General features: G+C 45.5%; 6 protein-coding genes across 8 annotated transcripts; 2 read left to right on the top strand and 4 right to left on the bottom strand.

The window, feature by feature from the left end:
• Positions 1-14,174: 14,174 nt before the first annotated feature.
• LOC124126881 (vitelline envelope sperm lysin receptor-like) lies at positions 14,175-22,284 on the bottom strand. 2 transcript variants are annotated; one of them, XM_046490429.2, is made up of 10 exons: positions 22,225-22,284; positions 21,539-21,587; positions 20,178-20,220; positions 18,937-19,121; positions 17,925-18,079; positions 17,093-17,241; positions 16,648-16,726; positions 15,408-15,561; positions 15,067-15,100; positions 14,175-14,337 (listed from the first exon to the last, which is right to left on the bottom strand). In XM_046490429.2, exons 2-10 carry the CDS (start codon positions 21,578-21,580, stop codon positions 14,213-14,215), a joined length of 966 nt encoding a protein of 321 aa, XP_046346385.2. In that variant the 5' UTR covers positions 21,581-21,587; positions 22,225-22,284; the 3' UTR covers positions 14,175-14,212. The 2 variants fall into 2 exon arrangements, with proteins under 2 accessions (XP_046346385.2, XP_048246283.1); XM_048390326.1 differs by lacking the exons at positions 15,067-15,100; positions 22,225-22,284 and having other exon boundaries at positions 21,539-21,658.
• A 3,277-nt stretch (positions 22,285-25,561) lies between these two features.
• Positions 25,562-69,993, bottom strand: LOC124126879 (polypeptide N-acetylgalactosaminyltransferase 5-like). The gene is made up of 12 exons (XM_048391427.1): positions 69,843-69,993; positions 67,412-68,171; positions 65,749-65,893; positions 52,984-53,150; positions 52,260-52,424; positions 51,091-51,301; positions 46,561-46,678; positions 45,934-46,116; positions 44,918-45,040; positions 44,255-44,347; positions 31,127-31,249; positions 25,562-26,541 (listed from the first exon to the last, which is right to left on the bottom strand). Exons 2-12 carry the CDS (start codon positions 67,941-67,943, stop codon positions 26,416-26,418), a joined length of 1,986 nt encoding a protein of 661 aa, XP_048247384.1. The 5' UTR covers positions 67,944-68,171; positions 69,843-69,993; the 3' UTR covers positions 25,562-26,415.
• Positions 69,994-98,512: 28,519 nt separating this feature from the next.
• LOC124126876 (snRNA-activating protein complex subunit 5-like) lies at positions 98,513-107,410 on the top strand. The gene is made up of 4 exons (XM_046490420.2): positions 98,513-98,702; positions 104,364-104,483; positions 105,052-105,130; positions 106,669-107,410. The coding sequence occupies exons 1-4, from the start codon at positions 98,610-98,612 to the stop codon at positions 106,782-106,784; spliced, it is 408 nt and encodes a 135-aa protein (XP_046346376.1). The 5' UTR covers positions 98,513-98,609; the 3' UTR covers positions 106,785-107,410.
• Positions 107,411-112,573: 5,163 nt separating this feature from the next.
• Positions 112,574-122,231, bottom strand: LOC124126880 (vitelline envelope sperm lysin receptor-like). Of its 2 annotated transcripts, none has more exons than XM_046490425.2 (10): positions 122,155-122,231; positions 121,654-121,726; positions 120,994-121,036; positions 120,436-120,620; positions 119,796-119,950; positions 117,119-117,267; positions 116,570-116,648; positions 114,996-115,149; positions 114,205-114,247; positions 112,574-112,732 (listed from the first exon to the last, which is right to left on the bottom strand). In XM_046490425.2, the coding sequence occupies exons 2-10, from the start codon at positions 121,687-121,689 to the stop codon at positions 112,626-112,628; spliced, it is 951 nt and encodes a 316-aa protein (XP_046346381.1). In that variant the 5' UTR covers positions 121,690-121,726; positions 122,155-122,231; the 3' UTR covers positions 112,574-112,625. The 2 variants fall into 2 exon arrangements, with proteins under 2 accessions (XP_046346381.1, XP_046346382.1); XM_046490426.2 differs by having other exon boundaries at positions 121,654-121,696; positions 122,155-122,224.
• A 7,741-nt stretch (positions 122,232-129,972) lies between these two features.
• Positions 129,973-131,265, top strand: LOC124126878 (leucine-rich repeat extensin-like protein 5). Its single transcript, XM_046490423.2, has one exon. It carries the CDS (start codon positions 129,973-129,975, stop codon positions 131,263-131,265), a length of 1,293 nt encoding a protein of 430 aa, XP_046346379.2.
• A 4,920-nt stretch (positions 131,266-136,185) lies between these two features.
• LOC124126877 (delta and Notch-like epidermal growth factor-related receptor) lies at positions 136,186-270,408 on the bottom strand. The gene is made up of 11 exons (XM_048390635.1): positions 269,460-270,408; positions 176,043-176,149; positions 169,959-170,134; positions 165,787-165,923; positions 160,791-160,938; positions 159,413-159,643; positions 158,586-158,728; positions 153,557-153,650; positions 148,249-148,383; positions 141,573-141,783; positions 136,186-140,000 (listed from the first exon to the last, which is right to left on the bottom strand). The coding sequence occupies exons 1-11, from the start codon at positions 269,619-269,621 to the stop codon at positions 139,847-139,849; spliced, it is 1,698 nt and encodes a 565-aa protein (XP_048246592.1). The 5' UTR covers positions 269,622-270,408; the 3' UTR covers positions 136,186-139,846.
• Between the last annotated feature and the right edge of the window lie 17,950 nt (positions 270,409-288,358).

The following is a 288,358-nucleotide window of genomic DNA, read 5'->3' as shown; positions in this document are numbered from 1 at the left end:
CTCGATCTACTAAGTAGACTGTTAATTAATGTAAACGATTCACCAGCACTGTAAGATAATGTATATGTATGATTCAGGTCTTGATCTACTAAGTAGACTGTTAATTAATGTAAACTATTCACCAGCACTGTTAGATAATGTATCTGTATGATTCAGGCCTTGATCTACTAAGTATACTGTTAATTAATGTAAACTATTCACCAGCACTGTAAGATAATGTATCTTTATGATTCAGGCCTTGATCTACTAAGTATACTGTTAATTAATGTAAACTATTTACCTGCACTGTAAGATAATGTATCTGTATGATTCATTGCCTTGATCTACTAAGTATACTGTTAATAAATGTAAACTATTCACCAGCACTGTAAGATAATGTATCTGTATGATTCAGGTCTTGATCTACTAAGTACACCAGTACTTAATGCACAATAAAAAATACTCACGAAAACTGTCAGATAATGTATCTGTATGATTCAGGCTTTGCACTACTTAGTAAACAATTTAGTGATGAACATGGCTGTACACTAGTCACCAGCACTGTCAGATAATGTGTTATGTCCAGCACGTGTACCGAGTTTACCCTGTGTTACAGCGACACCCACTCCATCACAACGACCTGCGCCAGCTGAGTCTGACCTCCACGCTGCCTGCTGGACGCGGAACATGGTGGCGGTGAAGCGTATCCTGTCCCAGGATGAGTCGGACATCGACGGTGGAGGGGGACTGTTGAGGTTGACACCGGTGAAGACCGCAGCGTTTGAGGGACAAGTAGACGTGGTGAATCTCCTGGTGAGTGAAGGGGCTGGTGTGTCACTGGTGGACGGGGTCGGTGACAACATCCTTCAATTCGCCTGTATGGGAGGAGATGTGGAGACAGTGAAGTTTGTGCTGTCTCTGAACGTGGTGGACATCAACAGTAGAGGAGAGAGGAACCTGACACCGGTGATGGCGGCAGCATGGTGGGGACACAGAAACGTGGTGGAGCTCCTGGTGAAGGAAGGGGCTGACGTGTCACTTGTGGGCGGGAACGGTAACAACACCCTTCACTGCGCCTGTTGGGGAGGAGATGTGGAGACGGTGAAGTTTGTGCTGTCTCTGAACGTGGTGGACATCAAGAGTAGAGGAGAGATGAGCCTGACACCGGTGATGGCGGCAGCATACAAGAGACACAGAGAAGTGGTAGAGCTCCTGATGAGTGAAGGGGCTGATGTGTCACTGGTGAACGAGGACGGTGACAACATCCTTCACCTCGCTTGTATAGGAGGAGGTGTGGAGACGGTGAAGTTTGTGCTGTCTCTGAACGTGGTGGACATCAACAGTAGAGGAGCGGGGAGCAGGACACCGGTGATGGCGGCAGCAGACAGGGGACACAGAGAAGTGGTGAAGCTCCTGGCGAGTGAAGGGGCTGATGTGTCACTGGTGGACAAGGATGGTTACAACATCCTTCACCTCGCCTGTATAGGAGGAGATGTGGAGACGGTGAAGTTTGTGCTGTCTCTGAACGTGGTGGACATCAAAGGTAGAGGAGCGGGGAGCAGGACACCGGTGATGGCGGCAGCAGACAGGGGACACAGAGAAGTGGTGAAGCTCCTGGTGAGTGAAGGGGCTGATGTTACACTGGTGGACAAGGATGGTTACAACATCCTTCACCTCGCCTGTATAGGAGGAGATGTGGAGACGGTGATGTTTGTGCTGTCTCTGAACGTGGTGGACATCAACAGTAGAGGAGCGGGGAGCAGGACACCGGTGATGGTGGCAGCGGAGTGGCGACACAGAGACGTGGTGGAGCTCCTGGTGAGTGAAGGGGCTGATGTGTCACTGGTGAACGAGGACGGTAACAACATCCGTCACCTCGCCTGTATAGGAGGAGATATTGAGACGGTGAAGTTTGTGCTGTCTCTGAACGTGTGGACATCGACGCCAGGAGACAGCGGCCGACGTGGCGAGAGACGAGGGACTGAGGAAGTTGTGAAACTTTTGTAGCCGCCACGCTGTCACGTGATGTAAATAGGAGAAAATGTTGGATCGTGGCGGTCACCTGAAGTGAGTGTCGTGTTTGTGTGGTCGGTGAAGGAGGACATGTTGTTACACACAGTGACGTGGTGTGCCGTTCACGTCGTCGTGCTTTATGTTTCAGGATTAGGTGTTTGTTGTGTTTGATGATAAATAAAACTTGCTGAAAACATTTTCAGACATTTTTTCATTTGTTGTGTTTGGAACTTCGCATGATCAGGTAAGAAAATTGTTAACTGAGTGTAAAAATAGATGCTGTGTGAATAGTATGTAAACTCTTCATCGCGTACTATTATTCTATGTTAATTGTGTGTCATACGTTTATAATGAATCGTGAAACAAACACAACAACTTGTTTGTTTACATCTCGCTGCACTCTGTGACCTCAGACTGAGCCGAGGTTCGCCCAGCTGACGTGGCGCCAAATGTACAATGACAGTAACGTCACACTGCTGAGACGTCACAGCTTTGCGGTCAAGACCTAAGCCGGATCCCGATTCCCTGTGCACGTCGAGTATTTCTGACATCACAGATTATGGACGTCAGCACGTACATCACTGGTTTCCCCATGAAATCTGTCATTGAATACTTAATGTGGTTGCCTATCTAACTCGTGCAAATCGTTCTATCCTAAAAACAATTTTACCAGGGTAATTCAAGTCTGTCTGGAGTTCTGTGTTATTTCAGTGTAGTGAAATCATTTTCGTGAATTTATCATTTTAACAAAATTGGCATGCACATTCAGGAAACATACCGGAAAATGTGCAAATGAAATGCTGCAATTTTAAAAATTATGTTCAGACATATGAATACAGTACAACAAACCCATCCGTATGAAGCTGATTTAAAACTCTGTATAATGCCTAAAAACATAATGTCAGAACGTGAAACTCAACTGCTACGATATGGGAACATTAACTGCTAGAGATTCCCTAGCATTCTGTTGGCTGACCAAGCAATGAATGGATCCACGCCCACTAAAGGGTTCAAAAGGCTGTGAAGTTATTATCATCGACTTATTCAGACGTAAGAATTGACTTTCATATTATTTGCGAATTTACAGAATGTTTGCATTTTTTTCGTTCGGAAATACCTCCGTACACTAAATGATTGAAGTCAATTCTTAAATAGTCCATTGACATATTATAATACAGAAATCTATCACGTTTCATGGATAGTTGCCAAACACTGGTACCTAAGTGTTAAATGTTGTTGTATTTTTTTGAAAGTATAAAGCGGCAACTTCGCCCATATCACAACTGTACATGCAACTGTCACGGTCGCTTTTCGGAGATGTGTCGTTAGTAAAGTTAACGTGAATATTATATAAAAAGTAGAAAGCAATTGTTTGATTTATGTACATAGTTACTAACCTCACATCCATATCTAAATGAAAATCCACGTCTGACCGCACCGGGTAGTCTGTCACACAGACCCTGAAACAAATATGTCCAACACAGTCCATGCAAGTCTATAATATTTGGCAAGTCTAGATTACTGCTGTATCTGTACTGAAAATGAAGAAAGTCTCTTGGCTCTTTTTTATTATATTTTATAACTATCATTGAACAACTGGTTTTTTTTTTCTGTCATACAGTTAATTTCAGAGGCGATATGTTAGACTACGCACCGAGGTGCGATCTTAGACAACGTATTATTTGTAACACTTTGAAAAGGGATGTCACCGGCATACTGCTGTCACTCAGCTACACTGTTGTACAGAGATACAAGGGGTGTCACCGGCATACTGCTGTCACTCAGCTACACTGTTGTACATAGATACAAGGGATGTCACCGGCATACTGCTGTCACTCAGCTACACTGTTGTACATAGATACAAGGGATGTCACCGGCATACTGCTGTCACTCAGCTACACTGTTGTACAGAGATACAAGGGGTGTCACCGGCATACTGCTGTCACTCAGCTACACTGTTGTACATAGATACAAGGGATGTCACCGGCATACTGCTGTCACTCAGCTACACTGTTGTACATAGATACAAGGGATGTCACCGGCATACAGCTGTCACTCAGCTACACTGTTGTACATAGATACAAGGGATGTCACCGGCATACAGCTGTCACTCAGCTACACTGTTGTACATAGATACAAGGGAAGACAGGCTGAAGGAATACAAAACCATCCATATGCTTTATTTCGTTGGTTTTAATAGTAGTATTGCTTATGTATTTGTTTGTTTGTTGTTTAATGCCGCACTCAGCAATATTCTAGCTATATGACAGCGGAATCTGGTAATAATCGAGTTGGAACCAGACAATCCAGTGATTGATCAACGCAATAAGGGTGAGTGAGTAAGTATGGTTTTACGACACTCTAGCAATATTCCAGCAACATCACGGAGGGGGGACACCAGAAATGGGCTTCACACATTATACCCACGTCGGGAATCGAACCCGGGTCTTCGGCGTCACGAGCGAACGCTTTAACATGAGGCTACCCGACCGCCCCCACGCAATTGGAATACGATGACATTCTTTTACCAAGACAGCGTACGAGCCTGACCACGCGATCCCATTAATCGCCTCTTACGACAAGCATAGTCGCCTTTTTATAGCAAGCATGGGTAGCTGAAGACGTATTCTAACCCGAATCGTCAAGGGTCGATTGTATTGTAGTAACAAATGGCTAGAAAATATCAACACCGGCTAGTCCATAATATGTGAAGATACTGAGTTATTCTGTACATGCATGTCTATCTATCAGATGTACCGACATCTGACCAGGCAGAGAAATCAGCCGGCCGCTGCAGGGTCTAGGCTCAGCAGGGTCCCGTCTCTCATCACACATAAGAGCTGGTACTGCCCAACGAAACAATGGGTGCGCTTCTAAATACACTATGTCATGTATTTTTCTACGTTAGAGTAGGTCTTAAACAACCCATGCTTGCCGCGTAGGACGTGACTATGCTGATCGTATATTACTAACGGGATCGGGTGGTCAAGCTCGCTGACTTGGTTGATGTAATTCATCGTATCCCAATTGGACCGATGCTCATGACATCAATCACTTGATTATCTGGCCAAGACTCGATATCTTGATGAAAGCCCGGTTACTACCAAATAGGCCACAGTGTGAGTGTTAAAAACAACTTCGGGGCAATTGACGTCAGACATTTTCAAAGGACAATATTGTTATAAGGTAAACATGCATCTCCAAAACCTTAGAAAAATATAACAAAGTCAACCTTTCAATTGGTGGTTATCACTTTTACACAGGAGACAGAAAGCCATTGTCTGATATTGTTCTTAACCAATTAAAATGATTTAAAATAACCCCGTCACCGTTAGGAAAGTAGCGCGGTTTGGCAGGCGATCGAGTCGAATCTCGACCGTTCTAAGTTCCCCACTCAGTGACGAGCCTGGCCGGTTTGATCCAGTCGTGTATTGACAGATGGACGGAGAGAACATGATGAGAAACATGATGAGAAACTGATGTGAGTATGAAGCTGGTGTTGCGTTTCTTTAATATGCGAGTATAAATGCTGATGGAGAGTAAGCGTCGCTAGACCAATCACCACGTGACTGAGATGACCCGAGGCTGACCAGGCGAGCTGCAAAGTCATACCTAACTGACCATGACGACCAGGAAAGACACAACGTCCAGGTAGCTGTAGTAGGATCCCACTTGACGCACTCCGCAGTCACGACAATATGTGAACGAAGACTGAACGTTCCTGACAATCCTCAAATTGACATCGCTCAATATCGGACATCATTATTATTTCTTAATATTGTTATGCTAACGTACTACGAGCCATGAGTGAATTCTCGTAGATTCAATCAAAATCATTCAAACGTTTTCATCGGCAGCAAAGCTATTCAAACACACCTATTTGGGATTGCTCGTAACTCGGGTGAACCGCTTCGTTGTGTAATCAGGTAGACCGCTTGTTTATACGTTGGGTGTTATGGTGAGTTTTTAATATTTCAAATCTAATTCATTAAAAAGGATGAAACATCATATAATCGGACAAATTGAATACTTGAGTTTGAAAGATTGAAAAGTGTGGAGTAGGCTATATTTGATACAAGAAAACGAGAACTTTCTCAGGTGAAAGAAGGAAATATTATTGTTTTCACAGTACATCTGAAGTAATATCTATATGAAAAACAGATTTCGAAAATATAATACATTACTTCGATTAAAGTTTTTTTCAAAGTAGATGCCGTTCATGTGCTAAACAAATCGGAACAATGTGTTACACAATGACCGGTAGAAAACACAACCTCGTCTCACCTTACCTTGTATTTCGCACCTAGTTGCCTTACCTAGAACTTTGCTCAAAATATACCAATGCATGAAATACAGCTTTTTCTTTCATATTGTTTTATAAACACGACTTCAGGATTGTATTTGAACCTAGGTATTAACTTGTACATTTACAGATACACATGATATGGTGTTGAAAGCAAAGTTTCCCATTTCATCCCATTCTTAAAAAGGAAAAGTTTGAAATAGATGATGATCGCAGGTCAATGAAACTAATGGAATTATTTGTCAAAAAAGGAAAAGCAGAATTTAAAATAGGTTTTTAGTTTTGAACTATGAAAATAAGACAGAGAAAATCGTTAATATAAATGGTTTCACTTATGATATTTTTTTGGCCCTGCTGAACTACAGCATAGAGGGAACACATATGATTTAAAATTGTGAAAAAAACCATGTTAATAAACACAAGAATGCATCCATCTTTCGCTCAGAGGAGATTAATATTTTTTCAAGCTCTCTATTTTATTAGGGATACAAAATAAATTAACATTACTAAATACGTACGTAAATCACATGGCATTGATCGAAGTATTTGATAATTAGGATAATGCAGGGTAAACAAATATAAGGAAAATTATTTAAAACATAAAAAAGAAATCACATTTACAATAAAAACATTTTGTCATTCGGAAATCGAATATCTATCTGTTGTGTGTAATTACTATTACTTTATCTATATTGTTATTTGAACCATTCGAGATTCTAATATGTGTGTCTAAAATATTAAAAAGGCTGTTTTATTTCGGATCCATTTTGACAGTTTTCTCACTGTAGAACATTCCATTCACTTACTCAGCTATATCTACATTATTGTCTGGGAATTTCACTCCTTTAAACAGATATGAGAAGCATATGCCAAAAACCAAAATTATAAAAAAACTGCGCAATTTCTAACGGTGTTAGTCAAGCGACTCAACGGTCTCATTTACTCGTCGGTCGCGGTGGGAATCTTCCCCATTGGTGTACTTGATCTACGTTCCAGTTTACATCAGTTCTGTCAAAGAGAATATACTTATTTAGAAACCAAAACCACGTGTTTCCAATATACGGCCACAACCTTAAATCAGCTGTTGACGTGACGTCATCCACGTCAAGCCAACAGATTCACAGCGGCGGGAAATACCCGACCGTCTATTCAGCCTACACAAATAACATTGCAAACTGCACACGTCATTGAATGAATGAAAGCGTTCACTCATTGCTGACACTACATCATATCAAATACGCAGAGAATATTAAATTGTCTATCTGATGGTGTAAAAAACTGTAAATATTAAACTGGTTTAAGAAAGACACCGCTTAGTGATGTCCGAGAATTTATTTTGCGTTGAAAAACAGCAAATTTCTCCGCTTTTTATCGTTCACTGATAACATTGCTGTGCGACGATTTTTTTACTTAGCAGTTTTACGGAAACTGTGAGCGAACTGAATACTACCTTATATCTTAACAACAATGTAAATGACAACAACAAAAATTTCTTCTATGACGTCAAAAGACGACAGAGCGGTTTAATGGTACAAAGAAAAGGGGCATAACTCCGCTATACTTGGCACTAGTTTAGGTCACAAGCTGTGGATAAGTACAATATATGTTTGTGGTGATTTGAAACTCGATATTGAAACTGTATACATTTAGGTATAAACAAACCCATAAGAACTGATGAAATCACTCTTCATAGAAAAGGAAGAAATGGCGAAATGGATGGTGACAGCATGGCTGCGACACAGCATGAAATGACTGCTTTTACAATGGAAATAATGTGTTGAATAGATAAACAATTATATAGTTTCCGTGTATCTTAGTTGGACAAGACACGCACCTGTTTGGCATCCATTTACGTCATCAAATACCCCAAAGAATATTTCAAAACGAACAAGATTATATTCAGTATTGGACATATATTTGTTCATTATTATGGGATTATTTCTCTTCATCTCGTCTCAAAATTACACAATACAAGATTCATAGAACGCTCCTTGGGTATAGAATTATCAGGATAATCGTATAAGATTCGACCAACGTCGTGTGTGCTGTTGTTGGTGTGTGATCAAAACTGGCTGTCATTCGCTTGAACTTCCAACATGGCAGAAAAAGGTCAGAAGCCTATGAACCACCTTACTCAACCATATTTCGCAGTCCGTAGAACTGTATAAAATATGAGTTACACGATGCATGTTTGTTTGTTTGTTTGTTTGATGTTTAACGTCGCACTCAGCAATAGTTCAGCTATATATATATATTCTTTTATTCCTCCATAGGAGATTTACAAGGTATAATATTAAAGATAATTACATGAAAATAATTACATTGTCAGAGAATACCACCATATACCACTGTGGTAACGGATGTTCTTAGTAAATTCCGTCCATATATTGAAAGCGGTCAAGTCCTCGAATTACACTTCGTGAGTAAGAGCGACAGGTATCTGGATCAGTATCCAAAGGTGGCTTACAGGACAACAAACAAGCTACAAGATCATAGTCTGATTTGCTGTGGAGTTCAACGCTGATGTCAACGGGGCCTATACACACAATGTCACACCATAAGTTCTCTCTTATTGTTCCCTTACTCACACAGTGGCACAGTACGTGAGTCAGTAAGTCATGGTAGTTAATACCACAATGTGTACAGGTACCATGTAATTTCCCCGTCTCCACATCGCACACATGTGGACAACAAACAGGCAGCCGCCTTTAGCTCAGGATACTCTCTAGCTAGCCTCCACCCTACGTGTGAGGTCACATCCGGATGAATACTCTCAATGTGCACAGTGTCAGGGTCTGATGAAAGTCTTTCCCGCCATGCTCGTACTTCACCGTTTATTTGACTGTTCTTTTCCATATCATCCGTTCCAGGAATGTACCGGAACTAAGAAATGCCTCCAGGTGACATTAGAATGAATGCTTGTGGAGGATGCGACATATGTCTGGGACAAAGCCCATACTTGTGGATGAACACTTATGTATACATATGGAGATACGAGTCATAAAAACATTCTTAGAAAGCAGATGATTAGACCAATTTGGTGGCCAAGAATGAATAGTTTCCTGATGTTGAGGAGCCTGACCACCCCATCCCGGTTACACGATGTTAAAGATGAGATGGTTGGAGCGATGATGGTAATTATTTTTATTTTAATTACTCAGTGTTTGACATCACAGTTCAAAATACACATATATGGTCCCGTGGTACCAAGAGGGATAAATATTTCTCGGCGTGGTTTATTTTCTCTCCCTACAATTTCACTAAAAACACGGGCTTAGGTGGCCTGACTCGCTGACGTCGTTGATGTATGTCGTGGTATCCCAATTGCGTAGATGGACGCTCATGAGATGAATCACTGGATTGTCTGGCCCATATTCGATTATTTACAGACCACCATCATAAGGCTTGAATATTGTTGAGTGTCAGTATTTTGCCATGTTAAGATGGAACTAACACTAAAAGGACGTTTGTGTACGGCCTTACGACAAGGGAGACAATTTGAAGGGAGGTAACTTTTGTATGACAATGTTTCCGTCAAAGTGTTATGTTCACTGCAATAAAATGCTTTAAATGCCTGTCATACCTTTGTGTGAAGTAGTACAGTGCTTGAGCAACTGCTTGAGTAAAACGATCGCCATATTTTGTTAAATGGCTGTTGGGAGGTAAATCCGTTGATTCGGTTCGACAACCCACTCAAAACACTGGTTTCAACCCATGCCGCTTCACTCAATATATTTGCTAAGACCAAAGAGTTCGCCTTTTATTTATTCACCGTGGAATGGAGATAAACATACAGTGTTTTCAATGTAAGGCTAGGTTACCGGCAGATATAACCGAACTTATTTTAACATTTGAAAGCTTGCGCAGGGTGTTCGGTTCCAAATTCACTTTGCGCGGTTAAATCTACAGGTGACCTCAGACCACGAACACAGGTTCTCCTTCCAAACATCTCGGGGCATGCGTTGAGTCCAGTGTCGGCTCTGTATCACCTGCGTCCATGTCACGATGACACAAATCCACTTGAGCCGCTGCTTTGGGACAATTCCAGGAGACCCCTGACTTATGAAAGATTTATACTTACCATTCCGCGTATCACAGGACCTAAAGGCGGAGTTTACAACATTGTGGAATATAGTAAATGGTGTCATTCCTTAGTAACATTGTCCCTTTCCCGCGTCAGTACGAGGCACGTATGTTTACGGCAGATCTACTGTCTAACGCAGAGTCCATAGTACGATTCCGACTATATCGTGAGCATGTGTTTATGAATCAGTATCAAATAGTGACGATACGGTTGTTCGCGAAAAGGTGAGCGTATCCTGCCCCACCGGTGGCACATGTCACAAACACGAGCAAAGGCAAGTCAATTGTTCACCTGAAAAAACACGGCAGCATAATGGTACAGGTCAAAATAGGGAATTGCATCGGACCTTATTTTTGTCACTGATGCGTCAAATTTGGAAATGTCCTACACATGTCTACCCTAAAACTTTTTTGAAAGCTTTACTGAGGCCTTGAATGTTTGCCATGTTGTCCGTTTGTTATTTTGAATCCACAGGAGTTTATATGTTGTAACCTTGATCAAACAAATTCTGAACAAGAGTCGAATGACCCTCTTCAAACTCATGCAGAGTCTTGGGGGAAATTAATCACAGTGCAATAAAATTAAGCAGATGTCATCGTTTTGTGTTTGTTTGTTGGTACACGCCCTACTCAGCAACATCTGTGTGAACCTCCGGTTCTGTATACCGCGGATGGTGATAGTATGTTATGGACATTTCTTTAATGTTCTAGTGTCTATGGACTGGTGAGGGCACTGTGTGGAACCTCCTAGCGGCTGGGTAAGTTGTATATAAGGGAACAATAGCGTGCTAATGTATCTCTCACGATTTCATCACATCGTAACCAGATATCTTGTGAGGATCGCGCATCATCCCTGGTTCCCCGCATCTCAGAGGCTTGACCACTGTCGCCGCTGTGGGAATATATATTATTATCACTGACTTTTGCTATCACCACAGTATGTTTGTAGTTGATATTGACCGCTGCCATCATATTATGTATTGTGACTTTGCAAAGCAGAATTTGGGTTTGTTTCTGGCCAGTAAAACACTATTGGTGAAGTTCGTGGTATATATATGGATAACTTTAATAGTAAAATTATACACACGACGTTGAAACTGAGGGTCATCTGAGTGACATCTGACAGACGATGTTGCAAACTGAATGTCTGAGTTTGCCAATGGCCAGTTATCTGTGTGTTTGTTAACTGTTGACGTCCTTGTCTCACTCTAAACTTTGTGTCTACAGACTCGAGTGACCCACAGTCTACAGGTAGTATAACACCTGGCTGTATGTTAACTGTTGACGTCCTTGTCTCACTGTCAACTTTGTGTCCACAGACTCGGGTGACCCACAGCCTGCTGGGAGTATTACACCTAGCTGTATGTTAACTGTTGATGTCCTTGTCTCACTGTCAACTTTGTGTCTACAGACTCGAGTGACCCACAGTCTGCTGGGAGTATTACACCTGGATGTATGTTAACTGTTGATGTCCTTGTCACACTGTCAACTTTGTGTCCACAAACTCGAGTGACCCACAGTCTACATGGAGTATTACACCTGGCTGTATGTTAACTGTTGATGTCCTTGTCTCACTGTCAACTTTGTGTCCACAGACTCGAGTGACCCACAGTCTACATGGAGTATTACACCTGGCTGTATGTTAACTGTTGATGTCCTTGTCTCACTGTCAACTTTGTGTCCACAGACTCGAGTGACCCACAGTCTACTGGGAGTAATACACCTGGCTGTATGTTAACTGTTGACGTCCTTGTCTCACTGTCAACTTTGTGTCCACAGACTCGAGTTACCCACAGTCTACTGGGAGTATTACACCCAGCTGTATGTTAACTGTTGATGTCCTTGTCTCACTGTCAACTTTGTGTCCACAGACTCGAGTGACCCACAGTCTACTGGGAGTATTACACCTGGATGTATGTTAACTGTTGACGTCCTTGTCTCACTCTAAACTTTGTGTCCACAGACTCGGGTGACTCACAGTCTACAGGGAGTGTGGCAGCACACAACTCAGGGAGGACAGGCTGGAAACACGGACGAGGTGAGAACAGACATAAAACATATCACAGTCATTAACCTGGTTTTCACATCAGAATATTTCCTTCCGGATTTCTTCAGGACTTAATGTACATATGTTCATGATCTGTTCACCAATGGTTGACCACTATTCCCCAGCACTGTAAGGTAGTGTGCGTGCGTGCGTGCGTGCGAGATGCCCAGCACGAGGACAGTGTTTACTCTGTGTTACAGCAACACCGACTCCATCACAACGACCTGAGCCAGCAGAGTCTGACCTCCACGCTGCCTGCTGTGCGGGGGACATGGCGGCGGTGAAGCGTTTCCTGTCCCAGTGTCACTCGGACAGCGACGGAAGAGTGGGACTGTTTGAGCTGACATCGGTGTTGGAGAAAGCGTTTGGTGGACATGTAGATGTGGTGAAGCTCCTGGTGAGTGAAGGTGCTGATATGTCACTGGTGGACGCTGGCGGTGCCAACATTCTTCACCGTCACTATGTTGTTGGTATATATTTAGAACAACCATATCCCTTCATGTTTGCAATTCATTTAAAATGTGCACTATGTTAAGGCTGTCCATGGAAGAACAGATTCGGTCGTTTCGTGCATTGAGAAGACAGTGTCGTATTTGCTCGTGCGAGAAAAATGTGTGCGAGATCAGCTGAAGCTGCTGCATTAACTTTACAGCGAGTCGAGTACAGAGTTACCGTTCTTGTTTGTTCAGGCGCCAATCAGGAAACCTCCGAAGGACAAGAGTCTACATTCGGCTTGTCCCGGAATGGGATGAGTTGGTCACGAATGATTCAGATCTTGTCTAGAAGCAAAGGAGATAACTGGGGGGAAAAAATCCGATTGTACCATTCTAAAAAACAGCCTAGAGTTCTATTCTGTGTGGACAATGTTGAGAAATCTAATTTTTCAAGCAACTGAACCCATTTCACTTCTCAGAGCACAAGTCGATATTCCCTGGAAGAATCTCCAGCCTCGATTGTGTTCGCATTGATGCAACAATATTCCCCCAGACCCAGTATAATAGCGCAGGACGAGTTGTACGCGTGCTTATAAAGTCTTGTGAAACTTTCCTAGGTCGTCCCCACTGCCTCGACACACTGCCCGGACGTCAGATCAGGCTCTACCGGCTGCTTGTAATGTCTGTAGCAGTGAACTGAAGGGCCAAGTTTGTATTTATCGCCAAGACCAATGTAGTCCGTTATCCCTGAAGCATTTCCTGTGCCCCAGGTGAAGTTTGTAGCTGTACCAGATGAGTTTTATTCCTAAAATGCACAATGTTTGTCATGACCACCTGTATTCACGGGGTGAAGGAGGTAGGGCGATGTTTATCGTCTGTAGGTTTGTTTTACGCCGCACTCTGCAATATTCCAGCTACATGACGAGGGTCTAAATAAATCTAGGCTGGACCAGACAATCAAGTGACAGCATCGATCATCGACAGCATCGACCGACGCAATTGGGACCGATGACACGCGTCAACCAAGTCGGCGAGCCTGACCACCCGACCCCGTTAGTCGCCTCTAACAAGCATAGTCGCCCGTTACGGCAAGCATGGGCAGCTGAAGACCTATTCTGACCCGGTCTTCACGGGCCTCGTCTGCAGGTATTTAATATAACTCGGGTAATGGGGCCGAGTCTTGTATCGACGTAAACTGCAGTCGTGAAGTGTGTGGGTTGAAAAACTTGACCAGGGCCCGCCTCCGCCAGAACATGGATACCGTTACAAGATCATTGTCCGGAGAAAGGAAAGAAAAATGAACAGACGCAAGGACTGAGTTTTTATTAAAACCCGTTACCATGGCGATACACGTTACTGCTGCGACCTGTCGACATGAACGTCCCCCACCCCTCCCTCGCCTGGAGCCGTGTTGACGATGGCGACTGCGTCAGTAGCTACCATTGCATAGCCTCGATGTGCCGACATCCCGGATACATCTGACCATAAAACAAACAGTGAATGAAGCTTCGGAGTGTTGGTAGAATTCTAGCAATGCGATACAAAGAATGAGGACCAGACAAACCAGTGATTGATGTTATGAGCAACACTGGACGCTGTCGGGGCAGGACACGCAATGAACCCAGTCACCGAGCCTCAATGTGACCGTGCTGACATGGATCACTGTTTTTTTGCGCCATTGGCCAACTACAACTATTCTGGGAACCAGTTCAAATAATACAGCATTTGCCCAGGCAGTTACAAATGTCCCTTGATGTTATAATGGCAGCCATTTTGAGCAGGCGAGTCGCAAGCACAATGGACATATGCAATCTCACCGAAATGTTACGTTGAGAACAGTTTGTACCGATATTTTCATACACATACATTAAAATATGGTCTCTAGTGATCGTAACAAATCTGAATAACATTCCATGATGCCAACACTGGATAAAGTAGAAATAGGCATGCGTTTGTCACGCCGCACTCGGGCAGTATTCCAGCAATATTGACGGCGGTCTGTTAATAATGAAGTCTGGACCGATAATCCAGTGATTTATATCATGAGCATCGATTCACGCAATTAGTATACGGTGACATGCATCAACCAAGTCAGCGAGTCCGACCACCCGATCCCGTAGGTCGCCTTTTACCACAGGGTTGCTGAAGAAGTCAAAGCGGTGTCTTCACCGGTAAAGTGTATATGAACGCCAGCAGTGAACACGTACCTCTTTTCCCGATGCCGGCATTGGTGCAGGAATTCTACAAAGAACAGAATGGCTTTTAGGTTGGAGGAAAAAACGTGAGGGGAAAAGATAGCGATGACAGAACGCTATAGCGAGACCAAGTATATCTAAAGTAAACAGTTTGACGACAGTTGCGCTTTTGCTTCATGGCGGCCTTTACATATTTAGCGTTGGCCGGACAGACATGGACTCCAGACAGACATGGACTCCATGTCTCCCATTATTCGCCTCTTACGACGAGCATCGGTACTAACGACAAGCATGGTTGCTGAAGACCCGATCTTCACGAGCCCGGCACTACTGCAGCAGAAACATTCACCTACCCCGTCACACCTGGTTGCACACATCGTGAAGTTGCATTCAAACTTCAAGGCGGAGTTCACGTTGACGGTAAATGCTTCAAAATACGGACTTTGGGTTTTCTTCCCGATGGTCGTGAAGCCGATGTTCTTGGGGAAGACAATACCATCACCGCAGCTGAAGCAAATTGTGAAATGGACATTGCAAGCACACGTCAACGATTGAAATGCCATCAATTCCTCGTTTAATGCTGAATTTGGACACTGAACCAAAGTAGAAGACAACGTGATTACTTTAATTTGTTGTTTAACGCCTCACTTCCAGCTATATGACGGCTGTCTAAATAATCGAGTCTGAACAAGACAATACATTGATTGACATGATTATCGATGCGAGCGATGGGATACGATGACGTGAATCTACCACGTCAGCGAGCCTGATCACCCGATCCGTAAGTCGCTTCATACGGCAAGCTTACCATCACCCCTGTGGCTGACATTAGAATGACATTAACCTCCATGTAGAATTTCTAAAAGCATGCAGTAGAATCAGGAAATATTAATAGCAAGAAAAACCAAATTCGAGAGCGGATGGACACAGACGGGCGATATAATCAGCCGATTGAAAGTAGATTTGACGACCTCATTACCGCGAAAAATAAAATATTTGTTATGCATCGTAGGTAGGCATAATACACTCTGCAGAACGGAAAGGTGTAACAAGTCGTACATATCCGACAGTGACAAGCACTGCAGGCAGAGGGGGGTTCAACATTCCGAGCAACAATTCGGGATTGGATTGCATACATGGGACGACGATGCCAGTCACCTTTGACTACAGGCCATACAACAGATGACCTTCACTTTGTAGATCTGTTCCATGTGTTCCATCAGAACCTTGGTCAATGACCCGGCATTTTCGAGCAATACAAAATATACATGCAAAAGCATTTGTGTTATGTTTTGCAGATATACCCGCTTTCCATAGCAGACTGAATAAGCTGCGTGAAGACAGCAAAATGCAACTTAAAAACTCCACCTTTTCATAGGCCTCATTTTATTTAAGTGATTCATTGATTTTTAAGTTACGGCGGCACATTTTTCAACTGTATACGAATAAAAGGAGAAGAGAAAATAACTTTCAGCATCAAGCACCAATATGTTTAATGGCGATTATCGGGGCTACCCATTTTAGATATACCCACCGAAAACAGTCGCCATATGGCAATACTTAACATGGTAGTGTAGACGTAGCTATACCCACCCAGCTCGGAGAATGGCGTATCGTGCCGAGGAGCCGTCGATGGCGTCACAGGAGATGGGCCGGATGCCTGCCTCGCTACCTGCAATAGCGATAACATACCACCAGTCAACGTACAGCGCTCTTACGGGTAGGATAGAAACAACTTCAAAGCAAAGTGCCCGTGGAATTTTCCATCCCTGAAGTCACCACATGTTGAGAGACTGGATCCGTTTCTGCAACGTTACGGATGCATTTTAATAGGTTTCTTGAAAAATAAAAATAAAAACTGGTAAATCGTTTTGTCAAAAATTCAAGTCCCATGGATTGAGACATCCTTCAGGTCCTAGTCAAATGGTTTGTGCGGACAGACCAAATTCAGGAACCACCTTTTTTGTTAAGCAAGAATTGCTGGCCCTGTTTTGAAGTAGTGGTTGGAGGCGGTGAACTGACGCGTAGACTAGCGTACCTGTATTGACGGCCTTGAGCTGCACCGTCCTGCCCAGGTCCACGCTCCTGCCGTTGAGGTTGTGGCCGAGGACGTCCACCATCTTGAGGTGGATGGTGGAGCTGCTGGTGCCGCCCACGTTCGTCTGGATTTCCTTGGCCGCGATCAGGCTGAGGGGGAGAAGAAGATTGTTTATGGATGACAAAACTACCATGTACCCACATGAAGTCGCCGCTGGAATTGAACCAGAAGGAATGTATTGACCACACCAACTTTCTACTTGTCTATGTGTCGTAAGCCAACACATTCTGTATTGCCAATAACCAAGATGGCGGACGTTTCCGAGCACAAATATATATAACCAACCGATTTCTCCGGTCACTTGTAGTTCGTTATATCCATGTTCTTCTGTACTCGCCGTCAAAAGAAACGCGAATACCATATATGTTGGTTAATGTATTGAAGAGTTCATATTAACGATTAGATTGGTTCGGTGCAAAAACGAACTTGCTGGTGTGTTGTGTGAACCGACGCTCATGAACGCATCATATGTGACGTCATAGATCAATGACTCAGATTTCACCAGAGTAGCATATAAACTTGCAGCACATCGCGTGATAATAAAGTCACCGTGGTAACACTTGAGTGTCATATAGTACACATTGGAAACGTATATACTTAAATTTCTAAGGTTCGCGTTTTAGGCGGCGAGTATGTACACAGATTGAGTTACGATTGAGTAGACCATAAGAAAACAAGATACGAGATAAGATATTTCTGAGGTTATAGCAATGTTAAGAATGCAGTTAGAGTAAAAGATGGAATCGACTGCTGCAATGCTGCAGTTTCTCACGTGTCGGCAATTTTCTGGTTCTTGCTGCTGTCAGATCCCTTGGGGCTGAAGGTGCAGGTGACGGTGTACTCCTCCGTGTACTGGTGCACCAGACTGCCGGGCTCGCCGTACGACACGATCACCTTCACCGCGTACACCCGCGACTTCGTGCGTTTCTGAAACATAAAATCTAACAATAGTAGCCTGCTGACCACAAGGGTCCGTGATCGTAGCCGCACTCTGCTACCAATGTTCACGCAAGTTTTATTCCGCTCAAAAACCACACTATACAATGACAAACGTCGCACCCGTGCTTTCCACAACTGCCAAGAGTTTCAACAAGAACTCACGTGGTAGAGAAACCGAGGGAAAATAAAATACATATCGCAAAAAGTCAACCATTGTGACCATCTAATCTGCCTGTAAAACACGATCATCATATCGACAAATGATACAGTTTCAACCTCAGAACTTACAGGCATGAAACCCAACTTTCATATACCACTAAAATAATTCTATAATCTTCAGAAAAGAAATGTGTTCCTTTCAATTGCTTGGTTTATTGTTTAACGCCGCAATCGGCAATATTACAACCATATGACGGTGGTCTGAATAATCGAGTCTGGACCAGACAATCCAGTGACTTATACGAGCCTCGATCCACGCAATTGTGATCGATGACATGCATCAACCAAGTCAGCGAGCCTGACCACCCGATCCCGTTAGTCGCCTTTTAGGACAAGCATGGGTTGCTGAAGACCTATTCTACCAAGGAATCTTCACGGGAGAAATGTACCCAGTTTAAACAAGGTGGAGACTTATTGACCGACTATTTGGAGATTTAACGTTCGCTTTCCGACATGCGTATTACACACACGGGACCTCCGGGTAATTTAATGGGTTCAGCGGTTGAGAAGGGTTGGTCCGTAACGGGTAAGGACAACTTGAGGTGGGGGTTGTGAGGGTTGCTTATTGTATTTTGAGAAATTGAGACTTTGGAGACACGGTCCTTAAACTCCTGGATTGTACTTACAGTGAAGGAGCATGGTTTGCGGCCTTGACCTGGGTAGGAGAAGGGAAGGTTGAAGTTGACCCCGTCTGTGGAGGTGAAGGCCACTTCCTTCCCACCCAGACATACGGCCTTGGCCTTGGCGTTCAGGTCGGTGACGATGGTGACCGAGGCGTCTGCTTTGTCGTTGGCACCGCAGTTGGGGGTTACTGCCGACACAGAGGCACGTGTTTTTATACGAAAACGGCTATATAAAAAACACATTGTTTATAACCACCACGTTTGACAAATGACATTAACCTCAATGGGAACATTAAGAAAAGCACCAGCACAGTTTATAAATACAAAAGTTAACTGCACGGCAACCCACATTTTAACAATGCATCATGAGCAGATTCAAGTTTGAAAAGGTGGTTGACACGATTAACTTCTGAACAGTTTGAGGGAATGCCGTGCAAGGCATCCGATTCCTGTAAATAGGAGCGGCCGAATGAACCACAGGTCGATAGTATGAGCATGGTCATTGCTGAGAGTTACATTATGACCAGTCTTGTTTTAGGCCCTGCTCCCGACCGGAGGCTGCCAACCACTTATCCCCCTTCGCCCTGGGACGGACCTAGGGGCCGCTGCTGCAGTGTCGGCAGTAGTACAGCACTGGAGTAGTCTGGCAGGCCACGGATCACGCCAGTCTAGTTTTCCAAAATGGCTAAACTTGCATGCAATCGCCAGCAGCTGAAGGGATGTGTTGTACTGCTGGGAACCATGTAGGTAGCATTTATATTATAAGTCCCCGCGGTCCGTTGTGACCGCACTGGTCTTGGCGATCTATAGCCTATTTTTATATTGCGTTGAATATTTTTGACATGTTCAACTAGTTTAAAAATCTAAACTGTATTCTAGTTATACCATCCAATGCCGACATATTTTTTTATTCAAAGTAATACAATACAATACGGCCGAAATATTACCGACGTGACGTTCGTTATTAAACGCCGCACTCAGCAATATTCCAGCTATAATACGGCTGTCTAACTAATCGAATCTGTACCAGACAATTCAGTGACTGACATGACCATCGACCCACGCATTTGGGATACAATGCCATGCATCAACCAGGTTCGCGAGCTTGATCACCCGATCCCATTAGTTACCTCTTACAAGCATAGTCGCTTTACGGCAAGCAGGGGGTTTATGAAGACCTATTCTTCCCCTGATTCGGCGTGACGTTCAAGTTTGACTCACAACTGACGTCCAGAGTTACCTACCCTGCATGATGTAACCAGCGGGAATCTCCGCTCGGGCAACGACCTGTCGGGGAAAGCTTATAGTGAGCAAGGACAGGATGCCACCTCCACATACATCCACTTACATCATATGGTTGGTTTGGTGGTTTAACGCCGCACTCGGCAATATTCAAGCTATATGACGGCGGTCTGTAAATAGTCTGGACCAGACAATCCAGTGACTAATATCATGAGCATCGATCAACGCAATTGGGATCGATGACATGCATCAATCAAGTCGGCGAGCCTGACCACCCGATCCCGTTAGTCGCCTTTTACGACAAGCATGGGTTGCTGAAGACCTATTCTACCCCGGAATCTTCACGGGTCACCGCAGACCCGCAGATGCGAAGTTAACTTCTATCCCGCCTATCTCGCCCATCGAGTGAAAGCTTTAATATAGTTATCCATATTCCACCTACATCCTTGCCGAGCATAACTTTACTTTCATCAAAAATATCTTGTTACACTCGAGCTCAGACTAGGCGATTTTTTTTGTATAACGCCGCACTCAGCAATATTCGAACTATTACGTAAATAATGCAGTCTGGACAAGACAATCCAGTGATTTATATCATGAGCATCGATCCACGCAATTAGTATACGGTCACGTATCAACCAAGTCAGCGAGCCCGACCACCCGATCCCGTAGGTCGCCTTGTACTACAGGGTTGCTGGAGAAGTCTAAGCCGTGTCTTCACCGGTAAAGTGTATATGAACGCCAGCAGTGAACACGTACCTCTTTTAGAATGATAGAATGAGCATCAATCCACGCAAATTGGGATACAAAGACATGCATCAATCAAGACAGCGAGACCGATCACCCGATCCGTTAGTCGCCTCTTACGGCAAGCATGGGTTGCTGAAGACCTTTTCTACCCCGGATCTTCACGGGTCAAATAGTACAGGTACTCGTTCAGAGATAAGTTACGTCATTGAACATATTTGACGAAGTACATCCTGTTAAAGCACCAGGAGGTAATGTCGCGAGGTAACTGCTAGTGGGTTTTATTTCACGCGTGTAACTTATCCGGATTATGCTTTTTCTGAAGGTTAACATTTTGATACTGATTACTTGGAAGGTAGAATTTATCGTCTTATCGGCGTTATTTCAGCCATATAGCGACCTTCCATGGAGCTGTAAGTCATGAACCAGCTATTGATAGAGGTGGGTGTGGGCGGGATTACGTGTGTGTGTGCGTGTGCGTGCGCGATCACATGGAGCGCAAATGTTTAAAACTCCCTGCATGTTTGGCCATAAAGTATTTGTAAATGAACAAGTTATATTCCTCCCAACAAGGCGAACTGTGAATATAGATCCTCGTGTAAACAGTTCCACTCACCGAGGTAAGGAGGAGCGCCAGTACGGTGTATCCGACAGACATGATGAATCTGAAACACGACAGACACTCCACACCAATATCTGAAACACGACAGACCCTCCACACACACACACTACGGGCTTCTCTGGTATTGCTATAGCATCTCATGGCCACTACTACACATGTGCTATGTAGCTCACATCACAACTACCGAGACATTCAGCATGATGCAATATGACTGATTTAATTAAGATCGGTCGAACACAAACTATCCAGATGCACATTCAGGTTAACACTTTCAGGGCATCTGACCCACAGTACATTACTTGTATAGGGCATCGAGAAGTCTCCTATGAGAATACAGAAAAATTGACAAAATGCAATTTTTGTGAATTTGAAAATGTAGGTTTGCTGTATCCAATATATAATTAGCCGTATATCCTTGCAAGTACAAATTACGTTCTGCTGCATAACATGGGCAATACAATACTACATGACTTTCATCTTCCAGTACAAAAAACAGACTGAGAACATGCAGGAGTGAGCCGTAGAACCTATCGTCAGGCGGACAGCCGACACCAACACCGACCTGTACAATACTTCAATTTCACAGCGCTCAACAACCTCTTGGCAATCTCACAGAACTGCATCAAAATTTAAACTCCTCAATGTCAATGATGGCACATACCTCCAGACACACAACTAACCTTTCAGTCAGCGACGAAGTTTAGGGGGCGTACTTCACGTGCAATGGCTTTATAGCGTCGCCTTGCACGTGCTGAATCTGTGCATGCCTTTGATTGAAAGGTGTGTTTTTGAGACACGCTCGAGATTGCTTGTCTCGGGTTTTCGACGATATATATATATTGTATTGAGTGTGAGTGAGTGAGAGGTTTTACGCCGCTTTAAGCAATATTCCAGCAATATCACGGCGGGGGACACCAGAAATGGGCTTCACACATTGTACCCATGTCGGGAAACGAACCCGGGTCTTCGGCGTGACGAGCTAACGCTTAAACCACTAGGCTACCCGACCGCCCCTGTAGTGAGTGAGTTTAACGCCGCTTTTAACAGTATTCCAGTTATATCAAGGCGTGTCAGCTTGATGTGGGAGGAAAGCCCGAAGTGATGCAGGTCTCAGACGTTTTACGACATATATTGCACGGAACGTGTATGGGATCAGTTGAACAAGTTTGCCATCTGGAAGCAGCCACAATATCATACAAACTCATAAAATCTAAAAAAATAATACTTCTTAAATAATTATTTATATAACAATATTTTTCGAAATTATTATTTATGTAATAATAGAAGATAGCTACGCGATAAATCGCAAAGAACAATGAAGAACGAAGAGTTTATTTCACGACAAAACAGTTTTCTGTCATGACCTCATTACTAGAGATTCGCAACTTGATGACGTCATATATTAGACGACGTTAGTTTTGAGAGGGAAGTGTCTCGTCGTAGTTTTCCCCATAGACGTAGCTGGGCTACGCAGATAAACGCAGTGGCCGAACGGTCACATCCAAAAGTGGGAGAGTGAGTATGGTTTTACGCCGCTTTTAGCAATATTCCAGCAATATCACGGCGGGGGACACCACAAATGGGCTTCACACATTGTACCCATGTCGGGAATCGAACCCGGGTCTTCGGCGTGACGAGCGAACGCTTTAACCACTAGGCTACCCGACCGCCCCCAAAAGTGGGAGAGATATGACAAATCGGCATTTGGAGAAAAGGTACAGATAATCGACGTGGGGATTGTGAGAATATGCAGGAAATACCAATCTTAACCCACCTGTACGTAAAATGAATTTGTCCAACATTTCCGAGGTCGGACTCTATAAGGGAGTCATGATTATTCAAATTTGGGTAAATATGTTTAAAGCTTGTACATTTTAGCAACATCCTTAAACAGGCTGTACATAATGTTGAATCTCATATAAGAAATAAACGGCTCGTGGTCGTTGTTTATCGTACAATAAAACAAAGCAGGGATAATAAACCACTTGAGGCTGCGACACTTATGATTAATTCTCCCTGCAGTGAGGATCAACAACGACAACGAGTCGATTATTTCTTAAATAATATTTTATGATATAAATGTTTATGAAATAATACTATTTAATGGGGAAGGAATACGATACGGCAGAGGACAAAGACTTGACTCCCTTAGGTAAACTCAGGGGGAGGCGCAGGGGGGGGGGGGGGGGGGGGGTGGAGAAGGACAATTCAAGGATCAAGCGGATGTGGAGTTTGTTTGAAGATCGGATCCTGGCACGACTAAGGGGCGCAACTCGAATTGAATTTAGGCACTTCCGTTTAGACGATGTTGACTGTTTGGTCTGTCTCCACCCATGCTGAGCCGAAGTGATGATGATCATTATGATGAGAAAGATGATGTCACAGGTCACACCCGCAATAGGCGACTGAATGAATCGGGTGGACAGGCTCGGCGACTTGGCTGACTGCGTGTCACTGTATCCAAATTGCTTGTATCGATGCACATGATGTGGATCACCGGACTGTCAAGTCCAGACTCGATTATTTACAGGCCGCCGTCAAACGGATGTAACATTGCTACAGTGGCGCTAAAAACACACCCACAAACAACTGGAACTGAACGCCGATGATTGGTCAGACCCCGACCATGTCCACATCATTGAATAGAAGCTAATAATTGATAACGACTCAAAAGACATTGAATTACTTGTTTTTTTTACATTATTCAACCGATATATACAAATAAATATTCACACCTAATTAGACAGCATTATATTATTGCGAAATAAGTCATATGAGGGTGAGGGAACATGTCGATGTGTGTAGGGGTGGGTGGGGGTGTACCGGTGGGGTGGCAGGGTGAGGGAACATGTCGATGTGTGTAGGGGTGGGTGGGGGTGAACCGGTGGGGTGGCAGGGTGAGGGAACATGTCGATGTGTGTAGGGGTGGGTGGGGGTGTGCCGGTGGGGTGGCAGGGTGAGGGAACATGTCGATGTGTGTAGGGGTGGGTGGGTGTGCCGGTGGGGTGGCGGGGTGAGGGAACATGTCGATGTGTGTAGGGGTGGGTGGGGGTGTGCCGGTGGGGTGGCGGGGTGAGGGAACTTGTCGATGTGTGTAGGGAAGGGGGGGGGGTGTACCGGTGGGGTGGCAGGGTGAGGGAACATGTCGATGTGTGTAGGGGTGGGTGGGGGTGTACCGGTGGGGTGGGGGGGTGAGGGAACATGTCGATGTGTGTAGGGGTGGGTGGGGGTGTACCGGTGGGGTGGCAGGGTGAGGGAACATGTCGATGTGTGTAGGGGTGGGTGGGGATGTACCGGTGGGGTGGCGGGGTGAGGGAACATGTCGATGTGTGTAGGGGTGGGTGGGGATGTACCGGTGGGGTGGCAGGGTGAGGGAACATGTCGATGTGTGTAGGGGTGGGTGGGGGTGTACCGGTGGGGTGGCAGGGTGAGGGAACATGTCGATGTGTGTAGGGGTGGGTGGGGGTGTGCCGGTGGGGTGGCGGGGTGAGGGAACTTGTCGATGTGTGTAGGGAAGGGGGGGGGGGGGGTGTACCGGTGGGGTGGCAGGGTGAGGGAACATGTCGATGTGTGTAGGGGTGGGTGGGGGTGTACCGGTGGGGTGGGGGGGTGAGGGAACATGTCGATGTGTGTAGGGGTGGGTGGGGGTGTACCGGTGGGGTGGCAGGGTGAGGGAACATGTCGATGTGTGTAGGGGTGGGTGGGGGTGTGCCGGTGGGGTGGCGGGGTGAGGGAACATGTCGATGTGTGTAGGGGTGGGTGGGGGTGTGCCGGTGGGGTGGCGGGGTGAGGGAACATGTCGATGTGTGTAGGGGTGGGTGGGGGTGTACCGGTGGGGTGGCAGGGTGAGGGAACATGTCGATGTGTGTAGGGGTGGGTGGGGGTGTGCCGGTGGGGTGGGGGGGTGAGGGAACATGTCGATGTGTGTACGGGTGGGTGGGGGTGTACCGGTGGGGTGGCGGGGTGAGGGAACATGTCGATGTGTGTAGGGGTGGGTGGGGGTGTACCGGTGGGGTGGCAGGGTGAGGGAACATGTCGATGTGTGTAGGGGTGGTTGAAGTGTGTGTGTATGACGTGTGGGAGGTGTTGGGAGTGGATATGTATCAGTTCGTGAACATGTAAATCCACTCATGTGCCTGTCTGCTGGTATTAATGTTGTTTGTTTTTTCATCCATTGGACGGCCTTGGTACACCATGTCATATGTGTTTATGTATTCATCACTGCCTGTGAGGCACAAGGGAATAATTTCACTCTATCTGACTCTCTCTCTCTCTCTCTCTCTCTCTCTCTCTCTCTCTCTCTCTCTCTCTCTCACACACACACACACACACACACTCTCTCTCCGATTTCATATATTTCACTTAATCGTAATTACAGAATTTGGGATAAACTATGGTAATTATTTCACCCAAACCGTAATGGTTGGCTCACTAAACCTGGTACATACGACTCTTGCTCCGATGTTGTTTGATCAAGGTAACCATAGTCAAGGCCTCAGTAAATCTTTTAAAAAGAATTTACATGGGAAAAATGATGTCTGATGTATTTCCCTTGTACTATACAGTGTTGTTTTAAGTGTACAATTGACTTGCCTTTGCAGATGTTTGTGATGGGTGCCACTGGTGGGGCAGGATACGCTCACCTGATAGTGATACACAAACACATGCTCATGATAAGGTCGGAATCATACAATGGACTCTGTGGTTAGCAGAGATTTCTAGTGAATTCGGGTTTTGTCGCGGATATGCCTTATTTTTAAGTTTATTTCACTTGAGGCTGCTGCTGCTGATAATAACGGTTATGCTGCTGCTGCTGCTGCTGCTGCTGATGATGATGATGATGATGAACACTAAGGATGGGGAGGCTGTTGTCAGGACTTCCTTTTCGGCAGCATCCAGTGTTGGTTGTGTCCGCCATTACAGCTGGCCATGACGACGGTCTGCGGAGGATTGAGCTCCAGGCACAGGCCCGTGGCTGCGTGTCTTAGAGTCTGGGTCTGAAACACAGAGTACTCGGGTAAGTGGACACACGTCACTGGGGGTAGTGGACACACGTCACTGGGGGTAGTTGACACACGCCACTAGGGGTAGTGGACACACGTCAGTGGGGGTAGAGGACACACGTCAGTGGGGGTAGTGGACACACGTCGATGGGGGTAGTGGACACACGTCAGTGGGGGTAGTGGACACACGTCACTGGGGGTAGTGGACACACGGCAGTGGGGGTAGTGGACACACGTCAGTGGGGGTAGTGGACACACGTCAGTGGGGGTAGTGGACCCACGTCAATGGGGATAGTGGACACACGTCAGTAGGGGTAGTGGACACACGTCAGTGGGGGTAGTGGACACACGTCGATGGGGGTAGTGGACACACGTCAGTGGGGGTAGTGGACACTAGTCACTGGGGGTAGTGGACACACGTCAGTGGGGGTAGTGGACACACGTCAGTAGGGGGTAGTGGACCCACGTCAATGGGGATACTGGACACACGTCAGTGGGGGTAGTGGACACACGTCAGTGGGGGAAGTGGACACACGTCAGTGGGGGTAGTGGACACACGTCAGTGGGGGTAGTGGACACACGTCAGTGGGGGTAGTGGACACACGTCACTGGGGATAGTGGACACACGTCAGTGTGGGTAGTGGACACACGTCAGTGGGGGAAGTGGAACACACGTCACTGGGGGTAGTGGACCCAGGTCAGTGGGGGTCGTGGAACACACGTCACTGGGGGTAGTGGACACACGTCAGTGGGGGTAGTGGAACACACGTCAGTGGGGGTAGTGGACACATGTCAGCGGGGGTAGTGGAACACACGTCACTGGGGGTAGTGGAACACACGTCACTGGGGGTAGTGGACCCAGGTCAGTGGGGGTCGTGGAACACACGTCACTGGGGGTAGTGGACACACGTCACTGGGGGTACTGGACACACGTCAGTGGGGGTCGTGGGACACACGTCAGTGGGGGTCGAGGGACACACGTCGGCGGGGGTAGTGGAACACACGTCACTTTGGGTAGTGGACACACCTCAGTGGGAGTAGTGGAACACACGTCACTGGAGGTAGTGGACACACGTCAGTGGGGGTCGTGGGACACACGTCAGTGGGGGTAGTGGACACACTTCACTGGGTGTAGTGGAACACACGTCACTTTGAGTAGTGAACACACGTCACTCGGGGTAGTGGACACACGTCAGTGGGGGTCGTGGGACACACGTCAGTTGGGGAAGTGGACACACGTCACTTTGGGTGGTGGACACACGTCACTTTGGGTAGTGGACACACGTCAGTGGGGGTAGTGGAACACACGTCACTGGGGGTAGTGGACACACATCAGTGGGGGTCGTGGGACACACGTCACTGGGGGTAGTTGACACACGTCACTTGGGGTAGTTGACGCACGCCACTGGGGGTAGTGGACACACGTCACTGGGGGTAGTGGACACACGTCACTTGGGGGTAGTAGACACACGTCACTTGGGGTAGTTGGCACACGCTACTGGGTGTAGTGGAACACACGTCACTTTGGGTAGTGGACACACGTCACTGGGGTAGTGGGACACACGTCACTGGGGGTAGTGGACACACGTCAGTGGGGGTAGTGGACACACGCCACTGGGGGTAGTGGACACACGTCACTGGGGGTAGTTGGCACACGTCACTGGGGGTAGTGGACACACGTCACTGGGGGTAGTGGAGACAAGTCACTGGGGGTAGTGGACACACGTCAATCTGGGTAGTGATAACACCTCACTGGGGGTAGTGGACACACGTCACTGGGGGTAGTGGCCACACGCCACTGGGGGTAGTGGACACACGTCACTGGGTGTAGTTGGCACACGTCAGTGGGGGTAGTGGACACACGTCACTGGGGGTAGTGAACACACGTCAGTGGGGGTAGTGGACACACGTCACTGGGGTAGTGGGACACACGTCACTGGGGGTAGTGGACACACGTCACTGGGGGTAGTGGACACACGCCACTGGGGGTAGTGGACACACGTCACTGGGGGTAGTTGGCACACGTCACTGGGGGTAGTGGACACACGTCACTGGGGGTAGTGGAGACAAGTCACTGGGGGTAGTGGACACACGTCACTGGGTGTAGTTGGCACACGTCACTTGGGGGTAGTAGACACACGTCACTTGGGGTAGTGAACACACGTCAGTCGGGGTAGTGGACACACGTCAGTGGGGGTCGTGGGACACACGTCAGTGGGGGAAGTGGACACACGTCACTTTGGGTAGTGGACACACGTCACTTTGGGTAGTGGACACACGTCACTTTGGGTAGTGGACACACGTCAGTGGGGGTAGTGGAACACACGTCACTGGGGGTAGTGGACACACATCAGTGGGGGTCGTGGGACACACGTCACTGGGGGTAGTTGACACACGTCACTTGGGGTAGTTGACGCACGCCACTGGGGGTAGTGGACACACGTCACTGGGGGTAGTGGACACACGTCACTTGGGGGTAGTAGACACACGTCACTTGGGGTAGTTGGCACACGCAATTGGGTGTAGTGGAACACACGTCACTTTGGGTACTGGACACACGTCACTGGGGTAGTGGGACACACGTCACTGGGGGTAGTGGACACACGTCAGTGGGGGTAGTGGACACACGCCACTGGGGGTAGTGGACACACGTCACTGGGGGTAGTTGGCACACGTCACTGGGGGTAGTGGACACACGTCAGTGGGGGTAGTGGAGACAAGTCACTGGGGGTAGTGGACACACGTCAATCTGGGTAGTGATAACACCTCACTGGGGGTAGTGGACACACGTCACTGGGGGTAGTGGCCACACGCCACTGGGGGTAGTGGACACACGTCACTGGGTGTAGTTGGCACACGTCACTGGGGGTAGTGGACACACGTCACTGGGGGTAGTGGACACACGTCAGTGGGGGTCGTGGGACACACGTCACTGGGGGTAGTTGACACACGCCACTGGGGGTAGTGGACACACGTCACTTGGGGGTAGTAGACACACGTCACTTGGGGTAGTTGGCACACGTCACTGGGTGTAGTGGAACACACGTTACTTTGGGTAGTGGACACACGTCAGTGGGGGTAGTGGACGCACGTCACTTGGGGGTAGTGGACACACGTCAGTGGGGGTCGTGGGACACACGTATCTTTGGGTAGTGGACACACGTCAGTGGGGGTAGTGGACACACGTCAGTGGGGGTAGTGGAACACACGTCACTGGGGGTAGTGGACACACGTCACTGGGGGTCGAGGGACACACGTCAGTGGGGGTAGTGGACACACGTCAGTGGGTGTCGTGGAACACAAGTCACTTTGGGTAGTGAAATACACGTCACTTTGGTTAGTGGACACACGTCAGTGGGGGTAGTGGGACACACGTCAGTGGGGGTCGTGGGATACACGTCACTGGGGGTAGTGAACACACGTCAGTGGGGGTAGTGGACAAACGTCAGTGGGGGTAGTGGACACACGTCACTGGGGGTAGTGGACACACGTCATTGGGGGTAGTGGACACACGCCACTGGGGGTAGTGGACACACGTCACTGGGGGTAGTTGGCACACGTCACTGGGGGTAGTGGACACACGTCACTGGGGGTAGTGGAGACAGGTCACTGGGGGTAGTGGACACACGTCAATCTGGGTAGTGATAACACCTCACTGGGGGTAGTGGACACACGTCACTGGGGGTAGTGGCCACACGCCACTGGGGGTAGTGGACACACGTCACTGGGTGTAGTTGGCACACGTCACTGGGGGTAGTGGACACACGTCACTGGGGGTAGTGGACACACGTCAGTAGGGGTCGTGGGACACACGTCACTGGGGGTAGTTGACACACGCCACTGGGGGTAGTGGACACACGTCACTTGGGGGTAGTAGACACACGTCACTGGGGGTAGTTGGCACACATCACTGAGGATAGTGGACATACGTCACTGAGGGTAGTGGGACACACGTCACTGAGGATAGTGGACACACGTCACTGGGGGTAGTGGGACACACGTCACTGAGGATAGTGGACACACGTCACTGGGGATAGTGGGACAAACGTCAATGTGGTTAGAGCAAAGATTAGTGAGCGACCCTCATCACAGTAAATAATCTTCATTTCAAGATGTAGTGAAGGGACTGTGACTGTGACCGTGCCTGTGACTAATTGTGACTGTGACGGACACTGATTGTGAATGTAATTGAAACTGTGATTGTGTGTGTGACTGACTGAATGTGACTGTGACTGTGACTGTGATTGTGTCTGTGACTGTGATTGTGACTGTGACTGCGACTGTGACTGTGACTGTGATTGTGACTGTGACTGTGACTGATTGTGACTGTGACTGATTGTGACTGTGACTGTGACTGTGACTGCGACTGCGACTGTGACTGATTGTGATTGTGATTTTTGACTGTGACTGGTTGTGACTGTGACTGTGACTGGTTGTGATTGTGATTGTGACTGTGACTGTGACTGTGACTGTGACTGTGACTGTGACTGTGACTGATTGTGCCTGTGCCCGTGCCTGTGACTGTGACTGACACTGATTGTGATTGTGACAGTGACAGTCTATGTCAGGGTGCACCTACCTCATAATTCATGATCCAGTAGGGTGACCTGGGTGTACACCGGCCTAATCGCAGTCGTCCCTCCTCGTAGCACAGCGTCATGGTGTCCTGCATGATCTGACCAGTGTCCGTCACCACCCACCACTGGAACAACAAGTACCTGTTGTGTAACCGACCCCTGTGACCCCTGTGATTGTCACCCACACCATGGAACAACAAGCACCTGTTGTGTAACCGACCCCTGTGACCCCTGTGATTGTCTCCCACACCATGGAACAACAAGCACCTGTTGTGTAACCGACCCCTGTGACCCCTGTGATTGTCTCCCACACCATGGAACAACAAGCACCTGTTGTGTAACCGACCCCTGTGACCCCTGTGATTGTCTCCCACACCATGGAACAACAAGCACCTGTTGTGTAACCGACCCCTGTGACCCCTGTGATTGTCTCCCACACCATGGAACAACAAGCACCTGTTGTGTAACCGACCCCTGTGACCCCTGTGATTGTCTCCTACACCATGGAACAACAAGCACCTGTTGTGTAACCGACCCCTGTGACCCCTGTGATTGTCTCCCACACCATGGAACAACAAGCACCTGTTGTGTAACCGACCCCTGTGACCCCTGTGATTGTCTCCCACACCATGGAACAACAAGCACCTGTTGTGTAACCGACCCCTGTGACCCCTGTGATTCTCTCCCACACCATGGAACAACAAGCACCTGTTGTGTAACCGACCCCTGTGACCCCTGTGATTGTCTCCCACACCATGGAACAACAAGCACCTGTTGTGTAACCGACCCCTGTGACCCCTGTGATTGTCTCCCACACAATGGAACAACAAGCACCTGTTGTGTAACCGACCACTGTGACCCCTGTGATTGTCTCCCACACCATGGAACAACAAGCACCTGTTGTGTAACCGACCCCTGTGACCCCTGTGATTGTCTCCCACACCATGGAACAACACGCACCTGTTGTGTAACCGACCCCTGTGACCCCTGTGATTGTCTCCCACATCATGGAACAACAAGTACCTGTTGTGTAACCGACCCCTGTGACCCCTGTGATTGTCTCCCACACCATGGAACAACGCCCACCTGTTGTGTAACCGACCCCTGTGACCCCTGTGATTGTCTCCCACACCATGGAACAACACGCACCTGTTGTGTAACCGACCCCTGTGACCCCTGTGATTGTCTCCCACACCATGGAACAACAAGCACCTGTTGTGTAACCGATCCCTGTGACCCCTGTGATTGTCTCCCACATCATGGAACAACACGCACCTGTTGCGTAACCGACCCCTGTGACCCCTGTGATTGTCTCCCACACCATGGAACAACAAGCACCTGTTGTGTAACCGACCCCTGTGACCCCTGTGATTGCTCCCACACCATGGAACAACACGCACCTGTTGTGTAACCGACCCCTGTGACCCCTGTGATTGTCTCCCACACCATGGAACAACAAGCACCTGTTGTGTAACCGACCCCTGTGACCCCTGTGATTCTCTCCCACACCATGGAACAACAAGCACCTGTTGTGTAACCGACCACTGTGACCCCTGTGATTGTCTCCCACACCATGGAACAACAAGCACCTGTTGTGTAACCGACCCCTGTGACCCCTGTGATTGTCTCCCACACCATGGAACAACGAGCACCTGTTGTGTAACCGACCCCTGTGACCCCTGTGATTGTCTCCCACATCATGGAACAGCAAGTACCTGTTGCGTAACCGACCCCTGTGACCCCTGTGATTGTCTCCCACACCATGGAACAACACGCACCTGTTGTGTAACCGACCCCTGTGACCCCTGTGATTGTCTCCCACACCATGGAACAACAAGCACCTGTTGTGTAACCGACCCCTGTGACCCCTGTGATTGTCTCCCACATCATGGAACAACACGCACCTGTTGCGTAACCGACCCCTGTGACCCCTGTGATTGTCTCCCACACCATGGAACAACAAGCACCTGTTGTGTAACCGACCCCTGTGACCCCTGTGATTGTCTCCCACACCATGGAACAACAAGCACCTGTTGTGTAACCGACCCCTGTGACCCCTGTGATTGTCTCCCACACCATGGAACAACAAGCACCTGTTGTGTAACCGACCCCTGTGACCCCTGTGATTGTCTCCCACACCATGGAACAACACGCACCTGTTGTGTAACCGACCCCTGTGACCCCTGTGATTGTCTCCCACACCATGGAACAACAAGCACCTGTTGTGTAACCGACCCCTGTGACCCCTGTGATTGTCTCCCACACCATGGAACAACAAGCACCTGTTGTGTAACCGACCCCTGTGAACCCTGTGATTGTCTCCCACATCATGGAACAACACGCACCTGTTGCGTAACCGACCCCTGTGACCCCTGTGATTGTCTCCCACACCATGGAACAACAAGCACCTGTTGTGTAACCGACCCCTGTGACCCCTGTGATTGTCTCCCACACCATGGAACAACACGCACCTGTTGTGTAACCGACCCCTGTGACCCCTGTGATTGTCTCCCACACCATGGAACAACACGCACCTGTTGTGTAACCGACCCCTGTGACCCCTGTGATTCTCTCCCACACCATGGAACAACAAGCACCTGTTGTGTAACCGACCCCTGTGACCCCTGTGATTGTCTCCCACACCATGGAACAACAAGCACCTGTTGTGTAACCGACCCCTGTGACCCCTGTGATTGTCTCCCACACCATGGAACAACACGCACCTGTTGTGTAACCGACCCCTGTGACCCCTGTGATTGTCTCCCACATCATGGAACAACAAGCACCTGTTGTGTAACCGACCCCTGTGACCCCTGTGATAGTCTCCCACATCATGGAACAACAAGCACCTGTTGCGTAACCGACCCCTGTGACCCCTGTGATTGTCTCCCACACCATGGAACAAGAAGCACCTGTTGTGTAACCGACCCCTGTGAACCCTGTGATTGTCTCCCACACCATGGAACAACAAGCACCTGTTGTGTAACCGACCCCTGTGACCCCTGTGATTGTCTCCCACACCATGGAACAACAAGCACCTGTTGTGTAACCGACCCCTGTGACCCCTGTGATTCTCTCCCACACCATGGAACAACAAGCACCTGTTGTGTAACCGACCACTGTGACCCCTGTGATTGTCTCCCACACCATGGAACAACAAGCACCTGTTGTGTAATCGACCCCTGTGACCCCTGTGATTGTCTCCCACACCATGGAACAACGAGCACCTGTTGTGTAACCGACCCCTGTGACCCCTGTGATTGTCTCCCACATCATGGAACAGCAAGTACCTGTTGTGTAACCGACCCCTGTGACCCCTGTGATTGTCTCCCACACCATGGAACAACACGCACCTGTTGTGTAACCGACCCCTGTGACCCCTGTGATTGTCTCCCACACCATGGAACAACAAGCACCTGTTGTGTAACCGACCCCTGTGACCCCTGTGATTGTCTCCCACATCATGGAACAACACGCACCTGTTGCGTACCGACCCCTGTGACCCCTGTGATTGTCTCCCACACCATGGAACAACAAGCACCTGTTGTGTAACCGACCCCTGTGACCCCTGTGATTGTCTCCCACACCATGGAACAACAAGCACCTGTTGTGTAACCGACCCCTGTGACCCCTGTGATTGTCTCCCACACCATGGAACAACAAGCACCTGTTGTGTAACCGACCCCTGTGACCCCTGTGATTGTCTCCTACACCATGGAACAACACGCACCTGTTGTGTAACCGACCCCTGTGACCCCTGTGATTGTCTCCCACACCATGGAACAACAAGCACCTGTTGTGTAACCGACCCCTGTGACCCCTGTGATTGTCTCCCACACCATGGAACAGCACGCACCTGTTGTGTAACCGACCCCTGTGAACCCTGTGATTGTCTCCCACATTATGGAACAACACGCACCTGTTGCGTAACCGACCCCTGTGACCCCTGTGATTGTCTCCCACACCATGGAACAACAAGCACCTGTTGTGTAACCGACCCCTGTGACCCCTGTGATTGTCTCCCACACCATGGAACAACACGCACCTGTTGTGTAACCGACCCCTGTGACCCCTGTGATTGTCTCCCACACCATGGAACAACACGCACCTGTTGTGTAACCGACCCCTGTGACCCCTGTGATTCTCTCCCACACCATGGAACAACAAGCACCTGTTGTGTAACCGACCCCTGTGACCCCTGTGATTGTCTCCCACACCATGGAACAACAAGCACCTGTTGTGTAACCGACCCCTGTGACCCCTGTGATTGTCTCCCACACCATGGAACAACACGCACCTGTTGTGTAACCGACCCCTGTGACCCCTGTGATTGTCTCCCACATCATGGAACAACAAGCACCTGTTGTGTAACCGACCCCTGTGACCCCTGTGATAGTCTCCCACATCATGGAACAACAAGCACCTGTTGCGTAACCGACCCCTGTGACCCCTGTGATTGTCTCCCACACCATGGAACAAGAAGCACCTGTTGTGTAACCGACCCCTGTGACCCCTGTGATTGTCTCCCACACCATGGAACAACAAGCACCTGTTGTGTAACCGACCCCTGTGACCCCTGTGATTGTCTCCCACACCATGGAACAACAAGCACCTGTTGTGTAACCGACCCCTGTGACCCCTGTGATTGTCTCCCACACCATGGAACAACAAGCACCTGTTGTGTAACCGACCCCTGTGACCCCTGTGATTGTCTCCCACACCATGGAACAACAAGCACCTGTTGTGTAACCGACCCCTGTGACCCCTGTGATTGTCTCCCACACCATGGAACAACACGCACCTGTTGTGTAACCGACCCCTGTGAACCCTGTGATTGTCTCCCACACCATGGAACAACAAGCACCTGCTGTGTAACCGACCCCTGTGACCCCTGTGATTGTCTCCCACACCATGGAACAACAAGCACCTGCTGTGTAACCGACCCCTGTGACCCCTGTGATTGTCTCCCACATCATGGAACAACCAGCACCTGCTGTGTAACCGACCCCTGTGACCCCTGTGATTGTCTCCAACACCATGGAACAACAAGCACCTGTTGTGTAACCGACCCCTGTGACCCCTGTGATTGTCTCCCACATCATGTAACAACAAGCACCTGTTGTGTAACCGACCCCTGTGACCCCTGTGATTGTCTCCCACACCATGGAACAACAAGCACCTGCTGTGTAACCGACCCCTGTGACCCCTGTGATTCTCTCCCACACCATGGAACAACAAGCACCTGTTGTGTAACCGACCCCTGTGACCCCTGTGATTGTCTCCCACACCATGGAACAACACGCACCTGTTGCGTAACCGACCCCTGTGACCGCTGTGATTGTCTCCCACACCATGGAACAACAAGCACCTGTTGTGTAACCGACCCCTGTGACCCCTGTGATTGTCTCCCACACGATGGAACAACACGCACCTGTTGTGTAACCGACCCCTGTGACCCCTGTGATTGTCTCCCACATCATGGAACAACAAGTACCTGTTTTGTAACCGACCCCTGTGACCCCTGTGATTGTCTCCCACACCATGGAACAACAAGCACCTGTTGTGTAACCGACCCCTGTGACCCCTGTGATTGTCTCCCACACCATGGAACAACAAGCACCTGCTGTGTAACCGACCCCTGTGACCCCTGTGATTGTCTCCCACATCATGGAACAACCAGCACCTGCTGTGTAACCGACCCCTGTGACCCCTGTGATTGTCTCCCACACCATGGAACAACAAGCACCTGCTGTGTAACCGACCCCTGTGACCCCTGTGATTGTCTCCCACATCATGGAACAACCAGCACCTGCTGTGTAACCGACCCCTGTGACCCCTGTGATTGTCTCCAACACCATGGAACAACAAGCACCTGTTGTGTAACCGACCCCTGTGACCCCTGTGATTGTCTCCCACATCATGTAACAACAAGCACCTGTTGTGTAACCGACCCCTGTGACCCCTGTGATTGTCTCCCACACCATGGAACAACAAGCACCTGCTGTGTAACCGACCCCTGTGACCCCTGTGATTCTCTCCCACACCATGGAACAACAAGCACCTGTTGTGTAACCGACCCCTGTGACCCCTGTGATTGTCTCCCACACCATGGAACAACACGCACCTGTTGCGTAACCGACCCCTGTGACCGCTGTGATTGTCTCCCACACCATGGAACAACAAGCACCTGTTGTGTAACCGACCCCTGTGACCCCTGTGATTGTCTCCCACATCATGGAACAACAAGTACCTGTTTTGTAACCGACCCCTGTGACCCCTGTGATTGTCTCCCACACCATGGAACAACAAGCACCTGTTGTGTAACCGACCCCTGTGACCCCTGTGATTGTCTCCCACACCATGGAACAACAAGCACCTGCTGTGTAACCGACCCCTGTGACCCCTGTGATTGTCTCCCACATCATGGAACAACAAGCACCTGCTGTGTAACCGACCCCTGTGACCCCTGTGATTGTCTCCCACACCATGGAACAACAAGCACCTGCTGTGTAACCGACCCCTGTGACCCCTGTGATTGTCTCCCACATCATGGAACAACCAGCACCTGCTGTGTAACCGACCCCTGTGACCCCTGTGATTGTCTCCAACACCATGGAACAACAAGCACCTGTTGTGTAACCGACCCCTGTGACCCCTGTGATTGTCTCCCACATCATGTAACAACAAGCACCTGTTGTGTAACCGACCCCTGTGACCCCTGTGATTGTCTCCCACACCATGGAACAACAAGCACCTGCTGTGTAACCGACCCCTGTGACCCCTGTGATTCTCTCCCACACCATGGAACAACAAGCACCTGTTGTGTAACCGACCCCTGTGACCCCTGTGATTGTCTCCCACACCATGGAACAACACGCACCTGTTGCGTAACCGACCCCTGTGACCCCTGTGATTGTCTCCCACACCATGGAACAACAAGCACCTGTTGTGTAACCGACCCCTGTGACCCCTGTGATTGTCTCCCACACGATGGAACAACACGCACCTGTTGTGTAACCGACCCCTGTGACCCCTGTGATTGTCTCCCACATCATGGAACAACAAGTACCTGTTTTGTAACCGACCCCTGTGACCCCTGTGATTGTCTCCCACACCATGGAACAACGCCCACCTGTTGTGTAACCGACCCCTGTGACCCCTGTGATTGTCTCCCACACCATGGAACAACACGCACCTGTTGTGTAACCGACCCCTGTGACCCCTGTGATTGTCTCCCACACCATGGAACAACACCCACCTGTTGTGTAACCGACCCCTGTGAACCCTGTGATTGTCTCCCACACCATGGAACAACAAGCACCTGTTGTGTAACCGACCCCTGTGACCCCTGTGATTGTCTCCCACACCATGGAACAACAAGCACCTGTTGTGTAACCGACCCCTGTGACCCCTGTGATTGTCTCCCACACCATGGAACAACAAGCACCTGTTGTGTAACCGACCCCTGTGACCCCTGTGATTGTCTCCCAAACCATGGAACAACAAGCACCTGTTGTGTAACCGACCACTGTGACCCCTGTGATTGTCTCCCACATCATGGAACAACAAGCACCTGTTGTGTAACCGACCCCTGTGACCCCTGTGATTGTCTCCCACACCATGGAACAACAAGCACCTGTTGTGTAACCGACCCCTGTGACCCCTGTGATTGTCTCCCACACCATGGAACAACACGCACCTGTTTTTGTAACCGACCCCTGTGACCCTTGTGATTGTCTCCCACACCATGGAACAACAAGCACCTGTTGTGTAACCGACCCCTGTGACCCCTGTGATTGTCTCCCAAACCATGGAACAACAAGCACCTGTTGTGTAACCGACCACTGTGACCCCTGTGATTGTCTCCCACATCATGGAACAACAAGCACCTGTTGTGTAACCGACCCCTGTGACCCCTGTGATTGTCTCCCACACCATGGAACAACAAGCACCTGTTGTGTAACCGACCCCTGTGACCCCTGTGATTGACTCCCACACCATGGAACAACAAGCACCTGTTGTGTAACCGACCCCTGTGACCCCTGTGATTGTCTCCCACACCATGGAACAACAAGCACCTGTTGTGTAACCGACCCCTGTGACCCCTGTGATTGTCTCCCACATCATGGAACAACACGCACCTGTTGCGTACCGACCCCTGTGACCCCTGTGATTGTCTCCCACACCATGGAACAACAAGCACCTGTTGTGTAACCGACCCCTGTGACCCCTGTGATTGTCTCCCACACCATGGAACAACAAGCACCTGTTGTGTAACCGACCCCTGTGACCCCTGTGATTGTCTCCCACACCATGGAACAACAAGCACCTGTTGTGTAACCGACCCCTGTGACCCCTGTGATTGTCTCCCACATCATGGAACAACACGCACCTGTTGCGTAACCGACCCCTGTGACCCCTGTGATTGTCTCCCACACCATGGAACAACAAGCACCTGTTGTGTAACCGACCCCTGTGACCCCTGTGATTGCTCCCACACCATGGAACAACACGCACCTGTTGTGTAACCGACCCCTGTGACCCCTGTGATTGTCTCCCACATCATGGAACAACAAGCACCTGTTGTGTAACCGACCCCTGTGACCCCTGTGATTGTCTCCCACACCATGGAACAACAAGCACCTGTTGTGTAACCGACCCCTGTGATTGTCTCCCACACCATGGAACAACAAGCACCTGTTGTGTAACCGACCCCTGTGACCCCTGTGATTGTCTCCCACACCATGGAACAACATGCACCTGTTGTGTAACCGACCCCTGTGATCCCTGTGATTGTCTCCCACACCATGGAACAAAGAGCACCTGTTGTGTAATCGACCCCTGTGACCCCTGTGATTGTCTCCCACACCATGGAACAACACGCACCTGTTGTGTAACCGACCCCTGTGACCCCTGTGATTGTCTCCCACATCATGGAACAACACGCACCTGTTGCGTAACCGACCCCTGTGACCCCTGTGATTCTCTCCCACACCATGGAACAACAAGCACCTGTTGTGTAACCGACCCCTGTGACCCCTGTGATTGTCTCCCACACCATGGAACAACACGCACCTGTTGTGTAACCGACCCCTGTGACCCCTGTGATTGTCTCCCACACCATGGAACAACACGCACCTGTTGTGTAACCGACCCCTGTGACCCCTGTGATTCTCTCCCACACCATGGAACAACAAGCACCTGTTGTGTAACCGACCCCTGTGACCCCTGTGATTGTCTCCCACACCATGGAACAACAAGCACCTGTTGTGTAACCGACCCCTGTGACCCCTGTGATTGTCTCCCACACCATGGAACAACACGCACCTGTTGTGTAACCGACCCCTGTGACCCCTGTGATTGTCTCCCACACCATGGAACAACACGCACCTGTTGTGTAACCGACCCCTGTGACCCCTGTGATTGTCTCCCACATCATGGAACAACAAGCACCTGTTGTGTAACCGACCCCTGTGACCCCTGTGATAGTCTCCCACATCATGGAACAACAAGCACCTGTTGCGTAACCGACCCCTGTGACCCCTGTGATTGTCTCCCACACCATGGAACAGCAAGTACCTGTTGTGTAACCGACCCCTGTGACCCCTGTGATTGTCTCCCACACCATGGAACAACACGCACCTGTTGTGTAACCGACCCCTGTGACCCCTGTGATTGTCTCCCACACCATGGAACAACAAGCACCTGTTGTGTAACCGACCCCTGTGACCCCTGTGATTGTCTCCCACACCATGGAACAACACGCACCTGTTGTGTAACCGACCCCTGTGACCCCTGTGATTGTCTCCCACACCATGGAACAACACGCACCTGTTGTGTAACCGACCCCTGTGACCCCTGTGATTCTCTCCCACACCATGGAACAACAAGCACCTGTTGTGTAACCGACCCCTGTGACCCCTGTGATTGTCTCCCACACCATGGAACAACAAGCACCTGTTGTGTAACCGACCCCTGTGACCCCTGTGATTGTCTCCCACACCATGGAACAACACGCACCTGTTGTGTAACCGACCCCTGTGACCCCTGTGATTGTCTCCCACACCATGGAACAACACGCACCTGTTGTGTAACCGACCCCTGTGACCCCTGTGATTGTCTCCCACATCATGGAACAACAAGCACCTGTTGTGTAACCGACCCCTGTGACCCCTGTGATAGTCTCCCACATCATGGAACAACAAGCACCTGTTGCGTAACCGACCCCTGTGACCCCTGTGATTGTCTCCCACACCATGGAACAACAAGCACCTGTTGTGTAACCGACCCCTGTGACCCCTGTGATTGTCTCCCACACCATGGAACAACAAGCACCTGTTGTGTAACCGACCCCTGTGACCCCTGTGATTGTCTCCCACACCATGGAACAACAAGCACCTGTTGTGTAACCGACCCCTGTGACCCCTGTGATTGTCTCCCACACCATGGAACAACAAGCACCTGTTGTGTAACCGACCCCTGTGACCGCTGTGATTGTCTCCCACACCATGGAACAACAAGCACCTGTTGTGTAACCGACCCCTGTGACCCCTGTGATTGTCTCCCACACCATGGAACAACACGCACCTGTTGTGTAACCGACCCCTGTGAACCCTCTGATTGTCTCCCACACCATGGAACAACAAGCACCTGCTGTGTAACCGACCCCTGTGACCCCTGTGATTGTCTCCCACACCATGGAACAACAAGCACCTGCTGTGTAACCGACCCCTGTGACCCCTGTGATTGTCTCCCACATCATGGAACAACCAGCACCTGCTGTGTAACCGACCCCTGTGACCCCTGTGATTGTCTCCCACACCATGGAACAACAAGCACCTGTTGTGTAACCGACCCCTGTGACCCCTGTGATTGTCTCCCACATCATGTAACAACAAGCACCTGTTGTGTAACCGACCCCTGTGACCCCTGTGATTGTCTCCCACACCATGGAACAACAAGCACCTGCTGTGTAACCGACCCCTGTGACCCCTGTGATTCTCTCCCACACCATGGAACAACAAGCACCTGTTGTGTAACCGACCCCTGTGACCCCTGTGATTGTCTCCCACACCATGGAACAACACGCACCTGTTGCGTAACCGACCCCTGTGACCGCTGTGATTGTCTCCCACACCATGGAACAACAAGCACCTGTTGTGTAACCGACCCCTGTGACCCCTGTGATTGTCTCCCACACGATGGAAGAACACGCACCTGTTGTGTAACCGACCCCTGTGACCCCTGTGATTGTCTCCCACATCATGGAACAACAAGTACCTGTTTTGTAACCGACCCCTGTGACCCCTGTGATTGTCTCCCACACCATGGAACAACGCCCACCTGTTGTGTAACCGACCCCTGTGACCCCTGTGATTGTCTCCCACACCATGGAACAACACGCACCTGTTGTGTAACCGACCCCTGTGACCCCTGTGATTGTCTCCCACACCATGGAACAACACGCACCTGTTGTGTAACCGACCCCTGTGAACCCTGTGATTGTCTCCCACACCATGGAACAACAAGCACCTGTTGTGTAACCGACCCCTGTGACCCCTGTGATTGTCTCCCACACCATGGAACAACAAGCACCTGTTGTGTAACCGACCCCTGTGACCCCTGTGATTGTCTCCCACACCATGGAACAACAAGCACCTGTTGTGTAACCGACCCCTGTGACCCCTGTGATTGTCTCCCAAACCATGGAACAACAAGCACCTGTTGTGTAACCGACCACTGTGACCCCTGTGATTGTCTCCCACATCATGGAACAACAAGCACCTGTTGTGTAACCGACCCCTGTGACCCCTGTGATTGACTCCCACACCATGGAACAACAAGCACCTGTTGTGTAACCGACCCCTGTGACCCCTGTGATTGACTCCCACACCATGGAACAACAAGCACCTGTTGTGTAACCGACCCCTGTGACCCCTGTGATTGTCTCCCACATCATGGAACAACAAGCACCTGTTGTGTAACCGACCCCTGTGACCCCTGTGATTGTCTCCCACACCATGGAACAACACGCACCTGTTGTGTAACCGACCCCTGTGACCCCATGTGATTGTCTCCCACACCATGGAACAACAAGCACCTGTTGTGTAACCGACCCCTGTGACCCCTGTGATTGTCTCCCACACCATGGAACAACAAGCACCTGTTGTGTAACCGACCCCTGTGACCCCTGTGATTGTCTCCCACATCATGGAACAACAAGCACCTGTTGTGTAACCGACCCCTGTGACCCCTGTGATTGTCTCCCACACCATGGAACAACAAGCACCTGTTGTGTAACCGACCCCTGTGATCCCTGTGATTGTCTCCCACACCATGGAACAACAAGCACCTGTTGTGTAACCGACCCCTGTGACCCCTGTGATTGTCTCCCACACCATGGAACAACAAGCACCTGTTTTGTAACCGACCCCTGTGACCCCTGTGATTGTCTCCCACACCATGGAACAACACGCACCTGTTGTGTAACCGACCCCTGTGACCCCTGTGATTGTCTCCCACACCATGGAACAACATGCACCTGTTGTGTAACCGACCCCTGTGACCCCTGTGATTGTCTCCTACACCAAGGGCTGATCTGCTGTTCACTGCCTGAACACGACCGAGATGACAGTTTCTCCACACAGAGAGATGGACAGAATTCTTTTCCCGTCACTACTTCGCCGTGTTTAATGTATTGTTTGTGATAGAAAGGAAACAAACTATCGTTTTGTTTACAGACATGTTTCTGGAAAATAATCATTCCCAGGAATTCCCCATGGTTAGCCGTGCAAGCATCGTTCAGCTGTCAGTTGCATCAACATCCCTGTCTCCCAGTTAAACTAGCATCTAGTCTCTGAAAGAAACATATCTTACAGATTTAACAGTTGTTAAATTATCTCAATAAAGATATGATATAAAGGAGCCCATACACTCTCTTCGTTTCAGACTGTTACTGCAGTAATCTAGACTTGCTAAACATTATAGATTGAATATATTTGTATACATATATCTGAATGACAGACTATGCACCAGTGCGAGGACTGAGGACTGAGTGTTATAGTCATTCGAGTGATTTCCAACACGAAGACTTCAGCTGAGCCAAGATTCCATTCCTTGAAGGCACGTACCTGATTGCCGCCATCACCATGGCAACTGTACAACTCCGGCACCCTCTTGGACGCCATGCTATCCAAACACACGGACATCTGGGTGTTCCGGATCTGTGAGACAAACAGATGCCAAACATGGATGACACATGGAAATACAATGAGGAAGTCAGGCTCAGGTGATGAAGACGATGATCCACGACTGCTGCAGGACGAATGAACAACGAGGGATTATCCGACGAATCAGACTCCATTGGACATAAGAGGAAAACTACAAGTTAAAGTCCTATGAATGGATCACTCAACTCAGTGATGACATCATCTGTTCAGGAGAATATTAAGCATGTCATGCCCCGACGGTAGTACCCGCCACTCACATAATTTGCATAAAAGCCATTTTGGCTTGTTTTGTTTTCTATTGAAAATAAATTTGGTCCTGAAATTTTGATGAAATGTTATATTTCCCAATCAAACATTTTTCAGTGGAACAAATAAAAGCGATCACGACTCGCAGATGTGCATCTGAAAGAAAAAACCAGTGACGGTAATTAGTTTATTAATGATTAATGCAATATGCATATTTCATGTTATACTAACTAGTTTTTTTGTGTGTGTTTTTTATTTTTTTTATTATGCCCAGAGTAGAGTAGCACAGTCTCGATGATACTTAGCGATCTGTCTCACCTCTCCGCGGGCCACGACGTTGGGGGGCAGTTGTCCGTCCATGACGTTGTCCAGATACCACTTGAAGTCGTGGCAGTGCAGGGACTCCCGCAGCTTCTTCCTGGCGCTCACATCCCCGAACTCCTGCAGCAGAAACACAGTGTTATCACTCAACAAACCCATCGATCATGAAACACATCAGCAGCGCATCCTGCTTAAACTAGGGGTTTCCCCTTCAGCACGCATATGGGCGGACAATGCAGTACACTGTAGTAGTCCTTGCTACTGGATTGGTGAGTGAGGGTGCTTTTACGCCGCTTTTACCAATATTCCAGTAATATTACGGCGGGGGGACACCAGAAATGGACTTCACACATTGTACCAAAGTGGGGAATCGGACCCGGTCTTCGGCGTGACGAGCGAACGCTGTAAATACTCGGTTACCCCACCGCTGTATGGGTATCTCCACGACACATACATGATATATATTACCACCGTACGGCAGTCCATCTGTAGGGTAATCACTGAATCACGACACGGGTACAGAGCCAGGTGGAAATGATGGTTGCTCTGCACATCATCTTGTAGTGACCACGAGTAACTGTAGACTGGATCCTGTCGCTCTACTTATTAGAGACCGCCTCAGTGGCCCAGTGGATAGAGCGGAAGCCCGAGGGGATCGATCCCCGACCGCGTCATACCAAAAGACGGTAAAAGATGGCACTTGTTGTTACCCTGCCTGGCACTCGGCATTAAGGGGCTAAAACAAGGATTGGTCGGCTCGGGGTCAGTATGCTGTGTCTGAGTGGGGCGTTTATGTTAAACTGTGGCACTATAAAATCGGCATAAGTGCGGACTAGTACAAGCAGCCACACACACACGTGCATGCACGTCGCAATATTAGTGTAATAATATTAAACACGACATTAACTCCTCCCCCCACCCCTCGCCTCGCCTCAGCTCAGCTCAGCTTAGCTCAGCTCAACAAGCCTCACCTCACCTCTACTTGTAAGGTGCCAACACACAAAACTACGTACGCTTTTACGAAAGGAGAAGTCGTAGAAGACGTCCTTGAAGTCGTCCAGCCACACCTCCGCCACCCGCATGGAGTTCCGCATAATGGCGCCCCCTTTCGGCCACGTGATGGGGTTGACAGTCCGAAATATGTGCCCCACTTGGGAACAGGGGATCAGTTCCACTGACCCGTTACACATCCACGCCTGGCGACACACAAGTACAGGTCATCAGTAGTGCAAGGGAAACAACTCTTAATTTGATAAAATTGCGCTTTACTGAAAAAAAGATAAATTATGAGCCATCTGTTTCAAACAAGGCCTGATCGTGAATACCAGGATTGCACCCACCACTGTGTGTGGCCCGCCTGATAAACACGAGATTCCAGCTGCATGACGTTTTGGAGACAAACAACATGAAATCAACGTGAGATTCCAAGCAATGACACGAAATTCCAGGCAATAACGTGAGAATCCAGGCAATAACGCGAGATTATAGGAAATACATCGAGATTATAGGCAATAATGAGAGATTCCAGGCAATAATGAGAGATTCCAGACAATAATGCGAGATTATAGGCAATAACGCGAGATTCCTGACAATAACGCGAGATTCCAAGCAATAACGCGAGATTCCAGGCAATAACAAACCTTAAACGAGAGTTCCACATTCTCACCACCCCAGAAGTCCAGCCCCGGGTCGTATGTTCCGAGAGTCGTGAACCACTGCTTGTCTATCGCGAACAAGCCGCCTGGCATCGTCGGGGATCTAGGGAACAATAACAGATGGATCTCAGTATGTGCCGGACACACGCGGGATCTAGAGAACAATAACAGGTGGATCTCAGTATGTGCCGGACACACCCAGGATCTAGAGAACAATAACAGATGGATCTCAGTATTTGCTGGACCAACCCGGGATCTAGAGAACAATAACAGATGGATCTCAGTATTTGCTGGACACACGCGGGATCTAGAGAACAATAACAGGTGGATCTCAGTATGTGCCGGACACACCCAGGATCTAGAGAACAATAACAGATGGATCTCAGTATTTGCTGGACCCACCCGGGATCTAGAGAACAATAACAGATGGATCTCAGTATTTGCTGGACACACGCGGGATCTAGAGAACAATAACAGGTGGATCTCAGTATGTGCCGGACACACCCAGGATCTAGAGAACAATAACAGATGGATCTCAGTATTTGCTGGACCCACCCGGGATCTAGAGAACAATAACAGATGGATCTCAGTATTTGCTGGACACACGCGGGATCTAGAGAACAATAACAGGTGGATCTCAGTATGTGCCGGACACACCCAGGATCTAGAGAACAATAACAGATGGATCTCAGTATTTGCTGGACACACCCGGGATCTAGAGAACAATAACAGATGGATCTCAGTATTTGCTGGACACACGCGGGATCTAGAGAACAATAACAGGTGGATCTCAGTATGTGCCGGACACACCCAGGATCTAGAGAACAATAACAGAAGGATCTCAGTATTTGCTGGACACACGCGGGATCTAGAGAACAATAACAGATGGATCTCAGTATTTGCTGGACACACGCGGGATCTAGAGAACAATAACAGGTGGATCTCAGTATGTGCCGGACACACCCAGGATCTAGAGAACAATAACAGATGGATCTCAGTATTTGCTGGACCAACCCGGGATCTAGAGAACAATAACAGATGGATCTCAGTATTTGCTGGACACACGCGGGATCTAGAGAACAATAACAGGTGGATCTCAGTATGTGCCGGACACACCCAGGATCTAGAGAACAATAACAGGTGGATCTCAGTATTTGCTGGACACACCCGGGATCTTGAGAACAATAACAGATGGATCTCAGTATTTGCTGGACACACGCGGGATCTAGAGTACAATAACAGATGGATCTCAGTATTTGCTGGACACACGCGGGATCTAGGGAACAATAACAGATGGATCTCAGTATGTGCCGGACACACCCAAGATCTAGAGAACAATAACAGATGGATCTCAGTATGTGCCGGACACACCCAGGATCTAGAGAACAATAACAGATGGATCTCAGTATGTGCCGGACACACCCAGGATCTAGAGAACAATAACAGATGGATCTCAGTATGTGCCGGACACACCCAGGATCTAGAGAACAATAACAGATGGATCTCAGTATGTAGCAGGACACACCCGGGATCTAGAGAACAATAACAGATGGATCTCAGTATGTGCCGGACACACCCAGGATCTAGAGAACAATAACAGATGGATCTCAGTATGTGCCGGACACACCCAGGATCTAGAGAACAATAACAGATGGATCTCAGTATGTGCCGGACACACCCGGGATTTAGAGAACAATAACAGATGGATCTCAGTATGTGCCGAACACACCCAGGATCTAGAGAACAATAACAGATGGATCTCAGTATGTAGCAGGACACACCCGGGATCTAGAGAACAATAACAGATGGATCTCAGTATGTGCCGGACACACCCAGGATCTAGAGAACAATAACAGATGGATCTCAGTATGTGCCGGACACACCCGGGATTTAGAGAACAATAACAGATGGATCTCAGTATGTGCCGGACACACCCAGGATCTAGAGAACAATAACAGATGGATCTCAGTATGTAGCAGGACACACCCGGGATCTAGAGAACAATAACAGATGGATCTCAGTATGTGCCGGACACACCCAGGATCTAGAGAACAATAACAGATGGATCTCAGTATGTGCCGGACACACCCAGGATCTAGAGAACAATAACAGATGGATCTCAGTATGTGCCGGACACACCCGGGATTTAGAGAACAATAACAGATGGATCTCAGTATGTGCCGGACACACCCGGGATCTAGAGAACAATAACAGATGGATCTCAGTATTTGCCGGACACACCCAGGATCTAGAGAACAATAACAGATGGATCTCAGTATGTGCCGGACACACCCGGGATTTAGAGAACAATAACAGATGGATCTCAGTATGTGCCGGACACACCCAGGATCTAGAGAACAATAACAGATGGATCTCAGTATGTAGCAGGACACACCCGGGATCTAGAGAACAATAACAGATGGATCTCAGTATGTGCCGGACACACCCAGGATCTAGAGAACAATAACAGATGGATCTCAGTATGTGCCGGACACACCCGGGATTTAGAGAACAATAACAGATGGATCTCAGTATGTGCCGGACACACCCAGGATCTAGAGAACAATAACAGATGGATCTCAGTATGTAGCAGGACACACCCGGGATCTAGAGAACAATAACAGATGGATCTCAGTATGTGCCGGACACACCCAGGATCTAGAGAACAATAACAGATGGATCTCAGTATGTGCCGGACACACCCAGGATCTAGAGAACAATAACAGATGGATCTCAGTATGTGCCGGACACACCCGGGATTTAGAGAACAATAACAGATGGATCTCAGTATGTGCCGGACACACCCAGGATCTAGAGAACAATAACAGATGGATCTCAGTATGTAGCAGGACACACCCGGGATCTAGAGAACAATAACAGATGGATCTCAGTATGTGCCGGACACACCCAGGATCTAGAGAACAATAACAGATGGATCTCAGTATGTGCCGGACACACCCAGGATCTAGAGAACAATAACAGATGGATCTCAGTATGTGCCGGACACACGCGGGATTTAGAGAACAATAACAGATGGATCTCAGTATGTGCCGGACACACCCAGGATCTAGAGAACAATAACAGATGGATCTCAGTATGTGCCGGACACACCCAGGATCTAGAGAACAATAACAGATGGATCTCAGTATGTGCCGGACACACCCGGGATTTAGAGAACAATAACAGATGGATCTCAGTATGTGCCGGACACACCCAGGATCTAGAGAACAATAACAGATGGATCTCAGTATGTGCCGGACACACCCAGGATCTAGAGAACAATAACAGATGGATCTCAGTATGTAGCACGACAATCTGCCGGACACACCCGGAATCTACGGAACACACACAGACACATAACATCATTCGACCCGTGAAGATCCGGGGTAGAATAGGTCTTCAGCAAACCATGCATGTGACTATGCTTGTCGTAAGAGGCGACTAACGGGATCGGGTGGTCAGGCTCACTGACTTGGTTGATGCATGTCAACGATCCCAATTGCGTGCATCGATGCACATGATATCAATCACTGGATTGTCTGGTCCAAACTCGATTATTTACAGACTGCCGTCATAAAACGGAAATATTGCTGAGTGCGGCGTAAATCAACCAACCAACCAACCAACCATAACATCATTCATCATAGAAGTACGACGCATATATGAGAGCTACATATGCAGTTATATAAAAAGAATAAGTCTTATTTTCATCAAAAGTCATATTCACTTTTATAAAACTGAAAACCAGTTTTTTCACTAGTTAATTCGTCTACTTGCGTAAATCCGGAACAAAACAAGATGAGTAACAACCTTTCCCCTGGTGTTACTGACTGACTGATGTCTTACAACTTTCTGACAAACGAACACCTTCCTGTCTGTTGCGTTCTTGTTGGACGTCAGTGCCACAAACTGGCGACGAAGCGGGACACTTGTCATCGCCATGGTTACCGCTATGTTGTAAAAATGTATTCGTGCGCTGCCGCAATGGTGCGCCACAAAGTATATAATTCTAATGTTTCATATCCTTCCAAATATGAAGACTAAACAATAAATATTGAAAATTATAAAAATTCATACTTTTGCGTGTTATTGTTTAAGTTTTAATGATGAACTTGACAAGCTGTTGACAAATCTTCGAAAATGTTCTTTAAATATACTATTTCAGGCTGAAAATCATATCGTCACTCGATGATATATACATCGTATTTGACAAAAAGCATGAACTAGTCATGATGTTTGTTTGTTTGTTTAACGTCGTACTCAGCAATAGGCCAGCTATATGACGGCGGTCTGTAAATAATCGAGTCTGGACCAGAAAATCCAGTGATTGACATCATGAGCATCGATTCACTCAATCGAGATACGATGACATGCATCAACCAAGTCAGCGAGCCTGACCACCCGATCCCCTTAGCCGCCTCTTATGACAAGCATAGGTTGCTGAAGACGTATTCTACCCCGGATCTTCACGGGTCTAGTCTCTATGAACACAGATGAGGCGGCGGCTTGACTGACCTGACCGGCTCGTACTTCTCCTTCCTCCTGGCGCTCTCCTTGCCGGTCATTCCACCCCAGGTGAAGGTCAAGCCGTTCCACTTGAACTTGCCCACCGCCAGGCTCATGACGTTCCGCACGCCCATGTCCAGTCTGCTGATGACCGGGATGACGGGGAACGCTACTGCCCGGGGGTCAGCGGCTATCTTAGTCAGGAGGGGCTCCAGCCACCCTGGGGACACACGAGGTGAAGTGAGTGTGTATAGTTTTACGTTGCCTTTAGCAATACACAATCAATATCACGGCGGGGGACACCAGAAATGGCCTGTACACATTGTACCCATGTGTAGAATCCTGAATGGGTCTTCGCCGTGTCGAGCGAACGATTTCACCACGAGGCTCCCCTGCCGCCCCCACACGAGGAGGATGTGCTCCGGACTGACGCTATATACTTACATATCACGTCAATTAATTTTATAGACAAATGCTAAATAAAATAGATTGCCAGCACAGACAAAACAAATGGATACACATGGGCTTGCTACAACAGTCAAAGGGATGTGCTTTGATAGTGTACACCTAGGAAACCCGGTCTAAAATTCATCGTTTTGTTTGTTTGTTGTTTAACGCCGCATTTAGCAATATTCCAACTATATGACGGCGGTCTGTAAATAATCGAGTCTGGGCCAGACAATCCAGTGAATGACATGATGAGCATCGATCCACGCTATTTGGATACGATGACTTACACCAACCAAGTGAGCGAGCATGACCACCCGATCCCGTTAGTCGCCCTTTACGACAAGCATGGGTTGCTGAGGACCTATTCTACCCCGGATCTTCACGGGTCCCAGTATGTACTGGCAGCAATTATAACTGACAAAGCAGTCAGACAAAGCAGTCAGACAAAGCAGTCAGACAAAGCAGTCAGACAAAGCAGTCAGACAAAGCAGTCAGACAAAGCGGTCAGACAAAGCAGTCAGACAAAGAGGTCAGACAAAGCAGTCAGACAAAGCGGTCAGACAAAGCAGTCAGACAAAGCGGTCAGACAAAGCGGTCAGACAAAGCATTCAGACAAAGCGGTCAGACAAAGCGGTCAGACAAAGCAGTCAGACAAAGCGGTCAGACAAAGCAGTCAGACAAAGCGGTCAGACAAAGCGGTCAGACAAAGTGGTATTGTTGGTTCCTACCTGGGAAACACTCGATGTGGGAGTCGAGGAAGATGAGGACTGGACCCTGGGCCTGGTCATAGCCCAGCAGCCGGCCCCTGGTCAGACCCTCCCGCCGGGCCGCTCGGACAATCTTCACCTTCGGGTAGTCCGCCATGTAGCGGTCAAGGGGAGCTTTCAGGTGGCCTGAAGGAAAATGTAACATGGTGTAAAGGTGTTTGCAGGTGTCTGAAGTAACATGTAACACGTTCAGGAGAGCATGCAGGTGTCTGAAGTTACATGTAACATATTGTTAAGGCGTCTGAGTTACATGTAACATGTTGTTAAGATGTCTGCAGGTGTCTGATGTTACATGTAAAATGATGAGGATACACACATCCTCGTTTCTACAGCATTGCTACAGACATGATGCATGGGTGAATGGTCTGCCCTCATAGCTCCATGACACACAAGCGACATGCATGTCAGTGGTCGATCACTTCACCCGGGGGTGGTTCGGTAGCGTGGTGGTTGAAGAGTTCAGGTTCGAAGCCCGTGTCTGATGACCTGTTGCTGGAATATTGCAAACAGTGACGTAAAACTATTCTACAGTCACCGCGAATAATGAACACCGTTATCTCACAAAGACACAGCAGAGACTATGGAGGCACGTCGTTATACAATGTCGGCTGTGACGTCGTCGATGTGATGCTAGATTCTGTACCTCATTCTCTTCAGTCCTCGTGCATGGAGTTATGATTCTTACCCATCGAGGATAAGTCGTCCACAAGGATTATCTCCCTTAGCAGGTGGGGAGGCGACCTGTCGAGGATGCTGTGAACGGACCTCAGCAGCACGGACCAAGCCTCGTTGTGGAAACAGATGATGACGCTGGCTACCGGAAGTGTGGAGGGGTGGGTAGCGTCCTTACAGCTGAAAATATCATACACCCGTAAATAGCTGCCAGTGTATAGCACTTATATCATACACCCGTAAATAGCTGACAGTGTATAGCATGTATATGATACACCCGTAAATAGCTGACAGTGTATAGCATTTATATCATACACCCGTAAATAGCTGACAGTGTATAGCATGTATATCATACACCCGTAAATAGCTGACAGTGTATAGCATGTATATCATACACCCGTAAATAGCTGACAGTGTATAGCATGTATATCATACACCCGTAAATAGCTGACAGTGTATAGCATGTATATGATACACCCGTAAATAGCTGACAGTGTATAGCATGTATATGATACACCCGTAAATAGCTGCCAGTGTATAGCATTTATATCATACACCCGTAAATAGCTGACAGTGTATAGCATGTATATCATACACCCGTAAATAGCTGACAGTGTATAGCGTGTACATCATACACCCGTTAATAGCTGACAGTGTATAGCATGTATATCATACACCCGTAAATAGCTGACAGTGTATAGCATGTATATCATACACCCGTAAATAGCTGACAGTGTATAGCATGTATATCACCCACCCGTAAATAGCTCACAGTGTATAGCATTTATATCACACATACCGTGAATAGCTGACAGTGTATAGCATGTTTATGATACACCCGTCAATAGCTGCCAGTGTATAGCATGTATATTATCCATCCGTAAATAGCTGACAGTGTATAGCATGTATATCACTCACCCGTAAATAGCTGACAGTGACAGTGTATAGCATGTATATCATACACCCGTAAATAGCTGACAGTGTATAGCATGAATATCACCCACCCGTAAATAGCTGACAGTGTATAGCATGTATATCATACACCCGTAAATAGCTGACAGTGTATTGCATGAATATCACCCACCCGTAAATAGCTGACAGTGTATAGCATGTATATCATACACCCGTAAATAGCTGCCAGTGTATAGCGTGTACATCATACACCCGTAAATAGCTGCCAGTGTATGCATGTATATCATACACCCGTAAATAGCTGACAGTGTATAGCGTGTATATCACTCACCCGTAAATAGCTGACAGTGTATAGCATGTATATCACTCACCCGTAAATAGCTGACAGTGACAGTGTATAGCATGTATATCATACACCCGTAAATAGCTGACAGTGTATAGCATGTATATCACTCACCCGTAAATAGCTGACAGTGACAGTGTATAGCATGTATATCATACACCCGTAAATAGCTGCCAGTGTATAGCATGTATATCACTCACCCGTAAATAGCTGCCAGTGTATAGCATGTATATCATACACCCGTAAATAGCTGACAGTGTATAGCATGTATATCACTCACCCGTAAATAGCTGACAGTGACAGTGTATAGCATGTACATCATACACCCGTAAATAGCTGACAGTGTATAGCATGTATATCATACACCCGTAAATAGCTGACAGTGTATAGCATGAATATCATACACCCGTAAATAGCTGACAGTGTATAGCATGAATATCATACACCCGTAAATAGCTGCCAGTGTATAGCATGTATATCACTCACCCGTAAATAACTGCCAGTGTATAGCATGTATATCACTCACCCGTAAATAGCTGCCAGTGTATAGCATGTATATCACTCACCCGTAAATAGCTGACAGTGACAGTGTATAGCATGTACATCATACACCCGTAAATAGCTGACAGTGTATAGCATGTATATCATACACCCGTAAATAGCTGACAGTGTATAGCATGAATATCATGCACCCGTAAATAGCTGCCAGTGTATAGCATGTATATCACTCACCCGTAAATAGCTGCCAGTGTATAGCATGTATATCACTCACCCGTAAATAGCTGCCAGTGTATAGCATGTATATCACTCACCCGTAAATAGCTGACAGTGACAGTGTATAGCATGTACATCATACACCCGTAAATAGCTATAGCCAAAGGCCTATAGTACAATGTGTGGGGCGTGTTACAAATTCATACATTTTCTTAGTTTCATGGCATGATAAATGAACATTGATAGATTTCTAATAGTTTCTGTACAATCACAAGTCATTAATTTACAAAATTTGTTACCGTTTGGGTTGCGGTAGAAATAGTTATTTAGATATTTTGCTCTTAAATCTTCATACACTGGACATACACATAAAAAGTGATATTCATCTTCAGTACAATCAGTTTTACAAATCCTACAAAGTCTGTGTTCTCTTGCATGTATATCATACACCCGTAAATAGCTGCCAGTGTATAGCGTGTACATCATACACCCGTAAATAGCTGCCAGTGTATGCATGTATACCATACACCCGTAAATAGCTGCCAGTGTATGCATGTATATCATACACCCGTAAATAGCTGACAGTGTATAGCATGTATATCACTCACCCGTAAATAGCTGACAGTGTATAGCATGTATATCACTCACCCGTAAATAGCTGCCAGTGTATGCATGTATATCATACACCCGTAAATAGCTGACAGTGTATAGCATGTATATCACTCACCCGTAAATAGCTGACAGTGTATAGCATGTATATCATACACCCGTAAATAGCTGACAGTGTATAGCATGAATATCACCCACCCGTACATAGCTGACAGTGTATAGCATGTATATCATACACCCGTAAATAGCTGCCAGTGTATAGCTTGTACATCATACACCCGTAAATAGCTGCCAGTGTATGCATGTATATCATACACCCGTAAATAGCTGCCAGTGTATGCATGTATATCATACACCCGTAAATAGCTGACAGTGTATAGCATGTATATCACTCACCCGTAAATAGCTGACAGTGTATAGCATGTATATCATACACCCGTAAATAGCTGACAGTGACAGTGTATAGCATGTATATCATACACCCGTAAATAGCTGACAGTGTATAGCATGTATATCACTCACCCGTAAATAGCTGACAGTGTATAGCATGTATATCACTCACCCGTAAATAGCTGACAGTGACAGTGTATAGCATGTATATCATACACCCGTAAATAGCTGACAGTGTATAGCATGTATATCACTCACCCGTAAATAGCTGACAGTGACAGTGTATAGCATGTATATCATACACCCGTAAATAGCTGACAGTGTATAGCATGTATATCACTCACCCGTAAATAGCTGCCAGTGTATAGCATGTATATCACTCACCCGTAAATAGCAGACAGTGTATAGCATGTATATCACTCACCCGTAAATAGCTGACAGTGACAGTGTATAGCATGTACATCATACACCCGTAAATAGCTGACAGTGTATGCATGTATATCATACACCCGTAAATAGCTGACAGTGTATAGCATGTATATCACTCACCCGTAAATAGCTGACAGTGACAGTGTATAGCATGTATATCATACACCCGTAAATAGCTTCCAGTGTATAGCATGTATATCATACACCCGTAAATAGCTGACAGTGTATAGCATGAATATCACCCACCCGTAAATAGCTGACAGTGTATAGCATGTATATCATACACCCGTAAATAGCTCACAGTGTATAGCATGTATATCACTCACCCGTAAATAGCTGACAGTGTATAGCATGTATATCACTCACCCGTAAATAGCTGACAGTGACAGTGTATAGCATGTATATCATACACCCGTAAATAGCTGACGGTGTATAGCATGTATATCACTCACCCGTAAATAGCTGCCAGTGTATAGCATGTATATCACTCACCCGTAAATAGCTGCCAGTGTATAGCATGTATATCACTCACCCGTAAATAGCTGACAGTGACAGTGTATAGCATGTACATCATACACCCGTAAATAGCTGACAGTGTATGCATGTATATCATACACCCGTAAATAGCTGCCAGTGTATAGCATGTATATCACTCACCCGTAAATAGCTGACAGTGACAGTGTATAGCATGTATATCATACACCCGTAAATAGCTGACAGTGTATAGCATGAATATCACCCACCCGTAAATAGCTGACAGTGTATAGCATGTATATCATACACCCGTAAATAGCTGACAGTGTATTGCATGAATATCACCCACCCGTAAATAGCTGACAGTGTATAGCATGTATATCATACACCCGTAAATAGCTGCCAGTGTATAGCGTGTACATCATACACCCGTAAATAGCTGCCAGTGTATGCATGTATATCATACACCCGTAAATAGCTGACAGTGTATAGCGTGTATATCACTCACCAGTAAATAGCTGACAGTGTATAGCATGTATATCACTCACCCGTAAATAGCTGACAGTGACAGTGTATAGCATGTATATCATACACCCGTAAATAGCTGACAGTGTATAGCATGTATATCATACACCCGTAAATAGCTGACAGTGACAGTGTATAGCATGTATATCATACACCCGTAAATAGCAGACAGTGTATAGCATGTATATCACTCACCCGTAAATAGCTGACAGTGTATAGCATGTATATCATACACCCGTAAATAGCTGCCAGTGTATAGCATGTATATCACTCACCCGTAAATAGCTGACAGTGACAGTGTATAGCATGTACATCATACACCCGTAAATAGCTGACAGTGTATAGCATGTATATCATACACCCGTAAATAGCTGACAGTGTATAGCATGAATATCATACACCCGTAAATAGCTGACAGTGTATAGCATGAATATCATACACCCGTAAATAGCTGCCAGTGTATAGCATGTATATCACTCACCCGTAAATAGCTGCCAGTGTATAGCATGTATATCACTCACCCGTAAATAGCTGCCAGTGTATAGCATGTATATCACTCACCCGTAAATAGCTGACAGTGACAGTGTATAGCATGTACATCATACACCCGTAAATAGCTGACAGTGTATAGCATGTATATCATACACCCGTAAATAGCTGACAGTGTATAGCATGAATATCATACACCCGTAAATAGCTGCCAGTGTATAGCATGTATATCACTCACCCGTAAATAGCTGCCAGTGTATAGCATGTATATCACTCACCCGTAAATAGCTGCCAGTGTATAGCATGTATATCACTCACCCGTAAATAGCTGACAGTGACAGTGTATAGCATGTACATCATACACCCGTAAATAGCTGACAGTGTATAGCATGTATATCATACACCCGTAAATAGCTGACAGTGTATAGCATGAATATCACCCACCCGTACATAGCTGACAGTGTATAGCATGTATATCATACACCCGTAAATAGCTGCCAGTGTATAGCTTGTACATCATACACCCGTAAATAGCTGCCAGTGTATGCATGTATATCATACACCCGTAAATAGCTGCCAGTGTATGCATGTATATCATACACCCGTAAATAGCTGACAGTGTATAGCATGTATATCACTCACCCGTAAATAGCTGACAGTGTATAGCATGTATATCACTCACCCGTAAATAGCTGACAGTGACAGTGTATAGCATGTATATCATACACCCGTAAATAGCTGACAGTGTATAGCATGTATATCACTCACCCGTAAATAGCTGACAGTGTATAGCATGTATATCACTCACCCGTAAATAGCTGACAGTGACAGTGTATAGCATGTATATCATACACCCGTAAATAGCTGACAGTGTATAGCATGTATATCACTCACCCGTAAATAGCTGACAGTGACAGTGTATAGCATGTATATCATACACCCGTAAATAGCTGACAGTGTATAGCATGTATATCACTCACCCGTAAATAGCTGCCAGTGTATAGCATGTATATCACTCACCCGTAAATAGCAGACAGTGTATAGCATGTATATCACTCACCCGTAAATAGCTGACAGTGACAGTGTATAGCATGTACATCATACACCCGTAAATAGCTGACAGTGTATGCATGTATATCATACACCCGTAAATAGCTGACAGTGTATAGCATGTATATCACTCACCCGTAAATAGCTGACAGTGACAGTGTATAGCATGTATATCATACACCCGTAAATAGCTTCCAGTGTATAGCATGTATATCATACACCCGTAAATAGCTGACAGTGTATAGCATGAATATCACCCACCCGTAAATAGCTGACAGTGTATAGCATGTATATCATACACCCGTAAATAGCTCACAGTGTATAGCATGTATATCACTCACCCGTAAATAGCTGACAGTGTATAGCATGTATATCACTCACCCGTAAATAGCTGACAGTGACAGTGTATAGCATGTATATCATACACCCGTAAATAGCTGACAGTGTATAGCATGTATATCACTCACCCGTAAATAGCTGACAGTGACAGTGTATAGCATGTATATCATACACCCGTAAATAGCTGACGGTGTATAGCATGTATATCACTCACCCGTAAATAGCTGCCAGTGTATAGCATGTATATCACTCACCCGTAAATAGCTGCCAGTGTATAGCATGTATATCACTCACCCGTAAATAGCTGACAGTGACAGTGTATAGCATGTACATCATACACCCGTAAATAGCTGACAGTGTATGCATGTATATCATACACCCGTAAATAGCTGCCAGTGTATAGCATGTATATCACTCACCCGTAAATAGCTGACAGTGACAGTGTATAGCATGTATATCATACACCCGTAAATAGCTGACAGTGTATAGCATGAATATCACCCACCCGTAAATAGCTGACAGTGTATAGCATGTATATCATACACCCGTAAATAGCTGACAGTGTATTGCATGAATATCACCCACCCGTAAATAGCTGACAGTGTATAGCATGTATATCATACACCCGTAAATAGCTGCCAGTGTATAGCGTGTACATCATAAACCCGTAAATAGCTGCCAGTGTATGCATGTATATCATACACCCGTAAATAGCTGACAGTGTATAGCGTGTATATCACTCACCAGTAAATAGCTGACAGTGTATAGCATGTATATCACTCACCCGTAAATAGCTGACAGTGACAGTGTATAGCATGTATATCATACACCCGTAAATAGCTGACAGTGTATAGCATGTATATCATACACCCGTAAATAGCTGACAGTGACAGTGTATAGCATGTATATCATACACCCGTAAATAGCTGCCAGTGTATAGCATGTATATCACTCACCCGTAAATAGCTGACAGTGTATAGCATGTATATCATACACCCGTAAATAGCTGCCAGTGTATAGCATGTATATCACTCACCCGTAAATAGCTGACAGTGACAGTGTATAGCATGTACATCATACACCCGTAAATAGCTGACAGTGTATAGCATGTATATCATACACCCGTAAATAGCTGACAGTGTATAGCATGAATATCATACACCCGTAAATAGCTGACAGTGTATAGCATGAATATCATACACCCGTAAATAGCTGCCAGTGTATAGCATGTATATCACTCACCCGTAAATAGCTGCCAGTGTATAGCATGTATATCACTCACCCGTAAATAGCTGCCAGTGTATAGCATGTATATCACTCACCCGTAAATAGCTGACAGTGACAGTGTATAGCATGTACATCATACACCCGTAAATAGCTGACAGTGTATAGCATGTATATCATACACCCGTAAATAGCTGACAGTGTATAGCATGAATATCATACACCCGTAAATAGCTGCCAGTGTATAGCATGTATATCACTCACCCGTAAATAGCTGCCAGTGTATAGCATGTATATCACTCACCCGTAAATAGCTGCCAGTGTATAGCATGTATATCACTCACCCGTAAATAGCTGACAGTGACAGTGTATAGCATGTACATCATACACCCGTAAATAGCTGACAGTGTATAGCATGTATATCATACACCCGTAAATAGCTGACAGTGTATAGCATGAATATCATACACCCGTAAATAGCTGACAGTGTATAGCATGTATATCATACACCCGTAAATAGCTGCCAGTGTATAGCGTGTACATCATACACCCGTAAATAGCTGCCAGTGTATGCATGTATATCATACACCCGTAAATAGCTGACAGTGTATAGCATGTATATCACTCACCCGTAAATAGCTGACAGTGTATAGCATGTATATCACTCACCCGTAAATAGCTGCCAGTGTATGCATGTATATCATACACCCGTAAATAGCTGACAGTGTATAGCATGTATATCACTCACCCGTAAATAGCTGACAGTGTATAGCATGTATATCATACACCCGTAAATAGCTGACAGTGTATAGCATGAATATCACCCACCCGTAAATAGCTGACAGTGTATAGCATGTATATCATACACCCGTAAATAGCTGCCAGTGTATAGCGTGTACATCATACACCCGTAAATAGCTGCCAGTGTATGCATGTATACCATACACCCGTAAATAGCTGCCAGTGTATGCATGTATATCATACACCCGTAAATAGCTGACAGTGTATAGCATGTATATCACTCACCCGTAAATAGCTGACAGTGTATAGCATGTATATCACTCACCCGTAAATAGCTGCCAGTGTATGCATGTATATCATACACCCGTAAATAGCTGACAGTGTATAGCATGTATATCACTCACCCGTAAATAGCTGACAGTGTATAGCATGTATATCATACACCCGTAAATAGCTGACAGTGTAGAGCATGAATATCACCCACCCGTACATAGCTGACAGTGTATAGCATGTATATCATACACCCGTAAATAGCTGCCAGTGTATAGCTTGTACATCATACACCCGTAAATAGCTGCCAGTGTATGCATGTATATCATACACCCGTAAATAGCTGCCAGTGTATGCATGTATATCATACACCCGTAAATAGCTGACAGTGTATAGCATGTATATCACTCACCCGTAAATAGCTGACAGTGTATAGCATGTATATCACTCACCCGTAAATAGCTGACAGTGACAGTGTATAGCATGTATATCATACACCCGTAAATAGCTGACAGTGTATAGCATGTATATCACTCACCCGTAAATAGCTGACAGTGTATAGCATGTATATCACTCACCCGTAAATAGCTGACAGTGACAGTGTATAGCATGTATATCATACACCCGTAAATAGCTGACAGTGTATAGCATGTATATCACTCACCCGTAAATAGCTGACAGTGACAGTGTATAGCATGTATATCATACACCCGTAAATAGCTTCCAGTGTATAGCATGTATATCACTCACCCGTAAATAGCTGACAGTGTATAGCATGTATATCACTCACCCGTAAATAGCTGACAGTGACAGTGTATAGCATGTATATCATACACCCGTAAATAGCTGACAGTGTATAGCATGTATATCACTCACCCGTAAATAGCTGCCAGTGTATAGCATGTATATCACTCACCCGTAAATAGCTCACAGTGTATAGCATGTATATCACTCACCCGTAAATAGCTGACAGTGTATAGCATGTATATCACTCACCCGTAAATAGCTGACAGTGACAGTGTATAGCATGTATATCATACACCCGTAAATAGCTGACAGTGACAGTGTATAGCATGTACATCATACACCCGTAAATAGCTGACAGTGTATAGCATGTACATCATACACCCGTAAATAGCTGACAGTGTATGCATGTATATCATACACCCGTAAATAGCTGACAGTGTATAGCATGTATATCACTCACCCGTAAATAGCTGACAGTGACAGTGTATAGCATGTATATCATACACCCGTAAATAGCTGACAGTGTATAGCATGTACATCATACACCCGTAAATAGCTGACAGTGTATGCATGTATATCATACACCCGTAAATAGCTGACAGTGTATAGCATGTATATCACTCACCCGTAAATAGCTGACAGTGACAGTGTATAGCATGTATATCATACACCCGTAAATAGCTTCCAGTGTATAGCATGTATATCACTCACCCGTAAATAGCTGACAGTGTATAGCATGTATATCACTCACCCGTAAATAGCTGACAGTGACAGTGTATAGCATGTATATCATACACCCGTAAATAGCTGACAGTGTATAGCATGTATATCACTCACCCGTAAATAGCTGACAGTGACAGTGTATAACATGTATATCATACACCCGTAAATAGCTGACAGTGTATAGCATGTATATCACTCACCCGTAAATAGCTGCCAGTGTATAGCATGTATATCACTCACCCGTAAATAGCTGACAGTGTATAGCATGTATATCACTCACCCGTAAATAGCTGACAGTGACAGTGTATAGCATGTAGATCATACACCCGTAAATAGCTGACAGTGTATGCATGTATATCATACACCCGTAAATAGCTGACAGTGTATAGCATGTATATCACTCACCCGTAAATAGCTGACAGTGACAGTGTATAGCATGTATATCATACACCCGTAAATAGCTTCCAGTGTACAACATGTATATCATACACCCGTAAATAGCTGACAGTGTATAGCATGAATATCACCCACCCGTAAATAGCTGACAGTGTATAGCATGTATATCATACACCCGTAAATAGCTGACAGTGTATAGCATGTATATCACTCACCCGTAAATAGCTGACAGTGTATAGCATGTATATCACTCACCCGTAAATAGCTGACAGTGACAGTGTATAGCATGTATATCATACACCCGTAAATAGCTGACAGTGTATAGCATGTATATCACTCACCCGTAAATAGCTGACAGTGACAGTGTATAGCATGTATATCATACACCCGTAAATAGCTGACAGTGTATAGCATGTATATCACTCACCCGTAAATAGCTGCCAGTGTATAGCATGTATATCACTCACCCGTAAATAGCTGCCAGTGTATAGCATGTATATCACTCACCCGTAAATAGCTGACAGTGACAGTGTATAGCATGTACATCATACACCCGTAAATAGCTGACAGTGTATGCATGTATATCATACACCCGTAAATAGCTGACAGTGTATAGCATGTATATCACTCAACCGTAAATAGCTGACAGTGACAGTGTATAGCATGTATATCATACACCCGTAAATAGCTTCCAGTGTATAGCATGTATATCATACACCCGTAAATAGCTGACAGTGTATAGCATGAATATCACCCACCCGTAAATAGCTGACAGTGTATAGCATGTATATCATACACCCGTAAATAGCTGACAGTGTATAGCATGAATATCACCCACCCGTAAATAGCTGAAAGTGTATAGCATGAATATCATACACCCGTAAATAGCTGACAGTGTATAGCATGAATATCATACACCCGTAAATAGCTGACAGTGTATAGCATGTATACCATACATCCGTAAATAGCTGCCAGTGTATGCATGTATACCATACACCCGTAAATAGCTGACAGTGTATAGCATGTATATCACTCACCCGTAAATAGCTGACAGTGACAGTGTAAAGCATGTATATCATACACCCGTAAATAGCTGCCAGTGTATAGCGTGTATATCATACACCCGTAAATAGCTGACAGTGTATAGCATGTATATCATACACCCGTAAATAGCTGCCAGTGTATAGCATGTATATCATACACCCGTAAATAGCTGACAGTGTATAGCATGTATATCATACACCCGTAAATAGCTGACAGTGTATAGCATGTATATCACACATACCGTGAATAGCTGACAGTGACAGTGTATGCATGTATATCATACACCCGTAAATAGCTGACAGTGTATAGCATGTATATCATACACCCGTAAATAGCTGACAGTGTATAGCATGTACATCATACACCCGTAAATAGGTGACAGTGTTTGCATGTATACCATACACCCGTAAATAGCTGCCAGTGATAGTGTATAGCATGTATATCATACACCCGTAAATAGCTGACAGTGTGTAGCATGTATATCATACACCCGTAAATAGCTGACAGTGTATAGCATGTATATCATACACCCGTAAATAGCTGACAGTGTATAGCATGTACATCATACACCCGTAAATAGCTGACAGTGTATGCATGTATACCATACACCCGTAAATAGCTGACAGTGTATAGCATGTATATCATACACCCGTAAATAGCTGACAGTGTATAGCATGTATACCATACACCCGTAAATAGCTGACAGTGTATAGCATGTATATCATACACCCGTAAATAGCTGACAGTGTGTAGCATGTATATCATACACCCGTAAATAGCTGACAGTGTATAGCATGTATATCATACACCCGTAAATAGCTGACAGTGTATAGCATGTATATCATACACCCGTAAATAGCTGACAGTGTATAGCATGTACATCATACACCCGTAAATAGCTGACAGTGTATGCATGTATACCATACACCCGTAAATAGCTGCCAGTGATAGTGTATAGCATGTATATCATACACCCGTAAATAGCTGACAGTGTATAGCGTGTACATCATACACCCGTAAATAGCTGCCAGTGTATGCATGTATACCATACACCCGTAAATAGCTGACAGTGATAGTGTATAGCATGTATATCATACACCCGTAAATAGCTGTCAGTGTATAGCATGTATATCATACACCCGTAAATAGCTGACAGTGACAGTGTATAGCATTTACATCATACACCCGTAAATAGCTGACAGTGACAGTGTATAGCATTTATATGACACCCCGCCCGGTAATAAGTTATGGTGACAGTGTATAGCATATATACTAGTATTATACACCAACAAGTGATATATTACATATCTGTTATAGACTAGAAATGAAATGCTGGTTATCTACGTATATCTGACTTACTAAGCGTCCCGTGTGTCGTCAAGGCGACGATGGATGGAGATTCTGTCGCTGGCGTATTGGTTGAAGTCGTTCAGCGCCATCACCCGGTCTGACTCCTGCTTCTCTGTGGCCGACAACTTCATCACGGCGGGGACGCCATGCTCACCTGTAAGACATTCACATACAGGACATACAGACACGTGTCTATAGAACTGACATACAGACAGGTGTCTATAGAACTGACATACAGACACGTGTCTTTAGAACTGACATACAGACACGTGTCTATAGAACTGACATACAGACACGTGTCTATAGAACTGACATACAGACACGTGTCTTTAGAACTGACATACAGACACGTGTCTATAGAACTGACATACAGACACGTGTCTATAGAACTGAATTACAGACACGTGGCAATAGAACTGACATACAGACAAGTGTCTATAGAACTGAATTACAGACACGTGTCTATAGAACTGAATTACAGACACGTGGCAATAGAACTGACATACAGACACGTGTCTATAGAACTGAATTACAGACACGTGGCAATAGAACTGACATACAGACACGTGGCAATAGAACTGAAATACAGACACGTGGCAATAGAACTGACATACAGACACGTGTCTATAGAACTGAATTACAGACACGTGGCAATAGAACTGACATACAGACACGTGGCAATAGAACTGAAATACAGACACGTGGCAATAGAACTGACATACAGACACGTGTCTATAGAACTGAAATACAGACACGTGTCTATAGAACTGACAAATAGACATGTCTATAAAACTGACATATAGACATGTCTATAGAACTGGCATACAAAACACGTGTTTTATAGAACTGACATACAGTCACGTGTCTATAGAACTGACATACAGTCACGTGCCCATAGCATTGACATACAGACACGTGTCTATAGTACTGACATACAGACACGTGTCTATAAAACTGACATACATACACGTGTCTATAGAATCTAACATACAGACATGTCTATAGAACTGACATACAAACACGTGTCTATAGAAATGGCATACATACATGTCTATAGGATTGACATACAGTCACATGTCTATAGCATTGACATACAGACACGTGTCTTTAGAACTGACATACAGTCACGTGTCTATAGAACTGACATAGAAATACGTGTCTATAGAACTGATATACAGACACGTGTCTATAATATCTGACTTACAGACATATCTATAGAATCTAACATAGAGACACGTGTCTATAGAAATGACAGACACGTACCTCTAGAACGCGTCGCGTCCAAGATTATATAGAGACTTATATAGCGACGTACATGCACGTGTTTGTGTGGCTGCTAATACGTAGTCCAGACTAAAGGCGATTTTATAGTGCTAGCCCACTGAGATACCATGCCGCAGTTTAACATGAATACCCCCACTCAGACGCAGTATTCTAACTACTTGGTCTAGTTCTTGTTTTAACCCCTTAATACTGAGCGCCAGGCAGGGTAAACTTACCATCTTTTGGTCTTTTGGTTTTATGGGACCGGAGATCGAACCCCGACCTTTCGCTCTGAATGAAGTTGATAGGTGCGTATTTAATAAAAGCAATCATGATGCCAAGTGACACAGTATAACATGTTATTTATAAAGTCGACATGAAGCCTGTGTGCACTCTGTCGCAGACTTACCAAGGCCACCCTCAACACTCTCCTTCACAAACGCCGGGAACGGCACATCCTCAACTGGATTATCTCCCTTGACCTGTACAGCTGGGACGTCCACGTTGGCTTTAACGGCGTCACCGTGCACGGCCTTCCCTCTGTCGTCATCAACCTGAACGGCGTCACCGCGCACTGCCTTCCCTCTGTCGGCATCAACCTGTACGGCGTCCCTTACCCCCTCATGCTTGACCTCAACTCCACCATCCTGAACAGCATCCCTCTCCTCTACGACATCATGCTCAGCTACATCCTCATTTTCCTCCTCATCATCAACATCAGCTTTCAGATCACTGTTGATCTTCTTCACATGCTCAGGTCTACTGTTATTGAGATATGTATTGAAATCTGGGCGTGGCGCTAGCGGGGCCACTTTCATTTCTGATTTACTCCACCATTTAGGCAGCTCGTCCGTCTTGTAGAACCTTTTAGAGAATAAGAAGAAACACACTACAGCCGCCACGACCAGAAGCCGCGGCACGATCCGGTACACCTTCCGCATGGTGGGTCCTCAAGTCAAGCGTTGTGCCCTGGGTCCTCAAGTCAAGCGTTGTGCCCTGGGTCCTCGAGTCAAGCGTTGTGCCCTGGGTCCTCAAGTCAAGCGTTGTGCCCTGGGTCCTCGAGTCAAGCGTTGTGCCCTTGGTCCTCAAGTCAAGCGTTGTGCCCTGGGTCCTCAAATCAAGCGTTGTGCCCCGGGGTTGTGTGTGCACGTTGAGCGACTCTCATATACCTTCAAGGGAAATACATTAACAGTGACAGCTGCAACAATACATTGTTTCATATTTCTAAGAAAGTATTTCATATTTCATAACACGTGTCTGTTGTCTCAGTTGAGGCAATGCGCAAGTACATTCGATGCACATGGGTATCAGGTTTCGTCACGAGAGTTGAGTTGCGCATGCGTTATCTGACTGAATGTAAAACTTCAAGTAACAACAATACTGCGTAATAAGATTTAAAATACATCCTGAACGTTAAAATAGATCAACCAATAAACAAACATAAATACTACGCACTTATGCTGCAATGATATGTCAAGCAGTACATTCGTCATGCGTGAGAATCTTTAACTGGTGCTTCCATATCTGCATTTAAACAAGCTCGTTTATTCGAAAAGCACGTGTTATTTGTACGATTTAATCGTTGTAGCCAGTGTACCAGGGCGTGGAGTCATCCCACAGATGACATCCTTACCTTGTCGCTTCTTTTGGCCAGGAATGCACCATGATGTAGAAGACTGGATCCGAGGATGTGGAAGATGCTTGCCCAGGAAGTTCCCGACCAATGCTCGCGCTCCTCTGATGAACATAACTACCACATAGCCTTTGGAGTTAGTCTGTCTTGACGTAGTTATGTTCATCAGAGGAGCACGAGCATTGGTAGGGGACTTCCTGCGCAAGCATCTTCCAACGCCCAACGTGGGGCTCAGCACGTTCATATCAAGTTTGAGCAAAATAAGCCTCAGTACCCTACTATGCGGCCCGGGACGTGCCTTCTATGACTGGGGAGTATGTACCAGGGCGTGGAGTCATCCCACAGATGACATCCTTACTCGGAAATTTGATGGCCCCACGTTGGCCCCACATTGGCCCTACGTTAGGCGCCAGTGTAGCGGCCATAAAATTTCCGAGTCCCGTGATGGGATTCGAACCACGGACCTTCTGATCCGAGGTCGGACGCCTTGTCCACATGATCAAAGAGGTTAACCCCGTCAGCAAGCTGACAAGGTAAGGATGTCATCTGTGGGATGACTCCACGCCCTGGTACAGCCAGTACATACATATACGTGCTTAAATTTATCAAGGAAATTAAAATTTGAAAAACAAGAAGTTTGTCAGTAAACTGTCATTTCGTTACAGAATAGAAATTTACAGTTGAAACAATAGAATGACGTCATAGCTGTACTTTAAGGCACAGTAAAGGCCTGCAAGATTGCTAACTCGAAGTCAAAGGGTAATCAAATATCATTCGAGACATCCGTAGTTCGGGACAAGCGGGGTGCCGATGTCAGATCACAGGGAGCATGCAGGGATCCGGTTCGAGAAAGCGATCTTCGCGCCTGTCGTATTTGGGAAATACTTCTTCTTTGCGCTGAAGTCGCTTTGTGAAACAGGCCCAGCCCATCAATCATTTTAAGTAAAACATCGAGTTATCGGAGTTTGAGTTAACGATTAAAATGTTTTGAAATTATTCGTTCAGTTCAGCACGTGTACAAGTTGGCCGAGACATCAACAGCTGCACCAGCTAACAGCATGTTCACAGCACGACATGGAACACATATTTTGTCATATGAAACGACGTACATGAGTCAAGACAATATTCACGGTGATACGCAATTCAGTGAATACCGAGACGTCAATTTACTGATGAGGAGGAGGAAGTTTTAGTCTATCTTTCTCACCTTGGTCCGACCTGAGGATGACGAGGCTGAGGATTTCCCGTCTGGAGTGCTTAGCGTGTGATGAGGAGGTTTGTGAGCCACGAAGGGATCGACCATACACCATGTGTGACGACAGCTGTCCCCACGATCACCACACTCATTGATCCAAGAACACTCCTCCTCAATAACGATACAGCTATATTCACCTACCACTTTATTACAGGGGGAGTGTTTATCAATACACATGTCCCCGGGCCTGCTGATGAAACAACAAAGCCCCGAAAGCGTAGATAAAGATTTTGCATATGATAACACATGTCTCGCGGCCGAACGCGACATCAATAGCGCCCCGATTCTGTGCTATATAACTACATGCTGTTAAATTTGATAAAGACAAGCCCAGGAAACGTATAGCAGTGGTATGTTGACGTCAGTTGGTCGTCTTTTAACAAGCGTGTGTCGCATACCGCGATTTCATAACCAATCGCTTTTTTGCGACACCGATGTCTCTGGATTACTTGTAAATACGTGATCATTCTATCCCCGCTGTCCTTCCATAACTTATGCTCCTCTTTGTACGGGGGAGCGCACGCGCACTGTTTTCAGTGTAAACTGCAGTACAAGAGAACCTCGATCATATCTACGCCCAGCTCTACCATCGTCAACAATAAAGTATGTCGGAGACACAGAGCTTATACCCCCGTGATTATCCGTGTTAGAGTTGGTCTTAAACAACCCATGTTTGTCGTAACAGGCGATTGAGGAAATGGGGTTCTGACATGGTTCATGCATGTCATTGTGTCCCAACTGATTCGATAGACTCTCGTGATGTCCATCACTTGTTTGTATGGTACGAACACTCGATTATTTACAGACCGCCGTCATATCGCTGGAATATTGATGTGGCGTTAGAATATCGGATAGTCTTTGACTGAAAAAACATAATAACTAATTTATGTCGAAATATATAGTTGGCGATGCTTAAATATTTCCCAGTAGTATATATCACGGCAGCCTGTAAATAATCTGGGCTAAACAAATCAATGGTTGTATATTTTGATCGACGGGATACGAGGTCACGAAATCAACCATGTACGAATTAGCCCGATCAGATCTATCGACAGTCAGTCGAGTCCCGGGCACCTGTTGTAACCCGGATGTCTGTACAACAGAATGTGTGAGACACGTCTTGTTCTAGACTGGGAGTATCTACCCTAGAGCGCTTGCGCTTGGAAGCGTAAGACAGTGTACAAGTTTAGCTGTAGCCGACCTCTCCATACAGCACATCGCAGTGCGGGAAACGTTGACCCAGATCGACGTAACGAGGTTTGCTTGTCGAGAAGATCGGGAAAAGGCCTATACCATATCGCAGTGGGGGACACGTTGACACAGGTTACGTGTAGCGAGATATTAGCACTTTTGGGCAGCGTAAATAATTGACAGGAGTAAATATAGTATCATTAGGGAGGTAATTCTCTTAGAGAAGTATGGATCAAGGTTATCCTGTGTATTGTGTATTAGGTGTTGACCTTGATATCACAACCTTTATACATATCACCATCAATAACGTAGAACTGAACAGTTGCTGTGTGTTGTGCTTAAGTTGCACTTAACAGTCCGTGTGACTTGTACCTTGATGATTGACTTGTTTCAAACATTGAACCTTTAGCTATAATGTGGAAACGGCTTCACTGGTGGTGTAAAGTGTTCAATGTGTGTCAATGTGTGTTTATTCCACGTGTGTTAGTGTAGTGTCTGTCGATCTTTATACTGACAGCGAGTCGTTCTTGTTTTATTCTTAATGCCGAGCACCAGGCAGGGCAACAACAAATACCGTCAAGAGCGGATCCGAGCGGCAGGCAGAGCAAGAAAAATAAATGGTTGTGTGTGTTTGGATTTGTGCGTGCGTGCGTGCGTGCGTGCGTGTGTGTGTAATGCATAGTGTCGTTATCAACACTATCAATTTTGTTGTGCTTTTGTAGATTTTCCCTCAACCTCATGGCAACACACATATTTGCGTAATTAAGCCACGTTCTTCAATGAAATCAAACGCCAGCGGCCAACAGCCTGTGTTGTGTTCACTACCGAGTATGCATATCGATATCAATTCAATACGCCTTCCATTGATCGCGCGACCAGATGGCCGCCACAGAGTCACGTGACAGCGGAGGAACGTGACGATGATTGACAGGTGTCGACAATTCGGGACATGTACACCCGATTTCCTGTGAGGACAGGTATTCGTTTCATGTGTTGCTAACTCAGCCTAATATCTAACTAAAAGTTAACGTTTGATGCAAAAAGAAAGTCAGAAAATGTTTGGATTATGAACAAGTTTGGCAATGCTGTCACATTCTGTTTGAAATTAATCAACATAACTAGAACACGGTCAATGTCAAGCTATGAGAGTTCTCCATGCTGCACTGATAGCGATCTCTCCAATAAACAGCCGCATGTCACGTTGTGTGGGGTGGTCGTTGTCTTGTGTGGGTTATTATACACAGCAGTAATTATGTAAATTGTTGATGAACATTTTTCAGAAGTTAATGGTTGATAAAGCACACAAAAAGAAGATGATTTATTTTATCTATCTGTCCTACTTTGCAGTTTACATAAACACAACATGATTTCAACATAAACACAACATGATTTCAACATAAACACTAAATTTCAACAGAAACACTACATGATGTCAACATAAACACAACATGATTTCAACGTAAACACTACATGATGTCAACATAAACACTACATGATTTCAACATAAACACTACATGATGTCAACATAAACACTACATGATGTCAACATAAACACTACATGATGTCAACATAAACACTACATGATGTCAACATAAACACAACATGATTTCAACGTAAACACTACATGATGTCAACATAAACACAACATGATTTCAACGTAAACACTACATGATTTCAACGTAAAACACAACATGATTTCAACAGAAACACTAAATTTCAACAGAAACACTAAATTTCAACAGAAACACTAAATTTCAACAGAAACACTACATGATGTCAACATAAACACAACATGATTCCAACGTAAACACTACATGATGTCAACATAAACACTACATGATTTCAACGTAAAACACAACATGATTTCAACGTAAACACAACATGATTTCAACGTAAAACACAACATGATTTCAACAGAAACACAACATGATTTCAACATAAACACAACATGATTTCAACGTAAAACACAACATGATTTCAACGTAAACACAACATGATTTCAACGTAAAACACAACATGATTTCAACGTAAACACTACATGATTTCAACGTAAAACACTACATGATTTCAACAGAAACACTACATGATTTCAACATAAACACAACATGATTTCAACATAAACACAACATGATTTCAACGTAAAACACAACATGATTTCAACGTAAACACAACATGATTTCAACGTAAAACACAACATGATTTCAACGTAAACACTACATGATTTCAACGTAAAACACAACATGATTTCAACGTAAACACAACATGATTTCAACGTAAAACACAACATGATTTCAACAGAAACACAACATGATTTCAACGTAAAACACAACATGATTTCAACGTAAAACACAACATGATTTCAACATAAACACAACATGATTTCAACATAAACACAACATGATTTCAACATAAACACAACATGATTTCAACGTAAAACACAACATGATTTCAACGTAAAACACTACATGATTTCAACAGAAACACAACATGATTTCAACATAAACACAACATGATTTCAACATAAACACTAAATTTCAACAGAAACACTACATGATGTCAACATAAACACTACATGATGTCAACATAAACACTACATGATGTCAACATAAACACAACATGATTTCAACGTAAACACTACATGATTTCAACGTAAAACACAACATGATTTCAACATAAACACTACATGATTTCAACATAAAGGTGAACGTGCAAAGTGCTTCCTTGTTAGGATTACGAGACACAAAATAACTTACAATATCACATGTGGATAAAATTGATAAACATAATATAAGGGCAATAACCAGATACTACATATCAAATTGAGGATATAATTGTGAGTGAGAGAGTAATTTTTACTTAACGCCGCATCAGCAATCAGAGAAAATGTCTAATCTGACCATGTGGAAACAACCCTAATAAAAGTGATGCTGAAAATCACTAAAACTTCAGTCAACATCACAGCCAAGGGTAACAACGGACTACAGGGCAAATGTTTCTGACGGGGAGTCCAGTATACGAGTACACACTTTGTTGTACTTCTCTTACTTCTTTAATACTTATTGTTTTTCTTTACAGACCTCAACATTGTATCAGCCGCACAGGCCCTCCCCCACCCCCCACCCCCACCCCCCACCCCCCCCCCCCCCACACCCCCCCCACACCCCGCCATCATCCCCACGCCCACCAACACCACCCCACCCCACCCCACCCCCGTGGAAAAGTCGGCTTACACTCGAGAATACGTGTAATTTTAACGTTAAAATATGATTAAATTACTCATTATATTATAATATCATATATTGTCTGCTTAATTGTCTACACTGTATTGATCCCTCCAGGAAGAACTCCATCACCAGGTCAAGGTATCCACTGTCAGATGCTGGGATACCCGAAGGCCTGGTGTTCACTAAGGTGTCCTGTGACGGTGGCACCAGGGTACTCTGAGAGTGGTCCAGGATTACCATGGCGACACGAAAAGACGCGTGCTATGGCCGGTAACACAAGGTATCCAAGGGATGTAAAAAAGATATCGTGGCTTGTATTTGCAAGTTGTACAATGATTGACTGTGGCTTGTATTTGCAAGTTGTACAATAATTGATTGTGGCTTGTATTTGCAAGTTGTACAATGATTGATTGTGGCTTGTATTTGCAAGTTGTACAATAATTGATTGTAGCTTGTATTTGGAAGTTGTATAATAATTTGACAGAGCGGCCGTTCAGGATAGATTGTGCATTCCATGTTAGACTTAACAGCAGAGAAAAACAATGGCTGAGATTTGACATTCATATCTGATCACGATACAGAGGGAAAGAACCAAAGCCGGGTCTCAATCTGTGAAACTTCTGACTGCCCCACACAATAGGAATATTCGTGTGGTCAAAGCATCGTTGAATTAATTTTAATAAAAATAATTACGTATTGAGCCTACGAAATCATGACACGACCTCAGACACATCGGCAGTGCTGCCGTGAGTACAGAGATATCTAACCCCAGGCTGTGCTGCTATCTGTTACCCACAACACAGTACAGCCCGGGGGTGGGGGTGGGGTCGTCGTCCCCCCAGGCTTTACACCGCGCTCTTGAGATTAGACCACGCCCTTTGTTGTCCATGAAATCTCACACCTCCTTATCAGCTGGTGAAACAATTAGCTCGGCCTACAACCTTGAGAGATGCCGAGTCTGCTCATGGCGTCTTGTACGTCTTGTTGACCAGACTCGTCACAAAGTGTCAAACGCTCCTATCGTTCTGTGTATTAAAAAGTCTTCAGAGAACGAGTATAGCTACCAGAGATGGGATGTCAAAAGTGTGTGAATATTTGACGAGTACAAAACGAATGACGGGCCCTGGAGATGTGTACAGCGTAAAGTGAAGAATCTAAACTTGGTTATGTATTCGGGGTGGAAGGTGGAAATATTCAGATCATATTCAGTATACCCTCCACCCCCACCCTACCCCCAGCCCCCGCCCCCGCAAATATAAGCTACATCACATTCCGTATATAGATCGCAATTCGTTTTTTTGTTAACGGGAAGTATAATCGCAGTAAAGGGTTTTTAACGACACTGTGGACTGTTGATCTCACAGCAGGGCTACAAACCCTATACTTGGTGACTGACGTCATCAACGTTGCAACATGCACCTGCTGTTGATGTTGTCCCGTGAGAGTTGTAGGGGACCCATCTTCCTGATGGATGACTCAGAACCTTTCATGTAAGCAACTTGGTGTCCTGACACATGACATTCCTTTAAACGCGAATAAAAACATAAAGCCGGCATAACAGTGTCTGTATCACTGTGTTTCAGTTTGTGGAAGTCATGCGTGTCAAGCGTTCACCTCTCTGGTGCCTACAAACCACGAATCATAATACTGGAGAATACTGGATTCGAAATCAAGTTCATAAGATCCTGGCACTCGCAAGGGACGTAACTGCACACAGTGATATGCGTGAACGTAGACAACTGGGTGACGTTCTATAAAACAACCTCAGCTCTGTACACAGGCACTGGGAGCAATCCGTGCCTCCTCCATGAAGACATCGTATTTCAGGAGTGGAAGACCAGACTTCCAGCGTCGGCGAAGTTGCACCCCGGGGGGCCGTAGCGTTGTCGATGTCAAAGGGCAAAAAGTGAAATCATATATTTTAAAAAAATAAAGTTTCGGTTTTCATCAAGTTCATCTACTGGAATACCTTGTTCGGTGAGTATGTTGAGGTATGATGCGACTATGCACTAGTTAGCTTGGCGTATTAAGTTACCATTTTTAATTTGAAATACAGGGGCCGGCACTGGGGCATATTATTCATACGCAGAGAAATTCAAGGAGCTGTTCAAGTTGTCTGCAAAGCTTGGAAGTTAAACATCAATATATAGATTCTACAGAGTGATACATACTCACCGATAAAAGAAACGCGAATACCATACACGTTGGTTAATAAATACATAATTACTCGCATTCAAAAGATGTCAGATTGGTTCGATGCACAAACGAGTGAGTGAGTTAATTTAAAGTCACATCGGCAATATTTCAGCCATATCGTGACTTGAACAAGTTATGCATTGATATTATAGATATATTTATATAAAAACTGTCAACGACGGCCAGTACAACAAGTATTTGTCACAAAGTGACGAAATGTCCCCCGCCTGTATATACACCCTAGTACCAAATATGAAGACAATCCAGAGATTAGTTCTTGAGATATCGCGGCAACACCGTTTTCCAACTCCAAAAGCAGATATGCCTGCTGTGACCTTGATAATGGGTTCAAGGACACCATAACCGACTGGTGTCTGCGGAGTCTGTATATACCCCATAGTTCCAAATATGAAGACAATCCAGTGTTTAGTTCTTGAGATATCGCGGCAACAAACAGGTGGGACGTACGGACGTACATACGGACGGTCGTGAATACTATATCCCCTGCTTCCGCGCGGCGGGGGACAACAATGCACACACGAACAAACTGGTGCAGAACAGACGCTCATGACATCACCTGTGACGTCATAGATCATGACTCGAGATGCACCATTTGTCTCGTGTTGGATTAGCATGTAAAGTTTGTAGATCAGCAGCACGTGATAAGAAGAAAGTCAATCTGAGGTGACACTTGACGGATGGCTGTTTTTGTCATTAAGTGGTACACATAGGAAACATCTGTTCTTAACGTACATACTTCTTTATATGTTTCGCCGGTGAGCATACTTACCTGTCGGGGACACCTGGTGACCAGCTGTGATGTACGTACTACCCAGTCTACCATCACATCAATATAGTAATCAGCGTTGAAAGGGGAATCACGTGGTGTCATTCATTCAGATCCCGTTATAGTTGCCGGTAACGTATGGCACAGTGTGGTTCTACTGCACGTGACTAACTGTTTGTATACTGAACAACAAAAGTTCCTGTGACACTGAATAAGATTTAATGCAAAGTTATGTTTTTTACCAAATCTGAAACATTTTCGGTTTGCAACAGATTAAGACTCATGTAAGTGTTCAAATGGTTTATTTGCCATACTGACTTCAGAAAATGCGTGATTTCATAAAAAAAAAACACCATATGAACATGCCAAAACGTCAATTTACAAATCACAATGATTGACGTAACGTTCACCTCGACGTCGGTACACTCGAACCCGTCCATCGCTGTGGCTGAGGTGAAAACGAGACTCGCCAGTGAATAGAACTTGTCCCCCCACTGCATGGCCGTCCAGCGTAGACGCTGTCTGCACCACTGTAGACGTGCTTGACGGTGGTTTCCTGTAAAAAATGGGACGTCTGGCGGGTCTTCTGGCGACAATCCCTGCACATCTGAGGCGGCGACGTACGGTTTGTGAAGATATTCGTCGAAGGCCAGGGATGCTTCTTGCAGTCACTGTTGCTGGCTTGAATCGATTTGGTAGGTGTGTTGTTCGAATCCAGTTGGCTTGTCGATTATTGGTTACGCGTTGCCTGCCACTCCGAGGATGGTCTCTGACTGCATTCGTCTGTTGCCAACGTTGCCATAAATACCAAATGGTGTTTTTGTGGACGTTAAATTGTCTTGCAACATCACGTTGACTCGATCCTGCTTCAAGCATACCAATGGCTCGCAGACGCTCATTTTCGGACAGGCGTAGCATTTCGTAATGTTGAATAAGTGCGTAATTTTTTTGTTTTTCTGAGTGGTTGTTGTCAGCACGATGCTAAACAATGCATATGGAATCCCGTTGACGCACATGTTTTATACCCATTCTTGGGTAGTGAAATGCATGGGGTTTGCATAAAAGTCAACTTTTGCATGGAATGCATGCTTTTCAGTAGCATTTGCGTTTTTGTGACTTGATTCCATACATGTACTACAATATTGAAAACCACAAATACACTAAAATATTGATGTCACAGGAACTTTTGTTGTTGAGTATATTTAAAGATGAATCAGGCAATGTGTACCACTGTAACCTATGTAACGAGGTTAAATAGTTTCCTAATCGTCACTGATGTGGGACTCGACGTCAATACAGCTCCACAGGCTGGCGAAAACGGCAAAGAAAACAATAGAAACAGTTCAGTGTTATGGATTTAAGCACGTTACACGTAACATTCATAAATGAATAGTTCAAACATAAATAGAATACATCGCTTAAAAAACCCCATATAATTCATATGTAACATATGTCATTGGTATATCGATCACTTAAATAAATATCAATCACTCAGAAACAAATGTTGGAGAAAAAAATAGCCCATTCTGCTCAATCAATTTTTCAAATTCAAGTTCAAGTACCTGTATAGGTCAATCACAGATGCTGTAACCACACGTAGCTAACATATCGATCACTTACAAAACGTTTGGAATGGGTTTATATAAATTAGAATCACGAACTGGACTGGCGCATTAGATCGCACTCCAAGAAAACTTCTGCATTGCTTTATTCTTTAAAATCGAATCTGTTTTAACTTGTCTGCTGTTGGGCGTCTTTGATATGTTATCTTTGAAAATCAATAATTTGTGTTTTGTAAGCACAACTTAACATTTCCAACATCGTAGGGGTCACGTGGTTTCAGATTCATTTCTACCCCAGTCTTCATGGAACCAATTTAATTTTGCACATAATCACTCAATCACAGATTACCTAGCACAAACTGTTGCAGAAAAAAGGGATGGTTAAATAGACATTAACAAATTTCTTTTATTTTTCACTTACATTGAAAATAACAAAATTCGGTATACCTTCTTTGCCCGCCGGTTTATATATCCTCGGGGGTTTCCAAATCTAAGTTCCTACACATGTCCTTACAGTTGTACTACAATATATTGCAATTATCACTTATGAAACAGCAAAATACTCAGAGAAAATTATATATATCTAGTACCAATCAATAGATATTACTTGAAATTTTATTTCTATTTCATTCCAAAACCACTTTGCCTGCAACAGATAATGACAACAGAATCCGTGTCACCCATCACGTACATTGTACATCGCAATGTCTGCGCCTTGACCGGAAACGTCGAAAACACCACTGCGCATGATAATATAGATTTAATTCACATTTGTTTGAGACAACTGTTTTGATATCGATCTCACATTCTTGAAAAATAATCTATGTGAAAAAAATTGAAATTCCGTTGAAATATGTATCGTGTGAGATTGATAACAGGATCGAGCGTAAGGAAGAGAATATATGGATGTCAACTTCTTTATTATTAAGAACACACCGTTTCGGAGTATATGCTTACGCCTTCATCATTCACATTTACCTGATGAAGGAGTAAGTATATACTCCAAAACGTTGTATTCCTGATGCACGCTCCATTCTGAAACAAGATTTCATTAACATGTAGATTATGCCCCTTCCCCAAAACTCCACGCAGCGATTACAGGCTCCTCACCAGGTGAGGAGCTTGATAGTGAAGCACGCGGTGTTGTGAGCTATCTTGAAACATGTTCTTTTTATCGACTGTAGTATTTTTCAGGGGAGACAACTGATCACAACCGCCCGATTCGCGTCTTATATTACAAGCTAATTATACATGGTCTGTTCGCGAGTTAAAAGACTGCCTGTGACACTTGGATACAAGGACATCGACTCAGCGCATATATGGTCAGTTGAGTGATCATGTCTGACATGTATAATATAGACAGAACCCAGCTACCGTAATGTTAACGATATAAATTCCTATCCTTTGAACACCTGTCTTCGCATATCTGCATATTTGTTTCCCTCAATTGCAAGACATTTGTAACTTGTTCCAGTAAAACAGGCTTGATGTTTTTTAGGAAATCAAATGGTTGCTCCCACAGCAAAGAATGGTTGATTTTACCTACTTCACAGTTTAAAGTTGCCACTGTAGTGGCGTTTTCAAAGTTGTGATTTAGAAAGTTTCAATATGACATCACATAACATCTTGTACTTACAGTTAATATAATATGAGCACACTGTTATCTTCATACACAGTAAACATCGTGTCATGGCCTCATCTAATGTTATAACCAAAGAATGTTAGAAAAGTAAGTATAAATATTTAGCTTTAATTGATTAATATTTTGAATATTCAGATTAATATCATGATGTTCCACATATCCCCTGACTATAGACTGAGCTGAGCTTGTAACTCGCTTTATTTCTTTATACATATGGTATCAAGCACCACCTCGCAGGCTTTGGAGTGAGTGACTGAGTATGGTTTTAGCAATATTCCAGCAATATCACGGCGGGGGACACAAGAAAAGGGCTTCACACATTGTACCCATGTCGGGAATCGAACCCGGGTCTTCTGCGTGACGAGCGAACGCTTTAACCACTAGGCTACCCGACCGCCCCCGAAGGCTTTGGACGTCTTAATGCCGGCTAAATATGGGTTATACTAATTCAGTGAGTGAGTTGATTGGGTTTAACGCCGCTTTTGACAGTTTTCCAGTTATATCGCGGCGTGTGAGCTTAATGTGGGAGGAAAGCCCGAAGTGATGCAGGTCTCAGACGTTTACCACTTTGGTGAAACCCTTGAGCACGGTTATGGAGCCGACACACCTAGAAACATAATTGGGGAGAACCGGGATTCGAACCCACAATCATAGGTTTCTGACGTGTCCAAGGGACCCAAATCTGCACAGCGAAATATATTTTCAGATTGCCGAGGATTTCTTACCTGAAGGCTTCGTCCGTGGTGACATCGTGAACAAAGACGAGAGGCACATCATGCGTGGTACTGACCGGCAATTACAGAACTGAGTGGTCAGTGGGTTGTGGACGGAACGTTTACAATTGTCAAACAGCCGTTTCATCAACTGCTGACCATTCATGCTTTTGTCCGTGCCGGCAGTAATCTCAAGTTGATGCCTCTTGTGTTTGTCATAATGTCAAGGTCATGGTCTTGAAGAAGCGTTCAGAGCTTCTCCCCAACAATCAACACGTGAAGACCTTCACCCTGGACTTTGAACAGACTGCATGGGAGGCAACAGGTAAAACACTCCTAGATGCCCGCATCCGTGGATGTCTGGGCCACCGAACTCAAGCAGGCAGTCTGGCGGAAATGTCAGGAAATTGGACTACAGGTATACGATATATTTCATATTTAGTTTAGTAAGTGTGAAATAAATAGCAATGTCATATACATGTTACATAAATATAAAACGAAAAAATAATTGTTTACTTTTAGGGGCCTACATGGAGGAGTGAGTGAGTGAGTGAGTATGGTTTTACGCCGCTTTTAGCAATATTCCAGCTATATCACAGCGGGGGACACCAGAAATGGGCTTCACACATTGTACCCATGTGAATCGAACCCGGGTCTTTGGCGTGACGAGCGAACGCTTCAACCACTAGGCTACCCGACCGCCCCCTTACATGGAGGACGATGCCATCCAGAAGGTTATACGGAAGATCATGGCACCCCACTTCCTACCAGCAGCCGACATCACGAGGATGTTCCTGAGGATAACGGAGCGTGTCCCGGCCCATGGAAGACTTCGTCCCACCTTCTATCCCTGACCCTGGTCTGTGTTCAACATTGCTGTCAGGACGAACAACTTTGTACAGATAATAATACCAATAAGACACATACAAATAAGCACAAAAACAATAAACTATAATTAACAATAAACATGTTTTATTACACATCCAAAATTCTGTTTTCTTTTGTTATAGGTTGGCACCGACGTATGAAAACGTATGAAAACCTCTGCATTGCTTTATTCTTTAAAATCGAATCTGTTTTAACTTGTCTGCTGTTGGGCGTCTTTGATATGTTATCTTTGAAAATCAATAATTTGTGTTTTGTAAGCACAACTTAACATTTCCAACATCGTAGGGGTCACGTGGTTTCAGATTCATTTCTACCCCAGTCTTCATGGAACCAATTTAATTTTGCACATAATCACTCAATCACAGATTACCTAGCACAAACTGTTGCAGACAAAAGGGATGGTTAAATAGACATTAACAAATTTCGCAACAGTTCTTTTATTTTTCACTTACATTGAAAATAACAAAATTCGGTATACCTTCTTTGCCCGCCGGTTTATATATCCTCAGGGGTTTCCAAATCTAAGTTCCTACACATGCCCTTACAGTTGTACTACAATATATTGCAATTATCACTTATGAAACAGCAAAATACTCAGAGAAAATGATATATATCTAGTACCAATCAATAGATATTACTTGAAATTTTATTTCTATTTCATTCCAAAACCACTTTGCCTGCAACAGATAATGACAACAGAATCCGTGTCACCCATCACGTACATTGTACATCGCAATGTCTGCGCCTTGACCGGAAACGCCGAAAACACCACTGCGCATGATAATATAGATTTAATTCACATTTGTTTGAGACAACTGTTTTGATATCGATCTCACATTCTTGAAAAATAATCTATGTGAAAAAAATTGAAATTCCGTTGAAATATGTATCGTGTGAGATTGATAACAGGATCGAGCGTAAGGAAGAGAATATATGGATGTCAACTTCTTTATTATGAAGAACACACCGTTTCGGAGTATATGCTTACGCCTTCATCATTCACATTTACCTGATGAAGGAGTAAGTATATACTCCAAAACGTTGTATTCCTGATGCACGCTCCATTCTGAAACAAGATTTCATTAACATGTAGATTATGCCCCTTCCCCAAAACTCCACGCAGCGATTACAGGCTCCTCCCCAGGTGAGGAACTTGATAGTGAAGCACGCGGTGTTGTGAGCTATCTTGAAACATGTTCTTTTTATCGACTGTAGTATTTTTCAGGGGAGACAACTGATCACAACCGCCCGATTCGCGTCTTATATTACAAGCTAATTATACATGGTCTGTTCGCGAGTTAAAAGACTGCCTGTGACACTTGGATACAAGGACATCGACTCAGCGCATATATGGTCAGTTGAGTGATCATGTCTGACATGTATAATATAGACAGAACCCAGCTACCGTAATGTTAACGATATAAATTCCTATCCTTTGAACACCTGTCTTCGCATATCTGCATATTTGTTTCCCTCAATTGCAAGACATTTGTAACTTGTTCCAGTAAAACAGGCTTGATGTTTTTTAGGAAATCAAATGGTTGCTCCCACAGCAAAGAATGGTTGATTTTACCTACTTCACAGTTTAAAGTTGCCACTGTAGTGGCGTTTTCAAAGTTGTGATTTAGAAAGTTTCAATATGACATCACATAACATCTTGTACTTACAGTTAATATAAGATGAGCACACTGTTATCTTCATACACAGTAAACATCGTGTCATGGCCTAATCTAATGTTATAACCAAAGAATGTTAGAAAAGTAAGTAACAAATATTTAGCTTTAATTGATTAATATTTTGAATATTCAGATTAATATCATGATGTTCCACATATCCCCTGACTATAGACTGAGCTGAGCTTGTAACTCGCTTTATTTCTTTATACATATGGTATCAAGCACCACCTCGCAGGCTTTGGAGTGAGTGACTGAGTATGGTTTTAGCAATATTCCAGCAATATCACGGCGGGGGACACAAGAAAAGGGCTTCACACATTGTACCCATGTCGGGAATCGAACCCGGGTCTTCTGCGTGACGAGCGAACGCTTTAACCACTAGGCTACCCGACCGCCCCCGCAGGCCTTGGACGTCTTAATGCCGGCTAAATATGGGTTATACTAATTCAGTGAGTAAGTTGATTGGGTTTAACGCCGCTTTTGACAGTATTCCAGTTATATCGCGGCGTGTGAGCTTAATGTGGGAGGAAAGCCCGAAGTGATGCAGGTCTCAGACGTTTACCACTTTGGTGAAACCCTTGAGCACGGTTATGGAGCCGACACACCTAGAAACATAATTGGGGAGAACCGGGATTCGAACCCACAATCATAGGTTTCTGACGTGTCCAAGGGACGCAAATCTGCACAGCGAAATATATTTTCAGATTGCCGAGGATTTCTTACCTGAAGGCTTCGTCCGTGGTGACATCGTGAACAAAGACGAGAGGCACATCATGCGTGGTACTGACCGGCAAATACAGCACTGAGTGGTCAGTGGGTTGTGGACGGAACGTTTACAATTGTCAAACAGCCGTTTCATCAACTGCTGACCATTCATGCTTTTGTCCGTGCCGGCAGTAATCTCAAGTTGATGCCTCTTGTGTTTGTCATAATGTCAAGGTCATGGTCTTGAAGAAGCGTTCAGAGCTTCTCCCCAACAATCAACACGTGAAGACCTTCACCCTGGACTTTGAACAGACTGCATGGGAGGCAACAGGTAAAACACTCCTAGATGCCCGCATCCGTGGATGTCTGGGCCACCGAACTCAAGCAGGCAGTCTGGCGGAAATGTCAGGAAATTGGACTACAGGTATACGATATATTTCATATTTAGTTTAGTAAGTGTGAAATAAATAGCAATGTCATATACATGTTACATAAATATAAAACGAAAAAATAATTGTTTACTTTTAGGGGCCTACATGGAGGAGTGAGTGAGTGAGTGAGTATGGTTTTACGCCGCTTTTAGCAATATTCCAGCTATATCACAGCGGGGGACACCAGAAATGGGCTTCACACATTGTACCCATGTGAATCGAACCCGGGTCTTTGGCGTGACGAGCGAACGCTTCAACCACTAGGCTACCCGACCGCCCCCTTACATGGAGGACGATGCCATCCAGAAGGTTATACGGAAGATCATGGCACCCCACTTCCTACCAGCAGCCGACATCACGAGGATGTTCCTGAGGATAACGGAGCGTGTCCCGGCCCATGGAAGACTTCATCCCACCTTCTATCCCTGACCCTGGTCTGTGTTCAACATTGCTGTCAGGACGAACAACTTTGTACAGATAATAATACCAATAAGACACATACAAATAAGCACAAAAACAATAAACTATAATTAACAATAAACATGTTTTATTACACATACAAATTTGTTTTCTTTCGTTATAGGTTGGCACCGACGTATGAATACCATGGGACCCTGGTGATCTACAGACAGAACCCAGAGAGGCCAGTCTGTTGCCTCTTCAATCAGGGCTAAGTCAGGAGGGCTAAGTCAGGAGGACGACTCCGCGCGTATCTGAGATAACCCTCCACATCTCGTCAAGTTGGTTGGTTGGGTTGTTGTTGTTGTTGTTGTTGTTTAACGCCGCACTCAGCAATATTCCAGCTATATGACGGCGGTCTGTAAATAATCGTGTCTGGGCCAGACAATCCAGTGATTAATATCATGAGCATCGATCCACGCAATTGGGATCGATGACATGCATCAACCAAGTAACCACCCGATCCAGTTAGTCGCCTTTTACGACAAGCATAGTCACCTTTTACGGCAAGCATGGGTTGCTGAAGACCTATTCTACCCTGGAATATTCATGGGTCACAGCTCGTCAGGATGAAATCTTTGACGTTCGTCGGCGATACAAAGATGGAGACCTCTCCCTTAGTCAGCTACTATCACAATGTTCGGTGGTACATGGGCCGATATTGTAAACACGAGATGAAGATGACAATTATGAAGAACTGTATATAAACCGAGGGGCAAGAAAAACGCCACCAAATACATAATGGTCGTCAGTTTTCAACACATTTGCCAATCAGCACGAAAACAGTTGGGAACACATAGCTGGAATGCAGCTTACCTATTCCCTGTGAATATGTGCACGTGCTTCGCGTGATTTGCGAGAAAAGTGAATTTAATCACTATAAAATGCGAAATGTGCACAAAGTTACCCGTATGAAATTCTGGTATAAAACATGAGCAGGATTGAACTCTCTCATCACATGAAACCGTTTAAAACAACGAACATGCCTCGACTAACCGCAGAGCAGAGGGGGAGAGCCATCGGTATGTTGCAAATGGGAGCGATGGAGGAGCACGTTGCCAGGACCATGGGCTGCTTCTAGTGCACCATCGCCAGACTTGTCACACGTCACAGGCAAACTCGCAGTACTGTTGCTAGACGACTCCGCTGGTATGGTCTCCATATACTACATCAATCGTTCTTATCGTTATTAAAAACAGAGGTGCCTTTTTCGCCTGCACCACTAAATACAACACAGAAGTAAACATTTTTTCTGAATATTGTTATGAATTCCCTTTACAATTTTTTTGTTAGTATAACCTTACAAGAAACTGATTCATGCTTTGTTAGCCTATCCCATTCAGATGTTGTGGTGTCAGCTTTTCACATATGAATGGGATAGTTTCCAGCCCCCGCCCCCCCCCAAAAAAAAGAAACACAAAAAAACCTTATGTTTTAAACGTTTATATGTGTGTTCACCGGTCCATATGATTTTTTTTTTTTTAAGGACGACAAAGCCACATCGTCTTCTAGGATTCCATAATTGTGATATTGTGAAACTGGTTCAAGGATTCCATAACTGCGACCATTTCTGATGGTATACCGTGACACTATCATCTATTACAGTCATACATGTGCCAGCGGCTGAGCAGGAGGAACTGGACTCTGATGTGCAGTGTAAGTAAAAATGAAATGTCAACAGCCTGGTAAATATGTAGACTGTGATGGGCATGTGTAGACCACAAGACAGAATAATTGTGTTTTATAAATGCACATGTATTTTATTGTCCTGGCAGTGTTTATATACATATCTACGATCGATCGAAGAGACTTATTTGTGTACTGATACACACGAACGAAACATTTCAGTGATTCCTAAAAAGAAAGACACAAGGAACATAATCTCCAAGGACTCGGGTAATTATACAAGTTCATCAAATCTACCTAAAACATTAATTCTATTAATAGGTTCTTAGAATAAGGCGACTAACGGGATTGGGTGGTCAGGCTCGCTGACGTGGTTGATACATGTCGTCGTATCCCATGCTCATGATATCAATCACTGGATTGTCTGGTTCAGACTCGATGATATTTAGACCGCCGTCATATAGCTGGAATATTGCCGAGTGCGGCATAAAACAACCAACCAACCCAGTGATATTTTGATGCAACTTAATGTAACTATCGGTACCATGTAGTCAACTGATGTTTTCATAGCCTAATATTATACACATGTAGTTTTCCACAGTGGCAAGAGTTCCACCTGGCAAAGGCAGGGTTTGGTTTGTTGTTTTACGCCGCACTCAGCAATATTCCAGCAAAATGACGGGGGTCTGTAAATAATCGAGTTTGGACCAGGCAATCCAGTGATTGACATCATGTCGGTACATTTTACTATAAATACATAGTTTGTTTTAGAAACAACTTTCCTCGTTTGTTTAATTGATACACAAGTTAGGAGACGTGTTTTCAAAGCTTGATATATTGCCTTTTTAATCCTGCAGTTCCAAGCCAGATACAAACACCTCCCCGTCAAGAAGAGGCGGGACCACAAAGGAAGAAAGGGGAGGTAACAAGTGATAATACATGGCATGCTGCATGCTTCCAGTCATGTTATATTCAACACCAGGGTCTTGCGCTTGAATGTTAATCATGCGTTCCATATTTTTAGCGACATCCCTCGTTATGTTTTTATAGGTGACAGGCGTTCCGTGCTCATGTGTTTTTTTTATATTTCAGGTCAAAGAATGGTACTTGGAGACGATGCAGGGGAGTGGGGGCACAATCCCAAACTGCATCGTAATAAGCAAACCAGGAGCTAACCTGAAGCGGATGCAAAAAACAATAACCAATTTAACTGTAAAAATGTATGACTATTTTGTTACATGTAGGGACAAATGACATTTCTTCCTTTAAATGCACACCGATTTCAGAGAGAATATACAACACTTATTAAATACTTATAATCGATGAACCCTGATGTAGTTATGTGTTGTGACATTATTCCACACATCAGGGATTTCAGCATAACACAGAGGATGGTACTCCATGCGAATAACATCACCAGGCATTGACATGGTGCACTGGGTCGTTTGTTGTTTAACGCCGCACTCAGCAATATTCCAGCTGTATGACGGCGGCCTGTAAATAATCGAGTCTGGACCAGACAATCCATTGATTGACATGGGCACCGATCCACGCAATTGGGATACGATGATGCCAATTACGTGAATCTATGCCCATGATGTCAATCACTGGATTGTCTAGTCCAGACTCGATTATTTACAGCCCGCCGTCATATAGCTGAAATATTGTTGAGAGCGGCGTAAAACAACAAACACCTGAATGATAAAGGGAGGCATCAGCTGGAAAGGTCATTTGACCACCCCCATCACACGCCCTTGTAAGGACCTGCTTTTGTCCACGTAATCCCATTTAGAACTGTTTAAAAGTGACTATAGTCGCTAGTTTATAAGAAATTTAAACAAAAAGTTTTTAGCTGATATTTCCATTTATTTCCCAATTCAATTTCGCGTCTGTCGTAATTTAAAAGATTTGTATGCTATTCAAATATATTTAGACTATCCCCCATATAGTCCCTACCTACATTTATTTAATGCTTTTGGTAACAATCTTGTTCAAAGTAACTTTAGGTCAGTATTCTGATGTACCAGACACTATTTGTTCTCGGGGTTATGGTCTGTCTAGTTTATCTCCATGTATGTCGATGTCTTCTTCCTGTCATCCCAGTGTATCTCCAAGCCAAGTCAGTCAGCGGCCAGTATGAGCAGGCTGTGTACAGGGCATACACGTCAGGTGTTATTACAATGTAATATCTTCCAGTAGAGTTCACCGATCTCATCAATTTACTTTGATCTCTGTTGTAAAAACGTGAATAAACTTGTTTCCTGTAGATGAATCCTTTCAGTGTTTGTATTTCAAACTCATAAATCTATTATTTAGTAAAACTGTCAACTAAATACATATGAGACCTGCAGCATTATGTACTTACCTAGCTGACCAAAGGAAGAGATTACTCACTGAGGTGTACAATACGACATGGTCCAAAGGAGAAGCCCCAAAACATGGAAACGACAGACGGCTGTAGAAACAATTCAACCCAAGATCCACCTTAAGCCAAACTCATACCCAAATGAAAGGGAAGTTGAAATAACCATCTCGCGCCTCAGTCTCGGTCACAGAAAGTAGTGTGGCAAGGTTTGTCCATCTTGCAATCAACCTGAATCCATTGCTCACTTGTAACTGGAATGTCAAGACCATACACAAGCCCGGGCTAGGTTAAAACAAGAATTGCAGTTAGATCCGCTATCTGTCGTAGATCTGCTAAAGCCTCACCTGTGGTGTGGCGCTACTCGAACGAATATAAACAGAGCAGCCAAAGATAAAAATGAAATATCAATATACGAAAATAGAAACATCAATATAAAAACAGTGAGTGAGTACTTAAACTCACAATAGATATGTATAACACAAACAAACACACACGTCCCCTAGAGGGGCGTCAGCCGACCTCAACTACTTGCAACCCACACCGTTACAATGTTGCTGGTTGCACTCAGCATCAACATCCCCAGATGTGTGTTTATGAGTGATCGACGTTCTGTGTTTATACGTGTTTTATATTTCAGGTCAAAGACTTGTACTGGGAGACTATGCAGGGGGATTGGTGGCGCTATACCAAACTGCAGGAGGATTGGTGGCGCTATACCGAGCTGCAGGGGGATTGGTTGCGCTATACCAAACTGCAGGGGGATTGGTGGCGCTATACCGAGCTGCAGGGGGATTGGGGGCGCTATACCAAACTGCAGGAGGATTGGTGGCGCTATACCAAACTGCAGGAGGATTGGTGGCGCTATACCAAACTGCATCGTAATAAGCAAACCAGGAGCTAACCTGAAGCGGATGCAAAAAACAATAACCAATTTAACTGTAAAGACTTATCACTACTTTTGTTACATGTAGGGACAAATGACATTTCTTCCTCTTAATGCACACCGATTTCAGAGAGAATATATAACACTTATTAAATACTTATAATCGATGAACCATGATGCGGTTATAATGTGTTGTGACATTATTCCACAAATCAGGGATTTTAGCAAAACTCAGGATGGTGGAACTCCATGCGAATAACATCACCAGGCACTGGACATGGTGCACTGGGTCGTCGTTTGTTGTTTAACGCTGCACTCAGCAATATTCAAGCTGTATGACGGCGGCCTGTAAATAATCTAGTCTGGACCAGACAATCCATTGATTGACATGGGCATCGATTCACGCAATTGGGATACGATGATGCAAATTGCGTGAATCTATGCCCATGTCAATCACTGGATTGTCTAGTCCAGACTAGATTATTTACAGACCGCCGTCATAAAGCTGGAATATTGTTGAATGCGGCGTAAAACAACAAACACCTGAATGATAAAGGGAGGCATCAGCTGGAAAGGTCATTTGACCAACCCCATCACACGCCCTTGTAAGGACCTGCTTTTGTCCACGCCATCCCATTTAGAACTGTTTAAAAGTATGAATATAGTCTCTAGTTTATAAGAAATTTAAACAAACAGTTTTTAGCTGATATTTCCATTTATTTCCCAATTCAATTTCGCGTGTGTCGTAATTTATAAGATTTGTATGCTATTCAGATATGTCAAGATTATCCCCATATAGTCCCTACCTACATTTATTTGATGCTTTTGGTAACAATCTTGTTCAAAGTAACTTTAGGTCAGTATTCTGATGTACCAGACACTATTTGTTCTTGGGGTTATGGTCTGTCTAGTTTATCTCCATGTATGTCGATGTCTTCTTCCTGTCATCTCAGTGTATCTCCAAGCCACAGTCAGTCAGCGGCCAGTATGAGCAGGCTGTACAGGGCGTACACGTCAGGTGTTATTACAATGTAATATCTTCCAGTAGAGTTCACCGATCTCATCAATTTACTTTGATCTCTGTTGTAAAAACGTGAATAAATTTGTTTCCTAATGATGAAACCTTTCAGTGTTTTTATTTCAAACTATTCCATCCGTGATTTAGTAAAACTGTCAACTAAATACATATGAGACCTGCAGCATTATGTACTTACCTAGCTGACCAAAGGAAGAGATTACTCACTGAGGTGTACAATACGACATGGTCCAAAGGAGAAGCCCCAAAACATGGAAACGACAGACGGCTGTAGAAACAATTCAACCCAAGATCCACCTTAAGCCAAACTCATACCCAAATGAAAGGGAAGTTGAAATAACCATCTCGCGCCTCAGTCTCGGTCACAGAAAGTAGTGTGACAAGGTTTGTCCATCTTGCAATCAACCTGAATCCATTGCTATACGCTATACCCAACTGCAGGAGGATTTTGGGGGCGCTATACCAAACTGCATAGTAATAAGCAAACCAGGAGCTAACCTGAAGCGGATGCAAAAAACAATAACCAATTTAACTGTAAAGACTATCACTATTTCGTTACATGTAGGGACAAATGACATTTCTTCCTCTTAATGCACACCGATTTCAGAGAGAATATACAACACTTATTAAATACTTATAATCGATGAACCCTGATGTAGTTATGTGTTGTGACATTATTCCACGCATCAGGGATTTCAGCATAACACAGAGGATGGTACTCCATGCGAATAACATCACCAGGCATTGACATGGTGCACTGGGTCGTTTGTTGTGTAACGCCGCACTCAGCAATATTCCAGCTGTATGACGGATGTCTGTAAATAATCGAGTCTGGACCAGACAATCCAGTGATTGGCATCATGAGCCGTTACAATGAGTACTGTGAAGTGTTATGTGCGTGACAACAGTTGGAACAGAAGGCTCCGCTCCGAGAGTTCAGAACAGTCCTTTAGGGCGGAAAACAGGAACAGAAAGATCCTAAACCGTGGGATGTCACTTTTCTTTCTTTTTGAGACCTGTTAAGATCTCCATCTACACTTGTCGCAGAAAGTGCCCTTCCATCTCTTCTAAATTAATTGTATAAAATCGTTGAAAAACGGCCTCTAATATCTATAATTTGATTAAAACTAATCTACTCTATCGTTCCTCTAACGGGCCATGGAATGCCTGTTATTTTGAAGTGTGGCATAAGTCCTAGGTCACGTGCAGACAAAGTGTCTGTTGCACAATGGAAGGCGACGATCACGTGTCTACCTTCCGTCCTAATTCCACTTGAAATTATACAATTAATGGGGAACTAAACGTGATTCTCTTATGGAGTAAATTAAAATAGAAACTATAGTAGGTACATGACCACGAATGTAGGAATAAAAATACTAACTGTAGGAGCAAGTACACACTTTACATTAACAAGGACCATGGATATTGGTCTATGACAACGAAGGTAGATTGTGTCTTGCCCCAAAGAACGAAAAGCCCACACTGACGACTGCAATGCATCACGTGTAAGAATCTATTTTCAGCACGTGCAACGAATGCCACAATCTGCTTTCCGCGAAGCGTGTTGCGTTTACATGAATTGTTCATGCTACATGAACCGAAACAGTGTTTGTTTTGTTTTTATCACCTCTCAGACACTCTGAGGGGCAGTCGGGTAGCCTGGTGGTTCACGCATTCGCTCGTCACGCCGGATACCCGGGTTCGATTCCTCATATGGGTATACAATGTGTGAAGCTCATTTCTGCTGTCCCCCGCCGTGATATTGGTGGAATAATTTTAAAAGCGGCGTAAAACCACACTCACTCACTCGCCAGTGTGAATGCACGGTTAACGACATTTAAAGCACGTCGCCGTGAGCCCAGGGCCGGAGGACGGCCGGAGGACTGCCGGAGGATTGCCGGAGGGTGTGGTCGTAGTGGTATTGCTACTTACCATCACGATCCCAGTAGGGGATGTCGGGTATTGTTTCAACATATTTCCACGATTGAAATATTCCTTTACGACATCATTGATGCTTTGACGGCGTATTCATTCAACCTTATCAGGTGGTTTTAGAAGTGCTGCGAAAATCGTCTCTGAAAGCATGACTATTTAAATAGTGTCTCACACAGTCCCTGGCAAAATAATATACGAAATCTTGGAAAATAGGCTCCTCTCTCTCTCTCTCCCCCCCCCCCCCCCCCCCCCCCCCCCCTCCCCCCCTCTCTCTCTCTCTCTTTCTCTCACTCACACACATACACACACGTAATGTTAATAATAATTTAATAAAATACATATTTTCTTAAATTATAGCAGCATACAGTAGACAGTACGGATACGTGGGTGCATTGATACAGCAAGACGACATCGTGTTCATTTAATACATGTTCACCCTTGGATGGAGACCATAGTCGGAGAGTGAGTGAGTTGGGTGTAACGCCGCTTTTAACATTATTCCCACAGTCGGAGAGAGAGTGAGTGAGTGAGTTGGGTGTAACGCCGCTTTTAACATTATTCCCACAGTCGGAAAGAGAGTGAGTGAGTTGGGTGTAACGCCGCTTTTAACATTATTCCCACAGTCGGAAAGAGAGTGAGTGAGTGAGTTGGGTGTAACGCCGCTTTTAACATTATTCCCATAGTCGGAGAGAGAGTGAGTGAGTTGGGTGTAACGCCGCTTTTAATATTATTCCCACAGTCGGAGAGAGAGTGAGTGAGTTGGGTGTAACGCCGCTTTTAACATTATTCCCATAGTCGGAGAGAGAGTGAGTGAGTGAGTTGGGTGTAACGCCGCTTTTAATATTATTCCCACAGTCGGAGAGAGAGTGAGTGAGTTGGGTGTAACGCCGCTTTTAATATTATTCCCATAGTAGGAGAGAGAGAGAGTGAGTGAGTTGGGTGTAACGCCGCTTTTAACGTTATTCCCACAGTCGGAGAGAGAGTGAGTGAGTTGGGTGTAACGCCGCTTTTAATATTATTCCCACAGTCGGAGAGAGAGTGAGTGAGTTGGGTGTAACGCCGCTTTTAACATTATTCCCATAGTCGGAGAGAGAGTGAGTGAGTGGGTTGGGTGTAACGCCGCTTTTAACATTATTCCCACAGTCGGAGAGTGAGTGAGGGAGTTGGGTGTAACGCCGCTTTTAATATTATTCCCACAGTCGGAGAGAGAGTGAGTGAGTTGGGTGTAACGCCGCTTTTAATATTATTCCCATAGTAGGAGAGAGAGAGAGTGAGTGAGTTGGGTGTAACGCCGCTTTTAACGTTATTCCCACAGTCGGAGAGAGAGTGAGTGAGTTGGGTGTAACGCCGCTTTTAACATTATTCCCACAGTCGGAGAGTGAGTGAGTGAGTTGGGTGTAACGCCGCTTTTAATATTATTCCCACAGTCGGAGAGAGAGAGAGTGAGTGAGTTGGGTGTAACGCCGCTTTTAACGTTATTCCCACAGTCGGAGAGAGAGTGAGTGAGTTGGGTGTAACGCCGCTTTTAACATTATTCCCATAGTCGGAGAGAGAGTGAGTGAGTGAGTTGGGTGTAACGCCGCTTTTAACGTTATTCCCACAGTCGGAGAGTGAGTGAGTGAGTTGGGTGTAACGCCGCTTTTAATATTATTCCCACAGTCGGAGAGAGAGAGAGTGAGTGAGTTGGGTGTAACGCCGCTTTTAACGTTATTCCCACAGTCGGAGAGAGAGTGAGTGAGTTGGGTGTAACGCCGCTTTTAACATTATTCCCATAGTCGGAGAGAGAGTGAATGAGTTGGGTGTAACGCCGCTTTTAACATTATTCCCACAGTCGGAGAGAGAGTGAGTGAGTGAGTTGGGTGTAACGCCGCTTTTAACATTATTCCCACAGTCGGAGAGAGAGTGAGTGAGTGAGTTGGGTGTAACGCCGCTTTTAACGTTATTCCCATAGTCGGAGAGAGAGTGAGTGAGTTGGGTGTAACGCCGCTTTTAACGTTATTCCCATAGTCGGAGAGAGAGTGAGTGAGTTGGGTGTAACGCCGCTTTTAACATTATTCCCACAGTCGGAGAGAGAGTGAGTGAGTTGGGTGTAACGCCGCTTTTAACATTATTCCCATAGTCGGAGAGTGAGTGAGTGAGTTGGGTGTAACGCCGCTTTTAACATTATTCCCATAGTCGGAGAGAGAGTGAGTGAGTGAGTTGGGTGTAACGCCGCTTTTAACGTTATTCCCACAGTCGGAGAGTGAGTGAGTGAGTTGGGTGTAACGCCGCTTTTAATATTATTCCCACAGTCGGAGAGAGAGAGAGTGAGTGAGTTGGGTGTAACGCCGCTTTTAACGTTATTCCCACAGTCGGAGAGAGAGTGAGTGAGTTGGGTGTAACGCCGCTTTTAACATTATTCCCATAGTCGGAGAGAGAGTGAATGAGTTGGGTGTAACGCCGCTTTTAACATTATTCCCACAGTCGGAGAGAGAGTGAGTGAGTGAGTTGGGTGTAACGCCGCTTTTAACATTATTCCCACAGTCGGAGAGAGAGTGAGTGAGTGAGTTGGGTGTAACGCCGCTTTTAACGTTATTCCCATAGTCGGAGAGAGAGTGAGTGAGTTGGGTGTAACGCCGCTTTTAACGTTATTCCCATAGTCGGAGAGAGAGTGAGTGAGTTGGGTGTAACGCCGCTTTTAACATTATTCCCACAGTCGGAGAGAGAGTGAGTGAGTTGGGTGTAACGCCGCTTTTAACATTATTCCCATAGTCGGAGAGTGAGTGAGTGAGTTGGGTGTAACGCCGCTTTTAACATTATTCCCATAGTCGGAGAGAGAGTGAGTGAGTGAGTTGGGTGTAACGCCGCTTTTAACATTATTCCCACAGTCGGAGAGAGAGTGAGTGAGTGAGTTGGGTGTAACGCCGCTTTTAACATTATTCCCACAGTCGGAGAGAGAGTGAGTGAGTGAGTTGGGTGTAACGCCGCTTTTAACATTATTCCCACAGTCGGAGAGAGAGTGAGTGAGTGAGTTGGGTGTAACGCCGCTTTTAACGTTATTCCCACAGTCGGAGAGAGAGTGAGTGAGTGAGTTGGGTGTAACGCCGCTTTTAACATTATTCCCACAGTCGGAGAGAGAGTGAGTGAGTGAGTTGGGTGTAACGCCGCTTTTAACGTTATTCCCACAGTCGGAGAGAGAGTGAGTGAGTTGGGTGTAACGCCGCTTTTAACATTATTCCCATAGTCGGAGAGAGAGTGAGTGAGTGAGTTGGGTGTAACGCCGCTTTTAATATTATTCCCACAGTCGGAGAGAGAGTGAGTGAGTTGGGTGTAACGCCGCTTTTAATATTATTCCCATAGTAGGAGAGAGAGAGAGTGAGTGAGTTGGGTGTAACGCCGCTTTTAACGTTATTCCCACAGTCGGAGAGAGAGTGAGTGAGTTGGGTGTAACGCCGCTTTTAACATTATTCCCATAGTCGGAGAGAGAGTGAGTGAGTGAGTTGGGTGTAACGCCGCTTTTAACATTATTCCCACAGTTGGAGAGAGAGTGAGTGAGTTGGGTGTAACGCCGCTTTTAACATTATTCCCACAGTCGGAGAGAGAATGATGGTATGGCGTATAGGGAAATGAAAATGTAGAGACGCACTGTGGGTAAGATAAGAGGTGTAACCATGGTAATATAATAAGATGACAATAAAAGTGCTGGGATATTTATGACTAAATAATGTGTACCAGGAAATGCTTGAAAAAAAATTGCCTGAGCTTTTACACACAGACTGATGTTGGAGGGACGTGTTGGATGTCGTGAAAGTATTCTGTTGTGAAAACCATTGTATGAAGCTGTGTGAAAAATATAAATTCTTTATATTTAAGTGGTCGTTTAAGATATTTAGAATTATTGTAGGCCCTACTATCTAAAATATGAATTTATATTTTTCAACATAATCTTCATTCACCTCAATACACTTATTCCATTTGTCCTTCAAGCTTTTAATACCACTTTTATAGAAATCCGCAGATTGGCCCTCTAACGACGCCTCTGTGGCAGCCTTTATGTCTTCGTCATCCTGGAAGCGTCTTCCACGTAGGGCAGATTTCATTTGCCGGAACAGGAAATAGTCACTGGGGGCTACGTCTGGGCTGTACAGTTAAATCACCCACCCTACAGCCCAGACTTACCCTTAGCAAAACTTATTGATCGCTCCTCGTACAAACTTCTCAGCCTCTAAATATACACATCAGAATGCTCATAACTAGGCCTAACCCGGATCAATAGAGAATTCGTAGACACTCCCAACTCATAGACAAAATACAGGGTGAACTCGTAGATTAAAGACATAAAGTAGGGAAATAGACGTAACTATTGATTTATTACATACAGATATTGAATTATTATGTGTTAGATGTATTTCAAATCGTGAGTGAACGCCTTCGTGGTCTAGTGGTAGAGCGTCCGCCCGGAGAGCGGAAGGTCCGGGGTTCGATTCCCGGCCGCGTCATACCAAAAGACGTTAAAAGATGGTACTTGTTGTTACCATGTCTGACGCTCGGCATTAAGGGGCTAAAACAAGGACTGCTCGGCTCGGAGTCAGTATAGTGTGTCTGAGTAGGGTATTCATGTTAAACTGCGGCATGGTATCTCAGTGGGCTAGCACTATAAATCGGTATCAGTCCGGACAAGTACAAGCAGCCACAAACACACACACACACACACACACACGCGCGCGCGCATGCACGTCGCTGCATAAGTGCAATAAACTTGGACACGACGTTAAACCCAATTTCACCTCAAATCGTAAGTTTAAAAGGACAATAAATAATATTCCTATTATGTCGTCCTTCTCTGCTTGGATCTGTGTACCTATATTTACAAAGGCTCCTGCTAATGCTTTCCAAACAACGTACCGCAATCCCCTACTCACCATTTACCGGAATAATCATTTATTTACAAAGCGTCCTACAAAAGAAAAACAAATACTAGCCATATCTTTTATTTTACACTTTTTTAAAACAAAAGCTCATGCAATCGAAAACACTCATAAACATAACCGAGGTCAGTATGCCGCTAAATAATAATAATAATAATAATGATAGGATAACTATAATCATAAAATTTCAATACCTAAAAAACTGTGTCTTCGAATTCACTGCCGGTTTGTCTTTGATGTAACTGTAAATTGTGTCTAGGAGTTGGCGGTGTCTACGAATTCACCGCATCCATGTAAGCCATTTTTTTGGTCAGGCGACAGAGAGGTAACTGCGCACATGTATTAGCCGAGCGTACATAGAATAACAGTCCAACTGAGTTATACGCGCGATACGAAGAGCTGTACTACTCGATAAACACGGTACGCTACCGCGGTCTCGAAAAGTGTGTGACACAGCGACGACTCAAAATTGTTTTAGTGTTAGGAGAGGAAGATGTCGGTGAAGGAGCAGCAGATGTTGAGGGAGGAGGAGCGGTCACTGGTCAACCTGCACACTAAACTCAGCGACCAGCTCAACAGGCTGAAGGTAGAAAATATCACGTTATTTTCAGTGACAGTCTCCATAGATGCAGTCAAATGTCTAGACGGTCCAGTTTTCGTGGGTCCGTGTCGGTGATTCGATCATTAAGATACGGTAATACTTTTTTACCCACGAGGGAATTGACCTCACGTTCCCAGGTACATTCAATAACAGAGATACATGACACACACATAGACTCACAAGTAGCATACACAATATAACAAAGAGACGGCAATTCTTTGCGCGAAAACTGTTTCAAACCACACTGTAACATGTAAATAACAGCAATGCTAAGTACTAAAACTGTTTCAAACCACAATGTTTTGTTTGTTGTTTAACACCGCAGTCAGCAATATTCAAGCTATCTGCACCAGACAATCGAGTGATTGACATCATGAGCATCTATCCACCCAATTGAGATAGGATGACATGCACCAAACAAGTCAGCGAGCCTAACCACCCAATCCTGTTATAGTCATCTCTTACGACAAGCATTGTCGCCTTTTATGGCCAGCACGGGTTGCTGCAGACATTCTCCGCCCGGGAACTTCACAGGTCCAAAGCACAATGTAAAAAATATAAATGCCAGATCTAAAAGGAATAAATAGAATAATTTACGTGAAGAAATATACATTAAAGCAGACATTTAAAAACAAGAATAATAGCATTAAAGGCATCTATATTACATTTTCTCGACAATTTAAGAGAAATGCTGGTTGGAATATAAGATCGTTTGTCGCTGTTTGTTCTTAGTGATGGAATTTGAAACCGGTATTGCGATGGTAAAAGTTTATAGATTTTAATTAAATATGTGACTTGGGTCATTATCAATTTTATTTGCATGTGATAAAATGTTGTCCTTCGATACAAATGGAAGATCCTCACAACCTCTACCTTCAATTTGGCTGCTAACATGGCTACGTTTTACAATTTTGTTCAATTTTTTTTTGGTATGAACAGAGATCCACACAACACTGCATACAGAAAGTTTAGACACTTAGAAAAAACAGTTGTAACAGAGTGTTGCTAACATATCTGGCTAGACATGATATTAATTTCGATCATAGGAAGAAGTAGAGAGTGTGCTTATGTTGCCTTTTCAAAGTCTGAACACACAGCATCGACTGCAGTTTGTGACACTGAGCGACTGTCTCGCGATGGCTTCAGTGACACAACACTGACAGTCCAGTCTTGACGAAGCCTCGTCGACCACTGGTCCTAAACATCACGAGAAGGAAAACAACAAAGCAAGATTTGGCCGTCCAGTATGTGGCAAAACATCCATGAGTACCGGGGGCTTCCGTGGTCATGTTGCCCAGAAACACAACAGATCAGATATTAGAGGTAAGTGTTCACGTTATTCAATCGACGGACGCCATGTGGTATGACAATCTGTAACTTGTTACTTTAAGTAAAGTTTTGATATAACTTCAAGATTTACGAAAACAAATTCTAACACATTTTGTTAAATAATACAGTTGATCATAAATTTACACAGACTTTGTATATTGTCAGTAAAACAGTTTTATGCTGGTAGTCGCATGTTATTGAAATACAGGAAACTGTTTTCGTCAATATACGTGAATGACTGTTGTCTCGTGTGACGACCTCGATGTGACTTCACAGATCAGTCTTGCAATTTGTTACTGTTACAGATACAAAGATACCTCATTAGCCTTGCTTAAGTGTTTATCATGTGAGATTGTCAAGTACACAAGACAAAGGCTTACTGTCAAAATAAATGTGTCATTTCTTTCAATATGTGTTGTTTGGTCACAAGGATGTTGGTTTGTATCAATGTATCTCAGACCCCTGAAGATCCAGGTTAGAATAGGTCTTCAGCAACCCATGCTTGCCATAAAAGGCAAATATGCTTGTCGTAAGAGCTGACTAGCAGGATCGGGTGGTCAGACTCGCTGACCTTGGTTGATCATGTCACCGTATCCCAATTGAGTGGATTGATGCCCATGATATCAATCACTGGATTGTCTAGTCCAATGTATCTCAGGTCACCATTAACTTCATTTTGCACTGGATACCTTAGCAAATAACATGATGCAAAGGATTTCTGCATTATATATATATATATCATGTACTTTGGAGCCCAAACTCTGACATTGGGGTTATATTACAAGGGTGGATCCAGAATTTTTAAAGGGAGTGGTCCAAAATATCAAAATCCTCTCTCAGAAAATTTGACTGCCCACAACAAACTACATTTGGTTTTCAAAAGGCCCCCCTGCCCCCCCTCTGGATCTGCCTGTGTAGTATCCAGCAATGTGTATCACTTGAGTATGTACATCCTTACTATTTTCATTTCAGCTCACGAACATCTTGAGACTCTGCAGCTGTCAGAAGCTGAAGCACCCCTCCCTCTTCAGCAGACCGGCCAGATTCCTCCGCGCAGCAAACACACCAGTTTCCTCCGCGCAGCAAACACACCAGATTCCTCCGCGCAGCAAACACACCAGATTCCTTGTCGACGGATGCAGACATGTAGGATGCTCTAAATATGTAAAGTCAATATCAACTGTACCCTTTGAACCCATGAATGACTCTTTGCGTTCAGACAATGGCCCACACCTAGTTTCCATAGTTTCCATAGTTTTCAGTTCTTACCCCAAAAGTTCAAGAAGTATTCAACAATTTTGGCCTACTTGTGAGATCATTTGAGATCGAAATGAGAAAAAATGTTCAACATCCTCAGTTGTGTGCTTCCTTACTCCTGTGTGACAAACTAGAGGACATTGTAAGGACAAACCACATGGTCTCCTACTACTACATGTATTGGGCCAAACTCAGAATGTGGGAGTTAAAAGTGGACTTGTTTCTACGTGTAGCTGGAGGTGCTGCTGCCATGTAATCTAGACATCACCTGCACAAGGAAACTAGGGATGGAGGGAAACACAAGGGTGTTCAGTGGAGCCGATCTTTTGGGATGGAGGGAAACACAAGGGTGTTCAGTGGAGCCGATCTCTCATGATGGAAGGAAACACAAGGGTGTTCAGTGGAGCCGATCTCTCATGATGGAAGGAAACACAAGGGTGTTCAGTGGAGCTGATCTCTCGTGATGGAAGGAAACACAAGGGTGATCAGTGGAGCCGATCTCTCATGATGGAAGGAAACACAAGGGTGTTCAGTGGAGCCAATCTCTCGTGATGGAAGGAAACACAAGGGTGATCAGTGGAGCCGATCTCTCGGGATGGAAGGAAACACAAGGGTGTTCAGTGGAGCCGATCTCTCATGATGGAAGGAAACACAAGGGTGTTCAGTGGAGCTGATCTCTCGTGATGGAAGGAAACACAAGGGTGATCAGTGGAGCCGATCTCTCATGATGGAAGGAAACACAAGGGTGTTCAGTGGAGCTAATCTCTCGTGATGGAAGGAAACACAAGGGTGATCAGTGGAGCCGATCTCTCAGGATGGAAGGAAACACAAGGGTGTTCAGTGGAGCCGATCTCTCGGGATGGAAGGAAACACAAGGGTGTTCAGTGGAGCCGATCTCTCATGATGGAAGGAAACACAAGGGTGTTCAGTGAAGCCGATCTCTGGGAATGGAAGGAAACACAAGGGTGTTCAGTGGAACCGATCTCTCGGGATGGAAGGAAACACAAGGGTGTTTAGTGGAGCCGATCTCTCGGGATGGAAGAAAACACAAGGGTGTTCAGTGGAGCCGATCTCTGGGAATGGAAGGAAACACAAGGGTGTTTAGTGGAGCCGATCTCTCATGATGGAAGGAAACACAAGGGTGATCAGTGGAGCCGATCTCTCGGGATAGAAGGAAACACAAGGGTGTTCAGTGGAGCCGATCTCTCGGGATGGAAGGAAACACAAGGGTGTTCAGTGGAGCCGATCTCTCGGGATGGAAGGAAACACAAGGGTGTTTAGTGGAGCCGATCCCTCATGATGGAAGGAAACACAAGGGTGTTCAGTGGAGCTGATCTCTCGGGATGGAAGGAAACACAAGAGTGTTCAGTGGAGCCAATCTCTCGGGATGGAAGGAAACACAAGGGTGTTCAGTGGAGCCGATCTCTCGGGATGGAAGGAAACACAAGGGTGTTTAGTGGAGCCGATCTCTGGGAATGGAAGGAAACACAAGGGTGTTCAGTGGAGCCAATCTCTCGGGATGGAAGGAAACACAAGGGTGATCAGTGGAGCCGATCTCACAGGATGGAAGGAAACACAAGGGTGTTTAGTGGAGCCGATCTCTCAGGATAGAAGGAAACACAAGGGTGTTCAGTGGAGCCAATCTCTTGGGATGGAAGGAAACACAAGGGTGATCAGTGGAGCCGATCTCTCGGGATGGAAGGAAACACAAGGGTGTTCAGTGGAGCCGATCTGTCGGGATGGAAGGAAACACAAGGGTGTTTAGTGGAGCCGATCTGTCGGGATGGAAGGAAACACAAGGGTGTTCAGTGGAGCCGATCTCTCGGGATGGAAGGAAACACAAGGGTGATCAGTGGAGCCGATCTCTCGGATGGAAGGAAACACAAGGGTGTTTAGTGGAGCCGATCTGTCGGGATGGAAGGAAACACAAGGGTGTTCAGTGGAGCCGATCTCTCGGGATGGAAGGAAACACAAGGGTGTTCAGTGGAGCCGATCTCTCAGGATGGAAGGAAACACAAGGGTGTTTAGTGGAGCCGATCTCTCATGATGGAAGGAAACACAAGGGTGTTCAGTGGAGCCGATCTGTCACAGGAGCGTTAAAGGAATGTGGAACTAGATCGAACAATGAACATGTAATTACCAGTTTACAATAACTGTTGTGTATTTCTTTCCAACACCTGATGTTGAGTGGCTGTACCTGGGCTGGTGAATTTAGCCTGTCAGTGTTATACATGTAGAATGCTCATATTGTATGTACTACTATCCATACGAGTGATTAAATAAACACAAGTAACTGTTTTCATTCAAACATTTTTGTTTCTTTCTTGACATAAGGTATCGTCAACAGTTACCATGGCTACTGCTGCACATCTCGCAGAGGTATTGCTTCTGATAGGTAGAAGGGCAGATGAACCTAAACCTCTCTGAAAACAGGACTAATACCACCACCAGATGCCAGTTTTCTGAGGCTGTCTGACAACATGTCCATGGCTGTTAACATCATGTGTCAGTCATATGCCAGGCGAGGTTGATGGGTGGCTTTCACTAACACCCCCCCCACCCCACCACCACACACACACATCCTCCCATAACACTAACTCAACCATTCACACCTACCAACTCCCTCACCATCCACTCACTCACCACCCATCCACTCACTCACCCACCATCCACTCACTCACCCACCATCCACTCACTCACCACCCATCCACTCACTCACCACCCATTCACCACCCATCCACTCACTCACCCACTCACTCACCCGCCATCCACTCACTCACCCACCATCCACTCACTCACCCACCATCCACTCACTCACCCACCATCCACTCACTCACCCACCATCCACTCACTCACCCACTCACTCACCAACCATCCACTCACTCACCAACCATCCACTCACTCACCAACCATCCACTCACTCACCACCCATCCACTCACTCACCACCCATCCACTCACTCACCAACCATCCACTCACTCACCCACCATCCACTCACTCACCAACCGTCCACTCACTCACAAACCATCCACTCACTCACCCACCCCGTTGTGTGCTGTAGGTGGAGGAGCTTGCCCTGATCAGCATGCTGCGTCTCCAGAACCGTCCGACGTCCAGCACCATGTCCCAGCACACCGACCAGACAGACGACAGCAAGGGACCGGTGAAACAGGAAATCCAGGTATGCATCATCATCATTATCATCATCAACATCATCATCGACCTGTGAAGATCTGGGTAAGAATAGTCTTCAGCATGCTTGTCGTGAAAGGCGACTAACGGGATCGGGTGGTCAGTCTCGCTGACTTGGTTGATACATGTCATCATTTCCCAATTGCGTGGATGAAATGAAAATAAATTTAAACATTTATGAATATTCCTATGCATGACACAAGTGGTATATGTGCAAGTCGTGCACACAACACTATTCACGGGTCGATGTGGTTTTCTTCCCAGGGTGATGCTGTCACTGTTATAGAATTTGAACATTGTAGAAAAGGTTGTTTTATCTGGGATTGTGTTTATTGACATTCAGATGAGGCAAGATCAGTGTGATGAGACGGCACCCAGTCTCTCCCAGATGCCTTGGTCTGTGCTCATACGTGGTTTAACTTGACTTGCTGTAATTTGTTGGGGGATGTGACACGTCATTGACAAATGTTGAGTGGGTTGTCGTTGTCCTTCCTTCCCAATATCTTCCTTGTTATTGCCCTTGAGTGACCTTGACCTTCACTAACTTCCTTCAACAGTCGGAGTTGGCCCAGCTTGAGGAGAAGTATCAGGAGGCGCTGGACCTCAGTGTGACGGGGCACCTCGGGATGTCTGACTGTAAGTGTGTGACTGTAAGTGTGTGACCTCAGTGTGGCCAGGCACCTCAGGATGTCTGACTGTATGTGACCTCAGCATATGTTGTTTAGAAGTCTGACTGTAAGTGTGTGATCTCAGTGTGGCCAGGGACCTCGGGATGTCTGACTGTAAGTGTGTGACCTCAGTGTGGCCAGGCACCTCAGGATGTCTGACTGTAAGTATGTGACCTCAGTGTGGTCAGGCACCTTGGGATATCTGACTGTATGTGACCTCATCGTGGCCAGGCACCTCAGGATGTCTGACTGTATGTGTGTGATCTCAGTGTGGTCAGGCAGCTCGGGATGTCCGACTGTAAGTATGTGACCTCAGTGTAGCCAAGCACCTCGGGATGTCTGACTGTAAGTGTGTGATCTCAGTGTGGTCGAGCAGCTCGGGATGTCTGACTGTAAGTGTGTGACCTCAGTGTGGCCAGGCAGCTCGGGATGTCTGACTGTAAGTGTGTGATCTCAGTGTGGCTTAGCACCTCGGGATGTCTGACTGTATGTGATCTCAGTGTGGCCGAGCACCTCGGGATATCTGACTGTAAGTGTGTGACCTCAGTGTGGTCGAGCAGCTCGGGATGTCTGACTGTAAGTGTGTGACCTCAGTGTGGCCGAGCACCTCAGGATGTCTGACTGTAAGTATGTGATCTCAGTGTGGCCGAGCAGCTCGGGATGTCTGACTGTAGGTGTGTGATCTCAGTGTGGCCGAGCAGCTCGGGATGTCTGACTGTAAGTATTTGACCTCAGTGTGGCCGAGCACCTCGGGATGTCTGACTGTAAGTATGTGATCTCAGTGTGGCCGAGCACCTCGGGATGTCTGACTGTAAGTGTGTGATCTCAGTGTGGTCAGGCAGCTCGGGATGTCTGACTGTTAGTGTGTGACCTCAGTGTGGTCAGGCACCTTGGGATGTCTGAGTGTATGTGACCTCAGTGTGGTCAGGCAGCTCAGGATGTCTGACTGTAAGTGTGTGACCTCAGTGTGGTCGAGCAGCTCAGGATGTCTGAGTGTATGTGACCTCAGTGTGGTCGAGCAGCTCAGGATGTCTGAGTGTATGTGACCTCAGTGTGGTCAGGCAGCTCAGGATGTCTGACTGTTAGTGTGTGACCTCAGTGTGGTCGAGCAGCTCAGGATGTCTGAGTGTATGTGACCTCAGTGTGGCCGAGCACCTCAGGATGTCTGACTTTAATATGTGACCTCAGTGTGGTCGAGCAGCTCAGGATGTCTGACTGTAAGTATGTGACCTCAGTGTGGTCAGGCACCTCAGGATGTCTGACTGTAAGTATGTGACCTTAGTGTGGTCGAGCAGCTCAGGATGTCTGACTGTAAGTATGTGACCTCAGTGTGGTCAGGCACCTCAGGATGTCTGACTAAGCATGTGACCTCAGTGTGGCCGAGCAGCTAGGGATGTCTGACTGTAAGTATGTGATCTCAGCATGTGTTGTTTGGATGTCTGACTGCAGGTTGCTGGTCAGCATGGCAGATAGCAAGAGTTACTGATGGAGTTTTGATTGTTGTAGATCACGAAGAGGAGGAGGAGGAAGAGGAAGATGAGGACGATGAAGATGATGAGCCAGAAACTGTCACAGACCAACTGTCAGCTTTCTTGGATGAACTGTCAGCCAGAAACAAGTGAACGGCAACGTGGACGGCACCGTGGACATGAGCATCTACAACACACACTGGAGGCTTGTTACTGGGTGAGAGAGAGGCAGCGTATACGTTACTGCTTGCATCTCGCCAGAACCAGCTTCAACACATGGGGAAGTCCCTCTGCCTCATCAAGTCTCATGAGGATGTTGTTTGAATGCAGAAACCTGACATTCCGTAGAATGCAGAAATGTGACGTGTTCTGATACGGTTGTGATGCTGGTAGTGATGCTGGTACATGTGCTTCTGGTACATGTGCTTCAACAAGCAGCCACAGGACATGGTTGAACCTACTGTGTGGCACTAGTATGGTGTGTTGTAATGTGTCAGCATCACTGCGTGTCAACCCAAGAATGTAAATAACTATTATGCAAGGCTTGTCTTCTGTGTGTGGCTCGTTGCCTGTGGTTGCTGGTTGGAAATGTGAAAGTAACTATGTATTAAACAGATTAAATACCTAGCACAGGAGGTGAGCCACAAACCCTATGTATGACACGTTCTGACTGAACTTTGAACTCTGTTTCTGTTATGCCTGTTCATCTATGTTAACATTAATCAAGTCATGAACAGAAACAAATAAAGTCAAAATGCCTTTGCTGTTTCTTTACATAGTACAGATGTTTGTTATACCTGCTACACCAGACTGCTTCTGAAGAGACCTCCTGGAATGCCGTTCAGTAATCCATTCACGTTATATTACTTTAAAACGCTAGGTAATACTCGGAAATTACTTAAGATTTCCAAAGTTGTAAGAGATATTAGTTTCTGGTAATAGTTGTTTAAGAAATAAAGGTGAGAGGGGGTTGTTTATCGGGCAATAATAGAGAATAAATCACGAGGATCCCCTACGTTTTTTAAAGTATAATTTCATCTCTATTTTGCTGTTTACGCCCAAGGAAATGTTCAATGTTCATCAAGAACCAGTGAATGAATACAGGTATTATCCACTTGCGTGGATCGATGCTCATGATATTAATCACTGGATTGTCTGGTCCAGACTCGATTATTTACCGACCGCCGTCATATAGCTGGAATATTGCTGAGTGCGGAGTTAAACATCAAACCAACTTATGCTAAGACACATTGATAGTGGTCTTATTAACTTTCACATTTTCGACATCTTCTCAGACTACAAACGGCCTTAGAAGCTGAATATTTGCATGAATGATCCTGGCTATGGTTTCTCTAAAAAGTGCTCACAGAATGTTGACACTAGTTGAATGAGTGTAGAATGACTGAGTTTGGACCAGACAAACCAGTGATTGATGTTATGAGCAACGGTCAACTAAGTCACCTGCCTGAGCACCCAATACTTGAACCACTAGGTTTATACTAGATTAAGTATGGTACAAACTATCTTTGTGAGAGGTGAACTCAGTGATTTGGCTAAGTCGTCTCACACTTTCCTGGGCTCGGCTGGGATCGTTGTACACAATATTGATCACTGGCTTGTCTGGTCTTCAAATAAGACATGCGCAGGCCCGTTAACTCCTTCGATTTCCCTGTAGTTCCTACGGATTTTGGGAAAAAGGAGCTCGAATCAAGTGAAGAAATACGGATATTAGGCCCAAGCAAAACTTCTCAGCCGTTCTCACGATCGTCACTTTCCCGAGCGCAAAGAAACTCGTATAACCGCACTTATCGTCTGGGTCAATGAACAATTCGATAGATCCATGTAGCGGTGCAAGGATTCGGTTACGCTAAATAATGGGTGGGGTGGGTGAAGTTTATGGCAGTACTGCTCCCAGTTTGCGCCCGACTTTTGATTGATGCACAGAAGCTGCCTTAATTATTTTACATGTTTGAATAAATACATTTTGCAGCATTTTTATGTTCACAAGCATTTGTACTACATGCCCACACTTTTCGTTATTGGTCAATCCAGTCATTGACACCATGAGCATCGATCCACGCAAATGGCATCGATGACATGCATCAAACAAGTCAGCGAGATTGACCACCCGATCCCGTTAGTCGCCTCTTACAGCAAGCATGGGTTGCTGACGACCTATTCCACCCCAGATCTCCACGGGTACAGTAAAATATGTAACCTCCCCCCCCGGGTTTATGGTGCTGGCACAGATACCATGTCGCACTTTAACATTGATACACCACTCAAACAGTAGCGCCGGAAAGGTAACACATGCCTATTTTACCGTCTTCTGGTATGACGTGGCCGGGGCTCGATCCCCCGACCTTCCGCTCCCCGGGCCGACAAGGCGACGTTAAACCCGACTAGCAATATATTCTCTACCAGTATGTTCTACGTGATATTGCAGTCCACGGAGGACCAGTCGGCAACAATGACGTTTACCGGAACCAACTTCGCCCTCCAACAGCCAAGCCGTTGAGACGGGGAACCGCGTTCGAGTCCCCACAGCACTAATTGGGTCAGAAAAAGTGCGCCCGGAAAAGTTGACTATTCCCCCATGCCGAACTGGGCTGTAATTTCTGGGTTTGATCGTAGCGCCACCAGGGGCTATTACGAGTTATGTCCTTTTATGTACTCCCTACAAGCTCCTTCCCAGCGCGTGACACCTTCGTTACACTCTCGGTAACATCGCTGCCACCAGTGTGGGCGCGGCCATTACAAGAATCTTGAAATTTGCCCTCCAACCCCATATGTAGTAACGTTTATACTTTTGTTTATGTCTTTGGGAATGCCATCATATTTCAATTTGAAAAGGTTTACGACTGACCATGTTTTCGAGATGAATTTACTTTGTTGTTTTGATAATCAGATTGGTTCGAGATTGCAGACTAACGGAAAATCAACCAACTTCTCCCTTACATTCTAACTATGTCAATAACACGATAGTTTTAATGAAACAGAGATTCAAAGTGACAAACGAAGAAAGTAATTTAGCAGCGACAAGTGTATTCGGCGTCACGACAGTCGTCACTTGTTTGTAAACATAACGGTTATTCGGTTGCGAGTTCAACTCCAAGCATGGTTGTGGCCACCTATTCACAGTGGGGAGTTTTGACTGGTGGCAGCGATAGTATAGAGAGCTCCGGGAACGTATTATCGCTGTGAGGAGCTTGTACTCCCTACTGACCAGTGTCCACCTATCATCACTTGCATTTGCTTGAAACAAAATGGCGGCGCCCAGTCAAGACGATCTCGTCGAAAATAAAGCTTATTGTAATAGAACGGACTTAACCTCGCGAAATGCATCAGATCACTTGAGCACATTGATTGAAAATATGCAATCGAACGAATTTGACAGGGCTGTTGCTATGTTTATGAACCAGATGTCGATATCGTTACGGAATTTCGATTGGACTATGCATTGACTCGCTAGTCCAGCCAATCTGATCTCCATAGTTCCAAGCTAGTTCGGCAAGGGTGGAAAAAAGACTTATTGTCAGTTAACATTGCCACGGGAAGATGGCTATTAAAAGATTACCACATTTCCTCCATTAGACGTCAGACATCCGAGTCATACGCTCTGTCCAAAAACAAATAGAAGCTGGACCTCTAAAATGAATTAATGCTGTGGGATAGGTTGGTGATTAATAAGGACTGTTTCCTGCAAATGTACCTAATTTGTGACTAGAATTTGGGATTGGAAGTGAGTTGCCGCTGCTAGCATTACACAGAATAGATGCCGGACCTCCAATACACGCCTTGTGCGAGATTAATAGACGCCCGGCGTGTACTAGAGGACATACATTAACTATAGTAATGGGTGGTCCTCGACTTCTTTTGAGTAGTATATAGAGATGTCCCACATTTGATAAAAATCCACCAGTATTATTCACCAATCAGAAACCAAGTAGGACCGGTGTCTCGCCTCTCATTACATACGGTAATGTTTATAGCCCATTCAGCGTGTACGGGTCGTGATAGGGCAGGACTATTGCTATATGTGGCTCACTCCATCAGTGGGCTGTGCAGGTCGGTACCTGGGACGTCACTCACTCGATCAGTGGGCTGTGCAGGTCGGTACCTGGGACGTCACTCACTCCATCAGGGGGCTGTGCAGGTCGGCACCTGGGACGTCACTCACTCCATCAGTGGGCTGTGCAGGTCGGTACCTGGGACGTCACTCACTCGATCAGTGGGCTGTGCAGGTCGGTACCTGGGACGTCACTCACTCGATCAGTGGGCTGTGCAGGTCGGCACCTGGGACGTCACTCACTCCATCAGTGGGCTGTGCAGGTCGGTACCTGGGACGTCACTCACTCGATCAGTGGGCTGTGCAGGTCGGTACCTGGGACGTCACTCACTCGATCAGTGGGCTGTGCAGGTCGGTACCTGGGACGTCACTCACTCCATCAGTGGGCTGTGCAGGTCGGTACCTGGGACGTCACTCACTCGATCAGTGGGCTGTGCAGGTCGGTACCTGGGACGTCACTCACTCCATCAGTGGGCTGTGCAGGTCGGTACCTGGGACGTCACTCACTCGATCAGTGGGCTGTGCAGGTCGGTACCTGGGACGTCACTCACTCGATCAGTGGGCTGTGCAGGTCGGTACCTGGGACGTCACTCACTCGATCAGTGGGCTGTGCAGGTCGGTACCTGGGACGTCACTCACTCCATCAGTGGGCTGTGCAGGTCGGTACCTGGGACGTCACTCACTCGATCAGTGGGCTGTGCAGGTCGGTACCTGGGACGTCACTCACTCGATCAGTGGGCTGTGCAGGTCGGTACCTGGGACGTCACTCACTCGATCAGTGGGCTGTGCAGGTCGGTACCTGGGACGTCACTCACTCCATCAGTGGGCTGTGCAGGTCGGTACCTGGGACGTCACTCACTCGATCAGTGGGCTGTGCAGGTCGGTACCTGGGACGTCACTCACTCGATCAGTGGGCTGTGCAGGTCGGTACCTGGGACGTCACTCACTCGATCAGTGGGCTGTGCAGGTCGGCAACTGGGACGTCACTCACTCGATCAGTGGGCTGTGCAGGTCGGCAACTGGGACGTCACTCACTCGATCAGTGGGCTGTGCAGGTCTGTACCTGGGACGTCACTCACTCGATCAGTGGGCTGTGCAGGTCTGTACCTGGGACGTCACTCACTCGATCAGTGGGCTGTGCAGGTCTGTACCTGGGACGTCACTCACTCGATCAGTGGGCTGTGCAGGTCGGCAACTGGGACGTCACTCACTCGATCAGTGGGCTGTGCAGGTCGGCAACTGGGACGTCCCCACGGAACAGATGTCACGTGCACACGTACCCAAGACCAGCACATACACAGGTGATATCTTTCAGTAATGTTATTTGCTTAACGCCACACTCCGCAATATTCCAGCTATATGATGGCGGTCTGTAAATAATCGAATCTGGACCAGACAATCCAGTGATTGATGTCATGAACATCGGTCCACGCAATTGGGATACGATGACATGCATCAACCAAGTCAGCGAGCCTGACCACCCGATCCCGTTAGTCGCCTTTTTTCTACCCCGGATCTGCATGGGCTTTTCTGTTAGTGAAGCCATGGAGAGATCACAACATGAAACCACAACAGTATAAACCACAACACAGTATAAACCACAACACAGTATAAACCACAACAGTATAAACACACTGAACAATGGTAGCAACGACCGTGTGCGAGATACGCATATTGACGGAAAGCGCACGTAAAATCTCGAAAATGGTTTGGTAGCAGCGGTAATTATTGTGACAATTATCAATACGGCGACTTTAAGTTGCAATCGACATCTGAGCATAGCTAATGTAATGCCTCAGTTGTAGGGAGTCGAGAACTGCCAACCTTGCCAGAAAAAGCTGGTTTTGTTACAGTTAAGCTAACAGACACAGACTAAAGTATGTGAGTATTTATTAAAACTCCACAACCAGTTTTTGTTTCTTTCTCTAGGACTGGTCCACGCGTGTTTCGCCGACCCACGACTTGTCCGGGGCGGTGTTGATAATGGCGACGGCACCCGTAGCGGCCACACTGTAGCTGTCGGAGGCTAAGCCTGAGGAGATAAAACATGTGATAGGGGATAAAACATAGAAGATGATAAAACATAGGGGATAAAACATGCAAGGCGGATAAAACATGATAAAACATAGGGGATAAAACATGCAAGGCGGATAAAACAGAAGATGATAAAACATAGGGGATAAAACATGCAAGGCGGATAAAACACAGAAGAGGATAAAATATAGGGGATAAAACATGCAAGGCAGATAAAACATAGAAGATGATAAAACATGCAAGGCGGATAAAACATAGAAGATGATAAAACATAGGGGATAAAACATGCAAGGCGGATAAAACATAGAACATGATAAAACATAGGGGATAAAACATGCAAGGCGGATAAAACATAGAACATGATAAAACATAGGGGATAAAACATGCAAGGCGGATAAAACATAGAACATGATAAAACATAGGGGATAAAACATGCAAGGCGGATAAAACACAGAAGAGGATAAAATATAGGGGATAAAACATGCAAGGCGGATAAAACATAGAAGATGATAAAACATGCAAGGCGGATAAAACATAGAAGATGATAAAACATAGGGGATAAAACATGCAAGGCGGATAAAACATAGAACATGATAAAACATAGGGGATAAAACATGCAAGGCGGATAAAACATAGAAGAGAATAAAACAGGGGATAAAACATGCAAGGCGGATAAAACATAGAAGATGATAAAACATGAGGATAAAACATGCAAGGCGGATAAAACAGATGATAAAACAGGGATAAAACATGCAAGGCGGATAAAACATAGAAGAGGATAAAATATAGGGGATAAAACATGCAAGGCGGATAAAACAGAAGATGATAAAACATGAGGATAAAACATGCAAGGCGGATAAAACACAGAAGATGATAAAACATGAGGATAAAACATGCAAGGCGGATAAAACATAGAAGATGATAAAACATGAGGATAAAACATGCAAGGCGGATAAAACATAGAAGATGATAAAACATAGGGGATAAAACATGCAAGGCGGATAAAACATAGAAGATGATAAAACATAGGGGATAAAACATGCAAGGCGGATAAAACATAGAAGATGATAAAACATAGGGGATAAAACATGCAAGGTGGATAAAACATAGAAGATGATAAAACATAGGGGATAAAACATGCAAGGCGGATAAAACATAGAAGATGATAAAACATAGGGGATAAAACATGCACGGTGGATAAAACATAGAAGATGATAAAACATAGGGGATAAAACATGCAGGAGAATATGATAGTGTAAAGTAGTCTGGCCTGAACAGCGCCCCACTCCGTCCGAGTAATGGTGGTCCAAGGTCATGCATAAACCTACATTCTTGATCTTGTCGAGTTGCTGGGACTATTTAACTGATCTATCAAAATAGGAGCATGGATACAATTTTACGCCGCTTTAATCATGGACTACTATTTAACCAAAACGGGTGGGTTTATTGCATGTTGGAGGGGTGACCTACCTCTCTTCTGTCGTCCAGGCGGCGGGGCGGACTTGCAGGAGTCCTGGAAATACATCAGCTCAGTTAGTGCTACAGCTCACTACAGCGACTCTACTACAGCGACTCTACTACAGCGACTCTACTACAGCGACTCTACTACAGCGACTCTACTACAGCGACTCTACTACAGCGACTCTACTACAGCGACTCTTCTACAGCGACTCTACTACAGCGACTCCACTACATACAGAGTTTACTCTAGCGCCGTTTGGGGCAGTGCTCAGGTTTTACCGGGTCTGTTAACACTGCATGCATACAGATTCTCCATGTCTAAAGAGTGCCGTGCTGTAAATATTTTCGCCAAAATAGAACCCCTGTAATATACTATTGGTTGTACACCTACCACGAGTGAGTGAGTGAGTGAGTGAGTGTGGGGTTATGCCGCTTTTCGCAATATTCCAGCAATATCACGGCGGGGGACACCAGAAATGGCCTTCACACATTGTACCCATGTCGGGAATCGAACCCGGGTTTTCGGCGTGACGAGCGAACGCTTTAACCACTAGGTTACCCGACAGCCCCACACCTCCCACGATATACCGTTGGTTGTACACTTATGTAGATTAACATCTAGTCTCTAAAATGAACATATCTCACAGAAACAGTATCTTAATAAAATAAAATATAAAGGAGACAAGCGACTTTAATAATTTTCAGATACTGCAGTATAATTAAATCTGCCCATCAATATAGACGTGCATTGACTGTATGACAGACCGACTTGTCAGGACATACCACTGGTGTACACCTACCCCGTCACACTCCGTGCCGCACACGGTGAAGTTGCACTCAAACTTGAGGATGGGGTCCACGTTGATGGTGAAGGCCTGGAAGTAGGGGCTGCGGGTCCTCTTGCCCGTGGTCCTGAAGCCCACAGTCTTGGGGAACACGATCCCGTCCCCGCACCTGAACACCGTGGTGTACACACTTGAATAAGTCGGGGGGGGGGGGGGGGGGGGGGGATTGTTTAAAGCAGGTGTAACATTTCATAATACGGGCTGTCGGATTTAAGGTGGTGAGATGGCGTCGAGTGCTGTGATTGGTCCGCGCTCGAACAATAACAAACGCTAATGGGGATATTTACCAATCAGAGCACTCGACGCCATTGAGCGCGGAGATTTGTTTACTTCCGTGACCCACAGCCGCGACGGAGCTAATATTTCGATAAAAATCACCCGATATAGGTACTAAATTGCAAAAGATGAAGGCTTGTGGCACCTTGAACATCGACCCACGCAATTGGGATATGATGACATGCATCAACCAAGTCGCCTTTCACGACAAGCATGGTTTGCGGAAGACCTGTTCTACCCCGGATCTTCACGGGTCTAATGTTATAAAGAATAGCGGGTTGGCCACTGAAGCTTAACATTCTGCATGAGATACTGGATACTGCAGGCGGACCACACACGTGACGTATCACGATAGCTGGTAGGCGGACCACACACGTGACGTATCACGATAGCTGGCAGGCGGACCACACACGTGACGTATCACGATAGCTGGCAGGGGAACCACACACGTGACGTATCACGATAGCTGGCAGGCGGACCATACACGTGACGTATCACGATAGCTGGCAGGCGGACCACACACGTGACGTATCACGATAGCTGGCAGGCGGACTACGCACGTGACATATCACGATAGCTGGCAGGGGAACCATACACGTGACGTATCACGATAGCTTGCAGGGGAACCATACACGTGACGTATCACGATAGCTTGCAGGGGAACCATACACGTGACGTATCACGATAGCTGGTAGGCGGACCACACACGTGACGTATCACGGTAGCTTGCAGGCGGACCACACGCGTGACGTATCACGATAGCTGGCAGGCGGACCACACACGTGACGTATCACGATAGCTGGCAGGCGGACCACACACGTGAAGTATCACGATAGCTGGCAGTCTGACAGTATGCTCTGTTAGTCGGGACTTGACCCTCGGGACCGCAACTCGGGGGTTGGCGGAGGAAGATTTTGAGATGCCGCCCAGCCATTGCTGTACTATACTTATGTGGGTGTATGTCAAGAACCCCGAATATAACAGCCTGGTTCTCTGGGTATGCTGCGCTGGCGCTACACTGAGCCAGGCTGTTAATGACATTGTTGTGGACCTACTGGTCGACTCCTGTGATGGAAAGACAGACACCCCAAACCCACATGGCCCGGGATACATGGCCCGGGATACATGACCTGGGATACATGGCCCGGGATACATGGCCCGGGATACATGGCCCGGGATACATGGCTGGACTTGTTCAGGTGGTCCAGGAATAGTGACAAGCCGAGTTAGTGTACAAGTGCTGCAATATTTACCCGGCTCTGAGGATGGAGTATCGCGCCCTAGAGCTGTCGATGGCGTCGCAGGAGACTGGTCGTATACCGGGCTCCGTCCCTAGGTCAACATCAGTTCAGTTGGAGAGTGAGTATCAGTGTTATACAGGAACTGGAGGGTGGTTTGCGGGACGCATTGAGCATGATTCCAAGTGAACAAGTAATTTATATTGAGAGTGACAAGTCCATGGTTCACACAAACTTGACTAAACCAATCAAGACATTTAAGCCTGATTTCAGAGTTATTAGGAAATTCGTAATTTATTTCATTGTCAGAATGTAATTACGCCATTAAAGTATTCAAATCTAAACAGAAAATAGTTTTCATGGTTGCATGATTATAGCCACATTCAAACGGAAGGCCTCTTCAAGCCCATGACAAATATGTCATGACCTATATGTCCGTGTGACAGGGCAGATTACCTCAATCCTACTTCTGTCACCCTGGTAACGGTTGTGTAGTGTAGGTTCTGTCACCCTGGTAAAGGTTGTGTAGGTACCTGTGTGAGGAACTAGCTGATGTGACGATACCTGTATTGACGGCCTTGAGCTGCACCGTCCTGCCCAGGTCCACGCTCCTTCCGTTGAGGTTGTGGCCGAGGACGTCCACCATCTTGAGGATGATGGTGGAGCTTGTGTCGCCTCCCACGTAGCTGTGGATCGCATTGGCTGCTAGGAGTCTGAAGGTCAAGGTCACAGTCAAACTCAATGGATGGCGGCAAGGTATGTGAGACAGCCAAGCCACAGGAAAACTGAACTTAAATCTGAGACGAGATAGAATGTGGACTTGTGACGCGTTTGACCTGAAATTGGTTTGGTTTTACGCCGCTTTTAGCAATATTCCATCAATATCACGGCGGGGGACACCTGCAATGGGCTTCACACATTGATCCAATTTGGAGAAGCGAACCCGGGTCTTCGGCGTGACGAGCGAATGCTTTCACCACTAGGCTACCCCACCGCCCCTTGACCTGATATTAAGAACTTGGTCCACATACTCAGCCATGCAATAAGTGGCCAGCAACAATATCGATAGATAATGAACCTTAATATATATTTACTCTTAAAGCGAGGTAAAATGGGGTTTAACGTCGCGTTCAAGGTTACCGCGCTTAGACAGCGTATGTGCATGTGTGTGCGTGCGTGCGTGTCCGGACTATTGCCGATTTGACAGTGCTAGCCCAATTAGATACTTTGCAACAGTTTAATATTGATGCCAAACTCAGACACAGTACCCCGACTCCGAGTAGGCCAGTCCTTTTTTAATCCCCTTAATGCCGGGCGCTAGGCAGTGTAACAAGTACCATCTGTTAACGTGTTTTGGTATGACGCGGCCGGGGATCGAACTCCCGACCTTGCGCTCCTCAAGCAAACCCTGTATCCACTAGACCACGGAGACGGTCAATTTACTATTGAAGGTTTGAGCGAGTGGGTTGTGTGGGGGGTTGTGAACAATATTACAGTTATATCACGGCGTGTCAGCTCAGTGTGGAAGGCCAGTGCTAAGTGATGCAGGTCTCGGACGTTCATCACGTTGGTGAAACCCTGGAGCATGGGTATGGTGCCGACAACCCTAAAACAATCGGGGCGAACCGGGATTCCATCCCACAATCATAGGTTTCTGGCGTGACTAAGGAACGCAACTCTGCACAGCGAATTGCGGAGCCTGAGGCGTCTGGGCCACCCGTGCCCCTCTACTCTCTCAAGAAACTGAACGGACCAACAGGAATTATTGCTGAAAATATTACCCAAGACCAATCTTGGTGAAAGTATTACGACTGATCTTGCTGAAGGTATTACGACTGATCTTGCTGAAGGTATTACCCACGACCGATCTTGCTGAAAGTATTACGACTGATCTTGCTGAAAGGATTACTGACGACTGATCTTGCTGGAAGTATTACGACTGATCTTGCTGAAGGTATTACGACTGATCTTGCTGAAGGTATTACCCACGACCGATCTTGCTGAAAGTATTACGACTGATCTTGCTGAAAGTATTACTGACGACTGATCTTGCTGAAAGTACTACGACTGATCTTGCTGAAAGTATTACTGACGACCGATCTTGCTGGAAGTATTACGACTGATCTTGCTGAAAGTATTACTGACGACTGATCTTGCTGAAAGTATTACTGACGACCGATCTTGCTGGAAGTATTACGACTGATCTTGCTGAAAGTATTACTGACGACTGATCTTGCTGAAAGTATTACTGACGACTGATCTTGCTGAAAGTATTACTGACGACCGATCTTGCTGAAAGTATTACGACTGATCTTGCTGGAAGTATTACTGACGACTGATCTTGCTGAAAGTATTACTGACGACTGATCTTGCTGAAAGTATTACTGACGACTGATCTTGCTGAAAAGTATTACGACTGATCTTGCTGGAAGTATAACTGACGACTGATCTTGCTGAAAAGTATTACGACTGATCTTGCTGAAAGTATTACGACTGATCTTGCTGGAAGTATTACTGACGACTGATCTTGCTGAAAGTATTACGACTGATCTTGCTGGAAGTATTACTGACGACTGACCTTGCTGGAAGTATTACGACTGATCTTGCTGAAAGTATTACTGACGACTGATCTTGCTGAAAGTATTACGACTGATCTTGCTGAAAGTATTACGACTGATCTTGCTGAAAGTACTAATCTTGCTGAAAGTATTACGACTGATCTTGCTGAAAGTATTACTGACGACTGATCCTGCTGAAAGTATTACGACTGATCTTGCTGAAAGTATTACGATTGACCTTGCTTAAAGTTTTACGACTGACCTTGCTGAAAGTATTACTGACGACTGATCTTGCTGAAAGTATTACGACTGACCTTGCTAAAAGGATTACGACTGACCTTGCTTAAAGGATTACGACTGACCTTGCTGAAACTTACTCGCGACTGATCTTGCTGAAAGTATTAGTGACGACTGATGTTGCTGAAAGTAATACGACTGATCTTGCTGAAGGAATTACGACTGATCTTGCTGAAAGTTTTTCGAGCGGTCTGTAAATAATCGAGTCTGGACCAGACAATCCAGTGATTGATATGATCATTGATCCACGTTATTGGGATACGATGACATGCGTCAACCAAGTCAGCGTGCCTGACCACTCGATCTGGTTAGTCGCCTCTTACGACAAGCATAATCGACTTTCACGGCAAGCATGGGTTGCTGAAGACCCAGAAAGTATTACTCACGACTGGGTGATCTTGCTGATCTTGCTGATGTCCTCCCCAGAAGGGCTGAATGTGCACGTGACAATGTACTCTTCCAGCCCATGATGCACCTGGCTTCCGAACAGCCCGTAGGACACCAGCACCCTGGCGGAGAAGATTCGCGTGTGCTGCCTCTTCTGGGTGACAGATAGATCGCAGCTGTTACAAACGTGGCCCACGACTACAGAGTGAGTGAGTGAGTTTATAGTCACCGAGCAATATTTCAGTTACTAGTATATCAAGGCGTGTCTGCTCGTGGGAGGAAAGCCAGAAGTAATGCAGGTGTTTGACGTTTACCATTTTGGTGAAACCCACAAGAATATTATGGTGCTGACAAACCAAGACAAACTGGGTGAACCGGGATTCGAACCCACGACCACACGTTTTTGGCACGCAACTCTGCACGTTAGACGACTGCTTAAAACTCTAAAGAGGTAGAAGTTGGTGGTTGGGGTAAAGTACGCAGAAGACGCAGGGGGGGGGGGGGGGGGGGGGGATGGGACCCACATTGAAGACGCAGGGGTTCGATTCTGTGAGGTAGGAGCCGGGGGGTGGGGGGTTGGGGGCTCATATTGAAGGCACAGGGGCTGACCCTTCTGTTGGATAGGAGAGCGAGACTCACATTGAAGACGCAGGGGTGTGATCCTCCTGTGGGGTAGGAGAAGGGGAGGACGTGGCTGACGCCGTCCAGTGTGGTGAAGTCAAACTTCTTGTTGCCGGCACACACGGCTCTGGCCTTGACGCTGAGGTCGGATATGATGGTGATGACGCCGTCACCGACATCGGTGGAGCCGCAGTCGGGGGTCACTGGGGAGACAGTTGGTTTAATGCTACAGGGCTTCAGTTACATCACAGCCTGGCAGCGTGAGGTCGGTGTAAAGAGATGAAGTGGGCATGGTGCTGACAACTTGGCGATGCCTTACGTCGCCAAAGGCCAAGCACCCATGCCAGCAGAAATATTAAACAGATTTCAGTTTTCATAAATGTTTGGCTTTGACTACTAAATTACAGAAATTAAAAAAAAGTGACCTGTAAGAAGAGGTTTTCAGGAGCGGAACTGGGTTTTTTTCAGGACCACCTTTTAAACCTTTTGGCTTCAGACATCTGGGCGGTCGATTTACCTACAGAGTCTTAAAGCGGTATACTGTTAGCAGACACTGACACCGACACCGATACCTACCCTGCATAATGTAGCCTGTGGGTATTGCCGCCCGCGCAGTCGCCTACAGGAAAAAAAGATGTAAAAACATCACCTTGTATGTAACGGCCACTGCACATGTGTGTTTCTACATCGCAATATATCAAGGTAGTGCTTTACGTGTTTGATGGAGAGCATGATATAATATCCAACTTTCGTTATAAAATATAAATAAAGTCTAATTCAAACAAATAACGGGATCGGGTGGTCAGGCTGATGACTTGGTTGATGCATGTCATCGATCCCAATTGCATGGATCGATGCTCATGATGTCAATCACTGGATTGTCTAGACCAGACTCGATTATTTAGACCGCCGTCTTAAAAAAACCAACCAAACAAACGAACGACTGATATTATGATCAACGTTTAACATCACCGGGGTACGATAAAATCACCCGCCCTTTTTCTTCTGCTCAAACGACAAGCAAAGGTTACTTTGCCCATTCTGTAAAGATCGGTCTGACGAAATGTTTAAAGAGAAACTATTTTTGTTTTTATATTTTATCTTTTTACATCACGCTATAATCACTTCTATCCGCTAGGAGTTGTCATCTATTTTCACAATAACTGACATGTTTGGCTGGAGATCAGACTTGGGTCTACACACAACAGGAGATGGGTACAAGATGGCGCCACTCACCGCGAGAAAGATGATCGCCAAGTAGACCGCCGTCATGGTGATGCTGCAACACAATACTTGGTGACACTGTTGCCTTCAACGATAAATAACAGATAAATACACATTGACATTTTACATATACACAGTCGTTTCATATTTTGAATTTACGAAACCTAAGCAAAAATGATGAGCGAGTGTTTCTAGACGTGTTCAGCAATTTCCAGGCATTTACGTCGACACACTAAGAGTTGGGAATTAAACCAGGCTCATCGGGGTGACGCGCGAACGCTTTGACCACAAGGCCACCTCACATTAATCACTAAACGTCCTTGACATTCTTTGATAACAGTTCAACAAGTTCTCAACGCGAAAAATATGTAAACCTTTTCAATCCCCCCCCCCCCCCCCCCAAAAAAAAAAACAACCAAAAAAACAACAACAACAACAAAATGGAATCCGCTAGATATATTTCTCACTGTATAGAAAATTGGAGAGAAAATGTCAACAACAGTACAACCTCACCTTTCCGTCTGTGGGCAGCAATGAGCGACACTGAAGCACGTGATTCATCAACCAGCACGTGCATGACGTCACACGCACTGTTGCATTGTGGCGCTGTGCTCTCGGTACCTGGGAAATATATACAGAAAACTACGGTTAAAACGAACACGCTCACAACGTACTGACGGATATAACGAACTTACTTTTTTGGTCCCGACTATTTGCTGTAGTTATACTGTATATATGCTTTTAACGAACTACGGTTATAACGAACTAAAATTAGTAGTACTAAGTACTGGAAAGCGCTAAGACTTTAATACTCCTGTCGTTGTGTATAATATAATCAACTGTTTCACCCTTTTCACCTTAGTGTCTCAAATGTTTCAATGATTGTAATAATCCAGGCCTCGTTACAGTCAGCGATCCTAGTGCTAAGACTTTAATATAGACTTCCGACTGTCATGGCACTAAGACTTTAATATAGACTTACGACTGTCATGGCGCTAAGACTTTAATATAGACTTACAACTGTCATGGCGCTAAGACTTTAACATAGACTTACGACTGTCATGGCACTAAGACTTTAATATAGACTTACAACTGTCATGGCACTAAGACTTTAATATAGACTTACAACTGTCATGGCGCTAAGACTTTAACATAGACTTACAACTGTCATGGCACTAAGACTTTAATATAGACTTACGACTGTCATGGCGCTAAGACTTTAACATAGACTTACAACTGTCATGGCACTAAGACTTTAATATAGACTTACAACTGTCATGGCACTAAGACTTTAATATAGACTTACGACTGTCATGGCGCTAAGACTTTAACATAGACTTACAACTGTCATGGCACTAAGACTTTAATATAGACTTACGACTGTCATGGTGCTAAGACTTTAACATAGACTTACAACTGTCATGGCACTAAGACTTTAATATAGACTTACGACTGTCATGGCGCTAAGACTTTAACATAGACTTACAACTGTCATGGCACTAAGACTTTAATATAGACTTACAACTGTCATGGCACTAAGACTTTAACATAGACTTACAACTGTCATGGCGCTAAGACTTTAACATAGACTTACAACTGTCATGGCACTAAGACTTTAATATAGACTTACGACTGTCATGGCGCTAAGACTTTAACATAGACTTACAACTGTCATGGCACTAAGACTTTAACATAGACTTACAACTGTCATGGCACTAAGACTTTAATATAGACTTACGACTGTCATGGCGCTAAGACTTTAACATAGACTTACAACTGTCATGGCACTAAGACTTTAATATAGACTTACGACTGTCATGGCGCTAAGACTTTAACATAGACTTACGACTGTCATGGCGCTAAGACTTTAATATAGACTTACAACTGTCATGACACTAAGACTTTAATATAGACTTACGACTGTCATGGCGCTAAGACTTTAATATAGACTTACGACTGTCATGGCGCTAAGACTTTAATATAGACTTACGACTGTCATGGCGCTAAGACTTTAATATAGACTTACGACTGTCATGGCGCTAAGACTTTAATATAGACTTACGACTGTCATGGCGCTAAGACTTTAATATAGACTTACGACTGTCATGGCGCTTAGACTTTAATATAGACTTACGACTGTCATGGCGCTAAGACTTTAATATAGACTTACGACTGTCATGGCGCTTAGACTTTAATATAGACTTACGACTGTCATGGCGCTAAGACTTTAATATAGACTTACGACTGTCATGGCGCTAAGACTTTAATATAGACTTACGACTGTCATGGCGCGAAGACTTTAATATAGACTTACGACTGTCATGGCGCGAAGACTTTAATATAGACTTACGACTGTCATGGCGCTAAGACTTTAATATAGACTTACGACTGTCATGGCGCTAAGACTTTAATATAGACTTACGACTGTCATGGCGCGAAGACTTTAATATAGACTTACGACTGTCATGGCGCTAAGACTTTAATATAGACTTACGACTGTCATGGCGCTAAGACTTTAACATAGACTTACGACTGTCATGGCGCTAAGACTTTAATATAGACTTACGACTGTCATGGCGCTAAGACTTTAATATAGACTTACGACTGTCATGGCGCTAAGACTTTAACATAGACTTACGACTGTCATGGCGCGAAGACTTTAACATAGACTTACGACTGTCATGGCGCTAAGACTTTAATATAGACTTACGACTGTCATGGCGCGAAGATCGCTCTGTGGAGCGGGGCCCTCTCCAGTCTCATAATTCAAAGCCTATTGTGATAAATATTTAAAAAATATATAAAACCTATTCTTATTGTCAGTGAGTGGAAACAGTCTGATAGTCAGTGTGGATGTCCAAATCTATCTACTGGCTAATTGTAGTCTACTGAAATTGTTTCATAAACGTATGTTCCCTCCAGACATGACAGCAATGAAATAACTTTCTTTGGTTTGGTGGAAAACCTTTGATTTCCCCATTCATACATGTTTTCGTATAAATTTTGTAAAACTATGCAGATAATATATTTTGTTCGACTAGTTAGTGTGTTCTCTCCATCCTGGATAGTGGTTTTTATGTAAATTATATTAAAAATTATAATTATCAATTTACCATGTGAACAAACACAACGCGTTACTATTGTTGGAATCACACATAAAATGACCAGTTCTACACCAGCGCGGAATCAGCGGTAATCGATGGACAAGCACTCGACAGCGGAGAGATGTGATGATTGAGCGCCAGCTGCAATAGCGGCAGCTGTTGATACGTAGGGCATATTTGTATTTAGGATATATGCAGGAGGAATCTATAAGTCAAAGGCCAAAGTTACTGTGACACAGAAACAACAAACAGAATCAGTGTCAAACTTTCACTGCCGCGAATGAAATGTTATCACACGGAAAGACAAATGCTTCAGGGGCTGGTCACGATCAACAGTTGCTTGGTTACCTTTCTCCGATCATGTTAACACACCCTCTCCCTGGTTCAAATTCAAATGTTCATTCACAAGGTTGCCAATGAAACAATTCCATGTCACAATAACTTTTGCCTCTGAGTATAATACCACTTCGGGTAGTGCTCAACATTGTAGGTAGGGTCGGTTGAAAAAAACAGACGTTGACTTTCATCTTCAGTGTATATGCCCGCCCCCGTGGTCTATTGGATAGAGCGTCTGCCCGGGTAGCGGAAGGTCCGGGGTTCGATCCCCAAGAATATCATACCAAAAGACGTTACATGATGGTACTTGTTGTAACCATGCCTGGCGCTCGGGATTAAGGGGATAAAATAGGTCGGCTCGGAGTCAGTACACTGTATGTCTGAGTAGGGGTATTCATGATAAACTGCGGCATTGCATCTCAGTGGGCTAGCACAATGAAATCGGAATTGGTCCGGACGAGTACAAGCAGCCACATACGCACGCACGCACACACGCACGGCGCTATACTAGTGCAATAATCTTGGACGCGACGTTAAATCCCAGTTCACCTCACCTTTATGACTTCTCGGGGCTCTCAAGAAATGGCAATGTGGCCGTGAATGGGGCTTGTTCTGTTTTTGCAAGTTTTGAGAGTTGTAAGTTTTCAATTTCCCGACACAGTTTTGTCCTATGCTCATAGCTCTTCACACGGCAACTGTACACATGTAATCAATTAGTATCTAATATTCTAAGATGCTTCCATAAAAGATGAAAGGCGCCGACTGTACTTTATTCTGCGATAAAACACACTTTTTGAGTGACGTCATAATGGACTAGCCTCATGGCGCTGTCCTCATTATCTCCCCCGTGATCTAACGCATCCTTGGTAACATCGTTCTTTCATTGCTGTCAAACAAGATGGCGCATCCACATCAATTATTTGTGAAAGATCTTCTTTAAACTTTTCGAATATTTGAATATTTCTATCTAGGAAGATATATGGCAAGATTATATATCTATTTCTCTTGCCATTGCGTCAGTGCAACAGCGGCCTCAGATTTGTCCGAGGAGGGCGTTCTTGCCTTACGAATTATGTATGTCTCTCAGGACAAAGGAATGAGCAATCCTTGAACAGTTTGATAACCACATGTACACCTGTTGGTCAGCGTACGGCATAAAACAATATACTGCAGTGAAACAAAACGGCCGCTGTTGGTCTCCCTCCGCCATGGTCGTCTCACGCCGACGCCATATCACGTCGGTGTACGGGTCACGCATTGTAGATGTTGCGCAGCACGGGTCACGGTAGATGATGCGCAGCACGGGTCACGGTCTATGATGCGCAGCAAACTCGGTCAGCACACAATTTCATTGCTTGATTGATTCATCATTCAAAGTTTTATAGGTGGTCGGGCAACTAGGCCCATTTACACCTTGCCCATAATAAAGGTTTATTTAGTGAGAGTGAGTTGGGTTTAACGCCGCTTTTAACAGTATTCCCGTTATATCGCGGCGTGACAAACCTAGAAACATAATTTGGGCGAACCGGGATTCGAACCCACAACCACAAGTTTCTGGCGTGCCCAAGGGACGCAACTCTGCACAGCGAATTGCGGCGCCTTAGACGACTGGGCCACCCGTGTCCCCGGTTTGCTAAGTGCCTATGTATAAAGCAGTAAAACTGCCACACGCTTTTATATAAGCAAGAATGACATTCCTAACTTGATGGCGAACGATATTCCTAGAAAATGTAAAAGAATCCACCATTGCCTTACGCTGACTGACATACTTTTGGCAATGCAGTAAATAATGAGCGACAATGTCAAGCTGATAACACACTGTACAATGTGCAGAAATGTTTTTATTAATACCAAGACCACAATGCCCAAGACGAATTGTGGTTAAGAGAACCTCCTCTCTCCGATTGTTTCTAGATATTTGTAATTTTGTAATAAAAGGTTCGCTGCCAAAGAGATGACGTTCTTTTAAGGATGATGCCCATCTCTGCTGCCATTTTGTGCCAGCATGGGCCATACTGATGGTGCCTAACTCTGCAGGAGAAGGTTAAATTGTCTCCTCCTGTTCTGACTCATCAAAGTCTAATGCAGCTTCAGCCAATTCTTCAGCCTTCTCATTTCCAAGTGGTCCAACATACGCAGTGGTCCATGAAAACTCAACATCTAACAGATCTTTTCTTAAGTCATTACAAAGGTCGAGAAAAATGGTGATCAAGTCCTGTCTCGCTGAGGAAGAACTGACCCGAATTGCTTGTAAAGCACTGACAGTCACTGAAACGTACCGCTGACACAGGCCTTAAAATATGAATCCCACACAATGTTTAATGTTTACTCCAAGTTCAGCAGAAAATACTGACAAGTGCTCAGCCAATCGGATAGAAGGTTCTCTATGCTCTACAACCACCTGACACTGACAACCACCTGACGCTGACAACCACCTGACACTGACAACCACCTGACGCTGACAACCACCTGACACTGACAACCACCTGACGCTGACAACCACCTGACACTGACAACCACCTGACACTGACGACTACCTGACACTGACAACCACCTGACGCTGACAACCACCTGACACTGACAACCACCTGACACTGACAACCACCTGACGCTGACAACCACCTGACACTGACAACCACCTGACACTGACGACTACCTGACACTGACAACCACCTGACACTGACAACCACCTGACGCTGACAACCACCTGACACTGACAACCACCTGACACTGACAACCACCTGACACTGACAACCACCTGACACTGACAACCACCTGACGCTGACAACCACCTGACACTGACAACCACCTGACATTGACAACCACCTGACACTGACAACCACCTGACACTGACAACCACCTGACACTGACAACCACCTGACACTGACAACCACCTGACACTGACGACTACCTGACACTGACAACCACCTGACACTGACAACCACCTGACACTGACAACCACCTGACGCTGACAACAACCTGACACTGACAACCACCTGACATTGACAACCTCCTGACACTGACAACCACCTGACGCTGACAACAACCTGACACTGACAACCACCTGACATTGACAACCACCTGACACTGACAACCACCTGACACTGACAACCACCTGACACTGACAACCACCTGACACTGACAACCACCTGACACTGACGACTACCTGACACTGACAACCACCTGACGCTGACAACAACCTGACACTGACAACCACCTGACACTGACAACCACCTGACACTGACAACCACCTGACACTGACGACTACCTGACACTGACAACCACCTGACGCTGACAACCACCTGCCACTGACAACCACCTGACACTGACAACCACCTGACACTGACAACCACCTGACACTGACAACCACCTGACCCTGACAACCACCTGACGCTGACAACCACCTGACACTGACAACCACCTGACGCTGACAACCACCTGACACTGACAACCACCTGACACTGACAACCACCTGACACTGGGCACTCAGATCCATCAGTGTAAATCTGCATAGCATATGTCCACTGTAAACTTCGGATGTGTTCCTCGGCTATGGCTTTATCACGAGGTGCTGGCTCAGATGTATTACAACTAGTTCATTGACTATGTCCTTACTTGCAGTTGCTGCAGTCTGCTAACATCAGTGGCGGAATCAAAGCTGCAACATGTACAACAGAAAACACCTCCACTCACAATAAAACCAGCGACACCGAACTTCGGCCATGTTTATATGTTAGATTGGCCCCACAATGCACTTGTGGAATGTTTCGAGTCACGTGATAAAATTGAAGCATATTAATCTAAAAACTTTACTATAAAAAGTCTTCTTATGGGCTTTTAGATAACCACACACTGAGCGGATGATGACATGTGACCTAATAAATAATGAACAACCTATTTTAGAGGTGTTCTTACGTGCTTAAAACATAAATATGTCTGTCTACAGTGAGAACACCTCCCCATGATGTCCATGCTCTTAGTCTCCTGAGACTGACAAAGGTGAAATTTTTAAGGCAGGTTCCTTCGTGTGGTGACATGGATCTTGTTATATCAGTGTGATTTTAATAGTAGATATCTTTGTTGAAACATATTTTTAAAAAAACACAAATGTAACAAGGGTTTGATCATTTTTATCTTTGCTAAGCTGAAACTTAACAAACACAGCTGCTGCGTCGGTTCCTTCATAGGTCATTGAATAATTCTTTCCAGATTTCAGCGGAAGCATATCTTCCTAGTTTGTCTCCAGACCCAAGGCAACTGAACTTACACTTACAGCCCTATACCAAAAAAGTGTTAGTTAAAACTAGGAGCCTCAATGTGTGACGTCCATTTCTGCTGTCACACGCAGTGATAATTATTGCTGGAATATTGCTAAACTCATTATATTATCGTGATCGGTTTCCTATTTATAAATCGACAGTTTCAAGAATAACCATCAGTATATGACTCTGACATTGCATCAGCCTTGATCTCAACTAAACCATACAACATCTTTACGATACATTAGTTATGAGTATTTTAAAATTAATATAAAGAACAAAATATTCTCGTTTTCAAAGGTCATAGGAAGGAAAAAGCACACTCAAATACTGGAATCATCAGTGATGGGCCCCATGAAGATCCAGAGTAGAATAGGTCTTCAGCAACCCATACTTGCCTTAAAAGGCGACTATGCTTGTCGTAAGAGGCGACTAACGGGATCGGGTGGTCAGGCTCGCTGACTTAGTTGATGCATGTCATCGATCCCAAATGCCTGGACCGATGTTCATGATGATAATCACAAGATTGTCTGGTCCAGACTTGATTATTTACAGACCGCCGTCATAAAGCTGGAATATTGCTGAGTGCGGCGTAAAACACCAAAAAAACCCACCAAAAACAAACATTAGTGATGGATCCGCCCTGTCTTGTGTTTTGGCCAGTGCGGGATACGTCACCACATGGATTTCGGCCACTTCCATCTATACAATGGAATCATTGCAGTGACTTAGCCTGTCAGCAAGCGGCAAAAGTCATTAGGTTCAGTGATGATAACAAAATTATTCAACCCAAACCTTTCACAATACAGATCTTCAAATTCTGCCTCCTGTCCCCTCAGCTATTCAACGGTTGTCAAGAAGTCAATATTTTATCAAAGAGGTACGCATACGACACCAACCCCAGTGCCCCATACACAACACCAGTGCCCAACACACAACCCCAGTGCCCAATACACAACCCCAGTGCCCAATACACAACCCCAGTGCCCAATACACAACCCCAGTGCCCAATACACAACCCCAGTGCCCAATACACAACCCCAGTGCCCAATGCACAACCCCAGTGCCCAATACACAACCCCAGTGCCCAATACACAACCCCAGTGCCCAATGCACAACCCCAGTGCCCAATACACAACCCCAGTGCCCAATGCACAACCCCAGTGCCCCATACACAACCCCAGTGCCCAATACACAACCCCAGTGCCCAATGCACAACCCCAGTGCCCAATACACAACCCCAGTGCCCAATGCACAACCCCAGTGCCCCATACACAACCCCAGTGCCCAATACACAACCCCAGTGCCCAATGCACAACCCCAGTGCCCAATACACAACCCCAGTGCCCAATGCACAACCCCAGTGCCCCATACACAACCCCAGTGCCCAATACACAACCCCAGTGCCCAATACACAACCCCAGTGCCCAATGCACAACCCCAGTGCCCAATACACAACCCCAGTGCCCCATACACAACCCCAGTGCCCAATACACAACCCCAGTGCCCAATACACAACCCCAGTGCCCAATGCACAACCCCAGTGCCCAATACACAACCCCAGTGCCCCATACACAACCCCAGTGCCCAATACACAACCACAGTGCCCAATACACAACCCCAGTGCCCAATACACAACCCCAGTGCCCAATGCACAACCCCAGTGCCCAATACACAACCCCAGTGCCCAATACACAACCCCAGTGCCCAATACACAACCCCAGTGCCCCATACACAACCCCAGTGCCCAATACACAACCCCAGTGCCCAATGCACAACCCCAGTGCCCAATACACAACCCCAGTGCCCCATACACAACCCCAGTGCCCAATACACCTTTACGATACTATGACGGAGCCCAACCGTCAGAATCAAGTGTCAGGCTCCTTCTACGAGGATATGTTATCTTGTTGAAATCAATGTAAGTTCATTTTGATTTTTTTTGTCACAAATATTGAAGAAACAAAAGTATCAGTAAGTTTTAAAATCTTATTCAATAGAGCGAGATAAGAAGCAGATTCTCGTCGGCCAGCGTGGGTCCCCGGTAACATGGGCTGCACTCAATGTCAGATGGTCAGTGATCTGCTGAATCCCCGTACTCTGCAGAAATTGATCATTTGTTACAATATCACTCACCGAGTTGTCTGGATAGGACTCTGTTACTTACAGGCGTGTGGTGTTACGCAATAACTAAAAGCGATAAAAGTCTTTCCATTAATCACAAGAAAGCTCCATAGCCTTCATTGTATGAGGGGGGCACGGGTGGCCTAGTCGTCTAAGGCGCCGCGATTCGCTGTGCAGAGTTGCGTCCCTTGGGCACGCCAGAAACCTATGGTTGTGGGTTCGAATCCCTAGGTTTGTCAGCACCATACCCGTGCTCGTGGGTTTCACCGAAGTGGTAAACGTCTGCGACCTGCATCACTTCGAGCTTTCCTCCCACATTAAGCTGACACGCCGCGATATAACTGGAATACTGTAAAAAGCGGCGTTAAACCCAACTCACTCACTCACTTATTGTATGATTCCGACCGTATCCTCAGCATGTACCTATGAATCACTATCAAATACTGATAATGTAATGTGTTCGTGAAAATGTGAGCGTACCCTGTCCCACTGGTGGCACCCGTCACAAACACATGCAAGGGCTGGTCAATTGTTCATCTGAGGAAAAAACGAGAACATTATCCTACGAGACAAAATAGGAATATCATTTTTGTCGCTGATCGTCAATTTTGGAAATGTCATCCACTTATCTACCTTAAAACGGTTTCAAGCTTGACTAAGGCCTTGGATGTTGTAATCCTGATCAATCAATGTTCGACAAACACAAGGCCATTTTAGTTGGCTTGACCCCAAGCCTGAGGCCATAGGTACATATTCTGACCAGTCCAGCAAGTTTCCATTACTCTGTAATTCGATAATCAATATATTATCCATATGGTATAGTCCGAAATGTATGTATTATAATACATTCAACTTTGACAGTAGAATATTACTACGTTATAACATATTGATCCTTGATCATATCTACAAGATAAAGATTCTTCTTTTTGTTGTCATCGCTTGTTCCAAATAAGTACCATCGACACATAAGATGAACTTTCTTCATTGACATAACACTGAAGGCTTGAGGATGTGAAAAACGAGTTTTTTTTCTTAATAATCCATTCATTGTGTAATTGTACATATTCTACCTTCATGTTCTTAGAAATTGGGTGACGCCTTCTCTGAACGACGTCATATGCTAACAAATAATAATCACCACGTAGTCAGTTACTTTGATCAATTTCTGTTTTAGTGACCAGATTCACCTAGAGATGTTTAGAGAAATTCAGAATCTGCATCTTATCGTTTGTTCTAACGGTCCTGGAGAAAGCTTCCTGTCGTATTGCCAGGTTGCACCTCGAGTGAACAGTGTATGGACGAATCCACCAATGTTATATTCACACAACAGCCTTGACCCTTGACTCTTGACCCTTGACCCAAAGGAACGTCTGTTTTCAATGTACATAGCAATTATGCACAGTGAATGTTGCGCTATACAAATGCCCAGATAGCGAATGGGACTTCTCCCAAGAAGCGCTGCCTAGTGATACCCACCCAGAACTTTTCGGAGAATGTGAAGACTCCCCAAAACTGCAGCCTTCTGCATTACCCAGATTGTCAGAAGGGCTGTATTCCTGGTAGCAAACCCGGGTACTCTCCCGATGTCAGTCAACAGATTGGGAGCTACCAAACCTAAGGCATCGAGAACAAAGGGCGTCGGACAACTTGGTACTTGGGATCCAAGCGTGACATTTCGAAAGCGAGGTCCGCATATTTGCCATGTTTTTCCTCAATCTTGTCAATCACATCAGTGTCAAAGGGGACAGAAAATTCAATGATAAAAATGATTTCATTGGATTTATCAAAAAGGACAAGATCAGGTTTGTTGGCCTGGATACGTCTAGGGCTGTAAATGGGCCTATTCCAAAGATTTTTGTATTGATAATTTTCCATGACGCCGTCTACATATTCCGGGTCGTACCATTGGTGGACCTCTGTGTGAAAACCACAAGCATGGCGAAGACGGTAATAAAATGATCGAGCTACACCATCATGTCGCTTAAGATACTGTGCCATAGTTGGGGATCCACTGACAATGTGTTGGACAGCCTCATTCAATTCATTACATAATCTACGTTTCATATTTACATTTTGATGCAAAATCACACATGGACGGTTTCGAGTGGGAAGTGACTGGTCCTGAGCAGCAAACAGAAAACCTTCTGTTTCACTTTTCAGGCCAGACGTCTTCATCCAAGCGAAGGACTCTGCAGGATTGCTGATCTTCTCAACAAACTGCACATAAACTCGATGAAGTGGTCGTTCAGATAGCCTCTCCTTTAAAAACTCAGCCGACTTGATATGACACTTCGCTTGGTTGACACTCATTTCTGTACCGTCCAGCAGTACAGAACCATAAAAAAAAATCAACACCGACATTGAGATTATGTCCCACATCCTTGACTCGTATTAGAACACTGTGGAATGCCTTGTTTTCATCATGAATCTTGACATGCCTCACAAGAGGATCATCAGACAAATAAATGTGTGCAAAAGTGCACAAAACAATTCTATCATGAAGAGCCCCAACGTTAATCAAACCACGTCCTCCCATAATGATTGATAAATATAAGCGATTGAGGGAAGAGCGAGAATAGGATCTATTGTCTGACATTATTATTATTATTATTATTATTATTATTATTATTATTTAAGAGGATAATGAATTGGTTACTACACACTGCCTCGTTAGATACGGTTTTTGTTACAACCCGCTTTCCCTCATTCATTCATACCTCCAGTCTCGTGGTTTCATTCATTCATACCTCCAGTCTCGTGGTCTCATGCATTCATACCTTCAGTCTCGTGGTCTCATTCATTCATACCTCCAGTCTCGTGGTCTCATTCATTCATACCTCCAGTCTCGTGGTCTCATTCGTTCATACCTCCAGTCTCGTGGTCTCATTCATTCATACCTCCAATCTCGTGGTCTCATTCATTCATACATTCAGTCTCGTCGTCTCATTCATTCATACCTCCAGTCTCGTGGTCTCATTCATTTATACCTCCAGTCTCGTGGTCTCATTCATTCATAACTCCAGTCTCGTGGTCTCATTCATTCATACCTCCAGTCTCGTGGTCTCATTCGTTCATATCTCCAGTCTCGTGGTCTCATTCATTCATACATCCAGTCTCGTGGTCTCATTCGTTCATACCTCCAGTCTCGTGGTCTCATTCATTCATACCTTCAGTCTCGTGGTCTCATTCATTCATACCTCCAGTCCCGTGGTCTCATTCATTCATACATCCAGTCTTGTGGTCTCATTCATTCATACCTCCAGTCTCGTGGTCTCATTCATTCATAACTCCAGTCTCGTGGTCTCATTCATTCATACCTCCAGTCTCGTGGTCTCATTCATTCATACCTCCAGTCTCGTGGTCTCATTCATTCATACCTCCAGTCTCGTGGTAATACAATAGATATGTAAGGGGGATTCGATCAGCAATCTATATAATGTAAGTACACCAAGGTACATCGTAATGTATATTTGATGGTATATCTCACAATCAAAGGGAAAGAATTGGTTTCATTCATTCGTGACAAACTTGTGTCATTCCAGGACGAGCGCTTGCCTTGCATTTTGCTTCATGTTCATGTTCAAATTTGAATTTCCAAGAAGCCATCACTTGATCTGCAGATTCACACACTGTGACAGGATCAAATGACCGTGAGTTCGAATCCTACTTTTCTCGACCAGATAAACATTCTTCGTGTGGCAGCACTATTCCTGTCCTTTTGGGTTTAATTGAAAGAAGGAACGTCAGGGAAAATATCACTTTCTTCCTGTGGGCTTTCATCCCACATTGAACTGGCAACGTGTGACTCACCCACCCACCCACTCACTCACCCACCAACTCACCAACTCACTCACTCACTCACTCACTCACTCACTCAACTCACTCACTCACTCACTCAACTCACTCACTCACTCACTCGTCTTTGTGCACACGTTTCCCTTGAACCCACTCAACATGGCATTTTAAATAATATATCATATTTGTGATGAATATGTTATCAAGATTTAAAACCGCCATCAAGAGTTAATATTATACAGTGTTATGACCCTTGTTTTAAATTGTTGACGTTTACAAGAGGTTAGGTTTCGTTTCAAGGGCATAACTCATATTTTATAAATAATTGTTTCATTTATAAATCTCTTTATGAAACTTTGTATACACATCAAGCAAGTGCTGACCACCCGGTGTCCGGTGTTCCGGAATATTTTTCATTTTTGCTTCTCCGCTGCAACACGTTCCAATGATGGTAGGGTTTTTCTCCGCAAAATCGTTCATTATTTCTCCATCTTACTTTGCTAATACATTACGACAAGGTCGTCACACCGGAGGTCGAGTTCCCTTGAATAGCTACAATGGGTGAAGCCCACTTCTAATATTCTTGCTTGAATATTGTTGAAAGCGGCGGAAATCCAACTCACTCACTCACACATTTGGTCTGGGGAACAGGACAGAACCAGTCCTGGTCAACAAGAGTCAAACCAGGCGAACAGTTCACTCACTGTACAAGGTATTGAGACCACTTCTTATCCTCCGAAATCGCGTTGGCGGTTCGACAGGATTGTTTGTGCGGTCTCGTGATTGATGGCGCATTTAATGTTGTTTATGTCAGGCAGCTGTCATACATATGGAAGCTGTCAGGAAGTGGGTGGTTTATACATGTGGCTGATACTATCGCCAGACCCGAGGCCTGACAGAGAAGAAAGTAGGCAGGGACACAAGGGTTGGAATCCACGTTTTATTTGAAACTCTCAAACAGCCGCGACGGGGTGAGACATAAAAACAGAACGAAATACCATTATTGCCACATGTCAGCTGAGAATGGAGACAAGAACATGATGCACATTAATACTTATAATAATGATAATAATGTTAATAATAATAATAATAATAATAATAATAATAATAATAATAATACCCTTTTATGGAACTGAATCTATCCACATACCAGATCAACAAGTTATGTTTATGACAATGTGACACCACCTCTGGAATAAACAGACACAGGTGTTAGTATTACGTTATTAAACAGACACAGGTGTTAGTATTACGTTATTAAACAGACACAGGTGTTAGTATACGTTATTAAGCAAACAGGTGTCAGTATTTCGTTATTAAACAGGGACACAACGACCATTTAACCAGCTGGCGTGGATACTTATCACCTTGATGACGTCACAGTCACATTACGTCATGTCCTGAATAATTTCACATGTGTCTACATTTCTGGATCAGTTCTTCCATCTTGTTTATTTTGTTTAACCCCGCACACAGCAATTGTCCAGCTATATGACGGCGGTCTGTAAATAATAGAATCTGGACCAGACAATCCACTGATTGACATCATGAGCATGGATCTACTTAATAATGACCCCTTTCTTTGACAGTTCTCAAAGACACCTTCAGTGTTCAATATTCATTTCAATATATTTAATATTTAACGTTAAGAAAATATCGGTCCTGGCATCAGTAGAAATAACAGTCCTGGTATCAGTAGAAATAACAGTCCAGGTATCAGTAGAAATATCGGTCCTGGTATCAGTAGAAATAACAGTCCAGGTATCAGTAGAAATATCGGTCCTGGTATCAGTAGAAGTATCAGTCCTGGTATCAGTAGAAATATCAGTCCTGGTATCAGTAGAAATATCGTTCCTGGTATCAGTAGAAATATCAGTCCTGGTATCAGTAGAAATATCGGTCCTGGTATCAGTAGAAATATCAGTCCTGGTATCAGTAGAAATATCGGTCCTGGTATTAGTAGAAATATCTTAACAATAAACTACCAAAACATTCTTGAGTGTTGTAATCATTCTGTAATCTCAATACTGATATATCATACATGTTGTTTCAATGGCCTAATGGAAGAACTATAACAGCTGTGTACTAAGGAGCCTCCGGTACAGCGCGATAGACGGGGGAAGGTAGAGTCTGTTATTTCCATGGATTACACGATAAGGCGCAATCGGATATCATCGGCTCATTCCGTCACTACACCCTCGGAAGCCCAAGTAGTTCAGGTCATTTGACCTTGCCCTTGTTGGAAGCTGCTATCTGGGGATTCCCCTTCACACTTAATATTGACAGTAGCGGCTGACCTCGACTCGGTGAGCACTTCAAATCTAACTGACGTGCAATTCCCAATGAACGTCAGTATGTCACGATTAAAACGTCGATTAAATGTACTGGGGATACAGTCTGTGGGCAAAGATGATTCCCTCATCACACAACCTCGTGACACCATCGACACACGGCAGCAACTAAGTCGGATGTGGTCGGACACTTGCTGTAAACGTAACACGCGACATATTGTTGACAGGAAGCAAGTCATTTGTCAAATACACACTGCTTTGAATTAAGCAAAACAAAACGCAACCTTAATGTTTGTAGTACCCTAACCATACATTGAATTTGACAGGACAAATAATGGCATCAATGATTTAAAAAACACCTCCTCCAGGAAGCCCACCATTTAAAGACAAATACGGCTGTTGTCTGCATGATCTGTGCATCCACGGGAGACAACTGTCCTCGGATTCCGCACAGCGCCCTTGTAATATAAGAGTGACGTCCCTTTACGTTTGGCTCTTTTTTCCTATTTTCTAATGTGCTTTATTGTTTCAGCGGAGGTCAAAATCATGTTTGTGCGTTTGTTGAGTGTATTAAGGTTGTTTGTCGGTGAGATTGTGAGATGACTACAAAACACTGTTAACGATCGTGTCCTCTCAATATGTCACAGGTTGCACGGAAGACGATTAAATGAAAATGATTTTGAATCCCAGTTTTATCAAACTATGGTTTGCTACCTTTCAGAAAACACACGTTGCAGATTGGTTCACAGTATTTACGCTACAAACATGGAGCCACGTTACATTAGGTGACGCTAGTTCTGGATGTGACAACTCACCTCTGTGTGATATGGGATACACGTGTAAATCAATATATGGAATATGTACACAAAGATGTAATAAACAGGAAATAAACAAGCATACATTCATAAGGAATAACAACAATACTGCACGGTTGTCAACAATGCATATAACAACAGATATGGAGGAGGGATATGTACAGCCAACCACCGCTAAGCTTGTTGAACGACCCCACCCATCCCATCCTGTGACGATCGGGGCCCCGACCCACAAATCCCATTCGTGATCACTCGCCTCTTTCCGTAACCGGCAAGAAGACTCGTCCCCCAATCGATAAATGTTATGTGCGAAACTACGACAAACCAATCAGAATGACTTCAAGTACCTCGGTCAATAAATTCCTCAGGAATAATTTTTGATTTTGCATTTAAAAACTTTCTCAGTGAAATATACAGTTAAACGTGTTCAATCATATTGCAGAATATAGGGGAGAAATATACGTGAATCATTACGCAACGAGTTGACAATTCTTTTAGCCATGCCCGTTTGCGCTTAGTCGGAACAAAGTCGCAAAAGAGGAGCACGAGTCGCTTTTCGGCATGTCCCGGAATAACACGAGTTGGTCGCGAATGCCACAAATCTCTATCGTTCGAGCAAACTCAAATGTCTGTCATAGGCTTACGAATGACGTAGTGCTACGAGCGCTTTGTTGATCGGGGCCCTGACAGTGGATGACGTATCAGCACAGGTGTATATTATGTCTGGACTTCTAGAGACCAGTACCAACAGGAATATATATTTACAACGTGTTGTAGGGAAGAGGCAGGTGATCGTATCTTAATAACTGTCTAACACTGACACTTTTAACACAACAGGACGCTTGGGTCTGATGGATGGCCGACACATGCAGGTTGGGTATCGTCACGTGACCCAACCTGTGAGCCAAACAGAGACATGGAGTTATAATGAAAATAAGCCTTGTCTCGTGTCCTACTCAACGCAAATCCAGTCGTGTGTAAAGTTAACTTCTTATCACGTGACTGTCCCTAACAACCAATCAGAATATCTAATACTTTGAGGACTAGGTCTTATTGTGTGATTCCTTACAGCCAACTAGCGATACATGAACCATTTTTACAACTTTCTGTCAAATTTTTATTTCTTTAATCATTGACGTGATTGACAGCGCCTGGACAATCTCTCATAGAAATCGCCTTGGAACCTGCATGAACAAGATGTGTCATTATTGCGATTAACTCCGTGGAATGAGGCGGAGCTTCGGACAAACAGTTGCACAACACCCGACATTATACAGACCAACCTTTTCTGTTACGAATTATTATATGAATAAAATCTCATGTGAACATAAACTTAAATATGTGAACAAAAAATAATATCTGATTCAAGTTAACATTTCAAGTCGATAAACATCGTTAAAACAATTTCCCAATGACCCCAGAAAAAATAGTCCCTTTTGTCACAGGAATCATTTTGACTGTACACCGGTGAAGAGAACTCCTCAGATCTTCATGTGTTTGAGCGACTCCTTGTGAAGCGGTGACTGGAGCTGGTTGTTGTCGTAGCTGAGGCTTGTGGCCTCCCAGATGGCGTCGATGGAGAGGCGGGGACAGGCGACGCTGCTGACGTCCACGGTAGAGTCTCCAGGCTCCATACTGCGACAGAAACACGGTTACAGAGTTCTCATTTGTCGACGTATGTGGGGAGATTCGTACTGGGAATATCACGTGACCGGTTCGTCACGATTAATTACCGTCATAACGACGCGACAGTTGAAGTAGGCTAGGCGAACAGTGAGATTAATATTTCAGCTTAACATGACTGTCTATAGGAAGAAGATTACAATGACACCATATATATTCACTGCTGTATGTTTAATCTCCTCCACTATGAAGTAAATGATTGAAGATGCTGCACCAGGCTTTACAACATATTTATTTGTTGATGTTAGCATGTGTGACTGTCTGATCACTTGTAGCTCCCCCGCCGATTTACGATGCGGAAATACGAGTGTAACAGCCAGTTTATCATATAAAGTCTTTCTTAAAATACTCGATGTTTTAGACGTACTTAGTCAATGAAGTAACTATAGACACTGCGTATGGATACAATTGGAGTGAACCGGCCCGTGCACAATATAGTGCCACGTTTGTCTCAATCACCACACAGGACAAAAATGTATTGAGCAAGTCGGCAATAATTATATTGATGGACAACTGCATGTTCAACAATACTCTAGCTATATGACGGCGATCTGTAAATAATCGAGTCTGTACAAGACAACCCATTAACTGACTTCATCGATCAACGTAATTGGGATGAATTATTTGATAGGCATTACTTAGAAGTTAACGGATGACAAAGTAGACACAATTTATGGATAACAACTTCTTTATTTAATTAAATGCGGCGTTTCGGTATAGATCTTTATACCGTTGTCACGCCTTGCATTTCTCATGCCTTACAGTAAATAACGAAGTTGTTATCATAAATTTTGTCTACTTTGTCACGTATTTGGGATACGATGACAAACAAATCGTAGAACCTGACCCCGACTCATTTCGTTGCGTCTTCCCACAAGCTGGGGACCTCTGTTCCCACCTCGCCTCTTACGACAAGCTGGGGACCTATATTCTCACCCCGCCTCTTATGACAAGCACGGGACCGATAGTCTCACCCAGCCACTTACGACAAGCTGGGGACCGATAAACTCACCCAGCCACTTACGACAAGCTGGGGACCTATGTTCTCACCCCGGCTCTTACGACAAGCACGGGACCAATAATCTCACCCCGTCTCTTACGACAAGCTGGGGACCGATAGTCTCACTCCGCCTCTTACAACAAGCTGGGGACCTATATTCTCACCTCGCCTTTTACGACCAGCTGGGTACCTATGTTGTCACCATGCCTTTGACGACAAGCTGGGGGCCGATAGTCTCACCCCGCCTCTTACGACAAGCACGGGACCAATAATCTCACCCCGTCTCTTACGACAAGCTGGGGACCTATATTCTCACCCAGCCTCTTACAACAAGCTGGGGACCTATATTCTCACCCAGCCTCTTACAACAAGCTGGGGACCTATGTTCTCAACCCGGCTCTTACAACAAGCTGGGGACCTATGTTCTCACCTCGCCTTTTACGACAAGCTTGGGACCGATAGTCTCACCCCGGCTTCTGTTCAGAAAGGTTAAATGTACAGGAGATAGATTGATCCCAGCTTACTCTTTATGTCTTCTGTACTTCAAGCGTTTGAAATTGAATTTCTTGTAGCTCTCGTGCATCCGACAGTAGCAGCCCGTCAACACCACCACAACGATCAAGATGGCGCCCGAGAGAGTTCCGGCCACGATGTACAGGTTCCGGACGTGGTAGGAATGCTGGGTATCCGACACGCCACGTGGTTTCCCCTCCAGGAACGGGGCGAACATGTCAACTGAAACATGGGATGTGTATGTGACGGAAGAGCCAAGGCAGGAATGAAGAACAGTGCATGAGTGAGTGAGTATCTATTGACGCCGCTGTCAGAAATATTCCAACAATATCACGTGCATGGGCCTCACACATTGTACTCATGAGGGGAATCGAACCTGGGTCTTCGGCTGACAAGTGGACGCTTTAACCACGAGGCAACCCCACTGCCCCGAATGAGTATAATATCAATGAACACACAATTCCATTTAGAAAGTGGTCAAATGTAACAAATGTTATTTTTGGGTTGGTTGGTTGGTTTGTTGTTTAACGCCGCACTCAGCAATATTCCAGCTTTATGACGGCGGTTAGTAATAATCGAGTCTGCACCAGACAATCCAGTGATTAATATCATGAGCATCAATCCACGCAATTGGGATCGATGACATGCATCAACTAAGTTAGCGAGCCTGACCACCCGCGACCGTTAGTCGCCTTTTACGACAAGCATAGTCGCCTTTTACGGCAAGCATGGGTTGCTGAAGATCTATTCTACCCCGGATCTTCACGGGTCGTTATATTTGGGATAACACTTTGTTAGTAAAGTACAGATTCTAATACTTTTTGGGCTTCAGATCCCATCCGGGATTCGAACACACTCCTAGAGTGAGGCACCTAATCGCCAGCACACAAAGTCAGCAATGTAACCCATCCGGGATTTGAACCCATACTTCCAGAGTGAGGCACCTTATCGCCAGCACACAAAGGCAGCGACCCTACCCACTCAGCCACCATTGTCGGACCATCATTTTTGTGGAAGCCTCGGTGGCCGAGTGGGTTGGATCGCTGACTTAAAAGTACTAGAATCTGAACTGTACAAAGAAAGTGTTATCCCAAATACAACATTTGTCATAGTATAAAATCAAGACCTTTTCAGATATCAGAGTGTATCTTGTAACCTGCAGAAAGAGTGATACAGAAGGCTGGCGAGCTGGAGGTAGCGCACTACCCCTGGCGGACGCCACATCGCATAAAAGACAACACAGGCACCGTAACCCGCCCTGATGTATTGCTGGGTGCTTCTCATAGACCCATGCGTTCTACGTAACCAGGATGCACCGCTTACACCAACATTTAAGACAAAAACAATCCACTTGTGAAGCTGAATGGGCTCCACGTCTGTTACAACCGTCCGTGAACGTACATGAGATACATCGATCAATTTGGTACTACGACACTAACTGAAAACCCTCCACATCATCTCGTCCTGGCCATACAGGGATGGTTCACCCGCATCAGCATCCCCGAGTCTCATCTTAGATACCGGTGACGTACATTGTATTCCAAAGGTAGGCGCGATAGTCACGGAGTTTAATGTCATCCCCATAAATAACACCCATGTTATATTGCCCCGTGGCCACATACAGGTGACGTCAGAGTGTCAGGAGACAACAGTCGTGCATCCACGTGAAGCGCAGGATAATGAAATGGAGACGAATGATCTTTAAAAGTATTTTATTTTTCCTATACGAAATCCACGGCGTCTGATTAATCAAAGACAAGCCAGGGAGGACTCATCGTGATCGACCAAACTACAAGACAGTCTTGTCGTCACACACTGTCGCCGTCAGATAGTACCCTGAATCCTAGCAGCTGTGTGGTTGATATACATCTGTCTGTTCCTGTATGGCGTCTTCTGGTTACCAGTATACTAATACAGCATCCTGGCTAGTCTTGGTATTCTGGCTAGTGTATCCTTCGTGTATAGCGTCATCTAGCTAGTGTATCCTTCGTGTATAGCGTCATCTTGCTAGTATATCCTTCGTGTATAGCGTCATTTGCCTTGTATATCCTTCGTGTATAGCATCTTCTGGCTGGTATATCCTTCGTGTATAGCGTCATCTGGCTGGTATATCTTTCGTGTATAGCATCTTCTGGCTGGTATATCCTTCGTGTATAGCGTCATCTGGCTGGTGTATCCGTCGTGTATAGCATCTTCTGGCTGATATATCCTTCTTGTATAGCATCATCTGGCTGGCATATCCTTCGTGTATACCGTCATCTGGCTGGTGTATCCGTCGTGTATAGCATCTTCTGGCTGGTATATCCTTCGTGTATAGCATTATCTGCCTGGTATATCCTTCGTGTATAGCGTCATCTTGCTAGTATATCCTTCGTGTATATCGTCATATGGCTGGTATATCCTTCGTGTATAGCATCTTCTGGCTGGTATATCCTTCTTGTATAGCATCATCTTGCTAGTATATCCTTCGTGTATATCGTCATCTGGCTGGTATATCCTTCGTGTATAGTGTCATCTGGCTAGTGTATCCTTCGTGAATAGCATCTTCTGGCTGGTATATCCTTCTTGTATAGCATCATCTGGCTAGTATATCCTTCGTGTATAGCGTCATCTGGCTGGTGTATCCGTCGTGTATAGCATCTTCTGGCTGGTATATCCTTCGTGTATAGCATTATCTGCCTTGTATATCCTTCGTGTATAGCGTCATCTTGCTAGTATATCCTTCGTGTATATCGTCATCTGGTTGGTATATCCTTCGTGTATAGCGTCATCTGGCTGGTATATCCTTCGTGTATAGCATCATCTGGCTGGTATATCCTTCGTGTATAGCGTCATCTGGCTCGTATATCCTTCGTGTATAGCATCTTCTGGCTGGTATATCCTTCGTGTATAGCGTCATTTAGCTGGTATATCCTTCGTGTATAGCGTCATCTGGCTGGTATATCCTTCTTGTATAGCATCTTCCGGCTGGTATATCCCTCGTGTATAGCGTCATCTGGCTGGTATATCCTTCGTGTATAGCATCATCTGGCTGGTATATCCTTCGTGTATAGCGTCATCTGCCTGGTATATCCTTTGTGTATAGCGTCATCTGGCTAGTATATTCTTCGTGTATAGCATCATCTTGCTGGTATATCCTTTGTGTATAGCGTTATCTGGCTGGTATATCCTTCGTGTATAGCATCATCTTGCTGGTATATCCTTCGTGTATAGCGTCATCTGCCTGGTATATCCTTCGTGTATAGCGTTATCTGGCTAGTATATTCTTCGTGTACAGCGTCATCTGGCTGGTATATCCTTCGTGTATAGCGTCGTCTGGCTAGTATATCCTTCGTGTATAGCGTCATCTGGCTAGTATATCCTTCGTGTATAGCGTCATCTGGCTGGTATATCCTTCTTGTATAGCGTCATCTGGCTGGTATATCCTTCGTGAATAGTGTCATCTGGCTGGTATATCCTTCGTGTATAGCGTCATCTGCCTTGTATATCCTTCGCGTATAGCGTCATCTGCCTTGTATATCCTTCGTGTATAGCGTTATCTGGCTAGTACATCCTTCTTGCATAGCGTCATCTGGCTGGTATATCCTTCGTGTATAGTGTCATCTGCCTGGTATATCCTTCGTGTATAGCGTCATCTGCCTTGTATATCCTTCGTGTTTAGCGTCATCTGCCTTGTATATCCTTCGTGTATAGCGTCATCTGATTGGAATATCCTTCGTGTATAGCATCATGTGGCTGGTATATCCTTCGTGTATAGCGTCATCTGGCTAGTACATCCTTCTTGCATAGCGTCATCTGGCTGGTATATCCTTCGTGTATAGCGTCATCTGGCTGGTATATCCTTCGTGTATAGCGTCATCTGGCTGGTATATCCTTCGTGTATAGCGTCATCTGCCTTGTATATCCTTCGTGTATAGCGTCATCTGCCTTGTATATCCTTCGTGTATAGCGTCATCTGATTGGTATATCCTTCGTGTATAGCATCATGTGGCTGGTATATCCTTCATGTATAGCACCTTCTGGCTGGTGTATCCGTCGTGTATAGCGTCATCTGGCTGGTATATCCTTCGTGTTTAGCGTCATTTGGCTGGTATATCCGTGTATATCGTTATTTATTTGGCCGATTCCACACGTATAGGGTCGTGGAGGCATCTTCAAAAACAGCTCTTTGTGTCTTGCTGGTAAGAGTCTTCTTGCCGGTAAATATAACGATAAATCAGTCAATTCGGCAGAACGCAGACTTGCGACCAACATTGGCAAAGTTGCATCATTGTGTCTGTTGTTGACAACTACCAAGCCACTACCGGGCGGCCTGAACTCCAGCCCAGACTAGGCTGACGTAAGGTGATCTGTACAACGTCCCAGCATCCGAGCTTGCCTACCTGTATCATTTTGGGACTAAAGAACAGTAAATTACAGAACACTAAATTACAGAACACTAAATTACAGAACACTAAATTACATAACACTACATTACAGAAAACTAAATTACAGAAAACTAAATTATTGAACGCTTACTTAATTACAGAACATAAACTTATTCGAACACTAAATTCTTAGGTTAGTCTACAATGCGTCGAAAATGCTGAAAATTTGAGCATGTCTTTGACGCAAGATGATTTTCCAAGATGTAGACTAATAACATCTGTTCAAACAATGATGTTTGATATTGGACTTCACTTTTTTCACTTATTTCAGCATACGTATATATTGCACCATATCAGAAGTCCAGAACTTGCAAGTCTACGACGGCTGGTCAAAATGTTCTTAGCCTAACAAACAATACCAACAATTGAGAAAGTGTTTTTAATCATATTTTTCAACATAATCTTCCTGCTTTTCAACACACTTCTCATATCGATAGCCACCCTGAAAAACCCATTCGCGGCAGCTTTGAGGTCGCTGTTGTCATCATAGCGCTCTCCGAATCCACATTGACGCACTGCATCCTTTGCAAGTTGAGAGGTGTGAGAAAAAGCATTGTCATGAAATAGTAGAACTCCAGCAGTCAGCATTCCTCGAGGCTTTCCTTTGATAGAATCTCTCAGGCCATGAAGAAAATCAGCATAGTAGGCACCGATAATCGTCTTTTGACTTTTTCTTAGAAATGAACAATGATCACAGCCTTTGTATTCCAGACAACAATAACCTTGACTTTCTTCACTGATCTTGAAGACTTGAATTTCTTTGGTTCCGGAGAAGTGGAATGGAGCCACTCCATGGATTGACGTTTTGACTCGGAGAATCATAGTGGTAGACCCATGTTTCTAATCTCTTTTTGAATTCGTTTTTTTCTCTGACAATGTCAGTTCTTTTTTCCTTAAGACCAGAATTTAGAAACTTTGGCAACCAAAGAGCAGATATCTTTTTCATCTGTAAATGTTAATGAATATATTTTCAATGGATCGATGGCTTAGACCGGTGTCTTCCTCAAGTTCAGTAATGGTAATACGACTCTCTGACAGTATAAGTTTTTCTATTTCCTTGAATGAATCTTCATTAATGGAAGTTGAAGGACGTCCAGACCAAGGTCATCATCAAGGCTTGTTCTCCCAGCTTAAACATGGCTGCCCAACGTATAACGGTGGAATAGCTAGGCACTTATCCCCATACACCTGTGACATGCGGTCATGAATTTCATGCGGAGTACTTTTCCCTAAAATAAAAAAACCTTGATGACTCGTTCTTTTCCATTTCTGTGTCCGTTTGGTCCCCTATCCCCTAATGCACTTGCACCCAAACAATGTACTACATTGACTAGTTCACTTTGTTATTGCCAACAGTAATGAAGTTCGTCAGGCTCGAAACGTTTTGACCAGCCCTCGTTAGAAAGGAAAAAAGGCAAGCTGTCAGCCATTTGAGCATGTCTAAAAGTTGTAATGCCGTTATTGACATTTCAGTGGGCAATGAGGGCACTTATCCTTCTCGATTTTTCCCTGTTTCGACCCAACATCTTCAAGTTACGATCAACCGTCACACGACTCGGCGAACATGGCTTCCCGAAGCCACAGAGTCTGCATCAGAGTCAGGTATGTCATCCCCAGTGACAGGTGTCACGTGATTGCGAGGCAACTTCACACCGGGTAGTCACGTGATTAGATGTGTCTTAATTTGGCATCTACGAGTGTCACGTGATCAGGGATAAATGACATTAGCAGGCTCTAATCGTCACAGTTAACGTCAGTTCTGATCTTCTGGCGCAAAGGTGTTCTCTGGCACAGGGGATGTAGACGCAGTGATTCAGCGCCAGACAGTTGGTGATGGACAATGACGAAGGGCATATCGCGATGTGAAAAGTGTACCCCATAAAACGCCTGACCACAGAACACGGTGTGCTAATACTATTACCCCCACCACTACCACAACCGATGAAATCATTGTGTGTTAATGTTAAACGCAAAACGGCCGAGGGAGCTCTTACTGTGAATCATTATCTCGGAGACATTTGCAACCCTTTGAACATAAGGTCAACGAAAGAGCACGATAGACAGACGCATTTTAATCTATATTTATTGATTTTATAAAAGCATATACTAAATCCGTAAAGTAACAGGTTTATTATCATGATCAGGTTTCAACTAATACGTCCTTTAATGTCTCGCGGTGACGTCACACAGTCAGCATGCACGGAGCCTAGGGGTATGCTGATGGCCGTGAGGAGAAGAGATATGTCACTGTTGTACTTACGTGTGTACTGACAGTTTGGACCAGCATGCATTTCGTGGCAGAGGCACTGGTATCCGTTCACGTGATCATGGCAAGTCCCGCCATTCAGACAGGGGCTCGAGGCGCACTCGTTGACGTTGACTTCACAGTGGTGACCTGCATCACAACAACTACAACATTACAGCAGCGTCCTCTCTCTCTCTCTCTCTCTCTCTCTCTCTCTCTCTCTCTCTCTCTCTCTCTCTGTCCATCTCTCTCTCTCTCCATCTCTCTCTCTCTCCCTCAAACATCTCACCCGCTCTATCTCCCCCCCTCTCTCTCTCAATGCCGCACGCACAAAGACACAAAGACTCACACACACGCAGATACAGACACAAACACGGACACATACACACAGAAACACACACACACACACACACACACACACACACACACACACACACACACACACACACACACACACACACACACACACACACACACACACACACAACACACAAAAAAACAACAACAACAAAAAACACTTAGCAGTGGATAACCACATCAAGGCGACCATTCAATATCTGTGGGGGATTTTTGTTCGAGACAGAATAACCAGAATTGCAAGCACGCGGTCGTGTCACGATCATTTGGAGACAAGCCCCATAGATACATACGAGAGTGTTGTACAAGCAGTAAAACTAAAACTAATTTGACAGGTTTATCACAACCGAGATTTCCAGAGCAACACATACCGAGTTATATAGTTGTCCCCTTCATGATGATAACATGTCTGGGGGGATATTTGCTGACCACTGGAAGGGATTGGGATAGCTGACGCTAAGTTTGAGTACTTGGTCGGGTGAGGGGGGGGGGGGGGGGGGGGGGAGGGAAGTCTTCACGCTCTGTGATGTTGGCTGCTATTAGAGGAGAGGGTTTCATCTTCAGTGATGTTGCTGATGTTGCGGATGATACCAGTAACGGAAACATTGTCGGTGAAAACATCCCATCAGCCTCCTGGGTGTGTTGAAGAAGCACTTCCCAGAATGCAATATCCTGTGTCCGTCCGCTTAAAGATTATTACAGTTGTTACTGAGACAAAGTGGTGAGTTATGACGCGTTACGAAGGGACTAATACTTCTTATATTTCATTATAATGCAGGTTTAGTGCTGCAATGTCCGCTGATAAGAAGGCTTCAAGCTGAAGTGTAATCCACAACACGACCACCAACACGCAGTCACCGCCATTACACTCACTAACGTCTACTGGCGTCTTGACAACCTGTTTTATGTGTCCTATTAACAAAGTCTTCAGATTGTCCTCCGTGCCCTGCCGGCGATTCCCCTCGCCCCGACTACTGCCAACTGGAGGTAGGTGGACGTCACTCTGGATCGCAATCATGTATCGTGATACTTAAATTATGACATTATATTTTCAGCTCCACTGGCCCGAAAGGCCACGTGGTCATTGCCTAGTCCGTCGTCAAGTAAGGATCGTGTTTATATCCTCCAGTAGTTATTGATGGAGTTGCTGATGTGTTGGCTGGGTGTGTGTCCCTGTGAACGGGGTTTACTCCACGCATCAACACTGGAATATTAATATGGCAGCCAGGTAGACCCCATTGATGTCAAAACAAAAATAAATAGAATTAAAAACTTCTTTTCAACTACTTTAAGGGCCAATGGATGTTATTGGTTGAGAAGATCACATGATGCAGCGCAAGGTTTGTTCAGAGCATCTTGATATAAGATCCAATATGGCTGTCAGTGTTCGGGTTGGCCCGGTTACGTTGAAGATTACTGCGGCGTAAAACAAGATGCACTGACGTCATGCCACTTTGCTACGGGTGTGTGTGTGTGGGGTGTGTGTGGGTGGGTGTGTGTGTGTGGGGGGGGGGGGGGGGGGGGGGTGGGGGTGGGTGGGTGTGTCGTCAAGCACTCTGAGTCTGACTACGACGGATGAATAGTGCATTGGTTGTTGTTTATCGCCACACTCAGCAATATTCCAGCTATATGACGGCGGTCTGTAAATAATGGGGTCTGGACCAGACATTCATGTGCTTGACATCATCAGCATCATGGCATACGAAGACATGCATCAGCCCAGTCAGCGAGCCTGACCACCCGGTCCCGTTAGTCGCCTCTAACGACTAGCTTTTATAGTCAAAGGGTTCACAGCCGTTCACAAAGGTTTAAACTCAACTGGGAAACTCAAGAAAGGTGTGTCGTTCACCAGGACAATGCACATGTGCACACGTTTGTGCATGGTCTGTGCATGGTTTGTGCATGGTCTGTGCATGGTTTGTGCATGGTTTGTGCATGGTTTGTGCATGGTTTGTGCATGGTTTGTGCATGGTTTGTGCATGGTTCGTGCATGGTTTGTGCGTGGTTTGTGCATGGTTTGTGCATGGTCTGTGCATGGTTTGTGCATGGTTTGTGCATGGTTCGTGCATGGTTTGTGCATGGTTTGTGGATGGTTCGTGCATGGTCTGTGCAGGGTTTGTGCATGGTTTGTGCATGGTTTGTGCATGGTTCGTGCATGGTTTGTGCATGGTTCGTGCATGGTTTGTGCATGGTTCGTGCGTGGTTTGTGCATGGTTTGTGCATGGTCTGTGCAGGGCTTGTGCAGGGTTTGTGCATGGTTTGTGCATGGTTTGTGCATGGTTTGTGCATGGTTTGTGCATGGTTCGTGCATGGTTTGTGCATGGTTTGTGCATGGTCTGTGCATGGTTTGTGCATGGTTTGTGCATGGTTTGTGCATGGTTTGTGCATGGTTTGTGCTCATTCAACATCCTCTGTATTCACCATCTCATCCCAAACATAACTAGCAGCCATCTCCATCAGCTAGTCTCAGAACCTTTCATTCACCTTCAGTAACCGCAGGCCGGAAAGGCGAAGGGAGGTTTTATAAGAAAATAATGTGCCGTGGATTTTCTAACGAGAGATTTTCTAAACGAATTACATATAAACGAAGTCCAATATTATTGAAAGCCTCCGGACACATTACTAAATGGTTGCAAAATTTCTGAATACAAAATAGTGTCGAAATAGTTTCATCTTATGGAAAATAATCTAATTGTGTTTTTCGTGTCTCTGCTGGCCTATCTCTGCGGGTGTCTACAGGAAAGGGGTCACGCTGACCCGCCAGGGCCCCAAGGGGGTTGACGTCATCAACATGGCCGACAGCCCGTATCTGTTACTGTCTACCAGTTGTAGCCATATTTGGGAATATAATTGAATTATATAGGCTTAGGTAAGATGAAGTATAACTTGATTATATGGTGTCATGTAATTACGAATTACGAGATGTTCTTCTGGGGGCAGTGTACCCTCGTATAAGGCGGTGATCAGGCGGTGTACAAATATAGCCTATCTCCCACCTATACGGCGCTTTTCTGGCGGTATACCAGGATAGCTCATCTCCAATAAGTCGGTGTTCAGGGGGTATACAAATATAGCCATTCTCCCACCAATAAGGAGGGGCGTGCGTGCGTGCGTGCGTGCGTGCGTGCTTGCTTGCTTGCTTGCGTGCGTGTTTCACCTTGAACTAGTCCTATACTCCTAACCCACTGAGATACCATGCTGCAGTTTAACATGGACAACCACACAGTTACTCCGAGCTGACAGTCCTTGTTTTACCCCCTTACATGTTGAAGCATACACACAGTCCACAGTCCCATAAGAGGCCGAGGGAGGGGTGGAGGGGTGGAGGCAATATACGAGGAGCGAGGGGTCGAGGTGGTGTCGGTGGAGGGAGGGGGGGTGGAGGCGTTATACGTGGAGCGGGGTGATGAGGTGGTGTATGTGGAGGGAGGGAAGGAGGGGTGGAGGCGATATACGTGGAGCGGGGGGTTGAGGTGGTGTATGTGGAGGGAGGGAAGGAGGGGTGGAGGCGATAGACGTGGAGAGAGGGGATGAGGTGGTGTATGTGGAGGGAGGGAGGGGGTGAGGTGGTGACTGTGGAGGATGGAACGAGGGGGGAGATGCGATGTATGTGGAGGGGGTGGGCAGAGTGTGAGACCGCTTTTGGGATGGTTCCATCAAAACTACGGAGGGGACATAAATATGGATAGTTTAAAAAAAGATTCCGAATGTATTTACCAGAGTTCTGGGGCCAACGCTTTAACGTTACATTCTACACTTAAATACAAACTGGGTAAACTAGGTAAACCTGATTATTAACAGTAAGTTTTGCCTATGAACTATGAAATGTCGCAATTCACATCTTGCCGTCGCCATTTAAACTTGAATTAAAAAGATTCAGTCCAAGTTACTTTTTTTTAAATAGTTTATATTCAATTATTCAATCCAGTTTACTTGCGGGGGTATCCGAAACCAAGAACGAACAATCTATTTGTGACTGTCGCAAAAAAGTGGTGAAGTAGGAAATCTCTTTTGAATACATTCGATTCTGATAGAAATTGCTTGGCACCTAATTAGCAGATGACGGTAATATGATCAATGTAGAGCAAGGTGTGGAACACCTGTAGAACTACCGAGACAAGTAGTGTGTGGAAGCGAACGCGCACTTTGAAGGTTTCATAGGTTGAATATATGACGGATTTGCTATTCTGCGCTGACAGAGTATAGGGAGTCTATTTTTGGAGGCGTACTCTCGGTGTCATCTAGGATATTGAGTGAAACAATGTAACTCAAAGTAAACCTTAAACTAAGGAAACATAGAATGACGTTGAAAATTCTCAAAGAATATATCCTGACATCATGGTACTTTTTCGGTTCACTAATAATGACGTCGCGCCACTCATTGTACAGCAAATGATATGACGTCAACGTCGAATATAGAAAAAAAACCAAAGTTCAAATTTTCTGTTGTCACTACTTCAAGACTATGTCGTCTAAGGCGCCGCGATTCGCTTAACAGAGTTGCATCCCTTGGGCACGCCAGAAACCTATGATTGTGGGTTCGATTCCCGTTCGCCCTGATTACGTTTCTAGGTTTGTCAGCACCATACCCGTTCTCGTGGGTTTCACCGAAGTGGTAAACGTCTTAGACCTGCATCACTTCGGGCTTTCCTCTCACATTAAGCTGACACTCCTAACTGGAATAGTGTTAACAGCGGTGTTTAACCAAACTCACTCACTCACTCACTCACTTAGACTACACTCTCCTCGTCGATGTCTGTTTTACAGTTTCCGAACTCTGCATTGTGTAACATTATACCAATTGAACATATAAAAAAATATAATCAGCTATTGCTCTGAGAGGTGGTTATTTGATATTTTTCATTGACTAATCAATTCGAAAGTTTATGGTCGAGCACTTAACACATAAAGCAATATCTTTGACTCTTATTTAACTTTTACATCACCCTCTGTCGCTCCTACTCACCTGTAAATCCCGGGTGGCAGTGACACTTGTAGGTGTTCCCGAGGTCCACGCATGCGCTCTGGTTGAAACAGGGGTTCTTCCGGCACAGTTCGATCTGTAACAAACAATGGACAATACCCCCGTGAGGACGTCAAGCGGAAGTTGACAATACCCCCGTGAGGACGTCAAGCGGAAGTTGACAATACCCCCGTGAGGACGTCAAGCGGAAGTTGACAATACCCTCATGAGGACGTCAAGCGGAAGTTTACAATACCCCCGTGAAGACGTCAAGCGGAAGTTGACAATACCCCCGTGAGGACGTCAAGCGGAAGTTGACAATACCCCCGTGAGGACGTCAAGCGGAAGTTGAAAATACCCTCAAGAGGACGTCATACGGAAGTTGACAATACCCTCATGAGGACGTCAAGCGGAAGTTGACAATACCCTCGTGAAGACGTCAAGCAGAAGATGAAAATACCCTCACGAGGACGTCAAGCGGAAGTTGAAACTTCCCTCATGATGACGTCAAGCGGAAGTTGACAATACCCTCACGAGGACGTCAAGCGGAAGTTGACAATACCCTCACGAGGACGTCAAGCGGAAGTTGACAATACCCTCACGAGGACGTCAAGCGGAAGATGACAATACCGTCATGAGGACGTCAAGCGGAAGTTGACAATACCCTCATGAGGACGTCAAGCGGAAGTTGACAATACCCTCGTGAAGACGTCAAGCGGAAGATGACAATACCCTCACGAGGACGTCATTCGGAAGTTGAAAATACCCTCATGATGACGTCAAGCGGAAGTTGACAATACCCTCACGAGGACGTCAAGCGGAAGTTGACAATACCCACACGAGGACGTCAAGCGGAAGTTGACAATACCCTCACGTAGACGTTAAGCGGAAGATGACAATACCGTCATGAGGACGTCAAGCGGAAGTTGACAATACCCTCATGAGGACGTCAAGCGGAAGTTGACAATACTCTCGTGAAGACGTCAAGCGGAAGATGACAATACCCTCACGAGGACGTCATGCGGAAGTTGAAAATACACTCGACAAGACGTCATGTGACGACAGCTGACAATACCTCTGCCATTGGTCAGTCACGTGACACCACGTGACGAACGTCCCCGCCCGAAAGGACACGGCTGGAGAGAAGAGGCCGAGTGTGATGTGTATCGAAATGACAATTCAATTATTGATCAGGCTAGAGAAAAACGCGATGCTATGAGATACAATTTACCTTAGATGTACTTTAATTTCAATCCCGAGAAGAGTGTCTCAGATTTCACAAGGATGTAATCACATTGCTCGCGGATAAGCAAAGCCAGGTTGATGGCTAATTATTGAAGACCATTCAGACAAACACTATCTATATCACAGCGCTCCAGATAAGCTGCGTTTTTGCGTAATAAACAAAATAAATCGACGTTACTCAATTATTTGCTTGATTGCGTTCACAAGTACATGTATAGAGAAACCATCCAGTAGTATAACTGCACAACTGCCTCCTTTCAGACAGCGTGCCTGTGTTCCTTTACATCTCTTTACATCGCCCCCACATAAGTCCGCTACAGTGACCAGTGCAGGTTGTTGCTCGCAAGTCTGCTACAGTGACCAGTGCAGGTTGTTGCTCGCAAGTCTGCTACAGTAACCAGTGCAGGTTGTTGCTCGCAAGTCTGCTACAGTGACCAATGCAGGTTGTTGCTCGCAAGTATGCTACAGTGACCAGTGCAGGTTGTTGCTCGCAAGTCGGCAACAGCGACCAGTGCAGGTTGTTGCTTGCAAGTCTGCTACGGTGACCAGTGCAGGTTGTTGCTCGCAAGTCTGCTACAGTGGCCAGTGAAGGTTGTTGCTTGCAAATCGGCTACAGTGACCAGTGCAGGTTGTTGCTTGCAAGTCTGCTACAGTGACCAGTGCAGGTTGTTGCTCGCAAGTCTGCTACAGTGACCAGTGCAGGTTGTTGCCCGCAAGTCTGCTACAGTGACCAGTGCAGGTTGTTGCCCGCAAGTCTGCTACAGTGACCAATGCAGGTTGTTGCTTGCAAGTCTGCTACAGTGACCAGTGCAGGTTGTTGCTCGCAAGTCTGCTACAGTAACCAGTGCAGGTTGTCGCTCGCAAGTCGGCTACAGTGACCAGTGCAGGTTGTTGCCCGCAAGTCTGCTACAGTGACCAATGCAGGTTGTTGCTCGCAAGTCTGCTACAGTGACCAGTGCAGGTTGTTGCTCGCAAGTCTGCTACAGTGACCAGTGCAGGTTGTTGCTCGCAAGTCTGCTACAGTGACCAGTGCAGGTTGTTGCTCGCAAGTCTGCTACAGTGACCAGTGCAGGTTGTTGCTCGCAAGTCTGCTACAGTCACCAGTGCAGGTTATTGCTCGCAAGTCTGCTACAGTCACCAGTGCAGGTTGTTGCTCGCAAGTCTGCTACAGTCACCAGTGCAGGTTGCTGCTCGCAAGTCTGCTACAGTGACCAGTGCAGGTTGTTGCTCGCAAGTCTGCTACAGTGACCAGTGCAGGTTGTTGCTCGCAAGTCTGCTACAGTCACCAGTGCAGGTTGTTGCTCGCAAGTCGGCTACAGTGACCAGTGCAGGTTGTTGCTCGCAAGTCTGCTACAGTCACCAGTGCAGGTTGTTGCTCGCAAGTCTGCTACAGTGACCAGTGAAGGTTGTTGCTCGCAAGTCTGCTACAGTCACCAGTGAAGGTTGTTGCCCGCAAGTCTGCCACAGTAACCAGTGCAGGTTGTTGCTCGCAAGTCTGCTACAGTGGCCAGTGCAGGTTGTTGCTCGCAAGTCGGCAACAGTGACCAGTGAAGGTTGTTGCTCGCAAGTCTGCTACAGTGACCAGTGCAGGTTGTTGCTCGCAAGTATGCTACAGTGACCAGTGCAGGTTGTTGCTCGCAAGTCTGCTACAGTGACCAGTGCAGGTTGTTGCTTGCAAGTATGCTACAGCGACCAGTGCAGGTTGTTGCTTGCAAGTCTGCTACAGTGACCAGTGCAGGTTGTTGCTCGCAAGTCTGCTACAGTGACCAGTGCAGGTTGTTGCCCGCAAGTCTGCTACAGTGACCAGTGCAGGTTGTTGCTCGCAAGTCTGCTACAGTGACCAATGCAGGTTGTTGCTCGCAAGTCTGCTACAGTAACCAGTGCAGGTTGTTGCCCGCTAGTCTGCTACAGTGACCAGTGCAGGTTGTTGCTCGCAAGTCTGCTACAGTAACCGGTGCAGGTTGTTGCTCGCAAGTCTGCTACAGTGACCAGTGCAGGTTGTTGCTCGCAAGTCTGCTACAGTGACCAGTGCAGGTTGTTGCTCGCAAGTCTGCTACAGTGACCAGTGCAGGTTGTTGCTCGCAAGTCTGCTACAGTGACCAGTGCAGGTTGTTGCTCGCAAGTCTGCTACAGTAACCGGTGCAGGTTGTTGCTCGCAAGTCTGCTATAGTGACCAGTGCAGGTTGTTGCTCGCAAGTCTGCTACAGTGACCAGTGCAGGTTTTTGCTCGCAAGTCTGCTACAGTAACCAGTGCAGGTTGTTGCTCGCAAGTCGGCTACAGTGACCAGTGCAGGTTGTTGCTCGCAAGTCTGCTACAGTGACCAGTGCAGGTTGTTGCTCGCAAGTCTGCTACAGTGACCAGTGCAGGTTGTTGCTTGCAAGTCTGCTACAGTGACCAGTGCAGGTTGTTGCTTGCAAGTCTGCTACAGTGACCAGTGCAGGTTGTTGCTCGCAAGTCTGCTACAGTGACCAGTGCAGGTTGTTGCTTGCAAGTCTGCTACAGTGACCAGTGCAGGTTGTTGCTCGCACGTCTGCTACAGTAACCAGTGCAGGTTGTTGCTTGCAAGTCTGCTACAGTCACCAGTGCAGGTTGTTGCTTGCAAGTCTGCTACAGTGACCAGTGCAGGTTGTTGCTCGCAAGTCTGCTACAGTGACCAGTGCAGGTTGTTGCTCGCAAGTATGCTACAGTGACCAGTGCAGGTTGGTCCCCGCAAGTCTGCTACAGTGACCAGTGCAGGTTGTTGCTCGCAAGTATGCTACAGTGACCAGTGCAGGTTGGTCCCCGCAAGTCTGCTACAGTGACCAATGCAGGTTGTTGCTCGCAAGTAGTCAAGTCTGCTACAGTGACCGATGCAGGTTGTTGCTCGCAAGGAGTCAAGTCTGCTACAGTGACCGATGCAGGTTGTTGCTCGCAAGGAGTCAAGTCTGCTGTTTTCAGGGTATGCGACATGGTACACATTTGCGACAGCAACAGAAACAGCATTCAAGCGAAAATATCTTCAAAAACGCATTGGTGTAAATAAAACAGACTGGACCCAAGTGAGTAACATTATATTGACCACCCAAGTAATACAATCAATCCTCAATGTGAATGATGTCTTGTAATACCACGGTGTACTGCACAAGGTCTGGTGTTGAACACACGTCCACACAAAACAGTTCACAACGCCGGCCAGACGAGACCTGGGATTTGCTCACGATTCGACCCAGGAACGAACAGTAGGAAACACACAACACTCAGAGATCTGGTTTCACAGATATGACGGTACCAACATGACCTTGGCTTTAGAGATATGACGGCAATGGCCTTGGTTTTACAGATATGACGGCATTGGCCTTGGCTTTACAGTTATGACGGCACCGATATGACCTTGGTTTTACAGATATGACGGCACCGATATGACCTTGGTTTTACAGATATGACGGCACCAACATGACCTTGATTTTACAGATATGACGGCACCGATATGACCTTGGTTTTACAGATATGACGGCACCAACATGACCTTGGTTTTGCAGATATGACGGCACTGGCCTTGGTTTTACAGATATGACGGCACTGGCCTTGGCTTTACAGATATGACGGCACTGGCCTTGGTTTTACAGATATGATGGCACCGATATGACCTCGGTTTTACAGATGTGACGACACTGACCTTGGTTTTGCAGATATGACGGCACCGATATGACCTTGGTTTTACAGATATGATGGCACCGATATGACCTTGGTTTTACAGATATGACGGCACCGATATGACCTAGGTTTTACAGATACGACGACACTGACCTTAGTTTCACAGATACGACCACTATATCCAGGCGGACAGTGACACTTGTAGCTGTCGATGAGGCTGGCGCATGCGCCGTTGTGGAGGCAGGGGTTGTGGAGGCACTCGTCGTATTTCTTCTCACAGTCGGCGCCGTGGTAGCCTGTGAAGGGGCAGGAATAGTTACAACAGTATCTTCACACACGCCCCAACAACATGAATCTACACAGACCTCACTGATTTAATGTCGTCTCTCTTAGCCTATACAGATTGCCAACCAGTTCCAAATCTGGCTGGAATAATAATGTATTTATATTTTTTTTGAAATAAAGAACATTCTTTTTTAAATATATGTTCATTTTAAGGGTTGCACATCTTACGTCTGTGACCCGGCGTGTCCGTCTGCGTGTATGTAGCTATGTGCGTCTGTCTGCGTGTCTGTCTGCGTGTCTGGAGGTTCTACTACACCAAATCAGAATCAGTCGTTCAACAAGCAGTTTTCGTGGAGCCTTCAGTGCAGATTGAATCATTGTTGTGATTGGATGATGATTTTTATATTTTTGAAATGTTCATCCATCTAGAAACTAAAACATGTTTTTTTCTGTATTTAGTGGTGTTTTTTTCAACATGATGACTGATGCTGAATGTGACCTAAGATATTTTCAAGCAAGTGAAATTTGGTGCGGAACTAGTGGTGGTGTGTTTAGCTTTCTGTACTCGGAAAAGGAGCTGGCTAAGCTAGCCATTTCTTTCTTTTATTGCTGCTCTAAGGCGAAGCTGTACACACACGTACAGGGAATAGCTGTTGAATGCTTAGCTATTTAACCAAATATATACGTTAGCTCACCTGGAACACAGTAACACTCATATCCGGCTATTCTGTCCACGCACATGCCGCCATGTTCGCAGGGGTCGTCCGCGCACTCGTTGACGTCCACCTCGCAGTGAGACCCCGTGTAACCAGGGAGACACGTGCACGTGAAGTGCGTTGCATTCCCGTTACACGTGCCGTTATTTTTACAAAGGTCAAGGTCACAGAGATCGTCAACCCTTTCCTCGCACAGATCGCCCCGGTATCCTGTCCCAACAACAACGCAATGATGACATCTTACTTTCAAACCAAATACAGTTTGGTAACGTTCTCATCTAATCAAGGATGCTATTTGATTCAAGCAGAGTCATCTGAATCCTGCGAACTGCATCCAATCTAATGCATTATTCTATTGCCAGTCTTAAGTAGGACGACACGACGAATTGTAGCCCTTGGCATAGGCTCGGATTTCAGGAGAAATGTCTTAGAAATGTCGATTGTGATAAGGGCTTTTACGCTTCTGTCCAACTGCATCCAGAACCACTGCTAGGATTCTGATACATCAGAACGACATTGAGGACGAGCATTTAATGTGTTCAGTCAGGACCCATCTGTGTAGGTCGTGTGTGTGTGTGGGTGGGATGGGGGGGGCACCTCATTTCACCCTGACTATACATGGTATCAAGTGTTACATAGCTATAATATTGGCAGCGGGCGTCATTGAGCGCCATCTTGATCGTTAACGTAAATATTTACACCAAAGCAAGACCACACTTGCAATAGCCCTGTTTCAACTTAGCTACCTAATATTTAATTAACAAACAGCCGGATCAATTTTCAGACACATGTCGGCGGTCCGTATATAACAGAGTGTGGCCATGAGCAACAGGTGGCGGAGGTTATAAGTAGCGCCTCAACGTCCGATGACGTCACGTCACCATCCAAGTTAGGACCACCGGGCCAAACAGTCGCCAAGACAAGCAGTAGAAGGACGCGCACGAACCCGGGATCGGCACATGGGGATTATATTAACTGATCTCACGCGCGAAGATCAGGGGTAGAGTAGGTCTTCAGCAACCCATTCATGCCGTAAAAGGTGACTATGCTTGTCGTAAGAGGCGGCTAACGGGACTGGGCGGTCAGGCTCGCTGACTTGCTTGATGCGTGTCATGCGTATTCCAAATGTGTAGATCGATGCTCATGCATACATACAATCTGATTTAAGGTACATAGATAGAGTCCAGGTATTTCAGATAAGTGTATATAAGATCGCTGTGACGATCTCAGATATAGCTGAACATTCTACGACGGCATATAACAGGAATATTGCTGAGTGTGGCTTTCAACAACGAACAAACAAACAACCAACCAACCAAACAACCAACCAAACACACGAACGCTGTACAGGTCTTACCGAGTCTGCAGCTACACTGGAAGCCCCGCTTGTCGTTGTTTTTGTGTTTGCACTGACCGCCACCGTAGCATGGTTCACTCAGGCAGGAGTCGTACTCGTCGCAGTAGTCGCCCCGGAAGTTGCCGCAGCAGGAGCAGGTGAAGTTGGCCTGTAATTAAACCATACTGATGACGTCACGATATTGCTGTTGCAGTTCAATCAGGGATTCAATGGGCATTCTGAACAAGCCTCAAACATGTAGAACACGCGTAACCACAGGCCACAATGTACACTGATACAGAAACAGACTGAAAAACATGGCTCAAGTCGGAGAAAGCACTCGATTCTCGTTGAATATTGTGTTTGTTGTTTATTGTATTATTGTGTGTATTATGTGTGTTGTTTATTGTGTTTATTATGTTTGTTGTGTTTATTGTGCTTGTTGTGTTTTATGTGCTTATTTTGTTCGTTGTTTATTGTGTTTCTTGTTTATTGTGTTTATTGTGTTTCTTGTTTATTGTGTTTGCGCTTGTGGTTTTTATTGTGTTTATTATTATGTATGTCTGTTTGCTGTATTTATTGTGTTTGTGTCTGTTATGTTTATTGTTTATTGTGTGTTTGTGTTTGATGTTTATCCATAAATATTAATCATGATTTTTCTATTATTGAAAAATCGGCACGTCTTTCAGGACCATTCTCTACAGTTGTAGCCAGTCTCTACATTGTCTCGATATCATCATGTAAGTCCTACAGATCAAATAAGATATTGCCATTTATCGTCGGCGAGGTAAATACGTACATTAAACAATCCCTAGAGATAAAAATTTGATACTGAAGCAGATGAAAATCTACCCTCCCAGAAGAAAACCTAATAATTATTGACTTGATCGTAGGCTCGGAACAGACATATCAGGTCAAGAATTATTAGTAAGACCGAGGGCTACGTCGCCTGATGGTGTAAACGACAACGATTACTGGTATCTACATTTGATGATGTTGTGTGGGGGACGGTAATGTTAGCATGTCCAACAACAGCCGAGTATTTATGTCATAAGTGTCCGGACTTGTACAGAGCCCTGATCACAGGGTGTTGGTTGTCCAGGCAGACTTTAACATAGCCTTGATCACAGGGTGTTGATTGTCCAGACAGACTTGTACACAACCCTCATCACAGGGTGTTGATTGTCCAGACAGACTTGTATATAACCCTGATCACAGGGTGTTGATTGTCCAGACAGACTTGTACACAACCCTGATCACAGGGTGTTGATTGTCCAGACAGACTTGTACACAGCCCTCATCACAGGGTGTTGATTGTCCAGACAGACTTGTACACAGCCCTCATCACAGGGTGTTGATTGTCCAGACAGACTTGTACAGAGCCCTCATCACAGGGTGTTGGTTGTCCAGACAGACTTGTACACAGCCCTCATCACAGGGTGTTGATTGTCCAGACAGACTTGTACACAACCCTCATCACAGGGTGTTGATTGTCCAGACAGACTTTAACATAGCCTTGATCACAGGGTGTTGATTGTCCAGACAGACTTGTACACAGCCCTCATCACAGGGTGTTGATTGTCCAGACAGACTTGTACACAGCCCTCATCACAGGGTGTTGGTTGTCCAGGCAGACTTGTACACAGCCCTCATCACAGGGTGTTGGTTGTCCAGGCAGACTTGTACACAGCCCTCATCACAGGGTGTTGGTTGTCCAGGCAGACTTGTACACATCCCTAGTGACAGGGTGTTGGTAGTCCATACAGTATAACAATGTAAAGAGGTGCTTATGCACCAATGTAATAATGCAATGTGTTTGTTTGTTGTTTAAAGCCGCAGTGTGGACATCTCCCCTACAATGTAGAACTGCATACAGTCACACATTAACTCCAGTTCTGAGTCGAGTGATTGACATTGCGAGCAGCGAACCGTCGGGGTATGATGGCACGCAAGTCCCCGATCCATTTCGTCGCCTCTCAAGACCAGCAGAGGCTGCGGAGGACAACGTCCAACCCGGAATCCCCGATGGGTGAATGCAGTAATGTCCAAGTCGACTAATGTCCACGTATGTCAGTCTAGATCAACGGGCATATTTCAGGCTTGACTGTTATTACAGACAGGGGACCACAGACGGCGCTTCCTACATATTGCCTCAGAATAACATCTAATTACAAGTTGTAATTTTCTGTCAATCACTGTGGGTCTGTCTGGTCGGCGTGGGCTGACGGAATGTAATCAGGGTGCACGGTCGCACTTGTAGGGCTGACGGAATGTAATCAGAGTGCACGGTCGCACTTGTAGGGTTGGCGGGAAGACCGGCAGGTGCGCTGGGTGAGAATTACCGAGGTCCAGACGGGAATCAACAGGTATCGTGGCCCTGACTATGTTTGTTTAAAGGATCATGACTTTTTGTGCGAAAACCTAGTTCTACAGCATCGTACATCCCCCGTCTGCACCCCAACCTCAGTCACCATGACTCTCACTGCATCGTACAACCAACGTCTAAACCCTAACCTCACCATGACTCTCACTGCATCGTACAACCAACGTCTGCACCCAAACCTCAGTCACCATGACTCTCACTGCATCGTACAACCAACGTCTAAACCCTAACCTCACCATGACTCTCACTGCATCGTACAACCAACGTCTGCACCCCAACCTCAGTCACCTTGACTCGCACTTCATCATACAACCAACGTCTGCACCCTAACCTCACCATGACTCTCACTGCATCGTACAACCAACGTCTGCACCCAAACCTCAGTCACCCTGACTCGCACTTCATCATACAACCACCGCCTGACTCTAACCTCACCATGACTCTCACTGCATCGTACAACCAACGTCTACACCCTAACCTCACCATGACTCTCACTGCATCGTACAACCAACGTCTGCACCCAAACCTCAGTCACCCTGACTCGCACTTCATCATACAACCAACGTCTGCACCCTAACCTCAGTCACCCTGAATCGCACTTCATCATACAACCAACGTCTGCACCCTAACCTCACCTTGACTCTCACTGCATCGTACAACCAACGTCTGCACCCTAACCTCACCATGACTCTTACTTCACCGTACATCCCACGTCAACACTCTAACCTCACCATGACTCTCACTGCATCGTACAACCAACGTCTACACTCCAGCCTCAGTCACCATGACTCTCACTTCATCGTACATCCCACGTCTACACTCCAGCCTCAGTTACCATGACTCTCAATGCATCGTACATCCCACGTCTACACTCCAGCCTCAGTCACCATGACTCTCACTGCACCGTACATCCCACGTCTACACTCCAGCCTCAGTCACCATGACTCTCACTGCACCGTACATCCCACGTCTACACTCCAGCCTCAGTCACCATGACTCTCATTACATCGTACATCCCACGTCTACACTCCAGCCTCAGTTACCATGACTCTCAATGCATCGTACATCCCACGTCTACACTCCAGCCTCAGTCACCATGACTCTCACTGCACCGTACATCCCACGTCTACACTCCAGCCTCAGTCACCATGACTCTCACTGCATCGTACATCCCACGTCTACACTCCAGCCTCAGTTACCATGACTCTCACTTCATCGTACAACCAACGTCTGCATGCACCCTAACCTCACCATGACTCTCACTTCACCGTACATCCCACGTCTACACTCCAGCCTCAGTCACCATGACTCTCATTACATCGTACATCCCACGTCTACACTCCAGCCTCAGTTACCATGACTCTCACTGCATCGTACATCCCACGTCTACACTCCAGCCTCAGTTACCATGACTCTCACTGCATCGTACAACCCACGTCTACACTCCAGCCTCAGTTACCATGACTCTCATTACATCGTACATCCCACGTCTACACTCCAGCCTCAGTTACCATGACTCTCACTGCATCGTACAACCCACGTCTACACTCCAGCCTCAGTTACCATGACTCGCACTTCATCGTACAACCCACGTCTACACTCTAACCTCAGCGTGAGTACTTTGGGCAGTTTTATATGGTTGGAGTGGTGTCCATGCCACAACAGAGAATGGAGTTAACATCGGACTTCAGACTGTTCTTTTTTGTCGGAGATGTGTCCATCACACTGCAGGATGTGGAGTTATGTGTGTGTTTGTTGTTTCATGTAGCACCCAGTAATGTTCCAACTTCACGACGGAGATCTCTAGATTAGTGAGTCTGGACCAGACAATCCTGTGATTCATATTAGTAGCAACGATGCGCGCTGTCGGGGAAGTCTCCAAGTCTGACAGCCACTCCATTCAGTCGCCTCGCGCCTGGAGTTGACGTCTGTGGCCAGTTGTGTGCTGTCCCTGAGACGTCCATCATGCGGTCCTGGCTACACGTACCGCCGGACGCCATCGCACATAGCATCAGCTTCACATGATTGACGTCACGTCGTATCAAACTGGTCTGCCTGGACTCACATTACCATGTCTCTTCTCAAGCAATACATTGATCGCGAGACTTCATATGACAGATAAATAATAACGCAAACACTTAAGGCGTCTTTAAAATGATGCAGGAGTCTTCATCCCTGTCATGATGACGAATGAGGCTGAGCACGCGTGATGGACACACGGTCACCCCCCTACTGCAGATAGTCGGGGCGAGCCAGTACACCTTACTGGACACACACTTATAGTCTGACTTACAGACCCTGATACAAAGATATCAAATATAGCCCATGCAAGTCTATAATGTTTGGCAAGTCTAGATTACTGCAGTATCAGGAAAATGAAGAGAGTCTCCTGGCTCCCTTTCATTATACTTTTATTAAGATATTTCAACAACTGTTTTTTTCTGTACGATATGTTCATTTCAGAGACGAGATGTTAGTCTAACACACTTACGTCTTGCCCAACAGCAGATCGCAAACACAGGCGTGTTGGGCATATTTTTAACGTTTGCCAAAACATACAATTAAATGTGAATGATATTGTTTCCCTTCGTAGATTGTGAATACTGTACAATCCTGTACGTCAGTAATAATTACCTCCCCCTTCCTCGTGACACAGAAGCCTTGACCTTCACATGATGGGCCGTCTCCATGGTGACAATTGTTGTCCTTCACAGTGACGTTTAGGCGGAGACCGAACTCACAGCGGATCAGAGGGTCGTCATCCATGTCAACTGTAACAACATCGGGTAGCGACACATCAGTAACAACATCTCGGTAACGACATCTTAGTTTGTTTGTTTGCTTGTTATTGTTATTATTATTATTATCATTATTATTATTATTATTATCATTATTATTATTATTAGGGCTCCAAGCCGAAAGGCTGTAGAGCCCTATTGTAATCGTTCGATTTATTATTATTATTATTATTATTTATTATTATTATTATTATTATTATTTATTATTCCGCCGATTTTTGTACCTGCCCTAGCAAAATAACCACTGGCTCGATTTTGTTCAAATTTTGTGTGTGTTTGTAGACCGTTGGGTACTAGTGCCCGCCAAAAACCCAAGGCCGTAGGCCCAAAGGCCAAGGGCAGATTACTGAAAAACAAGTATTTTTTGAAGATATATTTTGCCCTGTTGCTCCACAACCGTTTATCCGTTTACTTTGAAACCTTGCATGTATCTGAGACTTGAGCTGCTTGACATTTTTTGTTCTTTGACTTTGGTCATTGGTCACGTGGTTTGGCATCCATATTGGATTCAAGGTTTTCACAGGGTGTTTTGGGTACCTGTCTTCAAATACTATCTCCTCTGAATCCACTGCATGAAAAGCTTTCAAACTTTCTGAGAATTGTCTCCATACAGAACACAACAAATAGCCATAGCCGTTTTTGGATATCTTTTGTAGTTGCGGCCATATTTGATTTTGATTTTTACCATTTTTTTCACCGAAATTTTACCTTTAAGATCATAGCTTGTAAGGTTCTTAACAGAAACTATTGAAAGTTTGCATGAAGTTTTGAGACTATATGTAGCTCATTTTGTGCTGGGTTGCATACTGAAAGCACCACTGCTTGGTGTGGTATTATTTGATTTAAGTAAAAAAATCAGACTTGAGTACAAATACTGAAGGAAGCGTCTCATAAATCTACCATACACCCCCATTCACTGGCTTTGCATATATCCAAGCGTTCTCCACAGTCTTGTTCTGTATTATGTGTACTACCCTTGACGACCAGGATTAGAATTGGCCTTTTTCAACCGATGCTTGTCTCAAGAGGCAACTTTGCTTGTCACAGCAGGCGACTAATCGGATTGGGTGGTCAGTCTCGCTGGCTTGATTAATTTCTCAATTGCCAATTGCTACAGTACCTTATTTTTGACGGCGTTGTTTAAAGCAAACCATTTGCGGATTAGAATATGGTCGAGGTCGGAAATTGGTTAAGTAGACTCTGGGAAACTGTGGCACACGCAAATTTGGTAGCGGTAATGTCCTGCAAACGGTGACTATCTTTTGACGGAGTTGGTACAAGCAAACTATATGCGGATTCGAACATGGTCGAAGTCAAACATGGGTTAAGAACACACTGGGACACATGTGGTGATGTCTCACAAGCGGTTCATTACATTTGACGACGTTGGTACAACCAAACCATTTGGGGATTCGAACATGGTCGAAGTCAAACATGGGTTAAGAACACACTGGGACACATGTGGTGATGTCTCACAAGCGGTTCATTACATTTGACGACGTTGGTACAACCAAACCATTTGAGGATTCAAACATGGTCGAAGTCAAACATGGGTTAAGAACACACTGGGACACATGTGGTGATGTCTCACAAGCGGTTCATTACATTTGACGACGTTGGTACAACCAAACCATTTGAGGATTCAAACATGGTCGAAGTCAAACATGGGTTAAGAACACACTGGGACACATGTGGTGATGTCTCACAAGCGGTTCATTACATTTGACGACGTTGGTACAACCAAACCATTTGGGGATTCAAACATGGTCGAAGTCAAACATGGGTTAAGAACACACTGGGACACATGTGGTGATGTCTCACAAGCGGTTCATTACATTTGACGACGTTGGTACAACCAGACCATTTGGGGATTCGAACATGGTCGAAGTCAAACATGGGTTAAGAACACACTGGGACACGTGTGGTGATGTCTTGCAAGTGGTTCCTTACATTTGATGGCGTTGGTACAAACAAACCATTTGAGGATTCGAACATTGTCGAAGTTGGAAATTGGTTAAAACATCCTGGGACACCCAGGTCATTTTAGTAGTGGTGATGTCTCACAAGAGGTCTTTGACATTTGACGGCGTTGGTACAGGTAAACCCTTCGAGGATTCGAATATATGAACGAGGTGGGAAACAGGTTTAGCACTTTATCTCAGCAATGCGACAGGAACCTGGGGCCCCGACGAACGCAGAACGCTAATCCGTTTGACTGGAGCCCAACTGACAAAGAAGTTACGGCCTGTTAAAGAGTAACCAAGCCGAAAGGCTGAAGAGTCCCAGTGTTAGCGATTGATTTAATATTATTATTATTCCGCTGATTTTTGTACCAGAGCTAGAAAAATAACCACTGGCTCGATTTTGTTCAAGTTTTGTGTGTGTATGTGGACCGGTGGGTACTAGTGCCCGCCAAAAACCCAAGGCTGTAGGCCCAAAGGCCAAGGGCAGATAATTAAAAGAACACAATATTTTGAAGATGTATTCCACCCTATTGCTCCGCAACCACTTATCCGATTACTTTGAAACCTTGCATGCATCTGCTGCTTGAGCTGCTTGACATTTTTTGTTCTTTGACTTTGGTCATTGGTCACGTGGTTTGGCAGCCATATTGGATTCAAGGTTTTCACAGTGTTTTTTGGGTACGTGTCTTCAAATGCAAACAACTTTGAGTCCACTGCATGAAATGCTTTCAAACTTTCTGAGAATGGTCTCCACACATAACACAGTAAATGTTAATAGCCGATTTTGGATATCTTTTATAGTTGCGGCCAGATTGGATTTTGATTTTGATCATTTTTTGTCATCGAAATTTTACTATAAATATCATATCTTGTAAAGTTCTCCACAGAAACTATTGATAGTTTTACATGAAGTTAGTGTGCTATATGTACCTCATTTTTTGTTCTTCGACTTTGGTCATTGGTCACGTGGTTTGGCAGCCATTTTGGATTCAAGGTTTCAACAGTGTTTTTTGGGTACCTGTCTTTAAACGCAAACAACTCCGAGTCCACTGCATGAAATGCTTTCAAACTTTCTGATAATCGTCTCCATGCATAACACATCAAACTTAAATAGACGATTTTGGAATTCATGTTTAGTTACGGCCGTATTGAATTTTGATTTTGATCATTTTTTTCAACGAAATTTTGTTTTAAAGATCATATCTTGTAAGGTTCTCTACAGAAACTATTGCAAGTTTACATGAAGTTAGTGTGCCATATGCATCTCATTTATTGTTTTTAGTTGTATGCTAAAAATAACACCGCTTGGTGGTAATATTTGATCAATTTCGTAGCGGCGATTTCCGGTGACATCTTTTGACAGAGTTGGTACAAGCAAACCCTTTATGGATTCGAACATGTTCGAGGTCGGAAATGGTTTTAGAACAGACGTGGACACCCTGGCACACGCCAATTTCCTTGCGACAATACCCTGCAAGTGGTGACTACATTTGACTGATTTGGTTCAAGGAAACCCTTTGAGGATTCGAACATGGACGTTTGGGCACAGTGTTACTTGGAGCCCGCCATTGCTGCTTGCAGCTTTAATTATTATTGTTATTATTTACAGATCAAAATACAAAAATGCAGCAAAGGGGTTTTGGGTGATTATGGCACAGTCAGACTGGTCGGGCTCATCATTAGCTCTGGGACCTTGTCCCCTCTACACGCAGCCCAGACAGCGAATGGGACTTCTCCCAGGAAGCGCTGCCTGGTCGAACCCACCCAGAACTTTTCGGAGATTATTGTTGTTATTGTTATTGTTTAAGTTTCTGTATTGGAAGCTGGCACGTGGGCACTGTGAGCTAGGTGTTATTACATCAAGGTACATGGGAGTTTAGATTCTTTTTTATATTTCAGTCCTCATCGTAGACAATCTCAAATTATCTCGCCATATAGCAATCAGAACCTACACACTGCTAACAGGTGCCCACATACACGTATGTCTAAAGTCAGTGGATACGTATTTCTTGAAATCGCTTGGGGCAATCTTGGGCGGTCTTACCAATGAAATAATGCACTCCCACCGGAAGTAGCTCGGTTGGGATTGCAAATGTCTGATTGCTCTCCTCGTGCAGCACGGGCGCCCCGTGGCTCTTGTTGCACGTGCGGAACGACGTCTCGTCCACTTTGAAAGGCAGAATTGGGAAGTTGAGGCCGTCATACTGGCTCGGGGCGAATCTGGATACAATGGAAATTGTGTTATGAATAATGGATGTTCCTGAGATAATCTTTGTCGGAATAATACAAGATAACAACCAATGGTTATGTCCAGGCACTACTGGCGAACAGGCGGGACGTGCCTCAGACGTGCGACAATGGGGGCACCGAAAGTGGCCCTATCAGAAAGTGATTATTAATGTTCTATATATATGTCCAGATCACACCCATCCTTGTTATTATTTTTTTGAAACAGGAAATGTCATTTTATATTGAGTATATTTTTGATGTAACATCCGCCATCGTTTCCTTTCATCCACTGCCGTCAATCTGGACACGTGACTTACCTGACCATTTGGGACGGAGCTGTCGAGCATGCGCAATGCAGAGTACATTCGTTTTGGCTCTTTCCGCATGTCCGCAAGCTATTGTGTTAAGCACGTTATTTGCATAACATCAACGTGATTTTGTTCAAACTGGTTACCAGTGTGTCTTGGGAGGTTTTGCAGGGGCGGTCGGGTAGCCTAGGGGTTAAAGCGTTCGCTCGTCACGCCGAAGACCCGGGTTCAATTCCCGATATGGGTACAATGTGTGAAGCTCATTTGTGGTGTCCCCCGCCGTGATATTGATGGAAAATTGCTAAAAGCGGCGTAAAACCTTACTCACTGGGAGGTTTTGCAGTCTCCATATGATGATAGTGACCTTGACCTCATGTTCATACACAGCTGATTATTGTCACGTGACTATAGTTAATCTGTCATGGTGGTTGGGTGGGTATAGCAAGACACGGTCTTCTATTTACGGGGGTCCTTTACGCGTTTTGAGTGGCAGAATTCTTCAATGATCATGTCATCATCTGAGCAGATTTTCTTTCAGTGTATCCCCGTCCATCCGATAGTTTGTTGTATTTGAATCTGCGACTTTGTCCATCAGTATTACTGTATTTCAATCTGCGTGTCCGTCCGTTAGTTCTTATTTGTATTTCAATCTGCGACTTCATCCGTCAGATTGAATGTATTTCAATCTGTGTTATTGTATACTAGTGTTATTGTATACTAGCCACATAAAGAAACTGTGCACGGAGAAAATATATTCTGGATTGAAATACAACACAGCAAGAACAAAATGATGCAGACGCTGTAGCAGCTGAATGATCGGACCATAAGAAAATGTCAACGGGACCTGAACAACATCTGTTACGATGACGTCAGAAGATCAAAATGGAGGGGGGGGGGGGGGGGGGGGGGGCAAACGACAAAGTCACAAAGTCAATAACGGGTATGACCACCCTGTGCGTGAATCACAGCAGTGCATCGGCGACGCATGGAGTCCACCAAATGGGCATGGAAGGCCTGGGGAATGGCCTGCCATATCCTCCTCAAATCCTGTGCCAAGTCACGGACGTTATCTGGAGGATGTGGAAGACGACGCAGACGGCGCTCCATTTCATCCCAGATGAGCCACCTCCAAAACGATTCCTCCCCACAATACAGTTGCGTGCATAACGTTCTCCCAAACGCCGGTAGACACGTTGGCGCCCGTCACTGTGGGAAATGTTGAACCTCGATTCATCTGTAAAGACAACATTTCTCCACCATATTCGAGGTTGGCGAACATGATTTCGACACCATCTTAGACGGTTGACTCGATGACGGTGTGTCAGGATGGGACGTATGGCAGGGCGTCGTGGTCGAATCCCGTACTGACGTAAACGATTCCTGACAGTGTTGGGATGGATACGGCGCAGTCCAGGAATTGTCTGGGACGTCGTTACTGCCGTTTGGATCCTGTGTCGGAGATGTGTAACTCGAATCCATCTGTCCTGTCTTGGCGTCGTTACTCGGGGGGGTCCTGAACGTGGGTGGTCGGCAACGTCATTTGTGTTCTGATAACGCCTCACCAATGCCGATATCGTGTTACGATGGCATTGGAAATGTGTTGCCACCTGTTGTTGCCTCATTCCCGCTCGGATCATTCCAATGGCTTCATGGCGCTGTGCAGCTGTCAATCTTGGCATGATTTGTGATTGCTTGTGTCTGCGCCTGAGAAGTTTTGAGTTTTTGAATGACCACAGATCATGCTTTCCAAAGTGACAACGAATTTTGAGTTGCACATGCTGTGTACAGCTGCACAGGAAGCACGTGCAGTAACACATTGCACATCCATAGGCCTCCATCAATGACGTCATATCGCATGGCACGTGCATGAGCGTTTGAATGTCTCCAATAATTGCTGTGTTCAAACCTATATTTCATATATGGACGGTGTGCCCTTATATCTATATTTTCTCCGTGCACAGTTTCTTTATGTGGCTAGTATATTTCAATCTGCGTGTCCGTCCGTCAGTGTGATTGTATTTCAATCTGCGTGTCCGTCCGTCAGTGTGATTGTATTTCAATCTGCGTGTCCGTCCGTCAGTGCTATTGTATTTCAATCTGCGTGTCCGTCCGTCAGTGTTATTGTATTTCAATCTGCGTGTCCGTCCGTCAGTGCTATTGTATTTCAATCTGCGTGTCCGTCCGTCAGTGTTATTGTATTTCAATCTGCGTGTCCGTCCGTCAGTGCGATTGTATTTCAATCTGCGTGTCCGTCCGTCAGTGTGATTGTATTTCAATCTGCGTGTCCGTCCGTCAGTGCTATTGTATTTCAATCTGCGTGTCCGTCCGTCAGTGTTATTGTATTTCAATCTGCGTGTCCGTCCGTCAGTGTGATTGTATTTCAATCTGCGTGTCCGTCCGTCAGTGTGATTGTATTTCAATCTGCGTGTCCGTCCGTCAGTGTGATTGTATTTCAATCTGCGTGTCCGTCCGTCAGTGCTATTGTATTTCAATCTGCGTGTCCGTCCGTCAGTGTGATTGTATTTCAATCTGCGTGTCCGTCCGTCAGTGCTATTGTATTTCAATCTGCGTGTCCGTCCGTCAGTGTTATTGTATTTCAATCTGCGTGTCCGTCCGTCAGTGTGATTGTATTTCAATCTGCGTGTCCGTCCGTAGCTCTAGCTATCCCAGCCCCGTGGCTGGCGGGTATTGTGATTTGATTATTGGTCCGCTCCGCAGTGGTGCCCCGTCTGGACTCGAACACTCACACACCAGGTAATCCTACTGACAGCTCTCCTGCAGTCTGACATTAATGATAACCTAAACAGGCAATCACTTCTATCGGTGGCAAACGTGATTGACAATATTTGTTTAACCTGACGCTAATGACGACGCACAGAGCGTAACGTATGGCAGGCACACCGAGCACACTATGGCCACATTGGAGTCGTCGGTAATTACGGAGTTGCGCAAACCACGCGAAGGTAGGATGGGGAGGGAGGGATTGTGGTTGGGGGTGGGGGGATGGGAGGGGGTTGACAGAGTTGCACAAACGACGCGAGGGTGGGAGGGTGAGAGAGAGGGAGGGATTGAGAGGGAGAGAGGGGGGGGGGGGGAGACAGTTGCACAAACGACGCGAGGGTGGAATGTAGGGTGGGAAGAAGAGGGAGAGAGAGAAGGACAGAGGAAGTGAGGGAGGGAAGGAGAAGAGGGTGTACTCACGGCAATACCCACGGTGTATTCACATTACCTTGAGTGTACTCACGGCAATACCAGAGATTAGAATATTAAATTTCCTATCTGATGATGTAAATGTATATGCAAATATTAAATCGGTTTGAAAACAAGACACTTCTGAGTGTTGTCCGAGAATTTATTCTGCGTTGAAAAACAGCACATTTCGCCGCTTTTTATCGTACACCGATAAAAGTACTGTGCGACATTTTAAATTTGTTTGCTGTTTTACAGAAACTGTGAGCGAACAAAATACAGCCTTATACCCGAAAGCCATAAATATATAACAAATGAATTTATATGCTTATGTATAACGTTATACATTCAATACAAAAAATAGGCTGCCGTAAATGACGAAAACGGATTTTCGTCTATGACGTCAAAAGACGACAGAGGTGTACACACGTACAAAGACAAGGGCCATAACTCCGCTATACTTAGCACTAGTTTATTGTAACTCTGGTCACTAGAAAGCAATTCGCTGTGGATAAGGACATTATATTTTCGTGTTGATTTGTTCACGAGGAGGCACACTATTCCAACACAAATATTGATATTGAAACTATACGTTTAGTTATAAATAAACCCATAAAGTGGTTCATAATAGAGAAAGTGAAAGCGAAATGGATGGCCCTATCTAACCTTTAACTTAGTCCTTAGATTCCAACATTCCCCTGATTGTGTAAGTGTAATTTGACTACTGTTGCACCATTATTATTGGAGCACTAGCCTTTTCATCATGGCTGGTTTTATGGCATTGACAACGTCGGAGAAGGATGACACTGGTATTTTGATTGATATATATATCTCCTACACTTCGCTCATGGTATGGAAAATCTCGATAGTATGTATATAACGGAGTTTGACGCCTTTTCGACACAACATGAAATGACTGCTTTTACAATGTAAATAAATTCTTGAATATATAAACAATTGTTCACTGACAACAGTACGTGGGAATTTACGAGGGGACTTTCGTTGATTCCGGGATTTTATTTACATAAATGTGACATGTAAGTAATCAGAAACATTCTGGCAATCTGTCTACTGTTATTTGTTGTTATATTTTTCATTGAAACCAAGAGAAATAGTCAGAAATTCCGATAAATACTGTTGACGTTGTGCGTCAGTCATGGCGTCACGCAGGACGGAAACTTTGACTATTTCTGTTGAATTTATCAATTCATTGCAATCTTTCTATTTTTAATACCGTAATTCCTCCTACGATTCTCTTCTCATCCACAATCTGAAAATGTTTAGCAAATGTGTGTGACGAATAGACAAAAGGATAACTCAAAATAGGGGAAAATGCTACATTGTGTTAAGGATTGACTTAGTAATTTGTTCGGTTTATTGAGGTAAGAATCGAAAAACCGACGTGCAAACTGTATGAATCTGCGTAGCTAGGCTAACTCTGTCTGCATGGTGGGCTAACTGTGTTGGTCTGTGTGTTAGGCTAACTCTATCTGTCTGTGTGTTAGGCTAACTCTATCTGTCTGTGTGTTAGGCTGACTGTGTTTGTCTGTGTGTTAGGCTAACAGTGTTTGTCTGTGTGTTAGCTAACTTGACCTGCTACTTACTTCCACACGGGTATCAGCACAACGCACAACGGCACTAGATGTCCTTGACACAGTTGGACATTAACCGTAACGTCACACTGAGCAGTCAGAGCGCGTCCGTATGACTTCACACTGGGCAGTGAGGCCGTCTGTATGACGTCGTACTGGCCAATGAGGCCGTCTGTATGACGTCATACTGGGTAGTGAGGCCGTCTGTATGACGTCACACTGGGCAGTGAGGCCGTCTGTATGACGTCACACTGGGCATTGAGGCCGTCTGTATGACGTCAAACTGGGCAGTGAGGCCGTCTGTATGACGTCAAACTGGGCAGTGAGGCCGTCTGTATGACGTCACACTGGGTAGTGAGGCCGTCTGTATGACGTCAAACTGGGCAGTGAGGCCGTCTGTATGACGTCACACTGGGCATTGAGGCCGTCTGTATGACGTCACACTGGGCAGTGAGGCCGTCTGTATGACGTCACACTGGGCATTGAGGCCGTCTGTATGACGTCAAACTGGGCAGTGAGGCCGTCTGTATGACGTCATTCTGAGCAGTGAGGCCGTCTGTATGACGTCACACTGGGCAGTGAGGCCGTCTGTATGACGCTTTGCAACGCACCCTTATGTACGTACACACATATTCCACGGCAACGATGTATATTTGGGCAGGACTTACTATAAATGAATTTGTCCTCCAACTATATATTCTGCACCGTCAGCCTTGCTTGACAACGGTATAAAGATCAATACCGAAACATCGCATTTGCAGTAATTAAAGAAGTTGTTATCCATACATTGTGTCTACTTGGAGGACTTACTGTAGGTTGACGCCCCTCTGCACCTCCACGGGGGACAGTTGAGGTTCAATGAAGTCGTTCGGGCGATCTGTGAAGCCGAAGCAGGATTGGACGGTGTGGCACGTCAGCTGCAACATACAACATCTACGTCAGTGCACAACATCATCATCTATATAGTCAGTACCACCTGTAAGTGTCAGTGGTAGTGTACACCTGTAAGTGTCAGTGGTAGTGTACACCTGTAAGTGTCAGTGGTAGTGTACACCTGTAAGTGTAGGTGGTAGTGTACACCTGTAAGTGTAGGTGGTGGTGTACACCTGTAAGTGTAGGTGGTAGTGTACACCTGTAAGTGTAGGTGGTAGTGTACACCTGTAAGTGTAGATGGTAGTGTACACCTGTAAGTGTAGGTGGTAGTGTACACCTGTAAGTGTAGGTGGTAGTGTACACCTGTAAGTGTCAGTGGTAGTGTACACCTGTAAGTGTCAGTGGTAGTGTACACCTGTAAGTGTAGGTGGTAGTGTACACCTGTAAGTGTCAGTGGTAGTGTACACCTGTAAGTGTAGGCGGTAGTGGACACCTGTAAGTGTAGGTGGTAGTGTACACCTGTAAGTGTAGGTGGTAGTGTACACCTGTAAGTGTCAGTGGTGGTGTACACCTGTAAGTGTAGGTGGTAGTGTCAACTGTAAGTGTAGGTGGTAGTTTACAAATGTAAATGTAGGTGGTAGTGTACACCTGTAAGTGTAGGTGGTAGTGTCAACTGTAAGTGTAGGTGGTAGTTTACAAATGTAAATGTAGGTGGTAGTGGACACCTGTAAGTGTAGATGGCAGTGTACACCTGTAAGTGTAGGTGGTAGTGTACACCTGTAAGTGTCAGTGGTAGTGTACACCTGTAAGTGTCAGTGGTAGTGTACACCTGTAGGTGTCAGTGGTAGTGTACACCTGTAAGTGTAGGTGGTAGTGTACACCTGTAAGTGTAGGTGGTAGTGTACACCTGTAAGTGTAGGTGGTAGTGTACACCTGTAAGTGTAGGTGGTAGTGTACACCTGTAAATGTCAGTGGTAGTGTACACCTGTAAGTGTAGGTGGTAGTGTGCACCTGTAAGTGTAGGTGGTAGTGTACACCTGTAAGTGTGGGTGGTAGTGTACACCTGTAAGTGTAGGTGGTAGTGTACACCTGTAAGTGTAGGTGGTAGTGTACACCTGTAAGTGTCAGTGGTAGTGTACACCTGTAAGTGTAGGTGGTAGTGTGCACCTGTAAGTGTAGGTGGTAGTGTACACCTGTAAGTGTGGGTGGTAGTGTACACCTGTAAGTGTCAGTGTCAGTGTACACCTGTAAGTGTAGGTGGTAGTGTACACCTGTAAGTGTCAGTGGTAGTGTACACCTGTAAGTGTAGGTGGTAGTGTACACCTGTAAGTGTAGGTGGTAGTGTACACCTGTAAGTGTCAGTGGTAGTGTACACCTGTAAGTGTCAGTGGTAGTGTACACCTGTAAGTGTCAGTGGTAGTGTACACCTGTAAATGTAGGTGGTAGTGTACACCTGTAAGTGTAGGTGGTAGTGTACACCTGTAAGTGTCAGTGGTAGTTTACACCTGTAAGTGTCAGTGGTAGTGTACACCTGTAAGTGTCAATGGTAGTGTACACCTGTAAGTGTAGGTGGTAGTGTACACCTGTAAGTGTCAGTGGTAGTGTACACCTGTAAGTGTCAGTGGTAGTGTACACCTGTAAGTGTAGGTGGTAGTGTACACCTGTAAGTGTCAGTGTCAGTGTACACCTGTAAGTGTGGGTGGTAGTGTACACCTGTAAGTGTCAGTGGTGGTGTACACCTGTAAGTGTAGGTGGTACTGTGCACCTGTAAGTGTCAGTGGTAGTGTACACCTGTAAGTGTAGGTGGTAGTGTACACCTGTAAGTGTAGGTGGTAGTGTACACCTGTATGTGTGGGTGGTAGTGTACACCTGTAAGTGTGGGTGGTAGTGTACACCTGTAAGTGTAGGTGGTAGTGTACACCTGTAAGTGTAGGTGGTAGTGTACACCTGTATGTGTGGGTGGTAGTGTACACCTGTAAGTGTCGGTGGTAGTGTACACCTGTAAGTGTAGGTGGTACTGTGCACCTGTAAGTGTCAGTGGTAGTGTACACCTGTAAGTGTAGGTGGTAGTGTACACCTGTAAGTGTAGGTGGTAGTGTACACCTGTAAGTGTCAGTGGTAGTGTACACCTGTAAGTGTAGGTGGTAGTGTACACCTGTAAGTGTCAGTGTCAGTGTACACCTGTAAGTGTGGGTGGTAGTGTACACCTGTAAATGTAGGTAGTAGTGTACACCTGTAAGTGTCAGTGGTAGTGTACACCTGTAAGTGTCAGTGGTAGTGTACACCTGTAGGTGTCAGTGGTAGTGTACACCTGTAAGTGTAGGTGGTAGTGTACACCTGTAAGTGTAGGTGGTAGTGTACACCTGTAAGTGTAGGTGGTAGTGTACACCTGTAAGTGTAGGTGGTAGTGTACACCTGTAAATGTCAGTGGTAGTGTACACCTGTAAGTGTAGGTGGTAGTGTGCACCTGTAAGTGTCAGTGGTAGTGTACACCTGTAAGTGTCAGTGGTAGTGTACACCTGTAAGTGTCAGTGGTAGTGTACACCTGTAAATGTAGGTGGTAGTGTGCACCTGTAAGTGTAGGTGGTAGTGTACACCTGTAAGTGTGGGTGGTAGTGTACACCTGTAAGTGTCAGTGTCAGTGTACACCTGTAAGTGTAGGTGGTAGTGTACACCTGTAAGTGTCAGTGGTAGTGTACACCTGTAAGTGTAGGTGGTAGTGTACACCTGTAAGTGTAGGTGGTAGTGTACACCTGTAAGTGTCAGTGGTAGTGTACACCTGTAAGTGTCAGTGGTAGTGTACACCTGTAAGTGTCAGTGGTAGTGTACACCTGTAAATGTAGGTGGTAGTGTACACCTGTAAGTGTAGGTGGTAGTGTACACCTGTAAGTGTCAGTGGTAGTTTACACCTGTAAGTGTCAGTGGTAGTGTACACCTGTAAGTGTCAGTGGTAGTGTACACCTGTAAGTGTAGGTGGTAGTGTACACCTGTAAGTGTCAGAGGTAGTGTACACCTGTAAGTGTCAGTGGTAGTGTACACCTGTAAGTGTAGGTGGTAGTGTACACCTGTAAGTGTCAGTGTCAGTGTACACCTGTAAGTGTGGGTGGTAGTGTACACCTGTAAGTGTCAGTGGTGGTGTACACCTGTAAGTGTAGGTGGTACTGTGCACCTGTAAGTGTCAGTGGTAGTGTACACCTGTAAGTGTAGGTGGTAGTGTACACCTGTAAGTGTAGGTGGTAGTGTACACCTGTATGTGTGGGTGGTAGTGTACACCTGTAAGTGTGGGTGGTAGTGTACACCTGTAAGTGTAGGTGGTAGTGTACACCTGTAAGTGTAGGTGGTAGTGTACACCTGTAAATGTCAGTGGTAGTGTACACCTGTAAGTGTAGGTGGTAGTGTGCACCTGTAAGTGTAGGTGGTAGTGTACACCTGTAAGTGTGGGTGGTAGTGTACACCTGTAAGTGTAGGTGGTAGTGTACACCTGTAAGTGTAGGTGGTAGTGTACACCTGTAAGTGTCAGTGGTAGTGTACACCTGTAAGTGTAGGTGGTAGTGTACACCTGTAAGTGTAGGTGGTAGTGTACACCTGTAAGTGTGGGTGGTAGTGTACACCTGTAAGTGTAGGTGGTAGTGTACACCTGTAAGTGTAGGTGGTAGTGTACACCTGTAAGTGTAGGTGGTAGTGTACACCTGTAAGTGTAGGTGGTAGTGTACACCTGTAAGTGTAGGTGGTAGTGTACACCTGTAAATGTCAGTGGTAGTGTACACCTGTAAGTGTAGGTGGTAGTGTGCACCTGTAAGTGTAGGTGGTAGTGTACACCTGTAAGTGTGGGTGGTAGTGTACACCTGTAAGTGTAGGTGGTAGTGTACACCTGTAAGTGTAGGTGGTAGTGTACACCTGTAAGTGTCAGTGGTAGTGTACACCTGTAAGTGTAGGTGGTAGTGTACACCTGTAAGTGTAGGTGGTAGTGTACACCTGTAAGTGTGGGTGGTAGTGTACACCTGTAAGTGTAGGTGGTAGTGTACACCTGTAAGTGTAGGTGGTAGTGTACACCTGTAAGTGTCAGTGGTAGTGTACACCTGTAAGTGTAGGTGGTAGTGTGCACCTGTAAGTGTGGGTGGTAGTGTACACCTGTAAGTGTCAGTGTCAGTGTACACCTGTAAGTGTAGGTGGTAGTGTACACCTGTAAGTGTCAGTGGTAGTGTACACCTGTAAGTGTAGGTAGTAGTGTACACCTGTAAGTGTAGGTGGTAGTGTACACCTGTAAGTGTCAGTGGTAGTGTACACCTGTAAGTGTCAGTGGTAGTGTACACCTGTAAGTGTCAGTGGTAGTGTACACCTGTAAATGTAGGTGGTAGTGTACACCTGTAAGTGTAGGTGGTAGTGTACACCTGTAAGTGTCAGTGGTAGTTTACACCTGTAAGTGTCAGTGGTAGTGTACACCTGTAAGTGTCAGTGGTAGTGTACACCTGTAAGTGTAGGTGGTAGTGTACACCTGTAAGTGTCAGTGGTAGTGTACACCTGTAAGTGTCAGTGGTAGTGTACACCTGTAAGTGTAGGTGGTAGTGTACACCTGTAAGTGTCAGTGTCAGTGTACACCTGTAAGTGTGGGTGGTAGTGTACACCTGTAAGTGTCAGTGGTGGTGTACACCTGTAAGTGTAGGTGGTACTGTGCACCTGTAAGTGTCAGTGGTAGTGTACACCTGTAAGTGTAGGTGGTAGTGTACACCTGTAAGTGTAGGTGGTAGTGTACACCTGTATGTGTGGGTGGTAGTGTACACCTGTAAGTGTGGGTGGTAGTGTACACCTGTAAGTGTAGGTGGTAGTGTACACCTGTAAGTGTAGGTGGTAGTGTACACCTGTATGTGTGGGTGGTAGTGTACACCTGTAAGTGTCGGTGGTAGTGTACACCTGTAAGTGTAGGTGGTACTGTGCACCTGTAAGTGTCAGTGGTAGTGTACACCTGTAAGTGTAGGTGGTAGTGTACACCTGTAAGTGTAGGTGGTAGTGTACACCTGTAAGTGTCAGTGGTAGTGTACACCTGTAAGTGTCAGTGGTAGTGTACACCTGTAAGTGTCAGTGTCAGTGTACACCTGTAAGTGTGGGTGGTAGTGTACACCTGTAAATGTAGGTAGTAGTGTACACCTGTAAGTGTCAGTGGTAGTGTACACCTGTAAGTGTCAGTGGTAGTGTACACATGTAGGTGTCAGTGGTAGTGTACACCTGTAAGTGTAGGTGGTAGTGTACACCTGTAAGTGTAGGTGGTAGTGTACACCTGTAAGTGTAGGTGGTAGTGTACACCTGTAAGTGTAGGTGGTAGTGTACACCTGTAAATGTCAGTGGTAGTGTACACCTGTAAGTGTAGGTGGTAGTGTGCACCTGTAAGTGTCAGTGGTAGTGTACACCTGTAAGTGTCAGTGGTAGTGTACACCTGTAAGTGTCAGTGGTAGTGTACACCTGTAAATGTAGGTGGTAGTGTACACCTGTAAGTGTAGGTGGTAGTGTACACCTGTAAGTGTCAGTGGTAGTTTACACCTGTAAGTGTCAGTGGTAGTGTACACCTGTAAGTGTCAGTGGTAGTTTACACCTGTAAGTGTCAGTGGTAGTGTACACCTGTAAGTGTCAGTGGTAGTGTACACCTGTAAGTGTAGGTGGTAGTGTACACCTGTAAGTGTCAGTGGTAGTGTACACCTGTAAGTGTAGGTGGTAGTGTACACCTGTAAGTGTCAGTGTCAGTGTACACCTGTAAGTGTGGGTGGTAGTGTACACCTGTAAGTGTCAGTGGTGGTGTACACCTGTAAGTGTCAGTGGTAGTGTACACCTGTAAGTGTAGGTGGTAGTGTACACCTGTAAGTGTCAGTGGTGGTGTACACCTGTAAGTGTAGGTGGTACTGTGCACCTGTAAGTGTCAGTGGTAGTGTACACCTGTAAGTGTAGGTGGTAGTGTACACCTGTAAGTGTAGGTGGTAGTGTACACCTGTATGTGTGGGTGGTACTGTGCACCTGTAAGTGTCAGTGGTAGTGTACACCTGTAAGTGTAGGTGGTAGTGTACACCTGTAAGTGTAGGTGGTAGTGTACACCTGTATGTGTGGGTGGTAGTGTACACCTGTAAGTGTCAGTGGTAGTGTACACCTGTAAGTGTATGTGGTAGTGTACACCTGTAAGTGTCAGTGGTAGTGTACACCTGTAAGTGTAGGTGGTAGTGTACACCTGTAAGTGTCAGTGTCAGTGTACACCTGTAAGTGTGGGTGGTAGTGTACACCTGTAAATGTAGGTAGTAGTGTACACCTGTAAGTGTAGGTGGTAGTGTACACCTGTAAGTGTAGGTGGTAGTGTACACCTGTAAGTGTAGGTGGTAGTGTACACCTGTAAGTGTAGGTGGTAGTGTACACCTGTAAGTGTAGGTGGTAGTGTACACCTGTAAGTGTCAGTGGTAGTGTACACCTGTAAGTGTAGGTGGTAGTCTAGTCTGAGACTGGGAAAGGATTCTTCCATTTCTAACAGAATCACGTCACCGCACAATTAGCCAGATGTGTGCCCAAAATCGTAAACATCAATCCGACAATTGGGTCTCACTAATCAGATTAACCAAGCATACCCGCGATTCGTCCGAACAGCTTCCGGACATAATTTACTTAACTTGTTGAATGTGTCAATACCGGTCTAAACCATGCGTCTCCTTCAACAAGCTCGCTTAAATCCTGTCTCTTGGCCCGAGGCTTGTTCCTCACAGCGGCGGGAAAAAAACTGACAAAAACGTTCTATTAAACGCTATGTGTTTACTGAACACTTGAGAGCCGACATTTGGCGCTGTAGAAGAGTATTGATCATGTGGAGAGCCCACGTGGGGCCGCGCTGGCCACTACATCACTCCCCCGTCCCCGACACCTGCAGCACGCGCTCCGAGATGAGGGCTCGGGTTACCCATCCATATGATTCAAGCACCACTTAATTTTCACACCCAACACAGGGTAGGGGCCCGACTTCATGATCGATCAGCCCCTGTCATATTTATCAGATCCCTGGTTGGTTCAGATGGCAAAATGGAGGTTCAAGTGCTGCCGTTATGTCTTCAGGATCTTTACAGACTTTACCAAACACAGACGCTGAAGTAATCACTCTCATATCCCTCTGGTACACACAGCCAACACAGTCAGATGCTGAAGTAATCACTCTCATATCACTCTGGTACACACAGCCAACACAGTCAGATGCTGAAGTAATCACTCTCATATCACTCTGGTACACACAGCCAACACAGTCAGATGCTGAAGTAATCACTCTAACGTCACTCTGGTACACACACACAGCAAACACAGTCCGATGCTGAAGAAATCACTCTCATATCACTGTGGTACACAGATACACACAGCTAAAACAGTCAGATGCTGAAGAAATCACTCTCATAACACACTGGTACACACACACACACAGCAAACACAGTCAGATGCTGGAGTAATCACTCTCATATCGCTCTGGTACACACACACAGCCAACACAATCAGATGCTGAAGTAATCACTCTCATAACACTCTTGTACACACACAGAGCCAAAACAGTCAGATTCTGATGTAATCACTCTCACATCACTCTGGTACACACATACACAACAAACACAGTCAGATGCTGAAGTAATCACTCTCATACCACTCTGGTACACACACACACACACAGCAAACACAGTCAGATGCTGGAGTAATCACTCTCATATCACTCTGGTACACACACACAGCCAAAAGAGTCAGATGCTGAAGTAATCACTCTCATATCACTCTGGTACACACAGCCAACACAGTCAGATGCTGAAGTAATCACTCTCATACCACTCTGGTACACACACACACACAGCAAACACAGTCAGATGCTGGAGTAATCACTCTCATAACACTCTGGTACACACACACAGCCAACACAGTCAGATGCTAAAGTTATCACTCTCATATCACTCTGGTACACACAACCAAAACAGTCAGATGCTGATCTAATAACTCTCATACCACTCTGGTACACACACACAGCCAAAACAATCAGATGCTGAAGTAATCACTCTCATAACACTCTGGTACACACACACAGCCAACACAGTCAGATGCTAAAGTTATCACTCTCATATCACTCTGGTACACACAACCAAAACAGTCAGATGCTGATCTAATAACTCTCATACCACTCTGGTACACACACACAGCCAAAACAATCAGATGCTGAAGAAATCACTTCCATATCACTCTGGTACGCACACACAGCCAACACCCTTTAGGTGCTGAAGTAATCACTCTCATATCACTCTTGTACACACACACAGCCAACACAGTCAGATGCTGAAGTAATCACTCTCATACCACTCTGGTACACACACACAGCCAACACAGTCAGATGCTGAAAAAATCACTCTCATACCACTCTGGTACACACACACAGCCAACACAGTCAGATGCTGAAGTAATCACTCTCATACCACTCTGGTACACACACACACACAGCCAACACAGTCAGATGCTGAAGTAATCACTCTCATACCACTCTGGTACACACACACAGTCAACACAGTCAGATGCTGAAGTAATCACTCTCATAACACTCTGGTACACACACACACACACAGCCAACACAGTCAGATGCTGAAGTAATCACTCTCATACCACTCTGGTACACACACACAGCCAACACAGTCAGATGCTGAAGTAATCACTCTCATACCACTCTGGTACACACACACAGCCAAAACAATCAGATGCTGAAGAAATCACTTCCATATCACTCTGGTACGCACACACAGCCAACACCCTTTAGATGCTGAAGTAATCACTCTCATATCACTCTTGTACACACACACAGCCAACACAGTCAGATGCTGAAGTAATCACTCTCATACCACTCTGGTACACACACACAGCCAACACAGTCAGATGCTGAAGTAATCACTCTCATACCACTCTGGTACACACACACACACACAGTCAGATGCTGAAGTAATCACTCTCATACCACTCTGGTACACACACACACAGCCAAAACAGTCAGATGCTGAATAAATCACTTCCATATCACTCTGGTACACACACAGCCAACACAGTCAGATGCTGAAGTAATCACTCTCATACCCTGCTGGCTTACGGGAGTTTCTCAAGTGCTTTTTGTGATTCGTGGATTAAACATCAAACTAACGTGATGCGCGCTTTGTGTCGAGAATTGCTCCTGACTTGCGGTAAGAACATGACGCAAAACCCGTAAAATAAGGGATTATAGGAGTTTCTCGGGACTAAACAGTAAACAGTTGTGTAGGAGCTAATGGATTGTATCTCATTGTCCCTGCCACTGGAAGAGGGTTTATGCAAAGTAGGACTTAAAGATCAGTGTGTAGCACGTGACGATGTGGTTCACCGTCGTAGGCCCATCTTCATCCATTTCAACTTTATTCAACGCGGGTTTATGTCCACAACGAATAGATGCCGAGCTGGAGTCTCCAGTCTCACTACGCTGGGAGTCTGCCAAGTGATGTATGTGGCTCCTCATCCGCTTCTTGATAACCATCCATTGTGTATCTAGTCTACACTTGATATGTTACATTGAATAGCTAGCCTACACTTGACATGTTACATTAAGTATCTAGCCTACACTTGACATGTTACATTAAGTATCTAGCCTACACTTGACATGTTACACTATGTATCTATCCCACAATTGATATGTTACACTATGTATCTAGCCTACACTTGATATGTTACATTGAAAATCTAGCCTACACTTGACATGTTACACTATGTATCTAGCATACACTTGACATGTCACACGTTGTACCTAACCTACACTTGACATGTTACACTGTGTATCTAGCATACACTTGACATGTCACACGTTGTACCTAACCTACATTTGACATGTTACACTGTGTATCAAGCCTACACTTGACATGTTACACTATGTATCTAGCATACACTTGACATGTCACACGTTGTACCTAACCTACACTTGACATGTTACACTGTGTATCTAGCATACACTTGACATGTTACACTATGTATCTAGCATACACTTGACATGTTACACTGTGTATCAAGCCTACACTTGACATGTTACACTATGTATCTAGCATACACTTGACATGTCACACGTTGTACCTAACCTACACTTGACATGTTACACTGTGTATCTAGCATACACTTGACATGTCACACGTTGTACCTAACCTACACTTGACATGTTACACTATGTATCTAGCCTACACTTGACATGTTACACTGTGTATCAAGCATACACTTGACATGTCACACGTTGTACCTAACCTACACTTGACATGTTACACTGTGTATCTAGCCTACACTTGACATGTTACACTGTGTATCTAGCATACACTTGACATGTCACACGTTGTACCTAACCTACACTTGACATGTTACACTGTGTATCTAGCCTACACTTGACATGTTACACTGTGTATCTAGCCTACACTTGACATGTTACACTGTGTATCTAGCCTACACTTGACATGTTACACTGTGTATCTAGCCCTCATTTGACATGTTACACTGTGTATCTAGCCTACACTTGACATGTTACACTGTGCATCTAGCCTACACTTGACATGTTACACTGTGTATCTAGCCTACACTTGACATGTTACACTGTGTATCTAGCCCTCATTTGACATGTTACACTGTGTATCTAGCCTACACTTGACATGTTACACTGTGTATCTAGCCTACACTTGACATGTTACACTGTGTATCAAGCCTACACTTGACATGTTACACTGTGTATCTAGCCTACACTTGACATGTTACACTGTGTATCTAGCCTACATTTGACATGTTACACTGTGTATCTAGCCTACACTTGACATGTTACACTGTGTATCAAGCCTACATTTGACATGTTACACTGTGTATCAAGCCTACATTTGACATGTTACACTGTGTATCAAGCCTACACTTGACATGTTACACTGTGTATCTAGCCTACACTTGACATGTTACACTGTGTATCTAGCCTACATTTGACATGTTACACTGTGTATCTAGCCTACACTTGACATGTTACACTGTGTATCAAGCCTACATTTGACATGTTACACTGTGTATCAAGCCTACATTTGACATGTTACACTGTGTGTCAAGCCTACATTTGACATGTTACACGGTGTTTCTAGCATACACTTGACATGTCACACGTTGTACCTAACCTACACTTGACATGTTACACTGTGTATCAAGCCTACATTTGACATGTTACACTGTGTATCAAGCCTACATTTGACATGTTACACGGTGTTTCTACCATACACTTGACATGTTACATGTTTATGTTGCCTACAAATAATATGTTACACTGTGTACCTAGCCAACTAATGATATGTTACTCTAGCCTACCCTTGACATGTTACACTGTGTATCTAGGCTCTACTTGACATGTTACACTGTGTATCTAGCCTACACTTGATATGTTACACTGTGTATCTAGCCTATAACTGATATGTTACACTGTGTATCTAGCCAATACTTTATATATTACACTGTATATTTAGCCAATACTTGATATGTTGCACTGTGTATCTAGCCTATACTTGATACGGTACAATGTGTATGTAGCCAATGCTTGATGTGTTACACTGTGTATCAAGCCACTGTATATCTAGCAAATACTTGATATGTTACACTGTGTGTCTAGCCTATACTTGATATGGTGTATCTTGCCTATACCTGATATTATACATTTTGTATCTAGCCTACACTTGACATGTTACACTGTGTATCTAGCCAATACTTGATATGTTACTCTGTGTATCTATCCTATACTTGATACATTTTGCAGCCTGCACACACAGAGCGTCAAGCCTTGCATGACGACCGACCACGTTGACAGAGCATCCCTTAAATATAAGTAGAAATGTCTGGACGGTGATGGGCGAACAGAAAACCGAAGATACGACCATGACCCACGGCGCTGTCAGCGTCCCAGCTGGAGTCAGGGCCGGACATACACCACTGTATGAATGGAGTTATTGCTCGGTAGTATTTCCTGGTCTGTGGAGCTGTCAGCCTCTGACCACATCATGAAGTAGGCCGGCAATGGTCTGTATGATGGGGGTCGTCTTGTAATGAAGTACAGAACAATCACCGGATGTAGTCGGTAACCGGAGACGTTTGGTGTTGGTCTCAGAATGGTCCTGGCGTTTTTCCTTGCCTGGCAAAACATGAAGGGAGTTAAATCTGACACACACGTGTATGTTGTCCCCCCCCCCCCCCCCCCCCCTCTAACAGATGAGGCGGTCTCCAAGTTCAGTCACGGCGTTCACAAGGCAAAGTAGGTATGCTGGCGCCTGATAGACGTGGACATTATCAAGACGGACGGCAGCTCCACTACGGTCTTCTGTTAGGGAGACGACGCTGTGTGTTGTTTCAATGGGATGAGTGGGTATGGTATTCACCCCTTTTAGCAATATTCCAGCAGTATTACGACGGGTGACAAGCGAGCTTCACACATTGTACCCATGTTGGGAAACGAACCAGGGTCTTCGGCGTGACGAGCGAACGTTTTAACAATTAGGCTACCCCACCGCCCCTATAACACAGAATTGTATTTAAATCACGAAATTTGATGTGTTTTACTATCGAAAACCACTCACTGTAGAAGTCAGTTCCAGTCGCCACCTTATTGTTTTCTTGCACGACACAATCCGCGATATCCCTCTATTGCGTCCCTTGTCTAGAGTAGTCCATGCAGTCACACTAGTCAAACGTTCCCATGGGAATCTCGGGGAATAAAGGTCCCCGTTATCACTGCCTGTCAAATGAGCGAAAATACAAAAGGGCTTATGACGTACCTGAGCCTCCTGGTAGACAGGCAGTGATAACGGGGTTTCTACCAGGAGGCTCAGGTACGTCATAAGCCCTTTTGTATTTTCGCTCATTTGACAGGCAGTGATAACGGGGACCTTTATTCCCCGAGATTCCCATGGGAACGTTTGACTAGTGTGACTGCATGGACTACTCTAGACACGCGTGTTGATGTGAAGGTTCGTTCACCGTCAACGTCACGGTGTCACGTCACGGTGTCACGTCACGAAGCATCTGATGGCCAGCATACACTAACATCTTCATCCTTGACTGCTTCTTACTTCATCCTACATCCCAGTTACAGATTACATCACCCGCTTGACCTTCGTCTGTTGAGTGAGTGAGTGAGTTGTGTTCAACGCCGCTTTTAACAGTATTCCAGTCATATCACGGCGTTTCAGCTAAATGTGTGAGGAAAGCCCGGAGTGATGCAGGTCTCAGACGTTTACCACTTCGGTGAAACCCACGAGCCCGGGTATTGTGCTGACAAACCTAGAAACATAATCGGGGCGAACCGGGATTCGAACCCACAATCATAGGTTTCTGGCGTGCCCAAGGGACGCAACTCTGCTCAGCGAATTGCGGCGCCTTAGATGACTGGGCCACCCGTGCCCCCTCGTTTGTAGAAACCTGATGCATCCACAGAGCATCTTCCAGAATTACATCATTTCGTTTTCTCTGCAAGTGTTCAACCGGAATCAGAATCTCGTCCCAGGTCCGCGCATCTCAGCATCAAAGATGAAGCAGGGAAAACCGCACATCCATTAGCACGTACAAAAAGGAAAGGTCTCCGAAGTGTTTCACAGCTAAATCTAAGTGGCGCCATTGATGAAGGTAGTCGGCCATTTGTGGCGTCTAATTGTTCCCTTCAAATCGACTCTGGCAGTATCCTCCACAGCATGCCACGGAAGGACTGTATTCTACCGTCAGCGAAGGTAGGTTGGTTGGTTGTTTAACGCCGCACTCAGCAATATTCCAGCTATATGACGGCGGTCTATAAATAATCGAGTCTAGACCAGAAAATCCAGTGATTAATATCACAAGCATCGATCCACGCAATTGGGATCGAGGACATGCATCAACCAAGTCCACGATCCTGACCACCCGATCCCGTTAGTCGCCTCCTAAGACAAGCATAGTCGCCTTTTACGGCAAGCATGGGTTGCTGAAGACCTATTCTATCCCGGATCATCACGGGTCAGCTGGAAGGGGGACGAAGACTCTAAAACACCTGGAAGGGGGAAACGGACTCTGACAAACCTGGAAGGGGGACATGGACACTACCACCTGGAAGGGGGACATGGACTCTAACACACCTGGAAGGGGGACATGGACACTAACACACCTGGAAGGGGGACATGGACTCTGACACACCTGGAAGGGGGACATGGACTCTAACACACCTGGAAGGGGGACATGGACACTAACACACCTGGAAGGGGGACATGGACACTAACACACCTGGAAGGGGGACATGGACTCTAACACACCTGGAAGGGGAACACGGACTCTGTCACACCTGAGCGGGGTACAAAGACTCCCATGCCGTGCCCAATGTTGATTATTTAGGGCAGTATATCTGTATATTATTACATAGACACTGAACCAACTTGCTACCAAATGTATTTATACCACACTTATAATTTCTCTGTATAAACACATTCAGTATTACCTCATCGTTCGAATAAGGCCATTCATTCATTCATTCATTCACTCATTCATTCATTCATTCATTCATTCATTCATCTATCATCCACCATCCATCATCCATTCATTCATTCATTTATTCACTCACTCACTCATCCATCCATCCATCCATTCATTCATTCATTCATTCATTCATTCATTCATCCCTTCATTCATTGATCCGTTCATGCATTCATTCATTCACTCATCCACAATCCACCATCCATCTGCCATCATCCATCTGCCATCATCCATCCATCCATCCATAATTCATTCATTCATTCATTCATTCATTCATTCCGGAAGTGACACCTCCATCCTAATTAGGCCTATCACAAACTTAGAACACAAAAGCCTTCGTTCACGAGTTGAATCGGGAGAGCTATAGATCGCGGTGTCTCTTCAAATACAGTTCATAACGACGCCATGGTAGCGTCTTGGTGCAGAGTGTGTCGCATGTTACTCTATATGCACTCTCTACGTTGTCCTGGTGCAGAGTGTGAAGCATGTTACTCTATATGCACTCTCTACGTTGTCCTGGTGCAGAGTGTGAAGCATGTTACTCTATATGCACTCTCTACGTTGTCTTGGTGCAGAGTGTGTCGCATGTTATTCTATATGCACTCTCTACGTTGTCTTGGTGCAGAGTGTGTCGCATGTTACTCTATATGCACTCTCTACGTTGTCCTGGTGCAGAGTGGGTAGCATGTTACTCTATATGCACTCTCTACGTTGTCCTGGTGCAGAGTGTGAAGCATGTTACTCTATATGCACTCTCTACGTTGTCCTGGTGCAGAGTGTGTCGCATGTTACTCTATATGCACTCTCTACGTCGTCCTGGTGCAGAGCGTGTCGCATGTTACTCTATATGCACTCTCTACGTTGTCCTGGTGCAGAGTGTGTCGCATGTTACTCTATATGCACTCTCTACGTTGTCCTGGTGCAGAGTGTGTCGCATGTTACTCTCTATGCACTCTCTACGTTGTCCTGGTGCAGAGTGTGTCGCATGTTACTCTCTATGCACTCTCTACGTTGTCCTGGTGCAGAGTGGGTAGCGTGTTACTCTATATGCACTCTCTACGTTGTCCTGGTGCAGAGTGGGTAGCATGTTACTCTATATGCACTCTCTACGTTGTCCTGGTGCAGAGTGTGTAGCATGTTACTCTATATGCACTCTCTACGTTGTCCTGGTGCAGAGTGGGTAGCGTGTTACTCTATATGCACTCTCTACGTTGTCCTGGTGCAGAGTGTGTAGCATGTTACTCTATATGCACTCTCTACGTTGTCCTGGTGCAGAGTGTGTAGCATGTTACTCTATATGCACTCTCTACGTTGTCCTGGTGCAGAGTGTGTCGCATGTTACTCTATATGCACTCTCTACGTTGTCCTGGTGCAGAGTGTGTCGCATGTTACTCTATATGCACTCTCTACGTTGTCCTGGTGCAGAGTGTGTCGCATGTTACTCTATATGCACTCTCTACGTTGTCCTGGTGCAGAGTGTGAAGCATGTTACTCTATATGCACTCTCTACGTTGTCCTGGTGCAGAGTGTGTCGCATGTTACTCTATATGCACTCTCTACGTTGTCCTGGTGCAGAGTGTGTCGCATGTTACTCTATATGCACTCTCTACGTTGTCCTGGTGCAGAGTGTGTAGCATGTTACTCTATATGCACTCTCTACGTTGTCCTGGTGCAGAGTGTGTAGCATGTTACTCTATATGCACTCTCTACGTTGTCCTGGTGCAGAGTGTGTAGCATGTTACTCTATATGCACTCTCTACGTTGTCCTGGTGCAGAGTGTGAAGCATGTTACTCTATATGCACTCTCTACGTTGTCCTGGTGCAGAGTGTGTCGCATGTTACTCTATATGCACTCTCTACGTTGTCCTGGTGCAGAGTGTGTCGCATGTTACTCTATATGCACTCTCTACGTTGTCCTGGTGCAGAGTGTGTCGCATGTTACTCTATATGCACTCTCTACGTTGTCCTGGTGCAGAGTGTGAAGCATGTTACTCTATATGCACTCTCTACGTTGTCCTGGTGCAGAGTGTGTCGCATGTTACTCTATATGCACTCTCTACGTTGTCCTGGTGCAGAGTGTGTCGCATGTTACTCTATATGCACTCTCTACGTTGTCCTGGTGCAGAGTGTGTCGCATGTTACTCTATATGCACTCTCTACGTTGTCCTGGTGCAGAGTGTGTCGCATGTTACTCTCTATGCACTCTCTACGTTGTCCTGGTGCAGAGTGTGTCGCATGTTACTCTATATGCACTCTCTACGTTGTCCTGGTGCAGAGTGTGTCGCATGTTACTCTATATGCACTCTCTACGTTGTCCTGGTGCAGAGTGTGTCGCATGTTACTCTCTATGCACTCTCTACGTTGTCCTTGTGCAGAGTGTGTCGCATGTTACTCTATATGCACTCTCTACGTTGTCCTGGTGCAGAGTGTGTCGCATGTTACTCTATATGCACTCTCTACGTTGTCCTGGTGCAGAGTGTGTAGCATGTTACTCTATATGCACTCTCTACGTTGTCCTGGTGCAGAGTGTGTCGCATGTTACTCTATATGCACTCTCTACGTTGTCCTGGTGCAGAGTGTGTCGCATGTTACTCTATATGCACTCTCTACGTTGTCCTGGTGCAGAGTGTGTCGCATGTTACTCTATATGCACTCTCTACGTTGTCTTGGTGCAGAGTGTGTAGCATGTTACTCTATATGCACTCTCTACGTTGTCCTGGTGCAGAGTGTGTCGCATGTTACTCTATATGCACTCTCTACGTTGTCCTGGTGCAGAGTGTGTCGCATGTTACTCTATATGCACTCTCTACGTTGTCCTGGTGCAGAGTGTGTCGCATGTTACTCTATATGCACTCTCTACGTTGTCCTGGTGCAGAGTGTGTAGCATGTTACTCTATATGCACTCTCTACGTTGTCGTGGTGCAGAGTGTGTCGCATGTTACTCTATATGCACTCTCTACGTTGTCCTGGTGCAGAGTGGGTAGCATGTTACTCTATATGCACTCTCTACGTTGTCCTGGTGCAGAGTGTGTCGCATGTTACTCTATATGCACTCTCTACGTTGTCCTGGTGCAGAGTGTGTCGCATGTTACTCTATATGCACTCTCTACGTTGTCCTGGTGCAGAGTGTGTCGCATGTTACTCTATATGCACTCTCTACGTTGTCCTGGTGCAGAGTGTGTCGCATGTTACTCTATATGCACTCTCTACGTTGTCCTGGTGCAGAGTGTGTCGCGTGTTACTCTATATGCACTCTCTACGTTGTCCTGGTGCAGAGTGTGTCGCATGTTACTCTATATGCACTCTCTACGTTGTCCTGGTGCAGAGTGTGTCGCATGTTACTCTATATGCACTCTCTACGTTGTCCTGGTGCAGAGTGTGTCGCATGTTACTCTATATGCACTCTCTACGTTGTCCTGGTGCAGAGTGTGTCGCGTGTTACTCTATATGCACTCTCTACGTTGTCTTGGTGAAGAGTGGGTAGCGTGTTACTCTCTATGCACTCTCTACGTTGTCTTGGCACTGTGGTACCATGTATTCCCGAGTTGAACCGTGTGTGTGATGGATGATCTGCTAGTGCCATTGGTGTATTCTTACTATTTGCTGTAAATTTGTTTTGTTCCTAGCGATAGAGTATGACTCTGCTAGCTGGGGCGTTGTTCGTCCTAATTATGATCATTGCTGTTCCTCTTAATAATTTATCAGGGTATTTTTGCCGGTTGCTAAGCTACGCTAACCCCATAAGGGACAACATGACTTAATCCCGACTCCCCTCCCTATACTGCTGGTATTTCCTCCAGAGAGTCCGCGGTTAGGCAGCCCGCATTAGCTTGATTACAGTGAAGGACGATGTCAGAGGAATCGATGCACAGAAAAACTGCCACTCTACTGTGAAGGGCTCAACTACCTTCACAAGACAAGACGATTCAACATTCACGACGTTCCAAATCCAAATTAGATCCACAGGCCGGGCCACGTCCTGGAACGAGGGGTATGGGGCGTACTTTTATCGAAATCAAAATCAGCACACTGCCAAACTGATCAAATAAAGCGTTTGATTAATTATAGTAGATTCCTCTTAATACGCCGCAATGTTCAAATACTCCATGACCAGAGTTAAAAACCGCGGTTTCCGGAAAAAGAAATTGCCAATCTAAAGTTGTCGTTTTATATCCAAATGATTGCGGGGAAACGGAAAATAGGATACAAAGATTTTACATTTGTAATTGACCCTATCGTGACCAGGCACTGGGCATGTTCCAATCGGTTTCGGCACAACATCTAGGCTGGTTATTTTCTTGCGTTGACAATTTATAATTATGATGCTGGGTTCACGGAGACGGACGCCATGACATAGGCTACATGTACAGTTTCATCAAAACATGATCCTCTACTACTGATTCCACATACTGCTGATGCTGAACACACACATACTGCTGATGCTGAACACAAACATACTGCTGATGCTGAACACACAAATACTGCTGATGCTGAACACACACATACTGCTGATGCTGAACACACAAATACTGCTGATGCTGAACACACACACTGCTGATGCTGAACACACACATACTGCTGATGCTGAACACACACATACTGCTGATACTGAACACACACACACTGCTGATGCTGAACACACACATACTACTGATGCTGAACACACACACTGCTGATGCTGAACACACACACACTGCTGATGCTGAACACACACACACTGCTGATGCTGAACACACACACACTGCTGATGCTGAACACACACACTACTGATGCTGAACACACATACTGCTGATGCTGAACACATACATACTGCTGATGCTGAACACACACACACTGCTGATGCTGAACACACAAATACTGCTGATGCTGAACACACACACACTGCTTATGCTGAACACACACACACTGCTGATGCTGAACACACAAATACTGCTGATGCTGAACACACACACACACTGCTGATGCTGAACACATACATACTGCTGATGCTGAACACACACATACTGCTGATGCTGAACACACACACACTGCTGATGCTGAACACACACACACTGCTGATGCTGAACACACACATACTGCTGATACTGAACACTCACACACTGCTGATGCTGAACACACAAATACTGCTGATGCTGAACACACACACTGCTGATGCTGAACACACACACACTGCTGATGCTGAACACACACACACTGCTGATGCTGAACACACACACTACTGATGCTGAACACACATACTGCTGATGCTGAACACATACATACTGCTGATGCTGAACACACACACACTGCTGATGCTGAACACACAAATACTGCTGATGCTGAACACACACATACTACTGATGCTGAACACACACACTGCTGATGCTGAACACACACACACTCCTGATGCTGAACACACACATACTACTGATGCTGAACACACACACACTGCTGATGCTGAACACACACACTGCTGATGCTGAACACACATACTGCTGATGCTGAACACACACATATTACTGATGCTGAACACACACACTGCTGATGCTGAACACGCACATACTGCTGATGCTGAACACACACATACTGCTGATGCTGAACACACACACTGCTGATGCTGAACACACACACTGCTGATGCTGAACACACACACACTGCTGATGCTGAACACACACACTGCTGATGCTGAACACACACACACTGCTGATGCTGAACACACACACACTGCTGATGCTGAACACACACACACACTGCTGATGCTGAACACACACATACTGCTGATGCTGAACACACACACTGCTGATGCTGAACACACACACACTGCTGATGCTGAACACACACACACTGCTGATGCTGAACACACACACTGCTGATGCTGAACACACACACACTGGTGATGATGAACACACACACTGCTGATGCTGAACACACATACTGCTGATGCTGAACACACACACACTGCTGATGCTGAACACACACACTGGTGATGCTGAACACACACACACTGCTGATGCTGAACACACACACTGCTGATGCTGAACACACACACACACTGGTGATGCTGAACACACACACACTGCTGATGCTGAACACACACACTGCTGATGCTCAACACACACATACTGCTGATGCTTAACACACACACACTGCTGATGCTGAACACACACACACTGATGATGCTGAACACACACACTGCTGATGCTGAACACACACACACTGCTGATGCTGAACACACACACTGCTGATGCTGAACACACACACACTGCTGATGCTGAACACACACACTGCTGATGCTGAACACACACACACTGGTGATGCTGAACACACACATACTGCTGATACTGAACACACATACTGCTGATGCTGAACACACACATACTGCTGATGCTGAACACACACACACTGCTGATACTGAACACACACACACACTGCTGATGCTGAACACACACACACTGCTGATGTTGAACACACATACTGCTGATGCTGAACACACACATACTGCTGATGCTGAAAACACATACTGCTGATGCTGAACACACACACTGCTGATGCTGAACACACACACTGCTGATGCTGAACACAAATACTGCTGATGCTGAACACACACATACTGCTGATGCTGAACACACATATACTGTTGATGCTGAACACGCACACTGCTGATGCTGAACACACACATACTGCTGATGCTGAACACACACATACTGCTGATGCTGAACACAAATACTGCTGATGCTGAACACACATACTGCTGATGCTGAACACACATACTGCTGATGCTGAACACACACATACTGCTGATACTGAACACACACACACACTGCTGATGCTGAACACACACATACTGCTGATGCTGAACACACATATACTGCTGATGCTGAACACACACACTGCTGATGCTGAACACACACATACTGCTGATGCTGAACACACACATACTGCTGATGCTGAACACACAAATACTGCTGATGCTGAACACACAAATACTGCTGATGCTGAACACACATATTGCTGATGCTGAACACAAACACTGCTGATGCTGAATACACACACACTGCTGATGCTGAACACACACATACTGCTGATGCTGAACACACACATACTGCTGATGCTGAACACACACATACTGCTGATGCTGAACACACACACACTGCTGATGCTGAACACACACACACACACTGCTGATGCTGAACACACACACACTGCTGATGCTGAACACACACATACTGCTGATGCAGAACACACACACTGCTGATGCTGAACACACACACACTGCTGATGCTGAACACACACATACTGCTGATCCTGAACACACACACTGCTGATGCTGAACACACACACACTGCTGATGCTGAACACACACATACTGCTGATGCTGAAAACACACACTGCTGATGCTGAACACACACATACTGCTGATGCTGAACACACACATACTGCTGATGCTGAACACACACACTGCTGATGCTGAACACACACATACTGCTGATGCTGAACACACACACTGCTGATGCTGAACACACACATACTGCTGATGCTGAACATACACACTGCTGATGCTGAACACACACATACTGCTGATGCTGAACACACACACACACTGGTGATGCTGAACACATACATACTGCTGATGCGTAATGATATCCCCTATATATACACTGTCAGCAGTACAGACGTAATGATATCCCCTATATATACACTGCCAGCAGTACAGACGTAATGATATCACCTATATATACACTGCCAGCAGTACAGACGTAATGATATCACCTATATATACACTGTCAGCAGTACAGACGTAATGATATCACCTATATATACACTGTCAGCAGTACAGACGTAATGATATCACCTATATATACACTGCCAGCAGTACAGACGTAATGATATCCCCTATATATACACTGCCAGCAGTACAGACGTAATGATATCACCTATATATACACTGTGAGCAGTACAGACGTAATGATATCACCTATATATACACTGTCAGCAGTACAGACGTAATGATATCACCCATACATACACTGCCAGGAGTACAGACGTAATGATATCCCCTATAAATACACAGCCAGCTGCAGCAGTACAGACGTAATCATATCACCTATATATATACTGCCAGCAGTACAGACGTAATGATATCACCTATACTTACACTGCCAGGAGTACAGACGTAATGATATCCCCTATAAATACACAGCCAGCTGCATCAGTACAGACGTAATGATATCCCCTATATATACACTGTCAGCAGTACAGACGTGATGATATCCCCTATATATACACAGCCAGCTGCAGCAGTACAGACGTAATGATATCACCTATATATACACTGCCAGCAGTACAGACGTAATGATATCACCTATACATACACTGCCAGCAGTACAGACGTAATGATATCCCCTATAAATACACAGCCAGCTGCAGCAGTACAGGCGTAATGATATCACCTATATATACACTGCCAGCAGTACAGACGTAATGATATCACCTATACATACACTGCCAGGAGTACAGACGTAATGATATCCCCTATAAATACACAGCCAGCTGCAGCAGTACAGACGTAATGATATCCCCTATATATACACTGTCAGCAGTACAGACGTGATGATATCCCCTATATATACACAGCCAGCTGCAGCAGTACAGACGTAATGATATCCCCTATATATACACTGTCAGCAGTACAGACGTGATGATATCCCCTATATATACACAGCCAGCTGCAGCAGTACAGACGTAATGATATCACCTATATATACACTGCCAGCAGTACAGACGTAATGATATCCCCTATATATACACTGTCAGCAGTACAGACGTGATGATATCCCCTATATATACACTGTCAGCAGTACAGACGTAATGATATCGCCCATATATACACTGTCAGCAGTACAGACGTAATGATATCACCTATATATACACTGTCAGCAGTACAGACGTGATGATATCCCCTATATATACACTGTCAGCAGTACAGGCGTAATGATATCACCTATATATACACTGCCAGCAGTACAGACGTAATGATATTCCCTACATATACACTGCCAGCAGTACAGACGTAATGATATCCCCTATATATACACTGTCAGCAGTACAGACGTGATGATATCCCCTATATATACACAGCCAGCTGCAGCAGTACAGACGTAATGATATCACCTATATATACACTGCCAGCAGTACAGACGTAATGATATCACCTATACATACACTGCCAGGAGTACAGACGTAATGATATCCCCTATAAATACACAGCCAGCTGCAGCAGTACAGACGAAATGATATCCCCTATATATACACTGTCAGCAGTACAGACGTAATGATATCACCTATATATACACTGCCAGCAGTACAGACGTAATGATATCCCCTAAAAATACACAGCCAGCTGCAGCAGTACAGACGTAATGATATCACCTACATATACACTGCCAGCAGTACAGACGTAATGATATCCCCTATATATACACTGCCAGCAGTACAGACGGAATGATATCCCCTATATATACACAGCCAGCTGCAGCAGTACAGACGTAATGATATCCCCTATATATACACTGCCAGGAGTACAGACGTGATGATATCCCCTATATATACACAGCCAGCTGCAGCAGTACAGACGTAATGATATCACCTATATATACACTGCCAGTAGTACAGACGTAATGATATCACCTATACATACACTGCCAGCAGTACAGACGTAATGATATCCCCTATAAATACACAGCCAGCTGCAGCAGTACAGGCGTAATGATATCACCTATATATACACTGCCAGCAGTACAGACGTAATGATATCACCCATACATACACTGCCAGGAGTACAGACGTAATGATATCCCCTATAAATACACAGCCAGCTGCAGCAGTACAGACGTAATCATATCACCTATATATATACTGCCAGCAGTACAGACGTAATGATATCACCTATACTTACACTGCCAGGAGTACAGACGTAATGATATCCCCTATAAATACACAGCCAGCTGCATCAGTACAGACGTAATGATATCCCCTATATATACACTGTCAGCAGTACAGACGTGATGATATCCCCTATATATACACAGCCAGCTGCAGCAGTACAGACGTAATGATATCACCTATATATACACTGCCAGCAGTACAGACGTAATGATATCACCTATACATACACTGCCAGCAGTACAGACGTAATGATATCCCCTATAAATACACAGCCAGCTGCAGCAGTACAGGCGTAATGATATCACCTATATATACACTGCCAGCAGTACAGACGTAATGATATCACCTATACATACACTGCCAGGAGTACAGACGTAATGATATCCCCTATAAATACACAGCCAGCTGCAGCAGTACAGACGTAATGATATCCCCTATATATACACTGTCAGCAGTACAGACGTGATGATATCCCCTATATATACACAGCCAGCTGCAGCAGTACAGACGTAATGATATCCCCTATATATACACTGTCAGCAGTACAGACGTGATGATATCCCCTATATATACACAGCCAGCTGCAGCAGTACAGACGTAATGATATCACCTATATATACACTGCCAGCAGTACAGACGTAATGATATCCCCTATATATACACTGTCAGCAGTACAGACGTGATGATATCCCCTATATATACACTGTCAGCAGTACAGACGTAATGATATCGCCCATATATACACTGTCAGCAGTACAGACGTAATGATATCACCTATATATACACTGTCAGCAGTACAGACGTGATGATATCCCCTATATATACACTGTCAGCAGTACAGGCGTAATGATATCACCTATATATACACTGCCAGCAGTACAGACGTAATGATATTCCCTACATATACACTGCCAGCAGTACAGACGTAATGATATCCCCTATATATACACTGTCAGCAGTACAGACGTGATGATATCCCCTATATATACACAGCCAGCTGCAGCAGTACAGACGTAATGATATCACCTATATATACACTGCCAGCAGTACAGACGTAATGATATCACCTATACATACACTGCCAGGAGTACAGACGTAATGATATCCCCTATAAATACACAGCCAGCTGCAGCAGTACAGACGAAATGATATCCCCTATATATACACTGTCAGCAGTACAGACGTAATGATATCACCTATATATACACTGCCAGCAGTACAGACGTAATGATATCCCCTAAAAATACACAGCCAGCTGCAGCAGTACAGACGTAATGATATCACCTACATATACACTGCCAGCAGTACAGACGTAATGATATCCCCTATATATACACTGCCAGCAGTACAGACGGAATGATATCCCCTATATATACACAGCCAGCTGCAGCAGTACAGACGTAATGATATCCCCTATATATACACTGCCAGGAGTACAGACGTAATGATATCCCCTATATATACACTGCCAGCAGTACAGACGTAATGATATCACCTATATATACACTGCCAGTAGTACAGACGTAATGATATCACCTATATCTACACTGCCAGGAGTACAGACGTAATGATATCACCTATATATACACTGCCAGCAGTACAGACGTAATGATATCACCTATATATACACTGCCAGGAGTACAGACGTAATGATATCCCCTATAAATACATAGCCAGCTGCAGCAGTACAGACGTAATGATATCACCTATATCTACACTGCCAGCAGTACAGACGTAATATTATCACCTATATATACACTGTCAGCAGTACAGACGTGATGATATCCCCTATATATACAAAGCCATCAGTACAGACGTGATGATATCCCCTATATATACAAAGCCATCAGTACAGACGTGATGATATCCCCTATATATACAAAGCCATCAGTACAGACGTAATGATATCACCTATATATACACTGCCAGCAGTACAGACGTAATGATATCCCCTATATATACACTGCCAGCAGTACAGACGTAATGATATCACCTATACATACACTGTCAGCAGTACAGACGTAATGATATCACCTATATATACACTGTCAGCAGTACAGACGTAATGATATCCCCTATATATACACTGCCAGCAGTACAGACGTAATGATATCACCTATATATACACTGCCAGCAGTACAGACGTAATGATATCATCTATACATACACTGCCAGGAGTACAGACGTAATGATATCCCCTATATATACACAGCCAGCTGCAGCAGCACAGACGTAATGATATCACCTATACATACATTGCCAGGAGTACAGACGTAATGATATCACCTATACATACACTGCCAGGAGCACAGACGTAATGATATCACCTATATATACACTGTCAGCAGTACAGACGTAATGATATCCCCTATATATACACTGTCAGCCGTACAGACGTGATGATATCCCCTATATATACACAGCCAGCTGCAGCAGTACAGACGTAATGATATCCCCTATATATACACTGCCAGCAGTACAGACGTAATGATATCACCTATATATACACTGCCAGCAGTACAGACGTAATGATATCACCTATACATACACTGCCAGGAGTACAGACGTAATGATATCCCCTATATATACACAGCCAGCTGCAGCAGTACAGACGTAATGATATCACCTATACATACACTGCCAGGAGTACAGACGTAATGATATCACCTATACATACACTGCCAGGAGCACAGACGTAATGATATCACCTATATATACACTGTCAGCAGTACAGACGTAATGATATCCAATATATATACACTGTCAGCAGTACAGACGTGATGATATCCCCTATATATACACAGCCAGCTGCAGCAGTACAGACGTAATGATATCACCTATATATACACTGCCAGCAGTACAGGCGTAATGATATCACCTATATATACACTGCCAGCAGTACAGACGTAATGATATCACCTATACATACACTGCCAGGAGTACAGACGTAATGATATCCCCTATAAATACACAGCCAGCTGCAGCAGTACAGACGTAATGATATCACCTATATATACACTGTCAGCAGTACAGACGTGATGATATCCCCTATATATACACAGCCAGCTGCAGCAGTACAGACGTAATGATATCACCTATATATACACTGCCAGCAGTACAGACGTAATGATATCACCTATACATACACTGCCAGGAGTAGAGACGTAATGATATCCCCTATAAATACACAGCCAGCTGCAGTAGTACAGACGTAATGATATCACCTATATATACACTGTCAGCAGTACAGACGTAATGATATCACCTATATATACACTGTCAGCAGTACAGACGTGATGATATCCGGTATATATACACAGCCAGCTGCAGCAGTACAGACGTAATGATATCACCTATATATACACTGCCAGCAGTACAGACGTAATGATATCCCCTATAAATACACAGCCAGCTGCAGCAGTACAGACGTAATGATATCCCCTATATATACACTGCCAGCAGTACAGACGTAATGATATCACCTATATATACACTGCCAGCAGTACAGACGTAATGATATCCCCTATATATACACAGCCAGCTGCAGCAGTACAGACGTAATGATATCCCCTATATATACACTGCCAGGAGTACAGACGTAATGATATCCCCTATATATACACTGCCAGCAGTACAGACGTAATGATATCACCTATATATACACTGCCAGCAGTACAGACGTAATGATATCACCTATATCTACACTGCCAGGAGTACAGACGTAATGATATCCCCTATATATACACTGCCAGCAGTACAGACGTAATGATATCACCTATATATACACTGCGAGGAGTACAGACGTAATGATATCCCCTATAAATACACAGCCAGCTGCAGCAGTACAGAAGTAATGATATCACCTATATCTACACTGCCAGCAGTACAGACGTAATGATATCACCTATATATACACTGCCAGCAGTACAGACGTGATGATATCACCTATATATACACGGCCAGCAGTACAGAGGTAATGATATCACCTATATATACACTGCCAGCAGTACAGACGTGATGATATCCCCTATATATACACTGCCAGCAGTACAGACGTGATGATATCACCTATATATACACAGCCAGCTGCAGCAGTACAGACGTGATGATATCCCCTATATATACACTGCCAGCAGTACAGACGTAATGAAATCACCTATATATACACTGTCAGCCGCTCTCTACTCAGTGGACAGAGCTGGAAGCAGAGACATCTACATCTCCAAATACAGGCTCTATCTCAAGTCACGAGTATATTGGCTCTGCTGAGGCAGGTTACACTATCGCCGCGGTGTAGTCAGACGTGTGCTGAAGTACAGTGTTCAGTGTAATGTTATTACTGGAATGCAAGTCAACAGCCAACAGCCCCACATGGTTACAAGGTGCCCATCTCACGCACGCACGCACTCACGCACTCACGCACTCACTCACTCACTCACTCACTCACTCACTGTCCGGAGTGAGAATTGGCACAATTAGAACCGTCGCCAGGTCGGTATGTTCGGACATACAGACGCCACATACAAATGAGTCATACCGAACGCATTAATTTAAAAAAAGAACATCCAACCTAACTGTCTGTATTACCTGAGTGAAGGCTACACAACGAAGTATGGACGTTGTAACGTATTGACACAACTCCAGAATCTCTCTCTATTGAAAGTCCAGTCGTGCCATTGCCACACTTTCATAACGTCCCCAACTGACCAAATTATGTTCCTTGTTCCGATATATATACATATACGTAACATTCTGAATAATTGGAAACGCAATAGATATGAAATATGGTTTGTGTCGCACCGCGAATATTCTGACAAGTTGACGCCAGCCACATCACGCTGTCTTGATTGAACCGGCACTTTAAGTCCCCCTCCAGACCCCCAGCTATGAAACACACTAGCATCTATAAGTGTATGGTAATTGACATGGCGCGTCAGCTTCAACCGCCTCTCCCTGTATCACCGTCTCCATCCTTTGATCAGGCCAGGCTTCACGCATCAAGGGACATCGGAATGTGGCCAAATCACGGCCGTGCACAAGATGTCAATATCAACCTGAAGTCGCCTACTCACGACTCAGACGCACGTCTCCGCAATGCCCTAACTATATATATCTGTATAGAGTTAAGTATACAATTAGCTATTTGACTGTAAAGACGAGCATCACTCCAGCAGTTACAAACTGAAGTGGATTCTCATCACGCTTACGAATATGCCCGTGATATGTCACAGGCTAAGTAATGACTGCACCAGCAGAACTTCTGCAGGTCAGGTCGGAGCGCCACCCGGAGAACACCCGGTGTCATAAACTTTCATGTACAGTGAAACCCCCTTAGTCCGTACATCCTGCATTCTGGGCGACAACTGTCGGAGGAGGCCCTGTACAAACTCCCCTCACATTCCTTCATCAGCAAATCTGAAATTTGTGTGGTTTCACCGAGTTCTGTCTGGGTGATGTGCAGATCATTGTAACCCTGTGTGACAGGCAGGCGGTGCACACCTTGAAAAGAAATGACACATCCATCAACTTTCCTTATAATTACATTACAGTCTTTGGTAGCTCAGACGAGTTGGTTCCGTCTGGTTATCTCGGCGTTAAACGAGCTCTGCCTTATATACTAGCTCTGTCAAACTAGCTTAAAGGAATATTGCTAACTGGCGATGTACGTCGGGCCTGACGCGTGTGACCCACGTTAACACGTTGCTCGACGCTATCCTTCTAGACGATGTAGGCCTTCCTTTTAGATGCTTCCTGATCTCCTCTCACTGCTCCTCATCCTCATGTGAAGTACGCAGAAGCCACTGACCGCTACATTCATCCATTACGTTCCTCTGCAGTATCAACTGATGACGACCAGAGCATCCTGCAGTGTCCGCCATCTTCCGCTCAGCAGTCGTAACACAATCCGAACCCGTTATCTCGAACCTAGCGGGACGCTGTTGTAACGTCGAGATATCGGTACACATAAAGTAACAGTATTATAGATCTATAGCAGTACAGATGGACAGACACAATATTCTCAACCACAGCATATGTTTGTGATGACAAATTGAACTGTATTTCAAGGGCAATGATCAATGACACGTGTGTTTACATGCATTACTGTGGGATCGACAAAAGAACGTGTTCATGTAAGATCGAGAAAAGAGCGTGTTAATGTAGAATCTAGAAAAGAGCCTGTCTATGTAGAATCGAGAAAAGAGCGTGTTCATGTAGGATCGACTAAACATCGTGTAATGGTAGGATCGTCAAAACAACGTGAACATGTTTGATCGACAAAACAGCGTGTACATGTAGGATCGACAAAACATCGTGTACGTGTAGGATCGACAAACAGCATGTAATGGTAGGATCGACCAAACAACGTGAACATTTAGGATCGACAAAACATCGTGTACGTGTAGGATCGAAAACCCCGAATACATCTGGGATCGACAGCGTGATTATGTAGGATCGTCAAAACGTGTACATGTAGGATCGACAAAACAGCGTGTACATGTAGGGTCGACAAAACAGGGTGTACATGTAGGGTCGACAAAACAGCGTGTACATGTAGGGTCGACAAAACAGCGTGGACATGTAGGGTCGACAAAACATCGTGTACATGTAGGGTCGACAAAACAGCGTGGACATGTAGGGTCGACAAAACAGCGTGGACATGTAGGGTCGACAAAACAGCGTGTACATGCAGGGTCGACGAAACAGCGTGTACATGTAGGGTCGACAAAACAGCGTGTACATGTATGATCGACAAAACAGCGTGTATATGTAGGGTCGACAAAACAGCGTGTACATGTAGGGTCGACAAAACAGCGTGGACATGTAGGGTCGACAAAACATCGTGTACATGTAGGGTCGACAAAACAGCGTGTACATGTAGGGTCGACAAAACAGCGTGTACATGTAGGATCGACAAATCAACGTGTACATGTAGGATCGACAAATCAGCGTGTACATGTAGGGTCGAGAAAAACATGTAGTGAGCCAATCTGGTCTGTGTGTCCGTGTGTACTCTAAACAATTGGCTGAAGAGAGCAAAGTCTGTTATTAAATGTCATTCCAGGAATAAGCCAGAGCAGGTAACTCAATCTCCATACAAATCTACGTTGAAGTTAGTATTTCCTCCTAGTTGCCAGCCCCCAGACACGTAGAAGACATTCTGGAACATACACAGTGGAACCAACAATCAACTCACTTCCAGTTGTGCTGGGTTCTTGGAGGGCCCCACTCATGAATAAACAAACACGGTAGTGTTCACTGGTAACACATCGTATCTGAAGCTTAAGGTGATCGACACTGCAAACTCCAACTCAAGTAGGCCTTTCATTTGTCCACCATTTGTAGAAGCAACATTAACCAGAACAGAGAAATCAGCCAATCAGCGCTCTGTAAACATTACGAGAGTGTAATTACCAATGAGGCATCAGAATGTGTCTTCCGTCCGGCACGGATAATCTGATTAACAAATATTTGCGATTGCAGAGATCGATACTACAAATACATTGGGCCGACCTAACTGAGGACGGAACACTTTCCCTGTGCGCATCGTAGAGGAAGCAGACATGTGTGAGTGAGTGAGTGAGTTTGGTTTTACGCCGCTTTAAACAGTATTTCAATCATATCACGGTGTGTCAGTTTGGTGTAGGAGTATTGCCCGAAGTGAAACGAGTCTCAGACGTTTACCACTTTGGTTCAACAGAAAAGCAGGTATGATGTTATTTAATTGTTAGTGACAAGAAGCCTGGATTGGAACCTACGACCATACGACCCAATTCTGCACAGCGAACATTGGCGCCTTAGACGACTGAGTCGGCCAGACCCACCTATCCGTGGATATAAACAACAAGGCCTTCGTTACACCTAGCCTCTGAATCAATCTCCTTACAGGTGGCAATACCGGTTTACTTCTAACCTACATATGGCTGGGATGTCAACGAGTTGTAAATGCAGAGCCCTTTTGGGATTTAGGGATAGCACATGTTCCCTGCAACCTTTGCTTGTCGTAAGAGGCAGCTAGATCACGTGACTGTACACTGTGGATGATTGTATCCCTTCGGTTTGCAACGTTGCCCATAATATCGGTGATAATAAAGTAACTTAACACTCAATCACTCACCCAGTCGGCTGTGAATTCTACCATGACATTAAAGATTGCTTGATTCTGATTGGTGAAACAAAGATTTCCTCTTTCCTACTGATGCCTCTTTAAGATTAAGCCTCTTGACAGATAACACTGTGTGTGAAAACTTCGACGTGTCGACAGCCAATGCATTGATGCTGCCGATAGCCCATTAAGGTGTATTGTATACTAACGTTTGTCGGAGAAAAATATTCGTTCAGAAATGTTTTTTACCATTTCTACAACCTAGGATGGGAGATGCCACATTGATGTCAAAGAAAAAACTTGTTTGAGTCCAAACAGTGCCTGTATGCAACAGGTTGCGGTGAAATTAAATCTTTGGAGGATTATTTGACAATTGCATTTTGAAAAGCCATGTGTCGTGAACTGTCAGTTTGACAAAAAAGTCAAGACAATGAATATTATAACTTTGAACTTAAGTAATATATGTCACATTTATAACTATATGCGGCCCCTTTTCGGAATGTTCTAAGATAGCGTACCCTTGTATGCATGTGTGATTACGCGTTCCAAGAGACACCATGTTCAACCCACACGACTCGGAGTCAGTCTCCTGTCTAAGTGGGGTATTCATGTTAAACTCTGGCATGCTATCTCAGTAGGCTAGCATATATAAATCTGCATTAGGCCGGACTAGTATAAGCAGCCAGACACACATGCATGCACGTCGCTATGTAATGCAATAAGTTTGGACGCGACGCTAAACCCCATTTCACTTCACCTCACCATTTTCAAAGCGCTCTTATCGTCCTGGAGATAACCTACTGTTGTTTTAAATATGATGTACTTCCATTGTAGATTAGGTACCTCTAATATATATTTTTGAAACCTCACGAAAATGCGGTCGGTTCAAAATTAAAATAAAATTCAAAACAAGGTAGATTTATCTCCTAACTGCAATAAGTTAGAACAGTGTCACTGGGCGCATGTTTATCTCGCAACTGGAAACAGACTGATCTGAGATGACGGCCGTGGAATGAGTTTCCACGGCTGTGACAGTTGGCATGTACACGACGGAGGGAGTGATGAGTTTCCACGGCTGTGACAGTTGGCATGTACACGTCTGAGGGAGTGATGAGTTACCACGGCTGTGACAGTTGGCATGTACACGTCTGAGGGAGTGATGAGTTTCCAGGGCTGTGACAGTTGGCATGTACACGACGGAGGGAGTGATGAGTTTCCAGGGCTGTGACAGTTGGCATGTACACGTCTGAGGGAGTGATGAGTTTCTACGGCTGTGACAGTTGGCATGTACACGACGGAGGGAGTGATGAGTTTGCACGGCTGTGACAGTTGGCATGTACACGACGGAGGGAGTGATGCGTTTCCACGGCTGTGACAGTTGGCATGTACACGACGGAGGGAGTGATGAGTTTCCACGGCTGTGACAGTTGGCATGTACACGACGGAGGGAGTGATGAGTTTCCACGGCTGTGACAGTTGGCATGTACACGACGGAGGGAGTGATGAGTTTCCAGGGCTGTGACAGTTGGCATGTACACGTCTGAGGGAGTGATGAGTTTCCACGGCTGTGACAGTTGGCATGTACACGACGGAGGGAGTGATGAGTTTCCACGGCTGTGACAGTTGGCATGTACACGTCTGAGGGAGTGATGAGTTTCTACGGCTGTGACAGTTGGCATGTACACGACGGAGGGAGTGATGAGTTTGCACGGCTGTGACAGTTGGCATGTACACGACGGAGGGAGTGATGCGTTTCCACGGATGTGACAGTTGGCATGTACACGACGGAGGGAGTGATGAGTTTCCACGGCTGTGACAGTTGGCATGTACACGACGGAGGGAGTGATGAGTTTCCACGGCTGTGACAGTTGGCATGTACACGTCTGAGGGTGTGATGAGTTTCCACGGCTGTGACAGTTGGCATGTACACGTCTGAGGGAGTGATGAGTTTCCACGGCTGTGACAGTTGGCATGTACACGTCTGAGGGAGTGATGAGTTTCCACGGCTGTGACAGTTGGCATGTACACGACGGAGGGAGTGATGAGTTTCCACGGCTGTGACAGTTGGCATGTACACGACGGAGGGAGTGATGAGTTTCCAGGGCTGTGACAGTTGGCATGTACACGTCTGAGGGAGTGATGAGTTTCCACGGCTGTGACAGTTGGCATGTACACGACGGAGGGAGTGATGAGTTTCCACGGCTGTGACAGTTGGCATGTACACGTCTGAGGGAGTGATGAGTTTCCACGGCTGTGACAGTTGGCATGTACACGACGGAGGGAGTGATGAGTTTCCAGGGCTGTGACAGTTGGCATGTACACGTCTGAAGGAGACACCCCATGTTAGGATGCACACACTGACGGTTACCACGTGCACATCAGACCGTGATATGCAGGCCAAGACAAGCGGATTGAGATTCATACAGTTGTCTCTACAGTTGGATCGAATGTTGAAAGAAAAGTGGGCACCATGGACGTGAGCCGACGGCACATCTCAATAAAGCTACCACCAAACAGCCGATAACAGGGTAGCCGAAAATCACACAACTCCAAACTCCCCAGGCTTCGAAAGATATACCCTTGCATCGTTTTCTCTTCTTGGTCAAATCAATAAAATTTCTTCTTATCATTTACAGGTTCAATAACTTAATTCTATTTGATGTCCCCACTCACAATATCCCTAGATGGTATACCTAGTAGAAAAACGGCCTTGATGAAAGAGTCGTTAGGCGCAATTCATAGAATTCGGGCCTGTATAAAGTTTGGCTTTGAGGTCTTGCCAATCTGATACGGAAATAATTGGAGATGATGGTAATGACCCGGATGAAGCCTGGTGGATCTAAAAGTTGGAATACAGAGTGGAATACAATCCCTATTTTGCTGAAGATAGCATCTTACACATTTTCCTATCGATAACATTAGGGTTCGGTTTTGCCGAATCTGAACTTCCACATTCCACTTTCGTTTTTTATCAGCGATGGGATTTTAGTAAAAATCGTCCACTCTTGAGCTTCTGCTTATGTGTATAGTTGGATATTACGCTGTCGGGCAATGCTAAAAAATAGTGCATTTCCCTCGCGGGAAATTATTTTATGACTTTTTGATAAAGTCAAAATATTTACAAGTACAGAAATATGCTTTCAATCACTCTCGTTCTTCTAAATCATTCAAGTAACTGAGATGGTTGAACCTACTCCAGCATCATTACTGTTAAAACCTCGTTAGAGTAATGGTTGGGAAAGGCTGTCGTAATATTATCAATGTATGAGGGCTTAAGGCTAACATCACTGCAGCGGTTCTTACATTTTAAAAAAAACAAAACGCTTCACGTTAATGAGATAACTGATGGAGAATATACACGTCGTGAACACAGACTGACGTCACTTGAACAGGGAGAAATGTAGAAACGTTTGATACTGTAGTGAACATAGATTGACGTTACTTGAACAGGGAGAGGTATAGAAACGTTTGATGGTGTAGTGAACATAGACTGACGTTACTTAAAGAAGGAGAGGTATAGAAACGTTTGATGGTGTAGTGAACATAGACTGACGTTACTTGAACAGGGAGCGGTGTAGAAACGTTTGATGGTGTAATGAACACAGGCTGACGTCACTTGAACAGGGAGAGGTGTAGGAACGTTTGATGGTGTAATGAACACAGCCTGACGTCACTTGAACAGGAAGAGTTGTAGCAACGTTTGATGGTGTAATGAACATAGACTGACGTTACTTGAACATGAAGAGTTGTGGGAACGTTAGATGGTGTAATGAACACAGGCTGACGTCACTTGAACAGCACGGGTTGTAGGAACGTTTGATGGTGCAATGAACACAGACTGACGTCACTTCAACAGGAAGAGTTGTAGGAACGTTTGATGGTGTAATGAACACAGGCTGATGTTACTTGAACAGGGAGAGGTGTAGGAACGTTTGATGGTGTAATGAACACAGGCTGACGTCACTTGAACAGGGAGCGGTGTAGGAACGTTTGATGGTTCAATGAACACAGACTGACGTCACTTGAACAGGAAGAGATGTAGGAACGTTTGATGGTTCAATGAACACAGACTGACGTCACCTGAACAGGGAGCGGTGTAGGAACGTTTGATGGTGTAATGAACACAGACTGACGTCACTTGAACAGGGAGAGGTGTAGGAACTTTTGATGGTACAATGGACACAGACTGACGTCACTTGAACAGGGAGCGCTGTAGGAACGTTTGATGGTGTAATGAACACAGACTGACGTCACTTGAACAGGGAGAGTTGTAGGAACGTTTGATGGTACAATGGACACAGACTGACGTCACTTGAACAGGGAGCGCTGTAGGAACGTTTGATGGTGTAATGAACATAGACTGACGTCACTTGAACAGGGAGAGTTGTAGGAACGTTTGAAGGTGTAATGAACACAGACTGACGTCACTTGAACAGGGAGAGGTGTAGGAACGTTTGATGGTACAATGGACACAGACTGACGTCACTTGAACAGGGAGCGCTGTAGGAACGTTTGATGGTGTAATGAACACAGACTGACGTCACTTGAACAGGGAGAGTTGTAGGAACGTTTGATGGTACAATGGACACAGACTGACGTCACTTGAACAGGGACCGCTGTAGGAACGTTTGATGGTGTAATGAACATAGACTGACGTCACTTGAACAGGGAGAGTTGTAGGAACGTTTGATGGTGTAATGAACACAGACTGACGTCACTTGAACAGGGAGAGGTGTAGGAACGTTTGATGGTACAATGGACACAGACTGACGTCACTTGAACAGGGAGCGCTGTAGGAACGTTTGATGGTGTAATGAACACAGTTTTACGGACTTGTGCACTTTGTGACTGATTGTAATAAAGAACCCGATGTTGACAACTTTACCACGTCTATACAAGTGCCCGTCATCTCAGTGCCCGCTGACCAAAGCCTATCATTCCATGATTATAAATCTCATGAGTATAGGAGAACCGCCAAGTGTTTGGCAATACCTGGTGTTGCTACTGACAGTCGTATTCAACCATATAGAGCTCCATGAATGCAACATTCTGTCACATCACCCAACATACATAATGGCAAGAACAGCAACATTCTGTCACATCACTCACCATACGTGATGGCAAGAACAGCAACATTCTGTCACACCCCCTTCCATACGTGATGGCAAGAACAGCAACATTCTGTCACATCACTCACCATACGTGATGACAAGAACAGCAACATTCTGTCACATCACTCACCATACGTGATGGCAAGAACAGCAACATTCTGTCACACCCCCTTCCATACGTGATGGCAAGAACAGCAACATTCTGTCACATCACCAACCACACGTGATGGCAAGAACAGCAACATTCTGTCACATCACCCACCATACGTGATGGCAAGAACAGCAACATTCTGTCCCATCACTCACCATACGTGATGGCAAGAACAGCAACATTCTGTCACATCACTCACCATACGTGATGGAAAGAACAGCAACATTCTGTCACATCACCAACCACACGTGATGGCAAGAACAGCAACATTCTGTCACATCACTCACCATACGTGATGGCAAGAACAGCAACATTCTGTCACATCACTCACCATACGTGATGGCAAGAACAGCAACATTCTGTCACATCACCAACCACACGTGATGGCAAGAACAGCAACATTCTGTCACATCACTCACCATACGTGATGACAAGAACAGCAACATTCTGTCACATCACTCACCATACGTGATGGCAAGAACAGCAACATTCTGTCACATCACTCACCATACGTGATGGCAAGAACAGCAACATTCTGTCACATCACCAACCACACGTGATGGCAAGAACAGCAACATTCTGTCACATCACTCACCATACGTGATGGCAAGAACAGCAACATTCTGTCACATCACTCACTAACGTGATGGCAAGAACAGCAACATTCTGTCCCATCACTCACCATACGTGATGGCAAGAACAGCAACATTCTGTCACATCACCCACCATACGTGATGGCAAGAACAGCAACATTCTGTCACATCATCCACCATACGTGATGGCAAGAACAGCAACATTCTGTCACATCACCCACCATACGTGATGGCAAGAACAGGAACATTATGTCAGAGAAATCAGTTTGATGAAAACTTAAACTCAATTTACTGTCACGGAATAGCAAGAATAAAACAATTACAATGGCCATTGAAAACAATTCTTTGCCATCGCATTTGTATTGAACGGTGCGGTATAACTCATGTTCAAAAATCTGTTACAGATCTAGAATTACGTGATACTGCCCAACAGCGCAAGTAATATTGACCGGTTAAGCCTGTGGGGATGATATGTGTGTTTAAGCTTAGGTTTTAACAACAACCGTTATCGGTCATCTCCCTAGCATGGTCAGTGTTGTAGTCGGTGAGGCCTCCCTTCACGCTGCTTCTCAAGGGTCATCAGTATTCAACGTTGGAAAACGATTTGATGTTGTTGCAGTCGTCGTACCCATGTCAGTATTGCAGCGTCCATTACCACGACAGGAACGCGAGACGGCGGCCCCAGCACAGCCAACATCATCTGCCCCCCCTGATTGTCCCCTTAGCCTTCTACGACAGAAATGTTTAAGGTTTCAGAAGTGAACCTTTGAACGAGGAAGCTGGGTTTAGGGGAACACTTTCATGTTTGCCACACAGCGTGTGTAATATAAATCTGCCTACAAAATCTGTTCACACACCAAGCAGTCTTGCCAGGGTTAAATTATTTTGCCGTTTTAGTTGTCAGAGTTACTGGTATATGATGGAGGATATGCTGTGTTGTAGGATATACAGGATGTCGTGGTCTGTGTTGTAGGATCTACAGGGTGTCGTGGTCTCTGTTGTAGGATATACAGGATGTCGTGGACTGTGTTCTAGGATATACAGAGTGTCGTGGGCTGTGTTGTACGATATACAGTGTGTCGTGGTTTGTGTTGTAGGATAAACAGGATGTCGTGGGCTGTGTTGTAGGATATACAGGGTGTCGTGGGCTGTGTTGTAGGATATACAGGATGTCGTGGGCTGTGTTGTAGGATATACAGGATGTCGTGGGCTGTGTTGTAGGATATACAGGGTGTCGTGGTCTGTGTTGTAGGATATACAGGATGTCGTGGTTTGTTTTGTAGGATATACAGGGTGTCGTGGTTTGTGTTGTTGGATATACAGGGTGTCGTGGTTTGTCTTGTAGGATATACAGGATGTCGTGGGCTGTGTTGTAGGATATACAGGGTATCGTGGGCTGTGTTGTAGGATATACAGGGTGTCGTGGTCTGTGTTGTAGGATATACAGGGTGTCGTGGGCTGTGTTGTAGGATATACAGGGTGTCATGGTTTTGCGTTGTAGGATATACAGGGTGTCGTGGTTTGTGTTGTAGGATATACAGGGTGTCGTGGGCTGTGTTGTAGGATATACAGGGTGTCATGGTTTTGCGTTGTAGGATATACAGGGTGTCGTGGTTTGTGTTGTAGGATATACAGGGTGTCGAGGTTTGTGTTGTAGGATAAACAGGATGTCGTGGGCTGTGTTGTAGGATATACAGGGTGTCGTGGGCTGTGTTGTAGGATATACAGGGTGTCGTGGGCTGTGTTGTAGGATATACAGGGTGTCATGGTTTTGCGTTGTAGGATATACAGGGTGTCGTGGTTTGTGTTGTAGGATATACAGGGTGTCGTGGGCTGTGTTGTAGGATATACAGGGTGTCGTGGGCTGTGTTGTACGATATACAGGGTGTCGTGGGCTGTGTTGTAGGATATACAGGGTGTCGTGGTTTGTGTTGTAGGATATACAGGGTGTCGTGGTTTGTGTTGTAGGATATACAGGGTGTCGTGGGCTGTGTTGTAGGATATACAGGGTATCGTGGTCCGTGTTGTAGGATATACAGGATGTCGTGGTTCGTGTTGTAGGATATACAGGGTATCGTGGTTTGTGTTGTAGGATATACAGGATGTCGTGGGCTGTGTTGTAGGATAAAAAGGGTGTCGTGGTTTGTGTTGTACGATATACAGGGTGTCGTGTTTTGTGTTGTAGGATATACAGGGTATCGTGGGCCGTGTTGTAGGATATACAGGATGTCGTGGGCTGTGTTGTAGGATAAACAGGGCTTTGTTGTAGGAAATACGGTTTGTCGTGTGTTATAGGATATACAGGTTGTCGTGTGTTATAGGATATACAGGTTGTCTTTCGTTATAGGATATACATGGTATCGTGTGTTGTGGGATATACAGGTTGACTGTGTTGTAGGATATACAGGGTGTTGTGGTCTGTGTTGTAGGATATACAGGGTATCGTAGGCTGTGTTGTAGGATATAAAGTGTTTATGTGTTGTAGGATATACAGGGTGTCGTAAACTGTGTTGTAGGATATAAAGTGTTTATGTGTTGTAGGATATACAGGGTGTCGATGGCAGTGTGGTACATTGTTTTGATTGACATTGGACTTTCCTTTATATAACATATGCTGATGGATATATTTGATCGTTGCCCGGCCTATGGGGCCCTTCCTGTTTAATGTGACCCGACATACATCAATTCTCCTTATTTAATCCATTCTTCAAGACCAGTGTGGCACCGAACCATGCATAGCATTAATAGACCTCAGACACATCTCGATTGGCTAGCGCATAGAGTTTCATTGCGATCATTTATTTTGATAATTGACGTTCAGTTGTTCGATTGTAATTCTATGTACGATAACGGCTAGCAGTGATTGATGATGAGGCAGTGCTGTGACGACGGTTGACGACAATACAGTCTGGTATTGATGATGCTCAATAACGGCACATGACGCTCGAAGACGGCACATGACGCTCGAAGACGGCACATGACGCTTGTGTTAGTCAGCCGCAGCCCACGTCCATCGTTGCACGTGATCTGTGCACGGCGCCCAGGTCACAAACCAGGTGACGTTAAGCAACGTCGGGCCCTGAGAGTCCGTGGATGGGTGGCCGCGTTTTGGCAGCTTGGCTTCTGTGAGTTTCTAGGGCTTCGGTTCTGCCCCACATTGATGGACATGTAACACGTGTGGCGTCTCCTTGGGCAACTGACTTTGTTCATCCAGCAGGATATGGGTACCCGTTGGTTGTGGACGCCCTATCGCCTAACAGCTTGGGTTGTATACTCCCCAGGGAGCTGAGATTGATTCTTGAGTGCACCTTGATCCAATGACCAGGGTAATAACAGCGCTTTGAGCATGCCCTGAGTGGTGTGGAAATATGCACAATATAAATGGCCTTTTATCGCTAACACCCCATTATACACATGTTGTAGTCTGGGGTGGACTTTGTGAAGGCGGTAACACAAGCTTTAATATAACAATTAACAGATACGGCTTCAATTGACGCGGGACGAATCACGGTGTGTGTGTGTGTGTGTGTGTGTGTGTGTGTGTGTGTGTGTGTGTGTGTGTGTGTGTGTTTGAGTGAGTGTGAGTCTGTGAGTGAGTGAGAATACAGTCTCACTGCAGTCTCACCGCAGTGGCATCACAGTCTCACCGCAGTGGCATCACAGTCTCACCGCAGTCTCACCGCAGTGGCATCACAGTCTCACCGCAGTCTCACCACAGTCTCACCGCAGTGGCATCACAGTCTCACCGCAGTCTCACCGCAGTGCCACCGCAGTGGCATCACAGTGTCACCGCAGTCTCACCGCAGTGGCATCACACTGTCACCGCAGTCTCACTGCAGTCTCACCGCAGTGGCATCACAGTCTCACCGCAGTCTCACCGCAGTCTCACTGCAGTGGCATCACAGTCTCACCGCAGTCTCACCGCAGTGCCACCGCAGTGGCATCACAGTGTCACCGCAGTCTCACCGCAGTGGCATCACAGTTTCACCGCAGTCTCACCGCAGTGGCATCACAGTGTCACCGCAGTGGTACCGCAGTGGCATCACAGTCTCACCGCAGTGTCACCGCAGTGGCATCACAGTGACATCACATATAGTGTCTCCACACAGGTCCCCCTCTCCCGAGACCTCGAAAATGAATGTCACGCAAGGCAATGAAGGTACCTTCTAGAGACTGGTTCTCTGCTGTCTTTGCTTTGCGTCTATTTTTCACCAGATGAAAAGACCGATATGTTTTGCAATCAGTTATATTTTGAATAATCCGTATTTACTGGAGACTCCCCCGCGTCTTTCCCTTTTACTGCCCGCACGGCACCGTCGCAAAGCTGTTTCATCACAATATCAGGAAACAAAACATTTTCCAAATAAGACATCAGATAATTCGTTTCCAAGACAAAAAGCAGTGGCGCCTTTCTGTAAAACACGTCACATAATAGACTTGAGTTGGACATTAATCCCCTACCTCCCCCTCACGCCCTACCTGTCCCTCCGTCCACCTCACGCCCTACCTGTCCCTACCTGTCCCTCACGCCCTACCTGTCCCTCCCCCCCTCACGCCCTACCTGTCCCTCACGCCCTACCTGTCCCTCCCCCTCACGCCCTACCTGTCCCTCACGCCCTACCTGTCCCTCCCCCTCACGCCCTACCTGTCCCTCACGCCCTACCTGTCCCTACCTGTCCCTCCCCCTCACGCCCTACCTCCCCCTCACGCCCTACCTCCCCCTCACGCCCTACCTGTCCCTCACGCCCTACCTCCCCCTCACGCCCTACCTCCCCCTCACGCCCTACCTGTCCCTCCGTCCACCTCACGCCCTACCTGTCCCTACCTGTCCCTCACGCCCTACCTGTCCCTCCGTCCACCTCACGCCCTACCTGTCCCTACCTGTCCCTCACGCCCTACCTGTCCCTCCCCCTCACGCCCTACCTGTCCCTCCGTCCACCTCACGCCCTACCTGTCCCTACCTGTCCCTCACGCCCTACCTGTCCCTCCCCCTCACGCCCTACCTCCCCCTCACGCCCTACCTGTCCCTCCCCCTCACGCCCTACCTGTCCCTCACGCCCTACCTGTCCCTCACGCCCTACCTGTCCCTCCCCCTCACGCCCTACCTCCCCCTCACGCCCTACCTGTCCCTCCGTCCACCTCACGCCCTACCTGTCCCTACCTGTCCCTCACGCCCTACCTGTCCCTCCCCCTCACGCCCTACCTCCCCCTCACGCCCTACCTGTCCCTCCCCCTCACGCCCTACCTCCCCCTCACGCCCTACCTGTCCCTCCGTCCACCTCACGCCCTACCTGTCCCTACCTGTCCCTCACGCCCTACCTGTCCCTCCGTCCACCTCACGCCCTACCTGTCCCTACCTGTCCCTCCCCCTCACGCCCTACCTCCCCCTCACGCCCTACCTCCCCCTCACGCCCTACCTCCCCCTCACGCCCTACCTCCCCCTCACGCCCTACCTGTCCCTCCCCCTCACGCCCTACCTCCCCCTCACGCCCTACCTGTCCCTCCGTCCACCTCACGCCCTACCTGTCCCTACCTGTCCCTCACGCCCTACCTGTCCCTCCGTCCACCTCACGCCCTACCTGTCCCTACCTGTCCCTCACGCCCTACCTGTCCCTCCGTCCACCTCACGCCCTACCTGTCCCTACCTGTCCCTCCCCCTCACGCCCTACCTCCCCCTCACGCCCTACCTCCCCCTCACGCCCTACCTGTCCCTCACGCCCTACCTGTCCCTCCCCCTCACGCCCTACCTGTCCCTCACGCCCTACCTGTCCCTCACGCCCTACCTGTCCCTCCCCCTCACGCCCTACCTCCCCCTCACGCCCTACCTCCCCCTCACGCCCTACCTGTCCCTCCGTCCACCTCACGCCCTACCTGTCCCTACCTGTCCCTCACGCCCTACCTGTCCCTCCCCCTCACGCCCTACCTCCCCCTCACGCCCTACCTGTCCCTCACGCCCTACCTCCCCCTCACGCCCTACCTGTCCCTCCGTCCACCTCACGCCCTACCTGTCCCTACCCCTCACGCCCTACCTCCCCCTCACGCCCTACCTGTCCCTCCCCCTCACGCCCTACCTCCCCCTCACGCCCTACCTGTCCCTCCGTCCACCTCACGCCCTACCTGTCCCTACCTGTCCCTCACGCCCTACCTGTCCCTCCCCCTCACGCCCTACCTCCCCCTCACGCCCTACCTGTCCCTCACGCCCTACCTCCCCCTCACGCCCTACCTGTCCCTCACGCCCTACCTCCCCCTCACGCCCTACCTGTCCCTCCGTCCACCTCGCGTCATTACGAGTAAATATGGATACATATATCTTGTTACATTCTTCTCAGATTTCCTGTATAATGGCAACAGTTGGCTACTTTCCTTTGATGAGATTCTTCAAAGCACACTTACAGAAACTAATTCCGTTAAATTGGCGACATCCTGCCCCGGCAATGATTCTCTGATATCTCCCGCCTAATGGCCGCCGCATGATCGTAACTGTCCTTTAATAAGAGGAGCACGCTGAAGTTTGAAAACCAAGACAGAAGAAGTACGATAGGGTATAATCACCTGTCACTAATGCAATGGTTGGAAAACACAAATTATCGAACCCACGTCTCGGAATCATAATACCAATTATTCCAGAGACGATGAAAAAAGCCAGCAGGACCTCGAGAGCCTCACTGTTTGGCTTCTCTGAATCAGCGATGTTGGGATTCAACTATGATCGTGACAATTTCTTCACATAATGCCTTTGGCAAAGCTGTCTCAGGTTGAAATGCAAAAATGTCCGCGCTTGATGCTGCCTCCTGCATCACAGTGTCGCCATCAGACTGAGCTGTTCTTCTCACAAGTCAGGCATCTCATACCAGCAGACAAGGAGGACTTAAAACAGACGCTTTTTATAGGAGGTCTTTAACCCGTGGGCAACACACGACATGAAATGTCATCTTTCAAAAGATTGCAACATCTCCGGAAACCGGTTGCAACAATACCTGCTATTAGCTTGGTGAAGTCAGTGTTGATGTACAGCCCCGACGGTGCCAGAGGACTGGATACTGGATATGACAGAAGCCTCTAAAAGCTTAGGGAGGGAAACATGAGATGTTCAAAGTGCTCAAGACGTATTGCCTGTCATTTACCTTCTAACTGCTCTTGTTTAGCCCATGTTTTATGGCACTTGAAGTTAGCTGTAACTCTATGATATAAACCTTTCCATCAGGAAGAAAAAAAATGGCTTTCATCTTTCAAATACATTAGTAGAGCTTTACACAGCAGGAACTATCTTCCTTTATAACATTTGAACAAAATTTAAAGTCTGAAAAAAAGACCATGATGTGAAACAGACAAGGAATGGGTCAGCTGCTGTACATCACGGTGAGCCGTGACGTCGCACTGCAACAACGCCATCAATGGATAGTTCCGCTACGCCTGTGACAACCCACCCCGACGGCATGAGGCATTGCTCATGATATCAACCACTGGTTTGTGCGGTCCAGATCCAAACACTAGATTTCTGCAATCTTCGTTGAGCGATGATGGCGACAATTTTTCGGATGTGGATTCATCTTGAGAAAGCACTAGGAATATTTTGCAGATAAAGAAATGAATGTGTTCTGTTTCACTTAGATACGAAAGCCACAGAAGCAGTCGTACTTCAGTGACACAAGGGGCGGGCGGTCAGGTAGCCTAGTAGTTAAAGCGTTCGCTCGTTACGCCGAAGATCCGGATTCGATTTAACATGGGTAAAATGTGTGAAGCGGTGTCCCCCGCCGTGATATTGCTGGAATATTGCCTGAAAGCGGCGTAAAACCATCACAACTCACTGACTCACTCACTCACTCATATAGTGACACAAGCATCTAAAACACTTAACCTGTACAACGTGTAGTAGTGTGATTTTAGCGGAAACACGAAATCTATTTCTCAACAGAATAACAGAGTAGTTTTTTTCAGGTTAGGATGCCTAATAAAATAATTTCAGTTATAATTGAAATGTTGAAATTTAACAAGGTTATTTCAGACATGATAAAGTAAGTTTTATATGAAGTTGTTTTGTTGGCCACAGAAAAATAACATACCAGCCAGACGTTAGCAGAGGGTCGCTCTTCAAATAACTAAACACAAGCCAACAGCAGGTTGGTGATTCAAGAGGTTGTATATCACATAATTACATTAATGTGGTCATATATATAGAAAACGTTAAGGCCAGAGAAAAATCGGGAGTAAAGGGGAAAATTGCGGTGACAATAACAATTTAATAATTCAATAAATAACAGTCTTACGCCTTACAGGTGAACCATCTTCCAAAACTGTTTTGATATTTAATACTTTTGAATAACAAGTAACTAACCAGCGCCGGATTCGTTGCTCAGGTTGTGTCCAAAAAAAACGGAATGAGTGAGTCAGGTTTTACGCCGCTTTTAGCAATATTCCAGCACTATCATGTATGGGAACACCAGGATGGGCTTCACACATTGTACCCATGTTGGGAATCGAACCCGGGTGTTTGGCGTGACGAGCGAACGTTTTAACAACCAGGCTGCGCGACCGCCCCCAACAGTTGGTACATACATGTATATATGATTGTGTATAGTCTATCGTTCAAGAATTATTTTTCAGTACCTTTGAGTAACTAAAAACAAAACAGAACCGGGTTCGATTTTAAGTTTATTTCTGAGACATTAACTGAACAAGAACCCGCTGCACGGACAGAGGTTCGATAACGGCAATAATAGCGGACACACACGCATAGGAATATATATCCACACGTTGTTCCTTATTAAGCTGGATAAGACGTGTTGAAAGGTTGATGACGGGCATTATATGAGATATACACGCATAACAGTGTATGGTTCCTTATTAAGCTAGTAGATATAATAAGGTCAGTTTGACAGTTTGATACCGGGCACGACGTCTATGTACGGCTAAACCTCAAATTCAAAACCCAAATATGTCAGTACAGTATATGTGTTATGGCTCGAGTAGAATTACCTTCTAGTATTTATCTAACGATTGAATGTGTTCTTGCAACAACTATGTATCATGTTTAAAATGCAGGCTCATGGTAAACGCCACAGATAGCTGTACCATCAGGGCGACCGTCTTGTTTCCGCTGTCCAGGTTGAGAAAACAGCAAACATAGGGGCGTTAACAGTTATACACGATCCCGTGTGAGGTGTGTCAATATTGTGACAGTCAATCCTTAAATAGATTCATGTTCCATAATATTCTGTTATTTTTCAGACAATCATTGACAGTGCTGCAGGTTGTACCGTTATATTACGTTATATTTCAGCCAATCATTGACACTGCTTCAGGATGTACAATGTGCGTGATCATATATTAAACAAAACATTTTTATTGCAAAACGTGATATTTGACTTCAGATGTCATGTAATACGATGGAGAAATTAGCGTGATGTGTATAAAAAACTTGATGCTTTAACAGTGGTGTTGTTTTCAGAAACTCTGTATACTCACTGCCAGAGTAGTTCCAGAAATATCTAAACAAGTATATTTTTAGAAATTGAAAAATCTGTAACATATGTTCACTTTCCAACTTATCCGTGTTCGAAACACGTCGCTTAAACGTCGTATGGGTGGAACGTGTAGATCTAAGCAAGATAAATACAGACTCAAGTTATCTCAATATAACTGAAATTGAACAAATTAAATATTTTCTGGGAATACATTGCTGCACTCTGTGCCCCGTGGACATGCCGTGAGCCTACAGGCAGAAGAGTATTCACGTCACTGTGTAAACGGGCATACATTCACAACTCATGACAAGCACAACTGAAAGACATCGAGAAGTTTGTTTGGAGAGAAATGTTTGCTGAACAAATTAGACAATCAAAGATGCTCCGATCTCAATATTCCTGGATTGCTTCCAACAAGGTGGGTAGTGTCACTGTAAGCCTGTATAGCGTGGTGGCCCAGACACCACTTGGTCAGCTTCAGACACTAATGAATGCCCCTCAAAGTGCGGCAATGCTGTCATAAATAGTTATCCACAAGTTAAAAAGAAATTCCTTCTGACAGATTAATTTCCAGGAGAAACCTCACGGAATTTCCAGATTAAAATGAAATATATCATCGGCGTCAAATGGAAATATATCGATTTCCGGAAGAGAGTAAAGGATTTCCGGAATCCGTAAAAGGGAGTTCTCGTATCAGTGGAAGATTGCAACTTGCTTCTGTCTAAGACTGCTGTAATTAATTGCACACAGATCGGATAAAGGACAGTAAGTGGTAGCTTGCATTAAGCCCAGCATGGCGTCTACAGAAGGCATCTACACTCCCAGGGACGGAGATTTACTGCAGTTGGGTTTCTCATCACCATTTGGCCAGTTATAGAATCACTGTGGTATCTTAATTAAACGTATAAGCCCACCCTGGAGTGACGGAGTATTACTGAGGACAGAGGAAGAGCTGTTCCTGAGAGGGGTATTACACACAGGGCAGATAGAGGGTAGGCGGCCTGTAACTCTACATGGTGTACCGTGTCACACCTACAGCACGCTATGGGGATGACTGGCTTTTGTGGGAGGATGCAGTCACTGTGCTTACTCGGAATCAACTGCTGCATCAACTCCGACAGTGCTAACTCGGCGCCATCAATCAGCCATATTCAGCATCAACTTGGATGTGAAACAAGTCTGTTCCTTGATGTTTCTACCGATCCCCGAGCACAGATAACTACACGGTCTAAGCTGAGAATATCTACACGGTCTAAACAGCGTATAACTAAACGGTCTAAGCAGAGTATACCTACACGATCTAAACAGAGAATACCTACACGGTCTAAGCAGAGAATACCTACACGGTCTAATCAGAGAATGACCACACGGTCTAAACAGAGAATGACCACACGGTCTAAGCAGAGAATACCTACAGGATCTAAGCAGAGAATACCTACAAGATCTAAGAAGAGAATGACCACACGGTCTAAACAGAGAATGACCACACGGTCTAAACAGAGAATGACCACACGGTCTAAGCAGAGAATACCTACACGGTCTAAACAGAGAATGACCACACGGTCTAAGCAGAGAATACCTACACGGTCTAAGCAGAGAATTACTACACGGTCTAAGCAGAGAATGACCACACGGTCTAAACAGAGAATTACTACACGGTCTAAGCAGAGAATGACCATACGGTCTAAGCAGAGAATTACTACACGGTCTAAGCAGAGAATGACCATACGGTCTAAGCAGAGAATTACTACACGGTCTAAGCAGAGAATTACTACACGGTCTAAGCATTATTCGTTGTCACAGGACGACTGAGTCAGTACATCGAGACACTCTCAGAAATGTGTTACATGCCAACCACCGACCCCCGCGCTTTCCTTGTCCCACAGTGTAGACGCGTTTAGGACCTAAACATGTTTAGGGTTGTGTTTACTGCTGAACGTTTAGAGTCTAAATATGAGTAAGACAAGTATCCCCTCCCTTGAAAGTCTTTGCAGGTAATATAAAAAAGGGCACATTCTATATGTTGAAAAAGTAGACACAATTTATGGATAACAGCTTCTTTAATACTGTAAAAGGGACGTTTCGGTAGAGATCCATATACCGTGAAGCAAGTCTATATATCATACAGCAAGTCTTGTGTTGTTCTTACATGTACATATGCATGCTCTCTGCGTCATAGCATCCTTCAAGTGATGAAGGAGTAAGCATATACTCCGAAATGTTTAGTCTGTAGATATAACACACCAAAGGAGCATTCCGTTAGGTCTAAACATGTCTTGTATGTGTTACATGCTAAACATATTTGTACAACGTACCAACAAATGGAACAGCTAATAATATTCAGCCACGACAACCTAACAGATGGCGTGTTTAAGACAACATCTTAATATCTGAGTTTGCAACAATAATAACCTCAATGATAACCTCAATAACAATCTCGCTAACAATCTCAATAATAACCTCAATAATAACGGCTCGTGTAGAGAGACCTCTGGAGGCCACCGCCATTCAGCATTTTGCGATGCAGCTATCGATCCCACAACGCTCAGTGTCATTTAATGAACGCTATTTCATCTAATTGCATGTAATAGAATGTAAAATGCGATGATATTAGTTTTCTGTCCATGGCTCTGAGAATCAATTAAATAATTTTTTAACTGGGTTTATATGATGCTATCAGTGTCGGTTGTTTGTCACAGCCACCTGTTACACAGTCACGTGACCCCACACCGATCGCGCAACACGGCGCACTACCCGGATGAGATCACCTTGGAACAACTGCCTGTTTACGGATTGCCTGTAAGTTGAATCTGAATACATGCATGGATACCTTTACAGGTCTTAACGTGAACGGGGGATGGAGAATATGTTTGTCAAGAGAATACATACACCCATGTTTCATGGTGGGGTTTGTGGATCTCAGTCACGTGATCAGCGACCGCAGATCAGTGCAATCGTAGAGCACGTGCAACCTGTGTCAGCTACCGTTATGTTTGAGATGATGACAAAGCGTCTATGTTTAAAGATAATCGTCTCGCGGCAGCATCGCTAGAAATCTTTGACCAATATATAGATGTTATCAATTCTAGCGACATTGATGCTGCTGTGGATGTGTTGGCGAATCTCGTGTGTAATGCTGCAGAATGCATGAACAGAACTAAACATGTCAGCCATCAACCTTGGTTTGACAAGTTAAGCAGTTATTATCGTTCTGAGAGATTAAGTCTACTAAAAGCTTTTAACAGTACAAAAAACAGAGTACTTTGAATAATTATATAAAACAAGAAACCAAAAACAGTCGTTATTCGTGAGAGAAAGGTGTGTTACCGAGAACGAATCCGGGAGGCCATCATGGATAATATTGACAATGGTAAACTATGTTTGGTCGTGACCGAAGCGTTTATCTATGAAGCCTACTTTTTGTAAACCTGGAATAAGTGTTGACCCGTGGTTTAAATATTTTAAAGAAATGTTTAGTTCTTCTGCCAGTTGTGAGGCCGATGATGTAGATACAGTCAATAATAGCTTCCCTGATGAGTTGTCCCAGTCTATTCTCGATGCTCCCATCCTTCAACAAGAGATAATCAATTCCATTAATGGTCTAACATTGTGTAAATCGGCTGGCAGTGATGGACTTATTTCTGAAATGTTTTTACTTGTTCAGGATATCCTGGTCCCAAGCATGACCTTATTGTCCAGTGTTATGTTCGATTCCGCGTATTGTCCCTCTGGCTGGCCCCAGGAGTAATTGTCCCATTGTGTTAGAAGGGGGACATCAACACACTAGCAAACTACAGGCGCATTATAATTTTACGTATTTTAAGTAATATCTGTATTTCCATTCTCAATACAATATTACAGTTTTGGAGAAAGGCATATGATAAACTAGTGGAATCACAGGCAGGCTACTCTACAACAAATATCATTTTCATTCTCCAATCAGTAATTCAGCGTTATATATCTAAGAAAAGGGGTTAAATACATACTCTATGTGTAGACTTCACTAAAATGATTTTAATTCTATCGATAGGTTTATTTATAGTTTTGAATGATAATAGGTTCTCCAACGATGTATACTACATTTAAATCTATCTTTAATTGTGTATATTCTCGTATGATCATCACTTCTAGGACAGTTCCCGACAGTTACCACTGGGTTCGGCAGGGATGCATCTTGAGTCCGATGTTCATTAATGATTTAGCAAAGGAGATCGAATCTGGCTGTTCTGGTTATACAACACCGCAGACTGGTACGCCTGTGCAGATCAGTAAACAGTTAACTAATCTTGTAAGACACTGAGACATGCATGACATTGTAATTGTCAGGATTATCAAAACAACAAGAGACCCTGCTCTGTTAATGTCGTCTCTCTTGAGATAAACCATCCAGGATACATGTCCCTCGAACACGCAACCAACCAGGATACATGTCCCTCGAACACTCAACCAACCAGGATACATGTTTCTAGAACACTCAACCAACCAGGATACATGTTCATAAAACACTAAACCAATCAGGGTACATGTTCCTAGAACACTCAACCAAACCAGGGTACATGTCTTAGAATACTCAACCAACCAGGGTACATATCAATAGAACACTCAACCAACCAGGGTACATATCAATAGAACACTCAACCAATGAGACTACATATCAATAGAACACTCAACCAGCCCGGGTACATGGCCGTATAACAAGAACTGTCAGTGAGTTGTACAGACACGCCAGGTAACACAGAGGGCCAAGAATGCCGGCCATGCACGGAGACAGATTGCGTTGACTGTCAGAGGCAGAAAACAGGCCATGGAGTTAATTCTGTCCGTCGAAAAACAAAGACATTTGTAATTGAACTTCAACTGAACAACCAAATCCCTGCTTGCTTCAAATCTCTTTACCCCAAGCAGTTCTCTAATCCGTCTAATGCCTTTTATGGTTTCCAAAACAAATTGCATTTCTTTCAGAGCACCGTACTTGGGATCTGAGATCGACCGGCACAAACTAATGCTTCCTGACAGTTTTATTAAGAAAGATTTTCTGGGCTGCTTTGGAGTATAGGAAGCCATGTCGTTAGTCAAGCGTCGATCTTCACACCTCTGTCCTGTATTGATCACCTCCACCATGTTTCCTGCGCTTCTTTCCCAGGGTCATGACCCCAAATCGTCTGTTTCGATTGATACTGAGAGAGACGTGGCTCTAAAAGATCTATATCCGGACAGGACTCCAGATAGGAGGATGAGTCATGGCGTCCACAGGGTCTCCAAGAACTTCACCTAGACACGGGGACATGTGCAATGCCTCGCTAGAGATGGGAACCTGAAAGACGTTTTATATAAAATCTAATTTGCTTATGGAACCGTCAACAAGTTCTAAAGCAATATTTAATTTCAGTGGAAGTAATCCTGTAATTATTGTTGAGGTCAATCACTTATTCATTTCACCCGTGAAGATCCGGGTTAGAATAGGTCTTCAGCAACCCATGCTTGCGGTAAAAGGCGACTATGCTGCGACTAGGAGGCGACTAACGGGATCGGGTGATCAGGCACGCTGACTTGGGTGATGCATGTCATCGTATCCCAATTGCGTGGATTGATGCTCATGATGCCAATCACTGGATTGTCTGGTCCAGGATTGATTATTAAAGGCCGCCGTCATATAGCTGGATGCGCCGTTAAACAAACAAACAAACAAACAAACAAACAACGAACAAAATTATCCATTTCATTGTGTCGTTTTTACAAATTGTTTTACAATTCTCTTTGTAATAAAAAAGCAGCCTCGATAGACCTTAATAACAAAGGAATAAGGCACAATGCATTAAGTGAAGCCATGCATATTTCAGGTCATGCCTCAGGATCTGCTCTATAACATGCTCTGTAACAACATGTGGTTGTATGTACATGTGTTCTTTAAGGTCGGTTGGTTTGTTGTTTAACGCCACACTCAGCAATATTCCATCTACATGACGGCGGTCTGTAAATACTCTTGTCCGGACCAGACAATCAAGTGATTAATATCATGAGCCAGGTGGTCAGGCTTGCTGACTTGGTTTAATGCATGTCTTCGATCCCCATTGTGTGGATCGATGACATGCATTAAACCAAGTCAGCAAGCCTGACCACCCGATTCCGTTAGTCGCCTCTTACGACAAGCATAGTCGCCTTTTACTGCAAGCATGGGTTGCTGAAGACCTATTCTACCCCGGATCTTTCAGGCGACAATGGGACAATATCAATTTCTGTAAACGCCGATGTTTATACAATGGTCAACAGACCCATGACAGCCTGCATCTTCGTTTATTTCAACACGCACCGTAGTGTGTGTTGTCCAAGTCCTCCAGACTGAAGACACGACCATTTTTCCTTTCCCAAATGCCCTCTCGCGATCAATCTCCATGAGACAAACGTACTTGACATTGCTTATCGTAAAGTGGGAGTCCTTATGGTGGGAAAAATACCATACTCCCTTGCTAATAATTCATTTGGAAAGAAGTATATTATGTCATTGAGATTTGTATATGCAGTGGCCACAACCACAATCACACGGTAGAAACAAAAACATAGCACGTCACAGTACCATCAGCCCCCAATCCAGATACTGGTCACCGACCAATTATTACCATTTTGTTTATGTTATTTCTGAAATATTCCGTGTACAAAGTTGCCTGTGCCAATAATCAAATACGCGTATTTCTGTCAGTGAGAGGCGGTCGGGTAGCCTAGTGGTTAAAGCGTTCTCTCGTCACGCCGAAGACCCGGGTTCGAATCCCGACATGGGTACAATGTGTGAAGCCCATTTCTGGTGTCCCCCGCCGTGATATTGCTGGAATATTGCTAAAAGCGGCGTAAGACCAAACTCACTCACTCACTCTGTCCGTGAGCAGATTTCTGTTATAAGGCAACATCTTCCCGAGGCAAGGGAGTTAACTGACTGTCAAAGTCCAGTTTCCTACCTTGCCGAACTAGGCTGGAATTTCTGGGCTGGATCGTAGAGCCACCAGTGGCATTTACGAGTTATGTCCCTGCTATGTCCTTCCTATATACCAACCAGATTCCATCTATCATATTACTTGCATTTTACTCAAACAAAATGGCGGAGCCCAGTCAAGACGATCTGGTCGATGATCAAGATCTATATTGTAATAAAACGGGTCTTACCTCGCGAAGTTCATCAAATCACGTGAGCACCTTGATTAAACACATGAAAAGATTTTGAAAATATATGTCGATGTCTAGTTGACGGTACACATCCTTTGCAAATCCTGCAGTCGACCGAAATCTGCACGTTGAAATCCATTTTGCTTACGAACCGGATGTCGATTTCGTTACGAGATTTTGATTGGACTATGCATAGACTCGTTAGTCCAGCCAAAATGTAACTCCATAAACCCAGCCTAGTTCGGCAAGGGTGGAAACTGGACTTTTATAGTCAGTTAACTCGCTTGACTCGGGAAGATGTTAGGCGACGATAGGGAATCCAAACAGCGGAAGTAGAAATTTCCCATCAACTCACTGTACCAGTTATAGCCATCGTTTCCACAGCACGTGTCACGTGATCACGCGCACCGCTTCAGTTATACAAACAACATTCTCTCTGTTCCCTGTTATCGCACTCAATTCTTATCTTCATTACAATTAGTAAGAAATGCTTTTATTAATTCGTCGTTTGAAAACTGACATAAACCAATATTCAATTTACACATACTTATCCTCTACACTATATACTATGGATTTCGCGATGGATTTCTACAGTGATGCTTTTTGGAAAAAAAATATAGCTCAAATAGGTTTTAGAATTGAATTTGGGAAGGATATAACAGCAAGAAGGTATATAATGGCAGAACTAAATGTGCTTAATCGTTTTGTTAGATTTTTGTTTACGCATGAATAAGTCCCGTGACACCGCCCGCGTGTCTTTTGTAAAGGTGTATTTGAGCAAGATAATTATATGTTATTTTTTTAATATTTCCTCACAAGAGTCAGTTTTGCTCGTCATTGGATAAAAAAAATGTAAAACGAGATGCGATCACGTGGGCGCTATAACGAGGAATTCGCGGTAATTGGTCCCCGGCGATAACTGGTCGCTAGCCAGTACACACCACGCTACAGCCAGCACAAGGAGTACACACAGAAAGCATTACGCATGCTTGATGGAATGACTTTCAGAAAGACGGGTGAGAATCTAACCATTCCTCGAACGAGATCGAAATACCTGAGTGCATGTAAAGGAATGAAATCCTTCCATTTCAACATCGACCCAAGGTCTCAGATTTAACGATCGACGCTGTCTGACTTGGTAAATGCCACATAAAGTTTGTATTACCGTTGAAACATTTCATTAAAGTCATTAATCGTTAATATGTTTTTTGGAGTTAACACAATACCAGGATTACTTTATTAATGCGTGTGCACAGACGGAGATGTGACGTCATGAAAGTAGTAGGTCAAGGTCGCTACATCATTCACTGTTAACCCAGTCCGACACAAGTGTGACATACGGAGTTGGTATCTGACATACGGAGTTAGTATCTGACCACCTGTCTCTTCAGCACGTGGTTATACAGAGCGTAACCATCCAGCAAATGTATTACGTTAGCCCAGACATCATCATCATCATCATCATCATCATCATCATCATATCCATCAGAAACAGCAGCAGCAACAGCAGCATCACCATCTTCATTAAAGTCATCATTATCATCATCGTTGTCATTCCTATAACCATTAACATCATCATCAGCAGCAGCAGCAGAAGCATCACCATCTCCGTTATCATCATCATCATCATCATCATCATCAACATAACCATAATCATAATCTTTATCGTAATAAATAATATTGAAAAATAACGTATGCACTTATATTGCGCTAGCATCCATACAGAAGATGCATGCTCAAGTACTGACACTATAACTCCGGTCAATGGATCAGTATGCACCCCATGTTCATTCTCAGCTCCCTGAACAGTATACATTCCAAGCCGTCTGTTAGTCGCTAGAAGGTGAACAGCCACAACATTATCTCAACCATCTCATCCAATTTTACTCCTTGGATATTTTGAACAAAATCACTTGCCTGAGGAGACATGACCTGTTCCACATTTACTTCAGTGAGGAACAGGACTGAAGCCTTATAAACTCCAAGGAGGCAAGCTCCCAAGCGCGGGCGCCCTTCCAAGTATTCTCCGCTTCCGACGTTTCTTAACTTCATCTGATTTGTGACCTATGCATAGGACCATGAGCCACCACCACATCACCATCATCATTAGCAGCAGCAGCCTCTCAGTCTTCACTACAATCATCACCATCATCATCATCATCATCATCATCATCATCAACAACATCAGCATCAGCATCATCATCGTCACAACCACCATCATCATCAGCATCATCATCATCATCATCATCATCGTCACAACCACCACCATCATCATCATCATCTTCACAACCACCACCATCATCATCATCATCGTCACAACCACCATCATCATCAGCATCATCATCATCATCATCATCATCGTCACAACCACCACCATCATCATCATCATCATCATCATCATCCTCATCCTCATGACCCTCCTCGTCATCAACCTGCCCCGTCCCAGCTTCCATAAACATGGACTCACACATGTGTTGAGGAGTAAGAAGACATGCTTCTTATGTTGGCAGTATCATGGGACAGACGTCTCAAATAGATTGTTGTACTTCTAATTTCTTTGTTGAGTTCATGCAGAATGGAACATTTCTTCTCGATTCAGTTGAAGTTACATCACTGGCATAATACGTTTTCCTACGAATATTTACTGTATCGACCAGTTCCAGTCAGAGGATCGTGTTAATAGACATCAGCACGCGAACAGTCCGACCTTTGGCGAACGTTTGGTCAGTGTTGACCAGAGCCCGTGATTGTCACAGTCTGTTACAGAATAATCTAATCAAATCTAATATCATCATCATCATGGTGGGGTAGCCTAGTGGTTAAAGCGTTCGCTCGTCACGCCGAAAACTCTGGCATGGGTGCAATGTGTGATTTCTGGTGTTCCCCCGCCGTGCCCATTCGCTCATCATCACCTTCATCATCATCATCATCATCATCATCATCATCATCACCGTGATCTGTGACAGTGCTGGTGGGATGGAAGTCGTGTTGGTTCTAGAGATGCATCGATACTATTTGTCTTGTCTTGTCTTGCGACTTAAAGAAAATCTTTTTGTCCTTATTTTGACATCGGTGTGAAGCTGTATGTATTGGACATGCAACAGTGTTACTGACAGAGCCAAGGCACCAGTGGTGGTAGCTGTATACACATCGGTGTGAAGCTGTATGTATTGGACAACAGTGTACTGACAGAGCCAAGGCACCAGTGATGGTAGCTGTATTCACATCGGTGTGAAGCTGTATGTATTGGACATGCAACAGTGTACTGACAGAGCCAAGGCACCAGTGGTGGTAGCTGTATACACATCGGTGTTGAGCTGTATGTATTGGACATGCAACAGTGTACTGACAGAGCCAAGGCACCAGTGATGGTAGCTGTGCTCACATCAGTCCATGTTTTCATTACTTCTGTCTGTCAGCACAACTGGCACCAGTGGTGTTTGGCTGAGTATCCGAGGGACGGTGAGGCAGCAGTGAAGGTCCCTTGTGTGGCCCGCAGTAATACTTTACAGCTACCGACATCCTCGGGTTGCGTGTGTAGACGCTATAACCATGTAGTCCCCACCTCCCCGACAGCCGTGACGTGATGAGAGATAGGCCCAGAGGGGGCACGAAACACACCCTGACCCCTCCCATACAAACCTCTACCCCAACACCCCTCCACCCCTGAGGTAGAATCTCCCCACGACCATCACGCACAGACCCCCACCATCAGGTTGGCAGAACAGGCTTAACGTGGACTCCCAGCCGAGAGGACCAATCAACGTGTCTGCGGTGATGGATCAGCCGCTTGATTAGATTCCCGCTCAATCTGGGGGTGATTCTGTCAGAGTGACAGCGGCTTTAGGCAGTAATTGCGCGTATGCTTGTAATTCTCCCCGTCCCTACACGCCCGGTGTATGTTTACAAATTATACCGTTATTTACACATGTGAACATTGGTAACTTGAAACTGGGGACTGTTGGGCGCGATTACATCGACTTTTACGCTGACAGGGTGAGTGAGTATGGCTGTACGTCATCTGTAGCCAATTGTGTGCAATATCGGGGGACGATGCGAAGCACAGCAGACACTGTAAATACGATATGGTCTCTGGGCCCATCTGGGTCCATCTGTGCCGGAACCCTTCTTCAGCAACCCATGCCTGTCGTCAGACGGATCGGGGGGTCAGGCTCTGTGTCAAGGTTGAGGTATGTCCAGACTCGATTATTTTCAGACCGCCGTCATATTGCCGAATGCGGCGAATCGAACAAAACATCTGTGCATGGAATACAAACAAGGCCTACGTTGTGTCGTTCTGTCGAGCCAGCTGATTGCAGGGTCGTCTCCCACACACGGCCCAATGCCGGGGGTGGAGGGGGGTGGGGTCTGGATGAGAACCTTACACAAACATGTAGAAATAAACACATTTTAAGATACAAACAGTTGTTAGATTATAGTATTAAAAATATGATAAAAAAACAAAATATGATAAAAAAACAAGGGCTATCTTCCTGATACTGCAGTAATCTAGACTTGCCAACTCTCACAGACTTGCAAGGGGTCTTTTGGATATATTTGTTTCAGGGTCTGTATGGCAGACTATCAGAACCTGTGACACTAAAGACACTGAGCTAAGATACCTGTGTTTTCGACAACCGAGTCCATCTAGTTGTGGGCTGTATTCCTGGCAGCAAACACGGGTACTCTCCGTATGTCAGTCAATATAAGGCACCGATAACTATAACTCAAGGGGACAGAAGATTCAATGATATAAATGATTTCATTGGATTTATCAAAAAGGACAAGATCAGGTTTATTGTCCTGGAAACGTCTGAAGCTGAAAACGGGCCTTTTCAAAGAATTTTATGTTGATCATTTTCCATGACGCCCTCTACATGTTCCGGGTCGTACCATGGATGGACCTCTGTGACAAAGGTCTTGAGTCTGGATTGATTTGTTATGGCACTTCGCTTGGTTGACACTCATATCTGTACCGTCCAGAAGTACAGGACTATCACCAAAATCACACTGACATTCAGATTATGTCACACATCCTTGGCGCGTTTAAGACAACTGTGGAATGCATTGTTTTCATCATGAGTCTTGACATGCTTCACAATAAGATCATCAGACAAATAAATGTGAGCAAAAGTGCACAAAACAATTCTATCATGGAGAGCCTTCACGTTAATCAAACCACGCCCTCCCATTATGATTGTAAATATGAGCGATTGAGCGATACGCGGTTGACATGATTCTTCGTGTTAGAGAGGCAAATAACCATACTGTCTTGTTTCGTCCAATCAACAACACGAAAAGAAAACAAAAGGACGGGTACAGCATAAATATTTGTGGTTTTGACTTTTGACTCTGTAATCAGAAACCTATGATTGTGGGTTCGAATCCCGGTTCGCCCCGATTATGTTTCTAGGCTTGTCAGCACCATGCCCGTGCTCTTAGGTTTCACCGAAGTGGTAAACGTCTGAGACCTGCATCACTTTGGGCTTTCCTCCAACATTAAGCTGATACGCCGTGATATGACCGGAATACTGTTAAAAGCTGCGTTAACCCAACTCACTCACTCACTCTGTGTGACCTGCGCATGGAGTTCTGTTACCTACAAGGCCACACTCGATGGCGCCTCTTCAGGCCCGCTGTCACAGACCAGAGTGTGTATGACATGTCTAAGATGACGTGCAGTGTCACTTGACGACATCCCTGCAACTACGGACTGAGGAGTCCCCGAGGAGTGATGGAGAGGGTCGTTTTTCAACATCCTTCAGCTATAATGGCAGCGATTCAGATTTGCATGGGGAAAAGAACATAACTGTTGCGTTTCTACCCCTCTCCACATCACTTCCTCAACGGCAGCGTAGTGGCCGTGAGCTGACATGTCCCATCAGCACAATGTAACCACCACACCATCCCCCCCCCCCCCCCCCGTACTCTGGAGAGCTGTGCGGGGGGAACGATAATGAGGACAAACCTATTCTGACACAAGCGAATACTGGTGAAGCTGGTAGTGAGACACGTGGCGAGGATAACACCAGTGTTCCATGCGTGCTGGAAACTGATCATGACATTTCCTTTACAGCAGTTGCATCCTGCTACATCATCTCCATCTCGTCAACGTGTGTTTCCTATCTCTATCTCCTTCTCGACACTGTCTGCAGTGTGTCTCTATCTCCTTCTCGACACTGTCTGCAGTGTGTCTCTATCTCCATCTCGACACTGTCTGCAGTGTGTCTCTATCTCCATCTCGACACTGTCTGCAGTGTGTCTCTATCTCCTTCTCGACACTGTCTGCAGTGTGTCTCTATCTCCTTCTCGACACTGTCTGCAGTGTGTCTCTATCTCCATCTCGACACTGTCTGCAGTGTGTCTCTATCTCCTTCTCGACACTGTCTGCAGTGTGTCTCTATCTTCATCTCGACACTGTCTGCAGTGTGTCTCTATCTCCTTCTCGACACTGTCTGCAGTGTGTCTCTATCTCCTTCTCGACACTGTCTGCAGTGTGTCTCTATCTCCTTCTCGACACTGTCTGCAGTGTGTCTCTATCTCCATCTCGACACTGTCTGCAGTGTGTCTCTATCTCCTTCTCGACACTGTCTGCAGTGTGTCTCTATCTCCTTCTCGACACTGTCTGCAGTGTGTCTCTATCTCCTTCTCGACACTGTCTGCAGTGTGTCTCTATCTCCATCTCGACACTGTCTGCAGTGTGTCTCTATCTCCTTCTCGACACTGTCTGCAGTGTGTCTCTATCTCCTTCTCGACACTGTCTGCAGTGTGTCTTTATCTCCTTCTCGACACTGTCTGCAGTGTGTCTCTATCTCCATCTCGACACTGTCTGCAGTGTGTCTCTATCTCCATCTCGACACTGTCTGCAGTGTGTCTCTATCTCCTTCTCGACACTGTCTGCAGTGTGTCTCTATCTTCATCTCGACACTTTCTGCAGTGTGTCTCTATCTCCTTCTCGACACTGTCTGCAGTGTGTCTCTATCTCCATCTCGACACTGTCTGCAGTGTGTCTCTATCTCCTTCTCGACACTGTCTGCAGTGTGTCTCTATCTCCATCTCGACACTGTCTGCAGTGTGTCTCCATGTCAACTTCGACACTGTCTGCAGTGTGTCTCCATGTCAACCTCGTCACTGTCTGCAGTGTGTCTCCATGTCAACCTTGACACTGTCTGCAGTGTGTCTGTATCTCCATCTCGTCAACGTGTGTTTCCTATCTCTATCTTCATCTCGTCACTGTCTGCAGTGTGTCTCTATCTCCATCTCGACACTGTCTGTAGTGTGTCTCTATCTCCATCTCGACACTGTCTGTAGTGTGTCTCCATGTCAACCTCGACACTGTCTGCAGTGTGTCTCCATGTCAACCTTGACACTGTCTGCAGTGTGTCTGTATCTCCATCTCGTCAACGTGTGTTTCCTATCTCTATCTTCATCTCGTCACTGTCTGCAGTGTGTCTCTATCTCCATCTCGACACTGTCTGTAGTGTGTCTCTATCTCCATCTCGACACTGTCTGTAGTGTGTCTCCATGTCAACCTCGACACTGTCTGTAGTGTGTCTCCATGTCAACCTTGACACTGTCTGCAGTGTGTCTGTATCTCCATCTCGTCAACGTGTGTTTCCTATCTCTATCTTCATCTCGTCACTGTCTGTAGTGTGTCTCTATCTCCATCTCGACACTGTCTGTAGTGTGTCTCCATGTCAACCTCGACACTGTCTGCAGTGTGTCTCCATGTCAACCTCGACACTGTCTGCAGTGTGTCTCTATCTCCATCTCGACATTGTCTGCAGTGTGTCTCTATCTCCATCTCGACATTGTCTGCAGTGTGTCTCTATCTCCATCTCGACACTGTCTGCAGTGTGTGTCCATGTCAGCCTCGACACTGTCTGCAGTGTGTCTCCATGTCAACCTCGACACTGTCTGCAGTGTGTCTCCATGTCAACCTCGTCACTGTCTGCAGTGTGTCTCCATGTCAACCTCGTCACTGTCTGTAGTGTGTCTCTATCTCCATCTCGACATTGTCTGCAGTGTGTCTCCATGTCAACCTCGACACTGTCTGCAGTGTGTGTCCATGTCAGCCTCGACACTGTCTGCAGTGTGTCTCCATGTCAACCTCGACACTGTCTGCAGTGTGTCTCCATGTCAACTCGACACTGTCTGTAGTGTGTCTCTATCTCCATCTCGACACTGCCTGCAGTGTGTCTCCATGTCAACCTCGACACTGTCTGTATTGTGTCTCTATATCCATCTCTACACTATCTGTAGTGTGTCTCTATATCCATCTCGACACTGCCTGTCTTTATATCTAGCTCGACAACGTGTGTAGCACCTCACACTGACATCTCGACAACGTCCTTACCCCATTTCGACAACAAGTGTAACACGACTCGACAAGGAGCGTCGTTTGCTCGTATTTCCATCGCGAAGAAGTTTGAATCGTGTAATATATTTCTATCTCGACATGCCTGCTTGTAAGGTGTAGACATGGATTGTATTGCTTACAGATTTAATTATATACTGAACCGCAAAAGAAACGTCACCCCAAGTAACATTGCATGAAAAGTTGTCATTTAAATATCTGGGTAATTTTTGTCTAAGTTTCTAAAATTAAACATTGCCCTGTCCAGAAAAATGAATTTGATTATAAAAACATCCACACGCATCTCGGCAACGGCGTGCCCCCTTTTCTTTGCCCTATAAAAATCATCCCAGATCGGTTAACATTCATTCGTTATTGAATTGCTACCACATGCCAAGATTGATAAGAAATCAGCGACACCAAGTCCTTGGGCGATTGCAAGCTGGACAAACCGCCCGGCAAGTTGCCAATGCATTTCAAGTCCACGTAAGGACCATATACAGGCTCCAGCAACGGTACCAGACCACCAACACTACAGATGACCGACCACGTAGTTGAATACCAAGGGTCACCACCCGACGTCAGGATCGTCAGATTGTGCGAGAGCATCTTCAAGATCGCTTTGTTGCTGCTGCGGAAAGTGCTCGACAGACCATGGGGACACACCAGCGACACATTAGTATGGACACCGTGCGTCGTCAATTGACAGGCAGACTCCACTGTCACAGGCCACACCGAGGACCTATTCTGACACCACCCCGTCTTCAGTGGGCAACACAACACCAGCATTGGCGCCACCAGCACTGGAGAAGAGTCCTCTTCTCAGACGAGAACCGTTACTGTATCTCAACAGCAGATGGCAGAGAGAGTCTGGCGATGCCATGGGAAACGTTATTCGGATGCTTGTGTTGTTGAGAGAGACTCGTAGGGTGGTCCGAGCATCATGGTGTGGGGATGAATTGGTCTTGCACAGAGGGTCGGCCTTGTGGTGTTCCAGCACCTCGGTCTAGGGAGAGGCAATGGTGTTACAGCACGCCACACCTCATTTGGCACGTCGCCGCAACCACGAGTTTGATAACTCCCGTGCCCACACTGCGAGAGCAACAAGAGACTTCCTCCAGCGGAATGGCATCAGAACCATGCAGTGGCCTGCCCTCAAACCCGATTTAAATCCCATTGAGCACCTGTGGGACGAGATTCAAAGACGTCTGAATAACGTCCGACCAAGGCCGACAACTGTGCACAGCTGAACTGCGTCAGGCGTTCCTCAGGGTGTGGGCTCAAGTGCCTATGGCCTTTATCAACCGCCTCATACATTCCATGTATCGACGTTGCACGGCAGTCATCAATGCACATGGCGGACACACGAGACACTGACTTGTGATGCGATGTTCTCAGAGACTAGCGTTGTGTTTCACTTTAAGAACATTTGACACTTTAATTTCAACCTTGATGATCAGTTTTGCGAAGTTTCATCTTTTTAATATGTCTCAAAGTATGTTTACAGTGTTTGGACAAATAAGGTTTCTCATATATCTATCCATGTTGACGCTTCCTTTGCGGTTCAGTATATTTGAGACTTTCGAACAGGCAGGTGTCTAGTTCTGGTGAGACTTGAATCTTCCATATTACGATATACGTGTCCTGCAGTGGTTGCTGTTCATACACACACTCCATGACACGAGCTCCAGTGACGACAGGACACTGCCACAGTGATCAGGGACTTTCACCAGCTGCTGTGTGAGAACTACCTGCATCTGGGCCGTTGTCACTGAACCACGCTCGGCTCTATCCTCATCCAAGATATTATCAGCGTTTGAATGAAATAGTGCACTATCCGGAAGGGCAGCCTATTGTTATTATTAGCGGCCTATTGTTATTATTAGCGGTCTATTGTTATGATTGGCGGCTTTTTGTTATTATGAGCAGCATATTGTTATTATTAGCGTATTATTGTTATTATTAGCGTATTATTGTTATAATTAGCAGCCTATTGTTATTATTAACTGCATATTGTTATTATTAGCAGCCTATTGTTAATATTAACTGCATATTGTTATTATTAGCTGCATATTGTTATTGTTAGCAAGACAAGAGTTTACCAGGCAAAGCGATTAAACGGCGAGATCCATCGGTGGTCATTTCGTCCGTATGCTGGACATGACCAGAGACAGTTCAACCAGTGGTCATCTATATCCAGGTCTGGAGTGGACGTAATTGGGTCCATTTAGCAAGGCAGTGGTAACCGAATTCCGATAGTGTCAACTTGCTGTCGTGTTAAAATAACAAGGTCACGATACAGTCGAGATATTCATTTAATTATCTACAGTAAAATACGTTTATAACGAACACGGTTACAACGAACTGACGGATATGACGAACGTATTTTTCTGTCCCGGCCACTGCTCTATATATGCTATACATATGCTTATAACGAACTACGGTTATAACGAACTAAAATTAGTGGTCACTTTGAGTTCATAATAGCCGCAGTTTACTGTAGAAGTGTAATCTATCAATCTACTAAATATATATGGTCGCATTAAACTTTTATCCCTGTCGTACACCTAACTGTGTGTGAGATGGTCAGACTGTAGCGATGCAAACATTACTGTGTGAGATGGTCAGACTGTAGTGATGCAAACATAACTGTGTGAGATGGTCAGACTGTAGCGATGCAAACTCAACTGTGTGAGATGGTCAGACTGTAGAGATGCTAACATAACTGTGACGGATGGTCAGACTGTAGTGATGCAAACATAACTGTGTGAGATGGTCAAACTGTAGTGATGCAAACATAACTGTGTGAGATGGTCAGACTGTAGCGATGAAAAAACATAACTGTGACAGATGGTCAGACTGTAGTGATGCAAACATAACTGTGTGAGATGGTCGGACTGTAGTGATGCAAACATAACTGTGACAGATGGTCAGACTGTAGTGATGCAAACATTACTGTGTGAGATGGTCAGACTGTAGTGATGCAAACACAACTGTGTGAGATGGTCAGACTGTAATGATGCAAACATAACTGTGTGAGATGGTCAGACTGTAGTGATGCAAACATAACTGTGACAGATGGTCAGACTGTAGTGATGGAAACAAAACTGTGTGAGATGGTCAGACTGTAGTGATGCAAACATAACTCTATGGTATGACAAATGAAGACGATATGCGAATGTAACATTAAGTTGTGCAGACGCTTGGTATATATGTGACAAGGTAAAATAACAATCGTTCTTGTAATGTCCATGAACTGTCAGGCGATTAGTCGACATGACCAAACAAGGATATCATTCTTGTGATGTCCATGAACTGTCAGGCGATTAGTCGACATGACCAAACAAGGATATCATTCTTGTGATGTTTCATGAACTGTGTGTGTAGGCGATTAGTCGACATGACCAAACAACGATATCGTTCTTGTGATGTTCATGAACTGTATTTGTAGGCGATTAGTCGACATGACGAAACAAGGATATCATTCTTGTGATGTTCATGAACTGTCAGGTGATTAGTCGACATGACCAAACAAGGATATCGTTCTTGTGATGTTTTATGAACTGTGTGTGTTCGTGATTAGTCGACATGACCAAACAAGGATATCGTTCTTGTGTCCATGAACAGTCAGGCGATTAGTCGGCATGACCAAACAAGGATATCGTTCTTGTGATGTTTTATGAACTGTGTGTGTTCGTGATTAGTCGACATGACCAAACAAGGATATCGTTCTTGTGTCCATGAACAGTCAGGCGATTAGTCGGCATGACCAAACAAGGATATCGTTCTTGTGATGTTTTATGAACTGTGTGTGTTCGTGATTAGTCGACATGACCAAATAAGGATATCGTTCTTGCGTCCATGAACAGTCAGGCAAGGATATCGTTCTTGTGATGTTTCATGAACTGTGTGTGTAGGCAATTAGTCGACATGACCAAACAACGATATCGTTCTTGTGATGTTCATGAACTGTATTTGTAGGCGATTAGTCGACATGACGAAACGAGGATATCATTCTTGTGATGTTTTATGAACTGTGTGTGTAGGCGATTAGTCGACATGACGAAACGAGGATATCGTTCTTCTGATGTTTCATGAACTGTGTGTGTAGGCAATTAGTCGACATGACCAAACAACGATATCGTTCTTGTGATGTTCATGAACTGTATTTGTAGGCGATTAGTCGACATGACGAAACAAGGATATCATTCTTGTGATGTTCATGAACTGTCAGGTGATTAGTCGACATGACCAAACAAGGATATCGTTCTTGTGATGTTTTATGAACTGTGTGTGTTCGTGATTAGTCGACATGACCAAACAAGGATATCGTTCTTGTGTCCATGAACAGTCAGGCGATTAGTCGGCATGACCAAACAAGGATATCGTTCTTGTGATGTTTTATGAACTGTGTGTGTTCGTGATTAGTTGACATGACCAAACAAGGATATCGTTCTTGTGTCCATGAACAGTCAGGCGATTAGTCGGCATGACCAAACAACGATATCGTTCTTGTGATGTTTTATGAACTGTGTGTGTTCGTGATTAGTCGACATGACCAAATAAGGATATCGTTCTTGTGTCCATGAACAGTCAGGCAAGGATATCGTTCTTGTGATGTTTCATGAACTGTGTGTGTAGGCAATTAGTCGACATGACCAAACAACGATATCGTTCTTGTGATGTTCATGAACTGTATTTGTAGGCGATTAGTCGACATGACGAAACGAGGATATCATTCTTGTGATGTTTTATGAACTGTGTGTGTAGGCGATTAGTCGACATGACGAAACGAGGATATCGTTCTTGTGATGTTTTATGAACTGTATTTGTAGGCGATTAGTCGACATGACGAAACGAGGATATCATTCTTGTGATGTTTTATGAACTGTATTTGTAGGCGATTAGTCGACATGACGAAACGAGGATATCGTTCTTGTGATGTTTTATGAACTGTATTTGTAGGCGATTAGTCGACATGACGAAACGAGGATATCATTCTTGTGATGTTTTATGAACTGTATTTGTAGGCGATTAGTCGACATGACGAAACGAGGATATCATTCTTGTGATGATTTATGAACTGTATTTGTAGGCGATTAGTCGACATGACGAAACGAGGATATCGTTCTTGTGATGTTTTATGAACTGTATTTGTAGGCGATTAGTCAACATGACGAAACGAGGATATCATTCTTGTGATGTTTTATGAACTGTATTTGTAGGCGATTAGTCGACATGACGAAACGAGGATATCGTTCTTGTGACGTTTTATGAACTGTATTTGTAGGCGATTAGTCGACATGACGAAACGAGGATATCGTTCTTGTGATGTCCATGAACTGTCAGGCGATTAGTCGACATGACCAAACAAGGACATCGTTCTTGTGATGTTTTATGAACTGTATTTGTAGGCGATTAGTCGACATGACGAAACGAGGATATCATTCTTGTGATGTTTTATGAACTGTATTTGTAGGCGATTAGTCGACATGACGAAACGAGGATATCGTTCTTGTGATGTTTTATGAACTGTATTTGTAGGCGATTAGTCGACATGACCAAACAAGGATAACGTTCTTGTGATGTCCATGAACTGTCAGGCGATTAGTCGACATGACCAAACAAGGACATCGTTCTTGTGATGTTTTATGAACCGTGTGTGTAGGTGATTAGTCGACATGACCAAACAACGATACATTCCACAAATTTGTGTTTTCTCATGCAAACCTTTAGCAAAAGCTTTTGACATTTCGCTTGTGTTTGGTTCGTAACCTGATTACATGAAAGACAAACGCCATGGCTGACGTATAGTTTACCACGTTCTACATTCAAATGCCATGTTTTCTTTCATGTAGGACGAACTTCCAAGGAACTGAGATATTATCGTGTATGCCTTCGCTGACACAATGTATCCTCGGCTTAATGACTCAAAAACACAACCAAGTGCTAGTTTACAAGTGCATGCCGTTCACACAATGTGAGTTTCAAATAGATCGAAGAATCTTGTTCTCTTTATTCACAAAAAAGGAAATACACTGAAGACATCAGAGACAGTTAGTGGGAATATTTATGCCAGAGTTTAATTAGGAAAATTCAAGTTCTTGAAAGAAGCATCCTATAGGTTGTAGCCTGTGAAGGCTTCAACAGGAAAGAACGGTCAGTCCTGCCACCTCGTGACTGCAAGTCGTTGACTCTGTTGCAAAAAGGGTTTTGGTGTATCGTGTTAAGTGATTCCTCGCAATGAGTTATAATGTAGCTGGAGCAGGGGACATTCTGTTGAATAGAGTTGAGTAGCTTGGCAGTATTGAGGTGTCCCTGGCGAATACTTTGTATGATTCTCAATCTCAACTCGAGGTCCAACTTAAAGGGGCAGTTAAAACGTAAGTATATGTAAGTATTATGTCCATGGAGAATAGGGTATGAGTCAATGGGAAAGGCGGTATGTCCCTTGTGAACAGCGGTATGTTCCTTGTGAATAGCGGTATGTTCCTTGTGAATAGCAGTTTGTTCCTTGTGAATAGCAATATGTTCCTTGTGAACAGGGGTATGTTCCTTGTGAACAGCGGTATGTTCCTTGTGAATAGTGGTATGTTTCTTGTGGATAGCGGTGTGTTCCTTGTGAATAGCAATATGTTCCTTATGAACAGCGGTATGTTCCATGTGAATAGTGGTATATTTCTTGTGGATAGCGGTATGTTCCTTGTGAATAGCGGTATGTTCCTTATGAATAGCGGTATGTTCCTTGTGAATAGCGGTGTGTTCCTTGTGAATAGCGGTATGTTCCTTACGAATAGCGGTATGTTAATTGGGAATTGCGGTATGTTCCTTGTGAATAGCGGTGTGTTCCTTGTGAATAGCGGTATGTTCCTTATGAATAGCGGTATGTTCCTTGTGAATAGCGGTGTGTTCCTTGTGAATAGCGGTATGTTCCTTATGAATAGCGGTATCTTCCTTGTGAATAGCGGTGTGTTCCTTGTGAATAGCGGTATGCTAATTGGGAATAGCGGTATGTTATTTGGAAAAAGCGGTATGTTCCTTGGGAAAAGCGATATGTTCCTTGTGGTATACAATGAGTGTTGGCGGCAATGGAATGGTCGTACTAAAGGCAGCGAGTACAATGTATCGGTATTAGCGGCAATGATACGTTTAGGTTAAAATAATACCAGAACATTTCAGGCGATGTGGAGATCTTGGCATTAAGGAAGTACCTGATGCATAAGAGGGCCTACTGGTGAATACAGTATGTAGCTGAGGCGACTGGGTGGTTCTGCTGAAGGTTGTGTAATTGTGGACTCGCATGACACACTATGGAAACTCTGTGGGCAGCTCCGCTAATGCCTGAAACAGGGCGCGTTTGTCTGCACAGTTCCAGATGAAAGCAACACTGAAAGGCAGCTTCTTGTGGTCGGGTATCGGCGGCAACTAGAACGGCCCGGTGTAATGGCGGCAACTAGAACGGCCCGGTGTAATGGCGGCAACTAGAACGGCCCGGTGTAATGGCGGCAACTAGAACGGCCCGGTGTAATGGCGGCAACTAGAACGGCCCGGTGTAATGGCGGCAACTAGAACGGCCCGGTGTAATGGCGGCAACTAGAACGGCCCGGTGAAATGACGGCAACTAGAACGGCCCGGTGTAATGGCGGCAACTAGAACGGCCCGGTGTAATGGCGGCAACTAGAACGGCCCGGTGTAATGACGGCAACTAGAACGGCCCGGTGTAATGGCGGCAACTAGAACGGCCCGGTGTAATGGCGGCAACTAGAACGGCCTGGTGTAATGGCGGCAACTAGAACGGCCAGGTGTAATGGCGGCAACTAGAACGGCCCGGTGTAATGGCGGCAACTAGAACGGCCCGGTGTAATGGCGGCAACTAGAACGGCCCGGTGTAATGGCGGCAACTAGAACGGCCCGGTGTAATGGCGGCAACTAGAACGGCCCGGTGTATTGGCGGCAACTAGAACGGCCCGGTGTAATGACGATCTACAATAGATGTGGAGGTGCACTGGCCTAATGCACAGTCTGCCCAGACTTGTACAATACACGGCGGATGTGACGGCAGTCCAACTGACAGAGCTCTGGCACACACACTGATGTGTTAACTTCAACGCTTGGGGGACGGACATGAATGTGGTCGTTGGTCATTACCAGATGGACGGTATTGTGATTAACGTAAAACCAAGGGACCTTCTGACAACAAGGACGATATATGTGATTGAATGAGTGAGTATGATGTTACGCCGCTCTTAGCAATATTCCCGCAAAATCACGGCGGGGGACTACGGACATGGTTTACACATTGCACCAATTTTGGGAATCGAACGTCGGCGTGACGAGCAAACGCTTTAACCACTAAGCTACCCAACTGCCTCTGGACGGTCGTCGCACGTAACAGAACTGTAAATGATGACAACAGTGTAAGAAGAATGAAAACAATGTTCTTACCGATTACTGATATCAATAAATGCCGGAATTATATTGGCAACACCTCCAAACAAGGGGCTAAATAACTGTCATTTTACTGACTACATCTTGCTGCCTAAATCTGACAGTCGCTCTGCATCCCTCTTGACATCCCCAGGTTTCTATTTTCGGTTTGGGTATATATTAACATACAGGCGTTGAAACTCATCGTCGACTGATGCAGATATGTATCCCTGTGTCAAAGTGACAGCTCTACAAGTATACGAACTCTGCAATCCCCGATTACCAGCTGCTTCCCGACAGGGGTGAGAGTGAAGCTGTCTGCTACAGAATGAAGGCATTTTACAAGGATTGCGTGTGCTTATCACGTGAGAAGCAACAGTTAGAACCCCAGAAAATCTCCCCGACCGGAACATGGACTATTACATTAGAGCCATTAGGTTAGGTCTGTGGAGGCAGTATTCGGTTATCATCTTTTTTCACAGGGCAAGGAAGTAGGTCTTTATGTGTAGCTAGGCTAAACATCTATAACAGTAACCCCGACTCCATTAGGTCAGGCTACCACTGTGTGATGGTACTGAGTGGAGACATGGAACTGCATATAAGTACTGAAATCTGTATATAAATATGATGGGCAGGGATTTAGGGGCGCTGGGTCATGAGAAACTAGTTATGAGAATACTTCGACAGTCCGCACTGATACTGTGAACAGCTGATGCCATCAATGAGTCTCAGTGATCCAGTCATAACTGCCCCCACTATTTCGCCTGTTACACTCCATGGTTTCGGTAGATAATTGTGACTGATCATTCTCTGGCGTTGATGCTTTTATTGTACACTATACTGGTACTCTAACTGTTACTGTCGGGAGGCTGGAGTGTGCACTATACTGGTACTCTAACTGTTACTTGTCGAGAGGCTGGAGTGTGCACTATACTGGTACTCTAACTGTTACTTGTCGAGAGGCTGGAGTGTGTGAGGCCCCGGTGTGGGGTTGCGGGCAGTCGCCCCATTACGTTGTACGATCGTTAAACCAATAAAAAGGGGTAGCTGAACCTTCGCAGGGAAACCAATAATAAACCAGGATCACGGGTAATTGTTTTTTTTCTGTTTTGAATCTAAAGAAACCCCAAGGAAAATCATTAAATGGAGATTTTAACCTGGAGACAGATGCAAGTTCACACCATGATAGACTTTCGATTTTCTGGCTTCGTTTCTGGAGCACACAAGCGAAACAGTAGCGTTTAGAACTGTGATGCTTTCGTTACATCTTCCCACGTCCCTTGCACATGACGAGTCAGCATCAAGTGGCAGAAGAGCTTGCTCTCCAACCTCATCCTTGAGCAACGTGTACAATCGATCCAGTGAATCAAATCAACATCCGTTTTTTAAATTGCTGGTCAAAGATTAATTTCGAACCTTTGTAAAACAGTTAATGGGATCGACTTACTTGCCGCTTCTTATTCAATTTTGATCTACTTCAGCACGGCTGGTTTCTTGTCTTGGAGTATGTGTTGAAAGGGTGTAAAATGAAGTTACTGTCATCGACGGGGGGAGATACTGAGGTTGTCCTAGCTTCAGTTTATGTGGTTCTGTCAGTGACGGGGGAGATACTCAGGTCGTCCTAGCTTCAGTTTATGTGGTTCTGTCATTGATGGGGAAGATACTCAGGTTGTCCTAGCTTCAGTTTATGTGGTTCTGTCAGTGACGGGGGAGATGCTCAGGTTGTCCTAGCTTCAGTTTATGTGGTTCTGTCAGTGACGGGGGGAGATACTCAGGTCGTCCTAGCTTCAGTTTATGTGGTTCTGTCATTGATGGGGAAGATACTCAGGTTGTCCTAGCTTCAGTTTATGTGGTTCTGTCAGTGACTGGGGAGATACTCAGGTCGTCCTAGCTTCAGTTTATGTGGTTCTGTCAGTGACGGGGGAGATACTCAAGTCGTCCTAGCTTCAGTTTATGTGGTTCTGTCAGTGACGGGGAAATACTCAGGTCGTCCTAGCTTCAGTTTATGTGGTTCTGTCAGTGACTGGGGAGATACTCAGGTCGTCCTAGCTTCAGTTTATGTGGTTCTGTCAGTGACGGGGGAGATACTCAAGTCGTCCTAGCTTCAGTTTATGTGGTTCTGTCAGTGACGGGGAGATACTCAGGTCGTCCTAGCTTCAGTTTATGTGGTTCTGTCAGTGACGGGGAGATACTCAAGTCGTCCTAGCTTCAGTTTATGTGGTTCTGTCAGTGACGGGGGAGATACTCAGGTTGTCCTAGCTTCAGTTTATGTGGTTCTGTCAGTGACGGGGGAGATACTCAAGTCGTCCTAGCTTCAGTTTATGTGGTTCTGTCAGTGACGGGGGAGATGCTCAGGTCGTCCTAGCTTCAGTTTATGTGGTTCTGTCAGTGACGGGGGAGATACTCAAGTCGTCCTAGCTTCAGTTTATGTGGTTCTGTCAGTGACGGGGGAGATACTCAGGTTGTCCTAGCTTCAGTTTATGTGGTTCTGTCAGTGACGGGGAGATACTCAGGTCGTCCTAGCTTCAGTTTATGTGGTTCTGTCAGTGACGGGGGAGATACTCAAGTCGTCCTAGCTTCAGTTTATGTGGTTCTGTCAGTGACTGGGGAGATACTCAGGTCGTCCTAGCTTCAGTTTATGTGGTTCTGTCAGTGACTGGGGAGATACTCAGGTCGTCCTAGCTTCAGTTTATGTGGTTCTGTCAGTGACGGGGGAGATGCTCAGGTCGTCCTAGCACACAGCCACAGTTAATGTGGTTCACACAATATGCACATTCTGTATCTTCAAGTTCTGTTTACGCTCTGCCCTAAATTACCAACCATATCGTAGTGCATGTCTACAGCTGCTGGTTAAATGTAATACATATTGATCAGTTGGGGAACGGTCTCTGCGCTCACATTAACTTCAGGAATTATAGTTTGGTGGTGGTCATAAAAAAATTAAACAAACAAAGCCCTCTTAGCACACCGAAGCTGGATAGCTCAATTTTTTTATTCAGTTTGTGATGAATTAGTCTGTAGAAAACTAAAATGCTTACCTCCCAAGACGTCTTACAATGGCAACTTCAAAAGTTTAGACATAAGATGTATGTATGTACGTTAACGTCGTTCTATATTCAGTGGATGCGGGTCAGAAGAATACCCGGTAATCCATATATCTGCAGAATGCTAACAACGGGCAAATTTTTAGAGAAAAATATAAATGATAATTCGCGCTTGTATGAATGTGAATTTGACTGTTTCTTTAAATAATTACATTTATTGTCCTTGACCGAATGTATAAAACACCTTAAACATGTCAATAATGACAGACGTGGATTCTTTCTGGAAGACATTTTCAAAAAATAAACAAGTTCAACTGAATTTCAAGGAACACGGAGGTAAAAACAGCCGAGCCTAGGGTTCCAGACTTATGAAGTCACATACATCCTTGTTTTTCGGTTTTCTCTTAAAGTTCGAAAATTCGTCCTTACACTCTTTTTAGACATACTGCATCGTGACACACAACGTCTGATATTTTCTTAAACAACTCCTGACTTAAAACATCGTTATCGTACCTTGTCCTTTGTCCACGTGAACATATATAGTGTCACAAATACGTTTTCTATGATGCCATTATTCAAATGGCACAATACGTTGCTCGTTGAGCAAGTACGGAAGACATAAAATATCATTGTCATCGGTCAGTCATTTGGGAAATGTTTACAAAATAAAGATTATTATTTTCGACAGAACTATGTGCATGACAATAGCTGATTGGTACAACTATATATCTATCTCAGGAAGACAGAGGGGATGAATTGGAATATAACACCGGATGAGGTCGCGGTGGGATTTAGAAAATGTGTGCAGTGAAGTGCTTGACTTCTCATTCTTCCTCCCCTTTTTTCTCATCCTCCCCTCCCAAGCACGCCCCCTGTCCCCCTCCCCTCCCCATTCCGCCCCCCTCCCATCCTTGACCACCGGAAAATACAATAATGGACATTGTCAGCACCATCCTAACAGCTTACGACTACTTTATAAATTGACCAATCTCATGTGCCCTATATAACGTCTGGATGTGATTACCAGGTAAGTAGAAGCTAGTGTACCACTCAAGGGATAAATGACTACTGGAGCGCTTCCTTCCCCTGTCCGTGTCCAGCCCTCGTCCACCCTGCGTCCTCCCAGGACGTGGCCAGTGATGAGCGGCCAGACACACTCAGTGGTGTGGTGCTGTACTGGAGCGCTTCCTTCCCCTCTCCGTGCCCAGCCCTCGTCCAGCATGCGTCCTCCCAGGACGTGGGCAGCGATGAGCGGCCAGACACACTCAGTGGTGTGGTGCTGTACTGGGGCACGGACTCCAATCAGAGACGAGCGAGGGGAGATGTATTGTGTCGCTTCGGGACCGAGCTGTCGTTACGTAAACCAAATCTCCTCGTTAAGCTGTTTGTCCAAATTTGTAGGTGCATGCTGAGATGAACAGGTAGAGTGACTATGCGTGAGAGATTTTCATACTGCATTATATGTCAGCAGCAGAGTCACCGCACGTCGTATTTAGATATACGTTCTCAGAATGCTACAGATTATAATTTGTCTGATGAGTTCTCCACATGTCTGATATGAGTCTTTAATTACACAGGTGCAAATAACGCGACGTCTTTGGGTGCAATGACAGCTTCTGTCTATGTGGACAGTGACATCAGTACAAGACTGCGTGGGTTTGTACAGGAGACGAAGAAACATCCCAGTCCTGCTGGGTTCCTTTGCAGATGTTGATCTTCCCGTCCATTGGACGGTTTCTACACACACGTGCTTTCTCTGTGTCAACGATGGACGTGGCGACGTACTTCCTGCTTTGCCTGAGATGACCAACGTTATCTTCCCCCGCAGCTTGGTCAGATATATACTCACCACCAAAAGAAACGCGAACCATAGAAACATAGAGAGGTATGGACGTTAAGAAGAAATGTTTGCAATGTGTACCAATCAATGTCAAAACTTACAAGCAGTCAAGTGTTACCACAGTGTCTTTATTCCTATCACGATATGCTGCACGTGACTGCCAAAGTTTTAACTCTAATCCTGCACGAGACGAATTTCGAGTCATGGATCTATGACGTCACATGTGATTCGTTCGTGAGCTTCGGTTCAAGCAACATAACAGTATGTTCGTTTGTGCGGTGAACCAATCTAAAATCTCTTGAATATGAGTAATGCTTCATATATTAACGTAAATATAGTATTCTCGTTTCTTTTGGCGGTGAGTATACAAAGATGGGACATAGCAGCAGTGTTATTGTGTGCGATGAAATGTGTTGTTCTCTACCTGTAATTTATTTTTTATTATAACAATTATAAAACCTTGAAGCCGTAATTCCCCCTACCTAACACACAGGGACGTTTCACAGTTATAGGAGAAATTTACAGTTTATAACGAATCATTTTCAAAAGAATAACCAACGGCAAGAAGCGACATTAACTACTTACATGACCATCTTTCATTATGTTGCCTTGTCAGGCTGGAACTAACAAGGAATCTAAAAAGGAAGGAAGTCAACAGTTTGTGTACGAGCCAGACAGTAACGATTAAGGGAGACCATTTGCGGGGAGGTATCTTTTGTATGACTATTGTTCCGTCAAAGTGTTATGTTACCTGCAGTGAAATGTCAAGCGCTATGTTCACTGCAATGAAAATATCGCTTTTCTTAACTTCAGAAAACTCAGTCTTTCATACTGAAGTAAATAATATAGTGTGTGACTGTCACATCGTGTATTCCTGTGTTTCCATGACGTATATTGTTTGTGACTGTCACGTCGTATATTTCTGTGTTTCCATGACGAATATAGGAACCTATAAATTGTATACAGTTTAGTGTTTCGCTGACAAAAATAGCGTGCAACTGTCACAACGTGTCATCTGCTGCACGACCAGATACCAACGTCATGTAATTGCCCCTTGTGATGTAAGGGCAAGTCTTCTGACCTACATTCCCATCAGAATAGACCTGACTTGTTGGGGAGGTAGACTGACGCTTGCTTCTGATTCCAGGGCGTTCCCTGTGGCGCCGTTTCCCCGCGACCCCACCGTCAGCAGTGGAAGCAGCTTCGGCCAATAGCGTCTGCCATCAATATTACGAGGAAAACATGTCCAAGTCTTTTCTCACACTCGCCAAAAATACGTTTAGTCTATATTTAGTTTGGAAAAAGACACACTTTTTTCATAACCATCTTATTTCCTGTAAAGTAACAACAGCATCTCTGATACTCTAGGCCGGTGGGCGGGGCGAGGTGACCGTTTATCCCGTGGGGTGGGGAGGCGGGGTGGTGGCGTTGTGATGTGCACGGACAACCATTGGCTGGCGACGGAACAGGATATGACTTACACAAGGATAGTTAATGCTGCACGCGCGACACGGCAGGGGTGTAATAACGGGGTCCACGAGGAGACGTACAATCCAATATACCGTCTACAGACGTAATAACCCATTTTAGCCCCCTGATGAGCGGCGAGATAAATGATTCGGGAAAGAAATAACAAACTGGTTGAGAAGAGACGATTTCGTATAACCTTACATATTAAACAACGGAGACAAGCACGTTTCTCATTTAAGCAAATTTAAGAGCAGACTTGTAATACTAGTTAATAAAAACTAAAAAGTTATTTCCTGTGTGATTAAAATGCACGCGTGTGTGACAGTAAAGATACAACGCAGTATCACAAATACTGTCACCTCAGTTGACCTTTCCCGTGTGAGGGACATGCATGCTCGTGTAAGTCGCTCTCCCGTGTGATGGACATGCATGCTCGTGTAAGTCGCTCTCCCGTGTGATGGACATGCATGCTCGTGTAAGTCGCTCTCCCGTGTGATGGACATGCATGCTCGTGTAAGTCGCTCTCCCGTGTGATGGACATGCATGCTGGTGTAAGTCGCTCTCCCGTGTGATGGACATACATGCTGCCGTAAGTAGCTCTCCCGTGTGATGGACATGCATGCTCGTGTAAGTCGCTCTCCCGTCTGATGGACATGCATGCTCGTGTAAGTCGCTTTCGCGTTTGGTTCCGATGTATGCACGTGTGTGTTTCTCAGTTCCCTTCACAAGACTGTATGACAAGACTGTATGACAAGACTGTATGACAAGACTGATTGACAAGACTGTATGACAAGACTGTATGGCAAGACTGATTGACAAGACTGTGTGGCAAGACTGATTGACAAGACTGTATGACAAGACAGTACGGCAAGACTGATTGACAAGACTGATTAACAAGACTGTTTGACAAGACTGTATGACAAGACTGTATGGCAAGACTGATTGACAAGACTGTATGGCAAGACTGATTGACAAGACTGTATGACAAGACAGTACGGCAAGACTGATTGACAAGACTGATTAACAAGACTGTTTGACAAGACTGTATGACAAGACTGTACAGCAAGACTGATTGACAAGACTGATTAACAAGACTGTTTGACAAGACTGTATGACAAGACTGTACAGCAAGACTGATTGACAAGACTGATTAACAAGACTGTTTGACAAGACTGTATGACAAGACTGTACGGCAAGACTGATTGACAAGACTGATTAACAAGACTGTTTGACAAGACTGTATGACAAGACTGTACAGCAAGACTGATTGACAAGACTGTATGGCAAGACTGATTGACAAGACTGATTGACATGACTGTATGGCAAGACTGATTGACAAGAATGATTAACAAGACTGTTTGACAAGACTGTATGCCAAGACTTGACAGGAAGACTGATTAACAAGACTGCTTAACAAGACTGTTTGACAAGAATGATTGACAAGACTGTACAGCAAGACTGATTGACAAGACTGATTAACAAGACTGTTTGACAAGAATAATTGACAAGACTGATTAAGAAGACTGTACGGCAAGTCTGATTGACAAGACTGTTTGACAAGAATGATTGATAAGACTGATTGAGAAGACTGTACGGCAAGTCTGATTTACAAGACTGTATGGCAAGACTGATTGACAAGACTGATTGACAATACTGTATGACAATACTGTATGACAAGACTGTATGACAAGACTGTATGACAAGACTGATTAACAAGACTGATTGACAAGACTGTACGGCAAGACTGATTGACAAGACTGTATGGCAAGACTGATTGACAAGACTGATTGACAAGAATGATTAACAAGACTGTTTGACAAGACTTTATGACAAGACTGTATGACAAGACTGTTTGACAAGACTGTATGACAAGACTGATTGACAAGACTGTATGACAAGACTGTATGACAAGACTGATTGACAAGGCTGTATGGCAAGGCTGATTGAGAAGACTGTATGGCAAGACTGATTGACAAGACTGTATGACAAGACTGATTGAGAAGACTGTATGGCAAGACTGATTGACAAGACTGTATGGCAAGACTGATTGAGAAGACTGTATGGCCAAACTGTATGGCAAGACTGATTGACAAGACTGTATGACAAGACTGATTGAGAAGACTGTATGGCAAGACTGATTGACAAGACTGTATGACAAGACTGATTGACAAGACTATATGACAAGACTGTATGACAAGACTGATTGACAAGACTGTATGACAAGACTGATTGACAAGACTGTATGGCAAGACTAATTGAGAAGACTGTATGGCAAGACTGATTGACAAGACTATGACAAGACTGATTGACAAGACAGTATGGCAAGACTGATTGACAAGACTGTATGGCAAGACTGATTGAGAAGACTGTATGGCAAGACTGTATGGCAAGACTGTATGGCAAGATTGATTGACAAGACTGATTAACAAGACTGTTTGACAAGACTGTATGACAAGACTGATTGACTGTAGGAAAAGGCTACATGACGAAGCTTTCGACTTTCAAACAGTCAACTTTCTTTCATGTCGGGCAATATCCAGCAGCCCCAGCCTTCAGTGTCTGTATTCCAACTTTTGAGGTACAATCAACCATGCTCTTCCACGTGGATTACAAAGGGCGTCATACTACTCCTGCTCAGCAGTTGTTTCATCAGGGTAACATCCAATGCCTCAGTAAAGCTTTCAAAAAGCTTCTTGGAAGACATGTGGGGAACATTTCTAAAGGTGACGCATCAGTGACATCGTGTTTTTCATGTGAACTATTGACTTGCCTCTACATGTGTTTGTGACGGGTACCATTAGTGGGGCAGGGGACGCTCACCTTTTCGCGAACACCTGGTGTCATCACTATATGGTAGTGAATCATAAACACTGGCTTAAGATATAGTCCTGGTCCACAGTGATACCATGCCGCAGTTTATAATGAATACCCTACTCAGACACAATATACTGACTCCGAGCCGACCAGTCCTTGTTTTGGCCCCTTTATGCCGAGCGCCTTCCGGTTTCCGGGCGGACATTCTACCACGAGATCACTTACGATGACCGTTCTGGAACACGAGCTGCCTCACTGATAGTATGCACGTGTTTCTACGTTAAGTGAAGGAGGCACGGATGGCCATGACGTCCAAGTCGCCAGTCGCCCGAGAATAATGATCGTAGGTTTAAATCCTGGTTATGTTTCGAGATTTGTCAGCACCATACCCGTGCTCGTTGGTTTCGTCACACATCCATCTGACCCACGCGATTAAACCCGACTAAATCACTCACTCACTCACTCACGCACTCACGCACGCACTCACTCACTCACTCACTCACTCACTCACTCACTCACGCCATCCCTTGTTTGTTGCGTGTACGTCGCAAGGCTGCTTGTTGTGACAACGTTTATCTTCTCAGAGTCTCTATCCAAAGTTCTTACAACCCTAAAATGCATTACAGCTTTCATCACGTCACAAAATACGTAACTTTTATCTGATGGCTTTCGTACTCCCATAAAAAAGACCAAGTTAATTATACGTGGAGCAAACCTCCCGAGCTGTACACGAGAAAGGTGCGTGAGACCAGATACTCCCAGACGAGCAGTGGTCGTGGTTTTGCTTTGTTTGGCATGTTTTGCTGTCTCGACAGAGAAGCACTCACGCTGATGAGAGTGAGAGCCAGATCGTGCATCCTGGTGGTGCAGAGTCGCGTACGCAGCGTGTGGCTGCAGGGAGCCACGTGTGTGCCTCCCTAACGCCATCCCCGACTGCAGCACTTGTCATAATGATGCTCAGGGAATCATTACATTATCGTCATCAATATTAGATCCGTACATCTGCATCAAAGGATTGATAGCGCAGGGCACTAATCACCACCAGGAGTTGTATCTCCACTGGGACTACCCTGTGATTCTTCTTCCCTAACTACTGCCTGTACCTTCCAGCGGGGCTACTCGTCTCCACTGGCCCCAGAGCCCTACCCACACCCTACTCATCTCCCACACCCTACTCATCTCCCACCCACTCCGTACTCCTCACACACCCACACCCTACTCATCTCCCACCCACTCCCTGCTCCTCACCCACCTTCACCTTGCTCCTCCCCCACCCATACCCTACTCCTACCCCACCCACACACTAATTCCTACCCCACCCATACCCTACTCTTCCCCCACCCATACCCTACTCCTCCCCCACCCATACCCTACTCCTACCCCACCCATACCCTACTCCTCCCCCACCCATACCCTACTCCTACCCCACCCATACCCTACTCCTCCCCCACCCATACCCTACTCCTACCCCACCCATACCCTACTCCTACCCCACCCACACACTAATTCCTACCCCACCCACACCCTACTCTTCCCCCACCCACATCGTACTCCTCACACAGCCACTCCCTACTACTCACCCATCCACACCCTACTCCTCTACCCACTCCGTACTCCTCACCGACCTACTCCCAACCCAGTTTACCGTCCCATCCTACTCATCCCGACCCTGGAGCCCTTCCCTAACCTTCCCCCACCAGACTCCTCCTCGCCCCCCGACACAGGGGCAGCTGCACTATTTACTGAGGTAACACTTCACTCAACTCATTCTAAAAACTGCTCCACACGCTCAAAGGATAACGTCGGAACGGACATGCCCTCAAGTTTTCCAATTCCTCACAGACTGATTTATGAAAAATACAATTAAGGAGTCCCGCTGGCTGTTATCAACATGAATAAGTTTCTTTGGGGAGACCAGCTTGGTATAATCGATACAAGTGTAGAAGCTGTGTAGGGGGCAGTCAGTAGATGCCACTTCCTGATTCGCACCGGTCCACAGAAACCACCGGTGGTACCTAGCAGTACGTCATTCAGTCTGGCATATCAGTAATGACTGTAGTATAACTCACAAGAGTATCTAAGTCTACGGCACCAGGGCCGTTTTCATTGTACTTACTGACTTCTCAATCGCTCATCCTTTGCAAACACTGCCCTGTGAGATCATGTGGCTGATATGTGCGTTGACTTAATACGCTTTGACAGCATCCGTCTGTTGGTGGGGCAAGAAGTACAGACCCTGTCTCATAGTACCTGACAACCCTGTATCATAGTACCTGACAACCCTGTCTCAAAAGTACCTGACAACCCTGTCTCATAGTACCCGACAATCCTGTCTCATAGTACCTGACAAACCTGTCTCATAGTACATGACAACCCTGTCTCATAGTACCTGACAACCATGTCTCATAGCACCTGACAATCCTGTCTCATAGTACCTGACAACCCTGTCTCATAGTACCTGACAACCCTGTCTCATAGTACCTGACAACCCTGTCTCATAGTACCTGACAACCCTGTATCATAGTACCTGACAACCCTGTCTCATAGTACCTGACAACCCTGTCTCATAGTACCTGACAACCATGTCTCATAGTACCTGACAACCATGTCTCATAGCACCTGACAATCCTGTCTCATAGTACCTGACAACCCTGTCTCATAGTACCTGACAACCCTGTCTCATAGTACCTGACAACCCTGTCTCATAGTACCTGACAACCCTGTATCATAGTACCTGACAACCCTGTCTCATAGTACCTGACAACCCTGTCTCATAGTACCTGACAACCATGTCTCATAGTACCTGACAACCCTGTCTCATAGTACAGTACCCAATAACCCTGTCTTACAGTCCCCAATAACCCTGTCCTACAGTACCCAATAACCCTGTCCTACAGTACTCAATAACCCTGTCCTACAGTACCCAATTACCCTGTCCTACAATACCCAATAACCCTGTCCTACAGTACCCAATAACCCTGTCCTACAGTACCCAATAACCCTGTCCTAGAGTCCCCAATAACCATGTCCTACAGTCCCCAATAACCCTGTCCTACAGTACACAATAACCCTGTCCTACAGTACCCAATGACCCTGTCCTACAGTCCCCAATAACCCTGTCCTACAGTCCCCAATAACCCTGTCCTACAGTACCCAATAACCCTGTCCTACAGTACCCAATAACCCTCCCTACAGTACCCAATAACCTTGTCCTACAGTACCCAATAACCCTGTCCTACAGTACCCAATAACTCTGTCCTACAGTACCCAATAACCCTGTCCTACAGTACGCAATAACCCTGTCTTACAGTACCCAATAACCTTGTCCTACAGTACCCAATAACCCTGTCCTACAGTACCCAATAACCCTGTCCTACAGTCCCCAATAACCCTGTCCTACAGTCCCCAATAACCTTGTCCTACAGTACCCAATAACCCTGTCCTACAGTACCCAATAACCCTGTCCTACAGTCCCCAATAACCCTGTCCTACAGTACCCAATAACCCTGTCCTACTGTACCCAATAACTCTGTCCTACAGTACCCAATAACCCTGTCCTACAGTACCAAATAACCCTGTCCTACAGTCCCCAATAACCCTGTCCTACAGTACCCAATAACCTTGTCGTACAGTCCCCAATAACCCTGCATATAAATGATGATGGTTCAACATACTGAGCCTGCAAACGATGTTCATTACCGACCTGCGAAACCTTCACAACAGTTACATACGAGAAGATGAGCTATCAGCGAGCAGTGATATCAAAGAGAAGCAATAACGCGGCAGTTCCTCCAATCTTGATGGAATGTTGTCGTGTAGAGGACCATTGTAATCACACGTAATGAAAGCCTAGAAGTGAGATCCAGTAATTTTACCAAATCGCCTTGTTTTAACAAAGCAAAAGTCTGATTGAAAAGCAGCGCCATCTGCCGGTGCTAATGAAGCGACTAAACTCAATTTACGCTGTCGGTGGTCCTACCCTGGTTTCCGGCACCACAAAGGGCAACAGTCGGCGGTGAACGGAGGACATCGGCTGAGGATGCCCCACGCTGCGGACGGCGAACAATTGTGACGGACACCGTAATAACACGACCAGTTGTTTCCCAGTGCAAGACGTAATCAGCAGAACAGGAGAAGATTTCATAAGCAGAGAACAGTCGCAGTCTCCCGGCTCACTTGATTACTGTTTCTGGAGTGGATTTCTGCCACCTCAAAGCACATGAAAGGCGATATCGGGCCCGACTTGCACGACAACCCCGTCGCCCGGATAGATGAGGGGAGAGATAGCCTGGACGTAATTACAACTTATCCAAAGTAGGAAAGTTTCTATTCCTAAAACACGAGTGGGAGAGGGCAGAGGCAGCCCCGTGATGCGGCTTGGTCGTCGGTTAATCAAATACCCACGTTTGTTATACGTGAGCGAGTCTGCCTACTTGCATGAAAACGTCTCAGAAATCATGTCGTGGACATAAGGATGTAGAAATGAGAGATGAGGTACGGCGTACTTACAGGGATGATGCAGACGAGGCCGTGATGGCGTACTTACAGGGATGATGCAGACGGGGCCGTGATGGCGTACTTACAGGGATGATGCAGACGGGGCCGTGATGGCGTACTTACAGGGGTGATGCAGACGGGGCCGTGATGGCGTACTTACAGGGATGATGCAGACGGGGCCGTGATGGCGTACTTACAGGGATGATGCAGACGGGGCCGTGATGGCGTACTTACAGGGATGATGCAGACGAGGCCGTGATGGCGTACTTACAGGGGTGATGCAGACGGGGCCATGATGACGTACTTACAGGGGTGATGCAGACGGGGCCGTGATGGCGTACTTACAGGGGTGATGCAGACGGGGCCGTGATGACGTACTTACAGGGGTGATGCAGACGGGGCCGTGATGGCGTACTTACAGGGGTGAAGCAGACGGGGCCGTGATGGCGTACTTACAGGGGTGATGCAGACGGGGCCGTGATGGCGTACTTACAGGGGTGATGCAGACGGGGCCGTGATGACGTACTTACAGGGGTGATGCAGACGGGGCCGTGATGGCGTACTTACAGGGGTGATGCAGACGGGGCCGTGATGGCGTACTTACAGGGGTGATGCAGACGGGGCCGTGATGGCGTACTTACAGGGGTGATGCAGACGGGGCCGTGATGACGTACTTACAGGGGTGATGCAGACGGGGCCGTGATGACGTACTTACAGGGGTGATGCAGACGGGGCCGTGATGGCGTACTTACAGGGGTGATGCAGACGGGGCCGTGATGACGTACTTACAGGGGTGATGCAGACGGGGCCGTGATGGCGTACTTACAGGGGTGATGCAGACGGGGCCGTGATGACGTACTTACAGGGGTGATGCAGACGGGGCCGTGATGGCGTACTTACAGGGGTGATGCAGACGGGGCCGTGATGACGTACTTACAGGGGTGATGCAGACGGGGCCGTGATGGCGTACTTACAGGGGTGATGCAGACGGGGCCGTGATGGCGTACTTACAGGGGTGATGCAGACGGGGCCATGATGGCGTACTTACAGGGGTGATGCAGACGGGGCCGTGATGGCGTACTTACAGGGGTGATGCAGACGGGGCCGTGATGACATACTTACAGGTGTAATGCAGACGGGGCCGTGATGACGTTCTTACAGGGGTGATGCAGACGGGGCCGTGATGACATAATTACAGGGGTGATGCAGACGGGGCCGTGATGGCTTACTTACAGGGGTGATGCAGACGGGGCCGTGATGGCTTACTTACAGGGGTGATGCAGACGGGGCCGTGATGGCGTACTTACAGGGGTGATGCAGACGGGGCCGTGATGGCGTACTGAGATTCACGGAGTCACGGAGTTGATGTCACCGACAACCAAGTGTGAGAGCTATTAATGTAAGGGAGCGGCGATAATATACTTAGGGGGTCCTGCAGACGGGGCCGCGATGACGTACATTACTTTTTCCTGCAGACGGGGCTGCGATGACGTACATAAATGTTTCCTGCAGACGGGGCTGCGATGACGTACATAAATGTTTCCTGCAAACGAGGCCGCGATGACCTACTCAAAGGGGTGCTTCAGACGAGGCCGCGATGACGTACTTAACTTTTTCGTGCAGACGGGGACCCGATTATGTACATAAATGTTTCCTGCAGACGGGGCCGCGATGACCTACATAAATGTTTCCTGCAGACGGGGCCGCGATGACGTACATAAATGTTTCCTGCAGACGGGGCCGCGATGACCTACATAAATGTTTCCTGCAGACGGGGCCGTGATTACGTACATGAATGTTTCCTGTAGACGGGGGCCCGATTACGTACATAAATGTTTCCTGCAGACGGGGACCCGATTACGTACATAAATGTTTCCTGCAGACGGGGCCGCGATGACCTACATAAAGGGGTCCTGCAGAGAGACGTACTTACAGGGGTTTTGCAGACGGGGCTGCGATGACGACGTTGTAATAGTTGGCATGGCATCAACAGGCATTATGTGATTATTCTATATTTACATAGTTATTGGGGACAGAGTTAGTATTCCTTAAATATGCGAGGATATATTTATATTTGTTTGCTCCCATCAATATTCCGCTGATCAATCTCATGAATGTTTGAACTGATAGTTCTTAGCCTGTATCAGAGCTATAGAGAGGTGCAGAGTGGCCATGTTGGTGCTCGGTTGCCACTTCCCCGTCCCCCCTTCCCCGTCCCCCTCCCCCTCTCTGGTCCTGCCTGCTGGATCTGTGCGCTGTTTGTGTGAGTGGCTGAGATTCACGGAGTCACGGAGTTGATGTCACCGACAACCGAGTCTGAGAGCTATTAATGTTATAACGCTAGAAGTCGGCTCCAGTGAACAACATTTTGTATCCCCTAAATTGTCTTGAAGATGTGGGAAAAGCTTGCCTATCAGGAATTAACTAGCATCCCATGTAGACAAGCACTTGACAGCACTTACTGTATGAAATGATGGGTTTTACTTGAGGAAGCAGGAGACGTGTTGGAGCCTGGAGGTGAGACGGACACTCATCCGGAGATACCGACTGTACCACGTGTCATTATAGAATAATGAATTGTATGTTTAAATATAAAAAATACAATTTGATTTTCGTCTGAATTTCGGAGGATTTCGTCTGAATTACTGATATAAGTAGATTTACATTTTGAATTAAGCCGATAATATTTGAGACATGTTTCTCTAAACATATCTCTGACTAAATGTCTGAAGCAAGTCAATATTTCTAGAATTTAACTTGAGAATCGTGATTTCAAGTTTGGATTTTCTGTAATCATCACGTGTTCATATGTACAAAATCGAAAAAAAATCCGTTGCAGAAATATTTCAGTGATACTGCATCCAGTGCCTACACAACAACCTTCCTGTTGCTATGTCCACACAGGCAGTGCCTACACAATAAGCCTACCTATTGCAGTGCCTACTGTATGAAGTGTCGACACAATAAGCAACATATTGCTATGCCTACTGTATGATGTGCCTACACAATAAGCCTACCTATTGCTAAGTATACTGTTTGAAGTGCCTACACAATAACCTACCTGTTACTATGCCTACTGTATGACGTGCCTACACAATAAGTCTACCTGTTGCTAAGCCTATGGTATGAAATGCCTACACAATAATCTACATGTTACTATGCCTACTGTATGACGTGCCTACACAATACGCCTACCTGCTGCTAAGTCTACTGTATAAAATGCCTACACAATAACCTACCTGTTGCTATGCCTACTGCATGAAGTGCCTACACAATACGCCTACCTATTGCTATGTCTACTGCATGAAGTGCCCACATAATACCCTTCCTATTGCTGTGCCTACTGTAAGACGTGCCTACATAATATGCCTACCTATTGCTATGTCTACTGCATGAAGTGCGCACATAATACCCTTCCTATTGCTATGCCTACTGTATGACGTGCCTACATAATATGCCTACCTATTGCTATGCCTACTGTTTGAAATACCTGCACAATAAGCCTACGGGTGACAAGGCGTGGCATGAGGCTATTGCAATACATCACCAATAAAAGGCTTTACGTCGCTCTGTGAAGCAGTCGTGCTGTCTTCGTGTGGTGAATAATGTATTTTAAATGTTTGAGGACGGTTTGGGATCGTTGCTATTCTCCACAAAGATCCACACTCAAATGCTGAATGATGCTGATGCTGACCTAGATACCTGCGGTATTTAAAATAAATAAATAAATATTGAAATTATTATTATTTATTTATTGTGTACAGATTAAAATACGCAATGAAGCAAAGAGGGTTTGGATGTTCCTGGCACAGTCAGGCTGGTTAGGTTCATCATCAGCTCAGGGCCCTTGCCCCATCTACACGCAGCCCAGACAGCGAATGGGACTTCTTCCAGGAAGTGCTGCCTAGTCAAACCCAACCAGCACTTTTCGGAGAATGTGACGTCTCCGCAACACTGCAGCCTTCTGCATTACCCAGATTGTCAGAAGGGCTGTATTCCTGGCAGCAAACGCGGTCAATAGATTGGGATGTACCAAACCTAAGGCACCGAGAACAATGGGGAGTCGGACAACTTGGTACTTGGGATGCAAGCGTGACATTTCGAAAGCGAGGTCCGGATATTTGCTGTGTTTATCCTCAAGCTTGTCAATCACATTGGTGTCAAAAGAGACAGAAAATTCAATGATATAAATGATTTCATTGGATTTATCAGAAAGGACAAGATCAGGTTTGTTGGCCTGGAAACGTCTAAGGCTGTAAACTGGCCGCTTTCAAACAATTTTGTATTTATCATTTTCCATGACGCCCTCTACATATTCTGGGTCGTACCATGGATAGACCTCTGTGTGAAAACCACCAGCTTGGCGAAAACGGTAATAAAATGATCGAGCCACGTCGTCATGTCGCTTCAGATACTGTGTTTGTGCCAAAGCTTGGCATCCACTGACAATGTGTTGGACAGTCTCATTGAATTCATCGGATAATCTACATTTCATATTTACATTTTGATTCAGAATCATACATTGAGTGGGAAGTGACTGGTCCTGAGCAGCAAACAGAAAGCCTTCTGTTTCACTTTTCAGGCCAGCCGACCTCATCCAAGCGAATGTCTCTGCAGGGTTGCTGATCTTCTCAACACACTGCACATAAACTCGATGCAGTGGTCGTTCAGATAGCCTCTCCTTATTATTATTATTAGTAGTAGTATTAGTAGTAGTATAAGTGTTACTACTACTACTACTACTACCACCACTACACTACTACTACTACTACTAATATTCATCATCATCATCATCATCACCATCATCTCCATCACCATCACATCGTTATTATCATCATCATCTTCATCATCATCATTCAACGGCAGCAATATAATGTGTAGATATGTAGCACTGAGCACAGTGGAGTATGTAGAGCTGAACAACCAGTGCTCACGACATGTAAATACATCTTGCACAAGGTAAAGAACAAGGCTGTTGTGTTTCTATTATGTGATGTCAGTGTAGCTCACTGCCTCCAGCCATTAGGCAGACACATCCATCATCCTCAGTAGGCATACCACTGGTTTTAATAGCATTTCCAGGCCATTTGGCCGAGGTATTTAATAACACTATTTAGATAAAAATACACGCTTCCATCGCTGAAAGACAGAACACATTCGCGAACAAACTAACATGAATCTATGTGGTAGTAAACTGATTACGTCTGTGGGGTTACGAATATTCTGTTTAATCGGCAAATACTCAAAAAACATTATAAGAAGAGCTCATGATGCTTGGTGCTCAAGAAGCACATCCATCCTCCAGCACCACATCCACCCTACAGCACCACATCCACCCTCCAGCACCACATCCATCCTTCAGCACCACATCCATCCTCCAGCACCACATCCACCCTCCAGCATCACAACCACCCTACAGCACCACATCCATCGTCCAGTACCACATCCATCCTCCAGCACCACATCCACCCTCCAGCACTACATCCACCCTCCAGCACCACATCCACCCTACACCACCACATTCATCCTCCAGCACCACATCCATCATCCAGCATCACATCCATCATCCAGCACCACATCCAGCACAACATCCACCCTCCAGCACCACATCCACCCTCCAGCACCACATCCACCCTCCAGCACCACATCCACCCTCCAGCACCACATCCACCCTCCAGAACCACATCCAGCATCACATCCACCCTCCAGCACCACATCCATCCTCCAGAACCACATCCACCCTCCAGAACCACATCCAGCATCACATCCACCCTCCAGCACCACATCCACCCTCCAGAACCACATCCACCCTCCAGCACCACATCCACCCTCCAGCATCACATCAATCCTCCAGCAACACATCCACCCTACAGCACCACATCCACCCTCCAGCACCACATCCACCCTACAGCATCACATCCATCCTCCAGCACCACATCCATCCTCCAGCACCACATCCATCCTCCAGCACCACATCCAGCACAACATCCACCCTCCAGCACCACATCCACCCTCCAGCACCACATCCACCCTACAGCATCACATCCACCCTCCAGCACCACATCGATCCTCCAGAACCACATCCAGCACCACATCCACCCTCCAGCACCACATCCACCCTCCAGAACCACATCCACCCTCCAGCACCACATCCACCCTCCAGCATCACATCAATCCTCCAGCACCACATCCACCCTACAGCACCACATCCACCCTCCAGCACCACATCCACCCTACAGCATCACATCCATCCTCCAGCACCACATCCACCCTCCAGCACCACATCCATCCTCCAGCACCACATCCATCCTCCAGCACCACATCCACCCTCCAGCATCACATCCATCCTCCAGCATCACATCCATCATCCAGCACCACATCCATCCTCCAGCACCACATCCATCCTCCAGCACCACATCCAGCACCACATCCACCCTCCAGCACCACATCCACCCTCCAGAACCACATCCACCCTCCAGCACCACATCCACCCTCCAGCATCACATCAATCCTCCAGCACCACATCCACCCTCCAGAACCACATCCACCCTCCAGCACCACATCCACCCTCCAGCATCACATCAATCCTCCAGCACCACATCCACCCTCCAGCACCACATCCACCCTCCAGCATCACATCCATCATCCAGCACCACATCCACCCTCCAGCACCACATCCACCCTCCAGAACCACATCCACCCTCCAGCACCACATCCACCCTCCAGCATCACATCAATCCTCCAGCACCACATCCACCCTCCAGAACCACATCCACCCTCCAGCACCACATCCACCCTCCAGCATCACATCAATCCTCCAGCACCACATCCACCCTCCAGCACCACATCCACCCTCCAGCATCACATCCATCATCCAGCACCACATCCATCCTCCAGCACCACATCCATCCTCCAGCACCACATCCATCCTCCAGAACCACATCCACCCTCCAGCACCACATCCACCCTCCAGAACCACATCCACCCTCCAGCACCACATCCACCCTCCAGCACCACATCCACCCTCCAGCATCACATCAATCCTCCAGCACCACATCCACCCTACAGCACCACATCCACCCTCCAGCACCACATCCACCCTACAGCATCACATCCATCCTCCAGCACCACATCCATCCTCCAGCACCACATCCATCCTCCAGCACCACATCCATCCTCCAGCACCACATCCATCCTCCAGCATCACATCCATCATCCAGCACCACATCCATCCTCCAGCACCACATCCATCCTCCAGCACCACATCCATCCTCCAGCACCACATCGATCCTCCAGCACCACACCCAGCACCACATACTGACAACGCAGTCCATGAACATGACCACGAGACTGTGTGATTCAGGCATCTAGTCTATATTGATTACCTGTTGATAGTGTATCAGTATTTCCCTAGTTTGACTGAAGGTACAGTGTATATTCTGGTAAAAACATTCAGTTGTTTCGTGAGATAGAGAGCCGGCGGATGTTCTGACTTGCAGACGCCACAAATGTGAAACCTTTGGGAAATCTTCTAGTTAGAAAAACCTACCAGAAGAAACTCTGCAACAATGATTGTGCTGAAAATCAATGAGTTCTAAACATTTCATGGAACATCTGCTTGAACAAACCCGGAGTGTAGGGTCACGTATCGCGTGTAGGAGGTAGGTAGGTAGCGAGTATATTTAGTACATATGTAACGAATATAGATTGGATAGCGGATCGTGAATAGTGGATAGTGTAGTGGTAGGTGTTGGTGTATGCAGGTGTAAATAAAAGCAGGTAAATCATTGTATTCAGGAGTACCTTGAATCCTGTTCAAATTGAAACATGAACGCAATATCAACAAAGGGTTTTACTTACATTGACATATCCCCAGTCGACGGTGACGGTGCGGGGGGTGGAGCCGTCGTCCCACACCACGGCGTCCCCCGGGGGTGTACATACATCCCCCGCCCCTCCCATCCCGGGGGGTCCCACCAAGACGATGCACAGACACACAATCCACCTGCTGTTACTATCCATGATGAAACGATTCTATGACACAATCACACACCAGAACGTCTCTGGAAGACCAGTTCACCAGACCATCCACTCCACGTGATCAGTTATATCTGGAGTACAAACCTACAAAGGGAGGACTAAACCCACGGGGAGGTTTGTTAGCCCAAGTCGTCCCAAGAGGACTTCAAAGACGAGATGTGTTTCACAAGAACACTATCCAGGACACTTACAGGGCTCTCTCCAAAACTCTCACAGGGCTCTCTCCAGAACAACGCCCGCGAGGTACTCGTGGATCTCCTTCGGTACTTATCCTGCCGGCCGGAACAATCAGACACTCACCAACGCTGGAGTAACCGTCAACTGGTGTCCGTCTATAGACCTGTACTCACAACTAAACGCCACCATCCACAGCCGTTCATCAAGCGTGTGTTATTGATCTGGAGTACACGCTCCTCACACCTGGTAGAGCTCCGCCGCAGCGCATGTGACTGACAGGTCTTCACGTACATTGCGCAATGAGTTTATATCGATCTCTGATCACGTATGTAACGTACAGGACGGACATTCCCTAGTGCAGTTAGACACATGCACGCGCTGTCACGTCGCCAGAGTCGCCTCTACACCTACAAGTAAAGATTTCCAAAGTAGGTCGCCTGTTTCTTAAAGTCTAAACTCCACACACCTCCATCAGATCTTCCTTGAGCTGCACATCACAGACGACGATCATTTAACATATTGAAAGTATTCCCTCGTGTTCGGTGGAAGATGACAACCGCTGGAGCCGAGAGCGACAAGATGAGGCTGGTGGCCGCACTCTACATCAGCTCCTTGATATACTTGATGTTGCTGGAGAGTCATCACATAAAGTGGCCCGTCACTTTGTTACATCCCCATAGTGAAGTGAACCGTTCAAAGAGTATTGTGTAGCAGGCAAAGCACCTTCTAGTGGCTTGGCTTCACATATGTATGAAGTCAGGTTTAATACACCGCCGACCTGCCCAGCTAGCATTACAGTTACTCAACATGATTAAAGTCTGCTGTACGTTCAAGTGCTTACATATCAAATGAAATCAGCGATATGTGAAAGTGGTTAAAAGCCACACAAAGTCCGGGTAAGTCTATAAGTGTCCAACACAGACCCGCAAGAACGACGTCTGCGAGTTGTACATGTGTGTGTGTATGTCTGTGTGTGTGTGTGTGTGTCTGTGTGTGTGTGTGTCTGCGAGTTGTACATGTGTGTGTGTATGTCTGTGTGTGTGTGTGGGTCTGTGTGTGTGTGTGTCTGCGAGTTGTACATGTGTGTGTGTGTGTGTGTGTGTGTGTGTGTGTGTGTGTGTGTGTGTGTGTGTGTGTGTGTGTGTGTATGTATGTCTGTGTGTATGTCTGTGTGTGTGTATGTCTGTGTGTATGTGTGTATGTCTGTGTGTGTGTATGTCTGTGTGTGTGTATGTCTGTGTGTGTGTGTGTGTCTGTGTGTGTGTGTGTGGGGGGGGTCTGTATTCAAGGAACGTTTTCTAAATGGGCTCTCGATCGAGTATGTTAATTTATATACATTACAGCTTTTTTCTGTTTTCTGTTTCTTTGTTTCTTTGTTTGTTGTTTAAGGCCGCGATTAGCACCGTCCCAACTATGTGAATGAATCGGAATCCAGGCATTCCAGTGACTGTCATTTGGACCATCGCTCTGCGCAGTTGGGATACGATTACATGTACAACCAAATCAGCGATACTGATCTCCCGACCCTATCAGTCGCCTCTTACGACAAGTATTGATCGCTGAATACCAATTCGAACTCGAATATTTTCGGGGTAAACATTGAAGCAGAAATACGACCTCTTTATTATTATTATTATAATTATTATTATTATTATTATTATGTTACCGATATCACCGATACAAATAAATAAATGCAGCAAAGAGGGTTTGGGTGACCCTGGCAGAGTCCGGCTGGTTGGGCTCATCCCAGCCGCATCCCAGACAGCAAATACTACAACTACTGCTTCTACTACTACTACTGCTGCTGCTCCTGCTACTACTACTAATGATAATAATAATTATCTTCATCCTCATCATCGTCGTTATTATTATTATTATTATTATTATTATTATTATTATTATTATTAACAGATTAATATAAAATAATGCAGCAAAGAGGGTTTGGGTGATCCTGGCACAGTCAGGCTGGTTAGGCTCATCATCAGCTCAGGACCCTTGCCCCCTCTACACGCAGCCCAGACAGCGAATGGGACTTCCCCCAGGAAGTTCCGCCTTGTTAAAACCACCCAGAACGTTTCGGAGAATGTGAAGACTCCCCAACACTGCAGTCTCATTACATTCTCAGTCTCATTCATCTACATACATATTCACATTTTGATGCAAAATCACACATTGACGGTTTCGAGTTGGAACTTTATTTTTTTATTATTATTATTATTATTATTATTATTATTATTATTATTATTAACACCACACACCTGCTGTGCGTCCTGCCACATGTGAAGCACACAGCGTGAAGAATGTGCACAATTAGAAGCCCCGCCCAGGTAATTGTTGCATACAATAAATAATATCAACTGATGGGATGAAGTATATGGACGTCTGCCGTGCAGACACGATATTGATCCCCGTCGGCGTTGTCGCACCTGTTACAGCAGTATCGACTCGCCTTGTCTCCTATCACCGACAGCCGGCGCTTAACGTGAATAATTGGTAGAAATTTGCCCAGCCTAACATGGAATTGATTTTGATAGGAATTATGATCACGCTAATTTCCCAGTTATATTGTCTTGACGCATGACTGACGAAAAGCACTTCAGTTGTGTTTATATAAATATACTTATGAGTAACCATGATGTGGGTGTAGGAAAGTGTTGGTGAGTGTAGGAAAGTGTTGGTGAGTGTAGGACTGTGTTGGTGAGTGTAGGAAAGTGTTGGTGAGTGTAGGAAAGTGTTGGTGAGTGTAGGAAAGTGTTGGTGGGTGTAGGAAAGTGTTGGTGAGTGTAGGAAAGTGTTGGTGAGTGTAGGAAAGTGTTGGTGAGTGTAGGACTGTGTTGGTGAGTGTAGGACTGTGTTGGTGAGTGTAGGAAAGTGTTGGTGAGTGTAGGACTGTGTTGGTGGGTGTAGGAAAGTGTTGGTGAGTGTAGGAAAGTGTTGGTGAGTGTAGGAAAGTGTTGGTGAGTGTAGGAAAGTGTTGGTGGGTGTAGGACTGTGATGGTGAGTGTAGGACAGTGTTGGCGAGTGTAGGACAGTGTTGGCGAGTGTAGGAAAGTGTTGGTGAGTGTAGGAAAGTATTGGTGAGTGTAGGAAAGTGTTGGTGAGTGTAGGAAAGTGTTGGCGAGTGTAGGAAAGTGTTGGTGAGTGTAGGAAAGTGTTGGTGAGTGTAGAACGGTGTTGGTGAGTGTAGGAAAGTGTTGGTGAGTGTAGGAAAGTGTTGGTGAGTGTAGGACTGTGTTGGTGGGTGTAGGACTGTGTTGGTGAGTGTAGGACAGTGTTGGCGAGTGTAGGAAAGTGTTGGTGAGTGTAGGAAAGTGTTGGTGAGTGTAGGAAAGTATTGGTGAGTGTAGGAAAGTATTGGTGAGTGTAGGAAAGTGTTGGTGAGTGTAGGAAAGTATTGGTGAGTGTAGGACTGTGTTGGTGGGTGTAGGACTGTGTTGGTGAGTGTAGGAAAGTGTTGGTGAGTGTAGGAAAGTGTTGGTGAGTGTAGGAAAGTATTGGTGAGTGTTGGAAAGTATTGGAGAGTGTAGGAAAGTGTTGGTGAGTGTAGGAAAGTATTGGTGAGTGTAGGACTGTGTTGGTGGGTGTAGGACTGTGTTGGTGAGTGTAGGACAGTGTTGGCGAGTGTAGGAAAGTGTTGGTGAGTGTAGGAAAGTATTGGTGAGTGTAGGAAAGTGTTGGTGAGTGTAGGAAAGTGTTGGCGAGTGTAGGAAAGTGTTGGTGAGTGTAGGAAAGTGTTGGTGAGTGTAGAACGGTATTGGTGAGTGTAGGAAAGTGTTGGTGAGTGTAGGAAAGTGTTGGTGAGTGTAGGACTGTGTTGGTGAGTGTAGGAAAGTGTTGGTGAGTGTAGGACTGTGTTGGTGAGTGTAGGAAAGTGTTGGTGGGTGTAGGACTGTGTTGGTGAGTGTAGGACTGTGTTGGTGAGTGTAGGACTGTGTTGGTGAGTGTAGGACAGTGTTGGCGAGTGTAGGAAAGTGTTGGTGAGTGTAGGAAAGTGTTGGTGAGTGTAGGAAAGTGTTGGTGGGTGTAGGAAAGTGTTGGTGAGTGTAGGAAAGTGTTGGTGAGTGTAGGAAAGTGTTGGTGAGTGTAGGACTGTGTTGGTGAGTGTAGGACTGTGTTGGTGAGTGTAGGAAAGTGTTGGTGAGTGTAGGACTGTGTTGGTGGGTGTAGGAAAGTGTTGGTGAGTGTAGGAAAGTGTTGGTGAGTGTAGGAAAGTGTTGGTGAGTGTAGGAAAGTGTTGGTGGGTGTAGGACTGTGATGGTGAGTGTAGGACAGTGTTGGCGAGTGTAGGACAGTGTTGGCGAGTGTAGGAAAGTGTTGGTGAGTGTAGGAAAGTATTGGTGAGTGTAGGAAAGTGTTGGTGAGTGTAGGAAAGTGTTGGCGAGTGTAGGAAAGTGTTGGTGAGTGTAGGAAAGTGTTGGTGAGTGTAGAACGGTGTTGGTGAGTGTAGGAAAGTGTTGGTGAGTGTAGGAAAGTGTTGGTGAGTGTAGGACTGTGTTGGTGGGTGTAGGACTGTGTTGGTGAGTGTAGGACAGTGTTGGCGAGTGTAGGAAAGTGTTGGTGAGTGTAGGAAAGTGTTGGTGAGTGTAGGAAAGTATTGGTGAGTGTAGGAAAGTATTGGTGAGTGTAGGAAAGTGTTGGTGAGTGTAGGAAAGTATTGGTGAGTGTAGGACTGTGTTGGTGGGTGTAGGACTGTGTTGGTGAGTGTAGGAAAGTGTTGGTGAGTGTAGGAAAGTGTTGGTGAGTGTAGGAAAGTATTGGTGAGTGTTGGAAAGTATTGGAGAGTGTAGGAAAGTGTTGGTGAGTGTAGGAAAGTATTGGTGAGTGTAGGACTGTGTTGGTGGGTGTAGGACTGTGTTGGTGAGTGTAGGACAGTGTTGGCGAGTGTAGGAAAGTGTTGGTGAGTGTAGGAAAGTATTGGTGAGTGTAGGAAAGTGTTGGTGAGTGTAGGAAAGTGTTGGCGAGTGTAGGAAAGTGTTGGTGAGTGTAGGAAAGTGTTGGTGAGTGTAGAACGGTATTGGTGAGTGTAGGAAAGTGTTGGTGAGTGTAGGAAAGTGTTGGTGAGTGTAGGACTGTGTTGGTGAGTGTAGGAAAGTGTTGGTGAGTGTAGGACTGTGTTGGTGAGTGTAGGAAAGTGTTGGTGGGTGTAGGACTGTGTTGGTGAGTGTAGGACAGTGTTCGTGAGTGTAGGAAAGTGTTGGTGAGTGTAGGAAAGTGTTGGTGAGTGTAGGAAAGTGTTGGTGAGTGTAGAACGGTGTTGGTGAGTGTAGAAAAGTGTTGGTGAGTGTAGGAAAGTGTTGGTGAGTGTAGGAAAGTGTTGGTGAGTGTAGAACGGTGTTGGTGAGTGTAGGAAAGTGTTGGTGAGTGTAGGACTGTGTTGGTGAGTGTAGGAAAGTGTTGGTGAGTGTAGAACGGTGTTGGTGAGTGTAGGAAAGTGTTGGTGAGTGTAGGACTGTGTTGGTGAGTGTAGGAAAGTGTTGGTGAGTGTAGGAAAGTGTTGGTGAGTGTAGGAAAGTGTCGGTGAGTGTAGGACTGTGTTGGTGAGTGTAGGAAAGTGTTGGTGAGTGTTGGAAAGTGTTAGTGAGTGTAGGAAAGTGTTGGTGAGTGTAGGAAAGTGTTGGTGAGTGTAGGAAAGTGTTGGTGAGTGTTAGACTGTGTTGGTGAGTGTAGGACAGTGTTGGTGAGTGTTGGACAGTGTTGGTGAGTGTAGGAAAGTGTCGGTGAGTGTAGGACTGTGTTGGTGAGTGTAGGAAAGTGTCGGTGAGTGTAGGACTGTGTTGGTGAGTGTAGGAAAGTGTTGGTGAGTGTTGGAAAGTGTTGGTGAGTATAGGACAGTGTTGGTGAGTGTAGGACTGTGTTGGTGAGTGTAGGAAAGTGTTGGTGAGTGTAGGAAAGTATTGGTGAGTGTTGGAAAGTGTTGGTGAGTGTAGGACAGTGTTGGTGAGTGTAGGAAAGTGTTGGTGAGTGTAGGACTGTGTTGGTGAGTGTAGGAAAGTGTTGGTGAGTGTAGGAAAGTGTTGGTGAGTGTAGGAAAGTATCGGTGAGTGTAGGACTGTGTTGGTGAGTGTAGGAAAGTGTTGGTGAGTGTTGGAAAGTGTTAGTGAGTGTAGGAAAGTGTTGGTGAGTGTAGAAAAGTGTTGGTGAGTGTAGGAAAGTGTTGGTGAGTGTTAGACTGTGTTGGTGAGTGTAGGACAGTGTTGGTGAGTGTTGGACAGTGTTGGTGAGTGTAGGAAAGTGTCGGTGAGTGTAGGACTGTGTTGGTGAGTGTAGGAAAGTGTCGGTGAGTGTAGGACTGTGTTGGTGAGTGTATGAAAGTGTTGGTGAGTGTTGGAAAGTGTTGGTGAGTGTAGGAAAGTGTTGGTGAGTGTAGGAAAGTGTTGGTGAGTGTAGGAAAGTGTTGGCGAGTGTAGGACAGTGTTGGTGAGTGTAGGAAAGTGTTGGTGAGTGTAGGAAAGTGTTGGTGAGTGTAGGAAAGTGCTGGTGAGTGAAGGACAGTGTTGGTAAGTGTAGGAAAGTGTTGGTCAGTGTAGGAAAGTGTTGGTGAGTGTAGGAAAGTGTTGGTGAGTGTAGGAAAGTGTTGGTGAGTGTAGGACTGTGTTGGTGAGTGTGGGAGTTTTGGTGAGTGTTGGACAGTGTTGGTGATTGCAGAAAAGTGTTGGTGAGTGGAGGAAAGTCTTGGTGAGTGTAGGACAGTGTTGGTGAGTGTTGGAAAGTGTTCGTGAGTGTAGGAAAGTGTTGGTGAGTGTAGGACTGTGTTGGTGAGTGTAGGAAAGTGTTGGTGAGTGTAAGACTGTGTTGGTGAGTGTAGGACAGTGTTGGTGAGTGTAGGAAAGTGTTCGTGAGTGTAGGAAAGTGTTGGTGAGTGTAGGACTGTGTTGGTGAGTGTAGGAAAGTGTTGGTGAGTGTAAGACTGTGTTGGTGAGTGTAGGAAAGTGTTGGTGAGTGTAGGACAGTGTTGGCGAGTGTAGGACAGTGTTGGTGAGTGTAGGAAAGTGTTCCTGAGTGTAGGATAGTGTTGGTGAGGGTAGGAAAGTGTTGGTGAGTGTTGGACAGTGTTGATGAGCGTTGGGAAGTGTTGGTGAGTGTAGGACTGTGTTGGTGAACGTAGGAAAGTGTTGGTAAGTGTAGGACAGTCTTGGTGATGGTAGGAAAGTGTTGGTGAGTGTTGGACAGTGTTGATGAGCGTTGGGAAGTGTTGGTGAGTGTAGGAAAGTGTTGGTGAGTGTAGGACAGTGTTGGTGAGTGTAGGAAAGTGTTGGTGAGTGTAGGACTGTGTTCGTGAGTGTAGGAAAGTGTTGGTGAGTGTAGGACTGTGTTGGTGAGTGTAGGAAAGTGTTGGTGAGTGTAGGACTGTGTTGGTGAGTGTAGGAAAGTGTTGGTGAGTGTAGGAAAGTGTTGGTGAGTGTAGGAAAGTGTTGGTGAGTGTAGGACAGTGTTGGTGAGTGTTGGAAAGTGTTCGTGAGTGTAGGAAAGTGTTGGTGAGTGTAGGACTGTGTTGGTGAGTGTAGGAAAGTGTTGGTGAGTGTAAGACTGTGTTGGTGAGTGTAGGAAAGTGTTGGTGAGTGTAGGACAGTGTTGGCGAGTGTAGGACAGTGTTGGTGAGTGTAGGAAAGTGTTGGTGAGTGTAGGAAAGTGTTGGTGAGTGTAGGAAAGTGTTGGTGAGTGTAGGAAAGTGTTGGTGGGTGTAGGAAAGTGTTGGTGAGTGTAGGACAGTGTTGGTGAGTGTAGGAAAGTGTTGGTGAGTGTAGGAAAGTGTTGGTGAGTGTAGGAAAGTGTTGGTGAGTGTAGAACGGTGTTGGTGAGTGTAGGAAAGTGTTGGTGAGTGTAGGAAAGTGTTGGTGAGTGTAGGAAAGTGTTGGTGAGTGTAGAACGGTGTTGGTGAGTGTAGGAAAGTGTTGGTGAGTGTAGGACTGTGTTGGTGAGTGTAGGAAAGTGTTGGTGAGTGTAGGAAAGTATTGGTGAGTGTAGGAAAGTGTTGGTGAGTGTAGGAAAGTATTGGTGAGTGTAGGACTGTGTTGGTGGGTGTAGGACTGTGTTGGTGAGTGTAGGACAGTGTTGGCGAGTGTAGGAAAGTGTTGGTGAGTGTAGGAAAGTGTTGGTGAGTGTAGGAAAGTATTGGTGAGTGTTGGAAAGTATTGGAGAGTGTAGGAAAGTGTTGGTGAGTGTAGGAAAGTATTGGTGAGTGTAGGACTGTGTTGGTGGGTGTAGGACTGTGTTGGTGAGTGTAGGACAGTGTTGGCGAGTGTAGGAAAGTGTTGGTGAGTGTAGGAAAGTATTGGTGAGTGTAGGAAAGTGTTGGTGAGTGTAGGAAAGTGTTGGCGAGTGTAGGAAAGTGTTGGTGAGTGTAGGAAAGTGTTGGTGAGTGTAGAACGGTATTGGTGAGTGTAGGAAAGTGTTGGTGAGTGTAGGAAAGTGTTGGTGAGTGTAGGACTGTGTTGGTGAGTGTAGGAAAGTGTTGGTGAGTGTAGGACTGTGTTGGTGAGTGTAGGAAAGTGTTGGTGGGTGTAGGACTGTGTTGGTGAGTGTAGGACAGTGTTCGTGAGTGTAGGAAAGTGTTGGTGAGTGTAGGAAAGTGTTGGTGAGTGTAGGAAAGTGTTGGTGAGTGTAGAACGGTGTTGGTGAGTGTAGAAAAGTGTTGGTGAGTGTAGGAAAGTGTTGGTGAGTGTAGGAAAGTGTTGGTGAGTGTAGAACGGTGTTGGTGAGTGTAGGAAAGTGTTGGTGAGTGTAGGACTGTGTTGGTGAGTGTAGGAAAGTGTTGGTGAGTGTAGAACGGTGTTGGTGAGTGTAGGAAAGTGTTGGTGAGTGTAGGACTGTGTTGGTGAGTGTAGGAAAGTGTTGGTGAGTGTAGGAAAGTGTTGGTGAGTGTAGGAAAGTGTCGGTGAGTGTAGGACTGTGTTGGTGAGTGTAGGAAAGTGTTGGTGAGTGTTGGAAAGTGTTAGTGAGTGTAGGAAAGTGTTGGTGAGTGTAGGAAAGTGTTGGTGAGTGTAGGAAAGTGTTGGTGAGTGTAGGAAAGTGTTGGCGAGTGTAGGACAGTGTTGGTGAGTGTAGGAAAGTGTTGGTGAGTGTAGGAAAGTGTTGGTGAGTGTAGGAAAGTGCTGGTGAGTGAAGGACAGTGTTGGTAAGTGTAGGAAAGTGTTGGTCAGTGTAGGAAAGTGTTGGTGAGTGTAGGAAAGTGTTGGTGAGTGTAGGAAAGTGTTGGTGAGTGTAGGACTGTGTTGGTGAGTGTGGGAGTTTTGGTGAGTGTTGGACAGTGTTGGTGATTGCAGAAAAGTGTTGGTGAGTGTAGGAAAGTCTTGGTGAGTGTAGGACAGTGTTGGTGAGTGTTGGAAAGTGTTCGTGAGTGTAGGAAAGTGTTGGTGAGTGTAGGACTGTGTTGGTGAGTGTAGGAAAGTGTTGGTGAGTGTAAGACTGTGTTGGTGAGTGTAGGACAGTGTTGGTGAGTGTAGGAAAGTGTTCGTGAGTGTAGGAAAGTGTTGGTGAGTGTAGGACTGTGTTGGTGAGTGTAGGAAAGTGTTGGTGAGTGTAAGACTGTGTTGGTGAGTGTAGGAAAGTGTTGGTGAGTGTAGGACAGTGTTGGCGAGTGTAGGACAGTGTTGGTGAGTGTAGGAAAGTGTTCCTGAGTGTAGGATAGTGTTGGTGAGGGTAGGAAAGTTTTGGTGAGTGTAGGACTGTGTTGGTGAACGTAGGAAAGTGTTGGTAAGTGTAGGACAGTCTTGGTGATGGTAGGAAAGTGTTGGTGAGTGTTGGACAGTGTTGATGAGCGTTGGGAAGTGTTGGTGAGTGTAGGAAAGTGTTGGTGAGTGTAGGACAGTGTTGGTGAGTGTAGGAAAGTGTTGGTGAGTGTAGGACTGTGTTGGTGAGTGTAGGAAAGTGTTGGTGAGTGTAGGACTGTGTTGGTGAGTGTAGGAAAGTGTTGGTGAGTGTAGGACTGTGTTGGTGAGTGTAGGAAAGTGTTGGTGAGTGTAGGAAAGTGTTGGTGAGTGTAGGAAAGTGTTGGTGAGTGTAGAACAGTGTTGGTGAGTGTTGGAAAGTGTTCGTGAGTGTAGGAAAGTGTTGGTGAGTGTAGGACTGTGTTGGTGAGTGTAGGAAAGTGTTGGTGAGTGTAAGACTGTGTTGGTGAGTGTAGGAAAGTGTTGGTGAGTGTAGGACAGTGTTGGCGAGTGTAGGACAGTGTTGGTGAGTGTAGGAAAGTGTTGGTGAGTGTAGGAAAGTGTTGGTGAGTGTAGGAAAGTGTTGGTGAGTGTAGGACTGTGTTGGTGGGTGTAGGAAAGTGTTGGTGAGTGTAGGACAGTGTTGGTGAGTGTAGGAAAGTGTTGGTGAGTGTAGGAAAGTGTTGGTGAGTGTAGGAAAGTGTTGGTGAGTGTAGAACGGTGTTGGTGAGTGTAGGAAAGTGTTGGTGAGTGTAGGAAAGTGTTGGTGAGTGTAGGAAAGTGTTGGTGAGTGTAGAACGGTGTTGGTGAGTGTAGGAAAGTGTTGGTGAGTGTAGGACTGTGTTGGTGAGTGTAGGAAAGTGTTGGTGAGTGTAGAACGGTGTTGGTGAGTGTAGGAAAGTGTTGGTGAGTGTAGGACTGTGTTGGTGAGTGTAGGAAAGTGTTGGTGAGTGTAGGAAAGTGTTGGTGAGTGTAGGAAAGTGTCGGTGAGTGTAGGACTGTGTTGGTGAGTGTAGGAAAGTGTTGGTGAGTGTTGGAAAGTGTTAGTGAGTGTAGGAAAGTGTTGGTGAGTGTAGGAAAGTGTTGGTGAGTGTAGGAAAGTGTTGGTGAGTGTTAGACTGTGTTGGTGAGTGTAGGACAGTGTTGGTGAGTGTAGGACAGTGTTGGCGAGTGTAGGACAGTGTTGGTGAGTGTAGGAAAGTGTTGGTGAGTGTAGGAAAGTGTTGGTGAGTGTAGGAAAGTGCTGGTGAGTGAAGGACAGTGTTGGTAAGTGTAGGAAAGTGTTGGTCAGTGTAGGAAAGTGTTGGTGAGTGTAGGAAAGTGTTGGTGAGTGTAGGAAAGTGTTGGTGAGTGTAGGACTGTGTTGGTGAACGTAGGAAAGTGTTGGTAAGTGTAGGACAGTCTTGGTGATGGTAGGAAAGTGTTGGTGAGTGTTGGACAGTGTTGATGAGCGTTGGGCAGTGTTGGTGAGTGTAGGAAAGTGTTGGTGAGTGTAGGACAGTGTTGGTGAGTGTAGGAAAGTGTTGGTGAGTGTAGGAAAGTGTTGGTGAGTGTTGGAAAGTTTTGGTGAGTGTTGGACAGTGTTCGTGAGTGTAGGAAAGTGTTGGTGAGTGTAGGAAAGTGTTGGTGAGTGAAGGACAGTGTTGGTGAGTGTAGGAACGTGTTGGTGAGTGTAGGAAAGTGTTGGTGAGTGTAGGAACGTGTTGGTGAGTGTAGGAAAGTGTTGGTGAGTGTAGGAACGTGTTGGTGAGTGTAGGAAAGTGTTGGTGAGTGTAGGACTGTGTTCGTGAGCGTAGGAAAGTGTTGGTGAGTGTAGGACAGTATTGGTGAGTGTAGGACAGTCTTGGTAAGTGTAGGAAAGTGTTGGTGAGTGTAGGACAGGTTGTAGGACAATGTTGATGTAGGACAGTGTTGTCCTTCATTTGGTTTTCCGCTACTTTAATATGTCAGAATGTCCTTCGGTCAAGGCACTGACACGCCAGATTGTCCTTCATGTTGCGTTGTGTAACTTTAATATGTCAGAATGTCCTTCGAGCAAGGCACTGACACGCCAGATTGTCCTTCATGTTGCGTTGTGAAACTTTAATATGTCAGAATGTCCTTCGGTCAAGGCACTGACACGCCAGATTGTCCTTCATGTTGCGTTGTGTTACTTTAATATGTCAGAATGTCCTTCGAACAAGGCACTGACACGCCAGATTGTCCTTCATCTTTAATATGTCAGAATGTCCTTCATGTGGTGTTCTGCTACTTTAATATGTAAGAATATCTTTCGAATGATGCGCTGACACGGCAATACGTCAGAATGTCCTTCAAATGATGTACCAGTTAATACACCAGTGATTTTTCATCCCTTTCTGATGGGCCATGAAAGAACGTATTCATTGACAAACCGATTCCTGAAAATACGAAATGCGATTTAGCTATAATTGAAAATAAATGCATTGATTCAAGGAACATTTAAATCTAATTTAATGCCTTAGGTCAAAATTTAACAAATAATGGTATTTATTTTGTGGCGAGCACCAACACTTGCCCAGAAGAGTTTGCGTGGAGGCCAAGTGACAGGCGAGAAGGTTTTCTCCTGGAAACAACTACAGCTCTCGGCGTGTAAAAAGGTACTTCTCATCTTTACTGCTGTAAATAGCTTCTCTATCAATCTGCGTCGACGCAAGGTATTTTCGATTTCACGTTTTGTGCGATTTCTCAATAACCGTCCTCACGGTTTATTAAGCAAATGTGCCTTAAGAGATCTAGAGATACGTGCCAATGTCCCCAAATTTACTTTTTGTGAAAGAAATTGGTCATAGTAAATTTGATTTCATGAATGACGAAACAAAGGGAAGTGGTCTGACGCATTTTAATAGAATTTCTCCGACCTCCATGACGTGAGGGCGGACCCAGTACGTGCAGCGTTCATATCAATTCTGGGAGATCGATTAAAAGAGAGCATTCCAAGGTGGTGCAAAGGGACAAGGTTTCAATTGCAATTACTCAATTCTTTCTGGGCCACGCTGACTCCAGAACCCGATGGAACTTCTGACACTCACTCACTGACTGCAGAATGTAGGTCTTCACTCACATCTCCGCTGTGTCAAGTGTGCAACGTATATCGGGACGGTATGTCGGGACGGTATATCGGGACGGTATATCGGGATGGTATATCGGGATCTCTACACAGTACGTTTGTCGTGGTATGTTACTGTCTGTTTAGTGTTCATAAACATATTATATCTAAATAATTATATATTCATTTGATAGATATTTTATACAAACTCGTGCTCATTTGTGCATGGATGGGAACACAATAACCTTTGAACTCGAGATGTTTTGAACAAAAATAGTGCACGTGCCTCATGACCTGCATGCCTTAGTTCACAATCACGTGACACATCTGTTGTCTTCGAGCACAGTATTAATACCACATATGACCACTCACGTACACCGCCCTGCCGCGTACAGCGCCACTACCATGTCCTGGGGAGACTACATCCTACAGTCTAGCTGTATTTGTTTGTAGGGAGGAACTCCACCGCCTTATTCTCCCGGGTCTGTGCATCGATGAAACACCAACGCTTCCCGACCTCCAAGGCAGTAGTTGTTATCGACTTTCTCTACTTACTCAACCTTATAGATAAGATTTCATATTTGTGTTAATATATTGAGGGCTGAATAAACTAGTTAAGTGTTAGACAGCCTTTCCATCTCGCTCTCGCGCAACCCCGTCAATATCTCGTGAACCTATTTCCTACCAAAATACATAGTCGAACCTATAGGAGGTCTGTCATTTCGGAAGCCTCGATTACTTTGCTGTCCAATCCACTTTCTTTATTGGTATTCTCTTAATCTCGGATCGCCAAGGGACCTATTTTGTGATATCAGCTAACGACCTGTCACACACTGATGGCGGCGGAGGAAGTGGTGAAGTGTAGCGCAGTGATACATCAACTCCCATGGTGCTCCGGTGTCAAGCTTCTGTTTAGGGTGACCCTTCTGTGAACACACATCTCAAGAAAGACGTTCCGTTAATGGTTCTATCGCTTGATTTATCTATCACTCGTGCTTCGTTAGTTCAACCAAAACCAATCACAGCAATGAAGGGGATTTTGACTGGCGCCTTTGGTCGCCTTCCGCGATGAAGTTACTACACCAGCTTGATTGTCCCTCTTCGGATGAGGATAAATCAGGGACTGAAGACATTGAGACGGGGACAAGTCAACTTTAGGCCACATCGAACTGGAGCTACTCATACACTGACGCAAGCCGTACGTGACGTGTCTGTAGAGGTCACACGGAGTTTTAGAATAATACTTAATACACAGTAGCAGAATATCCATCCCGTGTAGGAAACATGACACGGCTTCCATACTGGCATCGTGAACACTTCACATCCTGGTGACACGGCTTCTATACTGGCATCGTGAACACTTCCCATCCTGGTGACATGGCTTCCATACTGGCATTGTGAACACTTCACATCCTGGTGACACGGCTTCTATACTGGCATCGTGAACACTTCACATCCTGGTGACAAGGCTTCTATACTGGCATCGTGAACACTTCCCATCCTGGTGACACGGCTTCTATACTGGCATCGTGAACACTTCACATCCTGGTGACACGGCTTCTATACTGGCATCGTGAACACTTCCCATCCTGGTGACGCGGCTTCTATACTGGCATCGTGAACACTTCCCATCCTGGTGACGGCTTCTATACTGGCAATTGTGAACACTTCACATCCTGGTGACGCGGCTTCTATACTGGCATCGTGAACACTTCACATCCTGGTGACACGGCTTCTATACTGGCATCGTGAACACTTTACATCCTGGTGACGCGGCTTCTATACTGGCATCGTGAACACTTCCCATCCTGGTGACGCGGCTTCTATACTGGCATCGTGAACACTTCCCATCCTGGTGACGCGGCTTCTATACTGGCATCTTGAACACTTCACATCCTGGTGACGGCTTCTATACCGGCAATTGTGAACACTTCACATCCTGGTGACACGGCTTCTATACTGGCATCCTGAACACTTCCCATCCTGGTGACAAGGCTTCTATACTGGCATCGTGAACACTTTACATCCTGGTGACACTGCTTCTATACTGGCATCGTGAACACTTCCCATCCTGGTGACGCGGCTTCTATACTGGCATCGTGAACACTTCACATCCTGGTGACGGCTTCTATACTGGCATTGTGAACACTTCACATCCTGGTGACGCGGCTTCTATACTGGCATCCTGAACACTTCACATCCTGGTGACACGGCTTCTATACTGGCATCGTGAACACTTCACATCCTGGTGACGCGGCTTCTATACTGGCATCCTGAACACTTCCCATCCTGGTGACACGGCTTCTATACTGGCATCGTGAACACTTCCCATCCTGGTGACGCGGCTTCTATACTGGCATCGTGAACACTTCCCATCCTGGTGACGCGGCTTCTATACTGGCATTGTGAACACTTCCCATCCTGGTGACAAGGCTTCTATACTGGCATCGTGAACACTTCACATCCTGGTGACGCGGCTTCTATACTGGCATCGTGAACACTTCACATCCTGGTGACACGGCTTCTATACTGGCATCGTGAACACTTCACATCCTGGTGACGCGGCTTCTATACTGGCATCCTGAACACTTCACATCCTGGTGACACGGCTTCTATACTGGCATCGTGAACACTTCCCATCCTGGTGACGCGGCTTCTATACTGGCATTGTGAACACTTCCCATCCTGGTGACACGGCTTCTATACTGGCATCCTGAACACTTCCCATCCTGGTGACGCGGCTTCTATACTGGCATCGTGAACACTTCACATCCTGGTGACGCGGCTTCTATACTGGCATCCTGAACACTTCCCATCCTGGTGACACGGCTTCTATACTGGCATCGTGAACACTTCCCATCCTGGTGACGCGGCTTCTATACTGGCATCGTGAACACTTCCCATCCTGGTGACGCGGCTTCTATACTGGCATTGTGAACCCTTCACATCCTGGTGACAAGGCTTCTATACTGGCATCGTGAACACTTCACATCCTGGTGACGCGGCTTCTATACTGGCATCCTGAACACTTCACATCCTGGTGACATGGCTTCTATACTGGCATCGTGAACACTTCCCATCCTGGTGACGCGGCTTCTATACTGGCATCGTGAACACTTCCCATCCTGGTGACGCGGCTTCTATACTGGCATCGTGAACACTTCCCATCCTGGTGACACGGCTTCTATACTGGCATCGTGAACACTTCCCATCCTGGTGACGCGGCTTCTATACTGGCATCCTGAACATTTCCCATCCTGCTGACACGGCTTCTATACTGGCATCCTGAACATTTAACATCCTGGTGACACGGCTTCTATACTGGCATCGTGAACATTTCACATCCTGGTGACGGCTTCCATACTGGCATCGTGAACACTTCACATCCTGGTGACACGGCTTCTATACTGGCATCGTGAACACTTCACATCCTGGTGACACGGCTTCTATACTGGCATCCTGAACACTTCACATCCTGGTGACAAGGCTTCCATACTGACATCGTGAACACTTCACATCCTGGTGAAGGCTTCTATACTGGCATCCTGAACACTTCACATCCTGGTGACACGGCTTCTATACTGGCAATTGTGAACACTTCACATCCTGGTGACACGGCTTCTATACTAGCATTGTGAACACTTCACATCCTGGTGACACGGCTTCTATACTAGCATTGTGAACACTTCACATCCTGGTGACACGGCTTCCATACTGGCATCGTGAACACTTCACATCCTGGTGACACGGCTTCTATACTGGCATCGTGAACACTTCCCATCCTGGTGACGCGGCTTCTATACTGGCATCGTGAACACTTCCCATCCTGGTGACGCGGCTTCTATACTGGCATCGTGAACACTTCCCATCCTGGTGACGACTTCTATACTGGCAATTGTGAACACTTCCCATCCTGGTGACGCGGCTTCTATACTGGCATCGTGAACACTTCACATCCTGGTGACACGGCTTCTATACTGGCATCGTGAACACTTCACATCCTGGTGACACGGCTTCTATACTGGCATCGTGAACACTTCACATCCTGGTGACGCGGCTTCTATACTGGCATCGTGAACACTTCCCATCCTGGTGACGCGGCTTCTATACTGGCATCGTGAACACTTCACATCCTGGTGACGGCTTCTATACCGGCAATTGTGAACACTTCACTTCCTGGTGACACGGCTTCTATACTGGCATCCTGAACACTTCCCATCCTGGTGACGCGGCTTCTATACTGGCATCGTGAACACTTCCCATCCTGGTGACGCGGCTTCTATACTGGCATCGTGAACACTTCCCATCCTGGTGACGCGGCTTCTATACTGGCATCGTGAACACTTCACATCCTGGTGACGGCTTCTATACTGGCATTGTGAACACTTCACATCCTGGTGACGCGGTTTCTATACTGGCATCCTGAACACTTCACATCCTGGTGACACGGCTTCTATACTGGCATCGTGAACACTTCCCATCCTGGTGACGCGGCTTCTATACTGGCATCGTGAACACTTCACATCCTGGTGACGCGGCTTCTATACTGGCATCGTGAACACTTCCCATCCTGGTGACGCGGCTTCTATACTGGCATCGTGAACACTTCCCATCCTGGTGACGGCTTCTATACTGGCAATTGTGAACACTTCCCATCCTGGTGACGCGGCTTCTATACTGGCATCGTGAACACTTCACATCCTGGTGACGCGGCTTCTATACTGGCATCGTGAACACTTCACATCCTGGTGACACGGCTTCTATACTGGCATCGTGAACACTTCCCATCCTGGTGACGCGGCTTCTATACTGGCATCGTGAACACTTCCCATCCTGGTGACGCGGCTTCTATACTGGCATCGTGAACACTTCACATCCTGGTGACGGCTTCTATACCGGCAATTGTGAACACTTCACATCCTGGTGACACGGCTTCTATACTGGCATCCTGAACACTTCCCATCCTGGTGACAAGGCTTCTATACTGGCATCGTGAACACTTCCCATCCTGGTGACGCGGCTTCTATACTGGCATCGTGAACACTTCCCATCCTGGTGACGCGGCTTCTATACTGGCATCGTGAACACTTCACATCCTGGTGACGGCTTCTATACTGGCATTGTGAACACTTCACATCCTGGTGACGCGGCTTCTATACTGGCATCCTGAACACTTCCCATCCTGGTGACACGGCTTCTATACTGGCATCGTGAACACTTCACATCCTGGTGACGCGGCTTCTATACTGGCATCGTGAACACTTCCCATCCTGGTGACACGGCTTCTATACTGGCATCGTGAACACTTCCAATCCTGGTGACACGGCTTCTATACTGGCATCGTGAACACTTCCCATCCTGGTGACGCGGCTTCTATACTGGCATTGTGAACACTTCCCATCCTGGTGACAAGGCTTCTATACTGGCATCGTGAACACTTCACATCCTGGTGACGCGGCTTCTATACTGGCATCCTGAACACTTCACATCCTGGTGACACGGCTTCTATACTGGCATCGTGAACACTTCACATCCTGGTGACGCGGCTTCTATACTGGCATCGTGAACACTTCCCATCCTGGTGACACGGCTTCTATAGTGGCATCGTGAACACTTCCCATCCTGGTGACGCGGCTTCTATACTGGCATCGTGAACACTTCCCATCCTGGTGACGCGGCTTCTATACTGGCATTGTGAACACTTCCCATCCTGGTGACAAGGCTTCTATACTGGCATCGTGAACACTTCACATCCTGGTGACGCGGCTTCTATACTGGCATCCTGAACACTTCCCATCCTGGTGACACGGCTTCTATACTGGCATCGT

The sequence above is a fragment of the Haliotis rufescens genome, unplaced genomic scaffold, assembly GCF_023055435.1.
Source record: "Haliotis rufescens isolate VD_foot unplaced genomic scaffold, xgHalRufe1.0.p SCAF_9, whole genome shotgun sequence".
In the NCBI taxonomy this organism is placed as follows: Eukaryota; Metazoa; Mollusca; class Gastropoda; order Lepetellida; family Haliotidae; genus Haliotis; species Haliotis rufescens.
This window is presented reverse-complemented; position numbering and strand designations above follow the sequence as displayed.

Bases quoted from the DNA above. Each gene is read 5' to 3' on its own strand.
- LOC124126881 (XM_046490429.2), bottom strand. From the start codon at position 21,580: ATGTCTGTCGGATACACCGTACTGGCGCTCCTCCTTACCTCG. The intron at 17,242-17,924 runs GTGAGAAACTGC...TCTCCCCCTCAG, and splicing joins AACCAGAAAATTGCCGACAC to CCTGATCGCGGCCAAGGAAA. The intron at 15,562-16,647 runs GTGGGTATAGCT...AATTTGCTTCAG, and splicing joins TACGCCATTCTCCGAGCTGG to CTGCGGTGATGGTATTGTCT.
- LOC124126879 (XM_048391427.1), bottom strand. From the start codon at position 67,943: ATGCGGAAGGTGTACCGGATCGTGCCGCGGCTTCTGGTCGTGGCGGCT. The intron at 46,117-46,560 runs GTTTGTTATTGC...GTGTGTCGCCAG, and splicing joins ATGTGGAACTCTCGTTTAAG to GCGTGGATGTGTAACGGGTC. The intron at 45,041-45,933 runs GTACGTAGTTTT...TTTCTGCTGCAG, and splicing joins ACTTCTCCTTTCGTAAAAGC to GAGTTCGGGGATGTGAGCGC.
- LOC124126876 (XM_046490420.2), top strand. From the start codon at position 98,610: ATGTCGGTGAAGGAGCAGCAGATGTTGAGGGAGGAGGAGCGGTCACTG. The intron at 104,484-105,051 runs GTATGCATCATC...TTCCTTCAACAG, and splicing joins CGGTGAAACAGGAAATCCAG to TCGGAGTTGGCCCAGCTTGA. The intron at 105,131-106,668 runs GTAAGTGTGTGA...TGATTGTTGTAG, and splicing joins GCACCTCGGGATGTCTGACT to ATCACGAAGAGGAGGAGGAG.
- LOC124126880 (XM_046490425.2), bottom strand. From the start codon at position 121,689: ATGACGGCGGTCTACTTGGCGATCATCTTTCTCGCG. The intron at 120,621-120,993 runs GTAGGTATCGGT...CTGTCTCCCCAG, and splicing joins CACAGGCTACATTATGCAGG to TGACCCCCGACTGCGGCTCC. The intron at 116,649-117,118 runs GTATCGTCACAT...ATGTTGACCTAG, and splicing joins GCTCAAGGCCGTCAATACAG to GGACGGAGCCCGGTATACGA.
- LOC124126878 (XM_046490423.2), top strand. From the start codon at position 129,973: ATGGATCCGCCCTGTCTTGTGTTTTGGCCAGTGCGGGATACGTCACCA.
- LOC124126877 (XM_048390635.1), bottom strand. From the start codon at position 269,621: ATGGATAGTAACAGCAGGTGGATTGTGTGTCTGTGCATCGTCTTGGTG. The intron at 159,644-160,790 runs GTAAGACCTGTA...TTGTTGGGACAG, and splicing joins CCAGTGTAGCTGCAGACTCG to GATACCGGGGCGATCTGTGC. The intron at 153,651-158,585 runs GTCAGTGTCGTC...TGTTTGTTACAG, and splicing joins GTCGTATCTGTGAAACTAAG to ATCGAACTGTGCCGGAAGAA.